Source organism: Danio aesculapii, chromosome 1 (genome assembly GCF_903798145.1).
Source record: "Danio aesculapii chromosome 1, fDanAes4.1, whole genome shotgun sequence".
NCBI classification, from domain to species: Eukaryota; Metazoa; Chordata; class Actinopteri; order Cypriniformes; family Danionidae; genus Danio; species Danio aesculapii.
The window spans coordinates 16234354-16522711 of NC_079435.1; the positions used below are offsets into that span (position 1 = coordinate 16234354).

Here is a 288358-nt window from a genome sequence, read left to right on the forward strand (position 1 = left end):
AAAGCTGAAATGGATTGAGGTTAATTTGATTGTTTTGCCAACAACATACTGAAATATCCCGTACAGATTATGGAACATAATGTACAGTATTTAGCTGTCCACGTAGGTCACTCACCAACTAACAGATTCTGAACTTGTCTCAACACTTTTTTTCTCAACACTTTAACTGTCATTATGTGCAATGTGCGGCTGATAAGGTCAACTTCTGTATGGCATGGAGTTGTGGTTTGGTTGTCACTGTTACAAGTTTGAGTCGGTGGAGCTAGAGTGAATCACACTGTTCATATTGAACTGAACTGAATCATCATTGTACTAACTAGAACACAATCTTAAAATACTGCAGTCAGGTCATTGGCAAAGTAACTCCTCTTGATCTCAGTTTGTGTATATTACATATTTGTCCTCTGAACTTTAAAGTGACCAAAAATTAAAGATTGTTGTAAATTCTATGTTTGCTGGAAGATAAACATGTAATTGCATGTTCTTGGAAACAAGAAGACAGTCTTGGTCATCTCAGTGGAATGACTTCTTGCCTTGCTTCAGAAAGAATTAGCTATTTAAAAAAGCACACTCGAAATTTCTATATTTTGTCTAGTCTAGAGTCTAGTATACAGACAAGTATTTAATGGATTTTTTCCTTATCGTGTTGTGCTCTTTTTATACCATGAAATATTCTCTGACTTATGGTCCACATTTTTATTTTTTACACAGTCTCTGAATAACCAATCTCAGGGAAAGAACATTGCCTCAAAGATAAAGCAAATTATAGCATTTTTTGCGTGTAGTAATAAAAAAATAGAGACTAGAGTAAATTAGACGGGTTTGACCTCCATCTAGTGGCTAATATGAAAAATAGCGTCAACTTTAAAAGATTAAAATAAAACTTTTAAAGTTTTTATACGTTTTATGACAGTATTTGGAAAATCGTGGTCTATTTACATTAGAAATGACAAGTACGTGTGTTTTTATTGCCCTGAGCCACTCAATGACCTGCATCAAAATTTACAAGCATATTAGAATTTGGTAGTACAAACAAAAGTATTAAAGAAATCTAAAATCATGCAGGTTTTCATCCACACACAAAATCTATCATCATGTACTCACACTGTACTTCTTGTGTATCCTGACAGACACAAAAAAGCTCATTTGAATAATTTTGGAAACCTGCAGCCATTTATGTTTTTTTTGCCATTTTTCCAAGATTCTTTAAAATATCTTCTTTTGTGTTCAACAGAAACAACAAAATTCGTAAAGGTTTGGAACCACTTGAGGGGTAGTAATTTGTGAGTAAATAATTTTTTTCTGGGCAAACTTTATTTTACAGTGTTTGATTTTTTTAACACATGGTAATCTCAAACACATAACTGCAAGTGTATTTATTGAACGTATGTATGCATGTGTACGTATGTATATATATATATATATATATATATATATATATATATATATATATATATATATATATATATATATATATATATATATATATATATATATATATACACACCAAAACGCCAATTTATCCAAGCAGATAACATCAGAAACAGAAGGTTTTCCGTAGAGCAAAGGGTACTTTAGCCAAAAATACTGTACAAATAAACATAATAACTAGAGAACCTGGGTTGAGAACTAAAGCAAGGGCAAGAGCACATCAAACTCAAAAACCAAGTGAAGACAAGAGGGTTGAATAAATAGGCTAGTCTAACAAGACACAGCTGAACAAGATTAACACAAATGAACCGCAAACAGAAACACGGCGACATTATGTGGAGAAAAAGAAAGACAAACAATAGCTCAGAATATGACAGAACTACCCCTTTTAATGCATTATAATGCATGCATAACGGCTCCTGAACAAATTTACAATCTCCATATTTATCATGTTATCAATATATCATTTGATAAATAATCATAACAGTTCAACAAGTATTCTTGATTCATTAAAATTCATTGGTGCATGCGTAACTGTATATGTTGTATATATTTATTTTATTCTCAGCATAATAAAGTAAACAATAAGTTACACAAAATAAAAATAATTAAATATCGCACTGTTTTCCTACCATTTCTTCAATATAGGTGTTTTGGCGATTGAAGGTCGGCTTAAAAAATGGTACAACTCAACACTGTAAAATTGTCAATTAACATTATATTTAATTACATTATAATCAATTAACGTAATAAATTGCATCATGGGACAATGTTCTGTGCTGTTGACTTTAGATGTTGAAAATTCAACTCTATAGTTTAACAAAGTGACTTTCATTGACATTTGTCTGAAATAATAAAATATATAGAGAGAAATAAATCTGCAAAATAACAGAAAATGTAATGGCAGTTTATTACAACACCAACCCAAACAAAATGTCACTTAAAACTATTAAAAATGTTTTTCGAACTTTTAAAGGTTAAAAGTTGTTGGAAGAAAGATCAAGGTCCAGTAATGTAATTCGAAAACATAAATAAACCAGGGGGGATCACAAAATATGGAAAACTTTACAGATATTTCTTTAAAATGAGTAAAATGAGCCTCTTTTAAAGTGGAGTGTTCCTTTAAAACAATTACTGTGGATAATTCTTCAATTCTTAAACTAACACTTCTTATTTTTTATAACTGAAGTTGAAAATAAGATTCATCAAGTTAATGTACATTTAAAGACAAAATGTAACTTTTATAATTAATTTATTTAGTTAAAATACTCCTGTTCATTTATAACTGCAGGTTATGCAGATCATTGTCTTTTTCCACATTACAATGGCATTTATTATCATACAATGTTATATTGTGTGTTTTATGTGTGTCTTTGATCATAAAGCCACGTTATTGTGTTTTTCCTTATGAGAATGAAACTCTACAGTATTGAAAACATGATGCTAAAGTTTATATATCTTTGAAATGTTCAAATATTTACTGATGAGTATCTCTAAAATGTTTAATTTGTTTATTTATAGATCTTTGTGTAGCATAAGCCAGTTTTATTTTATAATTCATGTTAAAGTTTGTACATAAAAACCTTGTTTTATAACAAGTATATTTGAAGCCCTTTAAGTAAAACAAATAATATGAACATTCAATTATCAGACAGACAATAAGTAAAATTGCATCATTTTGATTGCAAAAAATCTGTTTATTAACTTTTTTTTTTTACTTTTTTGTTGATGCGTCAACAGATTTATTCAAAAAGATACATGTGATGATAAAAGCGTGGATCACTCAGAGTGTATTTCCATGAATTCCTTACGCTTGAAGGCACAGATGAAGCTTTTCTTGACATTGCAAGTGGCGTCATTCCACTTGCCAATTTCTGAAAGGACAGTAAAATGTTTTACCTTCTGAATTGTGCTTTAACTGCACTCTCACTGTCTTAATGTCACAATAATAAAACCTTTAGTTAAACATGTATATAATATTGAAATTATTATAATCCAATAACATGCTAGTTTTTCTCCTCCATGCTAATTTCTCCTCCTTCATCCTCACCTCTCCAGTTCATCTCCACACATTCCTCCGTGTAAGTGTACATATGATTGGGCTCACCAGGAACCCATTGATTAAAATTCCAGAAGGATCCATCGAGCCAGAAAAACTGACCAGACTGAGAGAAGCCAAACAGAAAATGTGTTTTCTAAGTTACTAAGATGAAAAACATGCTATTTACACTTTTTATTTACACTTCTGTCTTGTTTTATACCTGAAATAATTCATAGGCTCCGAGCCAGATGCGCAGGCTTTTTGGGTTAAATTTTTTCACAATACACAGCAAGTAATTGTTATCCTGTAAATTATGCACTGACACCAGATGTGCCCTAGGAGCTTTGGTCCTGCAATTGAACTGGAAGTAAAACAGAAAGAGCATTTAATGACTACACTGAAATAAAAAATGATTCATTGGATTTACACTTTTTTTAAGGTACTGTAAGTGGTTGCTCACAATGTATATGGACTGAATTTAAACAAATTAAGATGAACATTCATTCATTCATTTATTTTCTTCTTTGCTAAGTTCCTTTATTAATTTGGGGTTGCCACAGCGGAATGAACTGCCAACTTATCCATCATATGCTTTGCACAGCTGAGTCCCTTCCAGCTGCAACCCATCACCGGGAAACACCCATACACTCTCATTCACACACATACAATACAGACAATTTAGATTACCCAATTCACCTACAGTATACTGCATGTCTTTAAACTGTGAGGGAAACCGGAACACCCGGAGGAAACCCACGTGAACACGGGGAGAACATGCAAACTCCAAACAGAAATGCCAACTGACCCAGCTGGGGCTCAAACCAGTGACCTTCTTGCTGACCTTCGTGCTACCCACTGCGCCACCGTGACACCCTAAGTTGAACATTACTAAATTTAATTTGTTTACATTCAGCCCATATACATTGTTTGCAACCACTTACCTAAAAAAAAAAGTAAATCCAATTAATTATTCTGTATTTCAGAGTACATTCAATCATTCTTTTTCTTTTCGGTTTAGTTCCTTTATTAATCCGGGGTCGCCACAGCGGAATGAACCGGCAACTTATTCAGCACGTTTTTACGTAGCGGATGCCCCTCCAGCCGCAACCCATCTCTGGGAAACGATTTCAGTGTACAGAATATTTAAATTTGTTTTATTATTGATCAGGAGACTAATGGAACAGCGTAGTGCTACTATAAAGCATATACCTCGGCTTCAGTGAAGTTTAGTTGACTGGAGAAGTATTTGACACAGTGTTTACCCACTCTGAACCAATCAGAGAATCCAGGCACATCACATGCTTTCGGCATTGAGCACGTCTCAGTGGCATTCACACCTCTAGCATGAAAACCTAAAGACAGAATCAAAACCATGACTTATACTTTGAACCTTTAGAATATATGAAATCTGGGTTGATTTCTGCTAAAAACATTTGCTGTTTCGAATACTTCTTGAATGCTGTTAAGAAAAATATATTTTAGCACATTTTAAAATGTAATTATTATAATTGGTTTCTTTTAACTAATTACTTTTGTCTTTGCTATGATGACAGTGCATATTATTTTATCAGTTATTTTGCAAGATTCTAGTGTTCAGATTAAAGTGCAACTTTAGGGCTTAACTAGGTTAATTAGGTTAATTAGTCATGTTATTGAAACAGTGTAATCGAGACTAAAAATGTTTTTTTTTATTTTGCTGCTTGTTTAACCTACTTATTTAAAATAAGCTTAAACAACACAACTCTTGAGATTTTATTTGGGACAACTTAATAGTTTTATGTTCAAACTTACATTTTAGTTAACATAATCAATTTGTGTTAGAACAACATGAATGAACAGCATGGAACCCTGTATTTTTAGGAAATACTGTGAATTTTTTTAAAAATCAGATAAAAAACTCACAGATGGGCAAAAAATTTTGTCTTTCGGGGAGACCAGATGTCCCTTTTAGTGTTATAGTTAGTTAGTTTGTTTTCAAACAGGACGGCAAACTGGAGCACCCAGAGGAAACCCATGCCTACATGGGAAGAACATGCAAACTCCACACAGAAATGCCAACTCGCAAAATCGGGACTCAAACCAGCAACCTTCTTGTTGTGAGGCGACAGTGCTAATGACTGAGCCATTGTGCCATCCCAAGGTGTGTTTTCTATAGCTGAAATTATTGTGTACTAACTTTGAACTGCATAACTTCCAATCTCATCTATGCTTTTATAATAAATCTCTTGCAGAACTTTTTCCCAATTTAGTAAATCTCTTCCATATTTTCATATTTAACAGTATGAATTAGCAAATTTCAACATAAATGTAATGAATTATCAATGCAACGTTACCTCTCTCCATTTTGAAGAAGTTGCCACTTCCAAAAAGAAGAACCAACAAAATGCCAATAGATCCTGCTTTCCACTGGAGACAAACACACACACATATTATGAAACAGTTTTAACATGCTCATTATTATTATAATTGTTCAAGAGCTCAATATGTTGCGGTATTAATATTGGGTATAAAAAGAATGTTCCCTCACCATTGTTCTTGCTCTTTATTCTTCCTTCTGTGCTCACAAAAACTCTCGCATCTATATCACCTTGTTTTATACCATAAGATTAATTTTCACACCTCCTCCTCTGGTCTCACTCAGTCTTCATCAAACAGGAAACCATCACACATCTAGTTTCTGTACTGTACAGATGTACAGGGTACTGCCAAAAGTGACTGAGCTATAAAACCAATCTTATGTTGCAGAGATATATTTTTGGGAATAGTCAAAAATACATTGAATGTGTCAAAAATATCTTTCTATTTTTGCCAAAAATCATTAGAATAATAAGTAAAGATCATGTTTCATTCACATTAAATTTCCACATCGATTTATAACTAGAGTTAGGGACTGCATTGTCCTTTAGGGATAAATAAAATATCTGTTAATGCAGCAGATGATGTCCTGATAAAAATATCCTTGCCACTCTTCTCATCACACTGTAAAAAGCAATAGGGTATATGCAGAAGTATGCAGAAGGACTTTTAATTTTGCTATAACCTGGGTAAAGTGTTTCTGGTCAACTGTATGCTTATGCAGTTACAAAATTGGTGCGTTTAAGGTCTGTTTTCTTTAAAAATCAACAATCTCAACCGCCTGATTGATATACAATATGAAGTGGGTCTTAGATTGTACAAAAAGCACAGCAATAAATTACATTTTTCCCCACCATGTCTTTAAAACATGTACATTTGACCCCAGTATTTTCAATGGCCTTTCTGTGCTCACCTGCTGATCCTGATGGGCGCGAGCGTGTAAATGGCTTTTCATCTCGTTTTACGCTTGAACAACTAAATGAATGCTGAAGTCTATTTAACTGATTATATTTTAATTACATTACAACATCGATGTTGTAAAAGGAACCTTATAAAATTGAAAAAAGTCACAAATAAACATTCACTGGAAGTTTATCTGCATGGGAAAAAACACTAGTTGTGCATATACCCTATTTCTGTATTACACAGCTGTCTTGAATACTAGATTCTGATTGGTCAGTCATGACATTCCAAGGTATGTTATTCTGAAATAACAACTGCTGAATAACTCTGGCTCACTTGAGTACTTCGAATCACCTTTACCGCAAGTTAGCGTACAGTATATACTCCATCAGCTGTTTTTGTTTCTGTCAGCTTTGCATTTATTTAAAAAATTAACCCTTGTGTAATGTTCAAATTTACTAGCCTTTCCTTATGATCGTGGCTATTTTTGCCCCATTGACTTCCATTATAATGACATTTTTTGATTGCAAAGAAATAAAAAAAGACACCATAATCATGTATTCTTGATTGTTGGTGGTTTTCCAGTTAGTGATAGTAAAGAGTTTGGTAAAGATGGTTGAGATTTTGAACATTTTCAAAGCATTTTCCCAAAAATATGTGTCAAAATAAGATTTGTCACCAAAAATCATTCCATTTGCCGAAACAGAGAATGTTGTGGCAAAATTAAGACTTAAAACCACATCAGAGTGGATGAAAACATCCCCAAAAGCACACAAGGTTTAGTAAACTATTACGGCTCAGAACAATGGTATGTTTTGTGGCAAGTATGTAATAAGCAGGATAAAGTCCATCCAGGATGGCTGTTGTCACAGAATAATGCCCTTTAGTTTTATACAACTGCCGATAAGCCTGTTGAATGTAATCTCTTAAATGTAGGCCTACTTAATTCCAAACTTGTTACAGATGTAATGATAAGAGTAATGTGTTTTAACCTAATACACATTAACTTCCACCTTGGAAAGATGCAGGCTGTCAAACATACATGCAGAAATTGCTGTTTGCAAATCTGCCTTGCCAATTAAAAGTGTGTTTGATGATGGATGTCAAAAAAGGACAGAAAATAGCTTAAAACTTCTAAATTCAGCTGCTTTTGATGTAAAAAGCACATCTTTAAGTTTATAAGTGGATCTCAAAGAACAGTACAAGATAAACCGATATGACTCCTTTAAACAACTCAATGAACATACAGAACACAGTATCTAATTTTTTATAGCTTACTATTCCATCTACACATCAGAAACGGTGAGCTTAATTCCACACGCATAGCTATCACTCCTACATGTTAAAGTAATTTTTTAATTCTGCATTTTATAATGTTTTAAGCACTTAATAGTGAACAGGAAGTGACAGCTTTTGTTTGGAGAAAATCAGTCAATCAATCAAGTTCAACACATTGATATAAAATTATGATACTGTCACAAAATGAAGCTGAAAAGCTGTTAGAACTGTCTCCTAACTCCAGACAGACATTTTAAAGAAAACACATTGTAATTGTCTTAGTAATCTGGTAAATAACAAGCTTATTGAAAAGCATATTATTTAACAACACCAAATAAAGACTAAAAAAGTCCTTTTTACTAATCTGAAGAAATAAAGGGGTTTGAATGCTTTCTGAATGCATTATACACGAGGCTCTTTCACTACCCCTTCTTTTTCTCTCACATTTCTTTTCTCTCACATGTCTTTTACACCTCAGTTTCCAGTTATTAATCACACATTAATCCAACACTCTTTTTCAAACACTTTGCCCTCACTGCAATCAACACGATTTTTTTCTACTATAGTAACATTCCTTTTAAGATACTTAAATGTTTATGGGTGCAATGAAGCTTAGGTTAAACCAGCGAGCAACATATTAAGACCATGTTTATGTCAGATTGAGAATAATGCAATGTAACAAATGTGACTGAAACATTCAGAAATTTCTCCAAAATGAAAAAAGTATAATAAAAATCATCATAGAGGCCAGTCTAAACATACAACTTGTTTAGTGTTTGGCTGATTAATTTGATGCTTCCAATTATAGACTTAATTTTAATAACATATTTACATACAATAAAAAAATAAATCTTAACGGCATAGAGGCTCATTTGATTGTTTTGCCAACAACATACTAAAATATCCCGTACAGATGATTTAACACATTGTACAGTATTTAGCCACGTAGGTCCCTGATCAACTAGCAGATTTTTGTTGATGTTTCCTTCACATTGTGATTAGTATCTCTTTACTGAACTTATATCAACACTTTTTTCATAACTGTCATTATGTGCAATGTGCTGCAGATAAGGTCAACTTCTGTATTGCATGAAGTTTTGGTTTGGTTGTCACTGTTACAAGTTTGAGCCGGTGTCACACTGTTCATATTGAACTGAACTGAATCGTTATTGCACTAACTAGAACACAACCTTAAAATACTGAAGTCCGGTCATTGGCAAAGTAACTCCTCTTGATCCCAGTTTGTGTATATTACATATTTGTCCTCTCAACTTTAAAGTGACCAAAAATTAAAGATTGCTTGCTGAAATCTAAACATGTAATTGGATATTCTTGGAAAAAGATGACAGTCTTTGTGTATCTCAGTGTATAAAAGTGATGACTTCTTGCCTTGCTTTAGAAATAATTAGCTATTTAAAAAAACTAAATTCATATATTTTGGTCCTCCAGTTAGTTGGTTTATATTTTTTCTGGAGAGTCTAAAACAGAGGTGCCCAAACTCGGTCCTGGAGGGTCAATGTCCTGCAGATTTTAGCTCCAACTTGCCTCAACACACCAGCACGGATGTTTCTAGAAAGCCTGGTAAAAGCTTGATTACCCGGTATGTCCAATTGGGATTGCAGCTTAACTTTGCAGGATGCCGGCCTTCCAGGACTGAGTTTGGGCACCCCTGGTCAAGAATATAGACACATATATTTTAATAGTTATTTATTTTTCTTTACTTTTTTCTTTATTATATATATTTTTATTTTATATATATATATATATATATATATATATATATATATATATATATATATATATATATATATATATATATATATATATATATATATATATATATATATATTCTGTCTGGTTCTCGAATCTGATTGGCTGATAGTCTTGCGATATTCTGCAATAACAGCACTCGAACAGCCAGTCTTCACTTTTGTGTATTACTCCGCCCACATAGAGTGACGGCAGATCAATAAACTCCCTACAGTTTGACAAATATTGCAGCTGTTGGACAACATAATTTACTTTTGAGGATTTTTTGGTTGAAAATGTAGTTGTTTAGATTGCAACTATGCAGTTTATTGATAAGGACAGTGCCTATTTTAAATATTTATAATTTCGGAAATCAGCCTGTCATACTAAGCAGAGCAAAGACAGTTATGCTACAAGATGGCGACAGAGACCGCATAATAAGCCCTTAGGGGAGAAAAACTCTGCACTTTTTTTGTATTTCAAACTACAGCTGATTAAATCATTATGAAACAAGTAAGTGACTTTCTAAGTCGATCTTTCTCTTTTATATGTTGTAGTGCTGTATTTATACCATAGTAATCTGGTAGTGTTTGCTTTGACTTTTTCGGGGTTAATTATTGTGGTCTCCCAATCGCAACAGAGAAATACTGGGAAATCTGCCAATCAGCAGCATTATAATCTTAAAATGTGAGCAAAATAACCTGTTTTGTCACCACTTTAGACATTACTCAAGAGAATCATTCAAATACTAGCTCTAAAGTGTTTTTAAGCGATGGTTTCTGCTGTTTTGACGTCAGCTGGAGATGTGAATGAATGGCGGAAGAAAGTAGTTCCTCAAGGGTTTTTAAGACTCTCTGTGTTTGATTTTCGTTTTTATAAACATGATTATGCCATCAAACTAAAAAAAAAAAAAAAAAAAAAAAAAAAAAAAAAAAATATATATATATATATATATATATATATATATATATATATATATATATATATATATATATATATATATGTGTGTGTGTGTGTGTGTGTGTGTGTGTGTAGACCTATTTATAGTCCATTTATGTACTATTTTGTTAAACAATCCTGTTTTAGACATGAAACCATGTTCGAAAATTCGAAATTAAAAAAATGTTGTTAAAAAAACTACAACATAAACAGTATTCTTTGGAACTGAATGTATCTAATGAGCTCAACCTGCTCACACAGATTAAACTTGGTACCTGATATTTGATTATTCAGGTTTCTTGTTTACTTGTAATACTTGTTTTTAAACATTAAATTAAATATTCTCTGACCTACTATCCACATTTTTATTTTGTACATAGTCTCTGATTATAAACTGATCTCAGGGAAAGGACATTGCCTCAAAGATACAGTACATTATAGCATATTTGGGTCTGATGAAATAAAATTAAAAATAGAGACTAGTCTGCACCAGTTCAATTTAAAGTAAATTTGTCGGGTTTACAAAATAGTACAATAGTAAACTGTCTTGCGCTCTCTAGTGGCTAATATGAGAAACGTAATGATGTCAAAATTTCTAAGAGATTAAAATAAAATAAATATTTCAAATATTTTTACATGTTTTAAGACAGTATTTGAAAAACTGTCATCTTTACCATGAACCACTAAGAGAAATTAATTTATTTACATTAGAAATGACAAGTGCATGTGTTTTTATTGCCCTGAACCTCTCAATGACCTGCATCAATATTTACAAGCATGTTGGAATTTGGTAATACAAACAAAAGTATAAAAGAAATCTAAAATCATGCAATTAAGTTTTCTTCCAAAAAAAAATCTATCATCACTTACTCACACTTTACTTTTGTCCTGTTGAACACAAAAAAAGCTCATTTGAATAATGTTGGAAAGCTGTAGCCACTAACTTCCATAGTAGGCCTATTTGTTTACTGTTGATATCAATGGTTACCAGCTTGATTAGGAACCACTTGAGGGATAGTAATTTGTGAGTAAATCTTTATTTGTGAGTAAACTATTTTTATTTTACAGTGTTTGATTTTTTAAAAAAACATAATAAACATACAACACATAAAACATACACAACTGCATGTGTATCTATTGAACAATCACATTATTAAACTGCTGTTGTGTAAAGGCCATGCAAACACTATAAGCATACATCGTAGAATTTAAGCACGTACTTAATGCTATTATTCACAAAATATAGTACTATTTTAGATATTTGATCAGTCATATAGTATATTTTGACCGAGTTTAATTTTAAGAAGTTTAGCATTTGGGCCATGGTTATAATTCAAATATTTTTCATGGTTAAGGAAAATGTAGGCCTATAATGTAATTGTTTAACGCTAGTTGGTGCGAATTATACATATATATAATCGAAAGGGTCATCCTTTTCGGTAATGTTTGGGAATTTGGTGAATCAAATATATGTATTTATTTACATTATATCTAAGTTATTAATAAAAACGTGTTTAAGTTTGCAGTGTTTAAGTGAATATGTCGTGTATTCTGCCCCACAAGTAGCCTATCCTCTGATTAACTATTTTAGAAGTTACTGAAGGTCAAATTATACGAACTATGCATCTAATTTGACATTATGTTTAGGCTGTATGTAAAAACAAACTCCTATTTTAGGAGAAAACAGTCTTTTGAACACTTACGATGTCTATCAGTGGTCCACATCTGCAGTTTCAGACGGTTGAATAAATATTTTTGGCGCGATTATGCATTCACAATGTTATGAACCGTTATAGGGGTGGTCAAGTGTTTATTTATATTATCTAATATTTTAATTAGTAATATTATTATTTAAAATACAGATCAGAGGGAACTATTTCTCAATATTAAAGGGCTGAGCCCCGTTCATCTTCTTTAGACGTTTTTCAGGGGGATCGAGTGTTAATTAGGAGGAGAGCTTAAACCACGCCCTCCCCCCCTGTAATTCGCACCCTGTCTTTAGTCTGTATTGTGTGTAAAGTGCAAGGATTAGTTCCGAATAATGCTAAATGAATAATGGCAATGATAAAGATTAATTAAGTGCGATGACTTGATGAAGAAATGAAAATGTGACAAATCAACTCATTTCAATCCTGCGATTAGCATTATTAGCTGTAACGTTCGATGGAAAAGGCGCCGGAGTCGTTGGAAAACTTCTCGTCGGTTTTGATGGACTGCTGGCTGTGGTCTCTGGTCCTGTACAGTGAACCAGAGCTCTGAATATGTGAATCTGACACCTAAAACAGAGCAAGAGAGACACGGTGAGGCAAAGTTTGTTTTCATAATAACGGGATTCATATAGGCTAATGTCATTAAAACGTTTTAAAGCAAACCTCTTCAAATTTCTTGGCCTTATACTGGTCTGCTCCTTTCAAGAAGTTCAGCAAAATGATGTCGCAAAGCACTGTACCCTAAAATAAAAATAAACAAACATGTAGAAAAATGTGTTCAGTCTAAAGGGTTTTTATGCTTGATATTTAATTTAGCCATATTTCTAAGATTTTACATGAATAATGTTCTGTGGCGAATTCTTTTCAGTATTAAACTACTATATTTTGGTCACCGTTTACAATAAGGTTTAATTAGTTGATGTAACCTTATTGTAACCTTAATGTAACTAATAATGACCTGTACAGCATTTAATAATCATAGTCCAACATTTACTAATGCATTATTAAAAAACAAATTCCTGTTGGTAACATTAGTTAATGCTCTGTGAGTAGGGCTGCAAAATATATCGTTTTAGTATCGATATCGCATTGTGCACATCGCCATAGTCATTGAGTATGAATTATAGTTGAGCAGGAACTACAGAATTGTATTTAATAGCTGTATTTATACAGAATTTCTAAATATTTAAGCAAAAAAAAAAAACTTACTTAGATTTTTTTTGTCCTGTTTATAAGCCATATATCTACATTTCAAAGCCAAATCAAGATTATTTCAATTACCCTACTGCCAAATAATTTAGCTTGCTTTAAGGAAAAACTTAATTTTGACTTATTTCTTCTGACAGTGAAAACAAAACAATGTTTTACTTGCTCTAAGAATTTTTTGATATTTGGACTTGAAATGAGACAAAACTAAATAAATAAGCATTTTATTTGCATTGTGATTATTCAGTTTCTCTACCTGAATACTGTTAGACTCCCCAGAAAACCATCAAATAGAGCTATTCAAACCATCTTGTGAAACTGTATTCATGTTGTAATATTTATCCGAAAAATAAAATATTGCATTATCAGATTTTTCCAATATCGTGCAGCCCTAACTGTGAATTAACATGACCTAATAATGTTTAACTAATGTAGGTTATGTATGTAGGGATGGGTTAAAATATATTTTTTAAAAACCTGTACAAGTCTGAATTTTTTATGGTTTTAAAAAATCTTACAATTGATTTTTTGAAAGTGTTTTACTAATGCATTGCATTTTTTAAATAAAAGTTTGCACACAATATGATAATTTCACTTTTATGTAGTTATAGAAAGAGTAAATTATTTGATCACTGATTTTTGAGACCAATTCTTTTATTTCTAATCAAAATATAATCAAAATGTCCTGTGCTCAATAAGTTGAAATGGAGACAGAACTGATGTCCTGAAAACTATATTCCAATAAAAAGCTTAATATGTTCTAGAAAATATGTGTTTCTCTGAAATTCCATAAAGTGTCTCTATTATTTAAGTTTATTATGTCTACACTGATCGATTGTTCCTGATAATCTGGGGCCAGACAGGCGGTTTGCTCAATTCCCACTTACTGTAGGTCATATTTCACAGGCTTTAGCTTTATCTGACATAAAATGAAGCAACTAAAGGAGTGGAAATGTTCAATTAAAAGTTAAAAAGCCTTTAATAAACTAATATGACCACATAAGTGCCTTCAAGGATTATTTTGATGCATTTAACTAACATATCATGCTTATTTGATTTAATTTGAGTGAAAGTGTCTGTCACACACACACACACACACGCGCACACACACACACACACACACACACACACACACCACACACACACACACACACACACACACACACACACACACACACACACACAACGCAGAATACAGTATAAGCTATTAAACAATTTTGTACTCAATTGAAACAAGTATGTGATTTGTTACTTTGTACAGCACATTGTACAGTATGTAAAATGATTCATTTATTAAACCCAAATGCTTTATATTTCAGAAATAAATATGATTTATGGGCGATGCAGTGGCGCAGTAGGTAGTGCTGTCGCCTCACAGCAAGAAGGTCACGAGTTCGAGCCTCGGCTGGGTCAGTTGGCGTTTCTGTGTGGAGTTTGCATGTTCTCCCTGCTTTCGTGTGGGTTTCCTCCAAAGTCCAAAGACATGCAGTACAGGTGAATTGGGTAGGCTAAATTGTCCGTAGTGTATGTGTGTATGTCTGAGTGTATGGATGTTCCCAAAGATGAGTTGTGGCTGGAAGGGCATCCGCTGCGTAAAACCGTGCTGGATAAGTTGGCGGTTCATTCCGCTGTGGCGACCCCGGATTAATAAAGGGACTAAGCCGAAAAGAAAATGAATAATTGAATATGATTTATACCAAAAAATATCTGCCTGTTTTATTAACTCCATTAGACCAAAGACATCTAATAAAGTGGGCATACCAAAACGTAAAAAAATGAGTTATTTGAAGCAGCCTATAGGAAACCTAAAATGATGACGCTTCTGGTGTAGTTGAAAATGCAGGACCTTAAGTAGTATTTTTAGTTCTGTCAATTTTTTTTAATAAGATGGCAATGTTACTAAGCATGGGTGCACAAACACATTAATAATTTAAGGGATTTACACCCATATCTAAATGTTATAGTGTGTAAGTGGCCATCGAAAATACCTGATATTTGCAATATTCATTTGATTTATAAGATTTAAATTAAATTTACTAGTATAACTATTGAGTATAATCTATTTAGCTTTATTTTTTATTATTTCAGAACGCAAGATGGTGAAAGTGCCACTGATGGATGACATCAAACTCAAGGTGAGTTTTCATGAATGTCAGTGTTTAGCGCATCTTTATTGTTGTTAAGTATGACATTATGACAACTGAGATCTTACAGTGTGACATGGGAGTCATTTTCACGCAGTTTGACATGCTAAAATTGTTTAGTAATATTAAAAATTGCACAGTGTGAGTCGGGTTTTAGGCAAAATACACTCCTCCAACCGTTAGTTTGCTGGCAGTGAAAAATGAGATGAGCCCCCCACTTAAAATTCATTTGTGAAATCAGTATCATCAGGCTGAAATGAAAGTCTGGGTTTGTGGGCTTCACAATGTTCATGCACAGAATATAAAAACACTTACCACACCAACAGAGGTGAAAGCAGCCACCATGTTGATTAGAGTTGGGATCATGTCAAATTTTCCTGCCTTTAAAGAGAAAATGTTTAAGCAACTACAAAAAAAAAAGTGGTACAAGTACAAGCTTCTTCAAAATTAATATAAAAACACTCACGTCTCCATTGACCAGCACATCAAATCTGATGGCGTAGGCTTTCAGCAGGGTGCGATACTCAGTTCCGTTCTCCATTTTAAAATACTTTGCGTACCTAAGAACAAAGATTTAGAGATGTTAGCAGATGGTTTTGATTCAGATTATCCAACCTAGACCTTTAATTGAATTTGTGCCTTTTTATATGCCTTTTAATTTTTTATACTGCAGTGTGTGGCCAATATAAAACTTTAGACAATTTTACACACTAGAAATTAGCTTGGTATGTGTATGTGGAGCAGGATTGTAAATTAAAGAGGTCTTGCGGGAAAAATAGCACCCAAATGAACAAAAATGCCCCTCAAATTCAAGAAAAGGAAAAAAAATGCTTTTGAACAATTAAAGTGGGGTTTATTCATAAACTAATTTCGAGAGGATCACGTGCTTATGATTTATCACAGCCGGTCACGTATTAAGCTAATCAGTATCATCCAATCATATGAGCCATAAGCTACTATAAATAACCACAGTTTTTAGTCCACTTCATCTTTGTTTGGAAGAAACCCCCCTTCCTCCCCATTTCTCCGGTTTCCTCCCACCATCCAAATATATACATCATGCATAACAATCAAGCATTTGTCTAGCCCCCTTTTTTTTCCTCACGTGTTCCCTTAGCTACTGCAGACGGGGAGTTCTGAAATCCACCGAGCTCAGGCTCCCCTCTCGCTCTGCAAACGGGAGGGGGCCCCGGGCTCGAGGATCCCTTGAGCTCGGGGCTCTCTCCCGGGACAGCATGCCAAACAAGCTTTTGATGAATCATCAGCTAAGTGTGAACTCTTGAAATAACAGTTATGGCTGTTCAAGCAAATGAACAGCTGAACGAACAAACAAATGAACTAATGAACACATAAATAAATGAATAAATAAATGAAGGAAACAAATGAATGAGCAAATGAAGCAATTAACAAATTAACTACTGAACAAATGAATGAACAAACAAATGAATGAGTAAATGAACAAACAAACTAATGAACAAATGAATGAATAAACAAATGAATGAATGAATGAATGAACGGACAAATCAACTAATGAATGAATGAATGGATGAACTAATGAATTAACAAATGGAGAATGAACAGACAAATGAACGAACAAACAAATGAACTCACAAACAAATAAATGAGTGAATATATGGGTGAAAGAATGGATAAGTGAACAAAGACTAATTAATGAACAAATGAATGAATGAAAGAACAAATTAACTAATGAATGAAGGAATGAAGAAATGAACTTATGAATTAATCGACTAACGAATTAATGAATGGAAAAATGAAAAAACTAATGAATGAATGAACAAATTACTGAATGAATGGGGAAACAATTGAATAAATGAATGAATGAATGGATGAATGAATTAACTAATGAATTAATGAATTGACAAAACGAATTAACTAATGTATGAATGAATCAATGAATGGGTAAACAAACAAACAAACAAATGGATAAACAAATGAACTAATGAATGAATGGATGAACAAATTAACTAATGAATTCATGAATGGACAAAACGAATTAACTAATGAATGAATGAATGGGTAAACAAACAAACAAACAAATGGATAAACAAATGAACTAATGAATGAATGAACAAACAAATGAATGAATGCAAATTTTAGAGCCTGATGTAGACAGCATCATTAGTAACCTGCTAAAAGCTAAACTTTAGGGTAAAATTAAAATATAAAGATAATATTCCAGAACCTGAAGTTGTATCCTGGAGAAACGGTGGTCTTCTCTGACATGGCGTCCAGACGGGTGAAGGAATAGGCAGGCTTACACTCATCATCTGCCTTGTCTAAATCACACACCCAGGCTATTTTTATTCCTATCACTCCCCCCTGAGAGAAAGACAGAGATAACACACAAATCCAATTTGACTTTGCACTTAAGGAGAAATATAGATGATGCCCTTTTCATAGATAGTTTTTTTACTCAATATAAGTGTTTGATATACACCTTCTATGAAGCCTATATGTATAATGCTTTATAAGGGTATAGTTAAAGTGATAGTTCACCCATTCACCCATTTTCCATTTGATCCAAATTTGTTTGAGTTTCTTTCTTCTGCTCAATGATATTAGAAGATATTCTGAAAAATGTTGGAAAGCAGCAGCCGTTGATTTCCATAATATTTTTTGTTCTTATTGTTTGTTGTCTTTCCACATTCTTCAGAATATCTTGCTTTGTGTTCAACAAAAGAAAGAAATTCCTAAACGTTTAGAAGCACTTGAGTGTGAGTAAATGATAAGGAACTTTTCATTTTTGAGTGAACTTCCCCTTTAATGCATTGCAATGCATGCATAAGCGTTTATGAACAAGTTTATAGTATGTTTACTTATCATATTAAAAATATATTATTTGATAATCATAACAACCGTCAAACAAGTATACTTGATGCATTATAATTCATTAGTGCATGCTTAACTGCATTTATGTCATTTTCAGCATAATAAAGTAAGCAATAAGTTGCACAAAAATAAAAAGAATTAAATATTACACAGTTTTTTAACCATTCAATATAGGTATTATATTTGGCAATCAATTCGAAAGTAGATGGATAAAATGATGCTTAGTTTAATTACTGCTAAGCTTATGCATGAAATGATACACTTTAAAGTTGGTTATAAAACCATATGCCTATATTATAAAATATGACTATATACATTCCTGTACATTCCTACATATTCTGTCCGTATACCCCCTCTTGCTCATTGAGATCTTATCACCTCAATTTACTCACCGTACCCAGAACATGCCTTAAAAAAGTGATCAAGCATTTGCAGTTGCTGGTCCTTAACTCTGGAACGCTCTACCAATTCACATTAGGCTTTCCCCCTCCAAGTCTGTTTTTAAGACCTATCTATTTTCTCTCGCTTTTAATACTCCTTGATCACTGTTTTACTGCTTTTATTTGTTAAATGTTTCTTTTATATTCTGCTTTCTTTGTCTTTGCTTCTATGTACAGCGCTTTGGTCAACTTTGGTTGTTTTTAAATGTGCTTTATAAATAAATATTGTATTGTTTATTGTATATACATTAAGAAAATATGCCTATATACACTTGAAGAGTTCAGAGGCAAAAACCAAGTGCCGTCTGAAATTTCCATTTGAAATGAGCGTCAGCATTCTTCAGACTCCTATGTTTATGTTGAGTTATTTCATTTTAAAGACCTTTAAAAGAGTGTATTCTTTGCCATAAACTTGAAGCTTACTGAACCCACACACAGGAGCCTGATATAAATGCTCATTTTTGAAGGAAATTTCAAATGGCTTTTAGAGATTTTTGCATCTGAACTCTTCACTTAGAAAATCCTAATAAAGCAATATAAATATTTCATCGAATGTTCTACCAACAGGTTTTATTTTGTAGAGCAGCCATTTCTTTGGCTTTTTAAAAGTCATTCCCAGTGGTAGAAAAAATACACTAAACTGTAAAAAATATCTGTTACGTAATAGTTTCTGTATTTTCTGATCACAAGTGTTTTCTGCACTGATAAAAATTTTCTGCTTCATTTACTTAAAAAATATAATGAATTTTTTTGCATAGCTTTATTATGTAGATAAAACAATACTAGGCCTTGTAGAACTTACTCAATTTTTATATTTGTCGAAATAAAATTTTCACATAAACTTAACTTAATTTTTCTATTTCTCTAACCATTATTTTGTGTGTGGGATCTACATAACCTAATGAGTTATAAACTTGCATTTTGTATTGAAACCAACATCTTTTTTAAAATTGTCTATATTACAAATTTTAAGTAGGAGTAGACTACTCATACAAAATATTACATAAAGCTGGCAAATTTTGTAAAGAAATGACAGGATATGTGAAAAATTACAGGTTTTATTTTTTCATTTTTTTTCTTCAATATACATTTCAACATACCAATTTTTTACTCTGTCAAAACATATACAATGATAGGATACAAAGGATGTAATATGGATGGTTCAGACTATTTTCTCTACAATAGTGCTTGTGTTTATTAATCATTAACTGCAACTAAAACAGTAACATAAGCATTGTAAACAAGCAAGTAAAAAATCTTCACAGAAAACTAAACTTTTTTTGGATTTTTTTTTTTAATGCATCCTACTAAACGTATGCACTATATTAACTGGTAATGTTGTAGATCAAATAACATTTAGACTGTGTAAAAAACAAAAAAAAAAAAACTCACTTCACAAGCACAGGGATAGTTCACCCAAAAATAGAAATTCTGTCATCATTTTCTCACCCTTTACTTGTTTCAAACTTTTTTGTGTTCTGTTGAACACAAAGATTAGTTTTTTTTCCTACTGTGGAAGTCAATGGTTACAGAATAAGCTTTCTTTCAATAATTTTCTTTAGTGTTCAACAGAAGAAAGAATTTTTATTAATATTTTTTTGGTGAACTAACCCACAAGTATGGTCCAAATGTGAAAATGTAATTTCAAAAAAGTGCTTTTGGTAAACCTGAAGAATCTGAACAGTACAATTTAACTGAAGTGACCCAACAAAATCCCGCTACTATCAACAATGTCTGTATGGCTTTTAGGCCAATAAGCTGACCTTGAGATTGTGGACGTTGGGGAACATGTTACTGTTTGTCATCAAGCTTGAAGAAGCTCTTATGAAAGACCTCAAAGTTGTATTTGAGTTTCTTTGGACAGTTTAGTTCCAGTGCATAAATGCGGCTCAAGAGGTACAGTAGGTGCAAGAATCTGCTCCAAAAAGTACATCTCTCTACGGCTATTTCAGCTTTCTTGTGACCTTCATCCCTGGATTGGTTGTCCACAAACATGTTGGAAACAAGGGAACTGAAATGCTCTTGAATGGTTATGGAATCGCAGTCATCTCAAACCTGTAAAAAAAAAAAACAGAAATAATTAAAATTCTAATATATATGCTAATGTAATGAGTGCACATAGTTGTTCATAGTATTGTACATAGTTTGCTGTCCCTCTGAACAAAGATATGGAACCTATATAAATATATATATATATATATATATATATATATATATATATATATATATATATATATATATATATACTATGCTAAGATATTTTATTTAAACTGTAAAATTTACTTAATCCACACAGCAAAAACATAGCTTAAATTATTAAAACAGCCCCCTGCAAAAGTTTACACACCCTTGGCTTTTCTACGTTATGGTGGTTGTTCATGAGTCTCTTGTTTGTTCTGAACAGTTAAACTGACCGCTGTTCTTTAGAAAAATCCTTCATGTCCTGCAGATTGTTCAGTTTTTCATCAGCAGATTTGAACCCTTTCCAGCAGTGACTGTATGAATTTGAGATTCATCTTTTCACTCTGAGGATGATTGAGGGACATAAACACAACTGTTAAAAAAGGTTTAAATGCTCACTGATGCTTCAGAAGGATTTACAGGACATTAAAAGCCAGGAGTGAAACTTCTTATTTTATTTAAATATCATTTTTAAATATCATATTTTACTTTAAAAAAACAGAAAATACTTGCATATTTCCCAAAAGGCTAATTGTAATTTACCTTATTATTTAGATTCTAAAAGTTTTCACCAGCCGGCTCTTACTGCCTTGCATTTACTTCTGGAGCATCAGTGAGTGTTGAACCTTTTTAATAGCTTTGTTTGAGTCGCTCGATCATCCTCAGAGTGAAAAAACTGAAAGACAAATCCCACAGTCATAGGATCACTGCTGAAAATGGTTCAAATCTGCAGAAGGTGCTGAAAAACCGAAGAATGTGCAGGACATTTAGGACAGGATTTAACTTTTCAGAGGAGTTTAACTTTTCAGTACAAACATAAGACTGATGACCATCTATCACAAAGCAGAAAAGACACTCGTAGATCATCAGGAAACCACAAACCATATTAAAAACCAATGTGTGTAAACTTTTGTGGGGGCTATTTTAATATTTTGAGCTAGGTTTTTGTTTTTTGAACTATATGTAAACATCTTGTATGAAAAATGTTACTCAAAACAGTGCTAAATAAAAAATAACATGCATTTTGTATATGATCCCACTTATTTTGTTAAAAGTTTTCACATGAATAGAAAAAAATATGTTCTTTTACCTGGTAGTCCTTGATAAACTCTGTCTTTTTACCAAGGAAGAGTATTAAGCCTCTGATAACAGTTTATCTTCGGGAGTCAATGCTGTTATCCTACAAATATATAACAGGACATATTAAAAATTGCCACCATTGACTTATCTTCCACCTGTCCAAATGTGAATTTAATGCACTGCAATCAGCTTATAAACAGTTAACACAATAAACCAATTTCTTAAACATTACATACCGTTATCGAGTGCAGTTGTCAAGTGAATCACCTGTAGGGACAGTGTGTAATGATAATTAACTGACCAATGCAATAATCCAAATCCATAGCAAATAGTTTAACTAATAAAATTTAATTTAAATGGTTATCTAAAAATGTAGTGAAATAAAAACAAACATTTTTCTCAGCATTTTAAAAGGAGAGAACAAAGATGCTGAAACTAGCACTGGGTATCTGAGGCACTTTTATTATTATACTTCAATTTGCTAGCCTGGCTTGCATAATAACTAACATGATTTTTATCATTATCTGACTTTAAATAATGTTTGAAAAGAGGGCTTAAGACCAGGGAGAGCTTCTCTGAAAGGCCCTTTACATGTAATTTAAGTTAAAGAACATAAAACCATCATCTTGACAGAATATTTTTCAAATGTGAGAATGAATCAGTGTTTCTCCAAACATGTACATTTTTGTTCTAACAGATACCATCAATGCAGCTCAAATAGTGAGCACAAATAAATCAAAGCATAGTTGCATACAAATATTATGTAGGCCTACTCATTTTTATTACATTGAAGATAAAATAATGATGAATTATTTTGGACTCCTGACATAAATTAAGAAGTTAATGTCACTGCAACATATGACATAAACAGTCTGGTCAAATATTCAAGCTAGATTCTTGTGTAAAGAGGTTAAAATGAAAGAATCTAATTACTAATCCTGCTCAAAAAATGCAATCTAACATTATTTTACACTACATGCATTATTTTATAGTCAGATTTGCAAAAGTGTCAACTTAGAGTAAAAATAAATCCGCCATTTGCATTAGCACATGCAGCAAGCAACTAACTGCCACGTACCAGCTTACCGTTTATGTTAATAAATCCATATAAAAAACAGTTCTTTACAGTTTACAGCTGTCTTTGTTTCTGTACAATGTCAAAACTGTTGTAAAACAAATGTTAATGAACCTATAACTAATAACTTGATTCTTACCTTATTTCGTCCGCATGTTCTTCTTCTTTCAAATGGGGTTTCCCAGCCAAAGACGAAGGGGAATAGTTATTTTGTAAATTAAACAAGGTTATGTTATGTTGTCTATGAGTACAACAAATGTTTGTCTGAGATTACTTATTAAAAGTGAGTAAATAAAAAAAATGCACAATGTCTTGTGTTTTGAACAAACCCTGGTGAATTCAAAACTGCATAATTTCATGTAAAGCTACGAACTTAACATTTTTTGTTGATTTCACTAATTAAACCACATAGTATTTACAAACTCTCAGAATCATTTTTATCAGTGTGTTTATTTATGGTTGTGAATTGCATTATGGGATGTTGATCTCTGCTCTGTTGACTTTTAATGTTGAAAATTACACTCTACAGTTGAACAAAGTGACCTTTATTGACATTTACTAGATGGAACAATATAATGTATGAGAAATAATATTTTGAGAAATAAGTCTGTAATATAACAGAAAATGTACTGGCAGTTTATTACAAGGCTTTTGTACTGTGATATACAACATCAACCAAGACAATATAACACTTTAAACTATTACAAATGTTAATAAAAGTCACTTATTCAAACTTTTTAAGGTTAAAATTTGTTTAAAGATCTCATAATGCAACTCAAAAACATATATAAATGAGGGAAAAATAAAAAACAAAAACATGAAGAAAAAAAAACTGCCAATTTACAGACATTTTTTACAGTTCAACTGGGTAAATTACATTTCAAATTTATTTTTATAAATATGATTGATAGAAATTGTTACTTAAAGGAATTTCACACCCAAAAGGGTGAATACTGTTCACTGTGCATCCAGCACGCACTTTTACATATGTGAAGATATAGACAATACAAGGAAGAAAGAAATGGAGAAAATTGTAAAAACAACTCACTTTTGTAGCAAGAGTTGTAAAGTTTTGCTGGGCGAATCGGATCACATCCCCCACTTTGAATATCGGACAATACATGTTCCTCTCAAAGTCAAAATTACATCCCTTTATGTATGAACTGTTGATGTTGGCCAAAAAGTTTCCCCTGAAAGGAATAAAAGTAAACCCATCAATGACAAACAGATATTCATCTGAAATATTAATGAAACAAACACTTTTAAAGGATCTATGTATGATAATTTGGCATTACTTGGTGAAGTTAAAACGTGGGAAGCGAATGCTGTTCTTGATAAATATGGTGAAGTTCTCCACCTCCATCATGGGCTTTCTGAGCAAGGTAGAAGAAATGATCCTTTCAGACAAGCATTTACAAATCTTTTCAGTTGTTCATTAGCATACAGACTTACGGCTGGACTTCGTCAATCTCTGCAGGGCACCATCCTTTGATCTCACAAGTTTTTTGGGTAGTATTAAAGTGCACACACCGTCCTGTCAGCAACCCTTAAAACAGAAACAACATATATAGACCTTACTTAAAAAATATATATATATGTATATATATCTTAATTTGATCCAGAATTCTACACTCAAACTTACCATTACTAGATGGTTTTGTCATCAGCTGCTTACATTTATTGTCATTCTCACATTTGAATTTCACCTCACTCTATAAAGAAACACACACATGAAAACACACATCAATTTCACACTGCAGTGGCAGATTGGTGTCTTAACACAGAGGCTGCTCAGAGGTGGCATGCATGCATTTACAAAGCTTAATATTGTGATAGGCTGAGGTGGTATTTAGGTGTATTTATTCTTTCGAGTTTTCTCTAGCTAAATTAAATAAATCTTTGAAATAACAGGACAAAATACCACTAAAATGTCAATAAAATGCCCCTCACTTCTTTGCCCCCCTAATACACCCCCCACACTCCTCTAACTAATACTCCTCACAATCACTGCACTGTTTAACATTTGCACATTTAAAATTTGCACATATTCACTGCACTACATTGCACTGATTCACTTATTTGAACTGTACATACCCACTGCACATGGACATTTGTAATCATGTACACCCACTGTGCATGTACATTTGTAATTATGTTTATCTATCTGCACACTTCTGATTATTAATAGCAACCTGTACAAATATTCATTTATTGTTAATCTCTGTTCATAGCTAATACAACCTGTATATAATGTTCATAGTACATCCATCTGTAAATATCACCATAGTTTTTCTATAACTTTGATCAACATCAAAAAGTGTCACTGCTGAAATTAAGATCTCAATACAATTCAAAAGCACAATTTAAAAGGAAAATATCTGTGGTAAGCTGTTAATTAATATATAAATGACAGACAATATAGTTGATTAGAAAGCAAACTCTAAAAGAAAAAAGAAAAGAATAATTTGGTATTATCTGACATTGCTGTGAATAATTTATAAGCAGGGAAGGATTTAACTAATAAGCAATAAGTGGGCATTTTGGAAAATCTGGGGGTCCCCAATAAATACCTAGAATTTTCTATGAATTATAGACTATATTGCATAATTTTCTATCATATTTTGTAAGGCGAGGGTCTAAAAAGTCACATTTTTACACAATTTTAACATAATTTATGACATCCGTGCAAATGTCCAGCTGTCAAATCAGATGAGGATTTAGTTTTGAAACAAAAAATGTATTTATTTATTATTTTTAGTTGTGAAATCATTTTAGGAAAACAATTCATTTAATATGTACAGACTGCATTAAGAAACAAATGTAGACGATTGAGTGGTATAAAAAGACAAATAAAATTACAAAGGGTAAAAATAATTACCTAAACTTGCAGTTATAAAAATAACTAAAATAACTAAACAAATAGCTAAAATAACCCAAATAACTAAATTCGGCTCTGCTTTTAAGTAGGCTAACCATTCAATTCATAAAAAATAGTCCTATACCTCTAACAGGATCATGTGCTTTTCAAATATCAGGCTATTAATCACAGGTACCTTTTAAGGAATTTGACAACGTAATCTAGATTACATGTAATCAATTACTCTCACTCACCTCTGGACAGTTTCCCTGAACTTGGTTTTCTGTGGTGATAAGTTTAGTGATGACGCAGAACACTGACGCCCCCTGGCGGATACATACATTTAACACATACACTGTTAATTGCGTATAAAATGACAAAATCACCCTTATTACGAAGGATTTAGCACATTAATTAAGGGATTAGCAAATAAATGATCCTAAAAGGAAAAGTTTAATTAGATTTAAATAACTTTTGGCGACAATTTTACCTAAAAAAATAGCACATTCTAACAGCATGTTGTGTATATAACATATAGGCCTAGTACACACATTCAGAAATTGTTTGGAAACTTCATTAGGTGTGACATAATCACATGTAAAAAGTAATCCCCAAATGAAGATTTAATTTGATTTAACTAACTTTTGGTGCCAATTTTGCCTCAAAAAATAGAACGCTTAACCATAGCATGTTGCAAATATAGGCCTAGTACACACATTCATAAACTGTTTGAAAACATGTATTCTGCTAAATACTGTTGATATTTACTTGAGTACGTGTGACAGAATAATAACCATATGTAAATAGTTTCCCCAAAGAAAGATTTTATTAGATTTATTTAACTTTTTGCGACAATTTTGCCTCAAAATATAGCACACTCTTCCTACAGCAATGTTGCGTACACATATATAAGCCTACGCATTTTAAGAAATGGTTTGGAAACATGTATTCTGCTAAATACTGTAGATATTTACTTGAGTAGGTGTGACATAATCCGCCACATCCATGATGCGGTTGTTGTACTCTCCAAAGCCTTTTACTTTAGTCATGACTGAAGACTCGATGGCCGTGTCTCTTACTTGATATGCTTTCTCATACAAAAACACCCAGCTGAGGGAGGAGGGGTAAAGGGTGGAAATAGAGAAAGAAAGAGACAGAAGGACAAAAAAAAAAAATACAATAAACTCTATTTAAAAAAATACAAAGCAATTAAACACATTCATTTTCACTTTCTTTAATCTTTATTGCTCATAAATATAACAAATATATGCTGATAGGTTGTACATAATGGTTTTCATCTATTTTTTTTACCTAAACAAAAGGTGATTTTTACTCTCTTCAAACTATTTTAAAATAAATTTTTAATCCATGAATTATGCCATCACAGAAAGACATACAGTACTGTCCAACATTGAATTTCAATGCAATGCAATTTAATGCAATATATATATTTATATATATATATATATATATATATATATATATATATATATATATATATATATATATATATATATATATATATATATATATATATATATATATATATATATATAACTGGGTTTGTTTTGAATTTGTCAGGACTCAGCACTCAAAAAGAACAATTTTTTATTTTTTACCTATTTTAATAATCTTAAAAACTATTCTCTTTTGAAATATAAAGGTCCTACACTGAAAAAAAAATATTCAAACATGATTCCTTGGATTTACTAAATTTTTTTAAGTAAGTGGTTGTAAACAGTTTATTTGGGCTGAATTTAAACAAATAAATGTAGTTGAACATAACTAAATTTAATTTGTATGTTTAAATTCAACAAATATAAATAGTTTGCAACAATTTTGTAGACATAATTTTTTTTTTCAGTGTATGGTTATTAAAAGTTTCTTAATGGAACCACGGATGCCAATAAAAACCCCTTAAAAACAAACATTTTATTTTAAAAGTGCATTTTAAATCTGTAAAATTCCACTGTAAAAAACAAATCAAAAAAGCTCTCACCCAATGAAGTATGTGATGATGAGGAGTTGCACGACTCGGTTGATGATGCCGATAGTCCAGCTCTTTACCACCACAGACTTGGTAGTCTCATATGTAAAAAAATCTGTTATACAGGTCCACATTTTTCCAGAGCACTGCTGCATTCACAAAAATTACACTCCGGGTGTATCAATATATTTGTGTGATTTTGCAATTAAGAATATATAATCAATGCTGGTGGTGAGTCCGTCCAGTTGCTTTATCCTGCTTTTTGTAGATAAAAGTCCAAAACCTCTTCAATAATCCTCTGTGTTTGTTTGCCTATTAATATTACCCCACATCTTAAGACCTGATGTTTCACAAAAGACCTCTCTCTCTCTTTCTCTCTTAGTCCCTCCCTCATATCCTCCCTCTTCTCAGTTATTCTATCCTTTCCTCACATATAAAATTTACATTTTACACTCTTAGAAGATGCTTTTTTACTAAGCGACTTATAAAAGTGGCCAAAATCAAATTAGTGACAAGAAGTAAACTTTTAGTCCCTTAAGTTACATCTCGTAATGTACATAAGCATATCACTAACTACACAACAGAATCAGATGGAGGTTGTGTGTTAGCGGTGCAAGAAAATGCTAAATGCTAAGTGTGTAAGAAATCTGGAGAAGGTGAAGCTTGCTGACTGACACAATCTTTATGATCTCAATAACAGCACGATGTAAAAAATTCTGTTTAATGGAAGCTCCATTAGTGTTGCATTAAACAACTAGATTACACTCATGTAGTCTTTTCCCATGAGGTCATGGACCGTATATAGCCATTTGCAATATCAGTTAGTTATCTAAACATTTCTCTTCTGGTGATGGATTTCGTATGCTTTAAGGGCACAGGATATAAAATTAGGATCCCCAATGCTGTATGTACAAAAACATTAATGATAAGCTCTAAAAGTTCTTAGTTGTTTCAACACAATTGTGAGTCTAATGTTGATAAACCCAACTGTTGGGGAAAATTTGTATTAATTTAAAGACATTTTTAAACAATCGTGGCTGGATTTGTCCATTTTTGGCCTAAATTTGGGTAGTGAAAATCAAAAATTTTAAGAGCATATTATCTTTAACAATACCCTGTTATTGGTTGTAATTATTTCAAATAAAAATAAGCTGTATTAATAAAAAAGTGCATATTGTTAGTAATATTAACATTTATCTGTTTTAGTAAAAGGCCAGGTTTTCAAAATATTTATTTCAAAGAATTTATGCTAACCAAGGCTGGATTTACCTGCAAAAAAATTGCAATTATTTACCATTATTAATATTTAAAAGAACTGTTATAAACAAACAATCACCGGCCACTTTATTAGGTACACCTTGCTAGTACTGGATTGGACCCTTTTTGCCTTCAGAACTGCCTTAATCCTTCGTGGCATAGATTCAACAAGATACTGGAAATATTCCTCAGAGATTTTGGTCCATATTGACATGATAGCATCATGCAGATTTGTCTGCTGCACATCCATGATGCGAATCTTTTGTTCCATCACATCCCAAATGTGCTCTATTGGATTGAGATCTGGTGACTGTGGAGGCCATTTGAGTAAAGTGAACTCATTGTCATGTTCAAAAAACCAGTCTGAGAGTATTCGCGCTTTATGACATGGTGACTCATCAGACCAGGCAACATTTTTCCAATCTTCTATTGTCCAATTTTGGTGAGCCTGTGTGAATTGTAGCCTCAGTTTCCTGTTCTTAGCTGACAGGAGTGGCACCTGGTGTGGTCTTCTGCTGCTGTAGCCCATCTGCCTCAAGGCTCAACGTGTTGTGCGTTCAGAGATGCTCTTCTGCATACCTTGGTTGTAACGAGTGGTTATATGAGTTACTGTTGCCTTTCAGCTCGAACCAGTCTGGCCATTCTCCTCTGACCTCTGCCATTCACTCTGCAGATCTCTCGCACGCCCCCATACTGAATGTAACCCCAAACCATGATTTTTCCTTGATTTTTCCTTACCAAACTTTACTGATTTCTGTTAGAATCTTAAGTCTATGCCTGTTCCAATAGGTCTTCTGCTGTATTTGTAATGATTGGGATGCAGTTCAACAGATGATTCATCTGAAAAATCGACCTTCTGCCACTTTTCCAAATGATCAACTAGAAGTCATGTTAGCTTGCTGGGATTGACGGGAGCGACAACACGACTTTTGTCAGGGCGTGTATACATTTCAACTTGCTAACATTTTGAACAACCTCCAGCAAAGTCGACATATGTACGGTGTGTCCGTGTCGTGGTGCTGGGTTAATATTAGGCTATGATTACATATCACTTCTCATAACACTGAAACATCAAGCTTTTCTTTTACAAAGAGCTGGATGAAAGTGCCAGACTATCATTAACTTCAGTGCCAATTATGCAAATGGTGAAGCAATACGGTCATTTAGGATGCATTGCAAAACCAGTACTAATACACACAGACCTAAACCACAATTGAGAGGCAGCATTTCTTGACATGGCTCAGAGTGGAACCATTAACTTGTGGTTATTTTCTCTCTCTCAATACAAGTACAATCCATCTGGGACTCGCTTCCCTGCAAAAAAACACACACACACAACGCATGACAGAGACGGCAGCTCAAGCACTGCTGGAGTATATGAAGATGTCTATCAGTCAAGGATAATGTTGAGTGTTAGATGTCTCACCATGATTCGATTGTCTTGAAACAGGATCTTGAGATAAAGGGAGGGCACAGAGTGAAAAGAGACGAGAAGGAAAGAGAGAGTGAGGAAATGGACGGGACTCAGATTGGTGAACAAAGTCATCAATGCGCCAAATGCAATAATGAGCAAAGTGGTTTTTAGCCCCATGATTGGGAGGGAGACAAAATCCACAGAAACAGAACAGATACAAATAGGGGGAGTGACACAAAAAAAGCATGTGGCAGTGGAAAAAAGGCGGGATACACACACACAAACTCACTCACTCACTTTCCTTCAGCTAAGTCCAGGGGTGTAGCAACCGGGGAGGGGGGGGGGGGGGATACGTCCACCTCACTTTTAGAGACAGACCATTTAGAAACAGGTGATTAATAATTATATGAACGAAGGATCTCATACAGCCGTCCCCCCCACTTTTAAAATGTCCGCTACGCCCCTGGCTTAGTCCCTGATTTATCAGGAGTCACCACAGCTGAATGAACTGTCAACCACTCTGGCATAGGTACAAGTGTTGGACAACAAAACTAAAACACTGGCCAATTTAGAGTTGTAGGTTTCATGGCTAAATGTGATCAGCCCGGTGGCCAATCTTCATCAAATGCAAATTCCACCAGTAAACAGAATGTGCAGGGTTAATTAGCAGAGTAATAGCAGAGTTTTGCGTAAATATTGCAATGCACACAACAATATGGGTGATATATTAGAGAACAAAAGAGAACAAATTGTTTGTGCGCGTCTCACTGGAGCATCTCTGACTAAGACAGCAAGCCTTTGTTATGTATCAAGAGCCACAATATCCAGAGTAATGTCAGCATACCACCAAGAATGATGAACCACATCCAACAGAAGTAACTGTGGACACAAGAGGAAGCTGTCTGAAAGAGATGTCTGGGTGCTAACCCGGATTGTATCCAAATAAAACACAGCTGCCTAACACACTGCAGAATTAAATGTGCAACTCAACTATTCATCGGATGGTCCAGAGGGTCAATATACCCAGCAGATACAGGACGTCAACAAGAGGTCAGATTGACGTTGTACCCAAACGTCAGGGGACGTAGCATTTTGTTTGAAAATGAAAATCAGGTTGACGTCAGAACCCAATGTCAGGCCGACGTCAATGTCCAACATCCAACCTAAAATTAACCAAATATCAACATCTAATGATGTTACAGCTAGATGTTGTGTGGACGTTACCACTATGGCATCTATTAGACGTGGATTTTGGTTGCCATACCCCGATGAATAAATGTCAGTATTTGATGTTAATATGACGCTTATAACGCAATATGACGCTTTAAGATGTTGGCTTAGTGTTGGATTTTGGTCATTTTCCAACACAACCTAAAGTCAACCAAATGTCAACGTCAAAATAACGTTGTCCTTAGACGCTGGCTAGACATTGAATTTTGGTCACCTGACGTCACAACCTAAATCTAACCTAATATAAAGGTCTTAAAACGTTGTGTGCCTGCTGGGTACATGGCCGGGCTGCTATAGCCAAACCTTTGATCACTCGTGCCAATGCCAAACCTCTGTTTCAATGTTGACAGCAGCAAAAATCTTGGGTATTTGTGAAACGTGTATTGTTCTCTGGTGAGTCCACCTTCACTGTCTTTCCTATTTCCGGGAGAGTTATGGTGTGGAGAAGCCCCAAAGAAGCACACCACCCAGAATGTTTCAAGCACAGAGGAAAGCATGGGGATGGATAAGTGATGGTTTGGGCTGCAATATCATGGCATTTCCTATGCCCAGTACTTGTGCTAGATGGCATCACTTCCAAGGAAAACAGAAACATTCTGGAGGATGATGTGCACCTAATGGTTCAAATACTGTATCCTGAAGGCAATGCCGTGTATCAGGTATAAAACACCCAGCAAGACTGGTGACAGAGTGAAGTGAGTTGATGAACATGAAAATGAGGTTGACCATCTACTATGGCCTGCACAGTCACCTGAACTAAATATTATTGTGCCACTTTGAGGTATTTAGGAGGAGCGAGTCAGTAAACGTTTTCCTCCACCAGCATCACATATTGACCTGGCCACTATTCTGCAATAAGAATGGCTCAGAATCACTCTGGCCACTGTGCAGGACTTCTATCTGTCACTCCCAAGACAAACTGATGCTGTATTGGATGCAAACGGAGGTCCTTCACAATACTAATTAATCATTGTGGTTTAAAATCAGGCGTTTCAGTTTCATTATACAACCCCTGTATATCTTGCTAGTGCTTTTTGCATTCAGAACCGGCTAATTCTTTGTGGCAAAGATTCAGCAAGGTGCAAGAAACTGTGTATCATCTCTCAGCTGCTGTAGATTTGTCGGCTGTACATTCTGTTCCAGAACATCCCAAATGTGCTCAGATGGATTGAGAAGATCTGGTGATTGTGGAGGACATTTGATAGTGAACTCATTCACATGTTCACAAAAGCAACAGTCTGAGATGATTTAAGCTTTGGCATGAAAACCTGGCACACAAAATGGGCATACATACAGTGGTCAAGCGCTGTAGGTCAGCATGATGGTTTCATGAATAACTGAATCAATTCAACTGAACTGAATCAGTTCATGAATTGATTTCCTCACATTTAGAAACACAACTCTTTAATGTAAGAGTTTTATTAATCTTTATTCTTAAATTATACAGTAAATGACTTTCGTGTGATGTAATCATTGTGTAATCACAACAGTTTATACAGACTCCAGGCCTATATATGAATTACTAACCTATGTCACACATGACGTCACACGGGTTCACGGTTTCAAAAAGAGATTGGTCACAATAGCAAACATGTCGTGTTGTGATTCCAAATTTGAAAGCCAAAGAATAGAAAACTTAAACTTTTACCGTGCACCACACTGCTTTTAATGCCAACCGCAGCCGTCTTTGGCTAAAAGGAAGCTGAATGGAATGAGTATCAGGTAAGTTCACACTATGCTGAATCATACACATTACTCATTTTTGATTGCAGCAATGATTTCAGCAAAAACAGTTAAACATGGTGAATTAAACTGGGGACACTGAATGCTCAGAATGAAACGTGAAAGTGTAAGTTCACATACCCTGCTGTACAGGTGCAGTTTGCTGTCAGAATGCAGTAGTTTTGCTTGTTGATGATTAATTACTCAGGCCTTGTACAGCTCCGTCTTCTTTCCTTGTCTTTTGCTAGGCAGAACCTTGATTTTTAGCACTACAAAGTTTTGAATCTGGTAATCATGGAACAGTTTCATGATAGTTGTATATTTCGAGCTGGATGCTTGGCTATTTCATCTGATCCAATATCCATTGGGAGAGAGCTATCGCAAATGGACCGGTCAGACGAATATGCATTTTTTCGCATTACTATCTGAAAACGGCGCTCACTTTTAATGTTCACTTTGCTGAATCACTGTGCTTATCACTGGGTGACAAGCTGTTATAATACGCTCAAAGCATTATATATATATATATATATATATATATATATATATATATATATATATATATATATATATATATATATATATATATATATATATATATATATATATATAAAATATAATATCAATATAACTTATTTCTAAGAAAACAACAAACTCTGTACTGCATTGTATGTCATTCCCTTGCTGTAAATGCTAGCGCTCCTGTTTTTTTTCTGCAACCTCGCCTCGAGCATTCTGAATGTTTACAAATATGGTTATTCGTCTATCGCTATGATGATTCTTGACAAGATGATAGAAACTATCGCACACAAGGAATAAAAGTAGAAATGATGTGAGAATAAATGATTTAACTGTGTCCTCTTTAAGTGAAGCTGACTTAAAAAATCACCCTTTATAGTTGCCTAATGAATTGACATGTTTAGGGCCAGACAGAATCTGCGGACATTTATTTGCTATTTCTGCGTAGAATTTTTAAAAAATCTGCAGATTTATGTGAATGATTTTGGGAGCATCGTAACTAAAAGCGTAATATATAAAATTAAAAACTAGAAAAGTAAAGTTCGTAGACAAACTTTATGGTGGCTTGAGAAAGCCTCGTCTGAAAGTTTGAAGTAGCTTTAAAGTTTAAATAACTGAAGTAGTTTTAAGAAGTTTGAAACAGTTGGCATATAAGCACATATATGTTGGTATGTTTCTAGTGTGGATTGGCATGTTTCTCGCTATAGGCGGTTGATAGGTGGGTTCTGAGTGGTTGCTAAGGCATTGCTAGGGTTTTCTGAGTGGTTGCTAGGCGATTGCTAAGGTGTTGCTAGGATGTTTTGACGGGTTGTTAATGCCTTGCTAGTTGGATGCTAAACTGTACTAAGTGGTTGCTAGGCGGTTGCTAAGGTGTTGCTAGGCTGTTCCAGGTAGTTGTTAAAGTGTTGGTAGGTGGTTGCTAGGTATTCTGAGTGATTGCTAGGTGGTTGCTAGGCGGATGCTAAGATGTTGCTAGGCCAGTGCTAGGGTGTTCTTAGTGGTTGCCAAGGCGTTGCTAGGTGGTTGCTTAGGTGCTACTAGGTGGTTGCTAAGGTGTTGCTAGGCTGTTCCTTGGGTGTTCTGAGTGGTTGCTAATGTGTTACTAGGGTATTCTGAGTGTTTTCTAGGTGGTTGCTAAGGTGTTGCTAGGCGGTTGCTAAGGTGTTCTGAGTAGCTGCTTGGCAGTTGCTAACATATAGTCTAGTATGTTATAGCATGTTGGCATGAATTTAGTATGAATAAGCATCCTGCTAGTATGATTAGCATGTTTGTTAGTATGTTTTTTAGTGTGAATTGGTATGTTGTTAGTATGTCCAATGTAAAGTCAATGGCAGTTTTTTATAATGGAAGTCTATGGGACAGTTGCTAGGGTGCCATAAATGATTTCTAGAATGTGGCTGTTAAGTTGAAAGGACATCAGTGGTTTGCAGATTGGTAGTCAGAGTTAAATGAGCTCAACCTTAAGTCTGTATGACAGTCTGGCGGAAAGCATAAAATTTGATCCAATGTTAAGTCAATGGGACTGGAAAACCGTAAGTCGGATGAAGAAGAAACAGTTTGAAAAAGTTCTGTGAATTCTGCAAGTAAAAGAAAGTTACCAAAACATTATACCTCCATTATCAAACACAGACTATCAGTTGTGTTTTACCACTCTTAACCCCTGCTACAACCACATTATCTTAAAAACCACACTACATTTCCTCTTGCATTCCTGACGAGTATTGATGAGCATGTATAGGAGAATGTGTTGCAAATTGTAGCATGGGTTGCTGTTTCATGGGTCTATTCAATTATGCCTAATAAACATAAAAGTGAAAAGTGAATACTTATTTTTAATTTCTAGAAAAAAGTAATAGACAATAAGATTTTTTTAAATGCATCTTTTAATGCGACAACAAATGTGTAATTATTAATATGTGCACATTTCAAAATAGTGTATAAAATACATATTGAGCGCTGATCATAACCGAAAATGGGTAAAGATGAAAACAAATGTACAATAAATGATTTGACAATTTGTTTCATAATCAATAAATCAAGCTCAAGAAATGTCAATGGTAGTTTCTAATCTCTCTAAAAAGCAGCACTGTAAAATATCTCTGTACAAACAGGTAAACAGTAGTGGTGTAACAAATCACAAATCTCACGGTTCGGATCACACAACGGTTTTTGAGTTACGGAATGGGACCATTTTTCGGATCAGCAAAAAAGGAGGAGACAAATGTCATTTGTACTTTTCATTTATACAAAAATATTACTGCAAAAAACATTGGTTTTAACAAACAGAACTTAGAACCTGTAGTTTTAATAAAAATAAAAATCAAGAAAGAACCTGCTGAAAAAAAAGGAAAATATTCAATAGGAAAAATGATCTTTGCTACTGTTGCTGATAATGCTAAATACAGAAATCTAACATCTTGTACAACAGATCATGCGCATGTAGTGAAGGGCGGGGTGCATGTGAACTGAAGAGCGGGGGTGAAGGTGTGCGCGAACTGGGAAGCAGGTATGAAGATTGTTGTGCGGTGGGTTTGGTGAGCATGGGGTGGAGTTTCGGGAGTTTTCCGGGAGACAGAACAATACGGGAGGTGGGTGGGAGATGGGTCTGAAATACGGGAGACTCCCGGGAAAACGGGAGTGTTGGCAGGTATGATTCAGTGACATCATTTTGATGGTTGTTTGTTGCCACCCATTGGTTTAACAATGTAATTACTACAACATTCACCAGTCAAATTCCACTAATTGGTGATTTTTTTAATCTTTACTATAAACGTGTTTATATCTGAACTATAAACTGTCCCAGCAGACACACAACATCATAACATGTTAATATTAGGTTAGATTTAGGTGACATCAGGTGACAAAAATTCAATGTCTAGCCAGCGTCTAAGCTCAACGTTATTTTGACGTCCATTAACAACGTCAAAGTAGGTTGATATTTGGTTGATTTTAGGTTCTGTTGGAAGTGAGCAAAATCCAACCTCTGATTGATGCCAATTTTCATTTCTTAACAAATTTCAACGTCGCCATGACATTGGGGTACAACGCCAATAGGATATCATGTTGACGTCCTGTGCCTGCAGGGGTTATCCCAGTACTTCTGTGTAATGTAACTGTAACTAACTGAGAAAAGTGTAGAAACTGAATCTCTCTCGATCAAACACAGATTTGAATGCAGCGCTTCGAAGGATTAATAAACATATGTAAATCTTTATGTTGCACGGGTTTAGATTCAGATCACGATCTTTTAATGTTTAATTGTGCATCTATATACTGAATGCATTAATGCAGGCTAAACACACAGTGACAGAAAACACCTTTAATTAATAACCTAAGAAAGCATTTAGGTCCCACCACAACTTTTTCTGTCATCATTATATTTTACAGGGAAGCCAAAATGCTTTCATACACGTGATTTGAATATCGCGGGAGGCGATCTCTCTGCAATTGTTATAAATGTTGGATTAACCTACAAATTCAAAAAAAGTTATAAATAATTACCGTAAGGATCATGGATCATCCGTGATTCATTACACCCCTAGTAAACAGTCATCAGAACAAGGACAAAACTAAAAGCAAAAGTAAAATGAATACACATAATTTTTAAAGGAACAGTTTACCCTTGTGTTTGAAGGAACTCTTGGGCATATTGCAGTGATCAACACGAGTTAAGTTTGAAATCTTGGGCAAGCGCCAAATTGTCTCTGTCATTGAACTGGTTTAAGGGCTTAAACCATCACGATAACAGAGAACCAATTGATTTTGACTATTCTTGACCAACGCTTTGGCTGCATATGTTCTGGTACCCTTCAGCCAACTTAGCAAATGATTCAATTATTTAACAATGGGGCTCTACAGGATTTTCGGCAGGAAAACTCAACTAATTGCCCCACAAGACTTTTTTCAATGACTCCTTTAAATGGGTCATGTGCTCGCCTTGGGCACATCCTGCCAGATGTACAATTTCGTAGAGACAAATAAAAATGAATGCATACGAATGAAAGACAATCTCTTAAAATGTTAGAACTAAGGCAGATGTATCTTTGAATAATATGCCATAGTTTTTCTCATACGCTGTGTTTATTCCAACCAACCAGGTTAATCAATGAGTTTTCTAACCCTTATAGCAGATTAAAATGATTTGTATGTGTCTGAAATATATGATGTCTGGTATAGAAAGAAAGCTAGTGACATTGGCAATACATTGGTGTAAATGAAAAAACTAGATGTACAAACAGTACTGGTCTTGTAACATTTGATGTAAGATAGTTTCAAACTTGCAAGAGATTTTACCACATGAAAGCAACATGCAGTCTGTTAATGATTGACCCTTACTACGACTTCATGGCAACTGCTCATTGGAAGACAGTGCCATGGGGATAAACCAAACCAGGTCACTTAAATACAGTCTGCAACAAAGAAATGTTGCTTTTTGCAGTAGCTGGCTGTTTTACAGTGTGCGTCATGATCTCTTATAACAAAATCACATGACCTTTTTTAATGCGCATACTGAAATTTGTGCGGTAAAAGTGTTTCCATCGTAGTTTATGCGCATCTTTTTTTATTGAATAAAAAGTTTATCCTACTCAGTTATGCGCATTTTCAAAATTTATGCGCATCATGCCGTTTCCATCAACCGCTTTTTTATGTGCATACCCAAAATGTGTGTGTGTGTGTGTGTGTCTGTTGTTTGCTAATCACGCAGTTAGTTTCATGTATCATAGTGTAGCTCAATAAATCTTTGTTCTCAAGTCATTGCCTCGAGCTGTAGATCTAGTTACCTTGCTAAAAGTTAACCCAATACTGTCTTATGTTATTATCGTTGGCCACGGAATTAATATAAACAAGATTGGTAAAATACGATGTCTTCTATTTGCGGGACAAATAGTAGGTAAAGTGTGAATCTTTTAATCTGATTCAATCTGACTCAATTGAACCGAATCAATGATTCGAATCTTCAAGATCCGGTTCATTGAAATGAGCTAATAAACCCTGATCGATCTTATAACGTAGGTTGATCCCCTACATGTTCTTCTAAGCCTTGATGTTCTATATAATAATTCATCTCGAATCTTGACAGCTCCAGTCCCCTTTAACTTATCTGACACATTAGATTAGCAAATAATGACAGAATTAAAATGTTTGGGTGAACTGTCCCTTTAAAGTGAACACTATCACTACCAAAAGTAAAAACACATCAGAATCTTAGTATGTTATGATGCATTATAGCCTAATATAAGAATTTCATCAGGTCATGTGCAATACAATGTAGTGAAAAAGTAGGTTAAAGTTGTGTTCCACTGTTCCGTTTCAGTGTTTTTCAGTCTGAGCCGGACTCAGAGCTGGGTGGAGTGCTGACCGCTTCCTCTTCTTTTTCATTATCAGACCCCTGTATAAAGAGCAGCAGGAATGACAGCGAGACTGTTAATACTGTACATTTACACCTGTTGGTATAAATAGATGTATATCAGCATGCATAATATACTGTATTTTAAAATGGAAACCCAAAGGCCCAATCTGCACCTGGTATTAAGGTGCTTTTTGTCTTTTGTCGGATCACACATGGACACAGCACTACATACACATGTAAAGGGGAACTGAAAGATTCCAAGCTTGGCCACTTTCTACGAAAATCAAATCTATAGTTTTATATTATCATAGGCCCTTTTTGCACCTTGAATACTGTATTAAGGTGCTTTTTGGCTTTTTTAAGGTGCTGCTAAACAGACATTTAACTGACTATAAGTAACTTTGCAAGTACTGTACATGTCAACCTTCACTAACCCCAACCACAACCCTAACCCCAACCTAACAGTCTACTTATAATCTAATGAGAATTAGTTGGCATGTGGATGCAATGTAACTTAAATTCAACAAATGGACCATCAAAATAAAGTGTGACTTTTATTAGTTAAAAAAATTGGAATTCAGATTTTTCATGAAGCAAACACATCGCATCTCTGAGCAGGTGATGATTTCTCCCCTTCAGAGTAACTTTTTACTCATTTGCTTCATTCAGGAAATGTAGCGGTTTTGGACTTGTATGGAAGATGGGGAAATGTATTTGACATTCAATTCAATTATTTGTACAGCACTTTTCACAATGATTATTGTTTCAAAGCAAAAACCAACCCAGGTTCATTCTGAAAACGTAGCCCTATATACATTTCTGGAGAGCACCAAATACATCCCAGGAGGTACGTTTTTTTGCAGTTCTTGTTTTTGCGAATCCACCAGAGGCCATTGTGTACACTTTTTGAGATCTCAAATTTCTCTCTTGAGTGCCATTCGCACCTGCTGTTCTCACGTAAATCCACCAGAGTCTGCTGTCGACTGACCCTACCCCCCCTTCCCTAAACCCAAACGAAGTGTTTTCAAAAGCAATCCAGAAAAAGAAAAGGCCCCTGATTTTTATTACATTTTGAGATTTTACCACATTCTCACCCTGTTATTTACTTGTTTATTTTATTATTTGGGTTTTGTTTTTGTCTTACCTGCTTTCTGGAACCGATCTTCGCCAGGCTTAAACCCCGTCATTGCAGTAAACTTCTATCTGCGTCTCAAGTCTGCCGACGTACACTGCGAATGACTGAACAAACTAGTAACAGCGGGAAAGCCGTCCACACGGAGGTAATACGTCAGCTGCTAGCACGAAAAGGAACGGCGTCATAGCGTCCCGCAGCTTTCGTTTTAAAGATGGAATGCAGCCATACGTAGCTCTGGCTACGTATCGCGATCTCCAGAAATGTATATAGGGCTACATTTTCAGAATGAGCCTACGTTGGCAAAAACATACAGTAGGTAACATTCCACCCACATACAGGGAACGTTTTCATTATACTTGCTTTTTTATTGTTGGTCAGCAGGTTACCAATACTACAGTCAGGTGCTTTAACAAGTTTATAAAAATGCACCTAAGTCACATTAGTTTTCCCCCCCTTTTTTTTTTGTAAACTTTGAAAAGATTTGCTTTACATAGGAATGGAAACCCAGCTATAACACAGCAACAACAAAAAATGCTTGATTTAGTTCTGTCATTTGGAGAGTATGTAACTATAACAGCTTAATTCTCAGGTTTTGATGTAATACACAATAAAAAAATACTATATTAGTACTATATTAACTATTAGTAGTAAACGAACGTACTAATGAATGTTCATTTTGCAAGAAAATTGAATTATCAAAACTTGTTTACTCTGATAACCACAATGATAATTTATGATAAATTAAGCAAAACCATATTCACACGCTGAGCCCCACTCAGATCAGCTTGTAAAATCAGTGAATCATTTCCTGGAGACTCACTCTAAATAGATCATTTGAATCAGTAAATCGTTTACTGGTAACTCAGGGTGGGTTTCATTCAGAAGGGATCATCCCTATGCCCTAATGCCTTCAGAGGATCCCTGTGTTGATATGCACTATCACTTTGAGTGCAGTGTATGACCCCAAACAACTTCCCTGCTCAAAAAATCATGGCCTGAAGTGTCCATCAGTTGTATTTTTTGCTTTAAAATGTAATTTATGAGCACCCGCCTAAATTCACCAGCATGTGAAGCTTCTATGGAAAACAGTGTTGTTGAGGCTATGTTGCTGAAGCAAATTTCCGTTCAAGAGCTCACACTTAGCTGATGATTAATTATAAAGCTTGTTTGGCATGCTGACCCAGTTTGGCATGTTTACATTTGTAATATTTGTTCTACACGAGGATTTTTATAACTCTGAATCTGCGTCTCATTTTATAGGCTGCTACTGTCCACTACAGCTCACATTTTCAGCCATGCCTGCATATATTAAGGCAGTCTTTATGGATGAAATGAAATACGCAGTTTTCCACCATGCAACCCGGGGTGCTGAAATATAATTGGGTAAACTGGCAGTGGGTGAAGATACACAGCAAGGGCGTAGATTTGCTCTTGACATTGGTGGGGACATACATTCTGTTTCACGCTTTTAAAAAACACAAATAAAGTAGTTATTAATATAAAATAAACACTAAATAATACAAAAACAGTCACTTCCCTTGCTGCAAAAGTCAATTTGACTTTACTGCAGTCAGGCTTTGAGGATGTATGAATGTAAAGGAAAATAAAGAGAGATGCCACAATTTAACTGTTATATCCCGATTATTGTTTCTCATAATGATGGAGGCCAAAATCGAAACCAAATTTTGATTAATTCCACAGCCATGGTTAATAGTGTGACGGTGAACTCGTAGCAAACTTGATGTTGTGCACGTGTAGGTTACAACAGGTTGATAGCGCATTATTTTATTTTGAAGTCGATTAAATTATTGGTAGGGACATTTCAGTAATTGGTGGATATTGGTGGGCACACATCCCCTCCGTCCATGCCAATTCTACGCCCATGATACACAGACATACGCACATAAATAAAGGGGTGTTCCACTACGATATCATATTCTAAACTTTAGTTGATGTGTAATGTAGCTGTGTGAACAACATCTCTGAATGTAATAGGCTCAAAGTTCGATATGCACATATGTTCATGTATTTGTAAGCGTGTTACCTTGCGCTTGCGTTTCTTTCCTTTGTCAGACTCTGATGAGCTCTCTTCGCTGGATATGAACTCTCGACTCTTAAAGCTGTCGTTGCCTGTGGATCGCTCCTTCTCTTTCTCTCTCCCAGCACCTGATTTCCTTTTCCTCTTTTCTTCATTCCTCCCTCTTTTCTTCTTCCTCTCCCTTTAGGAATGAATGTGGTGAAAGAATGAGATATAGGTTACTCACTGCTGAGATTGTACTTTGGAACAACATACGGATGCATATTTAGATGAACTCTCTAGTAAAATCTAATCGCTGTGAGTACTTTTTGGAGCTGCTCGATGAGCCTCCGCCGCTCTCCCTATACTCTCTCATCGCTCGATCGTACTCTTTCTTTGCTTCCTCTGCTTTTCCATCCCACTCCTGATGAAAGGGTCGAGACACAGTTATAAATTTGAGTTTAACGTTAACCAGTGAATGTGGCGAAGTGTGTGTGTCACCTCTTTCTTGTCTTTGCCAAGTTGTTTCCACATTTCACCAGCCTTTTTGGATATTTCTGTGATAGAGATGCCTGGATTCTCTGATTTAATACGGTCTCTGCTTGAGTTGAGCCAGAGCATGTAGGCACTCATTGGCCTCTTGGGGGCGCCGCTGTCTCTGACCTTTTTCTACACACAAAAAGACAAAAGCTGCTTTTTTACTGTACAAGATGGTGTGGTTAACACCTAGTGGTTGAACTAGGTATTGCAGTTCAAATTTAAAACGTTAAAGGGGGTTTATATACTCAGCCCCTCCTCCTTTGACATGAGGCACAGCCAGGTTGCCAGTTGAAGACACCAACAGATATTGTGCATGCCTTAAGGTTGAGCCTTACACTGTATGTTGATCAGCTAATGTTTATGTTTGTAATATTTGTTCCACATGAGAATTTTCTGAAAACTCTGAATCTGCATCTCATTTAATGGCTGCTATTGTCCTCTTAAGCTCACAGCCATGCTGTCATATGTTGAGGCAGTTTTTATGGATGAAATGAAATACACTGTGTTTTCCGCCATGGCAACCTGGGGTGCTGAAATATAATTGGGTAAACTGGCGGTGGGTGGAGATATACAGACTAAAACAGACATTCCAACAAGGAACGCACATATTTAAAGGAGAATATCTGACTTTAGCATTGTTTTTCAGATAAACAGGTATATGTTCACTTAGCATGTTTTTTAAATATCCGCAAATATCAACCCAGGGTCATTCTGAAAACGTACCGCTACATACATTTCTGGAGGGTGTCTAATACTAATATGTTTTGTTATCGCAAATCCACCAGAGGCCGCTGTGTATGCTTTTTTGAGGTCTTAAATTTCTTCCGCGAGTGCCATTCACACCTGCTGTTCTCGCGTGAATCCACCAGAGGCTGCTGTTGACTGACTGACTGACTGACTGACTGATTGACCGATCTTCTAATCCACCCTCCTCCTTCCCTAAACCCAATGAATAATGTTTTCAAAAGCACCGATTGACCAGTGCCCACCCACTTCCCTAAACCCAACCGACAGTTTTAAAAAGCAATCCAAAAAAAGAATAGCCCATGTCTAATTTTTACCATGTTTTCAGACTTTACCACATTCTCACCCTGTTATTTACTTGTTTATTTTATTTTTTGGCTTCTGTTTTCTTCACCAGATTCAAACCCCGTCATCGTAGTCAACTCTTCTCTGCATCTCAAGTCCGCTGACGTACATGGCGAGCTACTGGACAAACTAGAAAGCTGTCCACGAAGAGGTAAGTGGTCAGTTGGTAGCGCGAAAAGGAAGGACGTCAAATTGCCCTGCAGCATTTATTTTAAAGATTAAATGCAGCCTTACGTACCTCTGGCCACTGCTGAGCAATATGGGCAAAAAATTATATCTCTGTATTTTTAGGAGGAATGACGGTATACGATATATATCCGGTATTTTCCCATAAATAATTACTTGAGAGTTAAAGTCTTTCTTAAAACTTTATTAAACAGTTTTTGAGCAAAATATAATTCAAACACAGGGGTTTCCCTCCCTTTTATTATCATCATTAAAATTATCATTCTTATATTGTTATTTGTTGAAAGAGTAGCTAACAGCGAGATATTAAAATAGAAAAAAGAAATGTTTGGTAGACAAATACATAATAATTTGGTAGACAAAGTTTTAATAATCGTTTAAACTATCAACCATTTGTACACTAGGCACACACACAAATCAAATCACGTCCTCCAGTTAAGGGGCTAAAATAAATAAATCAATTAAACAGAATAAATAAATAAATAAATACAATGATTAGAATATAATCGAAATCGAAGTCAATATGTAATAACAGACCAGAACGCAGAGCTAAATGTGTTAATACGTAAATGTAAAGAAGAGACTGTCGTGTAATCAATACTGAACTTATAATCAGTGAATATGAGGTGGCTTCACTTTCAAAATGCGGTATAAATTCGTCCCATTTTGGCGTTTTTCATTCTTTTGAACACAATTAGGCACTGCTTGTCAATTTGACAAGGCTTCTACGTTCGTTCTTGCTGTTAATTGCAGAAGAAATTATCGATAAAAGGTTTATGATAAACCGCTGTAACAGCTGCAGGCGCTGTGTGACGTGCGTGCATGTGAGGGGGACTCAGATTTGTCAGGGGAGTCCGATTTCGATACAACACTGGCACTGCATGTTCCTCCATGTTGCATGTAGTGATGGGTCATTCTTGAACGATTCGTTCATTTTGAACAAATCTTTTGTATGACTCAGGGAGTGAATCATTCATTTGCGTATGCGCTCATTTGTGCAAGTGGAGCTTGCGTGCTACCTTGGAGTGGTCTGTTTCGAGCAGAATGCGCTCGTGTGGCCTCAAACCATATCGATATGAAAGAATTTAAATAATACCGCATCATGTTGGGGAATCATATCGATATATCCCCAGAACTCGATATACCAGCCCTACCTCTGGCTACATAATTCGCGATCTCCAGAAATGTATATAATGCTATGTTTTCAGAATGAGCCTATGTTGTCAAATCCATTATGGCGGTTTTGTATGATTTAGAAGAGTCAAAAACGTACACATACAGCCCTTCTAAAGTAGGTATGATTATTGCTATGTTTGCACCACATCTACAACCATGACATCAACGTAAATGCAACATTAACAAACATGCGACACAAATCAACCCACGATGGAAAGGCAATGGATGCTACATATGGAATAGTGTTCTGCTACCAGAAATCATCAGCCAGAAATCATCATATACGTCAAGTTTTGTCCAAAAAAAGTACTAGGCATAAAAACGCAATGAAAAAAAGCCCCAAAAAGTGAGCCCTACCAAACTGTACCCAGTAAAAAATGGTTCTCTACATTTCATCCTGTCCTACTCCTTACCTCTTTCTTGCGTGGCTTTCTTTCCTTGACAAATTTGACCTTCTTGGCTGATTTCTTCTTGCGGTCTTCATCACTGTCTCCTTCTTCAGCACTGCTTTCACTGGCAGAGGCCTTACTGTCATACCTGACACACACAAATTAGATTGTTAAACAAAGTAGATTGTTATTCATGCTTTGCAGATAGGGCAGTAGAGCTATGACAGGAAAGCTGTGAGTGCAGAACTACATCTCTGAGTTTAAACAAAAGGCTAGACGCTTGACTTTAAGATCATATGTTGTTGATTAATTGAGGTTTTATGGGTGATTTTAAGTAACAATTATGTACTAACTATGATACTAATTGTCATTGTTGTCTTCACAAGTATCAACTGTAATTATTCATTCATTCATTCATTTTCCTTCGGCATAGTCTCTTATTTATCAGGGGTCGCCACAGTGGAATGAACTGCCAACTATTCCAGCATATTTTTTACGCAGCGGATGCCCTCCAGCCACAATGCAGTACTGGGAAACACCCATACACTATCACATTCACACACATACTTATACACTAAGGCCAAATTTGTTTACCCAATTTACTAATACTACATGTCTTTGGACTGTGGGGGAAACCGGAGCACCCGGAGGAAACCCACGAGAACACTGGGAGAACATGCAAACTCCCAGGAATGCCAACTGGCCCAGCCAGGACTCGAATCAGTGACCTTCTTGTTGTGAGGCGACAGTGCTAACCACTGAACCACAGTGCCGCCACAACAGTAAATAAAATAGTGTTAAATGTGAAAAGTAAAGCTTCCTACTCTTCTGCTATGTCATCATCTTCTTCTCCAGGATTAAACGATTCATCTGAAAACAGAAAAGTCCATTCAAATTTTAATGACACATTTTGAGTATCGTGTTATATCAGTTAATATTTTTGGCACATTAAAGGGTTAGTTCACCCCAAAATGAAACTTAAGACTTATGTCAGTCTTCAGAACAAAACTGAAGGTGTTTTAATCAAGACAATCTATTAAAAGTATGACAGTGAAAAAAACAGATGGACAACAATACAAATTGCCTAAATTGTGTTTCAACATCTTCTGAAGACAGATGAGTACTATAATTTATGCTTTTCTTTCATATTTCAGGGTGAACAAACCATTTGAACCAGATCATTTCACTTTAACATTGGTGTTTTAAACTATATTGCAAAAACAGTACAAAGTATGAATTCAGTCAGTCAGTTTTGGTACAAAAACCAATACTAACCTAGCTAACATAAGTAAGTGATCCTCATGCATATTAATGACTAGTAAGGTAACAATATTCAGACTAATAAATGCAACAGTACAAATTTACAAATTGAAGTCAAGAGTTTTAGATTTCGAAAGCAGAAACGTATTATTAAACTTAAACACTATGAATGTTTTTCAAAATGTACGACACATGCCCTGAAAAGTGAAGCCAAATTATTAGCATTTCTTTATTATCTAATTACTTCTCATTTCCCCCCCCAAAAAAATGCTTTCTGCCATTACTGTTTTTTTAACATAAGTTAAATTGATTCTCGAAAAAAATTTTTTTAACAGAAGTAAGTTGATGTTTACTAGGTTAACAGTTTTATTGTATCAATCTAGTAAATTGCCAACCACTAGTCTAGGGCGGCACAATATATCGTTTCAGCATCGATATCAATTTGATAACAATTTGAGCATGCGCACAATGTTGAGTCTGAATTATAGTTGAACAGGAGCCACAGAATTGTATTTAATTACTGTATTTATACAAAATATATAAGATTTATGCAAAAAAAAAATAATTTAATTCTTATAATTTCTAGTTTCTAGTCCAAATATCTACATTTAAAAGCGAAAACAAGGAAAACCCTGGCAGATAATTTTGCTTGTTTTAAGGAAAAACTCTTAATTTTGAGTTTTATAAAAAAAAAAAAAAATTATATATTTTTACTTGAGCTAAGACTTTTTAGATACTTAGACTAAAAACAAGACAAAGCAAAGTCAGGTAACCATTTATTGCATTGTGATCATTTCATTTCTGTACCAGAATACTGTTAGACTCCCCAGAAAACCACAGAAAAGTGCTGTTCAAACTATCTTGAAACTGTATTGATATCGCAATATTTATCACAGAAAAACAAAATGTTGCAATATCAGATTTCCAATATTGTGCAGCCCTACTTTAATCATATGCAGAAAAACTCTCAGCTTGCCATCTAATAAGCTCAGAGAGCTGTCACTCACCGCTCTCGCCCTCGGAATCGTCACTGTCATTGCCCTCTTCGCGAATCTTGCCCTCTTCTTTCATACGCTCCAGATACGCATCGTGCTGGTCTTCATCAGAGTCACTGTACATGTCATCATTACCTTTCATACCCTGACAAGAGCACAAATCAAAGTCATATTAATGTGACATCAACATCACAACAAAGCAAAGTTAGTATCTGTGACAGTGCAGACACAGGAAAGCCTTTTTCAAACAAATATTTCAAGATTTTCTTCTTCCTCGCTGGCCTTTTTTTACTCTCTCTCTCTCTCTCTCTCACACACACATACATACGCAAATGTTCATATAAGTAATCAGTGTTAACTCATTCAAGAGCACTCCCCTGAGCTACACTGTGTTCATCGCACACAGAACTGCCCAGCACACAAAAGCTTTTCTCCTTAAGTAACCACAGATTTCAGGGGAAACACTTTTGTAATCCTAATGAAAGTCTCTTATGTAGAAATCTGACACATGGAAAATTAAGAAAATTACATATATGACATACAGTGCTCAGCATATATGAGTACACACCCCTCATAAATCTCTATTAATATTTTATATAAGATACTATACAATATTATATTTGTGCATATATGCATTAGATTAGAGTCAGTACTGATTCCAAATCTATATATTAATTTACAATGACAAAGGGCAGAGGGTTGCTGAATAACTTCTGAGAGATTTCAGCTGCTGTCTGGGCTTTCACTGCATTTCTACAGTGAATTTCTGTGTTCAGCACTTTTTTCTGTGTCATTTCATTTTATTATACATAACTTAATTTGTAAACTAATTAGATTTGTTTTCTTTGCGTATATGGATTTCTTTGGTTGTTGCCAACATCTGGTGAAAATTTCAAGTCAACGCACCTTTAGAAATATATTTTTCTGAGAAAAATGGTGAAGTGTTGAATACTTATTTATACACTCACTTTATTAGGTACACCTGTCCAACTGCTCGTTAACGCAAATATCTAATCAGCCAATAACATGGCAGCAACTTAATGCGTTTAGGCATGTAGACATGGTCAATGTGATCTGCTGCAGTTCAAACCGAGAATCGGATTGGGGAAGAAAGGTGATTTAAGTGACTTTGAATGTGGCATAGTTGGTGGTGCCAGACGAGCTGGTCTGAGTATTTCAGAAACTGCTGATCTAATGGGATTTTCATGCACAACCATCTCTAGGGTTTACAGAGAATGGTCTGATAAAGAGTAAATATCTAGTGAGCAGCAGTTCTGTGGGCGCAAATGCCTTGTTGATGTCAGAGGAGAATGGCTAGACTGGTTTGAGCTGATAAAGGCAACAGCAACTCATATAATCACTCGCTACAACTGAGGTATGCAGAAGAGCATCTCTGAATGCATAACACATCGAACCTTGAGGTAGATGGGCTACAGCAGCAGAAGACCACACCAGGTGCCACTCCTGTCCGCTTAGAACAGGAAACTGAGGCTACAATTCACTCAGGCTCACCAAAATCGGACAATAGAAGATTGGAAGAATGTTGCCTGGTCTGATGAGTCTCGATTTCTGCTGCAACATTCGGACGTTTGGGTCAGAATTTGGCGTCAACATGAAAGCATGGATCCATCCTGCCTTGTATCAACGATTCAGGCTGGTGGTGATGGTGTAATGGTGTGGGGGATATTTTCTTGGCACACTTTGGGCACACTGAGAATCGTGTCAACACCACAGCCTACCTGAGTATTGTTGCTGACCATTTCCATCCCTATATGACTACAGTTTACCCATCTTCTGATAGCTACTTCCAGCAGGATAACGCACCATGTCATGGAGCATGAATCATCTCAGACTGGTTTCTTGAACATGACTAAGAGTTCACTGTATCGAAATGGCCTCCACGGTCACCAGTTCCCAATCCAATATAGCACCTTTGAGATGTGGTGGAATGGGAGATTCGCATCATAGATGTGCAGCCGGCAAATCTGCAGCCACTGCGTGATGCTGTCTTGTCAATATGGACCAAAATCTCTGAGGAATATTTCCAGTATCTTGTTGAATCTATACCACGAAGGATTAAGGCAGTTCTGAAGGCAAAAGGGGGCCCAACCTGGTACTAGTAAGGTGTAAAGTGGCCGGTGAGTGTATAAGTACTATGAATACATATATATATATAAAGCAGCCATTATTGCAATATTTCTAAATATGTCCTGCATATATGATATATATTTTATAAATGTGAAATCCAAACATGAACTTGTAAGTCATGTGTAATTTGCATGTGTTGCCATATATCAGATTTCTATGTGGGCTGAGTGATCTGAACACAGTGATCTGCTTCTAAAATCATAATCAGTGAGCATTTCCACCTTCTGATCTGCTTATAGCCATCAAAGAGAACACGTTTGACACTTGGGTTGTGATTGAGACACGCCAACAAACATCATGCAAGCAAGTTAAAGAAGGACCCACACCAGACCAAACCAAACCGCACGGCAATACCAACCTTTTTCTATATCAACACAATACAGACACATAGCACAAACACAGAGAGTCATGTAAGAGTATGTCCACTATAAGATGGCTACATAAGGACGAATGGCAGGATGAATATTATGTGCTGGTTGGTAAGATGAATGAAGGGCTGAAGGTGTACCTCTTTGAAGCCTCGGTTCTTGATGCTAAGCTTCTTAGCATTGACAAAGTCGAAGAGCTTGCCATATTCCTCCCTGTAAAAGACGGAAGAGTCTAACTGAACAAATAGAAGGTAAAAACAAAGTCAAAGAGGTTAAAAGGGATAGTTCACTCAAAAATGAAGACTTTTTTCAACAGTATAAGATTTTCTAGCTGAAAACTGGTCCTTTTGATACAGTTTTTATTTTATTTTCATTGTCAGAAGCTGTTGACTTAAATTTTATGAATATAAAAAACAAACTGCATATATAAAAATGTGATATTATTAACAGATAGCATCCATTATAAAACAGACTGTAAGTAAATAACTAATGTTCTCCACTGCTGGAGCCATCATAAGTGCTCAGAGGAGTCTGTGCTCACCTCTATGAGCATTCTGATCATTAAAGAAAAAAATATTCAACTAGTGGGAATGCATGGTTCTGTATTAAAAATAAACCAGGGCTAAGCATTAAATGTTTCCATATAATAAGAGTCTTAAGTTTACAACATTTTAAAACTTATTTGACAGCTGTGCGCTTGTTTTACTTTGTCACAATTCTATAAAACATGTGTTGTTAATAAAAGAAATGCATCTTAAAACTTTTTGGTGCATTTTCCCCTTCACTTACAAAAATTGTGGATGGTTTGCTTATGATATTTCAAAGAATCGCTGATACCATGACATATATCAATATCGTGAGCAAAATATTGTGATAATATCGAATCATCATGCAAACAATGAAAATGATATTATTCCTCCCTGATCTTATGAAAATAAATTTTAATAGTTATAGTTATTGTGTTTTTCATGGGCCCTTTACAGTATTTATGAGTGAGATGTGTTCACACAAAAATTACAATACAAAATAATTGATAAAAAATATAGTCTTCCTTCTATTGTACGCAAAAGACCATTTTTTGTGGGAGGGTTAATACAACAGAAGTCAATGTGGTTCGATGACTTAAATTATACAGGTTTGGAACAACATGAGATTGAGCAATTGTTTGCCATCTGAAATTTTCATCTAAAATTAGCATTTTTCTCAGGCTGTTGTGTGTAGTTTCAGTAATTTACATCTTATGGCAAATAATAAATTATTTTCATTGCCTTTAAAGTGAAATCACTGACCATAACTATAGGAGGCTGAGAACATTTTAGAGTATATTTCACTTAGAATATTTCACTTAGAAGTTTTTGCATCTAAACTTATGATGTTGCATCTTCTTATATTTTGGAGTGAACTATCTTCTTAAGGCCCATTCAGAAAACACTTCTTGGTGTCTAAAAATGTGATTGGGAATAGTGAAACTCTTTCATCATGTTGTCATCAAATAAAACACATCAATGGTGAGCTGAAAATAAAATCATCATGCAAATGATATGTGGTTTTCATAGTCCTTTACAGCAACTATAACGTGACGTGACGTGTTCATACAAAACTACTATATAAAATCATTTATAAGAAATATAGTCTTCTATTGTATGCAAAAGACAAAATTTCGGGGGGAATATCTGTGTTTTTTTTAAATATACAATGGACGTTAATGTGGTTCACTGACATGAACAAGATGAGATTAAAAAATATATATATTTTGGGGGATATATCTTCTTAAGTGTGCCCTATAATGAAAATTTGGGCATAGTAGAATAATAAAAGATCAATATATGGAAATGATCATACTGTGAGCCATAGACACCACTGTTTCCTCGCTCTCATGTAAATTGAGGGCTAATCAATGGGCCAATCAGAGGACAAAACAAACAGTGGACGATCAGAGGACAAAACAAACTGTGGAGAGATTCATGGGCCACACCCTCTGCATTTGCATGTATGCCTAATTTAGGTCATTCATCCGGCCCTGATGATCAGTCATGTAATCAAGAGAGCACGACTTATATGCAGCTTTGAGATCATAAAAAAGCTCTGAAATCATTAATATGCACGTCTCACGCTGCGTTTGATAATTTTCCTTTCTTAGTTATTTTAAGCTTATATTTCACTCACTATGTACAGTATGTGGGACTTTTATTTTGAAAACGCGAGCCCCAAATTGTTTACTCTGCATTATTGGGCAATGACAGCACGAGGCATGTTCAAAATCGCTTCAGAAAGCAAAATGCAGGATTTACAGATTATACATTTATTCATCTCCACTCTGAAGAGGAATAAGGCATGTTTAGTTACATCTTTTGTTAACTTGTCATGTTTATTGTGAAATCTGATGCGTATGTTTTAACAAACACATGTAGACTGCAGAATCGTGTCAAATCACTCAGCTCAACTGTCATCTGTTCATGCACAGGCTGTGTTTTCTTTGACTATAGCTTAGATACAATGCGATAAATATCTATCACTCTCTTTTGTCAAGTTTAATCATATTTAGTTTTATCCACAACAGAACTGGAGAACAAAATAGGTTAACTTTACTCAGATTGGGTTTATATTTGTCTGTATTCAGTGTACATCATGCTCTGTATGTGTGTGTCTATAAGGGCAGCACGAGCTTAATAATATTCAAGACATAAACCATATACGGTCAATTATGGACCTTTTGATTCTGTGGTTATTTTATGTATTTTATTTTAGTATTAAATGACCTTATAAAACCGTTTCTAGAGATTTTTTTTAATTACCGAAGGTGCAAACCTAATATGTAGATATCAGAGAATAACTTATTAAACCAATGCAGTATATGGCATATCCGGCAGCTAGCTCTCTGCAACTTTCATGTGGTCGCCCACTGAAGCTTAGCAGGATTGTGCCTGGTCAGTACCTGGATGGGAGACCACATGGGAAAGCTGGGTTGCTGCCGGAAGTGGTGTTAATGAGGCCAGCAGCGGGCACAACCTGTGCTCTGTGTGGATCCTAATGCCCCAGTATAGTGACGGGGACTCTATACTGCTAAGTGAGCGCTGTCTTTCGGATGAGATGTTAAACCTAGGTCCTGACTCTGTGTGGTCGTTAAAAATTCCCGGATGTCATCAGCGCAATAGCCGATGGTGGTTTGCGCGTCGACATATGGTGCAGTAGCATGTCAGGGCGTCCCGAGTTCGAATCTCGGCTCGAGGACATTTCCCAGTCCTACCCCCCTTCTCTCTCTCTCTCCAACTTTGCTTCCTGTCTCATTACTGTCCTATCTAATAAAGGCAACAAAAAAAATCCCAGGATTAGGGGTTTAACCCCGGCATCCTGGCCAAATTTGCCCACTGGCCTCTGTCCATCATGGCCTCCTAACCATCCCCATACCATAATTGGCTTTATCGTCTCCATCTCTTTTCCACCAATCAGCTGGTGTGTGGTGTGCGGTCTGGCATAATATGGCTGCCATCCAGGTGAATGCTGCACACTGGTGGTGGATGAGGAGATTCCCCCCAATGTGTAAAGCGATTTGAGTGTCCAGAAAAGCGCTATATAAACGTAAGGAATTATTATACTATTATTTTTAATGCCCATTCACACAAAACATTTCTTTGTGTCTAAAAATGTGCTCAGAAGTAGTTTTTAAAAAATTCCGCCATGTTGCTGTCAAATAAAACAGCCGTCTGCCAACTTGCTAATGTTAACAGGATTTCACAACACTTGCTCCGCCTCCAATGTCTTCTGATTGGTCCAAAATCAGAAGATTTTGATGTAAATTTGTGTAAAACTTTAAATTCTTTTAACTTGACATGGCGTCTTAAAGTCCATGTACACATCAAGCACATATTTTCATAGAAAGACAATGGAAAAGTTGTGCATTGGAATATAAAAACGCCTTCTGTGTAAATGGTCCCTTATAAGTTTTCCGGACGCATTGTTTCTGGCACATTAGTCTGATGTGATCCACTGATGCCTTGCTGTATTGATTCAGTCATAATGTGCGCCCAACAGAAAATACAGTAATGTCCATAAAGCAGCTTAGTTTTTGCCCCTCAGCGTGCAGATGGGGGTCAGGTCACTAAAAGAGAGGGGCTCTTTTACACCAGTATTAAGGCAAAAACAGAGAGAATGACCACAAAGAGCAGGCATTGATTTTCAATGGCAGATGGGGGTTAAGTGCTCAATGACATAATAGCTGGAAGTGCCTTGAAAAGGATATGGACAATGCTCTTTTCATTACTGCCATGACTGCCATGCTGCAACCAAATTGCTTTCGAGAAATGAATAAAGACTGACTGACTGACTGACTGATGATCTAGTTCCCAACAAAGCTATGTTCCTGACAGCCAGACAAGAGTATCGTTGGGGTTTCCGGGTACCTCTCGATGCTGCTGAAGGTGTATTGATTGCCCTGCTTGGTCTCGATCTCGAAATCAAAGGAGCGAGTGGTGGTGGTCCCACGGGCGAAGTTTACACAGGCGATCTCCTCAAAACGCAGGTGCACTGGGGGCTTGTGCACGTAGATGAAACCTCTTTCCAGGGGATACAGCAGCCCTGAACTGGCCTTATAGGAGCAGGTTATACACTGAGCACCTGAGTGACTAAAGAGAACAGAGAGAGAGAGAGGAAATTAGACACTTTTATTACAATAAATTACCATGTTATCACGTAAGTGTTTAGTATAAATGAAAACACTATTGAATACATAAATGTCAGTGTTGATTACGAATGTCAACGTGTGTTTTCAATGTTTACTGTATCATTTTCTACAGTGTAAATATGCGTTTTACCCTTGGAAATTTCCAGGCACTGTGATCTTCCTGTTGACCAGGGCCTTCATGACTCTGCTGACCATCTCATAGAGAGAGCCGGACATGTTTTTATTAAGTTTTCCTTCAAAACGCCTCTCCACCTCGTCCCTACACAACATAAGAGAATGATATTGCTGGATTTCAACCACTTAAGAAATAGTGGATCAGAAAACGACAGCAGAAATTTAATTTTTACAGCAACACCATGTCCTAAATACTCGTGGCATGACAAGATTCCAGTTACAAGCAATTTGGCTGTCCACAACACAACACGACACAACAGAAACATTTAAATACCAGCCACTCGTTTAAATACCAGCAACTGCACTCACAATGAAATGGTAAGGGTTATAATCTAATTAAAACACTTTAAACCTCTTTAACATTATTAACAGGCTACTGAGTGACTGATGCTCCATTTCTGCACAGTTCACACACATTTCAGAGTTACAGTCCTGACTTTCATTTTCAAACCAATTGCTAGTTATTTAATTTTTTTAAATCTGAGATTAACATATTTGCTACTGCTTTAAGTAGTACGGCATTAAATGTCACGTAAAATGGCGTTCCATCTCACATTGGTAGCATTTAAGACTTAATAAAGCACATAATCTGATTGTTGAGACGCAGTGTCGCAGAAATAGAAAGCATTGCTACAAACATTTATATAAAGCATTGTGGATGGTTAGGACAAAAGATCACACTTTATTTTAATGGTTCGTTTGTTGAATTTAAGTGACATTGCATCTACATGCCAACTAATTCTCTTGAGATTATAAGTAGACTGTTAGGTTGAGGTTAGGGTTAGTGTAAGTTGACATGTACTTGCAAAGTTTCTTATAGTCAGTTAAATGTCTGTTAAAGGAGCAGTATCAACAGATATTAAGCAGACAGTCTATTAATACTCAAATTGACCATCAAAATAAAGTGTTACCGGACAAAAATGTGTATTAAAGGGGACCTATTATGCAAAAAAAATTGAGTTGTGAATATAACCAGCTTCTAATGGTAAAAATTAATTAATTATATTTTTATAATCACACTTGATAAAAACAGTCTACAGAGACACTTTGATTGACATTCTCTCTTTGTAAATGTCATCAGAGAGAAAAAGCCACGCCAATTAGTGAAGATCTCTCCCTCATTAGCATAGGACCTTAGTCTTGATTTTGAATCTGCCACTATGCTGACACTCAATTGTAGCACTGGCCTCTTTTAAAAAGAGCACAATCCTATTTGAATTTAAAGTGTCACCAAAATGACACAATTTAGATCAAAGTCTAAAAGGGACAGCTTCAAAGAGTTATTTGTGAGGTCTTTTGAGCTGAAACGTCACATACACACTCTAGGGACATCAGAGGCTTATTTTACATCTTGTATATAAAGGCATAATAGGTGCCTTTTTATCACGTCACAGCATCACGTCGTGATGCGTGTAGTTAGGACACATTGCAAGTTAACTGTTCCTTTGAGCTCAGGTTGATTTAAGCTAATATTCTTCGTAAATGATAATACATTTTTGGTCGTCTGCTTTTAATCCTGGTAGTAAAATGTAAATAGTGGACTTCTGACTTGCACCGATGTCTCTCAATCTCTGTCTCTTTCGGGTTTTACTCACTCATTCATGTTGAGTGTGAGGTTGATGGTTTCTTCCTTGGAGAACAGAAGAATGAGAAAGTGATAGCGTGTTTGACCCTGTTTTATGGGGGGGTCCAGACTGATCTGAAACAGAAAATGGCATTATAATCATGACATGGCATGAATATGAAGGAGATTTGATCTATTCTTATGATCTCAGTCATTGAGTGCATTTGCTCAGCTATGTCGTTTTAAAAGCAAAGATGACATTGTTTGAGATGTCTTTGTTAAAGTACAAATGAAATCTAACTATATGATTTTGATTGCTCATTTTGCTATACCTTTTGTGGTGAACAACTCATCTGTGCATGTCATTAAGAAAAAAATACATTTTGCTCTTGTAAATCTTTATTTGAAATCTGAAAAATGCACTTCCTATTTGTTTTCAATTAAATTCTCAGATTAAGTCTGTCTGAGGTATTGGGCGTGTCTAACATAATTAACCACGCCCCTCCAACTGTCAGTTTTGACAACAAAGAGAAATGGTGAGGAGGAGGAGTCTGTTAGCTTGTAATAACTATTCTAAAACCCTTTTCATGATTTTTGTGAATGAAATGCCTACTTTACTACATCCAATCAGCTCGCAGTAGAAAAAACAAGCCACACCCACTGTTTTCTTATTTTATATTCTCGAGGAACTGCGTCACAATACAAAAAAAACTAAAACATGGTCGCAGCTTCCAGTTCATGCGGACTTTAAGGCCAGTTGACATAAACATCATTCATTCATTTTCTTTTTGGCTTAGTCCCTTTATTAATCTGGGGTTGCCACAGCGGAATGAACCGCCAACTTATCCAGCATATGTTTTACTCAGCGGATGCCCTTCCAGATACAACCCATCTCTGGGAAACAGCCATACACACTCATACACTATGGACAATTTAGCCTACCCAATTCACCTGTACCACACGTCTTTGGACTGTGGGGGAAACCGGAGCACCTGGAGGAAACCCACACGAATGCAGGGAGAACATGCAAACTCCACACAGAAACGCCAACTGACCCAGTTAAGGCTCAAACCAGGGACCTTCTTGCTGTGAGGCAACAGCACTACCTACTGCGCCACTGCGTCCCCTGACATAAACAAATACATTAAAAAAATTTTTGTCATCAAAGCTTGACTATTATTAAGACAACATAACCTGTCATAAATCCGTCATAAACATTGTCATGAGACCATTATAATTGCGTTATGAGTTGATTGTCATCTTTGAATTGAAAATGACATAACAGAGCGAATGACACTTCACAACTGTTATGACAGTCTTATGAACACCTCTTCAAGTAGTGTTACCACCCGGTCTTACTGTATATATTGACAACACACAACAAAAATAAATGAATGCTATGATAAAGCCCTTTAATACTAGCCTGAAAATGGATCCATATCCATCAAATTTGTATTGTTTTGAAATTATGTGAACACAAAAAATATGACATGACAATTAGCATAACAGTGAGCATTTAAATATACATGTAATAACCAAAATACAGGAATAGAAGGAGTTGTGCAATAATAACAACAACAATAAAAATGGCAAGTGTGCCTGTTAAACTAATGAATAAATTAAAGAAATATGAAATAATTAATATAAATTATCAAGAAAGACCATTGATCCTCCACTCACCACGAAGAACATCTGCCGCTGGTCTTTATGAGGCAACAGGAAGAGGCGGAGCACTGTGGTGTACGGGATCTTGTAGTCAAATGTCTTACCATGCAAATGAAGGAATGTGGGATAAATACGGATATCGTACCTAGAGACAGAGCCAGAAAAAAAATCACACAATGCTTAGTTCACACTTTTGACATTTTTATGTTAAATAGACAACCAAAAAGTATGAAGAAAGTGTCCAGATGTGAGTATGTATGTACCGGCCCCTAGGCGTGAGGCACTGCAGCTCTCTGAAGATACAAACAGCGTCTCCTGTGGCCTGGATGACATCTGCCTTCGACAGCACATTCTGAGCAAATGCCTGAAACATAATTGGCTTCATTTTCAGTTTAAGTGGGATTTACGGATATAAATTTTGTACATTAGGACCACAAGAAGAGGGACAGAGGTTTTACGGATATGATTACATGTGTCCCATTGGTCGAAGTCTTTTTCCCTATAACATTTCGTCGCCTTGGAATTATAAGGTTCTATCTGCTATCTAAATGATTTTGAGATATTGAGCTTCAAAGTTTTTGCATTCCATAAAGAAAACAATATATGTGTAACAGTTTTCTTTCATACATTAACATGACAGAGCCCCCAAATGTACTCTAAATGTAAATCATCAAAATTTACAGGGCAAATGCAGATTCTAAAAAGTCATTTTCTGCTTAAAATATAAAGGTTCTATCTAGCAGATCGTTCATTGAAGCATTGCTTTTCAAGAAATACAGTAAGTCAGGTTATTAATTTAATAAAATAAATAAATAAAAACTAGTGTTGTAACAATATGTTGATACGTTTTTGCTTTCTATGACATTTATTTATTGTTTTAAGATTAATATTTTTTCTTGTTCAAATTAAGCATACAAGGCTGTGCTAAATCATTTGTCAAGTGCAGATGTTAATTTATGTAAATAATATGGTAATATTTATTAAAATTATATGCTTTATATGAATTATTGAATTATATTTATTGGAAATATATGCCCCATTAATTAAATTAATGAATATTTGCCCTTTAGGATTTAATATCAAATTTAAAGGCTTTAAAGAAAACAGACAATGAGCAAATGAGTTTTAATAAACACTGAAAAATGACTGTTTCTTTTTCAACAATGTAAAATTTAACTTGCTTCTAAATCATCACATTTACACACATCTTTTCAGTTTCAGGTTTCTTCGCAATTTTGTGTGGTGCGGCATTATTTAGTCAACTTGGATTGTGTTTATTTCTGGTCTTTCCCACTGTCAACAGAGCAATCTGGCGAAATGACAAAGAAAGCTGATCCTAATTGGTCCTCGTGTGTGCATTTGAAATGCTGATTGGCTCACAGAAAAAACTTTATAGAGCCAAGCTAGAGTTGGACTTTGTAGTTTTTTAAATAAATAGTCTTAAAATGTAAACAACTTATGAAAACACATCACATGATGTAGTCATTTAATAAGAACATGTTAACTCAATTTTGACAAAAATAGCAGATAGAACCTTATAATTCTAAAGTGACGATATTTTATTGATCATTCAAAAGCTTTAAAACTAAAGATTCTTTTTGAAATCATTACTTTTATAAAACCAACTTTCAAAGCTTTTAGTTCCTCCCCCTCTGTAGGTGTCACAAAATGCACTCGACTGTTTTATAAGCGACCCTTTTATTAATCTTGAAAAAGGACTTAAACGCATTTGACAGTCAGGATTCTATATTTAATGTCTGTTTTGTAATAGACCGACTGAATACTTTGACAGAAACTAATTGATTTGTGACACAGAAATGCATACATTTTTTTATGGATTTCGGTATCACCTGCTGAGTACTTTTATGTAACTGCAACCTTAATTGTTGTGGTATTAACTACAAATTTTGGAACATACCCTAATTAGACATGGCCATTTAAGTTGGGATAGAGCCAATAAATAAATAAATAATTAACAACATAAAAAAGATATAATGAACTAATTAAAATGAATAAATAAAAATCAGTTCATATGTATTGTATTGTGTGATTTTATATTATTTAATTCTGTATATCAGTTAATTCTTTGTTATTATTTTAAGTTTTTTTAATATATTTATTTTTATTTATTTATTTAATGTTTAATTTTTTTATACATCTAACAGTATATTGAGTAAGGAACACAAAAAGACTAAATATTTTCCTAATAATATTTCACCAAATTTACGCAAATATTACTTGGATCTTTATAAAACAAATCTTCATACAAGGACCCAACGGTAATGGTTATATTTGGGATTCTCTCATTTTAAGACTAAAAAAGCTCCTGCTTTAGCGGAATTCTGTAAATATTTATTGGTAACCTGCGCCATCTGCTGGTAAATGTTAGACTGGGATGAACATACACAAACTCTTACCTCCACCGGGTCTGAACCCTCGTCCCCTGTGGTGGGTGGAACGTAGAAGCGCACCTCCATGAGGGACACCTCTGTGTCATCATTCTGATGAAACTCCACTGTGACCTCATTCTTGCCCGTCGTACACTGCGATACACTGGAGAGAGGAATCTCAAATGTAGGACTGTCATTCACGTCGAAGGAAAGCAACGGCCCTGAAAAAACACAGGAGAGCAGTTTAACATGGATGAGGCCAATTTTTTTAAGCTGAGTTTAATAAAATACAAAGCTTGAACATGGTTAGTTATTAACAGTGTTTCATTGTTCTACCCTGGGGTAACGCTCAATGCTTGGCTGTGTCAGAAGGGAGTAGACCTGTGCCAAATGTCTACAGTATATTAATTATTCTGCTTTAGCAACCCTTACAGAGTTACAGATGGAAAGAGAGCAGTCTTTACTGTTTCTATATAAAGTATATAGAACTATCCACTATCCAAAAATATACAATAATATGCTTTATATATGTGTTATTATTTACATTATATAGGGTAACACGGTGGCTCAGTGGTTAGCACAGTCCCGGCTGGGCCAGTTGCCAATTCTATGTGAAGTTTGCATGTTCTCCCCGTGTTCGTGTGGGTTTCCTGCAGATGCTCTGGTTTTCCCCACCATCCAAACACCCGCGCTAACAGTGAATTGGGTAAACAAAATTGGCTGTAGTGTATGAGTGTTTCCCAGTACTGGGTTGAGGATGGAAGGGCATCTGCTGCATAAACCATTTGCCAGAACAGTTGGCGGTTCATTCTGCTGTAGCGACCCCTGATTAATAAGGGACTAAGCAGAAGGAAAATTAATATATCCTATTTTAAAAGTAAAATAGATTTTTACTTATATACAGCTTGATACTGTAAGCCTCTTTTACTGTTTACTGTATATAATGAATGAAAAAAAATAAATAAATAAATAATGTAAGAAAGTTAATCAAATATACTATAACCAACTGTCGACTGGGTCAGTAATAATTACGAATCACATTTTTTCAAATAAAGACTGGGCAGAGGTACATCGAAAATGACATGACAAACTCTAAAATGAAGGATTTAATATTGGTATATCAGAAAATAGTAAAAAGCTTGCTTATTATTTCAAATAATCATTTAATAATAATATCATATGTGCATTCTCTGGTTACTAACGCTAGTCGTTAAACAAACAAAGTAAATGAATGGACTGATAATCATTCCAGAGTGTACTTAGTTCTACTTCCAATCATTATTAAGCAAAAGGAAAAACGTTCTCACACATGAGCGGATATATCCACTGTCCCTCAAAGCAGTCTAAAATGAACACATTTTGAAAGCAACAAAAAAAACAACAACTATAAATGTCTAAAATTACACTGTTATAAATAATAATAATACATTTATTTACACTATATATTTTTATACAAAACATTAGTATTAACATTTCAAAATATTATGACTGTTAAATACAGTGCAATAGTATCACAGTAATATATACGTTACAGATGTATTTCATTTTTATAATTTGTTTAAAATATGATGTTCCAAAATTTTTAATTACAATTATATTACAGTCCCCCGTTTTTTCTTTGTTTTTAATGCAATAATGCACACATGAAAAATCCTTCTTCTCCTATTCACCATACACTACACAGAAACTTATTTTTATGGTGGTATTTTTTTTTATTAATAAAATCCTTTATTAAAAACATCTTCATCAAAAGGTTCTCTTAGAAAACCAAAAGTGCTGAAAAAAAGTGTTGAACGTCACTACACAAGATGTTCATTTATTAATTTTCCTTTGGCTTAGTGTCTACTTCAGAGGTTGCCACAGTGGAATGAACCACCAACTAATCCATATGTTTTACTCAGCAGATACCCTTCCAGCTGCAACCCAATACTGTGAAACACCCATACACTCTCGCATTCACACACACACACACTCATACACTACGGCCGATTTCGTTTATTCAATTCATGTATAGCGCATGTCTTTGGACTGTGAGGGAAACCGGAGCTCCCTGAGGAAACCTACGCGAACACGGGGAGAACATGCAAACTCCACATAGAAATGGCCCAACTGGGACTCGAACGAGTAGCCTTCTTGCTGTGAGGCAACAGTGTTAACCACTGAGCCACCGTGCCACCCCTTACACAAAATGTTCAGCAGAATTTATTAAAGTGTTGCAACAGGAAAGCACTGACCATTAAATTTAGCAGTGCCCCAATTCCAGCCCTTAACACACATGTCTTTCTCTGTCAGTTCCACTTTGTAGTTGTCTTTGAAGTATTCTGAGATCTTCTCAAGGTCCTGCGCAAAAAGAAACGGATGAAAATGTAAGACCTGGAGTGAAACAGTGGAGCAAACTGATCTGTATTTCGCATCTCAGACTCACCGCGTCTTTAAAGCCATCGTATTTGTAGATGTGGCCAGTGCTGGTCCACAGTTTGATGCCATGACCCAGACAGACTCTCCTCCACTGTGCCTGAGTGAGTTCAGGGACAGGAATAGTGTCCACCTTCCCGGTCTTACTGTTTTTATAAACCACTGTCTGCTTACTGAAGCGCAGGCGGCCATCATTCTACAAGAGAAGACAGTCTGTCGTCTTTATTCAGTGTTTAATAGAAAAACGCCTCAGATTAGAGAGCAAAACTTTAGTAACTCACCCAGGAGCCCTTGACCTCCTGATAAATTTCATTGAACTCCAAAGTGTCACTCATGTCAGAGTAGACAGAGTGGACCTGTGACGTTCAAAAGCTGCGACAATTATAAATATACATTACACAGTATGGATACAGATTTTTCCCTGCAAATGGCAATATGAATGTGTTATGAATGATAGAAAACTGCCAATTTACTCTGGTGTCAACAGTACACTTTTTATTATAGGTTGTTTTGTATGTAAACCTTTAGCTTTGTGCTTTAATAAAAGCTTTTGCGAATGTTATTATTCTGTGGCTGCACAGCGAGATGATGTCTAATTATAAACAAATAGAGCTAGCAAAGCTGGTATTCAGGCATTCAACAGCGGTTTTTGTGACGAACGACACGTTTGCAAATTCACAGCAAATTTATAACAGGCTTAGTTCATTTCGAACGCTTTTATTGCATATGTAATCAAATATGCGAGAAATTTGAATGAGTTTTACTGTTATTCGGCGAGAGGATCAAGGCCGAGTCCCGTGTGCGTAGATGCGGTGCGCAGTAACGCCTTCGTCATGACGCAATCGCGCAGTGTGCGTGGCTCAGCCCTTCCTATCGAACGTCAGTCTGTTTTGTAAACGATCGAACCACAAAGGAAAGTTAAAAGGCTTTATTGATGAAGACTGCTGCTGTCAACATTTACAAATAATTTATCATATGACGATATCCTATCAGCGTTCAGGTATGCAATATATTTCAGGTATACTTTTTGGAAATGTTTTTAACAGTAGTGTTGGGAGCATTGTTCGATCGACCAATGAATAAAGATCACCTTAACTGCTGATTTTAATGCAATTTATTTAGAATTTAAGGTGAAATGCTTCACATAATGCATTGTTTATTCTTTTTTTATAATGCACAGGTCAGCTGTTTTTTACTGAGAGCATCTTGTAAGATTGTTTTTATGTCCTGCTCTTAGTTCTCTAGCAGCCCGAGTATTTTTACTAAACAACATTATGTATTTACCTCGAATTAACTTGTTGATATTTCTTATCATGCTACATCACCCAGGTATAATATACGTTAGTTAACGTGTACTAACAATGAAAATACGGAAACGAGTGTCTTTTACACGTATCATGCACTTACTATAGTAATAACAGTAAGTTATGCATAATTACATATGATAATCTGATACCAACACCTTTTATTATACCTATACTACTATAGTACATTAAATATTGTTTATGTGTAAGTGCACTGTACACTTTAAAAGGGATAGTTTACCCTAAAATGAAAATTCTGTTATCATTATCCTTCAATTGGTCCTATTTTGAGTTTATTTCGTCTGTTGAACACAAAACAAGATATTTTGAATAATGTAAAAAATGGCATTTACTTCTATATTGTCAGTCATGGATGTCAATGGCTTTTTTTAAACATTCTTCAGAATATCTTGTTTTGTGTTCAACAGAACCAAGAAATACATAAAAGTTTAGAAGCACTTGAGTGTGAGCAAATAATGAAATATATGAGTACATATGAATACACCCTGTTTTGAAAATGAATGTTTTTATACATTTCTTGGTGAATATGGATAATATATAGGTGCATTTGAACAAAGCAGATTTATTAAACAGATATATTTATTAAAATAATATTTTAGTCCCAGAACATCTTTAGAAATGGAAAGATAATACAATTAAATTCATGCAAAATATTGCAAAAAAATTAAAAACTACAACATTTCAACAAAATGTATATATTTTTGTTTCTCTTGATTTTTGCTATTTTTGAAAATTTTATTGAATATTTGTCTATAACATAAATAATAACATTGGGCTACTAATTTTTGAACCATTATTGTACATTATATTGTTAGATAAGCTCCATATTTGGCTTCAGTACTGACTAAACTATCATATATGCACTCATACAGTGCATCCGGAAAGTATTCATAACACTTCACTTTTTCCACATTTTTTATGTTACAGCCTTATTCCAAAATTCTACACACAATACCCCATAATGACAATGTGTTTTTTAAAATTGTTGCCAATTTATTAAAAATAAAAAGCCTGAAAAATCACATGTACATAAGTATTCATGGCCTTTGCTCAATACTTTGTTGATGCACCTTTGGCAGCATTTACAGCATCAAGTCTTTTTGAATATGATGCCACAAGCTTGGGGATTTTGGCCAATTCCTCTTTGCAGTACCTCTCAAGCTCTATCAGGTTAGATGGGAAACAATGGCGTACAGCCAATTTCAGATCTCTCCAGAGATGTTCAATAAGATTTAGGTCTGGGCTCTGGCTGGGCCACTCAAAGACATTCACAGAGTTGTTGTGAAGCCACTCCATTGAAATTTTGGCAGTGTGCTTTGGGTCATTGTCCTGCTGGAAGATGAACTGTCGCCCCAGTCTGAGGTCCAGGCGGGGAGTGACTTCCGTCTGGCCACTCTACCACACAGGCCCAGGAAGAGTCCTGGTGGTTCCAAACACCTTCTATTTATGGATGATGTAGGCCACTGTGCTCATTGGAACTTTCAAAGCAGCAAAAAATTTTCTGTAACCTTCCCCAGTCAACAATTCCTTTGTCTTCATACTTGGTTTGTGCTTCGACATGCACTGTCAACCCTGGGACCTTATATAGACAGATATATGCCTTTTCAAATCATGTCCAATCAACTGAATTTACCCCAGGTGAACTCCAATTAAGCTGCTGAACCATCTCAAGAATTATCAGTGGAAACAGAATGTACCTGAGCTCAATTTAGAGCTTCACGGCAAAGGCTTAGAATACTGATGTACATGAGTTTTTCAGGTTTTTTATTCTTAATAAATTTGAAACAGTTTCAGAAAATCTTTTTTTCACATTGTCATTATGGGGTATTGTGTGTAGAATTTTGAGGAAATAAATGAATTTACTCCATTTTGGAATAAGGCTGTAGCATAAAAAAGGTGGAAAAAGTAAAGCGCTATGAATACTTTCCAGATGCACTGTATAATATTGTAAAGCATCCTATAGAAAATATGAATTTAAATGAGAGATTTGTTGGGGGTGTACTCATACTGTATATGCTGAGCACTGTATGTCGCTTATGTTTGCTAGTTAATGCATTAATAAATGCTAACTAATAGAACATTATTGTGAAGTGTTACCAATTATCCTTTAATTTCAGATATGACACCAAAGCGTGGCCTCATCACCGACACCTTTAAGGTTGTAAAGAAGGCAAGGAGAGGAGGCAAGAGAAGCAAGTCTCCTTCACCACCAAAAGCAGGTCAGATTTTTTTCTGTGTGTTAATTTGCATATTTAAGTAGAAATCATTCTATATCATTGTAATTCCTTTTAGAGGCACATGCACCAGACATGTAAATGCATTTATAACATGTTATTACTGCTCAGAGCCTGAACCACCACAGCTGAGTGAAAGGGAAAAAGATCTAGAAGAGCTGAAGAAGTTTGATCTGGATTGGAAGTTCGGACCATGCACAGGTAAACGTCTGTTTTTGATTTTACATTGATTTTAACAATAGGTGATCAACAATTAAAGGGATGGTTCATGCAATAGTAAAAATTCTGTCATATTTTACTCATACATCTCTTGTTTCATAAGCAGATTCAGACTTGTTTGAACACAAAATAAGATTTTTTGAAGAATGTTAAAAACCGGTAACCATCGACTTCCATTGTATTTCTCCCATACTGTGGGGGTCAATGGTTAGGGTACCAAGTTCCAACATTGTTCAGGGTTTCTGCAGGTTTCACCAAGTTAAATTTAAGACTTTTAAAACCATCATGAGTAAAATTTTAGACTTATACATGGCTAAATGCAAAGGATTTTTTTCAAATATCCCTGCTGGAAAAGTTTTTCACTTGCCCTATAGAAAAAATGATTATAATTTAATAAATTTAATAATACAATTATATAATTTAATAATAACAAATACAGGTCAGGTCAGTATCCTCAGCAGTAAATAAATGGAGAACTTTTAAACAAATGTTACTGTAAGGAAAGTAATTAAAACATGATGGTAAATAGAGTTAAAAATGCTATTTTTAAATAAACAGTTATTGTTATTGAGAGTGGGTTTATTGGTGATTGTATGAGTGTTAATGGCCAGACTGGGAAGCTATACATGAACAAAGCAAAATTAAGATTTAAGACTTACAACACAATATTTCAGTAGATTGAAGACTTTTTAAGGCCTAATATGTTGCTTTTTTAAGATTTTAGGAGTTTTTAAGACCCTAGTTTTTGGACAAAATAAATAATTTTGTGTCCAACAGAAGAAAAACTTATGAAGGTTTGGAACCAAATGTAATGAAGGTGACTAAATGATTACAGAATTTTAATTTTTGGGTGAACTATCCCTTTACGGACAGACCTATCATGAGATATGAGGTTTATTTTGGTTGAAAATGCTTCTGTTGAAGCCACCTGTTGGCATTTTTTCAATATATTTTTAAAACAGTCATGTTCAATAGCTATATTTTTGCAGAAAACTCCATTACCCATGATGCTGTACTAAAAACAACAACTTCAAATGAATAGTTATATTTTTTTGCCAATTTTAAATGGACTTGGTGGTTTGCAAAACTTTGTAGGATTATTGATAGTTCTTTAATTAAAACAGTTAAAGGGACAGTTCTCCCAAAACGGAAAGTCCTCATCCTTATCATTATTTACCCTCTCTTGACTTGTCATAAACCTGTTTAAGTCAAACACAAAAGTTGATCACAAAAGAATATTGCAAACAGGTAATCATTAACTTCCATGGTAATTGTTTTTTTCTGGAACACTGTAAAAAAATCCAACTCACAAATTGTTAACTCAGGTTAAAATTGGAAGGTAGGTGGACATATTTTGAGCTCAGAGTTGAATTTACTAATAAAAACAATTTAGCTGCATGTTTGGAACTGTTTGTTGAATGAAAGTAAAAAAAATCAGATCAATTTTGATTTCTTCATTTGAGCCAAAAAGTTGAGTTAACTTAAAAGTTTAAAGCAACTGGCTGCAAATAAATTTTGAGTTTATTAAGCTTCAGTGGTTCAAGTTGTGCCAAATTATTCCATAAAGTATACTTGACTTAAAACAGCCTTTTCAGTCCACTTAAATAAAAAAAATTGGCACAATCTCAACCACTGAAGCTTACAAAAATCAAAATTTCTTTGCAGCTGATGGCTTAAAATCTTTAGGTTAACATAATTTTTTATTTTTTACACTGTATAAATGTCAATGGTTACCCGTTTCTAACATTCTACAAAATATCTTCCTTTGTGTTCAAAATAAAAAAGAAACTCATAAAGGTTTGTAACCACTTGAGAGTAAGTTAAAAAGTGAGCAAATTTTAATTTGGGAGTAAACTGTCCCTTTAAGTACATAATTTTCCCCTTTATCATTATGTCTAAATTTTATATATATCTTTGCTTTAAATCTAAGATTGTAAGGTTATCATTCTCCTTGTAGTTCATGGCTCATAAAGCTTCAACAAAGACTTTTTAAAAAAATCATTATGGGGAAAGTACTTCCTGAAAAAGTGTGTGCGCACTAATGGACTCAGTATTGTGTGTTTGTGCGTTAGGGATCAGTCGACTGCAGAGATGGGAGAGGGCAGCACTGCATGGGCTGAATCCCCCGCAGGAGATTAAAGACATTTTGCTGAAGGAGGACACTGACCCAGAGTACACAGAGAGGTATTACTAACACACGCTCACATATTCTCTCTTCCGTTTACACAGAAACCACAGAAACCGAAAACTTTGCCACTTTAACACTTTGTCTCACTCTGTTTCAGTCTCTGGCGTGACTATCCTTTCTGAAAAACAGATGGAGTGACAGAAACAGGAGGAAAAAAAATACTTTTAATATGTTCTACTATCTTTGCTTTGCTGTTTACTACACTACATTTTACTAAACATTTTTTATGTAAAAGCTTTAATTATTGAGTCATTTTATGGTTTACTTTACACGCACCTGTTACATGTGCATAAAGATATCAGCCACTCAAATCAGTTTATCCACTTTTTTTATTCCATTATGAAAAAATACTATAGTAATTTATAGTAAATACTATAGTGTTTTTGCACCATACTATGGTACTTGATTAATCTGTTGTGGTATTTATATAGTTGATCTGGTAATACAACTTTAGTAACATAAACAAAATGACCCAATCCCACATGTAAGAGCAACAAATAATAACTTGACTTCTAGTTAATAATTTGGAAAACTGGCAGAAGGTAGATTTTTTTAGATGAATCATCTGTTGAACTCCCAATCATCACAAATACTGGAGAAGACATATAGGAACCAGCATGGACCCAAGATTCTCACAGAAATCCGATAAGTTGGTGAAGGAAAAAATCATGGTTTGGGGTTACATTCAGTACGGAGGCGTGCGAGAGATCTGCAGAGTGGATGGTAACATCAACAACCTGAGGTATCAAGACATTTGTGCTGCGCATTACATTACAAACCACAGGAAAGGGCAAATTCTTCAGCAGGATAGCGCTCCTCAAACTTCAACCTCCACATTAAAATTCCTGAAGGCAAAAAAGGTTAAGGTGCTCCACGATTGGCCAGTCCAGTCACCAGACATGAACATTATTGAGCATGTCTGGGGTAAAATAAAGGAGGCAGCATTGAAGATGAATCCAAAGAATCTTGATGAACTCTGAGAGTCCTGCAAGAACGATTTGTTTTCTACAGGTCTGAGCTATATGTGGTGAATTTCCCATTTAATATTTGAATGATTATATTTGAGTTTGGACCATTATTTTCAGACTGATTGATTAATAAAGATCACACTGCATGGCATGAAAATGTGCATACTAGACATTTTTATTTTTTTTAGGGGGTTTTCACCTTTAATGTGATAGGACAGTGAAGGACAGACAGGAAAAGATTGGGAGCTGAATGAGGAGAAGGATCAGCATACTGCAGGAGCTTGAGCCAGGAATCGAACTCAGGTCACCATGAGCACCTTGGTGCTATATGTCAGCGCACTTAACCACTAGGCTATTTGCGCAGACTACTAGACGTTTTTAATATATTTTTTTTACATCCATTCACTTGTTTTAGTGCAGTTTGTTCAAAATAAATAGAAAATAGTTATTAAATGCTAAAAGATTTATATATTTAGTCAGTAAATGCTAAACACTGTGCAAGCGGTGGGAAAAAAGTAAATATTCTGATTAAATATTTTTCCAAACAGTATTTTAAAATAATTGCTAGTGTTTTTCCCCAGTACAGGAAAAAATCATGGTTTGGGGTAATATTTAGTATGGGGGTGTGCGAGAGATCTGCAGAGTGGATGGCAACATCAACAGGCCTATCAAGAGGTATCAAGATATTTGTGCTGCCCATTACATTACAAACCACAGGAGAGGGCAAATTCTTCAGCAGGACGGCGCTCCTTCCATACTTCAGCCTCCACATCAAAGTTCCTGAAAGCAAAGAAGGTCAAGGTGCTCCAGGGTTGGCCAGAATGTCTGGGGTAATTCAAAGAATCTTGATGAACTCTGGGAGTCCTGCAAAAACACTTTCTTTGCCATTCCAGATGACTTTATTAAGTTATTTGAGTTATTGCAGAGATGTACGGATACAGTCCTCCAACTTATGGGAGTCAGACACAATATTAATTCCCCTGTACAAAATTCTTTGTATGAAAATGTATAAATTAAAGTGTTTTAATTGTATATAATAGTATAATAGTTTTTAACTAATAATAATAACCTGTAACGGTAAGGCATGTCATGTATTTCTAAAAGATATCCATTCAAAAAATTGCAGCATTTTCCTCTAGAGAACGATATTAATTAGGGGCAGATAATTATGGCACAATTGAAATAGGTCAGATCCCTCTCCACCCATCCATCAGCCTCAAATGTTGTGTTTGATTTCCTCCAAATATCGCTTGTAAATGTACATAGTTAATGAATTTAAACGAAATCTACACGATAATCGCCTCGACCTCGTACACTTATGACCTCACTACACACTAGCGCGTCACCAGCGTAGCTACGATGTACCTTTTTTTGAGTGACAGATGGACGCGCGGGGGGAGGGGCTGGATTATTGACCCGAGCAAAGTTGTCCCGCCTCCCTGGATGAAAAACGGTTTCTCAATGGTTCTCAGCTGCGTCACTTACCAAATACGCGCCCAGAGTGGCTTATGTAAATATACATGCTACGGCGTACACTGTCGCACGCAACGGTCACTGGTTAAACGGAAAACCTCAGTGCGTGTTGAAGACCCGCCCTCCTGCAGCAAGACCGAGTAGGCGGGATTATCAGTAAAAGAACAATGATGATTCGTCCGTTCCGTTCATCGTGATGAGGTCCTGAATGCTGATTGGCTGCAGCGCCGTCCATCGATCCCTGAAGCACCTACGGTAATAATGTCGCTCAGTGACCTAGTATTAAATAAAGCGACGGTTATGTAGATAGGAGGTAGCGGCGGATTATAGCATCGACTTTACCGTTTTGAATACTCCCGGCACATTCAGCAAGACTTGACAACGTCGAACATTCCCTGAAGACGTAAATCATTCACCCTCCAGTGGATGTTTGTTTGAATAATTTCCCGGATCATGCTGAAATCAGAAGGAAAACGCATAGCAGAAAATCATCATCATTCGCCTTGAGCAGCGCTGCAGTGCGATCACTCTCTGCCTCTCTCTCTCTCTTTCTCTCCTATTGGATTTCAACAACAGATCGATCCACAATACCACACCGCATTGGGTTATAACCGGGTTATTCTCTCTTGTCGCGGTTTAGTGGAACAGTTTAGTATAACGGACGTTACTGGTTAACAGGGGGACTGACTTACAGTTAAACTGGTGAGTAAGGTTATGGTCGGCATCACGCTGTTTGATAATACGGTAAATGAGGAAATATCGATCCCTGTGCCTGCAGGATCAGTCATTTCGAAGAGAATCTGATCAGTGGTGTGAACGCGTATTTTGTCCTGTCAGCTGAAAGTCAAACTATAAACAAATGACAGCTTGCGATCTGTCACTATTATTATGTACATTAGCATCGCCATTTGCTAGAGCATCAAATTTGCTACGACGCTTAAATTTTTTTTTTTTTGGTATTTATTAAATGATGATAGCATGTAAAAATTTCAAATGTGTGTTTTTTAGTGATAAATATATGATTTAAAATGGTTTACATTAAAAAGTCAACATAATAACTGAACTTGCAGGTACAGTAACAGGTGCTCAGTTGTTTCGCGATTTATGAATGCTTGTTCTTTTATTTTGGATGGCGTCTAGCTTAGTTAACATTAAATTACGTTTATGTTAGTATTCTTACACTATAAATGTATTTATAAATCGTCTTCCAGTTTTTTATTATTACTATTCAAGAAAACAACATACAAAGATACAAGATGAACAAAGAGACAAAATTGGTTACATAAATAGAATAAAATAAATTACGTAATTTCCTTATGCACATCTGTCTAGTGTGTTTACACTGAATAACAATAGAAAAGTGCCTGTCAACATCAACATGAACAGTTTAAACACAGGAGTTGATGAGTAGTTCAGGATGAGTTAATGATGATGTGCCCCTTCAAGTAAAGTCATGACATAAAAATGCATTAACAGCTCATGAGTTTATATTGGTTAAATTTAGCTTAAACATAAATGTTAATTAATGCATTAATTAACAACATTTACTAACAAGTAATTAAGGTAGCTGTTATTTACACATGAATTCTTGACTCATGTTGTAGTTAAAGTTAGTTCATGCATTAACTCATATTTAGTTCATAATAAAGTAATGTTTAGTTAATAAATCATTATTCATGTACTGTTATTGTAAAGTGTTACCCATAAATAATATTTCAGCAAATCAAACAAATATAAATGATTTACACCAAGAAATATATATAATTTAATACAATATAATTATTAGAGTCTTTTAAGGGGTTCACAAAGTGAGGGTGTTTCATTGAAAATCTACATTTATGGATGTAAAATTTAGCCGAAAAATGCAATAAATTAATAATAAATTTACAATGAGAAGGATCTAAGTTCAGAGAGTAAACAAAGAATACAATTTTTGGGGATATACAAAAGTTGGGAAATAAGAATGGAAAAGTCAACCCACAACACTCCCAAAATAAAGCGTCCTCCAGTTTCAGAGGTCACCATTTGGAATTTAAAACGCTGCGGCTGTCATTATTTGTACTTTATTTCTGTCCAAACCTGTAAATGTTTGACACAAAGACTCGCTATTAACTTTAGTTCATTCTTTATTTCTAAGCATGAAACGCGAATGAGATTATATCCTTTGTATTTCACATATATGTCATGCTTCGTTATGTTTGAAACATCATACCAGGGTGTCCGCTGGCTCTTAAAAAGTATTAAATGCTGTTACAAGGTATTAAATTTTGCATCATTCTTTTATTTTACAGTTGTAAAATTATAGTTGTATGCTAAAGTTAGAAATTTTGGGATGCTGTGTAGTTCTTGAAATTGATAAAATCCTGCTATATTTGATGTCACACTGCTTTGTTTACTGCAGTAACGAAGGCAGCACCATTATTTCTGCTATTCAATAGGCGACACCTTCTGGATTAACCTTTTTAGAAAGCATATGAATAATGTTTTAGTTTAGGAAGAGTTTTTTACAATCAGTATTTAGTGAATATATTTCAAATGTCACCAATGTTACCGGTTCAGACTTAAAGTGGCGATGAGGTCTTAAAATGTATGGAAAGAGTCTTAAAATAGGTCTTAAAAAGGTATTGAATTTTACTCTCTGATTTCTGTATATACCCTGCATACATTACAATGAGTAGCTAATGACGGAGTTAGATTTAGGTGTGCTGTCCCTTTAAAAGCATCTTAAAGGGATAGTACACCCATAAATGAAAATTCGTGTTAAGTGATAGTTCAGCCAAAATAAAAATGTCCTCACCATTTAATAAAATGTGTGAATTTCTTTCTTCTGTTAAACACAAAACAAGCTATTTTGAAAGATATGTTGGTAAAAACCATCATTTGACATCCACAGTAGGAACTTACAAAATACTATGCAAGTCAATGATTGTTTTTGTTTTACCAACATTCTCCAGTATATCTTCCTTTGTGTTCAACAAAAGAAAGAAACTCAAACAGGTTTTGAACAAGTTGAGGATGAGCAAATGATGACAGAATCCTTATTTTTGGTGAACTATCTCTTTAATTTACTCACCCTCAGGCTGTCCGAGACGTAAGATTATTATAATGTTAAAATGATTCATAAAATGAGGTCAAGTGGATACAGGGGCACTTTGAGAGTCAAAAAACTTACAAAGTGTGCACACCAATTAAATGAGAAGACACATGAAGTGAAACATTCGGTCGGTGAAAAAAACTGAGTATTATTTACGACAGATATTAATCCAACGCCTCTGTAAACAATCCCAACTGAGTCAATACAGTCTGTAGCGTGGACTTCCTGTCATGTAATGACATATCAAACATTGGAAATCTGTGACAAGTCAATATTGTAAAAACAAAGAGTGCCAGTTTACATGTGACTAATCGTTTTACCAAATTTTTTGTCAGGATCTACAGGTATCCATTTTGTTTTGCTTATATATGTTTGTTTTTTCACTCTCAAGTGCTGTTAGCACTGTTAGCGCCATTTTGAATAATTGGATTCATTGACAATAACTCCAGCTCGATTAGGTGAAAAAAATGCAAATTTTTTCTATAAACTAACGAACTATCTCTTTAAATATATACTTTTGTCTAGCAGGGATGGACAATGCCCATACAAAGACGGTTGAGGAGGTGCTGGGATATTTCAGTGTCAATGAGACAACAGGGCTGAGCTCTGAGCAACTGAGGAAAAGCAGGGAAAGATGGGGCCCCAATGGTACTGCATAACATGCTAAAATACAACAGTTTGTTGAGCTATATGAACAATAAATAATATTTAATATAAACTTTATCATGTTTTTCTTCTCCCTTTTTTCTTTATCTTGCTACAACCTGTGCCACAGAGTTACCCGCAGAAGAAGGTAAGCTGTTCCCTTGGGTTTGAGTAATTATTTGCAGATATTTCATCATATCTCTTAAGTTGAACGTCTCTCCGAGCTTACCTTTGCTGCATGGGAGATGCTGGTTGTGTAGTTAATTAGAGTTATTATTAGATCCCCTTGAGGACGTTAGATGAGGTTTGCACTCTCTTTGTTGATGAATAGATCTTGATTGAATGCGGAGATGCAGTATTTTTGAAGGTTTACATATTAACGGTTATTTAGTTTCGGGAGTTATTTGACATTTAATGGAAAGTGATCTTAAAACTTGTGTCTGTAACCTTTTTTGGGCATGTGTTTACAGGGAAATCACTATGGGAACTCGTTCTGGAGCAGTTTGAGGATCTGCTAGTTCGGATTCTCCTCCTTGCAGCCTGTATTTCCTTTGTAAGTATAGATCAAATATTGTATTTATTGTAAGATGGATAGATAGATAGACATGAAAAACTGACATATTTATGTAAAATTTGTTAACATTTAACTTAGTTGAATAAAAAAATATGTATAAATTGTATTTATTACAAATCTATTACATATTTAAATAGCATATTACAATATTAAATGGTCTTGCTTACAAGTTTAGTCTTCATCCTTAATGTCATCATTTGATCATTGTTTTAAATATATTTGGTAAGATATTGACAGTTGGGTAAATGGAATTTTGTGGGTATTTTCTGTAATGCATGATAAGTATGATAATAAGTAAGTAAGCACCTTATAGATGCTTTATTACATACTTTATACATACTTTTTTTGCTAAGAAAATAAAAATAAACAGGAACCCTCTAATATATGAAACAATAAGTGAATACAAGCACATAATCCTTCAATGACCGTGATATTATTCATTTGAGGATAAAGATATATAATAAGTGTTTTTATTAATTAGCAACATGTGCTGTTTTTGCATATTTGTGCTTAAAACCTCTAGGTATGGTTACGTGGAAATCATAATTCATTAATATGCTAAATTTAATATAATTTAAAATGTAGAACTAACTCAAATCTTCACTTAGAGTTATTTGGATAATTTTAGATTTTTTATTTTGAGAATCTCTTTTTCCTTTATTGTAACCTTTTCTACACAGAACACTTGTGAATTAAAAACATTGTGCAGTATATTGTTACCAGAGGTTTGACAAAAGATGTCACTGATCATGTTTTAAAATCAAATGTTCTATTTCAGACTCTGGCCTGGTTTGAGGAAGGTGAAGGAACCATCACAGCCTTCGTAGAGCCATTTGTCATTCTCCTTATTCTTATTGCCAACGCCATTGTAGGAGTGTGGCAGGTACAGGCTAACTAATTATTTTAATATAATAACTTTATTAATAATATCAGCAAATGGACAAAAACACAATGAGATATTTTACTAAATAAATTAGCAAAGCGCAATTCTAGTCATTTATTTTGTGAAATATCTTATTGTGATGTGGCTTTTGCATCTCCTAGATAAACCTTTTATAATAAAAAAATTGAATGCAACAGTTTTGAATGATAGCACGTATTATATCAAGTTGTCTAAAAAACACATTTTTAAATTTGTATTTAAGGACATTTTGGCTTAAAAATATTACCTTAAAATATATACACTACAGTATACCAGGGGTTTTCAACCTTTTTCATTTCCAGGCCCACCTCCTTTTCTGAAATTTTGAAGGCCCACCTGTCTGACATGTTCTCTTAAATCGATTGTCTAAAAAATGCTTATTTGAAACCTTTATTTATTAGCATTTTATTTATTATTTAGCGTTTTATAAAAAAGAAACATTATATACAGTGTTGTATATATATATATATATATATATATATATATATATATATATATATATATATATATATATATATATATATATATATATATATATATATATATATATATATATATAGTTGGCGTAGTCATAGTTGGCGTGCAGTGGTTGAAAGTTTAAGCCATAGTTAAGTCCACATTTAACAGTGAGGTTGTTTTTGCACCAAGTCCGAAGTAATCAATCACAGAAAACAGGAAATGTCATTACTTCCATTATTTTAATGTAACATATTTAATAATGAAATCAAATAATTATAGTATAATTTTTAAGTTAACTTTAAGCTATCTTTCGGCCCGCCTGCAGGATCGCCGAGGGCCTCTACTGGGCTGCGGCCCACCGGTTGAGAATCCCTGCACTATACCTAATTTTGACTATCTCTGCCTCCTGAATCATACAGCTTCAGTTGTGAAATAATTAAGTCTTAATTTTCATTGTTTAGTGTTTTTTTACTCTACTAATTTAAACTTACATTTGGATGAAACATGTTCTGTATACTTTGTAATTTCAGTAATGAAAATGACATTTTGTGTCTGTCCCTTCGCTATTGATTATAAAAAGGCATAACAATCTTAAAACATACTAATAAAAAAAGCATGTGACTTGCTCTAAGTGATGTCATGGCGATATGTCATGTCTTTTGGCGAGAAACTCTGTAAAGCATTGAGGTGCTATCCTTCTCTCATTTATTTGTACAAAGTGTTTAGGATACACACCCATAGAACATTATTATTTGTCAACTCTGTGATTTGTGATATTTCAGTAAATCTCCTAATATCTTATTATTTTGAAAGCAATGCATAAAATTTAGTGTAAGACATGTCATGAGGTATCTTGTTTAATATTCGCACCTTGAGCTAATGCACAAAATGGTGGAAAATGTCAACTCTATTATTGTCAACAAGGGCTGCACAATATCATCATCATTCAGCACTGATATCGCAATGTGTGCATTCGCAATAGTCACATCGCATTACCTACAATGTGGAGTTAGGATTATAGTTGATCAGCAATGAGGAATGTACAGTGTTATTTCACATTTAACATTACGTTTGATTATTCAGTAATGTAAGGGTGGGACAAAATATCGAAATGCTGATTTATTGTGATAATTATGCCCCCGTGATACATTATTGATGTAGCCAAGTATCGCAATGGCTGATCGAAAACACATCAATGTTGCAATTTACCAAAATATATGTGCTGATAATTAAAGAAATACATCGTTTAACTTTTTTATGCTTTTTCCCGCCTTCATTTACAAAAATCATGATATATTGTGGATGGTTTTCTGATCTATCATTGTTGTCATCTTCATTATTGGGAGCAAAAACATCATGATATTTTCGTATCGTATTACTGTACCTAAAAATCTGACTACTTATTTCACTTTTATTTTTGCTCAACCTTTTTATTTATGCTTGCAATTGATTTATATTATTCCAATCAATCTAAATGAATGATTTCATACCAAATAGAGCTATTCAAGTCATCTGCCAAAATTGTGTTCATATCGCAATGTATATCGAAAAAAAATAAAATATCGCAATGTCATATTTTTCCAATATCGTGCAGCCCTATTCTCAACTCCATTAGTGGTTTAAAAATGTAAACAATAAGTTAACCAGCAATAAATAATAGAATCAGATGTTCCCCAAAACATTTAAGCATTTTACATCAATATTGGTTTCAGTTTACTGTCAATTTTATATGTTGCTGTATATCATTCCAGTTTAGAGAAAATGAACGCAACAAGTCATATGTTTCTGTTCTTTGTAGGAGCGTAATGCAGAAAATGCCATTGAAGCCCTAAAACAGTATGAGCCGGAGATGGGGAAGGTGTACAGACAGGACAGGAAGAGTGTACAGAGGGTCCGAGCTCGAGATATTGTGCCTGGAGACATTGTGGAGGTGGCTGGTAAGAATGAGAACTAAACCTGGTATTACATGTGTTTTCGTTGATCCAGTCACAAGAGGACAATGCTAATTACAGGTGAAAATGCAGCATGAACCCTTTTGAGCTTGTGCACTTTTGAGCTCATCCAGAGGTAGTTGAATATGCATTCGATCAGATAGCTGTTGTAAAATAGACACACAAGTGGTTGAATGCAGTTTCTCTCCACCTATTCACTTCTTAAACACAATAGTGAACAAGAAGTGTGCTGGCCAGATGGATTTAAACTTTAGCGTTGATAATTATGTTTTTGTATTAGAGGAGAAATATGTAAAAAGCAGAATGTACTCTTACTGGGTCTAATATACTTAAAGTTTTTTATCTGTAAAAAAACCAATACAAATTTGGGCTAAGATATTGTTTCAGCATCGATATGAAAAACTGTACAAAATCCCTCTTAACTGGGTGCTCAGCCAAAAAACGCAAAAGGTGCAAATTATATATTCAACAAAGGCGGCAACACCAAAGCTCCAAAAATGCTAAATTTAATACATTAAAAAGGCTGACACAAAGTGTGTTACATTAATAGTTAATTTATTAAATTTTGAATCAGCATGGATATCGCAATCAGCGATTTCCGAAAAGACAAAAAAGGAGGTCTGCTGTCAAAGGATATATCTGGATATATTTTAAGATAATGTTCTGATTGTTTGTGTAAGTCAATCAAATGTGCCCGACATAGTCTCCTGCATTAAAGATTCTCAAGAACACAGCCAGCTGTTCCCACAGTTAAGCTTTGTTAGTTACATTTTTGGCATACTTGGAGTTTTCCTAAAAACCATGCCGAGTGATTATCTGACATAACAGCTTTTTATCCAAACCTTATGAAAGATCCTCATCAGATTGTTTCATTTTCCTCATTAATCAATGGTTAAACTTGTTTTAGCAGACTAACCAGTTACTAAACAGTTTCTGATTAAAACCACTGTCTCAAATTCCAGGTTCACATAGTCTTTTGTTGATTGAGTACTGTTTGAAACTGCGCCTGGGCATTTGGCCAGTTATATACACCGAGCTGTTCTACCATTCTTGTGGGTGAGCTGTGACTTGCTGCCACTGTTCCTTTTGCGTCAGTGCTTTTTCCAGATTTATTGTTATTTATTACTGGTAGCAGACTATTTTCCAACACGCATTAAAGTGTGCTGATGCACCTGCGATTGGAGCACTTAGTGTCTTGCTAACTCTGTTAGTTGCCTCCTGTTGCTTTGAAAACTCACATCAAAGTCCTAATTGTCTGACCTCGTCCTTGCTGCTAATTGGCAATCAACCTAATTTGACTCTCTTTTGCGGCTGCATTTGTAAGTATGATTTGTTCACTTCAAAGTTCAATCTGTAATTGATTAACATAAACTCACCGGCCACTTTATTAGGTACATCTTACTAGTACCGGGTTGGAGGCTCTGGCGTTGACACTCTGTTCAATTAGTACTAATGGGCCCGAAGTGTGCAAGGAAAATATCCTCCACACCATGACACCAACACCAACAGCCTGAAGCGTTGATACAAGGCAGGATGGATCCCTGCTTTCATGGTGCTGACACCAAATTTCGACCCTTCCGAGAATGTCGCAGCAGAAATCGAGACTCATCAGACCAGGCAACGTTTTCCCAATCTTCTGTTGTCCAGTTTTGGTGAGCCTGTAAGTGTGAATTGTAGCCTCAGTTTCCTGTTCTTAGCTGGCATGAGTGACACTCTGTGTGGTCTTCTGCTGCTGTAGCCCATCTGCCTCAAGGATGGACGTGTTGTGAGATGCTCTTCTGCAGACCTCTGTTGTAAAGAGTGGTTATTTGAGTTACTGTTGCCTTTCAGCTCGAACCAGTCTGGCCATTCTCCACTGACCTCTGGCATTCGTGCCCACAGAACTGTTGCTCACTAGATATTTTCTCTTTTTTTGACCATTTCCTAGTAAACTCTAGAGAAGGTTGTGTGTGAAAATCCCAGATCAGCAGGTTCTGAAATACCCAGACCAGCCCGTCTGGCACCAACAACCATGCCACATTCAAAGTCGCTTAAATCATCTTTCTTCTTGACCTGGACAGGTGTACCTAATAAAGTGGCCAGTGAGTGTACATGTACATACAAAATATCTAATTTTAAAAGTCCAGGATCACATTGAAAATCTGGGATTCAAAGATACAGTTTTAAATTTTTCAACGGATTTTCAAACCTCTCAAAGTCCCTTCCAATCGTTTTAAATGGCAAAATTGTCCACACAAGTTTGTAACATTGATGCATCAAATATGATTTAAAGGGATAGTTCAACCAAAGATGATAATTCTGCCACCATTTATTCATCCTCCACCTGTTTCAAACCTGTTTTTAGTTTTTTTCTCTTCTGTTGAACATAAAGGTAGATATTCTGGAGGAAAAAAAGCCATTTATATGTTTTGTTCTGTATATTGTTTTATATAATTCTTCAGAATGTCTTGCTTTGTGTTAAACAGAACAAAGTAATTCGTAAAAGTATATAATCATTGAGTGTTAGTAAATGGAGGAAAGTTTCATTTTTGGGTGAATTATTCCTTTAAGTCATGTGTAGGTTACTAAAGGCGCTCATCAACGGCCATTGATTTCTTTTTCATTTAATTTATTATTATATTTTTTCTATCTGCCTTGTCTTCGTGTTTTTTACTTGTGTTGTATATTTAAATGCATACACGATAGTGTGTTTTATGTTATTATGCTTTGTTTCTTTTTTAGCTGTGACTTTTTAACATTCTGTTAAGGGTCTACAGATGAAAAATAGCTATTCTTGGCTAATTGCGGCACATTTTACAGTAATGTGCATTGCCCCTGTAAACAAATAAACTAAACTAAACCGAGGTGGCCAATCAAAGAATACAGGATTTATTGTAAACAAAAGCTAAATATGTGCAAAATATGGCAAAATAGTGTGAGGGAATATGTAAATAGCTAAATATTTAATATCTGCCCACCGTTTTATGACAGCAATGTCAAATGACAAACATATAGTAATGCAAACTACTGGAGTTTTGTCAAAATTGATCATTTTGCCCTTTTGAATTTTAAATACTGAATGAATTGATGTAATTTATTACCGAATGTCATGAGATAAGAAGTATTTTTTTGTTTAGTTTTGTGATTGTACATAATATGAGTTAGTAGCAGTTGAAAATTAGTTGAAAATGAACAATAATAATAATAAGATTCATGGTCTCTGCATTTTGTCATGTGACACTGACGATGAGAACATTTTTTTCATTCTGTTTCTCAAATTATTATGCTAATAATGTCAGGGCTCTGAAATAACATTGGATCCCATGTTATTTGAAGAAATTTCAGTTTGATTGCTTTTTTTGTGTGTGGTCCTTAATATTAGATTTGACAGAAAGGGTTAAGACCCAGTCTCTGAATTGTCTTGGCCTGCCACTCTGCCTGATCTATTCTAAGACTCCCAAAGCTAATGAATAAAAATAAGGTTGAGGTCCTTTTTTTGCGTCAGTCTGTATCTTGACTGACGTTGGTTTCCAAAGATAGATTGTAAAGAATGAGGTGCTAAATAGCAGAGTTTCTGTTGAAACCTCAGGGCCTCACTGTTAATATAAAAACTCATTAGTTATTTAAAGCAGTTAACTAGTTTACTCAATTTATAACATTTATTGATAGACAAATGGGAACATCTCAAGAATTGAAGTTTTTCTAAATATAAGGTCAGTCAAGTTATACAGTTTTTTTTCCATTGATTTCCGTTTACATGGAGTCACAGTGTTCAATTTTGGTGAGCTCTGAACTGTGAATTAACATCATGTAAAGATGTACAAATAATGACCTGAATTCAAATTAAAACACTTGATTAAAGTCTGCATTTTAAATTTTGGATAAGTAATATTTTGAATTGTGTTTTTTAAACAGAATTTTCATACCAGCAGACACACAATGTCATAAGACATTAATATTAGGTTAGATTTAGGTCGCCAGGGTCTAAAGCCAATGTTATTTTAAAATCCAATAACGATGAGAGGGAAAACAGGCTTTACTTTAAACAAAAGCTAAATATGTATTTAGTTTCAGTTTTTAATTGGCAAAATAGTGTGAGGGAAGGTGTAAATAACTAAATATTTCATATCTGGCCACCGTTTTATGACAGAAATATCAAATGACAAACATATAGTAGTGCAAACCACTGGAGTTTTGTCAAAATTGATCATTTTACCGTTTTGAATTATAAATACTGAATGAATCAAGGATAATTGATGTCATTTATTACAGAATGTGAAGAGACAGGGGTGTTCAAACTCTGTCCTGGAGGGCCAATGTCCTGCAGAGTTAAGCTCTAACTAAATTCAACATACCTGGCAGGAATTTCTAGTATATCTAGTAAGAGCTTGATTAGCTGGTTCAGGTGTGTTTGATTAGGGTTAGCGTCTAAGGGCAATGTTATTTTGATGTCCAATAACAATGTGAAATAATTAGGTTGACTTTAGTGTTGTGTTGACCAAAATCCAGTGTTGAGCCAACATCTTAGACCAGCATCATATTGATGTCAAATACTGACATTTATAAATTAGATATGGCAACCAAAACCCAACGTCATAGTGGTAACGTCCACACAACGTAAAGCTGTTACATCATTAGATGTTGATATTTTGTTGTTTTTAGGTTGTGTTGAAATGTAATCAAAATGAAACGTGTGTTGACGTTCGATATTGACGTCGGCCTGACGTTGTGTTTTGACGTCAACCCGATTTTCATTTCCAAACAAAATGTAACGTTCCAAGACGTCTGGTTACAACATCATGTTGACGTCTTGTGCCTGCTGGGCATATTTCCATTGTTATGTCATTCATAAAATAAATTGTGATCAAAGTCTGGTGTGACTACATATTGAGGAAGTATCTTTAAATGTTAGAAGAGATTAGATAATAGATAAATATTACAAATACTTTTAGATTAATTTAAAAATGTATTTTGTTAGCCTATGTAATTGTTTCCTTGTTATGTATTATTGCAATAATTTACCCCAAAATTGTTGAGTGCTCCAGGCTTTTTTATTTTTTTTAACAATTTACCCAAACAAAGGGCCTGTGCACACCGGGATGATTTTTGTTTGCGCTTATTACCATAATTTAACATCTTACGACCAAACAAAGGGCGCCAATAGTGACAAGACATTTCTCATATTCTAAAAGCATGGCACAGAACAGTGCAATATAGTGCAGTGCTTCTTGTCCGGTATAAGATGTTTTGTATTAATCAGGCAGAGTAGATCATTGATTTTTAAATGTGAAGAATTTATAATGACGTTTTATAACAGTTCACCTGAATTCATTTATTAATTTATTCAAAATTAAAAGTCTCCATGCATAAGGTCTATTGCAGATACTGTACACCATCCTTTTTCTTTTTCTGTGCTCAGCACCACTTTGTGCATCGAGGTATTTCTGTCATCCTTTAAGTGTCGATATGTGCCAGCGAAAATTATCATGGTGTGCATGAGCCTTTAAAGGGGACATAATATGCCCCTTTTTACAAGATGTCAATATCCCTATAGTGTGTAAGAAGTTTCAGCTCAAAATACCACACACACATTTTTATAATTCTTTATAACTGACCCTTTTAGACTTTGACACAAATTGTGCTATTTTTGTGACTGTCACAGAAAAACTGCTTGTTGAAAAACTGATAATCGCAGAAGAAATGGTGTTTGGGGGGGATTACGGGGGGTCGCGGGCAAAAGTGAAAAGGGGTGGGGCACTCGAATGACAGTAAAGACCATGGTGGTTGGGGGGGGGGGATGTGGGGGGGTTTGGGGGGGTTATATGGTCGAGGACAAAAGTGAAGTGGGAGGGGGGTGGACACTCGAATGTAAGTGAAGAGCGTGGGGGGATCTCGCGGCTGAAAGTGAAAACCATGGGGCGGGGTGGGATGAGGGGATGGGTTCTGGTGGGCTCCAAATAATACCTCTGGGGGCCCCAAAACGGCATGGGCCCTTATAATCATCCTAACCTAATCGTGCCCCTGCTCTTAGTCATTGACATTCAGCAGGTATGGTGCTAAAACTCTAATGGCAGAAGTCTGCTTCTCACACAGGGCTGTCTATGATAATGAGGGAGAGATTGTCACTAATTTAGATTTTCCTCCTCTGATGGCACGTACAAAGGAATGATGTTAATCAAAGTGTTTCTGCACACAATTTTTCATCAAGTGTGATTCTAAAAAATAGAATTAATTAATTTTTACCATTAAAGTCTGGGTATATTGGCACAGTGTTGCCACACAACTGTGTTTAAACCCCTTATAAAAGTGATTTTTGCATAATAGCTCCCCTTTAAGCATTTGTACTGAATACACATTGCTTACATTTCTGCTAAATATGCTCATCTTTGATGCTTTTAAATCTTAAAACAAAATGACAAGTGTACTTTTTTTGCACTTTTTTTTTCATTTTTACACCTCTTTTTTTTCCAGTTGGCGACAAAGTCCCAGCAGACATCCGACTGACCTCCATCCGCTCTACTACTCTGAGAGTGGACCAGTCCATCCTGACAGGGGAGTCTGTATCCGTCCTAAAACACACAGACCCAGTGCCTGACCCTCGTGCCGTCAACCAGGACAAGAAGAACATGCTCTTCTCTGTAAGATTATCTCCGGCTTTTGCTTCTGTCTCCTGACATGATTAGGTTTTGGATTTGACGTACGAGATGTGACTGTGCATTGTTGTTTGCGTAGTGGATTATGTCCGGTAGTGGCGAGCCTGTGTGTTGAATAAAACATCACTCATATTGTTTGCTCCCACATGGCTATGGACTGAGTCATCACATCACACAGGCTTTGAGCTCTCAGATGGATAATGACCAGAGAGTACCAGCCTCAAAGACTCCACACATATACACACGCATAGACAAACACACACACACACACACACACACACACACACACACACACACAGGCCTCCATTACTTCTTTCCTCCCGAGAAAATCTAATGGAGGCTTGACCATGTAAGGAGAGGAGCATAAACAGTGACCTGGAGGGCCATCCAAAATAAGAACTCTGGCAATGAATGAAGCGACTTGAAATATTGTATATACACAGGTTCTATAATATATATATTTTACCTCAACACAACAAACATTATTTAATGTGTTCCTCAAGATTTTTATCATTTTTTCCCAAAATAAATACGGATACCAATTTTGGTTGTTGCAGCACATTTCAAAAAAAGCTGGAACAGTAAAGCATTTACCACTTTGTAATGTTGCCATTCTTTGTCACAACACTTAAAAGACATCTAGGGACTGAAGACACCAAGTGATGAAGTGTTTCAGGTGTAATTTTGCCCCATTCTTTCTGCAAACAAGTCTTAAGTTGGGCAACAGTACGGGGTCTTTAATGTCGCATTTTGCACATCAAAATGCATCACAGATTCTCTATTGGAGACAGGTCGGGACTGCAGACAGTACCTGTGTATCTTCTTCCGAAGCCAGGACTTTGTAATGTGTGCAGAATGATGTTTTGCATTGTCTTGTTGAAATATGCGTGGGCGTCTCTGGAAAAGAAGGCAGCATGTTGTGCTCCAAAATCTCAATGTACTTTTCAGCCATAATGGTACCATCATAGAAGTGCAAGTCACTTTTGTCAAGGGCACTGATACAACCCCATACCAACGACTTGTTGCTGGTAACAGTCCGGATGGTCTTTTCTTCTTTGGTCTGGAGCACACAGCGTCCATTTCTCCAAAAACGTACCTGAAATACTGATTTATCTGACCACAGTGCATGTTTCCACTGTGTGATGGTCCATCTCAGATGCCTCCAAGCCCAGAGAAGTCGACAGCGCTTCTGGACACTGTTAACATAGGGCTTCCTTTTGTCACAGTACAGTTTTCACTAGGGATGGGTACCGAAACTTGGAACTTTATCGCTATAGGTGCTACATTATAAAAGACTGAAGTATCGATAAGCTCTGACGTTAATGGTTCTACTATCGGTACGGATAATTATTGCTGAATAAACATTACATACAGTAGCATAATTTAACTGGCCAATCTTTTCTAATTTGCGATATTTGATATTCGACAGTTGGCAGTCTCACATCAGAAATGCTCGTGTTTCTGGTGAGTGCATCAAGTATAAAAGCCTTCACAGTTCTCGACTGTGCGCGCGCACTGAGTGGAGGCTCGCGTTAAGCGCACACACATAGCTTACGACACAGACTCTCGCACACACAGCTCCTAAGCTTGCGGAGTAAACCAAACGGGTTGCAGTTCCCGAGTGGACACTGACAACAAACGCAACAAGTTTGGCTAAGCATCTTTCAAAAGTGCATTAACTGCAGAATGACAAATGAAAAGTTTTTGACTGCCTAGATAAAGGTACATCATCCACATCGTTATGCTAGCAGTCAATCACAGACAAGGTCTCTCTAAATTAGTATAATATTAGTTTAATAAACACACACATTCGGTTACATAGAAAACAGTATTTTTTCTGCAGTAGCCTAAATAAATCTTAAACATTAAAAATGCTTTTACATCTGCTGTATTTACAAATATAGCCCATGAATAGCCTAATAATAAACTATGCTTATTAAGAAATTATAAAAAAACAGCTTATTTTTACATTGTTAACTCCCAAAACACTGTTAACTAATTTATGTGAATGTGTTAATGAAAATTCTTAAACATTATCTGATTATTTAACTGCATTTTGCAACTCTAGGTGAGTATTTTCAACTGCAGGGAACACAATAAACCAAGAAAGATCCTTGTTGAATTTTCTCCAGAAGAATGGTAAAAACTTCATTTTCCTTCAAACCATTGAACATTCTTTTACAGGAATAAATTATTTAATTGTTTTACAATTATTGTAAACGCAAAAATAAAATAAAGTGTTATTTTTCATTTAAAAAAGCCACTACAAAAAGAACAGATTAAAGAACCGTTAAAGTACCAAGCCGATAAGTGGTATCGATAAAAGTAGTAATATCGCTAAAACCTTAGCGATACCCATCCCTAGTTTTCACTGCCATTTGTGGATGTAACTCTGTATTGTGATACTTGACAAAGCAGTCTTGAGCCCATGTGGTCATATCACTTATAGATGAATAACGATTCTCCATACTGGAAACTCATCTATCCTGAATAATTACTTCATAAGTTCTCAGTTCAAACCTTTCCACACGTCTTACACTGATATAAATATGTGTTTCCGTAGGGGACGAATATTGCAGCCGGGCGAGCGATAGGTGTTGTAGTGGCCACAGGCGTGCACACAGAAATTGGGAAGATCAGAGATGAGATGGCAGCCACAGATCCGGAGAGGACTCCTTTGCAGCAGAAACTAGACCAGTTTGGAGAACAGCTCTCTATGGTAGGACCCTCTTTTTATCTTTACTCTCTTTTTTCAATTTTCTCTCCATTTCTTTGTCAGGTAACTAAATTAAAGCTCTCTATATTCCATGTGCCATTGAGGACATTTTTCTGTATGTTTGCATGAAAAGTAATACACTTATTGTGATTGAAAATTTTGGATATTCTAAATATATATTTCCAATATATGCAGCTTAATTAGGCCAGCATTTGAAATATTTTATTTTAGTTTTTCACATACACTACCTGACAAAAATCTTGTCGTTGATCCCAGTTGTATGTAGGCATGGGCCGGTATAAGTTTCTGATGGTATGATAACATTGGATAAAAATACCACTGTTTCACGGTATCACAGTATTGTGATTACTGCTCTAAAATAAGTTTTTTTATGTTTTGGTAAAAAAACAACAAAGCTTTTTTCCCCATTTAAACACAATTTATTTAATTTTAAGAAACAAAAATAATAAGTTGGAACAGTAAACTTGTCAGGCCGGCGACGCAGTGGCGCAGTAGGTAGTGCTGTCACCTCACAGCAAGAAGGTCGCTGGTTCAAGTCTCGACTGGGTCAGTTGGCATTTCTGTGTGGAGTTTGCATGTTCTCCCTGTGTTCGCGTGGGTTTCATCCGGGTGCTCCGGTTTCCCCCACAGTATAATGACATGTGGTACAGGTGAATTGGGTAAGCTAAATTGTCCATAGTGTATGAGTGTGTATGGATGTTTCCCATATGGATGGTTATGGATGGTTACAGCTGGAAGGGCATCCGCTGCGTAAAAACATATGCTGGATAAGTTGGCGGTTCATTCCGCCGTGGCGACCCCAGATTAATAAAGGGACTACGCTGAAAAGAAAATGACTGAATGAATAAACACGTCAGGCTAAATAGTTAAAATAAATCATTGACTTCTGCTCTCTTCATTAGTTTCAAAAACACAGATTTCTCTACACATGAACACAAAAAATACATAAAAAAACCTTACATGCTTTGGGAATGGTATAGCAGAACATTTTAGCGATATTAAAACTTTGACTTTTCCAAACTGCGGTATACCTTGAAACTGGTTATCGTCCCATGCCTAGTTGTAAGAGCAACAAATAATAACTTGACTTCTAGTAGATAATTTGGAAAAGTGGCAGAAGGTAGATTTTTTTGGGTTGAACTGCATCCCAATCATCACAAATACTGCAGAAGACCTATGGTAACCCGCATGGACTAAAGCTTTTCACAGAAATCAATCAAGTTTGGTGAAGGAAAGTCATGGTTTGGGCTTACATTCAGTATAGGGGCGTGCGAGATCTTCAGAGTGGATGGCAACATCAACAGCCTGAGGTATCAAGACATTTGTGCAGCCCATTACATTACAAACCACAGCAAAGGGCAAACTCTTCAGCAGGATAGCGCTTCTCATACTTCAGCCTGAAAGCAAAGAAGGTCAAGGTGCTCCAGGATTGGCCAGCCCAGTCACCAGACATGAACATTATTGAGCATGTCTGGGGTAAGATGAAGGAAGAGACATTGAAGATGAATACAAAGAATCTTGATGAACTCTGGGAGTCCTGCAAGAATGCTTTCTTTGCCATTCCAGATGACTTTATTAATAAGTTATTTGAGTCATTGCAGAGATGTATGGATGCAGTTCTGTTAAGCAACAAGACTTTTGTCTAAGCAAAGTCAGACCTTACTATCCTAATTAAATAATTAAAAATCAAGGCATGATCATATTTTATTTTAGTAAAATAAGCGTAATCTTGAGGCATTTGCCCTTCATATAAGCCACTTCTGATACCAACTAGAAGTCAAATTATTATTTGTTGTTCCTAAAACTTGGATGGGCGACAAGACTTGTATACAGGTGGTGTACATGTGAGTATATTCACCTTCAGTTTTTATATTAATGATATTATGGATTAATATGCAAATGTTTAGATGATTTATGCACAGTACAGTGAGTAAAGTCTTTTAGTGAATGTATTTAATGAGAGATGCTTAATAAGTGATTTATTCATTTTATTTGTCAAGTTTTCAGCTCCTATACTCTTAAAATCATTCCAGATTTATTTTTTTATTTAGATTTTTTTTTTCACACAAAATTCACAGAAATAACAATTAAAAAAAGTCTAGAGTCTGGACTTACACATGACTCTAAAAAGAGTTTATAAATATTTATTAATATATGTATTATAAATAGGATGTAGAGAAAATTAATTCCTGTCGGTCTGCTTCCAACCAATTAAAAAACAGCACATTCAAGACAACATATTCCTGCTATAGTATTGCTGTTTCCTGGTATACTTGATATCAGTGTTTTTTTAGAGCACTGCCATTTTTGTTCCTCATTATTGCACCTCATTATTTTGGCTATTTCAGCTATTTTTTTTTACCCATTTTTTTACTATTCATGATCTCAACTGCTACATCTCTATTTATACACAATGCCATTTGCGAAATAATTGTCATCTGCCATTTAAACCTCATTATAATTACACCCCACCTTATTTTTAGTTCTTGCCATCCGGATTGAACTGGTCTATCTTTACCTCATTCCATTTGCACTTGTACTGGTATTTAAACAATATATAACTGTATTTTATTGGATGCGTACTTTGCCCGATAACAATAAAATTGAACATAATCTAATCTAATATCTGGTATTTCACCACAGAATTACAAAAATGAAAGTGTTTTTTTTACTGCAGGATTTTATTGATGTACTTGTTTATGCACTATATAACAGTCAGCATTCATTCTTTTGCAGAATTTATGAGCATTATTTAGCTTTTGTTCTGTCTGTCTCTCTGTGAAGGTGATCACGGTGATCTGTGTGGCGGTGTGGGGAATAAACATCGGCCACTTCAATGACCCGGTGCATGGAGGCAGCTGGCTGCGTGGAGCTGTGTATTACTTTAAGATCGCCGTGGCACTGGCTGTTGCTGCTATTCCTGAGGGTGTGCAAATATTATGCTTTTTCTTTCTTTCTAAAAGCATCTTTACACTGCAAAGGCGGCACAGAACGTAAAACTGAAACTAATATCAAATATGTAAATGTAAGATTTTAATGTAGATTATAAAATTATAAAATTTACATGTGGAAGATAAAGATGTATTATTATTTGTTAAATATACAAATGAATCTCTATCTATCTATCTATCTATCTATCTATCTATCTATCTATCTATCTATCTATCTATCTATCTATCTATCTCTCTCTCTCTATATATATATATATATATATATATATATATATATATATATATATATATATATATATATATATATATATATATATATATATATATATATATATATATAGACACTTTAACTTAACTTGGTACGGCAGCAAAGTTCCTTGAATATTATGCCAGAATGAGACTATAATTCCTAGCTATATCGACCTAAAAAATCTAACTTTTCATTATCTGTCTATTTTAGTACACAATGTAGCCACATTTGGTTCTTTAGTAATTTTTAAAGGAGATGCTAATGGTCTAATCCGATTCAATGATTTATGCTAGGCTAAGCTAAAAGTGCTCCTGCTAGATCGGCTGAGTGGCTTCAAAAATGTTAAAACTCAACCGTTTAACTATAAAGGAGCTGTAAAATAAGCCTATTTGCTTTATTTATAGATTATTTAGAGAAATGTAGTTTAATATCTTATTGTAAAAAAGCTCATTTACTCCCTCAACTGATTCACTCACTCATGTCTTTTTTTAATTCTTCTTTCTCATAGGTCTTCCTGCCGTCATCACCACATGCCTGGCACTTGGCACACGTCGCATGGCCCGCAAAAATGCTATAGTTCGCTCGCTCCCATCTGTAGAGACACTCGGCTGCACCTCCGTCATCTGCTCCGACAAAACAGGCACTCTAACCACCAACCAGATGTCCGTCTGCAGGGTAAGAAAGACACCACTGTCCACTAGACTTTAGTAGTTCCAGTAATTCTATCATATTTGTAAGTCTGTAACATGTAACAATAGTGTCTAATGCTGTTTAAGGATCCTAACCGTGTGCATTATTCTGTTGTGGTAGCTGGGAGATTAATAACATGGAATGATGCTTGAAGTTACTGATCGAACCTACTAATCATGTGTGTGTGCATGTGTGTGCTTGTGTGCGTGCAGATGTTTATTGTGGACATGGTCGCAGGTGAGAGGTGTTTACTGAACGAGTTTACAGTAACTGGATCTACTTACGCTCCTGAAGGAGACGTGTGAGTTTATTTTGCATTTAACTACGCAGACACACACACACACACGGGTGTTTACATGAACCTGCGGTTTGTTTAGGTTAAGTTTACACTAGTATGTCTTCGTTTTAACATGCCATTTTGTTTCTTTTTAACTTGGCATTTTGAAAACGATCCTCATTCATACTGGTAATTCTACTGTGTTTTATTTACACTGTACGACCAAAAATGAAGTAGAAGTTATGATAATATAGTATAAATGATAATGGTATTTGTAATAATCTAGTATTCAGTTGTGTCGAGAGAATAATTGTCGAATTTTAAATGTTATTTTTTATAACAGAACTAACTATAAATGTATTATAATGATAAAGTTAGTAAATAAAACTTATTCTATTTGCATTTCTTTTGAGCAAAATACGTCTAGTATAAGCGCTGAGACAGAGAAGTAAGTCACATTTAATCCTTTCATTTTTAAAATCAACCCAGGCTCATTCTGAAAATGTATCGTTGTATACATTTTTGGAGAGCGGCAAATAAGGCCCAGGAGGTGCCTTTTTTTTTGTTTTTGCGAATCCACCAGAGGCCGCTGTGTAGGCTTTTTCAGATCTCAAATTTCAGTTGTGAGTGCCGTTCGCACCTGCTGTTCTCGCATAAATCCACCAGAGGCCGCTGTCGACTGACTGACTGACTGACTGATCGATTGACCCACCCTCCTCTTTCCCTTAAACCAACCAATAGTGTTTTAAAAAGCACATATTGATATGTTGACACAGGTCAACATATACTAGACATATAAATATCTAACCAAATTCCACTGAAGCTAAACAAATTCAGAACGACTACCATTTTTACACTACTTCAGCAACCAAATGTAACAGCGCAAATATTTGGATAGAAATGAGGCTTTGTACTTCACTCATGTATCAGTATTTAGACCATTTAAATCAACACAGGCTCATTGTGGATATGTACCCCTGTCTACATTTCTGGAGAGTGCAAATTATGTAGCCAGAGGTACGTATAGCTGCATTTCATCTTTAAAATGAACGCTACAGGGCAGTATGACGGCTCCGACTGCTTCTGTTGCTTTTAGCATTACCAGCTGACCGCTTACCTCTGTATGGACGGTCTTTCCGGTGTTACCAGTTTGCCCTGTAGCTTGCCACATACACTGCTGGACTTGGGACATAGAGCTGAGTTGAAGAACAATTTCAGAAACCAGGTGAAACAAAAAAATAAAAAATAAATAAATAAACAAGCTGAAAATGTGGTGAAACCACGTGGCCACGACGGCTTTTATTTTTCTAGATTGCTTTTGAAAACACTGTCGGTTGGGTTTTTAGGCATGGGTGGTGGATGGGTCACTCGTTAATCCGAGTCAGTCAGTCGACAGCTAGCTAAAGCAGTGGTCCGTGGACCAGTACCGATCTGTAGATCAATTGGTACCGGGCCACACAAGAAATCATTAATTATTTCCATTTTATTTATTATCTGAGTCTGTTTATTTTGAAAAATCTTTTATTTTGAAAAATGACCGTATTCTCTCGCTTACATCTCGGTTACTTGAGCATCCAAGTGTAACCCACAAGCTAGCAAAATGAGTAAGAAAGAGATGTCTTTGGGAAGTTTTTAGCGAAGGGGAAAATGCCCAGTGAAGGACCCGCGAACTGCCAAGGAATAGATCCACAACCCATTTGCCAACAAATCAGGTGAATCCACCATGTCTGTGCAGGAAGATCAACTGCTGGAGATCGCAAATGATGGCAACCTTTTAGAAGCAGTTCGCATATCGCGTAGAGTTTGTTATTTGTTATTTCCAACGGTGGTGTGTGGCTTGCACGTGTATGACGCGCTCGCGCCTCCCAGACGCATCCATTTGAATGAATGCCGCGAGCACACCGCACATAAGAGAACTGACTGATCAGCTTCGTACTTGTATGGAATATACACAATTTGGTAGACTAATTCTCTCAGACAAACACAGAACACTCAAACACAGCAGGGCTTTGTAATTTTCTCCATTATTAAAACTTGTATCAGAGTGACAGCAATGTTTTGTCAGCTTGTCATCTTCTTAGAAAACGGTTGATGGTCAACCTAGCAACCTACGAATCCAGCCCAGCCCCCACCCCCTACGGTCCACGGTAAAATTGTCAAGCGCTGACCAGTCCGTGGTGATAAAAGGTTGGGGAACACTGGGCTAAAGTGTTTATTGCACCCTTTGGTGGATTTATGCGAGAAGTGAAGAGAAATTTGAGACCATCAAAAAGCGGACTCAGCGGCCTCTAGTGGATTTGCAAAAACAAAAACTGCGTGCAGACGTACCTCGAGTTACATATTTCACTAGAAATGTAGACCTGGGTACATATCTGTTATTGATTTAACTTGTATAATGTAACAGATTTATGTATATTGATGGCTGATGTCAAGTTAGCAATACAATGATATGTTGTGTGCATGCAAAATGCTCTGAATTGAGTAATTGAGTAATAAGAGTAAGACATAATTCAAAACTGTAATGCTATATTCACAAAATAATGTTTAATTACGGTAAAATTAAATGTTGTGTGTTTTATTTCTAAACAAAATGTGGAAATTTGAAGAAAAAAATTGAGATTTGTCGCATAAATGAAAGAAAACAAAAAAAGTGTAATGATCATATGATAGAGCCCAGATGAATAAATGATCCAGAACAGCCAATCAGAGTGCATATGTGGGCAGCCATGCCTTCATTTTCAAATGTTTGCGTTTGGGTTCATCTACATTGAAATGTAACCCCAGAGTTTTAAAAAATAAACAGTCTTGGCCATTTTTTGGCCCTGTCCACATAAGCATAGGTGTTTTAAAAAACAACAGGTTTTTTTCTGCACGTTTGGCTGTTTGTCTGCACAAAAACACAGAATCAGGTGACTGAAACCAGAACTTTATGAAAACTCCGGCCAGGGTGAACATTTTCAGAAACTCTGGTTACAGTGTGTTTGTGTAGTTAGTGTGCTGTTTTCTCCTTTCTGATAAGCCAACATGGCTTTAAAGGGCACATAGTTTACCTCTTTTTTATGATTTAATATTAATATTATGGTTCTTCTGAGTGTGCCAGTTTAGGTTCAGTTCAAAACACAGTTCAGATTTTTTTATTATAATGTGTTAAAAAGTGTCATGTTAGGGGCGTGTCCACAGTTCGCTGATTTAGGGGTGTGTTGCTTCACATGTAGATTAGTTTGGGCTTCCCGCCCAACGTAACAAGGGGGCGGAGCCATGAGCTCACCTGCTCTGCGTTTGCAACAGAGACAGACAGACTGAGAGAAGGAGCAGGAGTGAGAGGATCAGCAATCAGTCGTACATATACGAATCGGACACAGACCAAGCAGAGAGTACAAAATCATATGTGTCTTTGTATAGTTTTACAGCCAACTGTGTGCTAGTTTCAAGAGCTTGTACACCGAGACTAATAACCACGCTCACTGGAATTAACTTTGACTGAGGCACGGGATGCATTGCTCGAAGCCACGACACGGCACACCAGACACTCTCTGTGGCGCGGCAGAAACATGAAGTGTCCCGAATCATCGCGCTGTTGTGTGTACCCTGATAGAAATCTATGTTTAGAATTCTAAAATGCATGGCACAGCGTCAGGTGTAGCAGCACCTAGTTAAGATCACAGGGAGCTTCCGTGATCGCGATAAATGCAAACGGCTGAAGTATAAGGTAGACTCAATGAGAAGTACACATGTTTGCAAACCTAAAGATACAACCAATAATTCCGATTAGAGCGATAATGTGGAGAATATTGATCTTGTGTTGAGCCCAATGAGCCTTGCATCTAAAAATAGAGCTAGGGGGTTCCTTTAGTGAAATTGCTTCGACTCACGCTGAAAATGGCGGACGTGAATCAACAAACTGAGGATATGATGACGTGCCTGTCAATCAATATTGGTGGGCGGGGGGACCGCACTCCTACGTAAAGTTGCAGTCGGTTTGAAAACCGCTCCAATTGGTCCACCGTTTTTTATGTTGTTAAATTGAAAAAAAGCACTGGGTGTGCTTATATCACCCCAATATGACGGTCTATACACCATACATGCACATATGTCTGTCCAAACAGCTTGAAAAGTAGATTTTTTACCATAGGTGCCCTTTAAGGCTTGACATTGCATCACAGTGTGGTTTTGCGTTTTTATGTGGACGAAGATTCTTTTCCAAACGTAGATGGGAAAAATTCTGTTTATAAAAATACCCATGTACAGGTGTATATGGCCTTAAAGTTTCAGTTTTTGATGGTCAAAAATAGTGTTGTGTGTATGCCAGGCATAACCACTGCAAGCTTTGTGCATTTTAAAACGAAAACAGACTAGTATAAATGCAACCTTAAAGGCATAGTTGCCCAAAAGTGAAAATTTACTAACAATTTACTCACACTCAAGTGATTGTAAACATTTCTGAATTACTGTCTTCTGATGAACAAAAAATAAGATATTCTGAAGAATGCTGGAAAAAAAACACATTTTTTAACTTTTTGTTCCTACTATGGAAATCAATAATTGTTTTTTCCAACATTCTTCAGAATATCTTCTTTTATGTTCAACAAAACAAAGAAAGAAACTCAAACAAGTTTAAAAACAAATAAGTAAGTGAAACAAGCGATGACAAAATTTTCATTTTTGGTGTGACAAAAAAACATTAACTTGATCAATTTCCACAGAACCTGCTCTCTTTTCCTAATCAGTCTCTTTCTCTCACTTTACCCATTGTTTTCTCAATTTCCTCCTTAATTCATGCAGTCCTCCTCCAATCCCTTCCACCCTCTTTTTCTCTGTGTTTCAGGAGTAAGGACGGTGTTCAGGTGTGCTGCAGTCAGTATGAAGGGCTGGTGGAAATGGCCTCTATCTGTGCGCTGTGTAACGACTCTTCCCTGGACTACAATGAGGTGTGTGTGTGTGTACGCATACAGACATGGATATACTCTTTCTGTATCATCATCAGACCTCTAATTCCTCTCTCTGACAATCACAGAGTAAAGGAGTGTTCGAAAAAGTGGGTGAAGCGACTGAGACGGCTCTCTGCTGTCTGGTGGAGAAGATGAACGTGTTTGACACAGACCTGAGAGGCCTGACGTCTGCTGAGAGAGCAACTGCCTGCTGTTCAGTGAGTGCTCATATGACAGATTCTGCACTCGACAAAGCCAATATGATGTGTATTACAAATAAAAATAGTTTATTACTATATATTTCAGTAGAATCTATTGTCAAACATAATAATAAGTGTTGTATCCATCAACAGTTGAAGTCAAATGTATTAGTCTATTTTTGTTTTCTTTTTCAACTATTTCACAAATGATGTTTAATAGAGCTTGGAAATTTTCATAGTATTTCCTGTAATATTTGTTCTTCGGGGGAAATTCTTATTTGTTTTATTTCAGCTAGAATAAAAGCCATTTTACATTTTTTAAAAACTTTTTAAAGGTCATTATTAGCCCTCGTATGCATTTTTTTTTTTTGATTGGCTATAGAACAAACTATTGTTATACAATGATTCACCTAATTACCCTACCTAGACTTATTAACCTAGTTAAGGCTTTAAATTGAACTTTAAGCTGAATACTAGTATCTTGAAAAATGTCTAGTCATCCATCATGGCAAAGATAAAAGAAATCAGTTATTAGAAATTAGTTGTTAAAACTATTATGTTCAGAAATCTCTCCATCTTCTCTCCATTAAACAGAACTTGTAACAAAAAATGTAACAGGAGAGCTAATAATTCTGACTTCAACTGTGTAAATATATAGTTTAAAATGTGTTTTAAGTGCGTGTGTGAAGGCAAAAGTATTAAGGTGCTGTTTACACTAGTGCGTTTTCATTTTAAATTGGTGTTTTAGAATAAAAATACTCCTCGTCCAGACTGTATTCAGGGTTCGTACGGGTGCTGGAAATCCTTTAAAAAAAGTGCTTGAATTTTTTATTCTGGTGTTTTCAGTGTTGCCAACTATTTCCAATGAAAAGTAGCCAAAGCCTGCCCGAAAAGTTGCTAAATGTTGCCAGATGACGTCACGCACTGATTTGCATATAAGTGACGTCATCATGTAGTATCTGACAAGCGTAAACGTCATGTCTCTACTCTCTGAAGCGCCGTTTATTATATTATATTAAAACATTAAATCCAGATGTACAATAAATTGGTTTTTATTAACATATTACTGTGAGTAATGACGTCATTGTGTAATCGCAACTCAAAACTACATCTTTATGTAGTATACAAAATAATTAATATTTTCTTAAATTGACTGGCCATCTCAGCAAAACATTATTTGAATTATGTCCATTTAGATTTGTATGAAAAATATAGTTGACTATTTGTAAAATACAAACACTTTTTGATAAGAATGTTTTATTTTTAAATATAACACTGATAATGAACAGTTACATTCTTTTAAACAATTATAGCTTGTGTACTTTTTTTAACTTGTGAAATTCACACATTTGTAAAAGTGACAACAATTATACAACAATCACAACACCAGGATTTCCAAACTAAAACAGGGTCTTTGAGTTTTTTGCAGGTGGAAGATGCTGGAGTATTGTTGGCACCAAACGTATACACACTACTGTTAACAGCACCCAAGAATACTTTGTCTGTTCTTTTACCCTGATAGAACTCTTTTCAAAATCATTTCTAAAATAATACCTTAAAAAGGTCTCAATGTATTTCTTCCACTTCTCCTTCACACTCTCAGGTCATAAAGCAGTTAATGAGGAAAGAGCTGACGCTGGAATTTTCTCGGGACAGGAAATCCATGTCTGTTTTCTGCTCTCCAAACAAACTCACTCGCTCTGCTTCAGGTGCCAAGATGTTTGTCAAGGTCTGGGTTTCATCTTTTCTTCAAGATTTCTTTTTTCTTTTTTTGGTATGGTTGCTAAAATGTATTTTCAAAAATATGCAGAAAAATAAATGTATCAGAATGTAAAAGAGAAATCTTGAAATATTGTTCTAAAGTAAAATATTATTACATTCTATTCAGGGCTTGGCATTAACTTTTTTGATCACTAGCCACTGTGGCTAGTAGTCTTTCAACATTACTAGCCACTCGCCATTTTCACTAGCCACAATTTTGTTGTTGGGAAAATATATTTTATATATATAAATTTGAATTTGATATGGTAAAATTACTTGATTTAAATTTTGTTGTATGTCCACATGCCTCTTCGTTCATTTCACTTTTTGGGTTGTTGTGACCTTGCTCAATGAGCATGAGAAAATGGATTGTGGTTTCAGGTTAACAAATTATTCTCTGGCAACACCAAACTAATTATTTCTCTACAAGAAATTTTAAATCATGTGTCAAAACAAGCTAAATATAGCTGTATACATACACTTCTTATTCAACTAAAATGTTCTTAAAACTTACATAAAAAATGATTGTCATGTATTTAAAACTATGCACAGTATCGTCCAGGCTAAAGGTCCCAGATCATCAGTTAACTACACATAAATGGAGAGTTAATCTCCTAATAAACCAATGTTATAGTTAAGGATGATAATTAAACCATATTAAAAACAATTGTAAGAAAGAAACAGGTGAAAAATATACAATATGCGGTAATGAAAGGATGATCCCATGCATGATCACAGGTAATGTTAGGCCCTTTAATAATCTGTTCAAAGAATGGTTAAAGCGAAAGCGGCAACCGCTGCTGCTTACTAGAACTCTTGAGCTCTTGAAAGCAGCAGGACAGTGGGTGCGCGAGCATTGCTTTTTGTCCTGTCTATTTCAAAGAGAACCAATCGGGCATCTCTTATTCGGGATTCACCTGCTTTCTTTTGCTCATGGAAGCCGTTATTTTAACAGTTAGTTGTGCTGCTTCTCGATTGTAAGATCACATTTGCATGCATATTGACAAACGGTATTGAACTAAAATTCTAATCTTTAGTGACCAGCTCTGGCAATTAAAAAATATTTTCAACCAGCCAAAGTGGCTAGTGGATGTGACTGTCTAACCCACCATAGCTAAACTCTACCCTCATTTGGCAGTGTTGTAAAAAAAAAATAAATGAAGAGAGAACCCAGTCCAGGAGACTTCCTTAATTGAGACGTGTTGGTTAACCTGCAGTCATACAGCGTCTTCAAGAAGTCCTTGAGTCTGCAAGAGCCTACAGGAGTCTCTTACAAGTCTGCAAGTTTATCAGCAAGTCTTTAAATGAGTATAATTTGACACGGAGTCGTCCTGTTTATTATCTATTTTAGGAGGAGGCAGTCTTTATAGGTGGAGACATAGAGACCGGGCATGACTAGTTTTAGTTGAAGATTTTGTTTTAGGGTCCAGAATAGATCCTGAGGTTTTTCCTTCCCTGAACAACTTGAAAGTATCACCCAAAAACAAGGGCACAGTCGTTGAGACCCTGCCCGGCAGTAAAGAAGTGCATAAAGACAATAGAATAAAATGTCTCCAACACTTTGCCTGCTATAGTTTTAATGAAATTAGATAATTATAATTATCACCGTTAATCTGAAACTGGGCGACGCAGTGGTGCAGTAGGTAGTGCTGTCACCTCACAGTCTCGGCCTTGGCGTTTCTCTGTGGAGTTTGCATGTTCTCCCTGCGTTCGCATGGGTTTCCTCAGGGTGCTCCGGTTTCCCCCACAGTCCAAAGACATGCGGTACAGGTGAATTGGGTAGGCTAAATTTTCCATAGTGTATGAGTGTGTATGGATGTCTCCCAGAGATGGGTTGCAGCTGAAAGGGCATCCGTTGCGTAAAACATGTTCTGGATAAGTTGGCGGTTCTTTATTATATCTATCTATCTATCTATCGATCTATCTATCTATCTATCTGTCTGTCTGTCTGTCTGTCTGTCTGTCTGTCTGTCTGTCTACCTACCTACCTACCTACCTACCTACCTACCTACCTACCTATCTATAATTATATGATTATCTTAATATATCTTAAAATGTAATGTATCATATCATTAGTGATCAAAAAGTGCATTTTTTACTATGATCTTTTTATATTATGTTTGCATCTTAATAATAAAATATAAATATAAAAAAAAAACTCATACTGACTCCAAACATTTGAACAGAACTATATATTATTTTATATACGTAAGTGTATGTAAATGTATGTATGTATGTACAGTTATATATAAAAGAAAAACCTTCTGACTTTTGGAATACACATTGTAAAAAATTATATGGTTACTTTAATTTATTTTAATTAGTTAATCTGGTTTCAACTACGCATTTTTTGGTTATATAAAGCTTAAGTTAATATTTTATACTGTTTGATTGACGTATGCTGAGATGACTGAAAAATTTAAGTTTATTCAACTTTAAAAAATGTATTACAGCAAGAGTTTTCTCTGGTCATCAATCTGTATGTGTTTCCTATGTGTTTTTTGTATGCATCAGTCTATATCTTTATTTCGTGACCACAGGGAGCACCAGAGAGTGTGCTGGAGCGTTGCCGCTGGATACGGGTCAGTGGCGGTACACGGGTGCCACTGAGCTCCGACCTGAGGGAGCAGCTCTTGAACACTGTTAGAGAATGGGGCTCGGGGCGCGATACTCTTCGCTGCCTTGCTATGGCCACCAGGGACTCTCCTCCAGACCCTCGAACCCTGAACTTAGAGAACTCTGCAGCCTTCTCTGAATATGAGGTGAGCAAATTAGTGGAGATAAGTTCTAGAAATACGTTCAGAACAAAGTAATTCCAAGTTGACTGACAACTAACTATTGCTATTAATTGAACACGTTTTTTTTGTGTGTGTTTCTCTCAGTCGGACTTGACATTCGTGGGCTGTGTGGGAATGTTAGATCCACCCAGGAAAGAGGTGCTGAACGCGGTGCGAATGTGCAGACAGGCTGGCATACGGGTCATTATGATCACAGGTAGGCTGAGTGCATGTGAAGTGGGGATTTTAAAGGCAAAGGGTACTCAAAAATGAAAATAAATAAATAAATAGTACTTAAATTCATGTCGGTGCAATTGACTTTACCTTCAGAATATAACTTAAGATATTTTAAATGAATCTTAAGTTTCAAGATCAAAAAACGGTCGTAAAATATGAACATCTATATGAACTGATCATATTCATCTGAAAAGATATGAAAAGATATGATTTTGCCTCATTGGACAGATTTAATTTAGGATTTTATTAAGTTTTAAATAAATGAACGTTATAAATATACGTTATTAAAATAAACGTCTGAAAATAATCAATAATAAATGACGTCAAGAACTAAAATATTTCAAAGGTTTTGTGCTTAATTTTATGTGTGTGTGAATGAAATTATAAATTGTTTATCATATAAAGATTTTTATTTTTTTTTGTAAAATCTAGATCAGGGGTCACCAATCTCGGTCCTGGAGGGCCGGTGTCCCTGCAGGGTTTAGCTCCAACTTGCCTCAACACACCTGCCTGGGTGTTTCAAGTATACCTAGTAAGACCATGATTAGCTTGTTCAGGTGTGTTTGATTAGGGTTGGAGCTAAAATGTGCAGGACACCGGCCCTCCAGGAACAAGTTTGGTGACCCCTGATCTAGATTGAAAGCTCATGGATTTCTTCTATAATCCCATTTTGATCTTTTTGCTTATTCCAAGATTTGGTTTCCGGGACTCGCTGGACTTGAGAGGTACAGAAACCTCTCTGGTTCCATTAAAAATAACTTCATTTGTGATTAAAAATAACTTAATTTGTGATTTTAAGACTACATTTAATCATTTAGCAGACATTTCCATCCAAAGCCTTATATGGTCAGGCTAGGTGAAAATTCATTTTTGGATTAAGCAACCCTTTATTCTCTAGATTAAAGACAAAAGGAGTTGCTCCCAAGTTGAGTTGCTCTTCCGCTGAAATTGAGATCTGTGGACCTTTTTAAAAGCACCGTCTTGCTTATGTACAAATAGTTTTAATTCAGTATTTTGTATTGTAATTTCTCTCTAACCGTAACTGTAACTGTTCTCTAACTGTTATGCGTTTTTTTTTTTGTCCTCGTTATACAGTTTTGTTGTAAAGTACTTTGTGAATCTTGTTCATGAAAGCTGCTATAGAAATAAAAAGAACGAACTTACTTACTTAAAGGCATAGTTCCACAAAAAATTAAAATTCTGTCATAATTTTCTCACACTTCACTTGTTCCAAGCTAATTTGAATTTCTTTCATTTGTGGAACATAAAAGAAGATATTTTTAAGAATGTTGAAAAGCAGCAGCCAGACTATATTTTTTCCTGCTATGGATGTCAAGGGCTGCTTTTGACCCAACATTCTTCAGAATATCTTGTTTTTTGTTCAACAGCAGAAACAAATTCATAAAAGATTAGACCCACTCAGGAGTGGGTAAATGCTGAAGAAATTTTCATTTTCGGGTTAACTATCCCCTGATGCGCAAATCTCAATGACTCATATTCTGAAACTGTACCCAGACTTTTCCCCCCTCGAAAGTGTTTTTATTGAACATGTTAGATATGAAACATGCAGTAGAAATAGCTTTTAAAGTTCTCTTTTTTTAGACAACAAATAAACAAAACCTGTTGCACACAAATACATTTATAAATATATAAATAATAACATTACAGTTTTTCCCAGTTGCTTTGGTGCATTTCTCACAACACGATTTACATTTGCACAACAGTTTCTCAATACAATTAGTACAAACTGCAAAACCTAGTTGATAACCTGCAAAAGCGTGTCACTTGCTCAAAATGGATAGTTCATTACTCAAAAGCAAGTATTCATGACAATGGAAGTGTCTGTATCATCAAGATGAAAAGTCCTGACACTATTGTTTATGAACAAGATAGTCAAATGGCTTTGTCATGTTTTTATTATGACAGTTTACTCTGTACATTTTTTCCAATGCAAAAACAGTCAGATTTTGGTGACACTTCCTGAAAATGCTCAAGACAACACTACTGTATATACTATTTGCACAGCCATTTGAAAACTACAGTAAAGTTCGACATCACTGCATTTAGTGAGGAATCTGAGTACAAGACACTGAATCTGTATGTTTCACATTTTTACTGAAGATAATCTTTACAATTCTAATTTAGCATTGTGCAAAAGAATAAATACACTCTTATTTACAACAAACAAACTTCCTTTGGGTAGGGCTGAGCACAACTGTAATCAATATTGCTGTACATATTGAAAGTAAACCTACAACATACATAGGTCTGTAAATCATTCATGAATTTAATCAATTTAGAAGATATTTTCAGGAAAAAAATATTAAATTTTTAAAAAATAAAATTAGCTTGACATATTTTGACAACTCTGTATGTAATGACTCAAGTAATGAAATGAGGACTATTAGTTTTATATGGATGACTATTCATTATTCACAAGTTTAGTTAATTTTGACTGACATGACATGACTGAGAGCTGTATGAAAGCGATTGATGTCCAAATTCCAGATGCATGTCCAAAAAGCATTTGCAATTTGTTGTAAGGAATGAGAAACTGCTACTCTGATGTGCACAAATGATTTAATGTTTTGAGAAATACATTAACTTTTGTGCAAATGTAAATAGTGTTGTGAGAAATGCACCAAAGCGACTGACAAAAACTGTAAGTAAAATACCCTGTTTATTTTCCCCCAATTTCTGTTTGACGGAGAGAAGATTTTTTTTTCAACACATTTATAAACATAATAGTTTTAATAACTCATTTCTAATAACTGATTTATTTTATCTTTGCCATGATGACAGTAAATAATATTTGACTAGATATTTTTCAAGACACTTCTATACAGCTTAAAGTGACATTAGCTTAACTAGGTTAATTAGGTTAACTAGGCAGGTTAGGGTAATTAGGCAAGTTATTGTATAATGATGGTTTGTTCTGTAGGCTATCAAAAAAAATATAGCTTAACGAGGCGAATAGTTTTGTCCCTAAAATGTTTTTTAAAAATTTAAAACTGCTTTTATTCAAGCCAAAATAAAACAAATAAGACTTTCTCCAGAAGAAAAAATATTATCAGACATACTGTGAAAATTTCCTTGCTGTGTTAAACATAATTTGGGAAATATTTAAAAAAGAAAAAAAAAATTCAAAGGGGGCTAATAATTCTGACTTCAACTGTATGTCTAAAGGTTGGAGGAAATTTTTCCTTCCATTTGTACCCATTCACTTTTAAAACAAACTAGTATTTCATGTATGGTAAATGTGTTCTATCTATGTTGTTTTGTGTAGGCGACAATAAGGGGACTGCCCTGTCTATCTGTCGTCAAGTGGGCATCATCACCGAGCAGGAGGAAGAGGAGGCTGAAGGTGGGCTCTATGGCAGTGGCCTCACAGGACGAGAGTTTGATGAGCTTCCTCCTCACCTGCAGCGTCAGGCCTGCCGCACTGCCCGCTGCTTCGCCCGCGTCGAGCCAACACACAAGAGCCGCATTGTAGAATATCTCCAAAGCCTCAGTGACATCACAGCTATGGTATGGGGGTTTTTAGATACAGTTGAAGTCAGATTTATTTGCCCCCTGTATATTTTTCCCCAATTTCTGTCTAATGGATAGAATATTTTTTCAACACATTTCTAAACATAATAGTTTTAATAACTCATTTCTAATAAGTGATTTATTTTATATTTGCCCTGATGACAGGACATAATATTTGACTAGGTACTTTTTAAGACACTAGTATACAGCTTAAAGTGACATTTAAAGGCTTAATTAGGTTAAGTAGGCAGGTTAGGGTAATTAGGCAAGTTATTGTATAACGATGGTTTGTTCTGTAGACTATCAAAAATATATCTAGCTTAAATGGGCTAATAATATTGACCTTAAAATAGGTTTAAAAAATTTAAAACTACTTTTATTCTAGCCGAAATAAAACAAATAAGACTTTCTCCAGAAGAAAAAATATTATAGGAAATACTGTGATTAATTGCTTGGTCTGTTTGACATCATTTCAGACATAGTTGAAAAAGAAAAGAAAAAATCACAGGAGAGTGAATAATTTTGACTTCAACTGTATGTGCCCATTCAAATAGTGCCAAAAAATGAGATGAGATGAATGAACCCTCACTTGCTTTCTCTGTGCAGACTGGTGATGGTGTGAATGATGCCCCTGCTCTGAAGAAGGCTGAGATTGGCATCGCTATGGGCTCAGGCACGGCTGTGGCTAAATCTGCTTCAGAGATGATCTTGGCAGATGATAACTTCTCCACCATTGTGGCCGCAGTGGAGGAAGGCAGAGCCATTTACAACAACATGAAACAGTTCATTCGTTACCTCATTTCTTCTAACATCGGAGAGGTGGTCTGGTATGTGCAGACAGAAATGCTGGCATCATTTTAAAACCCAATTTAGGCCCTATCCCAATTCTACCCCTTAGCCCTTCCCCTACCTCTCGTTTTGCGCGTTCACGTGAAGAGGTAGAAGTGTCGCAATTCTCTTTAGCTTGAAGGTGTAGGGATAAGGAGAAGGGCTAGATGGTCCTTGAAAAGGAGCTTTTTCAGAACCACACTCGAAACCAAGGGGTAAGAAAATTTCTCAGAATACACCATCTATAACGACAGCATGGCTGCACACGGAAGTCAGGAGATGCACAAATCAGTATTTTTGGTCATTATTACGAATTTTTACAACACACAAGCACGTTTTAAGACATTCATAACGGCGTTCGTAGTTTTCCATCATGCACAGTACAGTTCCGATCTTATTGCCACATTAGATTGTTATGGTAATATGATAAAGTGCAAAGTGCAAACAGCATCGCAAACTCACAGTATAAAGCAAATCAAAATGAGCATTGCAATTGACTGGATGGGTTTTGTAAAGGCAATGCTATAAAAATGTTTTGCAAATATATATAGTTTTTTTATTGCTATTATTTTATATTATATTATATATATATTTTGCTCTGCTTGATTTTTATTTGCAGTTTTTTTGTTTGCAAATTTCATTCTTTCTTTCTCAAAACATATTTTTCTGTGATTGGTCGGCTTGGTAGCGCTGAAGAGTGTGGGCGGAAGTGAGAGCCCGATGCAGCAAGTGTTTACAAATGTGGAGTCCTATGAAGGAGCTGTTTTGTGTTTACCTTATGGTTAAAGTTGTTGCATGTCCGCCGGTTCCTGTCTCAAAATAAGCGAGTTTGAGCCAATTGTACATTAAGGTAACATTCAGAAAAATACAAAACACCAGCAAAGAAACTCGACACAGAGGATCATAAAAACCTACTGCCAGCCAGCATTTCGGACGTGTTATTGCAGAGCAACACAAACAGCGCGCAGAAGTATAAATGCACGGCAACTTGCAAGGCATGCGTGGGACACGGCGATTGATTGACGCAGAAGTATAAACAAGGCTTTACCGTTAGTTAGCTATGAGGTAATGATGTGGAAAAAGATAGCCCCGCCCCCTACTCAATATTCCATTTCAGTTGGAAGTACATTAACACACTCAGAAACTTCCGGTTCACACAGACTGAAATAAAACATTTTTTGCAAGCCTTTTTATCAGTGCTTTTGAAATAGCTATGAAAATTGTGTAAAATGTGATCACACCTTCTTCATTGTACCTTTGTCTCTGCTTCTCAGTATTTTTCTCACTGCTGCTTTGGGAATGCCTGAGGCTCTGATCCCAGTCCAGCTGCTGTGGGTCAATCTGGTGACTGACGGCTTCCCAGCTACTGCTCTCGGCTTCAACCCTCCTGACCTGGACATCATGTCTCGTCCTCCACGCTCCCCCAGAGAACCTCTCATCTCTAGCTGGCTGTTCTGCAGATACCTCATCATTGGCTGTGAGACATTTAAACACCGGCACACATTAGCCCCTTTCACACAGTGACAACGGTAAATATCCGGAAATTTTCCAAAACGACTTTACCTGTAAATTCATAAAAAAGCTGTTCACACAGGCACGGACGTTCTGGAATATTTCCGGAAAAGACCATTCACACATCCATCACAAAATACCGGTAAATTCTGACATCATTGTCGGTGCCAATAGCCTAGTGGTTAAGTGCGCTGACATATAGCACCATGGTGCTCATGGCAACCCAAGTTTGAGTCCCGGCTTGAGGTCCTTTGCTGACCCTTTTACTCTCTCTGCTCCCAATACTTTCCTGTCTGCAACCTCTACTGTCCTTTCCAAATAAAGATGAAAAACCAGTAAAAAAAATTCTGACATCATTAACCAGAAAAGACCTCTAAACCGCTGCGCTTGTATTCATAAACATAGAAGAGGTCTGCCTTTTCTTGATGGTTTCACTTTTATTTAAAGCTTTAGCATTTATGCAGCTGCTTTGTGAGACATCCAAAGCAGAAATGCGGACCGCAGCTAAATGTTGGTAGCGTTACAACTTCTCTTTCCGGAAAATTTAATTTACCGGTATTTTCAAAAAGGGCCTGTTCACACATACAGACATACAGATGTAGATTTATATCCTGTTTCTATGTGAAGTTTATTTATAAACTAATTTTGTGAGGATCACATGCTTATGATTGCTAGTGGCTGAATTCGCATTATCCAATTATCAATGCACCAATCAGACGACTCCTAAGCTACTACAAATACCCTGGGTTTTGTACAACTGCTATCTTCGTTTTGAAGAATCCCCCTATCCAACCTACTCCTCCTTCTTCCTAGATGGGTGATATGGTGGCCCAGTGCTTAGCACTGTTGCCTCACAGCAAGAACGTCTCTGGTTCCAGGCTTTACCAAACCAGCAGACGTTTCTCTGCGGAGTTTGCATTTCTCCCCGTGTTCACGTGGATTTCCCCCAGGTTCCCCGGTTTCCTCCCACCGTCTAAAAACATGCAACATAAGTTAATTGACTAATCCAAACCGGCACTAAAGACATGCTCCTAGTAAATGGTTATCTCTCAAGAGCAATCACTGGCTGTTCATTGGTTACTACAGCAGGGCAGTTCTCGAGATCTACCTGAGCTCAAACTCCCCTCCCGCCTTGCAACGGGAGGGAGCCCTGGGCTCGAGGATCTTATGAGCTCAGGGCTCTCTCCCGGGACAGCATGCCAAACAAGCTTATAATTAATCATCAGCTAAGTGTGAACTTGTGAATGCTGAGATAGACAGACAGACAGGCAGATACATAGACATATAGATAGACATATAAATAGACATATAGACAACCCAGGCTCATTCTGAAAACGTAGTCCCGTGGACGTTTCTGGAGACCGCGAAATACGTCCCAGGAGGTACGTATTTTTGCAGTTTATGTTTTCGCGAATCCGCAAAAGGCTGCTGTGTGCGCTTTTTTGCATCTCGAACGTTTCTCACAGAGTGTCGTTCGCGCCCACGCTGTTCTCGCGTAAACCCACCCGAGGCCGCTATCTGTCTGACTGACTGAATGATTGACTGGGCGACCAGCAAATCGGCTGACCCACCCTCCTCCTTCCCTAAACCCAACCAGTTTTACCGAATGACCCGCCTGCCTGCTTACTTCCCTAAACCCAAGCAACAATTTACGAAAGCCGTCCAGAAAAAGAAAAGCCCTCGTCTGATCTTTACCACGTTTCCGGATTTTACCACATTCTCACCCTGTTACGAACTTGTTCACTTTATTTTTTGGATTCTGTTTTTGTTTTACCTTATTTCTGGAACCGCTCTTCCTCGGACCCGGTCGTCGTGGTCAGCTTCTTTCTGCGTCTCAAGTCCGCCGATGTACACGACGAGCTAACCTGACAAACTAGTTGCGGCGGGAAAGCCTTCCACATGGAGGTAAGCGGTCAGCCGGTAAGCCCTAAAAGGAACAGCGTCATACCGCCCCGTAGCGTTCGCTTAAAAAACAAAATGCAGCCATACTTACCTCCGACTACATAATTCGCAGTCTCCAGAAACGTCCACGGGACTACGTTTTCAGAATGAGCCTGGGTTGCATATAGATAGATAAATACATAGATAGATGGATGGATGGACGGACAGACGGAAAGACGGACAGACAGATCCTGTTTTTAATGCTGAGGCGTGTGGTCCAACATGTGACAATAAACAATGTCAAAAGAGGGTTAATTGTTTGAAATTCATAATATCTAACAGTGAAGTTTTGTTCTAGATCTGACTGAAAATGACACACATGTAGACAGATCTTTCACACACTCTCATTTTAACCACAAATCAAAACTCGATCTAACCCTGGGAGTATTGAATTGTTAAGTTGCATTTCCCTCTGTTTCTCTTTCTGTGTGTAGGTTATGTCGGTGCAGCAACAGTTGGAGCTGCAGCCTGGTGGTTTATGGCAGCTCACGATGGACCAAAGCTCACTTTCTACCAACTGGTAATAGACCCCGAAATCCCTATTCAATTCAACGTTACTTTGTCTGTATTTAACAGTTGATTTTTATTTTAGTAATGTATTTAATCTGTATCATTGCAAGTTTATCTATGGATCTAGGTGAGTTTTATCAAAGTAAATCAGTTGTGTGTAAAAACATTGTGTGTGTGTTTTCTTCTGTAGTCTCACTATCTGCAGTGCAGTGAAGGTCATGCTGAGTTTGCAGGAGTGCAGTGCTCAGTGTTTGAGTCTCCGTATCCCATGACTATGGCGCTGTCTGTGCTGGTCACTATAGAGATGTGCAACGCCCTCAACAGGTAGGTGATTTTTAGAGAAATGCTGTCATAACAGAAAAAATATTGCTGTAGAGACCTGGGGCCTATACCATGAATTCAGATTAGCTGGCTAGTTTGCACCAATTTTGAGTTTTGGGTAACATGAAGGCAGCCTGGCTTTAAACTCTCTTTGTTGCCATGCTATTATTGAGCAGCTGAGCTACCTTCATGCTACCTAAATCCTAGAAATGGTGCAAACTAAACTAAAGCTAGCCAGCTAATCTGAATTTATGATACAGGCCTCAGGGGTATCAGTTATAAACATGGAAATGTGTGTGCTCAGCTGTAAGTAAACTCTATGTAAATGTATTTGTCTTAAATATTGACTTAATTTAACCACTTTAAATCGTCATACTGTATGAGCCATAATCAGTTATAAATATTTATTCTGGTGCACTTCACTGAAGGTTTCTACACTAATTTAATAAATCAGGCTACAAAAATAGGACAACATTTTTTATTGCAGTGCTGTTAAGATGGTGTTTAAAAACAGGAATGGCAGAGACAGAATAAAACTTTTACTTTGTATTAGGATAAATTCCCTTTTTTGTTTATGTTTTGTCCCTTTTTATGACATATTTACCATAGTGTTTCTTAGTAAGAATTATGCAGTGTTATTATTCATATTTAACACAGGGTGTTTGCGGGGTCTTAAAAAGTATTAAAAGCTGATAATTCAATTTAGATCAGGAGTGGCCAAACTTTTTGGTATGAAGGGCCAAAAACCAAATATCATTGAGAGCCGTGGGCTGAAGGTAAATATTCCAAACTATTTTAAATTAAAGATGGTCATCAGTCATTTCCTACTTCATTTCCTAATTTTCATAAATGAATAGAAAACATTTTTAAGTTTTTAATGATCAGCTAATACAATAAAAACATAAATAATCACATTTATAACACAGTGGAGTTCAGTGCTGAATACACTAGTCAAGCAGAATCTGCCTTGATTTGCTTACTAAAGTCTCTACATTGTCTTCTATCCATCGGGTGACAGTATGTACATTTTAAACTAAATCTGATTAATTCAAACCCTTTCAAGAAAATAAATGAATGTTTGCTACTGCAGTAACCAAAGCAACATTGTTATTACTGCTGTCTTATAGTCGCCACCTGCTGGATTCATTCATTCATTTTCTTTTCGGCTCAGTCCCTTTATTATTCTGGGGTCGCCACAGCGGAATGAATCGATAACTTATCCAGCACATGTTTTATGCAGCGGATGTCCTTCCGGCCACAACCCATCACCAGGAAACATCCACACACACTCACTCACACACACATATACAGTGGTGTAGTCCTAAAAAAAGTGGTGTACTATTACCCACCCCACCCGCTTATGCTGTTTTATCATTTTACCTGATTGTTTCAGTGAGACATCATTTAGATGACTTTGAAAAACTCACAAAATTTTCTCACAGCTGCTGAGGTCGTCAGGGGGCGGGGAATGGCGCAAAATATAAACAAAAATGCACCAATTGCAACAAAAAAGCATTTGGTATACAGTTAAGGGATGCGAATATACATAAAATTAGGCAGGTCTAATCAGCAAAACAAGTGAGTATACCAAGGGTATACGCAATTACTGATCCTCAGAAGTCGTAATACCCAAACAGCTAGTGGAAAAAAGTAGGCATACTGAGTATACGTGCGTATAGCCCCGACTACACCACTGCACATATAGTATGGTCAATTTTATCTTACCCAATTTACCTATAGCGCATGTCTTTTGGGGAAACCAGAGCACCTGGAGGAAAACCCATGCTAACACGGGGAGAACATGCAAACTCCACACAGAAATGCCAACTGACCTAGCTGAGGTTCGAACTTAAAATATATGTAAAGACTCTTGAAGAAGTTCTTAAAAGGTATTTTAAGACCTTTTTACTTTAATTTTGAATTTCACTCTCTAACACCTGTTTATACCCCATTACAATAAGGTTCCATTCATGTTAGTTAAAGGGCACCTAGGTTACTCATTTTTCCAGAATTAATATAAGTCTTTTGTGTCTCCAGAATGTGTCTGTAAAGTTTCAGCTCAAAACACCCATCAGATTATTTATTATACCTTTCACAAGTTTCTATTTTATAGCTCTAAGCATCAGGTAGCGGTTTAGTGCCTTTAGTGGAACAGAAAATGTACTTATTTTGCTCGTGGGTTTAAAGGGAATTATCAATTTCTTTTTTGACCCATTTGTGGTATTGCTCAGATGACACGTCAAACAGACACTGATGCACCTGCCAAATTTCCAATAGTTTTTCCTCCATTTTTTGGGTCCAAATAAACTGATAATGAGCGCTTTTAACGTCTCCCCCAACCTCCCAGTGGCCTGCAGGTACCCATGCTAGTGGATGCTGCTTTTTCATTTGCTGTAGGTGATCGCTGATGTTATTTTCAATCAGAACTCATTCACATGGCATGATTTGAATCGCCGACAGCTCCAGATATTTAGCACGGCAAATATCTCATCGGTGTCGGCGACTCATCTGCGATTCTCTCAGATCGCGTCTTAGACGGCGATTGTCGGCGATTTCTCAAAACCTGTCCTTGAGTCAAAATCAGGGCTAAAATCATGCAGTTTGAACTCGCCATTAATCTCCTCCCTCGGCTGCTTCAGACAACAGACAGACATGAAGGAAGCAGATCTCACGTAGCGTTTGTGAGAAATACTACAGTAAGAACTCAGTATCAGTATTTGCAGCTGTCAATATGCAGCTGTCAGTCAATTCGGTGGGCGGGGTAACCGCACTCCTACGTCAAATTGCGGTCAATCTGAAAACCGCTCCAATTGGTCCACCGGTTGTTGTTAAATTGAAAAAAAAAGCACTGGGTGTGTTTATTTCACCCCAATATGACGGTCTATACACTATACCTACACATATGTCTGTCCAAACAGTTTGAAAAGTAGATTTTTTTACCATAGGTGATTTTTAATGTATTTACTAACATAAACTAATAATAAATATAATACTTATACTGCAAGTTTTAATCATTGTTTAACATTTACTAATGCATTATTAAGATTCAATGTTGTTAACATTTGTTATTGCACCGTGAGTGCACTTTATGGCTATTTCCATTGACTGAGGTAAAAAAAAAAACTAAAAACTGTAAAAAATGTGTTGTTCATTTTTTTATTCATGTTTGTAAATGCGTTAAATAATGAAACTTGTTGTAAAATGTTACTGTATTATGTATATAACATCTTAAAATGTTTATCAGTTAAAATAATACAGTAAAATGATTTCAAATTTAATAGTAATGTTTTCATTCATTCATTTTCCTTCGGCTTAGTTCCTTATTTATCAGGGGTCGCCACAGCGGAATGAACCGTCAACTATTACAGCATATATTATATGCAGCGGATGCCCTTCTACCCACAACCCAGTACTAGGAAACACCCATACACACTCACATTCACACACACACTCATACACTACGGCCAATTTTAGTTCATCCAAGAAGCCAGAACCAGAACACGCGGAGGAAACCACGCCAACTCGGGGAGAGCATGCAAACTCCACACAGAAATGCCAACTGGCCCAGCCAGAACTCGAACCAATGACCTTCTTGCTGTGTGGTGACAGTGCTAACCACTGAGCCCCTGTGCCGTTTTATTATATTTTAAAATCACATTAATTGTACTGCTGCGTTCACTCTAGTCTTCGATAAATTAATTCAGAGAGGGCTGTAAAAAGGTCAGGCCAGTTCAGCAGGCGATCATAGATTTCTCTGATTTGTGTGTGTGTGTGTGTGTGTGTGTGTGTGTGTGTGTGTGTGTGTGTGTGTGTGTGTGTGTGTGTGTGTGTGTGTGTGTGTGTGTGTGTGTGTGTGTGTGTGTTTAGTTTGTCTGAAAATCAGTCTCTGCTGAAGATGCCGCCGTGGTCGAACCCGTGGCTGGTGGGTGCCATCTGTCTCTCCATGGCCCTACACTTCCTCATCCTATATGTGGACCCTCTTCCTGTGAGTATTCATCTGTGTGTGTCAAATCTATGAAAAGATGATGAATCTCAGGGGAATCTCCGAAAAATGCTTGTGTTTAATCAAAGAGGAATGTCAGAGTCTGACAGGTTAGACTTGTGCCTGCCCGTCTGTCGATACTCGTGATAGTGATGCAATAAAAACCTGAGTGATAAATGTACTCAAGGAAATGATACATTTTTTTGTTCTTTTCACTCACGTGAAAGGATATGGCTGAAGAAAGGAAAACCCAATGTCATCACACTTGAGGGAATATCTGTGATGTCTTCAGTAGAACTGAGCAATGCTTGGGAAAATAATGCCATACTTAAGAATGAAAAAATGTGTTATGTAATATTTAAAAAAAAGATGCCTTATTTTTTATTTTTATAAAATGGTTTTAATTTGCTGAAAATATATGAAGGAGAGTAAATTAAATTAAAATTAAAAACAATTAAAAACATCTTAGCTATTTTATATTGATGTTTTTTATATATACATATATACAGTTGAAGTCAGAAATATCCCCCCCCCCACCCTCATTTATTGTTTTCCCTAATTTCTGTTTAACAGAGAGATTTTTTTCAACACATTTCTTTTTTATATAATTATTTTTTGGGGGGGGTTTCATCTTTAATGGACAGGACAGTATAGAGTATTGAAAAAGCAGAAAGCAGGAAAGCAGAGAGAGGAGAAGGATCGGCATAGGACCATGAGGCAGGACTCGAACTCGGGTCGCCGTGAGCACCAGAGTGCATGTGTCAATGCACTAACCACAACACATTTCTGAACATAATAGTTTTAATAACTCATTTCTAATAACTGATTTATTTTATCTTTGCCATGATGACAGTAAATAACAGCTTAATAAGTACAGCTTAAAGTGACATTTAAAGGCTTAACAAGGTTAATTAGGTTAACTAGGCAGGTTAGGGTAATTAGGCAAGTTATTGTATAATGATGGTTTGTTCTGTCGACAATCAAAAAATATAGCTTTAAGGTGCTAATAATTTTGACCTTAAAATGTTTTTTTTTTAAATTAAAAACTGCTTTTATTCTAGCCGAAATAAAATAAATAAGACTTTCTCCAGAAGAAAAAATATTATCAAACATACTGTGAAAATTTCCTTACTCTGTTAAACATCATTTGGGAAATATTTAAAAAAGGAAACAAATTCCAAAGGGGGGGGTTATAATAATTCTGACTTCAACTGTATGTATATATATATACTGTATATAGTGATATATAAATAATTTATTTTAAGTCAGCTTTGTTCAGTTTAATGCATCTTTGGTGAATACATTAATTATGAATTAATTAAAAAAAGAAAACGTTTATAATGAAAGTGTACTGTATGTCTTTTATTAAGAGAATAAGGACAACTCTTTTAGATCACGTGCTGTGCACGCCGACTGTTTTTCCCATCCTTAAAATAGCAAAAGTAGATTCATAGACGCCCCATGGGCACTTACAGCATGTACTTTAAACCATGTGCCTTCATTAAACTTGAGCCTTCATTCGTTCATTCATTTTCTTTTAGTCCCTTTATTCATTAGGGGCACCACAGCGGAATAAACCGCCAACTTATCCAGCATATGTTTTACACAGCGGATGCCCTTCTAGCTGCAACTCATTAATGGAATACACCCTTACATTCTCATTCACACACATACACTACGGACAATTTTAGCACACCCAATTCACCTGTACCACATGTCTTTGGACTGTATGGAAACCGGAGCACCCAGAGGAAACCCAGGCGAACACGGAGAAAACATGCAAACTCCACACAGAAATGCCAACGGACCCAGCCGAGGCTCGAACCAGCGACCTTCTTGCTGTGAGGCGACAGCGCTACCCACTGCACCACCATGTGGCCCTAAACTGGAGCCTAATTAGACTAATTAATTACTCTAAAATGGTGTATTATTCATTCAGACACATCTGAAGCATCTGTGCACAGATAGTCCCTGTAGCACACCATTGTTATTTTGGTTAAGAACTCACACATGATTAAGGACTAAACTAATTATACACATTTGTATGATGTCACTATTTTGTAGTTTACTCTGAGCCAATGATGATCTCATTTATCAAAGTTTGCATTTTCAGGCCCTCAAAACTGCCATTGTAGAGCCAAAATGTAAAAAGTAATTTTTTTTCTGTTGAAAAGTGTCGTGTGAATGCCCTTATAGTCGAGTCATATTTATGAACAAGTTCTTCTGTATGAACCACCAACTATTCCAGCATATGTATTACACAGCAAATGCCCTTCCAGTCGCAATCCAGTACTAGGAAACACCCATACACACTCGCATTCACACACATACATTCATTCATTTTCCTTCGGCTTAGTCCCTTTATTCATCAGCGGTCGCCACAGCGGAATGCAGAATGAACCACCAACTATTCCAGCATATGTTTTACATAGCAGATGCCCTTCCAGCTCCAACCCAGTACTAGGAAACACCCATACACACTTGCATTCAAACACATACATTCACTGTGTCGCCCTGGTGTGATAATAAATTTTAAAAGACAAGGTAATCAATTTTGGGTGAACAGCCCCTTTTTTTTTGCCAAATTTGCAAATATTGTCCATTATCTCTGCTTTTAGTTACTAAACACACCCCACCTTGCTGGTTTTCACTCGAGTGTGTTTTGGGACTCGTTCCCACACACATGTGGTCAAAAGCATTTTTCTCATATTACGCAAGGCAGCTTTCAATCCTTTTCAGGCATTCCTGCTTACCCATTCTTCTCATAAATTTGATTAGATCACACAATAATCTGGCTCCTCTACCTACTGGCATATTTAAAGCATCTCCTGCAGTGTTCCCAGGAAGAATTAAAGTCAATTAGCATGAGTAAAAGATGACAGGACTTTCGTTTTTAGGTGAACCATTCCCGTAACCGTAACTGTTTGTCTCTGCAGGTCATATTTCAGATCCGACCGCTGTCTTGGCCTCAATGGGTGGTTGTCCTGAAGATGTCTCTGCCCGTGATTTTGATGGATGAAGCCCTGAAGTTCTTGGCAAGGAACTACATTGAGCCTGGCAATGACCTGCAGCTGGATGAGGACAGCGGTCCCGCTGGAGGGGTCCTCGGCAAACTGCAAAGTGCATTTAGAGGCATTTCGTGGTCGTTCGTCCTCATCTCCGCCCCGTTGCTGGTCTGGATCTTCAGCCTGGACTCAGACATTACTAACATCTTCTGGGATTAGAAGGAAAAAGTGTGTGTATGTGTGTGTGAGTATGTTTGTAAGTGTGAGTTTGTCTTAGTCAGAAGAAAAAAAGAGGCAGAAGCAGTGAACCGATTTGGTCGCAGAGTTTAGGACAAGGACAATCACAGATAAGGAATGCTGGGGAAAGTTAGGGACCGACGGTGGGCAAACTATAAATTAGTCATTAAAAAAACAGCATGAGCGATTACATCAGCCTTCCTCATGTGTGTCCCTGGTTTTGCATTTCTTTTTTATTATTTATTTATTTTTTTTTAAATACGTTGGAATTACACAATCATCCGCATTGGTTTTAGCCTGGATGTTTAATAACTGTAATTTTATGGTTTTGTTGTTGTTTTTTTAACATGGAGTTTCTGTATTACGATCAACACATTAGTTATCATCTATAGGGACTTTGTTTGATGATGGCGTTGACACAGAAATGACTCTTTCTGTAAGCAAATATAGCTGTGATACCCCAAAGGCATTACAGAGGCTAATTTTTCGTGATACACGACTTTTTTTTTTACCACACACGGCCACATATTTCATTCTTTTTATGTATTTTTTCTTTGTTAGAAGGCCCTAAAATATTTTAGATAAACGTTTAAGGGTTATTTTACCGCAGTTGATTTGTTTAATAGAACTTCACTGGTGTTTGGGGTAAAGTGCACACATAGCAGTAGTCAGTTGTCACATACATTATCAGGCTTTTTCTATTTATTATTTTGATACTCGAACTATTAAGTTGGTCATTTACAGTTATGGTGAGCGTCGTATCCGGAGCACTTTGCCATTAATGAAGACGGTCACTACTTAGCAATACGTCAAACAAGCAAAATACTATGACTTTATTTGGGTGTGCAAGCTTAATTCCGACTAGCATGTGCCGTCACCTAATTCTTTGCCATTTTTTACGAGGTTGAGGTTTTAAATCGGTAACGTTCGCGTTGAATCATTACTTTCGATATCACAAAAATGAGTTTTCTGAAATATTTTCAACGTGACTGCTATTGTGCCTGTGTAGCGGGTAATTCAGTTTTCTGCCTTTGTGCTTTTTTAGCTGTGAATTCAATAAGCTAATAGTCAACAGGGGCCATTTATTGCTTATTAAAGAGTGAAGTTCACCCAAAAATAAACATTCTGCTATTAATTACTCACCCTCACGTCATTCATTCAGGTCTTGCAGGTTTGGAACAGCATGAAGATGAGTAATTAAGAAAATAATTACTTTTTGTTTTATTTTTATTTTTTGGATGAATTAAGCCCAAAGACCAAACACCATATGAAGACCAAACACCATATTATAAGATGTGATGAAATGGATCCTGAAAAAATCAGCTTTTTTAATAGTTTAGGGGTTAAAATGAGGATCAATAAGAAATATGGGGTGATTAAGTAAAATTTCTAGCTGCGGTCAAGTTCTGAGAGAGAAGGGAAATGTTCATAACCTCTTAATTTTCTGTCTTTACCCTCTTGGTCATTGATTTCCTCGTCTTATTTTCATGTTTGCTTATATTCCCCCAAAAGGAGCTTTATAAACGAACGATAATCAATTTGTGTCATTTTTAGATGATATTTATGTCCCGTTTCTTGAACATAACACATTTTGTAGTTTTGTTTTGTTCTGTCGAAACCAGAATTGTCATTAAATTTCCTTAACAGGGAAACGGAAACTGCTTCATGAAATGGGAAAATAAACTTGATTTAAAATTCATTAGCCGTGTTTGTGTCTTGAAGCATTTTAAAACCATTTAATGAGGCAAATATACTTTTTTATTTTGAAAAAAACAATTCTTTATTGAAATGAGCATATCAAAATGTATAAAAATCCACCTTGTAATGACTTGCATTGGTAAATCTTACATTTTCTTTCAACATTTTTTTTAATTTGAGTGCATGCCAAAGGTAATGAGGAGCACAAATAACATCATATCATATAAAACACACAATAAATGACAAATATATCTCTAATTGATTCATTTTCCTTCAGCTTAGTTTCTTTGTTCATCAGCGATCGCCAAAGCGGAATGAACCACCAACTATTCCAGCATGTTTTGCACAGTGGATGCCTTTCCAACTTTAACCCAGATCTGGGAAACATCCATACACTCTCACATTCACACTCATACACTACGGCCAATTTAGCTTATTCAATTCACCTATACTGCATGTCTTTGGACTGTGGGGGAAACCGGAGCACCTGGAGGAAACCTATGCCAAAGTGTTGAGAACATACAACTCAGAACAGAAATGCCTAATGACCCAGCTGGGACTCGAACCAGCACCTTCTTGCTGTGAGGCGACAGCGCTAACCACTGAGCCGCTGATAAATATATAAAAAAGACTCAATTAAATTCATACCAGATGTAATGTGAAGTGCACAAACAACATCAAACCATATAAAACAAACACTAAATGATAAATATATATAAAAACTCAATTAAATTCACACCACAGGCAATGTCAGGTGCGCAAATAACATTGTATCATATACAATAAACGATAAATAGAAATATAAAATAAGCAAATACAAAAGTGACAACATATTCCCGGTATTTCTTCAGCTTCTTAAGACTCTTCAGGGCACACGTGTTGCATTATATGTAAACAAGCCTCAATGACCTGTCGCACAAAGGCTATAGTTTTATTCCAACTGGAGAGATCTTCAATTTCCGGAGGACACGTGGGTTCAGATAAATGACACGTGCTTTCGTCTTCTAAACATCTGAGGATCTATAAGAACAAAACATATATTATATGACTTACAATACACTCAAGAAATTTCTTTTTTTTATGCTCGTTCAAACTATTAAAATTATCTGAAACAACACAATTCTTGAGATTTTATTGGACAACTTAATATTTTTATGTTCAATCCACATAAATTTGTTAAAAGCGTTAAGTTAACTTAATAAATTTGTGTTGGGACAACATGAATGAATTGTGGGGAACCCTGCATTTTTACTGTGTATATTGTGTTGAATTTAACATCCATCAGGATTAAAGCTGCAATTACCAAGTTATCAATCAGGCCTTGAATTTCTTTCTTGATTTCTCCATCTTTTGGAAACATCACCTCGCATCTATTGTAATTGGCAAGTTTCTGTTTAGAAAAAAGAAATGCTTATCAGGTCAGATGCAGTACAATGACCCAAATCCTTAATGTTTGTGTTGGGAGAACATGAAAGAATTAAGTTAGTTTACAAATTTAATTTGATTGAACATAAAACAATTATGTTTCCCCCCAAAAAAACTCAAGAATTGTGTTGTTTTAGCTGATTTTGAATACGTTTGAACAAACAGTAAACATTATTGTTTTTAGTGTACACTTAAACAAATTACGTTTTCTGTTTGTCCAAACTGCTTATTTAAAATAAGCTGAAACACAATTCCTGAGGGTTTATTTTACAACAAATTAGTTGCTTTATGTTCAGTTCACTTACTTTTGTAAACTAACTTAATTCCTTCATGTTTTTCCCAACACAAATCAATTCTGTGGAACCCAATATTTATTTACAGTGTATACTAGAAAGCACAAGTAAAAGGTGAACTTACCTTTCTGCATTCATCTTCAGTCGAGATAATACCACTGCTTGCATCTGGAATTGGTCCAAACTAAACAAACAAATGCTAATTTAGTTTTTTAACCCATCATGAAATGACAGTGAAATTAATGACGAGAAACACTTACATGTTCAATAGTCAACATCTCTTTTATCCTGTCAGCCTGCAGCCTTATATTTCTGCAGCTTTCTGAGCTCTTCTTGTCTGAAATGCTGCTTCCATGGGGTGCGCAGCTCCCAAAACTCACACACAGCCCCAAGAGTATGGTGAAAATTGCAGAATTCACTGTAAAACAACAGCCATCATAGACCATTTCAATGTGGTTATGTCATTGTGGCATGAACATTTCCTGCTTATCAAACTATTTCAGAACTGTAACAAGTGGCAATTCAATCATAACTTAATGTTAAAACAGCCATCATAACATTATTTATCAATATGTGGCTCTTTTTGGATTCTCCTAAATGTAAAACAGGAAAGACGTTGGGACCATTGTTTTTTGTTTACGTCCCTCAAAATGGTCTATACAAAATTAAGATTTACTTGATTAAATCCTTTCACAAGCAGCAATTTGAGTACATCGTATATCAAGTATTAAGTACAATTAACTTGTCAATATAATTTAAAATGTATTTAATAACACTCCTAAATAAATTAGCTACACTGTAAAACCCAAACAGTTAAGGTAACTCAAACCATTTGCAACAAACCATTAAGCTATTTAAGCTCAAAAATGATTCTTGCACTGTAAAAAATGATTAGTTGACATTACTTAAAATAAGTGAGTAAACCTACTGCTTTTAAACCAATTAGTTGACTTTATTTAAAATATGTGAGTAAACCAGTTGCATTAAAGTCTTTAAGTAAATAAACTATGTGCATAATTATAAATATTGAGTTAAATCAACTTAACAGTTCCAAGTTACAATGGGTTTACTCACTTATTTAAGTAAAGTCAACTTGCCACTTTTAAGGCAACGGGTTTACTCTTTTTTTAAGTTAAATAAACAGTCCCTTTTTACAGTGTAATGAGTACTGTGAACTTACTCAATTTGAGTAAATGAAGCAATTTGAGCACAGTAAAACCCAATAAATGAAGAGAACTCAAACCAACTGAGTACTGTAAAACCCAATAAGTTAAGGCAACTCAAACCGTTTGAGGAAACCGATTGCTGCAAACCATTTAAAAAGCCAGTTAAAACCAGTTCAAGCCAGTTAAAAAACGAATCTACATGAGTACTGTGAACTTACTCTATTTAAGTTGAAGTAATGAGGTATTTAATTAACTCTTTAACATTGAGTTCAAACTCTTTTCAATTGAGTAGAATTAACTTTCAGTCAATTTTGAGTTAACTACACTCATTTCATTTGATAAAGTTCACTGTTAGGTTTTACAGTGTAAAAGTAAAATTATTTTCTATATTATTGGTTATTATATTTGTAGAGTATGTCGTGTGTTATTCTTTCATATTGATAAAATATTGTCGTATTAATATTATTAATTACACTGTAAGAAATGCTGGGGTCCACACAATCGATTTGTGTTAGGACAACATGAAGGAATTAAGTTAACCTATTAGTTTTTGCTAATTTAAGTGGATTGAACTTAAAACAATTAAGTTGTTCCCAAAAATCTCAAGAGTTGTGTTGTTTCAGCTTACTTTATACAGTATAAGTAGTTTGAACAAACAACAAACATAATTCTTTGAGTGTTCTTTCAAATGAATCAAGCTAAGATTCGAGGAAGATTGCTTAAGTAAAGATTTAAGTAAATTGTATTAGTAACAAGTTTTACATTTTCCACAATATTTTAACTCACTTTGTTTTATTGATGTATAATAAACGGAAATTGACGTTGATGCTTTTAAATTAAAAATGTACTTAATATTAGTGGGTTCATTTGCAATGATAAGAAAACATTTACATATTACTAGCAAACACTATTATTGAACTCTTTTCACTCATTAAAGATGTAAATATTCACAATTTTACTTAAACTGTAAACAAACCCTGGTTGCCTTAAGTTTTTAAGTGGAATCAAATTAACTTTATGAGTCCATTGAACTTATTATGCTAAAACTGACTTAAAACAGCTTGCGTAACTTATAAAATTAAGTTAGAACATGATGAACTTAGTTTATTAAGTTACAATGACCTAAAACATGGACTGTCAGGACAAATCGATCATATCATTTTTACAGTGTAGGAAATTGTAGTTATCCTTGACATTTAATATTACAATTTAACATTTATGATGGTATATTTATTTTACCACACTAAAAAATCATGTTAAACACTATCAAACATATTCACAAACTCAATCTTTAAAAGTCTTACTTGTATCTCCTTGACTGTGTTGGTTCACTTCTGCGCCACTGCAAATGTTCCTGACTCTCCATCTTATATATCTTGAGCTTCTGTCCCATTTCTTCCAGTTATCTGGATTTGAAATTTGAGAGAAAGCTCCTGCAGAGTCATCAGCCGGGTATGCGTTTGTGATTGGACGTGCCTAAATGCCATTGTTATTCATTAGAAATTCGTTCAAACGGATCCCTGTCAGCTCACCGCTTTTCACTTCCTCCAGGGAAACTGAGGTAGCTGTGATGTAATTCTGGTATAGATTTCCCAGAAGCCAGAGATCCACCACTGTCTTACTGCTGCGTGAACATGGTTGTGGATGATTGAAGGATACTCATTGCTGACTCTTACTTAGTGATTTTTTTTGTGATTTTTTTTTTGTTCAGTAATCAGGAAATTTGTCACAATTTATATTTATGGGCCTCTTGATAGTGAGTAACTTTGCAGCTTGCAGGCTAAACCTCATTGGGGTATTATACTATTCATTCATTCATTTTATTTTCGGCTTCAATCCGGGGTCGCCACAGCAGAATGAACCACCAACTTATCCAGCACATGTTTTACGCAGCGGATGCCCTTCCAGCTGCAACCCATCTCTGGGAAAACATCCATACACACTTATTCACATTCATACACTACGGCCAATTTAGCTTATTCAATTTACCTGTACCACATGTCTTTGGACTTGTGAGGGAAACCGGAGCACCCGGAGGAAATCCATGCGAACATAGGGAGAATGTGCAAACTCCACACAGAAACGCCAACTGACCCGGCCAAGGCTCGGACCAGCAACTTTCTTGCTGTGAGGCGACAGCACTACCTACTGCACCACTGCGTCGCATCTGTATTATACTATTGTATTGTTTTATTAGGGTAAAGTGAATAAATAGGCAAACTTAAGTTAAAGTTACTTAAATTTGGTAGACTAGCTGTTGGAGAACATCACAATAAGCGCAGATATTAGGCAGGATCAAAATAATTTTGTTTATTTATAGATTTTATGACAAATTACATTAAAAAAACTAAAATCATGGTAAAAAAATGTAGAAATAGAACAATGTGAAGCACAAGCAATGAAAATAAAAAAATATTTCAACAAATAAAAGGGTAAATAATAATGTGGATTAACAAAAACTAAAATTGTACTGTCTGTAACACACTAAGTGAACTAATTGAACTAATTTTGAGAGGATCACATGGTTATGATTGACCACAGCTGGTCCCGCATCAGCTGTCATATGATTTCCCAATCAGACGAATTCAAACATATATAAATAACTAGATTTTCTTACCTTAGTCATCTTCGTCTTGAAGAATCCCCCCATCCATCAAAAGACAGTCCAAAGACATGCAGTATAAGTGAATTGAATAAACCAAATTGGCACAGTATATGAGTGTTTTAGTACTGGGCATTCACCGCATAGCCATATGCTGGTATAGTTGGCGGTTCAGTCTGCCGTGGCGACCCCTAATAATCATGGAATGGGCAGAGCGAAGGAATTCGGGGGAGCTCTCGAAACATACCTGAGCTCAGACTCCCCTCTCTCCTGATGAAACAGGAGGGCTCTCTCCTGGGACAGCATGCCAATCATGCTTTATTATCAATCATCAGCTAAGTGTGAACTCTTGAATTTAAGTCTGTAGACCAGTGGTCACCAAACTTGTTCCTGGAGGGCCGGTGTCCAGCAGATTTTAGCTCCAACCGTAATCAAACACACCTGATCAAGCTAATCAAGGTGTACTTGAAACATCCAGGCAGGTGTGTTGAGGCAAGTTGGAGCTAAACCCTGCAGGGACACCGGCCCTCCAGGACCAAGATTGGTGACCCCTGCTGTAGACTATCAAAAATATATATGTAGCTTAAAGGGTCTAATAATTTATTCTAGCCGAAATAAAACAAATAAGACTTTCTCCAGAAGAAAAAATATTACTAGACATACTGTGAAAATGTCCTTGCTCTGTTCAACATCATTTGGAAAAGAAATTCAAAGGGGGTCTAATAATTCTGTCTTCAACTGTATATGCAATGTGTGTTTATACATATAGACATATGTATATATAGTGAGTTTTGTACAGAGTTTAAGTTATTTAATTTGACTTTAATTACTGTATTTCAACAAGCATTGACAGTGAATATGGATAAGGGATAGAATAGCTCTAAGTATAACCTTTTATTAGAGCCCAAACATATTACTGTACAATAAAGCAATCAAACATTACAGCCTTTTATGTGTCAATTGTCAAAAAGGGTGCTTTGGAGTCTCCAAGTGGCCTTTTTTGGGAGTACCTAGACATTCACTCCGATAAACATGTATAAAGCACTAATTGTCTAAGGTACTGTTATCAAAATATAACATTTGGCTTGGTAAGGCTTCAAGCTTTGATCCAATTGTCTTTTCAAACTCATACCTCTTAATTATAGTCTTCTGCAGGCATTAGTTAAGATAAACATTTTTGGCAGATTTTTATTTTTATTTTTTCAGTGTGTCAAGTTTAATTACTCAATACCAGTAATATTTACAGTGATTATTAAGGCTGAATATTAAGGAATAAACCTGTGTGTGTCACCTTTCAAAAGAGACCAGAACCATGCATATATTAAAAATGGTCAAAAATAGCATGCAATTTACTTTGGCTATGCATTTTTTAGGTATTTAAGCTAATTTTACAGGAATGCTAAAACATGCACGTTTACCTGACGACAGAAACACAAGGGTCTTTTAACAGTTTCTTTTACACGTTTTAAAAATATTTTATGCATAAAAGTATTGTTGCAGCTTCGCATTATTACGATTGAACCACTGAAGTCACACGAAATGTTTTGACAATGTTTTTGGTTCATTTTCTGGACTCTGAACGTCTCGGGATCATTTCTGTCTAGAAGAGCTCTCGGATTTCATCGAAAATATAATAATTTGTGTCCCGAAGATAAAGGAATGTCTCAGGGCATTGGATAGCATGAGGGTGAGTAATTAATAACAGAATCCACATTACTTGAACAACCCTTTTAATATCTGCTAGCACTTTATTTCACAGCAGTCTGCCAGCTATAATTGCAAGTAAGTCAAGTTCTGCTACCCCTACAGTCGTTTTTTAATAATTTTCCTTCAGCTTAGTCTCTTTCAGAGGTCACCACAGCGGAAACACCCATACACACCATTCACACATACACTACGGCGAGTTTAGTTAATCTAATCCACCTGTAGCGCATGTCTTTGGACTTGTGGGGGAAACCGGAGCACCCGGAGGAAACCCATACGAACTCGGGCAGCACATGCAAACTCCACACAGAAATGCCAACTGACCCAGCCGGGGCTCGACCCAGCGACTTTATTGCTGAGAGGCGACAGTCTTCTAATAATCTGTAAGATTGACTATGAACATCAAAAATCACAAAATATTGCATATAAAACTAGAAAATTGCTCATAAAATCTAGATGTTACGACACACCAATGGTGCGGCTATAAATCAATTTCGATATAAAATGGTCCTGGGAGTAAGTAATTAACTAATAGCTTTTAACAATTAGTTTTTATAAATAAACATAGTTAACCTGCAGTTATGACATAGATCTCCATGTGTACATAAACGGTATTTGTGTGTTATTCATATATCCTAATATTTTATAGATTAATAGAATTGATTGTCGGCTATATCACACAAATCCAGTGAAATACTTTATATTGTGAAATTGACATGATTAATAATAGATTTTAATAACAGGTCGCATTTTCCCGTAAATGATAATGATGCTGATGCAATGCAGAGTTGATGTCTCGAGTATTCCGCGTGAATATGAGTGATTCACTGTCATCATGTGTTGCTTCAGTCATATTGTAAAATGATATTCTCCAACGGATTGGTCTAATAGAAGGAGGATCATGCCCCGCCCTGCAGAGTTTATTCCAAAAAAAAAAAAAAAAAACATTACGGCATCCTTTTGTTTTCATTGAGACATTTTTAAATCCCTGCTATTAGATTTGGTAAAAGTTGATTTATTGTTCCAGATTAGGCCTAACATTTGTTTCTAAAAGTCATGTGATCAGTTTTTGTGCTACCATATTTGCAGTGTGGGTTTTTTTGTTTTGTGGTCGTGAAAAATCGTGCTCAATTATTTCTACCACGGGTAAGCCTGACTCACATGCGGCAGGCAGTAGAAATCTTTCTGCAGAATTTTGCTCCAGTGAGAGGGAAAGCCACGTATATCCCACAGGGTTGGTGGGGGCCCCCGTAGAAAAAACTTAAATTCAACAAAAGTACCATCAAAACAAAGTGTGATCATTTTAACAAATAGGCTACGCAGATAAATAAATAAAAAAGTCCATAAATCACTGCATAAAATAAAACAGTAAATGAATAAATACACAAATAAATAAATACGCAAATAAATAAATAGTCCATACATTCCTGCATAAATAAAACAATAAATAAATAAATGCACAAATAAGTAAATAAATATATAAATAAATAAAAAAGTCCATAAATCCCTGCATAAATAAAACAATAAATAAATAAATACGCAAATAAATAAATAAAATCGTTCATAAATCCCTGCATAAATAAAACAATAAATAAAAAATACACAAATAAATGGATAAATAAATATATAAATACACAAATTCCTGCATAAATCAATACATAATTACATAATAAAATTAACTAATAGTGCAGGCTAAGAAATAAAAAAAAAATTACATGAATGTTGGGGGAATAAGAAAATGCTAAGCTGAAAGCTGATATAAATTCATGAATTCCTGCATAAATAAAATAATAAATAAATAAATATGCAAATATATAAATAAATGAGTAAATAAATGCATAAATTCCTGCATACTTTCATACTGAAATTAATTTTATTATTTATGTCCGCACTATTAATTATTTATATATTTATCTAGGAATTTGTGGATTTTTATATACATAAATTTTTATATTTGCATATTTATTAATTTATTATTTTAATTATGCAGGAATTTATGGATTTATTTACTCATTTATTTATATATTTGCATATTTATTTATTTATGCAGGAATTTATGGATTTTTTTCTCATTTTTAATATATTTGCATATTTATTTATCATTTTATTTATGGATTTATTCACTCATTTATTAATATATTTGCATACACACACACACACACACACACACACACACACACACATATATATATATATATATATATATATATATATATATATATATATATATATATATATATATATATATATATATATATATATATATATAATTTTTTATGCAGGAGTTTCTGAGTTTATTTACTCATTTATTTATTTGCGTATTTATTTAGTTATAGTTTTTGCAGTTGCAGTTTTTCCTCGATAGTTCCACACAATGTGGCTTAAAAAAGCCCCATTAATAAACTAAATAAAACTCCTCAAAATTGTCAAGCCAAATCTGAAAGCATATACAATTAATTGGGTTATTATTTGCAGTGTCAAAAGAAAATGTTAAAATAAATGTACTAATCGACCCGACACCCTTTCCTCAGTCAGAGCTGTTTCGTTGCTGTTGGCCGCACGGGGGCGCAGCAAACTCTGTGAATAAACTTACCAACAATCCAGCAAGCGCGTACTCGCTGTTTGGGAAACAACCATAAATTGAGTTTTCGTTTGGAACGGTTGGGAGGAGGGGGTCAACTCCAGGAGCCATTTATAGACAAAAAGAGCAGCGAGAGAGAAAGCGCTTTGAGAACTTGACAAATCTTCTTCAGTTCAAGTACAACCTGGAGCTCAGGAACAGAAGAACTTTGAATTACAGCAGCGCTGAAGGGCTTGAAAGCAGACCAACACTGAGAAAAACCAGGCACATGCCATTGTTATAAATAACTGCACATAAGACAGTGGTAAGTTTACTTTGTCCCTGTTTCCAAGATTTATGGAAACTAGAGAGCTGAAAAGGCAATGCTCGGGTTTTTGCTAAATGTTTAGCAGTAAATACAACTGGCAACTCTTATAGGTTAATATTCCAGAGAGCATTTATTGTGTGGTGTAGGCAAATCTGTAAATGACAAAGTCAACCACTATAGACTTCGCATTTTAAGTGTTAGCAGTTTAATTTGCACGATTGAATGTGTTTTAATTAGATTTTGTTTGGGGTTGTGTTTGTTCAGAGTATTCTCCTTTCCTTGCGCTGCAAATATAAAATACGCAATTTAATGCATCATGGCACTTTTCCCTAGTATTTAATAAATTTTACCCTTGCAGCTGACACTTCTCAGTGGTCTCGTGCGCGCGCGATGTGTTTTTTCCTTTAGGAAACTGAAGCGCGCACGCGGCACTTCCAGGGAGCTGCTGAACACGCGGTAGCAGCTGTAGTCAGTGTGAAGGAAACAGCTGTGTGGGTGTGTGGGTTTAGCTATACATGTAAGGGCTCAAATGACCTCACTTATATCAAGACAACCAATAAGTAAGAACATCTTACTTTTCTCACAAGTTTAAAACGCGTGTACATTAGCCAAAAGATGTTTTATTTGTAAATAATGATTAGCCTATGTCTTTTTTGAGAGGGTTGAGGTTTGGGTTAGGGTTAGGCCATTGAAAATATTCTTATATAAAATAAGTGGAAGTCTAGGCAATGACCTCACTAAGACGACAGATTCAAGATATAAACAGGTAAGGAAGTCAGAAAGAGCCAAATTGCAAGAAATAAAGTCAAAATCACTAGATATGAACTTGGAATTGTGAATTATAAACTCAAAACTGTGCAAAATAGATATTAAATTGCAAAAAATAAATTAAAAGCGGACAAATATCAGATATATCAGATTTGTAACATATTAAAAATTGTAAGAAAAAGGCAGAATTCAATACATAAAAGTCAGAATTTGGGTGAGAACTCAGAGTTATTGTTCGTATTTTAAGGTGGTAGTGAGCATCCATCTTATGTTCAACTTTATTGCGTTCACTCATGCTCTCTTTTTTTGCAGAAATACAATGTTTCCTGAGGGAATGTAAATATATATTTCAAATAAGTTTGAAGTTAGTGGATATAATTTTATATACATATATCCTTATAATATTTTAGTTAGAATCACAGTAAGAACATTTCTACATTCTTCAAAACCTCAGAGGAAGCATGGGAAATCTGAGTGTAATGGAGGCCAGCTAGCGAAGGGCTGTGCAGGTAAACCTCACTCCTCTGACCTCTAAAGGTGCTCTGTAGTGACTGACGCTAGGGGCTATTGTCTTTAGCCTCCTTGTTAGAGCAACCGACTCCCATGCGGAGAGTCGCTGATTCGATCTCAGCTCAGACCGTGTTGGGTACAGTAGGACCAGTGGGTAAGATGTGGGGGCTAGTCCGGGATAGGAACCAGGCTTAGGGGTGTGAGTGTAATGGAGGCCAACTAGCGAAGGGCTGTGCAGGTAAACCTCACTCCTCTGACCTCTAAAGGTGCTCTAGTGACAGACACTAAAGGCCATGGTCTTTAGCCTCCTTGTTAGAGCAACCGACTCCCATACCAAGAATCGCCAGTTCGATCCCAGCTCAGACCGTGTTGGGTGCAGAAGGACTGGTGGGTTACATGGGAAACCAATTAACATGAAATAGAAAGGTCTCGACGATAAGTTTGCATAAGGAAAAAAGATTGTGTCCAATATCAAGATCACAAATAACAAATACAAATAAGTCCTGCGTCTCATCAACAGCGAAACTCTAACCGATACAGTTAGCCTCTCCAATAGACCCAGGGAGTTTATTGAGGGAACGACTCCTCATGCTGATTCAGACTGATTCTGAGTCTTTTTGAAAGATTCATCAAGGGCTGATGCACTGTTTGTTGTTAATTATATCTCAATACAAGACACATAAAAATATACAGTGGGGGAAATAAGTATTCAGCACAACACCATTTTTGTCAGAAAACATATTTCTAAAGGTGCCTTTGACTTGAAATTTTCACCAGATGCTGATAACGACCAAAGAAATACATATATGAAAACAAATTTCATTACTTTACAAATTAAGTTATGTGTAATAAAATGAAATGACGCTGGAAAAAAGTATTGAACACATGAAGAAAAGGAGATGTAGAAAGGCAGTGAAAGCTCAGACTGCAGCTAAAATCTCTCAGTAGTTCTTCAGCAACTCTCTACCCTTCATTACTGTAAATGAATATCAGCTGGTTCAGTCCAACATCCACATCACAAGGAGGATGAAGATGAAACCAGGGTGGACATTTCAGCAAGACAATGATCCAAAACACAGCCAGAGAAACTCTCAAATGGTTTCAGAGAAAGAAAATCAAGCTGTAGAATGGCCCAGCCAATCACCTGACTTGAACCCAATAGAAAATACAAAATAAAGATCAGATTTGATAGATGAGACCCACAGAACAGTCAATATTTTTACACACAGTTGAAGTCTGTGAAAAAAAATCACACCTGAGTGAGGCATGAGACTTTATTCTCCATATGAGAGTCTTATTTAAGCTGCCATCTATAACTATAAAGCAGCATTATTTCTTATGTCACCGTTAAAATAAAGCTCATGTTTATTAGGCTAATAATTAGTTTACAGTACATATTGGCAGAAACGTGGCTAAAAAGGCGGCGTGTCTCCTAACTCCACCTCTAAACCCAACCATTGTGGTGGCTTAGCATAATTGAGCAAATTCATACTATATGAATTAAATAGCCACTATAAATCAAAAAGTGGCAAATTGCCATGAGATCAAATTGGTTTTACTTCAGGATCTAAGGTCATATCAGTGTTAGAGCAGCACAGTGACAATCGGTCACAGCAGTGAGATGCCCATGGTGTGCATTGAAGGTTGTGACTATTTCTGGTGTCAGCAGGTCAGGGGGTGTGTAGACATGTGCTCTATGGATAATAAAAATACTTCAGCCACTTGCATGTGACGGACAAGTATGAAAAGCTGAGTTCAGGTCGTAAATAGACACAATAACTCACATGCAAACTCACAGATTATTAGAAGCAAGGTATTTGAGCAATGATTCGGCCGTCAGATGTTTGCACTCTGTCCTAAATTACAGGCTCTTGTTTCATTTTGCAACGCAGACGTATGCTGTTCAAGAATGTGCTGAAGAAGCAGAGGACAAGTCTTGACAAAAACTGTAGCAGTTCTGTTTCTAATGGGCTGATTTCTGCTCATTTCTGCTGTTCACACGCAAGCAGTAGTGAATGAAATGTTTGTGTCTTGAATGTGTGCAGGTTGAGTGGAATGAATGGTGTCTTTACATACCTGCTTATTTACATTTGTGGTCCTCGGCACACATTTAGGCATGAATGAATCTCAAGCCCCGTTTACACTAATATGTTGTAGTTTTAAAACGGCCCTTTAGAACGTAAATGATCTGCATCCAGGCTGGCGTTTCACCTAGCGTTTCTGAAAAGATCTCCGTCCACACTACACCACTGAAAACGAATATCACGTGACCACACACACACAGCATATGTGCACGTCTGAGCTTCAGGCAGTCAGCGGTTGCTTTGAGCACACCTCCCCAGGTGAGAACAGTGCACATCGGACAGTTCGTCAAGGATCTACCGCTGGATCTAATATCACTATGTTTGTCAAACGTGACATTTAATTCATCTTGTCTCTATCTAATGACTCTTTAGTCTTTTGAATCTATTACTTGTTTTCAGATAACGCGTTTTGGCTGAGCACAAAGATAAATTTATATATTAGTGTCACTGATTCTGCACATTTGTCTGATTGCTTGCATTTATTTCCTATAATTTATAAACTTGTTGTACGTTATACTTTTATAATTTTATAATGGCTGATTTTAACTCATAAGAGAGGGTATGTTTTGTATTTTCAATGAAAATGAAAGGAGACAGTTATGTTATAGGCTTTGTTTTGTTATAAAGTGAAGATGACGGTCATATAAATATGTGGCTACACAGCGCCTCAACATTTTTGTTGCTAATAGTTGCTAATATCAAAATGAAAATAGACAGTTCCTCAAATCATGTTTTCATTTTATTGTTAAGAGTAAAACAACGTAGCCAGGGTGATGTGAATGAAGTTACAAAGTACACTGCTCCCTTTGGGGCGATGCAGTGGCGCAGAAGGTAGTGCTGTCGCCTCACAGCAAGAAGGTCATGGGTTCGAGCCTCTGCAGGGTCAGTTGGCATTTCTGTGTAGAGTTTGCATGTTCTCCCTGCATTCGTGTATGTTTCCTCCGGGTTTCCCCCACAGTGCAAAGACATGCAGTACAGGTGAATTGGGTAGGCTAAATTGTCCGTTGTGTATGTATGAGTGTATAGATGTTCCCAGAGATGGGTTGTGGCTGGAAGGGCATCTGCTGCGTAAAATCGTGCTGGATAAGTTGGCAGTTCATTCTGCTGTGGCGACCCCAGATTAATAAAGGGACTAAGCCGAAAAGAAAATGAATGAACTGCTCCCTTTGAAGATTTACCTGACGTGTCCTCGGGAGTTCAAACTTGCTATATGAGTATAACGTACAATAAGTTTATACATAAAACCTGAACTTACAAGGAAAGAATGTAAGACTGAACTTTGTGCACTTAATATTGAGGAAAAAGCCCCAATCAGATTGCAGCCCTACCTCCGTTTTCAGATGTCTCAGTTTTCCCCCATCCTCACTAACCCGGAGCAGCAGCATTTTAAAACCAAAATGGCCTCCTCAGCGTTTCCAAAACGCTCTGTTTTCAGGGCACGAAAACTCCGGCATAGAGTGGACAGAAGGCGTAACCGTAGCAAAACCTATGCGTTTTAAAACTTAAACGTATTAGAGTGAATGGGGCCTCAGATGCTGTTTGTTTAGTTTAATGAATATTTTCTGTATTCAACTTTGTGCAGGTAGAGTCTGAAATAGTACACCACAAAATAATTTCACAAATGTAAAAACTTCACAATACGTGTCTACTGTAATACATTGCATTGGTTCATACTGGTGAAGCTCGATTCTGATTGGCTGATGAACATTTGAAGCAGTTACTTTTAGATAAAAGTATGGCTTTAGTAGTTCCACGCAGACCGACTTACTCTTCCATATCAGTACGCTGAATGATTTCAGTTCATCCACTGACTACAACACTAAAAAATAGATTCAAAATGCTCAGGATGATATGAATACGAATTTAGAGACTACTTCTACACACAGAAACTGTTTGAGGATAAAAACCTAACAAATGTCTTTACAAATCATAACAAATGGAGAAGCACGATCGGCTTTGACGAGGCTAATTCATTATTGACAATCATTCTATTATCCAATCAACTTAAGACCAAACGCCTATAAATAGTCAAGCACGTCCTTACTCTGTTTCTCTTGAATTCAGTATCCCTCCACCACCCCAACTCCACACTTTTAAACCCAAAACCTACATAAATGGGAGGGGGGGAGCGTTCTTGAACCAAGCTAAACACTGTGATCGGACCCCTATCTCTCTCTCTCTATCCTAATAAGGGGAATAACAAAATGTAGGGTGTCTTTCCGAGCTCAGAGCCTTCTCAGAGAGAGTATTTCTAAAGTACTATAAAATACTTGCTCACACAAAAAAACCCTAAACGGTCTGTATTTTGGTGAAAACGTATTTTTTTTCAAAGCAAGGTTGGCATTTGCACGGAATTGCTCATATTCTATTCATTCAAATATCTGTGAGTGTGAACTCATGAAATAAAGGTATCTGAACAGGTGTGGTGACCATAGTATAACCAGTATAAGTGACCCCTGTCTGTTGAATTAATAAACAATAATGCACATCTGAGGTATAACAGCCACATCACCACGTGTGCATTATTTTTGTAATAATTTAGCGGTCTGTTGTTAGTTTTTACTAATGTTGAGTACTACTGGCGTGTTATTGCATGACTGATGAAGGAATAAATTATTCCTTTATTATCAGCTACTTCATCAGCAACTAATAAAGAGTCGATTGTATTATTAGATAAAGTAATATTCAAATTATTTTCCCAGGTCACTTGTTTGAGTCCCGGCTGGGTCAGTTGGCATTTCTGTGTGGAGTTAGCATGTTCTCCCCTTGTTTGTTCGCTTGGGTTTCCTCCTAAGAGGGTCCCAGAGGGTCTTGTTTTATACTCATTTTGAATTGATTTGTAAATTCAGCGATTCAGAACTGGAGATTAAATGGATCATTTGAATCAGTGAGTCTTTATCAGTAGACTACCTCTGAATGAATCATTTGAATCAGCGAGTTGTTGATGACTTAATAATGAATGAAATAAAATCTTTCCAGTTCATAATGACAAGTGAAACCTTGATTTAACAGAAAAAAATCTGCATGTTCACAAGTCAGAAATCACGTTCATGCCTTGAAGCAAATGGTGATTCCTCCAGTTCAAAATAACTTTACTCAACTACAATTATGAAATATAGTTGACACCAAAGTACAATATTTGTTTTTTTAATGCGGTGAAGTAAAATCATTCTCAAATATAAAAACAGTAGCCAAGCAAAAACACAGTTACTGTTTTCTCCCTGCAGCGCAATGGCACCATCACTCTCGCAGGCCTACAGGAGGCGCTGGTGGATGGCAGTCACCTCCATCATAGAAAACCTGCTCTTCTCTGCTGTATTGTTGGGTTGGGGTTCACTACTAATCATGCTGAAGAACGAGGGCTTCTACTCACACCTCTGCACAGGTATGTGATGGGAACACATGCTTATTTTTCAACACTTTTTACTATGTTGATTGTGCCAAAGCAGATTAACAAAGAGAATAAAAACCATAACAATATTTCAGACTGTGGAACATCCCAGAATATTAGGTAGAATACTGGTGTAGTTCTAGTTCAATTAAAACTGATTCAGTTCAGTTTAAAGTCCTTGTGTAATCAAAATGAAGGCTTTTAATTGTTAGTATAAGTTTGTTAGGCTTAAGGATATCTATAAGCTAGTGTGTTTCAAAACAGTGACACAATTCGTTTTAAAAAGATATAATAATTCAAAGCTTGCAGTTTATCACAAAAAATGTTGACGTCAATTCATACTTCAGTTTCTCATCAAATCTTCTGACCAATCAAATGCTTTCTAGTACCTCACATGTCCCTCCCCTTTCAGGAGGCTATTGCTATACGCACTTAAGCTCAACCAGTCACTAGTAAAGCAGTGATAAAAACTAAACACTATTGGCTGGTTTTTTTTTTAAGTGGGTGGAGCTACACTATGTCCCGCCCTGTCTTAATGTTTTAGTTCAAATCGCAGCACACATATCATAGGACCCTTTATTATTGCCACTTTTAATGGATGATACCCTGAAGAACAGTTTTACGAGACTACACCATTCAAAATATTTACAATATTTCTCTGTTTCTCCTCTGACTCTGCTAGAAAATGTCACCGAGGGTCACAGTAACGTGAGTTTGACGGAGCACACGGTTTGGCTGAGCTGCATTGAGCAGGAGGAGATTCTCAATCTGGGCTTCACCATCGGTTCCTTCATCATCAGCGCAGCCACTCTGCCGCTGGGAGTCCTGATGGACAAGTTTGGCCCTCGTCCAATCAGACTGTTTGGCAGGTGAGAGACTTCGGTGTACTAATGCTGAGAGTTGAAAAATGGGCTGCAATGTGAAAAGTATAAAGGGTTGCTGTTAAAATTCCTTACTTTTCCTTCCGCTTAGTCTCTGATTATCAGAGGTCGCCACAGTGGAATGAACCGCCAACTATTCCAGCATATGTTTTATGCAGCAGATGCCCTTCCAGCTGCAACCCATACACTCTCACATGCTCACACACACTCATATACCACGGTCAATTTAGTTCATCCAATTCACCTGTACTGCATGTCTTTGGACTGTGGGGGAAACCGGAACACCTGGAGGAAACCCACGCCAACATGGGGAGAACATGCAAACTCCACACAGAATTGCCAACTGATCCAACCGAGGCTCGAACCAGTGATCTTCTTGCTGTGAGGCGACAGTGCCAAGCATTGAGCCACCGTGACGCCCCCTGCTGTTCCCCATAAAATCAAAGAAATTTTTTTAGATGTTAGTATCAGTATGTTAATCTTAAGTTGAGATACACCAAGTCGACGCCAAACACCTTGTGCAGACAAAAACCAACTTGTCCGAACCCGGCCCCCGAGGCAATTTGTTTCGGCCCCTTCAATTAGTGTGACCAAGACATCAAAAATAAATTTAGTTCAGTCGAAAAACGGCTGCTATAGTAATGAAGTGACGTGCGTCTGTTCAAAACAGCACGTCTCACATGTACACCGCCCCCTTCAGGATGCTATTGCTATTTGCGCTTGAGCTCAACCACTCTTTCTGGCAGAGCTGCGATTAAAAACAAAATGAAAATCTGCTGTTTATTTTTAAAGGGGAGGGGCTAATCAATTTCCCGCTCTGATCTTTATGTTTCAGTTCAAATTACGTCACTTGTCCAACCAAAACACACATTTCAAAGCACTTCACAAGACACTAATTGAGTAACTCATGTGTAACTTTCAGTAACTTGTTGTTTTTTTTATTCTAACAGCTCATGTTTTGCGCTCTCTATGGTTCTGATCGCTGTAGCGTCTTATAATCCAAAAGGTCAGTATTAATGTCTTATGTTTTTGTTCAAATTGTTTAAAACAAGGTACAATATAAAGTTCTTCTAGTATATTAGCACGTAACTATATATATATATATATATATATATATATATATATGTATGTATGTATATGTGTGTGTGTGTGGGTGTGGGTGTGTGTGTGTGTGTGTGTGTATTTGAGGACAAAATTATTAACCTTTATGTGAAATTTGAATTATTTTTCAATTATTTCCCAAGTACAGAGAGAAGACTTTTTTCAAGAACTCATTTTTTTTTTTTTGCTATGACAGTACTTAATATTTTACTAGTTATTTTTCAAGATACAGAGTGCAAATTGATGGCATAACTGGGTTAATTAGGTTAAAAAGCAAGTGATGTTAATTAGGCAAGTCATTGGACAACAGTGTTTTGTTCTGTAGTCAATCGAAAAAAAGAATTTAAGTTAATAATATTACCTTAACTTAGCTTTATAATAAACTAATAATATTGACCATAACAGTTTTTATATATTCCTGCCAAACTAAAAGAAATAAGACTTTCTTCACAAGAAAAATTCAATACGAAATACTGTGAAAAATGTTCTTGCGCTCTAAAAATAACAATAATGAATAATAATTATATAATTTAAATAATAATAACTAATAATTTAGTCTTCAAATCAGTCAGAATGGGTTTTGAGTAAAACAGTGATGACTGCCATACAGTTTTACAATGATTGACAAAAAATGCCTATAAAATGTGTAAAAACAGTGTAACCGTGTAACAATAAGTAATGAAAGCATTGTTTCCTTTTCTTCACAGTGTTATCAGCTCTCATATTCATCGCTGTCTCTATGAATGGGTTTGGAGGAATCTGTCTAACCTTCACTTCACTTACAGTAAGAGTACAGTAATTGTCTACATATCTGCACTACTGGTTTGTTTTGCACTAATGAAAGATTTAATAATGTAAAATATTACTATACTTTCTCGATCTTTCAGAAAAGATGCATTATGTGACACTAAAGAGTGGAGTAATGGCTGCCTAAGGTTCAGCGCAGCATCATAGAAATTAGAAAGATATTACGCTGTAAAAAATTGCTGTAAAATGTACGGCAATACTGACAATTTTGGATGCCAGTAATAGTTTACAAATGCAAAGTTTACAAGTGCAAAGTTTACAAGTGCAAAGTTTACAAGTGCACTGTAGTTTTAAAGCAAAATTGTAATTGTTAAGTTTACAGTGCACATGTAAATTTTACAGTATTACTGGCATCCAAATTTACAGCATTTTTCACAGTGCACTTTTTACATTATATTAATAAAAGAAATTAACTAATTGGTTATGTGTAAATCAGGTAGATATTATGTTTAAAAGTCTGCGTGCATGCTTGCTATGCATGTGATTGCATATAAAGCACACTTATTCTTCCTAATAAAGTTTAAAATAGCACCAAAATGTGTGTTATTCTGCACATAAAAGCTGCATTAGCGTAACTGCTCTTGCATGTCTTTAGCTGATCACTTCAGTGCTGCACATTCAGTGCTTTGGCTTCCTCTCGCTCTGCATTTTGGCATGCCGTTCTCAGCCAATCCCAGCACAGATCCGTCCTCACGCCCTCACGAGCCCACCTTCTCCAACATTAACACAACTGTCCTTGCTTTCACTCACATGTCTGTTTCCCTCACGTGTGCGTGTCCATCCATATTTTTACACTGCCAAAAAACAAGATCTAGAATTGACCATATATATCTCCTCCATAAATGTATTAATAGAAACAGACATTTTAATCTGAGTTGCAAAAGATTTGGAAACAGCAAGATTTGTTAATTTTTTATGCACACCAGGCTTCATTAAATATATGATAAACACAGTATTATTGTGAAAAATTTAAATTTTATATTTTAAAATAACTGTAAATATATTTGAACATATAATTTATTCCTGTGATTCGAAGCTGAATTATAAGCAACATTACCATTTTTAATAGCAAGATCTACAGTAGAATTGGCCATATATATCTACTCTATAAATCTACTATTAGAAATAAACATTTTAATCTGGGTTGCAAAAGATTTAAAAACATCAAGATTTGTTTTTTATGCACATCAGGATTAAAAATATGATAAACATAGTATTATTGTGATATATATACACTTACCGGCCACTTTATTAGGTACTCTTGTGCAGCTGTTCGTTAACGCAAATTTCTAATCAGCCAATCACATGGCAGCAACTCAACACATTTAGGCACGTAGACATGGTCAAGACAATATGCTGCAGTTCAAACCGAGCATCAGAATGGGGCAGAAAGGGGATTTAAGTGACTTTGAACTTGGTATGGTTGTTGGTGCCAGATGGGCTGATCTGAGTATTTCAGAAACTGCTGATCTACTGGGATTTTCACGCACAACCATCTCTAGGGTTTATAGAGAATGGTCATAAAAAGACCAAAGACCAAAATATCCACTGAATGGCAGTTTTGTGAGAACAAATGCCTTGTTGATGCCAGAGGTCAAAGGAGAATGGCCAGACTGGTTCGAGCTGATAGAAAGGCAACAGTAACTCAAATAACCACTCGCTACAACAGAGGTATGCAGAACAGCATCTCTGAACACACAACATGTCGAACTTTGAAGTGGATGGGCTACAGCAGCAAAAGACCACACCGGGTGCCACTCCTGTCAGCTAAGAACAAGAAACTGAGGCTACAATTTGCACAGGCTCACCAAAATTGGACAATAGAAGATTGAGAAAACTTTGCCTGGTCTGATAAGTCTTGATTTGTGCTGCGACATTTAGACAACAACATGCCTTACCTGCCTTATATCAATAGTTCATGCTGGTGGTGGTGGTGTTATGGTGTGGGGGATATTTTCTTGGTACACTTTAGGCACATTAGTAGCAATTTAGCATCGTGTCAACGCTACAGCCAACCTGAGTATTGCTGACCATGTCCATCCCTTTTATGACCACAGTGTACCCATCTTCTGATGGCTATTTCCAGCAGGATAACGCGCCATGTCAAAGCACGAATCATCTCAGACTGGATTCTTGAACATGACAATGAGTTCACTGTACTCAAATTGCCTTCACAGTCACCAGTTCTCAATCCAATAGAGCACCTTTGGGATGTGGTGGAACAGGAGATTCACATCATTGGATGTGCAGCCGACAAACCTGCAGAAACTGCGTGATGCTATCATGTCAATATTGGACAAAATCTCTGAGGAATATTTCTAGTATCTTGTTGAATCTATGCCACGAAGAATTAAGGCAGTTCTGAAGGCAAAAAGGGGACCAACCCGGTACTAGTAAGGAGTATCTAATAAAGTGGCCGGTGAGTGTATATGTATAATAACTGTAAATATATTTGAACATATAATTTATCCCTGTGATTCGAAGTTGAATTATAAGGAACATAATTAATTTACCAAAAACAAGTCTAGAATTGACCATACATGTCTGCTCTATAAATGTATTATTTTATTCTGTATTTTAATTTATTCGGAAAAACATCAAGATTTGTTCATTTTTGTATGCACATCAGGATTAAATATATGATAAAATAACTGTATATATATTTTAGCATGTAATCCAAAGCTGAATAATACACAATATTACTTTAATTTTCAGTGTCACGTCACCTTTCAGAAATCGTTCATTTAGGCTAATATTGCCATGGAAAACACATTGAAAACAAGTAACACCTCACAATATTTCTGTTTTATTGCACTCGTGATCAAATAAATGCAGCATTGGTGAGCAGAAAAGACTTTTTACAAATAGTTCCTTAAAATATAACATTAAAAACAACGTCATTTATGTACGCCAACCCACATTTTATATAAAAATGTGTTTTCCAGCAGCACATTCAACAGAAAATGTGACCAGCAATGAATTTAATGCATCTGAATGTCATTGCATGTTAAAAAGAAAGCTTTAACAGTTTGTAACTTGCAGGTTTTGCAAAACTACGCCAATATTATTTGCCATTATTTGCTGTTTTGTCTTAAAAACATGCAAACATTGCTCCAGCGTTTCTCTTTTAGCTTATCAGCCTCGCTGAACCTTCCCACCCTCCTCTTTTTGTTCCAGATTTTTTGGATGTCTGTGATCTTTGGATGTTCTTCTGACTGTCAAATTTCATAGTTCGATGCTGGCACGCATACACACACGCCCACACATAAACACACACACACACACACACACACACACAAATATACACACGCTTGTCCTGAATTGAACTTAAAGTTGTGTTCAGTTCATTTGAGCTGCGTGTGTAGACTAATTGTACTAAAACTACTACACAATAAACCCCTCTGTTGTTGCATTAGTGTTAGCTGGAGTGCAGTATGTCAGATTTAAGTTCATGTCAGCTTCCGGAAAGTCTTTCATTTCAATAACATATATTTATGTGCTGAAATAGAACGTTATTTTTAAGAGCTGGGAAAAGACTTTTTCTCATTGGGAGTCATTTGTCATGTAGGTTGTGTTTGTTTGTTTCAATTTGAAGAGGACGATGTCTGTGTTGTTGGAACAGGGGTGCAGGAGTGTCCATAGCTCATATATCCATAACTATCATACCTTTACTTCGCTGTACCCACACAATTACGATTACATGCTAAATAAATGAAATAAATAAATCAATCGACTGCTGATCGATTGATTATGCAGTAATTTGTAGAATAAATATAACTACACGTTAAATTATTTCATTTTTATAATATTCAAAAAATTCATATATACTATTATAATATAAATAAACTATAAATATAATTATATAAATCAAATAATATCAAACTATTTATTGTGCGGCTTATAATTAAATGTTAAGTATAATTGATTATAATAACAATTAAATAATAAGTCAAATCCTGTTTATTTATCAACTTTTTTTTACTAATAAATGATTTTGATCCTAAATTTCGGGCAGCACAGCGACTCAGTGGGTAGCACGATTGCTTCACAGCAAAAAGGTTGCTGGTTCGAGCCTCAGCTGGGTCAGTTGGCAATTGTGTGGAGTTTGCATGTTCTCCCCGTGTTCGCGTGGGTTTTCTCTGGGTGCTCTGGTTTCCCCCACAAGTCCAAAGACATGTGCTATAGGTGAATTGGGTAAGCTAAATTGTCCATAGTCTATGTGTGTGAATGAGAGTGTATAGGTGCTTCCTAGGGATGGGTTCCAGCTTGATGGACATCCACTGCGTAAAACATATGCTGGATAAGTTGGCGGTTCATTCCGCTGTGGTGATAAAGGGACTAAGCCGAAAAGAAAATGAATGAATGTAAACTAAATTTCCTAATGAAGGGATAAAGGCAGTTTCAAGCCTCAAGCTCCTAATGCTCTCTAGTGGCAATTGACAGGCACTACAGTGTGGGCTCATGTTTTATTATTAGCATGTTCATTTGCTCCTCTGTCTTCTTGCTTGTTTCTCTTAGTTGCCGAATATGTTTGGAAACGTGCGTTCCACCATCCTTTCACTCATGATCGGCTCGTATGCCTCCTCCGCGGTCACCTTTCCTGGAGTCAAGGTACAGTTACTGTATAGATGTGAAGAATTTACACATGAGCATACTCTGCTCCTGCGGTTCAGCATTTGACCCTGTTTTCTGTCTGTCTCTCTATCTGTCTGTCTCTCTATCTATCTCTCTATCTGTTTTGTCTGTCTCTCTACCTGTCTGCTTATCTGTCTATCTCTCTATCTGTCTGTCTGTCTGTCTGTCTGTCTGTCTCTCTGTCCTGCAGCTGATCTATGATGTCGGCGTGTCGTTCTCTGTGATCTTCTGGCTTTGGGCCGGGTTTGCCTGCCTCGTCTTCCTCAATTGCTTTCTAAACTGGCCTGGAGAATCTTTTCCTGCCCCCGAGGACATCAGATACATGTCAGTAAAATAAAATGCAAGAATCACAAATACATACACTACACATTTTATCAATTATTATATATGAGTATATGATGATTCAAAATGGGTATATCACACTCTACAAGTCAAACGTTTTGGATCAGTATTTTACTCAGAAGTTTTTTTCAAATGCCATAAAACAATAAAACTGTAAAATATAATTATTATTTTTTCTCTATTTTAATATATTTAAAAAAATTATTGGTGATTCTGCATGGTCATGATCAGTCACAGCTCATTAATTGATCATAGTATAATCAATGTAAATGAAAAAACTCTTCAGCAATAAAACTTTTAAAATAACAGCAACATCATGGCCATAATCTTACCTTCATCGCCTCCTAATCATCCCCATCCACTGAATTGGCTCTACCACTGTCTCCCCACTCCACCTATAGCTGGTGTGTGGTGGATGCCAAGTAGATGCTGCACACTGGTGGTGGTGTGGAGAGACAGTGGCACGTACTGTGCGTACCTACCTACCATGAGAGGGCGTGAATTATTGCAGCTTTTTTATTTATTTATTAACTTTGTACATAATTTAAATTGATTATTAAACAGTATACACTACAATATTGACAAAGCAAGATGAGAATAAATAAAGATGTGAGTTTGCGTGTTTTAAAGTGCGTATGTACTTGCATGCTGGAAGATGGCTGGGCAAAGGAATCTATTGGCTTTAGTTTTGCTGGTGTTTTTTCCACATACTAAAAATTACAAGTCAGATAGCTATTGTATAAAACAAGGTTCAAAATGAGTAAACGCTCTTTAAGAACAGCTAAACTTAATTGAGACATTTGCCAAAAGGCCGAAAACTAATGAGATAAATATTGCTTCCCCACACGGGGTGGAAACCGCAGTCTCATCAGCACCTGAGCCAGGGGAACTCCAGGCCCAGCCTGTGGCTGCGCAGCCTCCTCGCATGGAACCGCTACCATTCATGGTGTTTTAATCAATTTTATCTGACAGACTGGCACAAATAAGTAGACATCTTCATTCTCACAAGTTTCTACGTTCACTCACCCTTCCAAAAGAGTTTGAGACTGGTTTAAAGCACTTCACTGTTATTCGCTATTCTTGTTTATCTAGTAGATAACTGACCAACAAAATATATATATATATTCAAATTAAGAGACAATGGTGTGCTTTTCATTTTCTCAGTCTCACTCGCGGCAATGCCCTTACATAATGTAGCCTTTAACAGCAAGCATCAGTGTTTTTTGAGATTGAAATGAGAATAGAGGATGATGGGGCGGGGTGGTGCTTGATACAGTTGAAGTCAGAATTATTAGCCCCCCCTTGAATTTATTTATTTTTTTAAATATTTCCCAAATGATGTTTATCAGAGCAAGGAAATTTTCACAGCATGTCTGATAATAATTTTTTATTTTTTTTTATTTCGGCTAGAATAAAAGCTGCCTTTTAATTTTTATGAACCATTTTAAGGTCAATATTATTAGCCCCTTTAAGTTATATATTTTTTCGATAGCCTACAGGACAAACCATCATTATACAATAACCTGCCTGATTACCCTAACCTGCCTAGTTAACCTAATTAACCTAGTTAAGCTAATGTCACTTTAAGCTGTATAGAAGTGTCTTAAAAAATATCTAGTCAAATATTATTTACTGTCATCATGGCAAAGATCAAATAAATCAGCTATTAGAAATGAGTTATTAAAACTATTATGTTTAGAAATGTAAAAAATCTTCTCTCAGCTAAACAGAAATTGGGGGAAAAAATAAACAGGGGGCTAATGATTCTGACTTCTATTGTATGTGCGTACCTTCTTGCAGGCGCTTCTGTGGAGGGACCCGCCCTCATGATTGTGAAGCGCTGTTTGTAAATACACACATTACATTACAATCCATTATATTACATGTGTAACGTTAAAAATGTCCTTAGAATCAAAAATATGAAGCATTACTGATAATAATCAGAAATGTTTTGGGGCAGATATTCAAACCAGCATATTAGATTGATTTCAGAGGGATTTGTGACATCTGGAGCAAAACTTAACCTTGACAGACAGACAGACAGACAGACAGACAGACACACACACACATGCAAACACACAAATAAATAATAAATACAACTAAAAATAATGTACATAAATTAATTACATTCTGAAATATATATGTAAACCACTTTAATGTGGTCATGTCATTGACCCACATTGCTTGTTCTTTGCTTGTTATCAAAAAATATTTTTGCTTGTTATCAAACGATTTCATAATCGTAACAAGAGGCAATTCAATCATAACTTAGTGCTAAAACAGCTGTCGTAGCATTATTGGGTTCTCGGAAGCTATGGAAATTAAAAATGTAAATCAGGAACTACGTTGGGACCATTGTTTTTGTTTACACTGCTGAAAATGGTCTATAGGAAAAGAAATGAAATCCTCTCACAATACTGCTGTTAATTTAAAAAGCAAGTCAGTGTTGGTCAGGATAAAAGAAACATTTGACAGGCTGTGCATTATCACTCAATATATACACCAACATTCTAAAAAACCCTCTTGTGGTTTATTTCACAGTACTATGGGGAAGTTGAGAGGTAAAGAGCTGGACCAAAAGATGACCGACACTCGTGTGGTTCTGAGAGAGCAAGAGGAGCCCAAAAAACTGCCTTCCAGTGATGAAGCCGCCAGTGATGGAGCAGAAGCACAGAGCAAGTCTCCCAAACACACTGTTAACAAAGATTTTTTAATCTGTCAACAAAATAATCCTGACGTTATCTGTTTTTGGGACGCAGGCTCTCCTCCCTTTCGTCGCTCTGTGTGCTCTCCTATCTTCCTGTGGAGCATCATCACCATGGCGATGACACAGCTCCGGATCATTTTTTTCATGGGTGCCATGAATAAGATGTTGGAGTTCCTGGTGACCCACGGGGACGCGAACCGTGAGCATCAGCCAAACGTTTCATTAGTTGATTTTTAAAGGGGTCATATTGTGCATAGCGGTTTGAGCTTGAAAAAGAGTGCCGTTCATTGAGTATGCTTACATGGACACCAATAATCCGATTTTAATGCGATTAAGACAATACTATGATTAAGAGTCGACCATGTAAACAGCCTTTTTTGATTAATGGAATTAAGATATGTGGAGTATTTAGTTGCATTATTGAAGTGCAGTACAGACATGTAAACATTGCACTCAAACTATTACTGTAGTGTAAGATTTTTGTCGCATTTTGCTACAGGACAGTCTATACACACACAGCTGTTTGACACTATTCTCTGCAATTACAGAGTAAGTATAGGACCACAGACACCAACATCACAAAATGTGGAGGTTTTCTTTCCCATACAGCATGCGGTATCAAATTCCATTAAAATTAAAGCTGCAAGCAGCGATGAATGGGACCTCGCACCCGGGCTCATCGCTGCCTGGTGGCCCTAGGATGACAGAGAACAGTGGGCAATAATAATTGAAGCTGATAAATATAAAAACCTGACAATGTTATCTATTTGTGTCATTCATACTTCTGTCAGCAGGTGGCACTATGAATGTGAATGAATACTCACATGTAGATGTCTTCAGTATAGTACTGTAATCAAAGGTGTGGAACCTGGGGCAGACTGGACATAGTAAGGCTGAGTTATAACAGCTTGCTTTTCCATGACAAAACACTGAGGTTTGTCAGGCCGCCACAGATACGGCTTTCGACGAAAACTCTAGATCTTCATAATATATCATCGTTAGAGCTTTCAGATACAACCACCCAAATTTGGTGCTGATACGATAAAATTTGGAGGAGGAGTTTGTTACAGTATAAAACATGTCATTTCTTGTTGCCAATAAGTGGCGCAAGGACTAGCTAGATATTGGCCTTGTTGATGTCTGAGGTCAGAGGAGAATGGCCAGACTGGTTCGAGCTGATAGAAAGGCAACAGTAACTCAAAAAACCACTGGTTACAACCGAGGTATGCAGTAGAGCATCTCTGAATGCACAACACGTCACACCTTGAGGCGGATGGGCTACAGCAGCAGAAGACCACACTGGAAGCCACTCCTGTCAGCTAAGAACAGGAAACTGAGGCTACAATTCACACAGGCTCATCAAAATTGGAAAATAGAAGATTGGAAAATGTTGCCTGGTCTGATGAATCTCGATTTCTGCTGCGATATTCAGATGGTGGGATCAGAATTTGACATCAACAACATGAAAGCATGGATCCATCCTGTCTTTTATTAATGGTTCAGGGTGGTGGTGATGGTTTAATGGTGTGGGGGATAGTTTTTTTAGCATACTGTGGGCACACTAGTACCAATTGAGCATTGTGTCAATGCTACAGTGTACTCATCTTCAGATGGCCACTTCCAGGAGGATAATGCACCATGTCATGAAGCGCAAATCATCTCAGACTGGTTTCTTGAACATGACAATAAGTTTATTGTACTGAAATGGCCTCCACAGTCACCAGTTCTCAATCCAATAGAGCACCTCGAACGGGAGATTCGCATCATGGATGTGCAGCCAACAAATCTACAGCAACTGTGTGATGCTGTCATGTCAATATAGAGCAAAATCTCTGAGGAATATTTCCAGTACCTTGTTGAATCTATGCACGAAGGATTACGGCAGTTCTGAATGCAAAAAGGGGTCCAAACTGGTACTAGTAAGGTGTGCCTAATAAAGTGGCCGGTGAGTGTAGACATTTATTGAACATCAGTAAATATTTATTTTATTTTCTTTCATTGTATGATTAAGATTAAATAACAGCATCTGGGTTTACATCACCATCTCTTAATGCGCATCCTGAAGCATCGCTTGTGAAACAAAAAATTCTTAGCAATTTCGAATAAAGATCCATTAACTCTTATTACTACATTAGAGCTCACTTGTGGTGGTTTTGGTCTTGTATTTGCCAATACATAAATTTGTTTGCTGAATAAACGTAGCAAACATTTCAGATATGACCTGTCTCATTTCTGCTTGCCTTGTTTACTGTTGGTTACTAGATTACCAATTAATATAAAGCATAACAGACTGTATTATCACTTAAAATTCTATCATTTGTATATAAAGAGGCAGGCAGAAGACACTTATTTGCATTTAAAGAAACAAATACCAAAACAACTCGTATTTGCATATGGAAAAGCATAATATGACCCTTTAAATGAAATAAATAATTAAAAGTATAAATGCTGTTTTAAATGTGCTCAATAATAGATGAATGAATGTAATTAGAACAATCTCACTGCAGTATGCTACAGTATGTTTCTGCTGAAGTGTGTGTTCGTGGGTAGTACACATAATCAAGTATTTTAAGCTGACTTAATACGCCATTGATTTTATTATTGTATTAATTTGTTTTAGCCTCTGAGGAGTTGATGAAGGAGTCAGAAGAGCAAGGTAAGAAAAACCATGCCATTTTCACCAATTTCATCTATATTGGTTTTAATTTGAACAATATTACTGATGAAAGTTCAAGATTTGTCAGATTTACTAATGGCTCGAACCAGCACCAACTATTATTTACTGCTTAAACTACTGGATACTTCTTTTACTACACTCAGCAGGGGCGTACTTAACCAATAAGTGAGGTAAGCAGCCACGGGCCTGACCAATGCCAAGAAGCCTAATTGAATCATATAGCTCGTTTATTTGAAAAAAATGCTAGAGCCCCCCAAATCACAAAGTCCGCCCCTGATAATTATTTTTTCAAGTATTTGCAATTCACACCTAGTCCTAACAACATGTGACGTGGAACCACGACACACGATAAATGCTATCTTTTCCATGTTAAAAGGAGTTTTTGTCCTAACACTGCGATGCCGACGCATGAAATTCCTATTTTAGAAATGCTTTCTATTTCCGCCATGCAACTATGACAAGGATAACCTCAGGTACCGATTATGTGCTTTATTCAGTGTTAATAGTTTTACCTCAGATCTTATAAATAAAATAACTAGCAGACGGTTTAAAAATGAAAGTCAGAACTGTGAATCAGTGGAGACCAACAACATCATTCACTCACTAGCCTATTAATAATGTTAAAGAGATTTAATATGTATTAATCACATTAAAAGCTTTTCCCATTTCGTTGGGAGTGCAGTGGCTGGTGGTATTCAAATGTTTCTGTCATGTCGCATCGCTTTTGGAGACTGTTGCTGAGTGTAGAAATATTCTTTAACTATATGTTGTGAACTATATATAAGCAATATGTACATTTTTGACTTCTAAAACATGAAAATACCACAATATGTTTGCAAATATTTAAGAAACATGATACGTGAATGTACTTGTTTATCTCTAAAACAATGCTAAAGTCAGATATTCTCCTTTTAAAACGTGAATTCCGTGTTGTAATGTCTGTCTTTGTTTTGGTGTCTATAACCTGCCTACTGCCAGTTTACCTAATTACCTTTTAACATCCCAGGTTGCCTTGGTGGAAAACAAAGCATATTTTATTTCAGCTCTAAAGGCTGCCTCAATGTAGAGGGGAAAAAACCCTCTCCAATATTTTGAATTTAGACTGCAATACCTAGTTTAGCCACTAGGTTTAATCCATACACACTACACTTTTAATTTACACATTAAAGAGCTTGTTTGTGTTGCAGTGGGCCTGTACTCGTCCATCTTCGGCACTCTTCAGCTGCTCTGCCTGCTGTCATGTCCTCTGATCGGATACATCATGGACTGGAGGATGAAGGAGTGTGAAGATGACGTCAGTTCAGCAGACGGAGAAAAGAGGTGAAGGGGTTAAAGGAGAGGAGAAGGGAGTGAGATGTTGAATGACTTTGATATGTCATTAATCTCATTGTTTTCTTCAGTCCGTCTGGGCCTCCAAAGAGGGATAGAAAGATCCAGAAACTCACCAACGCCATAAGAGCTTTCATCTTTACTAACATGCTGCTAGTCACCTTCGGAATCCTTTCCCTCATAGACAATCTACCCATACAGGTTAGACGTACATTCATCCTTATGTGAACAAAATTGGGTAACACTTTATTTTAAGCATGTCTTCCATGTACTTACTGTAGTAATTACAATTATTTTATGGATAAATACATGATACTAAGCCTAGACCTAACCCTCATCCCGACCCTAACCTTATTAAGTATATGTACAGGTATTAATATCATTATTAAATTAATAGTTAGACTGTAACAAGGACACCTTAAAATAAAGTATGACCCAAAATTGTAACCAAATGTGTATATATTATGTAATGCCAGTTGCAGAGTGTAATTTAATTAATTAAATGTTAAATAATCACAAAACACGAAACACTCACTTAATGTATGTAAATAAGGACTCATGTTTTAATACTTTAAGTTAAATGTTTGGTGATTTGACTTTAGTTAGTATTTTTTCTTGTATCAAAACTTTCCCATCATTCATTTAATTAAATTTGTCAAAATTTTCCACTCATACATACAGTGCATCCGGAAAGTATTCATAGCGCTTCACTTTTTCCACTTTTTTTGTTACACCCTTTTTCCAAAATGGATTAACTTCATTTATTTCCTCAAAATTCTACACACAATACCCCATAATGACAATGTGAAAAAAGATTTTCTGAAATTGTTGAAAATGTATAAAAAATATAAAACCTGAAAAATCACATGTACATAAGTATTGACAGCCTTTACCGTGGGGCTCTAAATTGAGCTCAGGTACATTCTGTTTCCACTGATCATTCTTGAGATGTTTCAGCAGCTTCATTGGAGTTCACCTGGGGTAAATTCAGTTGATTGGACATGATTTGAAAAAGCATTCACATGTCTATATAAGGTCCCAGGGTTGACAGTGCATGTCAAAGCACAAACCAAGCATGAAGACAAAGGAATTGTTGGCTGGGGAAGGTTACAGAAAAATTTCTGCTGCTCTGAAAGCTCCAATGAGCACAGTGGCCTCCATCATCCGTAAGTGGAAGATGTTTAGAACCACCGGGACTCTTCCTAGAGCTGGCCGGGCATCTAAGGGGCTTAGTCAGGGAGGTGATCAATAACCCGATGGTCACTCTGTCTGAGCTCCAGCATTCTTCTGTGGAGAGAGAAGAACCTTACAGAAGGACAACCATCTGTGCAGCAATCCACCAATCAGGCCTGTATGGTAGAGTGGCCAGACAGAAGCCACTCACCGCCTGGAATTTGCTAAACGGCATCTGAAGGACTCGCAGACCATAAGAAACAAAATTATCTGGTCTGATGAGACTAAAATTTAACTCTTTGGAGTGAATGCCAGGCGTTTGGAGAAGCCCAGGCACCACTCATCACCAGGCTAATACCAACCCTTCTGTGAAGCATGGTGGTGGCAGCATCATTCTGTGGGGATGTTTTTCAGCAGCAGGAACTGGAAGACTAGTCAGGATAGAGGGGGTGCAAGATGAATGCAGCAATGTACAGAAACATCTTGAATGAAAACCTGCTTCAGAGTGCTCTTGACCTCAGACTGGGGCGACGGTTCAGCTTCCAGCAGGACAATGACCCAAAGCACACAGCCAAAATATCAATAGAGTGGCTTCACAACAACTCAGTGAATGTCCTTGAGTGGCCCAGCCAGAGCCCAGTCCTAAATCCTATTGAACATCTCTGGAGAGATCTGAAAATGGCTGCACACTGTCGCTTCCCTTCCATCCTGATGTAGCTTGAGAGATACTGCAAAGAGGAATGGGCAAAAATTCCCAAAGACAGGTGTGCTAAGCTTGTGGTATCATGTTCAAAAAGACTTGAGGCTGTAATTGCTGCCAAAGGTGCATCAACAAAGTATTGAGCAAAGGCTGTGAATACTTATGTACATGTGATTTTACAGGGTTTTTATTTTTCATAAATTTGCAACAATTTCAAAAAAATATTTTTTCACATTGTCATTATGGGGTATTGTGTGTAGAATTTTGAGGAAACAAGTGATTTTAATCCATTTTGGAAGGCTATAACATAAAAAAACGTGGAAAAAGTGAAGAGTTATGAATACTTTTCGAATGTATTGTTGGGGAAAAGGAATATTTATTGTTTTAAATAATTTTTTGTCTCTTTTTATCTTCATTAAACAATTGTATTTGTATTGCTTAAGGTGATATGAACTAAACTTCTCTTCAGTGTGATATGCCTTGCATACTAATGAAGCATTTTTGCAGATGTAGATGAAGCTTATAGAAGTGCAAATGCCCGATTATCTAAAATTAACTTGAGTTCTGCAGCTAAACTTCCTGTGAGCAGAGATGGGTTGAAAATGATCACAGAACATTTGCAGTTGAGAAGTTTTATGCTTTTAACCTTGTGCAGAGAATTCGTAGAAAAAGAGGACGTATGTATGGGTGCGGCCAATGGAGGACTGGAGAATGACTCACAAGTGACGAATTCCACTAAACTCCACCTCTTAATATCAGCTGTGTATAGAAGCTGGAGTCAGGAAATTAAAATTGTTGCACAACTGCTGAATGTAATTCTTTCATTACATTGGGGACATGAGAATTCTGTGAATCGAATTATTCAAGAAATTAGTAAGGTGTTTGACATTGAAGAAAATCCTCTCCTGACCTTTTGACCATGTGTTTATTGAACACGCATGGGATTGGCTAGGTATTCCAACACTATGACTTCTTGCCCCAGCTATGTTGTTGCAGTAAAATATTAATATAATAATAACAATAATAATAATAATAATAATAAACATGCTCATCAGCTTCTCAACCTTATTATGCTGCAACCGAGCTATAAGGACTGTTATTTATTTATTATATGCACTTCTCTTTTTCTCTCTCTCTCTCAGGTGGTGTCATTCATTCTTCACACTGCAGTTCGGGGTTTCATTCACTCCTGCTGCGGTGGCCTTTATGCTGCTGTGTGAGTTTTACTTAGCAAAATAAACCTGATTTCCATTTAATTCCCAGGCAAAAAGCATTGAGGGTTAAAGCATAAATGAATGAAGTTAATAAACTCAATCTCCATTAACTGTTAAAAAAGGTATTAGTAATTGAATATTTGTACTATCTGCTGATTTTTTTCTGCCGTCAAACTGGTTATTTTTGGATTTAGGTACCCAACCAATCACTTTGGCACTCTTACGGGTCTGCAGTCCATGATCAGTGCTGTGTTTGCCCTCCTACAACAACCACTCTTCATGTTGATGGTGGGACCATTAAAGGGAGATCCTTACTGGGTGAGAGTCTTATAGTCAAGTCATTTTTATTTCTATAGCGCTTTTTTTCTGTGGTCTGTTGAATGTTTTGAGTCTCATTGGCTGAAATTGTGCACTGTAAATTTGCTCATTCCATAGTATGTTGAATTCTTGAGTCTAATTGGCTGGAATGTGCGCAGTAGATTAGTTACTTCCATGGTTTGTTGAAATTCTTGATTCTGATTGGCTGGAATGTGCGCAAGAGATTAGTTCATTCCATGGTTTGATTCTGACTGGAAGATGCACAGTAAAATCATTTATTGCATGATTTATTGAAATTCTCGGTTCTGATTGCCTGGAAGGTGTGTAGTAAAATCATTTGTTTTGAGTCTGATTGGCTGAAATGTGCACTGTAGATTTGCTCATTCCATGGTCTGTTGAAATTCTGGATTCTGATTGGCTGGAATGTGCACAATAAATTAGTTTATTCCATGATTTGTTGAAATCCTTGATTCCGATTGTCTGGAATACGCGCTGTAGATTAGTTCCTTCAGTGGTTTTTTGAAATTCTTGATTCTGATTGGCTGAAATGTGTGCTGTTGATTAGTTCATTCCATGGTTTGTTGAAATTCTTGATTCTGATTGGCTGGAATGTGTGCTGTATATTTGCTCATTCCATAGTATTTTGAATTCTTGATTCTGATTGGTTGGAATGTGCGCAATAGGTAAATTCACTTCATGGTTTGTTAAAATTCTTGATTCTGATTGGCTGGAATCATCGCAATAGCTTAATTCATTACATGGTTTGATTCTGATTGGAAGATGCACAGTAAAATCATTTATTGCATGATTTATTGAAATCCTCGGTTCTGATTGGCTGGAAGGTGTGCAGTAAAATCATTTATTCCATGGTCTGTTGAAATCCTTGATTCTGATTGGCTGGAATGTGCACAGCAGATTAGTTCACTTCATGATTTGTTGAAATCCTTGATTCTGATTGGCTGGAATGTGCGCAGTAGATTAGTTAATTCCATGGTTTGTTAATTGTTAATTCTGATTGGCTGGAATGTGCGCAATAGATTACTTCACTTCATAGTTTGTTAAAATTCTTGTTTCTGATTGGCTGGAATGTGTGCAATATATTAGCTCATTACATGGTTTGATTCTGATTGGAAGATGCACAGTAAAATCATTTATTGCATGATTTATTGAAATTCTCGATTCTGATTGGCTGGAAGCTGTTCATTAAAATTGTTTATTCAAGGAAAACAGGCATAATCATAAATCAGGTATGATGATTCATCAGTATAAGCACGTTGAGCTCATTATAGACACATTCAGTTCCACAGAATGCTGGTTATGTTCTAGTTAGTTCAGTGATGATTCAGTTCAGTTTAATATGAATGCTGTGGTTGAAGGAAGTGATTTACTGTAATACACCATTCATGTCTGTGCACAATTAATATTTATATTTAAATAGAGTACATTTTGAAACTTCGTCTGCATCAACAGATCAACTTGGGCCTGCTTCTGTTCTCATTGGTTGGATTCCTGCTGCCAGGATACCTTTTCTATCATCGCAGACATCTAATACAAGAGAAAGCAGCACGCGACGGTCAGTCTCTGAGCCTCAACCAAACTAACGATTCCTCAAAACATCAGGGGACCAACGGGGATGTCTGAGGTGGAACATGTATGATTGTGTTGTATGTGAATTATGGATTAACAGATTAATGACAGTTCCATACGGAAATATCAGGCTTCCTGTTCAGTCACAGCAGAGACTTGATAAATATGAAACAGTGTTACAAACAAAACAAGCAAACGTGCAATTCAAAGCATCATTCAAGGCTGTGTGACTGGACAGGATGTATTCTCAAGGCTTTTATCAGTAATTTTGTAGACAGAGAAATAAAATGATGCCACGTTGTCTGTCCATTTTAAAAGTCTTGTTAACCATCGCAACCAAATAAATAATGTTTTTGTTGGTGCACCAAACACTGCTTTAGGCTTTACAATACCCTACCTGACAAAAGTCTTGTGATTGATCCCAGATGTAAGAGCAACAAATAATTGACTTCAAGTTAAAGTGGCAGACGGTAGATTTTTCTGATGAATCATCTGTTAAACTGCATCACAAATACTGCAGAAGACCTATTGGAACCCGCATGGACCCAAAGATTCTCACAGAAATCAGACAAGTTTGGTGAAGGAAATATCATGGTTTGGGGTTATATTCAGTATGGGGGTGTGCGAGAGATCTGCTGAGTGGATGGTAACATCAACATCCTGAGGTATCAAGACATTTGTGCTGCTCATTACATTACAAACCACAGGAGAGGGCAAATTCTTCAGCAGGATAGCGCTCCTTCAGCGCTCCAACTTCAGCCTCCACATCAAAGCTCCTGAAAGCAAAGAAGCTCAAGGTGCACCAGGATTGGCCAGCCCAGTCACCAGACATTAACATTATTGAGCATGTCTGGGTTAAGATGGAGGGAGCATTGAAGAGGAATCCAAAGAATCTTGATGAACTCTGGGAGTCCTGCAAGAACGCTTTCTTTGCCATTGCCAAGTTATTTGAGTCATTGTAGAGATGTATGGATGCAGTCCTCCAAGCTCATGGGAGTCATACACAATATTAATACTTTTTCCACTGCACCATGACTTTATATTCTATACTGTACATTATTTCTGTTAAGTGACAAGACTTTTGTCTAAGCAAAGTCAGACCTTACTGTCCTAATTAAATAATTCAAAATGAAGGCATGATCATATTTTATTTTGTTAAAATAAGCGGAATCTAGAGGCCTTTGCCTTTCATATAAGGCACTTTTGATACCAAATGATCAACTAGAGGTCAAATTAATATTTGTTGTTCCTACAACTGGGATAGACGACAAGACTTTTGTCAGGTAGTGAATGTCATTTGGATGTGGAAACAGCATTTTTTCATTATTGTTGCATTAACAATTTTAAAATGTAATGATAGTAAAACATGTAGTGGTAAAAAAAGAATCACAAAACTTTCTTCAACAAAATCCTACGAGGCAGGAGGCGTTTTGTGAAGGTCAGTATGAAATCAAAATCAGCTCTACTTTCTATTCATAGTATTATTGCTCACAATTCATCAGTACATTTTATACCAAAGACCACCATTTTGTGTTCATAATCTCTCATCAACTTTTTCAGTCCAAACTAAATTGGCTTAAAACATATTTAACCATGATATGTTCATCATTATGTATGTGCGGGTCACAGACATACTCAAATTCTCTAATATAAATAGTCCCAATTTGAACATTTTTAATTGTTTGTCATTTAGTGGCAAGCAGGGAATGTAATGTTTCCATCAAGGCTCAGGGCAGGTAAATGTATCACCACTTTACCTTGACATGCATCAACCTGTGGTCTTTCTGTTGTATGTTTTCAATAGCAGTTTTGCAATTCCTCTCTCGATAAACAAAACTGACAATCAGCTTTGTAGGACAAATGGTAAATACAGATTTTTGCACTGTATTCTTTGTTTTAGAAATACTGTTCTGTATGTTACAGGACTATAATCATGTTCTCAACCTTTTTAATGATTGTAGTGATTTTTTTCAACACAATGGTGCTGTGTGTGCTGTAAATATGCCTGAAGAGAGAACAAATGGAATAAATTGAACAATGTTGTCACAAACTAGCCTGTTTCTCAGCTGATTGTTTTATTTGTAAAAAAAAAAAAAAAGGTTTAAAAAAGTTGAATGAAAAATGTTACATTTTCACTGAACTCATAAATAGACACTGAGGCACTTACAAATATAACGCTTTACCAGATGATCTGGTAATCAATACATTACGTAATCAATACACACACAAACCTGGCATCCGATCCTCACTGTAACATCAAATATGGGACATCCGGTAAAAAGCCCAATTGTCCAGCTTGTGCTTCACTGTAACACTTTCCTCTTGGTTGTCAGTTTTATCTCAAACTGCTGGTGCTGGGCTGAGCTCCGGTCATGCCTGGGTGATCAGGGCTATGGCGATTCTGAAAATAGAGAAATAGTTTTTGTATATAATTTTATTGTTTTTATAATATATATATATATATATATATATATATATATATATATATATATATATATATATATATCAGGTGTACTATTTAGTTCATGCAAATAATGAAAATCTTCTGTTAACTTTAAAATGTAGGTGACTTTTTTTCTGTTAGTCAAAAATTAAAGATGAAGAAATTAAATTAAATGAATTAAAGATTTGTAGCTGAAACTGCAAATCAAGCACTACCGTCACTTTGAGAGTCAATTTAATTTCATTTTTATTGGTCTATGCTTTTTATAATAATAATAATTCCTTACATTTATACAGCGCTTTTCTGGACACTCAAAGCGCTTTACACATTGGGGGGAATCACCTCATCCACCACTAGTGTGCAGCATCCACCTGGATGACACCACACACCAACTGATTAGTGGAGAGGAGACAGAGTGATTAAATCAATTATGATATGGGGATGGTTAGGAGGCCAAGATGGACAAAAGCCAGTAGGCGTATTTGGCCAGGATGCCAGGGTTAAACCACTACTCTTTTTCGAAGAACATCCTGGCATGTTTAACGACCACAGAGAGTCAGGATCTTGGTTTAACGTCTCGTTCGAAAGACAGCGCTCACTGAGCAGTATAGAGTCCCCATCAATAAATGTTAGGACCAACACAGACCACAGGTTGAGCACCTCCTGCTGGCCTCACTAACACCACTTCCGGAAGCAACCTAGCTTTCCCATGTGGTCTCCCTTCCAGATACTGACCGGGCGCAGCTCTGCTTAGCTTCAGTGGATGACTGTGTGAGAGTTGCAGAGAGCTAGCTGCCAGCAAACACTCAAAAGTGCTGTTAGACATTAAAAATCATATTTAATGTTTTACTAAAGACAAAATGTCCATACATGCTACAAAAAGGGGATCTTGGATAGCACGAGAATGAGCAAGAACTACTCTTACTATATATGCACAAAAACTGAAATGTATTCTAGCACAGTGGTCTTCAACCACCGGGCTGCGGACCGGTACCAATCCGTGAATCAATTGGTACCGCTTGCATCTCGGTCACTTGAGCGCCCAAATTTAACCCATTAACTAAGTAAGAAAGAGTGAGTAAGCAAAATGAGTAAGAAACAGACGTCTTTGGAAAGTTTCTTTGCTAAAGGGTAAAAGCCCAGATGAAGGACCCGTGACCTGCCAAGGAATAGATCCGCAACCCATTTGTCAACAAATTAGGTGAAACTACTGAAAAGAAGATCAACTGCTGGGGATGGCAAATGACGGTGGCCTTTTAGGGGCCGTTCGTATATATCGCATCTTTTCTAGAGTTCGTGCAAGTTTGTTATTTCCAATGGAGGTGCACGGCTTGCATGTGCAAGTGACGTGATGCGCTCGCGCCTTCTAGACCAGGCACCCCCAGTTGAATGAATGCAGTGAGCGCACTGCGAATCACGTGACAAGAACTGACCGATCGATCAGCCTCAGCTTTTATGGAATGAACACATTTCAGTAGACTAATTCTCTCACACAAACATAGAACACCCAAACACTGCCGTGCTTTGTAATTTTCTCTATAAATAAAACTTGTATCAGAGTGACAGCAATGTTTTGCAGCTTGTCATCCTCTGGGAAAACGGTTGATGGAAATTGTATATTTTAAATCAGAATATTTGTAATCATTGCTGTCTTTGATAGACTTAGGACCCTATCATACATCCGGTGCAATGCGGCGCAAGGCGTGACGCAATTGTTGTTTGCTAGTTTCAGCTCAGCCCAAGAGTCGTTTTGACGTTTTGTGCCATGCTGTTTAAATAGCAAATGCATTTGCGCTCATATGTGTGCCCATAGGCGTTCTGATCTAAAAAAGGAGGTGTGTTCAGGCGCATTGCTGGCGCGTTGCTATTTTGATGAACTTAAATAGACGGTTCAATAGACCAGATTAAAGCTGGTCTATTGTCCAGCGCAGAGCGCGTTTGTTGTGCACCTTGCTTACACATTGCTTAATACACACAGGATGTACAACAATACGCAAATATCTTTACATATGAAAAAGAATTAAAGGATTAAAATATTACGATTTTTTTTTTTTTTGCCTACATAAATATAAAAACCATACTTTCATGCCTTCTTCATCTCGGGGGGCTTTTTCAGTTTAGTCAATTAAATTTGCTTTTGTATAATGTTATCATTATTAGCAGTATTTTTCATTATATGCATATTTATATTTGTTTTTTTAAAAACAAGCTTAGATTTGCCCACCTGTCAGATTTTAGACCATATGGGGCACAGCATGTGTATTAGGATATAACTCAGTTTGTTTAACACACTTCGTTATTACTGTTCATTTATTCGTTTGCTGGAAATTAGAACTGAATTTAGAAATAGTTTTGAAAACTAATCCTTGCGCTTAAATGAAATTAATTACATAGGCTAATGGATGTCTGTGCATACAACACGTTTCCCTTTCCACGAGAGTGAAAGGGAAGTAAACAATGAGGAGGCTCATCTTTCATTCTCACGCTGTAGTTGGTCTGTTTATCTGTTTTCTCTCTAGTGAAGTGTTCAGTTTTTCCACTTACAAAGTCCGCCATGTAAATGAGACTCCATGAGACTCTGATTGGTTTATTCTCAAAACACACCTCTAACTCATTAAGAGAATAAGCTCAACCCTGTTAGACCATGCACCACAGCGCAAAGTGGATTTTTCCGTCCTTAAAATAGTAAAAGTGGATTCTGACACAGCCTTAATGCTTTTGCGTCCTGCTATTTGGACTTCGTGCATGAATCGTCAAAATAGAGTCCTTAGTCTTGATCTAAACATCTGAACAGTAATGTTAAAATAACTCCATTGTTAACATGTTTTTTCGGCGTATAATATAGTAAGTGTATAATAACTGCAAATAACCTTCTTCTTTTTCTTATCTTTCTTCTTTTTCTTTCTGTCCGGGTCATCGTCCTTCTTTTTCTTCTTCTTCTTATGGTCTGAATCTGATGGAGTTTCTATGGTTAAAAACGAGAGACTGTGTCAGTCAGTATGTAAGAAAGCACATGTTCATCTGTTTGTGTGTCTGTGAGGGACCGTCACCTGGTGGTAAGGGGTCCTGAGGCCGATGGTGTTTGTGCTTGTGTTTGTTCTTCTTCTTGGGCGGCTGAATGTGCATCAGTCTGTATTGCTCTGGTAACTTCAGCAGGACAGACATAGAGTCAGATAAAGCATACACAAAAACATCTCAACAGATTTTGTAGGTCAGAATACACTCAATATCACTCAAAACACTAAAAACTTAAATATTTTTGTTAGCAAATTAGATGTAATTAATAAATAAATAAATTTGATTGACTGAAGCATGTATTACACAAACTAACATTACCAAAAAAGTTGACTCCCGGATCATCCATGTATAATTTGCACCCTGCTTAAAGCTGATCAGGTGAAAACTAGGGGTGTAACGCATCACAGTTGATCCGTGATTTGTTCGGATCACAACCCACGGTTCCGAACACACGTGACCCACAGATTAATACATTAATTGTAGATTAATCCTAAATTTGTAACGATTGCAGAGAGATCGCCTCTCGGTCGTTCAAATCTCATGTATGAAAGCATTTAGGCTTTGCTGTAAAATATAATGATAACGGAAGACGTTGTGGTAGGTTATTTGGGATGTGGTAGGTTTCTTAGGTTATTAAAGGTGTTTTCTGTCACTACTTGTTTAGCCTGCATTAATACATTCAATGTAAGCTCCACGATTAATCATTGAAAAGTTCGGGGTCTCAAAACCCACGCAACATAAATGATAAATGATGGTGGTTTGAGTATGTTTATTAATCCTTTGACTCGCTGAATTCAAATCTGTGTTTGAAAAATGCAAAAATCAAGAAAGACATTCAGTCTTTAGTATTTTGAGTTAGTCATGAAGTTACAAACAGTCAAATAACACAGTAGTACTGAGATAACAGTTTATAGTTTAGATATAACCACTGATGTTTATGGTAAAGATTAAAATCACCGTCATATGCTCAGAAAGGAAAGTTGTAGGCAACAATTACACTATTTAACCAATAGGTGGCGACAATCAGCCATCAAAAATATGCCTGAAGCATAAATAATACTTCATTTTTGTAAATGAGACTAAAAATAAATATGGGTTGTACAAATTATAATGTTAGATTTTTATATTTAGCATTATCAGAAACAGTAGTAGAAACAGTGAATTTTTCACTGTACTGATTATTTTACAATTTATTTTTATTCAGATGAATATTGCTTCATTTTATTGGTAATAAAGTTACAGGTTCTATAATTTGTTTGTTAAAACCAAAAGTGTCTTGCAGTACTGTGTTTGTAAAAATGGAAAGCAAATTAAATTTGTCTCCTCCCCTTTTTTACTGATCCGAAAATGGTCGGATTTGTGACAAAAAAAAAACAATGTGAGCTGAACCGTAAGATTTGTGAACCGTTACACCACTAATGAAAACTATAAAACCTGTTCAATGATTAGATTTTCTATATCTTTACATCATCTACCCTGTTTACTGAAATTACAGACGGTCAGAGAAATCCGATATAGACAATGAATATAAACTGGGCATGTGGTGTAAATGAGGCCTAAATGCCTTTCTCTAGCTCTCTGTCAAACAAATGCACTTACAGGGCCAGTATGTAGCCTGAAGCCGGTGAGCATGGCTCCGGTCAGAGGACTGAAAGAGTTGTTGCACACAGGGGGCTTCTCGATGAGAGAGCGCAGAGAACTGTTGTCCTGAATGCCTGGGCTGTCTATCATACCTGCAGCACAGGAGAGTCAAAAACAATGTTGTAACCCTCATCTAGTGTTATCATAGATTATGTACACTACAGTTACAAAACTGCTCAAGAACCTGCAAAGGAGGACAAGAGTACGCACCAGGAAGCTCAGGAAGAAAGTTGCTCAGTTTCTCCTTCACCTTCTTCCCACAGAACTTGTTGTACGCATGCTCCAGGTTGTAATGCGTGATGAGATTAGTGTGTCCTGTCAGCTCATTTTCCACTGTGAAGATGATAGGAGGGGGTTAATGAAGGTAATAAACAAAGTGTAAAACCATAAACAGCTCTAAATTCTTAATTACTACTTAATTCACTACTATTACAAAATCTGCAGTGGTAACGTTTTCTGCTTCAGGACAAATACTAAGATCCAGATCAGGAGTTCTTAGCCTTTTTAAACTGTTAAAATGTGAATTAGTGTCCACAATAATTTTACATATTCTTTTATTTTATTGTGAAATTTTACATAATTTCACAATAACACTAATATTTGTTTTCTCTGCATGTCATGTGTAGTCTGCAGTTTTAGCACATAATGTATGTAAAAGTCATCTTAAGGTGCTTGGACCCCCCCTCGGTTAAGCAAGGCTTGTCTTCAAAGACACAAAGAAGATGGGGGTCTTGGACTGCCCAACTTTTTAATTTATTACTGGGCAGCAAATATCAGCAAAACTAGTATAATATGGATTGGTTTAGGGCAATGCAGTGGTGCAGTAGGTAGTGCTGTCGCCTCACAGCAAGAAGGTCGCTGGTTCGAGCCTCGGCTGGATCAGTTGGCGTTTCTGTGTGGAGTTTGTTCTCCCTGCCTTCGCGTGGGTTTCCTCCGGGTGCTCCGGTTGCCCCCACTGTCCAAAGACTACCAAAGTAGGCTAAACTGTCCGTTGTGTATGAGTGTGTGTGTGTGAATGTTTCCCAGAGATGGGTTGCGGCTGGAAGGGCATCCGCTGCGTAAAAATGTGCTGATAAGTTGGTGGTTCATTCCGCTGTGGCGACCCCGGCCTTAGTGTGTACCCCTTTGTCCAGTCGCTCCTCTAAGTACATTACAAACCCAGTTGTTTGTTTTTCTCTCAGGAATTGAAGGCAGTTCAGACATTTTAAACTTGGTACTGCTTCTGTTTATGGCCCTATTTGTAATAATCATCTATTTCCGCCTTCAACGTTAGACTTTTCTTACGTTTTATGGAAAAATTGAGGCCTCTTACATTTTTCTGATTTATTAATGGAGTTTTTGCTAGTTTTTCTGTTCTTGTAGAGAAATTTAACATTCTACTATCTAATTTGTTTTGCTTTTTCAAGTACGTAATTTTGTTCATTGCCATTGTCATTCATTTCCTAACCCGCCAAAGCCTTCTTTATATGAGAGGTGCTTAATTCAGAATCATAGCTCTACATCTAGTTTATACCATCTGATTCTTCCTTATACTTTGCCCTCCCTTTCTTGGATGAATGGGAGAAAGAACTTGGACTTGGTTTGGATCAGGAATAGTGGGAAATAGCTACTGAGGGTTTTTGAATGTTCTTGTTTACCCTTAGTTATTGTTTAAAAAAAGAAATGTGTAAATTATTGATATTGTGGTATATTTTGTAGACTTCACATAAATAAAAGGTCATTGGACCCTGGGTTAAGATCTACTGATGTAGATATGATAATGTTTTTATTAGAACAAAACCCTAAATGATAAATTTGATATAAAATATGTAAATTCCCTTAGGTGCTATAACTTTTGTACAACTTCATTTTACAATATATGTACCTACAATGTACGTACCTAACAAAGTACTGCATTATATGAATAAAGGTTCAAGAGTAGTTTAGAAATAGTTATCACCTGGTTTCTGTAAATACTATAATAATAATAAACACATAGAATGTATATGCAAAATAAAGAGCTTGTATAATAACATTCCATATCGTGTCATCATATTTTGCAATTTGCATACAAGTTGACCACGATATTTTATACATTTGATCATACATGTATGTGCATGGGTGTATGGTAATAGTAAATCGACCAATACATGAACATACAGCATTATAGCTATTTGGGGTGTTCTTCTGTAGGCTAAATAGTATCCTGCAAGACTATTGTAATGGTATAATCGCAGAGTCTTGTAAAATGACACTGATACACTATTTTATTATATATGATTATGGCGAAATCAATAGAAAAGCTGGTCTCACTGGGCAGTTCTCTCAGCAGGTAGAAAGGCTCGTTCATCGCAGCCGGTTTTCTGACCGGACCCCCTTCTTCCATCATCTGATGCGGGAAACACATCGGGCCCATGTTTTGGGGGACCTGAGGTTTCCCAGAGCCAAAGCCCAGCGCAGACGGCCCTGCGGGGCCCTGGGAATCAGACTGACCGTACAACGATGAGAAGATTTCTGTCATGATGACAAAAACTACACTACGACGGTTTTATTGTGTTGACGTTTGTATTCGGTTGATTATTACTCAATGTCCGTAACGTTCTGTTGACAATTGCTTCCGGTTGTTCGTTCGCCTTCGGGAAAGTTAACGTAATTCATGAAGTACATGCTCATACTGTGTACATTTCCGATTTGTGTACCTAAAAAACTTGTATATGGTGTTTTAACAATGTCTGTTATTATTTAAAACTGCTGTTTCATTACATAAACAATTATACACAACAAAATAAACAATTGATGTCAGCGTATGTGACGCATGTTAAAATCATCGCGTCGCGTGTGTTCATTACGGTAAACAACACACTTCCTATTGTCCTTCCCTTTATTATACGTCACAAGACCAATAGGAGACGCTGTTTCAGTGACGTGACCAATCAACGGCCGCGCTTTAACGAGGCGGGGCGATTTTTCCTTCGTCCGCAGTGACCTCTGTCCCTTTAAATCGTTTAATTCATTCGCCGACGAATATTATCTCGCACTAAAAGCGGCGTTGATGCGGACTCTGCCGTTTTGGACCACAGCAACACTGTTTTTCTGATAAAAGTAAAACCAACATGGCATTATTAACACCTCTGTTCGCGTTTCTTTATCATTTGCCGCAGGTTTACAAATGGTTACTAAAACCATACTACATCGCGTCGTTATTTATGTCCATCGCGTTCGTGATGATCCGCAAAATGCCCGGAGTCTGTGAACATCTTTCGACGCAGCGCGAGGATGGCAACTCGTGCGATTTTGATTGGGTATGTATAAATCAGACACATCTGGGGTTTAAACAATGATAAAAGATACAGATAACCTGCCCCGTAACATGGGAAATGGGCAGTGTCCACATATGGGTGACAGAATTTGGGGGTCGCTATTTAGCTGGCTCGACCACCACAAGCCCAAACCACGGTAAAAGAGTGTGAAAACCCATGCATTTAAATGAGGCTTTAGCGAAAAAAAAACAGATATATTTATTCAAGGTGAGGTGTATCAGTGGGATCGTATTGTTGTTCTCTGTCTGTCTGTCTGTCTATCTATCTATATTTAAATTTAAATGTATGTCGTATTTATATAAATATATGGCACATAAAGGTGTCCAAAAGTCTAAACATGGCCTATCCAAACCTGTAAATAGACAAACTTTATTCACAAACTTTATATATAATTATATATACTATAATTATAAAAAAAATGAATATAACAGTATGATTCTGTAAGATCAAAATAAATATTAATGATTAAAACAAATCAATACGAATAATGACATAATGTATATACAAATAAACAGTATGACGAGTAGATAAAATTAAAATATTTTTGACCCTTTTATAATGTGTATATACTATGAATTAAGTCTTTATATAAGAAAGTCTATAAATGCATTACGTGTTACAGTTGGTTTCCCTTACATGTGATGATTATAATTGCGTGTTCATGGCATCTGACATTTAAATATGAATACCACTGTTATAGGACATATACATTTTGCTATAGGGCTTTCTGTATATTAACGTTACGGTAGCATGTATGTTCTAACATTTAATATGAATAATGCCTCTGTTGTGCTCTTGTTGGTTTCAGAGAGAGGTGGAGATACTGATGTTCCTGAGTGCAATAGTCATGATGAAGAACCGAAGAGCAAGTAAGAGTTTAAACCATCTTAAATCCATTATTTTCCCATCTGTGAGCAGTAGTTTATTTACTAACATTATTTACTGACATTCCAACAAAACAAAAAAACCCTCATCCATGCTGAAAATCTCATCAGTAGGCAGAGGTTGAATGTTAAAGTGATAATTCACCCTAAAATTAAAAGTGTCGTCATTTTTCTCGTCCTTCACTTGTTCCAAACACAAAGGAAGATTCATCTTTTTTTGTTCCTACTATGGGCTGCTTTTTTCCAACATCCTTCAGATTATCTTTGTGTTCAACAAAAAAAATTCATAAAACTTTGGAACCACTTGAGTGTGAGTAAATGCTGAGGAAATGTTCGTTTTTGGGTGAACTATCCCTTTAAGTGTTTTGTTTATACATGAAACATTTCTCATTGGCAGTTGTGGTTGTGTTTGTTGTTAAACCGATTTCCTTTGTCATTCGGTGTTTCTGTTATTGTCTATTTTTCCATTTTCATCTCACCCCCTTTCACTCTTTCACTCATGCATCAGTGCATTTTAATAATGTGTTGTTTTATTTGAATCTTTGCTCCACAGTTACCATTGAGCAGCATGTGGGCAACATCATCCTCTTCTGTAAAGTGGCCAACGTGATCCTGTTCTTCAGACTGGACATACGTTTGGGGCTTTTGTACTTGACCTTGTGTATTGGTCAGTATTTTTTTTCATTTTCTGCAAGATTGCAAATTGTCGAATGAGTAGAAAGTTTTTTTTTTAAACCGGAGATGCCCAAAGTAGGGCCCGCGGGCCAAAGTTGACCTTTGATTAAACCTGCCATCCCATCTGAAAAGAGAGTGAGAACATTGGGGAGAGGTGGTTGGGGCGATGCCTTAGACAGAAATCGTAATTTTGAATTGAACATAATCTTTTGTATTTAGTTTAATAGCTAAGCTTAAATGAAATGATTCAATTAAATGTTGTTCAATTTAATGAATCAGACTTCTAAAATGTAAATACTCTCACTTGACACACATCTAACATCTGCGAGCAAATAAAGGTAAAGGCAGGAGCAGCTTGATTAGGGTATTCAGCATTGAACTCTATTGTGTTATAAATGGGATTGTTTATGTTTTTATTGTAATAAGTTCATTATTAAACGTTAAAATGATACCGCATTAGTTAATATGATATAAAGCAATGTTTTCTAGTTTTTTTATATTACTGAATAAATTAGGAAATTCCCCTTGGCAAATTTACGGTTTGGTATATATTCGGCCCACAGCCCTCAATCAAGTCTGCCCCTTTACAGGGAAATTTTGGGCATCCCTGCTTTAAACTAACAGTAGACCAAACCAAATATTAGGTACAGTTAAATGCAGAATTATTAGAAATTAATTATTTTTCAGATTATTTTTCCTAAGTGATGTTTAACAGAGCAAGGACATTTCCAAAATATTTTCTATTATCTTTTGTCTTTTATTATTATTAATAACAATATAATTATTCTTTAGTTTAGTTTATTATTATTATTATCATTAAATAGCATTGTCAATAGTATTATCAAAATGTTTTTTTTGATGCAAAATTATTTAAACAGCCAGCTATGACTTGCGCCACAGGATTAAAAAACATGAATACTATTCTAAAGAAAATAGACTGCTCCAAAAGTAAAACTAAATAAATTGCTAAATACTCTTGACACATTGAAGTGTAAAGCCTGCAGCCCACAATGAATGTGGAAACTTATTGCATAAAATATTTAACAAACCGTTTACTACAAAGTGTAGTTTCTTAACATGGAAAATTGAATTATTAATCAATTGATGTTACTACAAACAATTGTTGCATTTCTACTGTCTTTTTTCTTCTGATTGGCTTTTTACATTTTTTTAAGGACAATATTATTAGCCCCTTAAGAAAATAATTTTTTCGATTGGCTACAGAACAAACCACTGTTGTTGGATCCCAGTGACTTGCTTAATTAACTTAACTTTACTAGTTAAATCTTTTTAAACCTTAAAATCGAATTTTTAGTGGAACAAAAATTAGCATTGTTGTTGCAAAATAACTACAAAAGTATTATTTACTGTCATCAAGGCAAAGACAAACTGAAAATAAATGATTAAACTTAAATGTGTTGAAAACAAAATCTTGTTTGTTAAACAGCACCTGGGAGTTATTTAAAAAAAAAAATCTAATCTCTTTGTATTCAACCTTACATTTAATTACGGATGACCATTTTTATGCATAGTTATATTTTCATGTCCCCATTGCAGTTTTTCTGATGACGTGCAAACCTCCTCTGTACATGGGTCCTGAATACATCAAGTACTTCAGTGATAAAACCATTGACGTGAGTATGATTTCTGATTTGTGAATCTACTTAAGAGACGACGTAGAACTTGCAGGACTCCCACAGTCATGGAATTTTAAAAGGTCTATTCCAGACATTAAAAGTCAGGGAATTTTACATTTGTTTTTGACAAGTCATGGAATATCAGGAAATTTTTATTTGCCATTTTAAATTTGGCTTATTTTCTATTTATTTAAATGTTTTTTTTTTTCTGTGCCACGTTTTATATCACGTTGTCATAGCAATCGACTTTCGACCAGTCCTTGCTATATTTTGCAACAAAAAAAAAATCACAATTTTTGCAGCCTAAAATTGTGACAATTTCTTATTTTTATTATTTTTTTATGTATTTTTACATTTTTTTGACAATATTTACTGCAATTCTTGAGGCGTTTTGTTGTGAAAATATGGGCAAAATTACACCTCATAGTTTTATTTAATTTTTTAACCTTAATAGCCATTGATTTCTGTATATATATATATATATATATATATATATATATATATATATATATATATATATATATATATATATATATATATATATATATATATATATATATATATATATATATAGCAACTTGAAGTATCACACACCAGATAAGCATTTTCTATATGCATGTTTTTCTATATAATGTTTAATATAAACATGTTCAAACTTGTGGTTCCTCTAAATGAGCGTGGATACTGCTATCTGAACCAGTCTCTGTGCATTTTTACTGAAATTTGAAAACAACACTTTCCAAAGACAACCGAATTAACACAATTCAGTTTTTTTCTCCTCATAGTCACAGTACTGCTCATTGAAGGTTAATACAAACATCATAAATGTGTTCTTCTCTTGCCTTAAATCTTCATTTGTGTGTGTGTGACAGGGAAATTCCTTATGCATTTTATAAACTGATAAAAATACAAGTACATGTAGGCACATAAAACAAGTTAATTTAGCTCAGTGCACAGCATTGTTTTAGATGTTTCATCACAGATTATACATCATAAAAGCTTTTTATTTTTGATAGGCGTTCTTTAAAATGAGAGTGTGAAACGTTAACTGAATCAAGACTAAATTCATATATATTTTTTTAAGATTATTATATTTTTAAGATTAAGCATTATTAGTTCTAAAATAATTTGTTTAGCATCTCATTTCAGATATGTTATTTTTCATGTAAAAATAATCATTTAATAATTGGATTACCTTTAATCTTCATCTTAAGAATCTTTTAATCTTAATACCAGGTAAAAGCAGGATCCTTGTTACCTTTAAAAAGCCAAAATGCAGCATATTCTTGCCTTACTACTTACAGGAATTCATTTGTTTTCTTTTTGGCTCAGTCCCTTCATTAGTTAGGGGTCACCAAAGTGGAATGAACCGCCAACTTATCCAGCATATGTTTTACGTAGTGGATGCCCTTCTAGCCGCAATGCAACACTGGGAAACATCCTCTGTTACATGCACCCTTACATTCACAGACATACACTACGGCCAATTTAGCTTATTCAGTTCACCTATACCGCATATCTTTGGACTGTGGGGGAAACCGGAGCACCTGGAAGAAACCCACACGAACACGAGGAGAACATGCAAACTCCACACAGAAATGCCAACTGACCAAGCCGGTGCTCGAACCAGTGACCTTCTTGCTGTCAGGTGACAGTGCTACCCACTGCGCCACCGTGACACAGCTTGCAAGAATTCGAAGGTCATAAAAGTTGGGTGCTTAGAAACAATAATTCAAAGTAAGTTTTTAACTCGGCGTTGGCGGCACGCTCAAATTTCAGCCATCTTCATAGTTAAACTTTAACTTCAGCAGCCTGAGGGGAATATTGATTGAAACATTTCGGTTGTGAAATATAGAAAGTCTTTTCTTTTGTTTGCAGGAGGAGTTGGAGAAGGACCACAGAGTAACCTGGATCGTGGAGTTTTTTGCTAACTGGTCACCAGAGTGTCAGTCTTTCGCCTCTGTCTATGCTGATCTGTCCTTGAAGTAAGACACTTGCCCTTGAAAAATGGACTGTCATTCATAAGTTCATAAACATACTTTGGAATTGTTTTTTAAATTCATTAAAAGAATATTGAAGGCACTGAAAAAAAATTTATCCGCCCATCACTTGTCACAAACCTGTTTGATTTTTTTTTTTTTTCCTTTCTCTTCTGTTTAGCACAAATTAAGTTATTTTGAAAAATGTTGGAAACCAGTAACTATCAACTTCCATTGTATTTATTTTTCCTACTATGGGTGTCAGTGGTTAGCAGTTTCAAACATTCTTCAAAATATCATCTTTTGTGTTCAACATAAGCTTTGAATCAGCTGAGTAAGAGTAAATAGAATTTTTCCTTTAATCTAGCTTTGATCAAATAAGTAGTCTCGGTGAACATTAGAACCTTTTAGTTTTCAAATGTATTTTTACTAACCACAAGCTTTATATTTTTATGAATGGAGATGACTAACCTCTTATATTCTGTGCAGGTACAACTGTGCAGGCCTGAAATTTGGCAAAGTGGACATCGGTCGTTACGGTGAAGTATCTAAGAAGTAAGTTGCTTTGTCTTCCAGTGAACACATGCAGGTTAATACCCAGCAGAAAAAGGATAGACAGCATTTGTTTGTGTGTGTGTTTGTTGTCCTTAGGTACAGGGTCAGCACCTCTCCTCTGTCAAAGCAGCTGCCCTCTCTGGTGCTCTTCCAGGGGGGAAAGGAGGTCATGAGGCGCCCTCAGGTGGACAAGAAGGGACGAGCAGTGTCTTGGACCTTCACAGAGGTATGGCTTAGGACTATGTTTATCTGGAAATGTGAAAATGTGTGTAGCCTCCCGTTTTCCGGGGATTCCCCCATATTTTTACCATTTATGCCTAAATCATTCAATTTAAATATTTTTCTGTATTTGTGTATTTTTAATCTCTATGATAGATGACCGTAGCATCTACACCAGTGTTTCTCAACCACGTTCCTGGAGGACCACCAGCTCTGCACATTTGCCATGTCACCTTAACCAAACACACAAGATTCAGATGGTTGTGACAGACAAACCAGATATCCAAAACATGCAGTGTTGGCAGTCCTCTAGGAATGTGGTTGAGAAACACTGATCTACACAGTACCACCGAACCACCAGGGGGCCCCCTTACTTACAAATGTGATATAAAATGTGAGATACGAGAGCTGTTGTTTGGCTTGAAAACACTTTGATCAGATGATAAAAATGGCCGGTTTCCTATCCTTTCCATTAAAGGGTTGTTGCTAGATCGAATTTGGTTGTGGCTGGAAGTTAACGAGAATTATTTATATTATTCATAAAATTTCCCATTTATTGTATTTTATTAATGTCTACCCCCACCCCAACCCTAAACCCAACCATCACAGTAATGTAAAAACAGTAGTTGTACTGAGTATTATTTATGCTATCTATTAAATTACCCAATAAATTGTATTTTTTTTAATGCCTACCCCCAACCCTAAACCCAACCTTTACAGTACTGTAAAAATATTAATAATTTTTTTACAGTGTTATAAATAATGCTGCTGTATTGATGTGCATATCGCACTTCTGGCCGGTTGCGTATCCAATCTAGACCCCCCTTAAAGCTATGCAATGTCGCTTTTCTTGCGCAACCTCGGAATAATGGAGAGTATCCCTTATTTTCTCATCCCAATATATTAGCATTTTTAAAGTATTAAGTGTCTTGTTCACTCTGAAACATCGGTCTGAAAATCATCTGACTGATAGAATGCACAAAAACACACGATAAGTAATGGATGTACATCTAGGAGGTTGAATAAAGCCCGACAGGCTTATCAGTATAAAACTGAAGGGATTTATTTAAAATAAACAACCACCTAGATGTACATTTATACAGCTTATTACCCAGATACTTCTTACAAAACTTAACAAGTAGACACAAAACATTGATCTGAGCTGTGACTCCAATTAAACAGGAAATCTGACAGAAACAAAAACGGCGAAATGCAGCATAAACGTATGTGTTATTCAGTCACAAGATGGCGCCAAACAGTCAACATTCAGTCACTAGATGGCGCCAAACAGCGTTGTGAAAGAGAAGCCTGTTAATATGGATGTGAATGTGTTCACTAATGGTCAAGATGACACAAAGTACATGTACTGCTGTGTTCAGGTGCAACAATAGTATAAATCTCAAAAACACTTGTCATGAACATTTTAAAATAAGAATCTTTTATTGGCTTATAGACCGCAGTGCAGCTCCAAAAGACTAATTAATAGCCATTTTGTCTTTATCATTTACCACTATTCTTCAAGCATGTAGGCTTTACTTGCTTCTCAGAAATGTATTTTTAATTATTTAAAATATAATAAAATATAGTATTATCGCTCATTCTTTTAACAAGTACACATCTACATAATTCTGAAAAAAATCTGTTAACTCTGACTGATGATTGAACATTTCAGCCATATTTAGTTATTTTATTTTCACACAAGTTACCTAAAACAATAAAGCGACGTCTCACTTGCCTGTAATTTGATTTTTATAGTTATAAACTCACTTTTGTAAATTAAATTTGACACAGGTACTAAAATTGGATCTCATCTTTGACCCACATACCAGTGTAAACTTAGAAATCTGTGGTTACAAAACTGCATCATGACTAAATGTGTCATACACCTTTATTATTAGAGTCCACACTACAACACACAAACCCACGTTTCCAAATTTATCCTTTCGGGTGCATCTTAAATTCAGTTTTCTAAGTATAAAAATGTCTTTGTGTAGATGGCCAAACTAAGACAAAAAGATCCAAATGTATCTGAATTAGTGTAGAAAGATCGAAGACACAAGATTTAAATATTATAGACATTCAGAAATGCAGAATATTGACCAACGAAGTGCACAAGTTTATAATCTAATTAGTAAATGTTACATTTCATTAACATTATCAAACGTACATGTTGATTATTAAAAGTATGTTCATGATTAAACTAAACTATATCTTTTCATTCATTCATTTTCTTTTCGGCTTAGTCCCTTTATTAATCTGGGGTCAAATGAACCGCCAACTTATCCAGCATTTGTTTTATGCAGCGGATGCCCTTCCAGCTGCAACCCATCACTGGAAAACGCATACACACTTATTCACACACACATATTCTACGGACAATTTAGCTTACCCAATTCACCTGTACCTCATGTCTTTGGACTGTGGGGGAAACCGGAGCACCCGGAGGAAACCCACGCGAACGCAGGGAGAACATGCAAACTCCACACAGAAACGCCAACTGACCCAGCTGAGGCTCGAACCAGCGACCTTCTTGCTGTGAGGCGACAGCACTACCTACTGCGCCAGTGCTATCTTTGCTAGTTATTTTATTTTTTAATATCTGAGGTGAACTATCTGCTGCTGCTTTCAGTAGTTTGATAACTGTCATGTAAAGTGGTATTCAAACTCACATTGGGAGCATTTAACACTGGAAAAAAGCATATGATCAGCACCTGAGGACCTGATCATTGTCATTGTAGTTTTTGCTGTTGTTCAGTTGTGACATCGAAGAAATAAAAACTTGTTATAAAATATAAACATTTTTGCATAGTCTTCATAGATGTTTATGATGAAAAACTACTTTTCACATAGAAAATATATAGCATGCTACAGCCAAGGATATTTTTGTAAAGAAAAACTAAGACTAAAACTATTGGTTAAAACATATTCGTTAACTGATATGTTGACACTGTTGTCACTGAAAAACGTAAATAAAACTATAATTAGCCAAAAAATTGTAAATTAGCCATAGCTAACTACATAAGAGCCCTAATTTGTCTGAATTCATGTAAGCCGCGTTTGTATGGTTTTGTGTTGTTTGTTCAAAAAATATTACTAAGAGGTTTGCACAAGTGTTTATAAAAGCTTGTCAAACATTAAACTTTGCTTTGGTCGACACTGAACGTGTACAGTTAACATTTGCTAAACTAAAATTACTAAAACAGAAACCAAATATATAAAAATAAAATCAATATGTGTTCACAAATCTAAAACGAACAAAACCGCTAATTAAACAAAACCAAAATAAACAGAAATATACAGCAAATGTTAAAATGGTATCGAAGTAATAACTAATTCTAAAATGGAATAACCTTGGTTGCAACACAAGCATCGCATGTTGTTAGACATTGTGGCTGCGTCTGAAATCGCTTATTTCCTTTCTATATAGTATGTGAATGTATGTGATAAAACAATAAGTATAACAGAATGTGAGCCGAGTAGTATGTCTTAACTCATCGTATTCGAAAAACGATATATACGTTAACGATCAATGCAAAAACGATTCAAAAGTGATAGTCGATATTCTGAAATGCGCATCCAGTGGACGATACGCTATCCCATAATGCAACACGAGAGAATTCACGAATGGAAGTGAAGCGACGTAAATGACGTGATGATGACAAATGGTGGATCTAGTACATCAGAGTTCCATTCATACTATATAGAACATACTTCTCTAACGGTCGTGTAGTAAATTCAAATTTAAGTGTAGTACCTATTCGAGTAGTCGGCGATTTCGGACACGGTCTTCACCTTATATTTTCTGCGTGTTGTTTACAGAAAAATGGTGTGACCCTTTTATTGTCGTTGTTGATTATTTTTTAGGAAAACATCATCCGAGAGTTTAACCTCAACGAGTTGTATCAGAAGTCGAAGAAGCTCGGAAAGACCAAAGAGAAGTTGGAGAGGCCCAGTGAGCTTGTCTTTTCCACTGTCCCGGAAGAAGAAGAACCAGAGGCTGAAACCATCAGTGCAATGGACACAGAGAGCAAGAAAGACAAATAATAAACTGCATGCGGCTGAAGAACACTGTCGATCACCGCTGGCCTGGAGCAGATCGTGCTGAAGCTCAGCATGCGGAGAGAACGTTTGTATGTAGTTATCAACAGAATGATTGTTCTTTTCTTTTGTATAACCTATTAATTTAATTGCAAAATCAGTCCAGTAATATAGCAAATCCTAATATTATTATTAATAATCATCAGTGTGCTGGATACAGTACGCACAGGCATTCAAATCCATAATTTCATACAGCGATACTTGATTTCTGTCAGCTATTATTGTTAATCGACAATTAAACATTAGACATCTACCTCTAAAATGGCTTGTAAATGTGATCCCAGCAAGCATTTTTTTGTACATCTAATCGATATCTTGGCTAAAACCAGGCTAAATTTGGTCTTTCAGTGAAAATCTAATAGATGTCTAACAACAGTCCAAAAATAGACTAGTCAGCAGATAGACGGGAATGAATGACTACACATGGGAAGTCTGTCTATTTGACGATGAGTCTGTTATTGGTCTATTGTTAAACGTCCATTCGATTTTTACAGACAGACCAAATTTAGCCTGGTTTTAGCCAAGACGTCAGTGTTTGGATGTCTATTAGACGTCTTTTAAACACAAAAAACAATGAATGTATGTCTATTAGACAGCTTTTAAACACAAAAAACTATGCGTGGATATCTATTAGACGTCTTTCACACACAAAAACCGATGCATAGATGTCTATTATATGTCTATTACACATCTTTTAAACACAAAAACCAATATGTGGATGTCTATTAGACATCTTTTAAACACAATGCATGCATGTCTATTAGATGTCTATTTGACATCTTTTAAACACAAAAAACAATGAATGGATGTCCATTAGATGGCTTTTAAATACGAAAACCAATGTGTGGATATCTATTAGACGTCTTTTACACAAAAACCGATGCATAGATGTCTATTATATGTCTATTAGACATCTTTTAAACATAAAATCTAATGCAGGTATGTCTATTAGAAGTCTATTTGACGTCTTTTACACACAAAAAAATGATGCATGGATGTCTATTTGACGTCTTTTTCACACAAAAACCAATGTATCGATATCTATTAGACGCTTTTACACAAAAACCGATGCATAGATGCTATTATATGTCTATTAATGCAGGTATGTCTATTAGAAGGTCTATTATATACCTAATGCAGGTATGTCTATTAGAAGTCTATTTGACGTCTTTTACACACAAAAAAATGATGCATGGATGTCTATTTGACGTCTTTTTCACACAAAAACCAATGTATCGATATCTATTAGACGCTTTTACACAAAAACCGATGCATAGATGCTATTATATGTCTATTAGACATCTTTTAAACATAAAATCTAATGCATGTATGTCTATTAGATGTCTATTTGACGTCTTTTACACACAAAAAAGATGCATGGATATCTACTAGATGTCTATTAGACGTCTTTTAAACACAAATCAATGCATGTGTCTATTAAACGTCTATTTGACGTCTTTTACACACAAAAACCAATGCAGGGATGTCTATTTGATGTCTTTTTCACACAAAAACCAATGTATGGATATTTATTAGACATCTTTTACACACAGAAACTGATGCATGGATGTCTATTATATGTCTGTTAGACATCATTTAAACAGAAAAACTAATGCGTGGACGTTTAATAAACAAAAACAGATGCATTGATTTCTATTAGATGTCTTTTAAACAAAAACAGATGCATGGATTTCTATTAGACGTCTTTTAAACAAAAACCAATGCATGGATGTCTATTAGAAGTCTTTTAAGCATACAAAAAAAAAATGCTTGCTGGGACGTGATCATTTGTAAGTGGTGTATTTAGTGTTGTGTAGCATCACTGTTGGGGAACAAATTTATCAGTTTCTACTGTATTGTTGATCTTTTCATTCCTTTTTCACTCCTTGTGTTGTTTTCTTTTTTTGTTTTTGCTCTCTGATGTGTTTGTATGATGGTACAGAGTGCTTGACTCAATTCAGTGATCTGAAAAGGGAAGCTCTTGTCAATATTCATGTCATGAGAATCTGTTCAAGAAAAATGTTATGAAGCATATGGTTACACTTTACAATAGGGTTGTATTAGTTAATGCATTTATTAACATGAACAAACAATCAACAATAGAGTATATTCATCTTTGGTATGGTTACTGAAAATAAAGTTCATTGGTAGTTCATGTTAACTCACAGTGCATTAACTGTTAGCAAGCATGAATTTGCATTTTAATGCATTAGTAAATGCAGAACTATGATTAATACATGCTGTACATGGTTTTTAATTAATAGTTAATGTTAGTAAAAGCTAACATTAATGAAGCCTTATTGTAAAGTGTGACAGCTCATATTTCATGATTTTATAGTAAACTTCAGTCACCTTTGACACCAAGACCAGACCCAGTACTGCTGTGAAAGTCTTAAATATGCGTTTTATGTATTACGTTTATTATTTGAATTTGTTTATTAGTGATAAATGATTAAAGCTTTTAATATGTTAATATTTGAAACTGACAGGCACAGAAGAAAGCTGCTGGCAGTCTTCATGTATTACAAACTACTTCACGTCTGCAAAAAAATTAGCAATATTATTTTAACGCCCTAGTTGATTGCCTAAATGATTATTGTTTTTGTTTTTTTTCACTAAATGTATGGAAGATGACCAAGTGCTATAAGTGGTTGTGGATGGAGGTTTTTAATTTGCCATTTCAATAAAACTGCTTGTCTTGTTGATCATGTACACTGGGCTTTTATAAAGTTGCTTCAGATTCATACAGAATATAAAGAACCAGAGTTTAACAGTGTTACAAGCAGAGATGTATAGTAACGAAGTAGAACTACTTCACTACTGTACTTAAGTACTAAAAGACAGTATCTGTACTTTACTGGAGTATTGTTTTTTTCTCCTACTTCCACTTTTACTTAAGTACATATTTTCAATGAGTTTAATACTTTTACTCCGATAGATTTTTTATGAGCTGCATCGTTACTCGTTACTAGAGGTGTCAAAATGGTCGATATCGGTTCAGTAATAGATCATAACGGGTTATTACGTACTGACGTCATTTATCTCCTATGTGCGGTGTCGCAATACTATGGCGAAGGACGGAGGCACGAGGGCGAGTGAAGGCGGCACAGCACACGAGCCGCTATTTCACTACTACAGAGAAATGTTGTGAGACTCAACTGTTCATCTCCTCTTGGCTGTTAAAGCGATACTTGTGGATCCAGACCTGGGCGTGTATGAGGTGCAAGTTTTCTCCACTGTGTCTATTCTAGATTACCTGTGATAACAGCGTATTATACATAGACTGTAACCGCGGCTGTTCTTCCCGCCATCAGTGAACAACGCTTTCATTTCTAAAGCCGATAGCAGCCCTTTCTGTTGAGAAGGTGAAGACAATAACCTGTCAAAGGGGTGTAAGACCTCGCCTGTCAGCGTTTAAAAAGCAGGCGGGAGAATATTTACATTAGTTTATTTGCTATAAATGCTCCTGCTGTCTTCTGTGCATGAGTTTTGTTTGATACATTCAGAAAGAGTGTTTTCTTTGAGCGGGTCAAATTAAGGGTACAGTTCATATATATTACTGCTGTATTAAAGGACACAATTTATTACAAGTAACCATTTAACTGTCACACCAAGAAAAAAACCAATAGAATTTTTTTATTTATTGCATTTCTTAACTCCTAATGTCGCTAGTTAACACAATCAATACATTTTCCCCCAACACATCCCATAATTTCTAAAATATCAGCCTCTACCAAATGGTTGAGATGTTGGTTTATGGTAAAAGTACCAGAATGAATAAATATACTATAAAAATATGAAAAATATGAAGTTTAAGACCAATTTAATTAAAACATAATCAAAATGAAACATTGTTGAATACTAAATCATAGCCATAAGCCATAAAATATTTCAGATTTTCATTTAACACAGTAATATACACGTTTTTTTTTTTACAATAAAATCAAAATCAAGTGAATTAGAACGATCGTTTACAGCGTTTACAACCAGTAAATTGTGCTCCGAAAATGGGTTTCAATAGCGTTTTGAGTGGATTATGGACTGTTTTTGTGACACACAACTTTGAAAGGTGTGTGTTAAAGCTGTTATAATCTGTCAGATCTGTGGTTCAAGCGTGAGAGAAAAACAGTATTGTAAGTCATGTTTCTTTTCGTTCTGCTTAATGACGTGCCCCCAAAAAAGAGATTTAAATTAAACAAAACAATATGATGTCTTTTGACTGCATTCTTTAATAACTACAATACACAATACTTGTACTTTTACTTTCAGTACTTGAGTAGTAAATTTTGAAATAAACTACTTGCAATACTTAAGTACAAAAAATTTTGAATACTTTAGTACTTCCACTTAAGTATGGTGCTTAAAGAGCACTTTTACTTCTACTCAAGTCACTTTTTGATAGAGTACTTGTACTTTTACTTAAGTCTGGGTCTCTAGTACTTTATACATCTCTGGTTACAAGTATAGAAATATTATTACACAACATTAAAATGTTTCCTGGTAAATTGAATCTGGAAATAGGTAATAGGTAAATAGGTAAAAAGAAATGTTTTTTGTTATCTACATAAAGCCTAGTATAAAATTAAATTCATGTATTTTTGCTTTAAGTATAGAAAAGGCTGCTGTTGGTTTCGGGTCACATAAAACAAACATTATGTTGAAAACTCATCAAGTGGCTTTCCCTGTACACTATTCACAACAATATAGACTTTTTTTTAAACACCTCTTATGTTGTAACCATTTGAAACAAAGTTTTAGGCACTTAACAAATGAGGTTAACGAAATCTCTGAGCGAGTCATTCTTAGTGAGTCACTTCATTCATTTATAAATGAGCCGATTCGAATGAATCTGAATAAAGAGTTCAGTGACAAAGATGGAGATATGGCGCCACCCATTGGACATTTTGGTTTCAATGTATTTGGGCCAAAAATAATGTAATATTTTTTAAATATATGGAAAAATCTGATCATTCAAATAAATATAAATGTAAGGTTAAATATGACATCTCAGATGTAAATAAATGATATTTAAAAGAGGCAGCATTTCAGTGTTGATAACGGGCTTTGGGCAAATATAATTAAAAACTTCCTTAAAATACTATACTACATGCTATGTTTTACTACATAATATTGTAACAACTAGCATCTTATATAATGTGATGAAAAAGTGTGTGCATGCAAATGTGTCGTTTACCACCGTTGTAAAATGCTGCACAGTTTGAAAATGCACCTGGAAAGAGCTTAAGTCCTTAAATGTGACTTTGGTAAAGGTGTAAGAGCCCTGTGTCTACGGAAATAACCCATCAGAGGGTAAAGTACAGGTCTTTATCCCTCAAAAAAAAGTAAATAAAATTGATTAACCAATGAGATGTTATTGAATTAAATATATGAATTTGGTTCACTGAAGCATGCATGTATTCATTACACAAACTACTGAAAATGGCTGACCACCGATAGTCAGTTTGCAGAAGAATTGTGTCCTCCTGAGCCTCACATACACCAGTAAACTCACATAGCTGTGATTGGCCAATTTGCTTAGACTGACTTTTCTGTGATCGTCTACTGTACCCTGTTGCGGAGTACTGACTTTCTGCTGAATTTGATGTTCTGAATATCTTCATCTTAAAAAATTTGAAAGTTTTTTTTTAACAAACCCAATATCTGCAGTCTGTGAATTCAGAACACAAAAAATCTGAAGTTTGAATTACATCTATAAAAAATTCAGCCTTGAAAAATTGAGTTGTCTTATATTTCAGATGTTCAATATTCAAGTTATGAAATTCAAATTCAAATTAAGAAACTCCAAACAATTTTTTAACGACAAATAAAAATTCAGATATATTAAATTACAATTGTCAATTCAAACAAACACAATTCAAATTCAGATTGTTTTGACATATCATTAGCTCCATACCTACAGTGCTAATGAGGTCCCAAAATATTTTGTTGACAATCGTTCATGGCGTCTTCGCTGATTGATGATTCCCGCTTTGTAGAAAACAGACGGAATCCAGTCAAAACACTGGAATGAAGTATAAAATACCAAATGAAATGAAACTTGTCAAACATTGGATCGATAAATAAATTCTGTCTGTGTATGAATTCGTTTGGTTACTTTACCTGTACACTTTTCTGAGTCATCATCGTATATGAAAAATTTGTTCGCCATTGCTGCTGCTTCTAGGGTCATTCGACCAGCATTTAAGAAAAACTATTTTCATTACCATAGAAACTCAAAGGTCTCGAAAACAACTAAATAAACGTTTGGTTTAACTTGAAGAAATTGTTAACTTACTATATGCTATTTCTAAAGCCTTCAATGCTTCATAAGGCTGTTCTTAACGCATTAGAAGTATTTTACTTATATTGTTGTTTTACTTGTATTGTTAGTTATTCATGATACAACACATTTTAACATAATTTATAAGGCATTAATGAATGTTATAACACACAGAATACCACTGTATTGTATTACAAATACAGGCTTATAACGTAAATTGTTACTAAATATACCTCTCAAATAATACACACTCATTTCAAAGTAACAAATAAATGTTTCTCCAATGATTCAACGTTTTTCTCTGTGCAAACTTTATAAACAGTCGTGTTAAAAATGAACCTTTATTTACCTACAGTACTTTCTATATAAACTGTGAAATTTCATTTAACCATTGAAGTAAATTAGTCACAAAATGTACAATCTCAAATCAGAAAGTAGGGACCGTATGGAATATGCAACTAAAATAAAAAAAAAGGCCTGAAGGCATCTGGGATGGATCATCACAATGAGAATGTGTACTGTGGTCAGATGAATCAGTATTTCAGGCATTTGTTATGAGAAATGGGCACCATGTGCTCCAGATAAAGCAGAACAAGATCATACAGACCGACCAGCAACAAGTCCAAAAGCCAGGGCGTCATGTTATATGGTTGTGTCAGTGCCCTTGCCAAAGGTAACTTGCACTTCTATGATGGCACCATTAACGCTGAAAAGGATGTAGAGATTATGGAGCACAATATGCTGCCTTCTTTTCCAGAGACGCCCATGTAGATTTCAGAAGACAATGCAAAACCACATTCTGGATACATTACAAAGTCCTGGCTGCGGAGAAAGAGGATACAGGTACTTGACTGGCCTGCCTGCAGTCCCGACCTGTCTTCAATAGAGAATGTGAGGTCCATTTTAAACGCCAAATGCAACAATAATAAAAATCATGAGAAATACATTAAATAATGTTTGTTTTATTGTCTGCAAAGAAATTCAAGTCAAAGTAAATTTAGAAATCACTTCTTTTATTTGCGTTTTCCATACTGCCCCATCTTCTGATTCGGGGTTGTAAATTAAATAAATTGAGAAAAGAAAGTAGTAGAATAAAAAAATAATAGTGATGACAAAGGCCAAACAAGAATCAGAAAGACAAGTGATTTATAAAGAGTTTATTACCAATGCTCAAACACACACACGCGCGCGCATACACATATTCACAACCATATTCACTCACACTGAACTATACAGTACACTTTCTTCTCTCTTTCTTTCCCCTCAGTTAATCTTTTTGATTAAAAAAATCCTATGAATGAACTCATCACCAGAAAAAAAAACAACAAAACAAAATCTGTCCCCTGATTGGCCAGCCCTGATCTAAAAAGACGAGACAGACAATGATTGAAATGACTGCAAAATGGGACAATCTTTTTCTGAAAGTGATAGGTAAGCATTAAATAATAATAAAAAAAGGCTTTCTGATTTGACAGCTAACGTCCACTGATTGGCTGAACTGTCGTCCAATCAGAGGGCACTGATATGGTCTTCCAGCATCCTGTGGTGGTGTAAATCCTACATGGCTGGCTAGTCAAGGCCACCGATGAGATTTGCCCCTCATGTATTAATAAAAGAAAAAAACCTAAGAGGCAGACAATCAATGTTTACAAGATACCATTTGAAATACGAGCCAAAGATTGGGCTCCTCCATGTGTAAGTGTGTGTGTGTGTTATGAGCAACTTTCTGCAATTATGATTTACGTCTGATTCCTCTGTTTTTGGAGCGACCATTAGTTCTTTATCCATCTATATGATTAGATAAAAGCTCATCGAGAACAAATATCAGCCTTTGTAGAAAAACAAAATCATTGTTTGATTTTATCAATAACCATTTATAAAGTCATATAAAATAACACTTTAAGAATTAAATAAAAACATGTTTCCTCCTTGAATTTCCAAGGCCATTGCTCTGAAAACACTAGATTTGAAAAGGCTGCGGTCATTTAAATAATGCATTTGCTTTCTTATTTTCCTAGCGTTTTGCTTCCCTAGCGCAGATTGGATACGGACGCAACATTGTCGCATGCCAATCACAGTGGTCTGAAACGGCTACTGAATGCCACAGGTCCCCTTTTGGTAAAAATCAAAATCCACTCTTTGAAAACAAAACAAAAACAGTGACCATTTTTTCTCTATACAGAACAATTTACACATTTACGGCAGATAAAAATCTCTTTTTTTTTCTCTCTTATGTACTTGAAATGTTTTGAAGGCAATCCGGTCCTTTGCCGTCACATTGACTTGGTCTTCCAGCTCCATATGTGTAAGTCTTGAAGTCTGATCACGTGACGGTGAATGAATGAATGAACTCCCTGCTCTTCCTCCTCCTCCTCTTCCTCCATGTCAAATCCAACCAAAACCTGCTGGTCAGCTATGATTTCCTAACACTTGCACAGCCACCGATAAAAGTCTGGCATGCGTGATTATTATTATTTTTTTCTCCGCTATGGTGAAGAAATGAGTCTATGGCTCGTCTGTCACACGGAGATCTCGTAAGTGGTCCCTCCGACGCCTGTCACCTTCTTCACGCCGCCTCCAGGCTTGTGCGCGGGACTCTGGGAAGAGCCGGCACTGGAATGTGCCTGGCCTGGGCGAGTGGACACGCTGATGGGATGAGTGGGGGACGAGGGGGTGGAAGAAGGCTTTGGCTGCCCGTTTGTCCGGCTATACGACTTCATCTGAATCTCGTCCCTAAGCCAAGAGAAATGGAGAGAAACTGAGAAATTAGAGAAAGACTTCTATATGTGCATATCGGTTTTGAGGTCAGAAATGAACACTTTCATTCAGCAAGGTTCTACTAGATTGATCAAATGAACAGAAAGACTTCTTTATGTTTCAAATTAAAATGTTATGATCATCATATGAATTAAAATATAATCAAATATATTTTCCCAACTAAAACTCAAATAACTTTACTTGTATAGCACTTTTCACAATAATTATCGCTCCAAAGCAGCTTCACAAAAGGTGCAAATCGCACCTTTAATTGCATTAAAGTCAAAATCAGAAAAGTTAAGGAGTTGTGTAAAGAGTTGGCCGTTTATAAATGTAGTAAACCTGCAGTAATACAGTATATACAGAGCATCTGGAAAGTATTCACAGCACTTCACTTTATGTTACAGCCTTATTCCAAATTGGATTAAATTCATTTATTTCCTCAAAAGTCTACACACAATACACAATAAGTGGAAGATGTTTGGAACCACCAGGACTCTTACTAGAGCTGGCTGGCCATCTAAGATGAGTGATCGGGGGAGAAGGGCCTTAATCAGGGAGGTGATCAATAATCTGATGGTCATTCTGAGCTCCAGTGTTCTTCTTTGGAGAAAGAAGAACCTTACTGAAGGACAACCATCTGTGCAGCAATACACCAATCAGGCCTCTATGATAGAGTGGCCAGACAGAAGCCACTCCCCGCCTGGAAATTCACAGGAACTCTTGGACTCTCAGACCATAAGAAACTAAATTCTCTGGTCTGATGAGACTAAAATTGAACTCTTTGGAGTGAATGCAAGGCGTCATGTTTGGAGAAAACTAGGTACCGCTTCTCATCAGGCTAATACCATCCCCTACAGTGAAGCATTATGGTGGCAGCATCATGCTGTGGGGATGTGTTTCAGCAGCATGAACTGGAAGACTAGTCAGGATAGAGGGAAAGATGAATGCAGCAATATACAGAGACATCCTGAATGAAAACCTGCTTCAGAGTGCTCTTGACCTCAGACTGGGGCGACGGTTCAGCTTCCAGCAGGACAATGACCCAAAGCACACCGCCAAAATATCAATGGAGTGGCTTCACAACAACTCAGTGAATGTCCTTGAGTGGCCGAGCCAGAGCCCAGACCTAAATCCTATTGAACATCTCTAGAGAGATCTGAAAATGGCTGTACACAGTCACTTCCCATCCAACCTGATAGAGCTTGAGAGGTACTGCAAAGAGGAATGGGCAAAAATTCCCAAAGACAGGTGTGCCAAGCTTGTGGCATCATATTCAAAAAGACTTGAGGCTGTAATTGCTGCATCAACAAAGAAAAGGTGCATCAACAAAGAATTGAGTAAAGGCTGTGAATACTGATGTATGTGATTTTTCAGGTTTTATATTTTTAATAAATTTGCAACAAAAAAATCCTTTTCCACATTGTCATTATGGGGTATTGTGTGTAGAATTTTGAGGACATTTATTAATTTAATCCATTTTGAAAAAAGGGTGTAACATAAAAAAGTGGAAAAAGTGAAGCGCTATGAATACTCTCCGGATGCACTGTACTGTCCTTACAAAAGAAATAATTTTTACATTTAAATGAAATTGCGCTGCTAATATATATTTCTTCGATGCGCCTGTGGTTGTGAATGTGCGCAATATACTGACACTGAGGAAAAGAAACTGCTAAATAAAGTCATTGTTTTTTTATGTGTGTGCATCTCGTATCTTGATAAAACTGAAGGTATTTGGTCAGTTTTGAAGATGTTTTTATGGATTTTTTCTGGACTTTGCATGAGTCAGAACCGTTGCGTTATACATGGAGAATGAGAGAGCTCTCCAAACTAAACTAAAATACCTTCATTTGTGTCCTGAAGATGAATGAAACAACACGAGGGTGAGTAAATAATAACAATTTTCATTTTAGAGTTAACTAACCGTTTAACACAGGCTAGTGACAAAGATGTATTTTATAGATGGCATGGCAGTTTTAAAAAAAGGGACTGCCCAAAGCAGAAATCAGTAAAAAAAAAAAATGTTTTAGCTGAAGTGGCAAATCCAGCCGTGACAGCCAGTAAATTTAAATTTCTCAGCCATGCAATTTGGAAAGGAAACATTTTCTTAAGCACTCAAGTGCGGCAGGTTTATTATAACCATCAGCACGCCACTGAAACATCTTGAAATTGAGGGCCAATGTCTGGGCCCTTGGTTAGATTTCAAATAACAATGCATACATGCCAACTTAAAATATAAAACATCTATAATGGAATACAGTTCATTTTGTTCTCTACAAGAAAGACGCAAAGAAGTCACAGTCTCTGCTCTGGTCAATGTTGATGCTTTTTTAAAATGCTGACTAATAACTCCAAGCCAATCAGGCTTTTAGACCTCTATAATAAGCACCATGATGATGCTTTTTGTCTGTCTGTGATCTATCCATCAAGTCATTTTGCCAATGAGGAAATTGGTTTATTCTATATCTAGTTTATCTACATCGGTCACCATTGTAATTACTTAAGAAAGAGCATGACATCAAAAGACTTTAAAAATCTAGTCATCAGTTCACTTGTTACACATTTACATGTTTTTCAGATGTTTATCATAAGATCTGACCATACACACAGAAATATGCATGTGCGTGTGGCCAAAAATGAAAATTGTTATTAATATATATATATATATAAAACAAATGGAGAAAATGAACAAACCACTTGAAAATTCTGAAGTTTTTTTGGCTTTACCAAGTATGGGTTTGAGTAAAATATTGATGTTTGTTTTATCTAATAAAGGTCTGATCACATTTAAAATATTAATCTAACTTTTAAATAAAAAAAATCGTAATTTATAGCATTTCTCTACCAAGAAAATGTCAATTGCTTACAAAACAAAATGTTTTCAATTGTTAGGTTGAAATTCAGAGTTATTTTAACAAATATTGAAGGGATAGTTTACCCCTAAAATTAAAAATATACAGTTTTCTCATGCTCTACTTGTTCCAAAATGGTTTGAGGTTTTTTTCTGTTGCATTCAGGGTTTCTGCAGATATCATAATGTGAAATTTAATACTTTGAAAGACCATTAAGTATTAGATTTAAGACGTATATTACGCATACACAAAGAGAGAATGAAAAAAAAAAATTCACAAAATTTGTGGTAAAAAAAATGTATTCTAATTGAACGGTACCGAAGACAGGTTAGTGTAAAACCTATGAATGGTGGAAAAACATATTCTGTAATATTAAAACCAAACTTCTACAAAAACTTTCCTCCTTTCCTGCGGCTGTTGCAATTTCTAGCCAAGAATTATTGGTCATCTGGTCTCTATCTCTCTATGGTCACGCATAGACGGATCATAAAGATGTCTGTACAGTCATACCAGTTCATATTCAACTCAAATCAAACACAGCGCTGTACGAACTGTTCACCCGAGTATCAAAAAATTTAGTAAGCTCCGCCAGCCGAAATCATGTCGCACGCACCTAAAGTGACCCTCCACAAACATCGATGACATCACATTCGCCGTGCGCACTGAGTTCAGTAACAGAAAGCTGATTGGCTATTGCACGTTGGTCTCATTTGTAGTTGTAATACTGCAAATTACATTAGGACTAGAGAAATAAAGAACTACAACACCACAAAAACCAAGCGACAACAACAAAAAAATCATTTGAATGAGCATTAGATGTAGTGTTACATGGACATTGGAAAAATAAGACCTGTGTAAAAATATTTAAGACCTAGAACAGCGAGTTTAAGACTTTTGATTTTTAAATTTTAGACTTTAAGACCCCACGGAAACCCTGTATTAAAAGAATATAAGAAACCTGTGGGCATTGACATCCATAGTATCTGTTTTTTCTGCTGTGGATGTCAATGGCTACAGGTCTTCACCATTTTTCAGTACATTTTTTGTGTTCAGCAGAAGAAAGAAAATTATAAAAGTTTAGATTCACCTCAGAGGCTGAGTAAATAAATTTTTTTAGGCAAACTATCCCTTTAAATTAAAAAATTCAAACATTGGTACTCCAAAAAGCTGTTATGAAAATATATCAAATAATTTAAGTATTTTGGTAACAATCAACACAGTTAAACAAAGTAGCAGAAAGCAGCAGACGATTGCTGATGAGAGCATAAGAATCACTGGAGATCTGCCTAGACACAATGAGTTCAAAGCGGTGCGAGAAAGAAAGCATCAGGAAGAAAGAAGTGAAAGAGAGGCACTCACAGGAGTCTGGGAGGAGGAGGAGGAAGAGTAGGAGGAAGGAGGCAGCAGCAGGCTGTGCAGAGCGTCGTAAGCTGGAGGGGAAGTTACTCACTTTGGCGCCTGAATGCCCCCTCCCGCAACCGAGGCCGAGGCTTTACGGACCAGGCGGTACTGCATCTCTGCAGCGGCAGCGCTAGAGTACGACAGAGACTTGCCCAGCGGCGGGGGGTGCGGCGAGCGCGGCGGGTGGGTGGTGTCGGTGGAGCGGGTGCGGTAGGGGCACGAAGGCTGAGGGGGGCCCGAGTCAGAGAGCAAAGGGGGTCGAGAGAAGCGGGGCGGCCGATGGTGGTGGTGATGATGGTGGTGGTGGTGATGGTGCTGAGCTTGTGAATCATGCAGCAGGCGCTCCCGCTCGCGCTCAGGAGGAACGGGTGGAGAGCCGGAGCCGCGGAGAAACACTGCATGCTGAGGAGAGACCAGGAGGGCGGAGCTAGAGGCCACCGGCTGGTGGAGCTCCGCCTCCCTCTGATGGGCAATCTGTGCTGACAGGAAGGGGGAGCTATATCCAACTACGGGCGTTCGTGGGCGACCCGGAGACATCTCTGGTGCTGCCGATTCAAAATCGGGGCTTTCGGAAGGTGTAAGGAGACTATCGTAGGACAGGCTGCCGTTCCTCGCAGCCTGCGGCGGAGTCTGATTGGCTAAGCTCTTGTAGCTGGTGGAGGTGGTGGCTTCGGATGGCGGGGCGTTGTGTGTGGAGCGAACACTGGAGGATCGCGAGGCTCTTTCGGCGAGCACTGTAGGATCAGAAAAGGAGGGATATGAGCGACCTCCTAGGGAGTAGCCTGGGATTCCTGAGCCTGGAGGTCCTCCAGGGCCCCCACCTGTTCGCTCGGCCCCGCTTCGCTCCGCTCCTCCCCCCTCACGCCCATCCAGACTGGGCTCAGAGCGATAGCCGGGCTGCTGACTGGACTGCAGGAGAGAGGAAGAGGACTCTTTAAGACTGTCCCCACGACTCATCTACAGAGAGAGCGAGAGACAGAAAGAAAAAGAGAGGAGGAGATGGGGGGAGAGAGAGAGAGAGAGAGAGAGAGAGAGAGCAAGCAGAGGAGTTTATAAAGATACAAGGGAATCTGAGAGCTAAATTCTAATGGTATGTTCACACTAGATGCAGATGAAGAGTCAACCGTGAGTGATTTAAATGTACAGTCAATGCAAAGACACAATCAGACAACTTGCGGCACATCGCAAACTGAGCCTTTCAGGCATTTGACGCACTTAACGTGTGATTTGTGCAAATCGGTTAAGCTGAAAATCTGAACTGAGGCACATTAACTAAACAGGAGCTTGCTCTATTAGGGGCTTGACTATGACATAGCACCTGTTGTTGGTGTTCTGAGGTGAAAATTCCCAGGCTAACCTTTTGGAGAAGTTAATGAACTCAGAGAGCGGGGTGGAGATCTCTGAAAGATATAACGGACCCAAAGACGGCCCGAATGAATCTATGCTTTTTTTCAGCCTTACTAATGCCGAGTTCAGACTGCATGATTTTCAAAGTAGTGGTGTTTTCACACTGCATTACTAACCGTGTTAGCGTTCTGTCGGTGCTGTGTTTACACTGCAAGATGGATCGGCAACAGGTGGCATCTCACTGCATGACTTTAAAATAGGAAGAATCGCTGACATGTTTGACCAAACTACGTCTCACAACCAAACACGTGAGAAGTGACATGGAAACAACGCGAGGTCACGTAGTATATATTTTGTGATCAACTACATAATGAGAACGAAGCCTTTAGTGGAACAGAAAATGCACTTTTATTTTGCTCGTGGGTTTAAAGGGAATTATCAATTTCTTTTTTTGACCCAGTTGTGGTATTGCTCAGATGACACGTCAAGCAGACACGGGTGCTCCTGCCAAATTTCCAATAGTTTTTCCTCCATTAAACTGATAATGAGTGCTTTTAACGTCTCCCCCAACCTCCCGCTGGTCTGCAGGTACCTATGCTAGTGGATGCTGCTCTCTCACTGGCTGTAGGTGATCACTGATGATATTTTTAATCAGAACTCATTCACATGAAATGATTTGAATCGCCTACTCAATTCTGCGATTCTCTCAGATCGCGTCTTTGATAATTCATACTGTGTGATTGTTACGCGTGTGCACGAGCACCGATTTACCTGTGATTTTAGGCATTTGTCGGCAATTTCCCAAAACCTGTCTGTGAGTCAAAATCGGGGCTAAAATCATGCAGTCTGAACTCTGCATAAAGCACCTGAAGCACAGCTATTCTCTCAATCGTGTCGCGAATCTATGTCTACTGTGAAATAAATTTAATGTGCAAATGAAGCGAATTTGACACAAATGAAGCGTGTAAACTCAAAATGTTCATGCGTCTAATTATACGTGGATACCGCGATATATTCACACAAGCTGCATCTGGTGTGAACACCCCATAAGGGACATCAAGGGCAAGCCCTATGGTAAGGACCAATTGGGGCCACTGGGGACAGATGATTTGGGAAAGTTTTCTATTGCTCTAAGAGCCAGCATTACAGCATTTGACAGACAGAGAGGATAAGCTTGGAAAGGCAGGGAACAGTGATATTGGCAACAAACTTGGAAGCACTTGGAAGGGCAAAACATGGTGGTTTCTCACATGGGTTTAAATGAATTGAAGTTTTGCTTTTGTTTAAACAAGGTACATCATGTGGGTAAAAGTCCCATCATTTATCTGTTCTTGCGTTGTGGTTTTTGCTGGCAGTTGGAACAGCCCTGGGGGGTGGTTGGGTTGGTGGGGGTGGGTGCGATCGGAAAGTGAAGAAGTGGTGGGGTGGTGTTGGAGTGCGATCGGTAAATGAAGGGGGGTGTTGGCGGTGAAAGGAGCCAGGCTAGATTGACCGTTAGGCCACTGGGAAAACCCGATGCTCCCTATGCCCAGTCCGCCCCTGGATGGGGGCCAAATCAAAGGTTACCATGGGCCAACTTTATCCTAAAGGCCCTAGTTTGGGCATTTCTGGTTTAGATTAGGCAAATGATTATAATTTTCTTTGTGAGTGAACTACATCCTTAGTCTTTAAAAGGGTTTATAAGGCTTAACTACATGACTACAATCACAACCGAAAGATTTTACAGTAGTTCACGGTTGATTTTGCATCAATGTGGTGGTGGAAGCCAAATCAACATGGGTAAAGAGATAAGTATTAATCTTTAAACTGACATTTTGTGGGTCAGCAAATCAAACTCAAAATGTGACTTTTAGAACTTTATGCACAAGGCCTCAGGTCTTTTAGAATCAATCAAAATTGGATGATGTTTCTTATCCAATATCAGTCCAATGGTGTAGAGCCAAAACTGACAAACCCTCAGAGCTAAAGCCAGCAAAATGTGTTGAACGTGTTGAGTACAATTAAACAAGTTATATTCATTATATTCTTCTTCTTTTTTTTTCCAGAATGACCATATTTGCCAGTTCCAAATGATTCTTTGTATAAGCTGTAGCCTTTTGGGAAAGCAGTGTGTTTTCTTTTGTAAAGACAACATTTTTAAATATTTTAAATCAACAATTAACTTTTAAATATCAACATGAGCATAGAAATACTACCTAAGATAATTAAATAAATACTAGGAGCATCATAAAACATTTACATTGAAATTAATGTATATGTAGATTTAAAAAAAGACAAAATTAGAGTAAAGACAAGACCAATGACACATAAAAACAGACACACAGGGGGGAAAAAGTACAGTGTAAACTTACTGATACTGTTCAACTGAAAGCCACTGAATAAACCAAATTGGAAGGGGAAAAACAATTTAATGGATTGAACAAAATGTTATTGGAAAAAGTAAAAAACATGTGGTATAAAGGAAACAATAATACAGTCATGCAAAAGAATGTGAATGATGACACATCAACTCATTAAATGCAGTGAATCACCAGCATAGAGAATGAATGAACATGTAGATCTCTTTTCTCGGTATAAACAACACATACATGAGCAGGCAGAAGATTTACCTGGTTAGCATAGGCATGAGTGAGGGCAGTGTGATTCTTGCCCGGACTGCTGTATGTAGGCCTGTATTTGAACATAGTGGGGGTGGGTGGAGCTTTATTCAACAGACTACTCTCTGCAAAAAACAAACAAAGGAAGATCAGATTCAGAGTTTTAAACACACACATAATGTAAACATGGACCACAAAGCCAGTCTTAAATTGCGCATAAATACATCGTATGGGTCAAATATTTACATTCTATTGTGCAAAATAAAAAAATTTAAAATTACAATATTAAGTAAAGATGTTCCATAAAGATATTTTGTAAATTTCCTACCATACATATATAAATTTTTGATTAGTAAAATGCATATCACTTAATTTGAACAGCTTTAAAAGGTAATTTTTTTCAATACTTGTATTTTGTTTTTTAACCGCTAGATTCCAGATTTTAAAAAAGGTGTTTTTTTTTTGCTACATATTATTTTAGCAAACATTCACCAATAGAAAGCTTTTTTTTTTTTAACTTTCAGTTGATGTACAAATCTCAATTCCACAAAACTGACACTTCTGACTGCTTATGTGGTCACATATATCGAATTTAAGCAAGTGCAACTGCAATATCATACTCCTTTAAAAAAAAAAAACAACAATTCTGAAATCTTAATCCGCCGAATATTTAAAAGACAAGACTAAATTACAATTTAACATTCTATAACAACAACATCACTGCTGTTACATTTTAAAACTCTGGATAAACACTATGCAAAAAGTGAAAGCATAAAAAATAGTTTACTAAAATTAAGCATACAAATAAAGAAGCAACAGATTAATCAATGTTTGATAATACATATACAGTACTGTGCAAAAGTCCTAAGCACTATACCATACCTTTGTTGGCCTAAGACTTTGGCACAATATATAATCAACCAGTCACTTTATTAAAAATAAACAGAAAATATAGGTAATATGTTAAAACAACAACAACAACAACAACAGTACATCTCCTTTTCAAGAAAAAGTCTGTTCAATGTGCCTTCCCTTGGCAAGCACAGCTTGAACTGTTTTGTTCTAAAATGTCCTGACATTTTCTGAAATAATTTGCAGTGTAATATCATGATTCTTTTCGCACATTCCAGAGTTCTGCTTAAGGTTAAGATAGGATTTTACTGCAATTGGCGGATTGTTCTCATGCTAAAAATTTTAACTTTTACCACTGAAGTCCTTTCCAGAAGGAATGGCATAATGGATTAAGGGACCCTTTCTGTACTTTTCAACATTTACAATTCCATCAATTCAGACAATATTGCTAACAACACTGGTAGAAATTAAGAGTTGCACGGTTTACTGGTACTATGGTAGTATCGTGATACTAAAAATCAGAAATGGCTTTTTGCTGAAAAAAGGTTCCCGACCCCTGCATTATATCATCAGTAAAACAACAGATTCAATGTTGGCCTAAAACTTTTGCACAGTACTGTATGTAAATAAATCAGACTGGTATTATAGTTTGTCATGCTGGTTTTCTCTAACCCTCAGAGTGTCCGGCAGGTCCTCGTGACAGTCCCGGGTATCTGAGCTCTGGTTTAGGTGGAGGCGGAGGCTCAGCATCAGCAGACTGACTTTCCATCATCTCCAAGCTGCTCTTAGACTAAAACATTGCAAGACAGAGAGAAAAAAAACAAGTTGTAATTTATGCAAATAAACAGACAAAAAAATAAGTAAACATTGAAGCATGACTAAGACTAACTTAAACAAACACACCAATGAAATCTGTTTGTTCAAACGACTTAATAAAAGGTTAAGTTTAGAGGCATGAAGGTGAACTTAGCATGAACTGCTATTGATTTGGCACTAGTGTGGAATTTGTTAGCAAAATGAGTTAACCACTATCTATCTATATTCTATCTATAAGTCTACAACACAATAGCTGCTTCCACTCCCAGACTTCTTATTCACAATTCAAGACCAGGGTTTCTGCAGATATCATAATGTCAAATTTAAGACTTTTTAAGACCATTAAGTATTAAATTTAAGACCTATATCACAATATCAAAAACACACATACACAGAAAGAAATGCAAAATCACAAAATTAGTGGTAAAATAAATGTATTCGAATTGAACAGTACCAAAGACAGGTTAGATGCACCATTGAACAAAAAAAAAAAAAAAAAAAAACATCTTAAGGCTGATTTATACTTTTGCCTGTCGCCACATCGCGCACCTCATGAAACAGACGAGGCTTTTATACTTGACGCGTTCGCCATTGAGATATTCTATTAAATGACAGGGGGCAGTCAAAAGAAACAGACAGTAAAATCAGACGGATAAATAGAGAAGTAGAAAGTTTCCGAAACTAGGTCATAGCATTAATATCATTGAAGATTTTTAAACTAATTGTTTTTTATTATTTTTATAATTTATTGTAATGATTATACAGATTTTTATAACCATGAAAGATTTTTTTTTAAATCAAACTTTGATGCATCACTTGCTTTTGTTCATATCTCAGAGAGTTCTACCTATTAAAGTTAAATATTAATGTCAACAGAACATGGGTTGCTCTACAATTATTTTTTATTATGGCAAGAATAAAAGAAAAAAAAATACACTTTTCTAAAAAAAAAAAAAAAAAAAAAAAAAAAAAAAAAAATCAATTCACACATTACAGTCTGGCTAATTTCTGTCCTTTACTTATAAGCTAAAAAGGCAATAATGGTCCAACATTCCTGACCATTATCAACTATAAAGCCTAGAAATAGGGCACCAATATATTGTAAAAATATTCCTTTCCAGTTATCAAGTACATAATTTGTTCATTTTAGTTTGTAACTATTAAATTGTTTTAAATTCAAGATTGTAATATATCCATCAGTGGTAAACCTATGAACGGTGGAAAAACATATTCTGTAATATTAAAACCACCTGGGTCCACATTTTGTATGGCCTCTTTTTTTGTTTTAACAAACTTAATCCTCAGGTTTTTCCAAACTTTTACAAAAACTTTCCTCCTTTACCACGGCTGTTGCATTTTAGAATTATTGTTCATCTGGTTCTCCTTATGATCACGCATGGACTGATCATAAAGATGTCTGTATAGTCATACCAGTTTCAGTCAAAATCTCTTCAAAGTGTTTCATATTCAACTCAAATCAAACGCGATCTCAAAAAATTTCTTGAGCTCTGCCAGCCAAAATCATGTTGCACGCACCCAAAGCGAACCTCCGCAAACACAGCGCTGAGGTCACATTCGCCGTGTGCACAGAGTTCAATAACAGAAAGCTGATTGGCTACTGCATGTTGGTCTCATTTGTAGCAAATTACATTAGGACTAGTGAAATAAAGAACTACAACACCACGAAAACCAAGCAACAACGACAAAAAATAATTTAAATGAGCATTAGATGTAGCGTTACATGGACATCGGAAAAATAAGACCTGTGCAAAAATATTTAAGACCTAGAACAGCAAATTTAAGGCTTTTTAAGGCCTAAAATTTTGATTTTTACATTTAAGACTTTTTAAGACCCCACGGAAACCCTGAAGATGTATAAAAATGATGTTTCACTGTGTAAAGTTTGGCAAGATACTCAAATATTGTAAAAATGTGCTTAAAAAAATACTTTTTATCTGCAAAGTCCACATTTAAAAAAACTGATGGAGTTCATTCACTGAATAAATCACTCTATGCACAGGAAAACACACTCAAGACTCAAGACTAATCAAGTTAATTGCACAGGATCTCACATGCAGTGCAAGTCATAAGGCATTTATGATGCATTAAATATGGCAATTCTTTTCCAAATGCAAAAATGTCCATTCATATTACAGATTTTATACCAATTTCTAAAAAAAAAATATTTACTTACACACATAGGAAACTGGAAACTGCTTTATCTGCTAATGTTTTATGCAATATTTCAAATCTGTGCACAAGTTAAATGGTAACTTTTTATGGAAACAGCTCAGGATACAAAAATATTTCACCCAAAAAAACATTTCAATCATTTATACTCCCTGATGTGCTTTCAAACCTTCATGAGTTTTTCTTTCTTTCTTTCTTTCTCTTGAACATAAATAAGATATTTCGAAGATATCTTCATTTTTCAAAATATCTTTTGTGTTCAACAGAAAAAAAGAAACTCAACTAGGCTTTGAAGAGTTGACTGAAGTAAATGATGACAGATTAAATACTTTTGGGTGAACCATTCCTTCAAGTGATAATTGTAAATATTTTGGTACTAGAGCACATGTTTACTCTATTGGTACACCACACAACTCTTGGCACAGGCCGATGTGTTGACGGGTGGGGTGACATAAATACACACAGGTTATTTCTCAGGCTCAGGACTGTCTGACAAGCCAACTTTCCATGAGTAACCGTTTAAAGCTGGCACACCTCTGCGCTGCTGTTTACTAGGGTCTTGGTATCAAGGCAGAAGATTGAGCAACCTTATTATAGGGATTAGACCAGGACTTCTGAAGCTAATGGTAAAGAAGTGAATGAACATTTTGCAAAATCTGTTCCTTCTATTAGTGCACATTTATCAAACAGCTCTTCCTGGCACACTGAACATCTCTCTCAGTCTTTAAATATCACTGCTTACAACTCAGCAAGCTCTGAGCCTTTCATTTAACAAACCATTAATGCAGAAATCCATGAATTGCCAAAAAGCTGATGAATTTTCTCATAACTCCTAATTGCAATCTTGAAAAAAAAGTCAAAAGCATGTAATGAAGTGCTCCAAACAGATAGAAAGTTCCTTTAGTTTAAGAAAATAAATCACGTGACTTTTCAGAACACAACCTTTCATTATGGAACAACAAAGTATTTTTGACAGTTTAAAAGCCATGGCTTCAGTTCAGACATATTAATGGAAGTCTGTCTGTGTCAGCCGTCCTCAATCACACTGTAAATGGCACCAACAGATATAAATGTATTTATTTTTTCTGCAAGAGAGTGGGAATTTGAGCCAGTTGCTTGCAAAACAGTCATGTGACCTGGGGATTCTGACTCAATATGAAGAGTTAATGCTAATTAATGAATTCACTTCACGAATGTAAAGGGCAGGTAAAAACATTTAGAGCTCATTCCAACTCGTCTGATAAAGGAACATTTAAGACATTTATAAGAAAGAAAACTGTCAGCGAGTATCTAAATACAAGTTTATAGGCTACACAATGAATAACTACTATAAAAACACAAGAATAATGAAACAACTTTAACTCTACCTTATGATCAGACTGTAAAACAAGTGATTTTTTTGTCTGTGTTTTTTCTTGATTCATTGGCTGAGAGTTATTTAGTTTTAGCAATTTTTCAAACTGACTTGTTTCAAGTACCGTAATTTCCGCACTATAATGCCCACCTAAAAGCCTTAAATTGTCAGAAATCAGCCATGCGACTGATAATCCGGTGCGCCTTATGTGTGAGTTCCAAAATCTGTAAAAATGTTGTTGTGCAACTTTGGTAAGCGCTCCTCTTGACAGTCGGAGCATATCCCGCCGACACAGGGATGTAATATGTACACTATGTACACATGCAGCGATTAACAAAAGAACTCCAACTATTGGAAATTGGTGTAAACGTGGCGTTCAAAGTGAAGTTGCGAGCGGCATAAAAGCGATGGAAGACAGATGGCGAACAAACACTAAGACTGGTAGGCAGCGCCGGGCAAGTTACGCCATCATATGTGAATGAATTGTGGATGCCTGCGCTAAGGTCTCTGCTTTAACTTTTGTCCGAGCCTTCGCGAAAGCCAGCATCATTGCTGAATAGTCACCTGGCAACGAGACCAATTTCGACAATAATGAGAGGGAACCCGGCATGTTTAATGGCGAAATTGCCAAGCTGTTCCATTCAGACACAGAAGATGACGACTTTGAGGGTTTTGTGGGAGAAGATGGATTGAAAAAAGTTATGTGATTGTATTGATAATAGTAGAATAAAGTTCAACTAAACTCACTGTTTTGCTTCTGTTACCTTTTCTTGTGGACCGTATGTGACTGTAGCATGCGCCTTATAATATGGTGCACCTTATGTATGGGTTAAGTACAGAAACAGACCCCGTAATTGAGACTGCGTCTTATAATCCAGTGCGTCTTATGGTGTGGAAAGTACAGTAAATGAATCTTGAATTAAGAATTTGTAGATAATTGCATTGGGAATACAAAAACATGCTCATGGTCTAATTGATAACATTTACGGCTTTAGGTTGTTGAAAGGCAAATTAAGTCTTTTCTCCCTAGAAACTAGTGATGGGTCATTCTTAAACGATCCGTTCATTTGGACAAATCTTTTGTATGAGTCCTCCCTGGGAGTGATTCATTCATTTGCACATGTGCACATTTGTGCAGGTGGAGGAGAAGATTAGTTCCTTTTTTGAGTTCTCTATTGGGTTTGAATTGTTCATTCATCACGTGAAAGACAAGTCAATCATATACAGTCAGAGTCGGAAAAATATTTGATCCATTCATTTCTCGAGTCCTCGGTTTGAGTCGTTTGTTCATCACTTGAAAGACAGAAGCCAATCATATGCATTTAGAGCTGGAAAAAGATTTAATCCGTTCATTTCTTGAGTCCTCGGGTTTGAGTCATCTCTCTTCTTTACATGCTGTCACATGATGAAAAACCAGAAGCATCGAAAGGTGAAATAATTATGGCTCCTTTCGGCTCAGACTGTGTGCATTGGCTAAGCTTATAAGGGACTGTCAGTGTGACCTGTCAGAAGAGGTGAGCTGACATAATCATAGACAAAAGACCAGGTAAACAATGAATGATAATTTTCTCTCTCTTATCGCATTCTAGTTCTGACTTGTTTATAGTGTGATCAACGTTTGGTGTAGTTGTAGATGCGTTTGGGAGCAACTCGTAACATTAATAATAATTTGGCAAATTGAACCAAATGAAGGAAATTACTTTCCAAAAGATGTGTTCATCTTAATGAACGAGACTAAAAGGTCTGAGTCAGTAAAATGATCCAAACTTCCCATCACTACCAGAAACCTCAGACTGTTTAATGAATCAACTAAACAATTAGTAATTCTGTTTGATTGTTTTTTTTTTTTAAATGAACAAAATTATGACCATACACATGAGAAACATATCTCATTCCATTATCTTTCATGGCTTTTTTATGGTCTGGAAAATACAATTGAAAACTTCCTGTCCTTTATTAAACTGTCCCAAAGGAGAACGTTGGGCAGAAGCAGAAAGAGAACTAAAGAAATAAAGTAAAATGGGATTATTTCCTTACCCGGTGCAGGTCTCCCTGGATTCCGTTGTCAAGTACCTTAGCTGCCAGTTGAGCCTCGGTAAGCTGCGGTCTGAGGAAAGGAGGCTGAACAGACACAGTCTGGGCCTTCCTCTTTCTACCCAGATACCTATCAGATCAGAACACAACACCGTCTTAAAACCTGAATCAGAAAATGCAACATGTAGGTCAAAGTTTTGAATGTAGATAAAGACCTGGGTGCCTGGGAGCTGCAGAGAACATGCGAAACGTTCCTCAAGCAGCCATTTGTGAAGGGGTTTACACCTCCCCTAAACTTCCCCGTCACCTACAAAATACACATTTAACAATTTCATTGTTAATAAATAAATAAATATTTATAAAAAAAAAAAACAACTAAAGAAAAAAGGGACAATAATTTGCATGAAAAAAGGACAAGACCGTGCACATGTGGTCGACACATAGAGAGGAAGAAAGCAGGAAACCGATTTAGAAGAGGATTACGATGAGATTACAATCTAAAGGAGGAGGGCTGAGAGAAGGGCATATTTTTTGTGGGATTATAAAGCTGCTTAATAGGGATTTAAATCCCAATTCACCACCAGAGACATGATTATTGACTGAAAAACAAAAACAAACACAGCAACGGAAGATTATGATTGCGCAGGTCACAAGCCTTCCTAACCTGCTCATTGGTGGTTCTGCCTCTTGCCACCAGAACCACATGGAAACCAGTGAGGCCTGCTACTGGGATGAAGAAAAGCCCAGCGACACACATCACGGCCATACTGACGCACAGTCAAGGAAGAACAATTAAGGTCTTGATCACACCAAATGCGTTTTTTGTGATGAGGCCCTTTTTTTAATGGTTTACTAATGGCTGAAGGGTTTTGCGTACTGCTTACGAGCGCCTCGTGATTTTGATATTGTGTGTTTATAACACAAGTCTCTCCTTCGTCTTTAAAGCTCCCATAAATTTTAAATAAAATATTTTAGATGTTGGTATGAATATTGTTTTTAGGATATCTGTAAGTTAGTGTGCTCCAAAACAGTGAAAAAATTTGCATTTAGACGATATAAACATGTAAAGCTTGCATTTTGTCACTTCCGCCTAATTGGATCAACAGTTTTATTCTCGTCACCTCATACTTCAGTTTCTCATCAAATCGTAACCAATCAAAAGCTCTCTAGTATCTGACATTCTCCAATCAAATGAAAGCAGAGGCGGGTTTTTGTTGAGGTGACAGGAGTGATTGTGTTGTCAAGACGACTATGGAGACTTTTAAAGATGTGTGGTCGCTCTTTAAAGTTAACCAGAGCTGTATAACTTCACAAATCTTGAATATCACAACATTATTATTACATTTTGAATAACAAAAATATCAACAGCAACACTCGCGCACAATACATAGCTGATTCAGTCGTTGCCTAGCAACATAAAAAGCGCAGCACATTAGTTTTTTTTTCTTGTCAACAAAAAACAGGCAGTATGGTGCACCTCACGTTCTCAGAATGGAAAAGCGCATTCGATGTGATTGGCCTTTAAGGCAACATACAAAATCAGGTAACAAAAAGGCATGGGATGGTAACCAGTTTCAAGGTTTACCACGGTTTGGAAAAGTCACAATTTTAAAACACTAAAATGTGTTATACCGCTCCTACGAAACATGTACTTTTCTTTTACATGTTTTTACTTTTTATTTAGTTTTTTAGGGCAACAGTATCTCCAGCAGCAAAATGACCCTCCACATCAAAAGCTACTGGTGTCAGCCCTCGATTCAGGAAACATATTTGCTTCAGGAAACAAAATCTGAAAAACATGTCGCTTATATTTTAACATCCAAGCATGCTATGAACCTGAGCAGTGCAGTGGCTTTATTCTATATCCAAAAAATAGAGAGAGATCCAGAGATTCCTTTTTAAGTTGTAAAGAAATGTTTGATTCTAACGAAGACAGCAGAGGTCAATGATTTATTAGAATTATTTAGCCTGACACGTTTATGGTTCCAAAATATTAAAAGTGTTTCCTAAAATAAAATATATTGTGTTCAATGAGAAAAAACTAGCTTTTTTAACCGAGACGTAAAAAAAAAAAAACATATTTCAGTAATCGCAATACCATGATATTTTTATCCAAGTTTATTAAACCGTTAGAATCTTATACCGGCCCATGCCTAGTAACAACTCCAGACTAGTGCAGTTGGCATGAACATTTCCACAAAATACTTAAGGATACGTGACGGCCGAATGCACTCTGTCCAGCTGCTGGGTGTGGTAGAGAATGAAGAGAAGGCCGAAGCCAAACACCCCCATTATGTGAGCCGTCAAGGAAAGCAGGAAGAGGAAGAAGTAACGGTAGTTCCTCCGGCCGATACAGTTGTTCACCCACGGACAGTGATGATCGAAATCCTGCAGGGAGAAAGAGGGGAAATGTTGTGTGTGAATCATAATGGCAAAAAAAAGAGAGAGAGAGAAGCTTAAGGCTGCCTAGAGTAAGCACACTTCTCTACTTAATTAACACAAATCGATCAGTTTAGTCTGCAGAGCATTAGTCAGAGCAACAGTGGACAGAGTGATTAATTAGAAAGATTTACCCTGAGAGTAACAGAAACAAGACAGTAAAAATAAACATCAAGGAGCGACATTTATACTTGAAAGAGTTGCTGTGTGTTGCAATGTCATGCGTTTTGGCAGTGCACGTGCGCATACCTCAACACAGTTGTCACACACAGAGCAGTGTGAGCACCGCGGGGGTCTGTAGAAACGGCAGGTGGAGCACCACTTCATCCGCACTTGAATGCCCCGAATCTCCACGGTCTTATAGAGGGGAGCCCGAAAATCATCCTCTTTATCCTCGTCCTCCTCAGCTACAACGCACACAAACAAGGGTTAGCTCACACAAAAATTTTAATTGTCATCATTCACTCCCCCTACACTTGTTTCAAACCTGTCTAGAAGAAGAAACCAGAAGAAGTTTCTTTCTTCTGTCGAATACAAAAGAAGATATTAAAAAAAAGTGTAACCACTGACTTCCATAGTATTTATATTTTGCCTACTATGGAAGTCAATGGTTGTAGGTTTTCTTTTATTTTTTGGTGAATGATCACTTTGAAATAATTTCTCCGAGGATAACAGTATGCTTCTGTTTAATTCATTTTAGGCTTCAAAGTTAATGTGGAATCAAAATCAACCATTTTTACTCAATTGTGTTCGTTAGCCTCTGATTTGTGTGCACCACTCATCAGTACATGCTACTAGCTTTGAATATTCACTAATGAATATTGGGGAAAGAAAATGGGCTAGGAAAATGTTTTCATATTTACACAAAACAAAGTGCTTTACATAAACAAGTATAAAAGAAACAAAAAAATAAAACGGATAAAAACATTAAAATGTGTTTAAACAGGTTTTAAACAAATGAAAAAGAAAAGACAGACATAATAGTGTGATCTGTCTGTAGCACAGTGCTCATTCAGAAAAGGCACAGCTAAACAGATGTGTTTGAGTCTTGATTTGAATGTACCTAATGTTGCAGCACATCTAATAATTTCTGAAAGCTGATTCCAGCAGCGAGGTGCATAGTAGCTGAAGGTGGAAGGTCACCTGCTTTGACTGAACTCTTCTAATTTACTTGATCCTAATGATCTGAGTGACCAGTTGGTTTTGTATTCAGTGAGCATATCTGTAATGTATAAAGGTCCTAGGTCATTTAGTGATTTATAGACTAGTAATAATACTATGCCTAGGAGGCAGTGTAAAGACCTGAGGACAGGTGTGATGTGCTCTGATTTTCTGGTTTTGGTCAGAATCCTGGAATCAGTGTTCTAGATAAGCTGCAACTGCCTGACTGTTTTTTTGGAAAGGCCAGTGAAGAGTCCATTTAATATACGTTCTCGTGTTCATTTAGGTCAATTAATAAATGAATATTAATAAATATAAACAACATAATATTTTGTAAGTTTGTTTAAATTTCTATCAAGGTTTATTTATTTTAATGCATGAACGTTTATTTTTGTTAGCTTTTCACCTATATTTGTGAAGAGGTGCTTGAACAATGTGTTGTAGGCATGGGCAAGTTTTTTAGTTTTTTTACTTTTATAAAGAGTATCTCTTTGGGTTTGAGACCTTAGCATTTGACTCTTCAAAGATCACATAAATGCACAAACAGCTTGTAAGACTCCAAAGACAGAAAAAAATCAGAAATCACCCTTTAATATACCCCTTTAATTAAGTTCTCGGAGTAAATTCCTGACAAAAATAAGGTTTATTATTTCCAAAATAATCAGACAAATTAAATAAGATGTTTAAGATTTACAAAATAATAATAATTAATAATCTAACCAATCTTAACTACATTGAGATTTACTTTACCAAAGGTAAACAAAATAAGCAAATTACAGGGGTCCGTTCTTCGTACGTGGATTACTCAGTTAGCTGGATTTGGATATTGACATGATCCAGACATCTTTACCGATATCAAAATGCTTTTTTGATGCAAAATGAATTTATCCAGTTATTCCTTACATCGATTAAAAAAAACTTGAGTAGGCCTAGGCTACTGTTATAAAGAAAGTCTTCTCTAAATGTAGAACGAAATACATTGATTTGCATTAAAATACATGATGAATATTTTGACACATCAAAGTGTAAAGCCTGCAGCTCACAACAAATGTGGAAAGTTATTGCGTGTCCTATTTAACAAACCGTTTACTGCTAATTTTATGTAATTTTGATCACATGGATAATTGAATATTAATCAGATGATGTCATTACGCTGCTGTGCCGTCAGCCAATTGCTGCATTGCTGATCATTATTTCGAGGATCGATAGATCTGTCCTTCACAACACACGCAGCAATCTCAGATCAGTTCATCCAGACATTTTAATCTGATTCTTGTTTGAAGAACCAAATTAGCCAGAGCTCAGTTATCAAGATCAAAAGATCCAGGATCTGCCAAATCATCTTAGATCATTTAAGCGAGGTATGAAGAACGAACCCCAGGTGTATTAGTATTATAATGAAATAAAACATGTTTAACAGACAGTGAAGATTTGACATGTTCTCCTGGCAGAACAATTCTTGAATGTCCTATCTGGCCAACATTGTTTAATTTAACAAAATTATATGTTCATTCATTCATTTTCCTTAGGCTTACTCCCTTATTTATCAGGGTTCACCACAGCAGAATGAACCACCAAATATTCCGTCAAACGTTTTACGCAGCAGATGCCCTACTAGCCATGACCCAGTACTGGGAAAATAATTACATGTTTACTTACACAATTCTCTTTAACAATAACAGCACTGCTTTAAGGATGTTTTAGGTTAAGTATATATGTTATTTACTAAGTGAAATGGTCCTGATTTAAAAGGAAGGGGAATAAACACTTCCTCTAATCGGTTCAATTGCTGAATTGGCTGATCGCACACAACCCCGACTGAACTCTGTGAATGAACCGTTAAGTTTGAAGACACCTTATTTCCCCACCAAACCCACTTTCAGCTACAGCTGTATAATAACACATTACATATTAGTATCATATCAAAAATTGTTTCCTTACCTCTGGGAAAGATGCCAGGATCCATAAAAGTGGCCATACAGAAGTTGGCCAGAACAAACATAAACATAACGCCATTGTATATTGGCACAGCAACAGAAAATTGCTCTGAAAGCCAAGGGCACCTGAAAGAAGGAGAGAGAATCATGAATGGGACATAACAAGAGACACATATTACATCATGTTTTCCTCTATACACTGTATGCAATCTTTCTAAGATAAATACTGTTTGAAAAAAAGAGACAAATAAAAGTAGAAGATAAAAGAGGGAGAGGTGGTACTTCATGACAGACGTTTGCCTAATTTCATTGCCTTACAGTGTTTAATCTGTGGGTTTGGTGAAAAGAGAGAGATCAGAGGGGCAAATGACAAAAAAATAAACAGACATGACATAGCATCTGACTTAAGCCCTTCAGATTTACTCTTGTGTACCAACTGGGAGGGCTGTGTTTTTGTTTTTTGGGGGCTATGTCTTGTTCCTGTATTTTCACGTCATGACTTACAATATCCAGGACATGAGAAGTGAATGTGATTTCTTCATTTTATCAAAAGAAAACAGCTCGGACTGCACTTTTAATGCTGATGCTGCATGAACATCGTGACCTTATTGGTTTGTGTGCACATAAACCATTCAGTGCATCATTAAGGAGCTTATCATTAAGACCTGTGTTCATGTCATACAAAATGTGCATAAACATCAACATCATGACCATGTTAGAGTCAATAGGTAAGTCTATTAACTTCTGAGAGGGTTTTGAGACCTTTCAGAAAATAACAGTAGCTACGAAGACAATCCCTAATGCTTTTTTATAACCTGAATTATGTTGTAATCACATAACTAGGAGAGGGACTTGGAAGACCAGAAATGCTGTATAGATTTACATGTGACTTTATATATGTTACATGTAAGATTGCTCATAATAACAGATTCACAGTTAACCAAAAGGGTGAATTCTTAATGGATTAATGGTCTCAGTTAAATGATGATTGTATGTATATATATATATATATATATCATGGCAGAATGAATGTAGCAGAAACTACATATATATATATATATGGTTTCCGCTACATTTATTCTGCCATGGTGGGGAATATTGCTGGTCACAGTTTGACACAGACAACTTCATACAAACCAGCGTTGATGCTGATTGCCTGTCCTGGATCCATGCCAAAAACACATTTATTTATTAATAAGCAAAAAAGCCTTTGAACATTACAGCCAAGGTAAATTCTGATATTCTAAGCCATGTGGAAAACAACAATCTGGCATTAAAGACAGCCTGTTGTATTAAATATTAACATATCATAAATGGAGGATATTATTAGAAGCATATTCCTTAGAGGGATGCTGTCAAGACTTCAAAACACTACCCAAAACAAAAGGCCTTCTCCAGTTATTTTAATACTGGCACTGTAACATTCTCTGATGTGCCTCATTTATTGTTAAAAAGGTTGAGAAGTGCAGCAGTGTAATTATTACATTAAATATACCGCTACTACAGTCTTATCTACATTTTATAGATCCCTTGTGCCTCTACATTTACATTTTACATCTACATTTTAAAAAATCCCATAAATTAGGGCTGCATGATATTGGAAAAAAAAAAAGAAATGGTGATATTTAGTTTTCACCAATATATATTGCGATATGCATATAATTTCATAAGATGACTATTTTGGATAGAATTCATCATTTTACACTGATTGGGGATAATCTTGTATGAGAGTGCATCTGCATAAAATATACAAAATAAAATTAAGGTAGAGATGAAAAGAATAAAACAAGGGTGAAAATGAACAACAGTTCTTTGTGGCTTTTGGTGGAGTCGAAGAGTATTAAGGTACAGAAACTCAATTATCAAATCTAAAATAAAACTTTAGTCTTCATTGTATAAATAAACTAATTTAATCTTTGTTAAAGAGGCAAACTTTATAATTTCTTGTGCCCAAATTTAAGTTATTTTGAAATTTTTACAGTCGCAAGCCTTAAAAATGCATCCAAATAAAGTTTGTTGACACTATTTGATTAAAGTTTAACTTATAGCAGTGACTCCACAAATCACATGTGTGAAATGTGGTTATAATCCCAACTCAATATTGCAATGTTGATGTGACTATTGCAGATTCGCACATTGTGATATCAATGTCTACCATAAATGTCTTCAGTTACCATAAATACAGAGGAAAAAAAACATTGCTATTTACTTTTCTTTTACTTGAATTATATATATAAAACATGAGAAATACATATGGTTTCCCTCTAAACTCCTTAATGAACATGCATAACAACTTTTAAAAAAATACTACAGTTTTACTTTATTTAAATATTGATATTAAAAATGAGAATCATTTAAAATAAAGATCACGATTTTCTAATAATATAAAGGTTAATATGAGTTGGCTATTATTATTGTCATTTCTCAAACGTGGTAAAACAACCATAATATTAATAATATTGGGCCTGTGTGCAAGTCTACTGTTGATTAAAATAATAGGAAAGTTGGAATGATTGACTTGAAATGACATTAAATTTGTCCTGGTCATTAATGCACAGTAAAGTTATGATATCAGAATACAACTATTCATAATTCTGAAGTTCAACTATGATGTTTGAGACATATGCGTGCAAACTGTCATTGTTAACATTATTAGACCATTTTTTCCAATGTAAAAACAGACATTATCAGATTCCCTCATGCATTATATTCAACATTATACAGGCTAGAGAATATATACTGACACTGTTAAACATTTATTCTCATGCACAACACTCTGTGTCCGGTATGAAAGAAAAAACACATCAAATTCTTGTCGTAATCATAACTCTAAAATGCGATAGGATTACTTTCACTGCCGAGTGTGCTCATGTTATGGCTGCCGTCATTCTGAGAAAAACAACAACAAAAAAAAACATACATGCAAATCATACTTCCCGCACAGCTCCCAAACGATCGCTCCGTGCAACAAACTGAATGTCATTTACAACTTTGTTATCCACAGCCTATGCAGGTTCTGTTCACTAAAGTAGACAGCATTCACACACGTCTTCTGTGTGGTAAATGTCCAGCTTGCAGTCAGCTCACATGTGATTTCGTGGCCACAAATACATCATCACATGAAGGCAGAAATAACATTGTTGGGTGAATTATACCTTATAAATATAGAATGTTACTCTTTCAACACCATTTGGAGGGGTCTACGTTGCCGAGCAATGTATATAGAATAATGTGAAGAGTGAAGACTTGTGCGACTGCCTTTATGCTTCGCTGCTGAATTTGAAAATATAATTGGCTGAATTGTAAAGATGCTGGATTAGGATCGTGATCACGATCTTTTTTTTCAATCATGCAGTCCTATGCCAAACATAAACATACTTGTGTATCAACACCTGGAAACTCACAAACTAAAGATATGCCAAATTACTGTCTGTCAAACAGAGTAATAAACAGTTTATAATCAGGGTTTGGCATTAACTTTTTTGATCACCAGCCACTGTGGCTAGTAGTTTTCCACCGTTACTAGCCACTCTCCATTTTCACTAGCCAAAATTTTGTTGTAGGGAAAATATATTTTATATGCATAAATTTGACTTTGGCATGGGTTGTGGCATGCTAAAATTACTTCATTTAGATTTTGTTTTTTCCACTTGCCTCCTCATTCATTTAACTGTTTTTTGTTTATGAGCTTACTCAATGAGCATGAGCAAGTGGGTTATGCTTTCATAAAAAAAAAAAATTCTTTCACAGGACGTTTCAGAGCTCAACACAATAAGGATTTACCTTTTTTTTTCTCTGGCCACACCAAACTAATTATTTCCTTGCCACAAATTTGCCAATGTTCACGGCGACCCGAGTTCGATTCTCGCCTCGAGGTCTTATGCTGATCCTTCCCCTCTCTCTGCTCCTCACACTTTCCTGTCAATTATCTCTACTGTCCTGTCCAATAAAGGTGAAAACCCCTCAAAAAATTATAAAAAACAAAACAAAAAAAAAACAAGCAAAATACTGCTGTATGCATACGCTTTTTATTCAACAATACAGCTGACAATTAAAGCAATTTTATTGTAAAGGATGATTATTAATCTATATTAACAAAAATAACAGCAAGCAAAAGATAGCAGGTAAAAAACATTGTGCGCGATAATGAAAGGATGGGACTGTGGGTGCACGAGCATCGCACTAGTTTCGTTTCCAGGCACGGTTGCTTTGAGTGAGGAAACGGCACAGGAGCTTTTAAACACTCATGCGCATCAAATCATCTGTGCGCGCGACACTAAAGCCCTCGTCACTGAGTGAAGAAAGCCTGTCTCACCGTGCGCGTGATCCCCTCATTCGTTATTCACCTGCTTTGCTCGCCCGAAAAGCTGTTTTTGTCAGTCGTTGTGCTTTTCGATTCCAAGAACACATTTGTGCGCATATAGACAAACGGTCTTAAACTAACAGTCTAATCTGTAGTGACGACGAGCCAGCACTGGCAGTTTAAAAATGAGTTTCAGCCAGCCAAAGTGGCTAGTGGGAGCGGCTGTCTAACCCCCCCACAAGCGAAATCTACCTGCATTTGGTGGGTGTTAATGTAAAGCCCTGGTTAGATTTAATCCAAAATCAAGAGCAATAGTAGTAATTTCAGTTATTATACCACAGCTTGTCTTTCCTGTTTCTAATTTTATAATTAACACTTTTATATACAGTATAGCTTATGTAGTAGCCCATTAACATCATGAAATCATTTAAGCACAAGTAAGCCACCTTTGAACAATGATGTGATTAATTCAATGATTATAAAAACTGCTCTTACGAAATCACCCTGGAAATCAAATCCACAGGGCAAATATTGCCCCTTAATGGAAAAAACACTTCTCAAGCCACTACACACAAACAGTACAATCTTCAGAGTTGCCTTGTTTATACTCCCATAATAATATGCAATAAAAAAGCCATTTATACCAGATAACATTTTTTTCTAGCGGTTTTCATCTTGTGTGCTGTCAGACTAGCAAGCGAACACTGTATCTTACTTAACCGTGCCATCTATTGAAGGTAAAATAATGTCTGATGGAGTTCAAAGCAAAGACAAGCCATTATTCAGTCGGCAATAGTTGTTTTGATCGTTGTTATGAACCAGTACGTGCTGACTCATCCATCATAAATGATTGCTGCAATCAGTGTTAGCACATGTGTCTGCGTACTCACGTGAAGCAGAAGAAGAGGGTGGTTGAGCCAACCAGGAAGGCCGTTGCCGCAGAGACTGGCACGTAGCGACTAGGCCGGAGAGGTCTGGATGGAACAGTGGGATGGGGTGGGGAAGTGGGTCCAGAGACGCCCCCACTCATACTGCCGCTCGGCATCACCCAGGAGGCAGGATGGAAATATATCCGTGAGGGAGTGCGTTTGTGTTGTCGGGACAGCACAAACCAAAGAAAGACTAAGGGAGGAGTTGCTGTCCTTTCAGCATTTTAAAAAAGGCCACAAGATGAGCATCACTGGGCATCACAAAGAGTCCTCAAAATAGTGATATAAAATGACGAAAGAAAAACAAAGTGGTAAATGAGGCTGATATTTAGATGCTCTGGCTTATAGAATATTAAAAGTCAATCACTGAATATGAATGTAGCTTGTAAAGTATAAAAATCACTTTTTGGTCATTTAAAAAGCTCATTTAAAAGTCTTATGAACTGATGACAATGTGCCACTATGGGCGATGCTTTGGAAACATTACAAAAACCAAAAACAAAATGTCTAATCACTCAACAAAGAAATGTTCTCCATGCGATTTGGTGTTACTGAATGAGTTAAGAGGTAGAGGAGAACAACGTGTATGACTTGGCTTTCTTTCTTTTGATGCTGATAAATATTTAAAATATATATGATTTGACTTTTACATGCAGCACTGGAGTTAATTTAAATAGTTTACAAGTTGCCAATTAATATATTTTGATTGCAGTGAACAGGAGTTTAATAAACTATCAAAATAAAAGCAACAACAATAAAAAAAACAGTGCGAGACGAAAAAAAAAAAGTGTCAGGAGAATTTCTCTCGCTCTCTGTGCAGTTCAGTTTTGAATGGAGCAATGATAATAATGAAGGAACCAGATGGCAGTCACAACCGTTAGACCGTTTCCCCCCACCATCCACACTATCAGAAAATATAAAAATGTCTCTCCTTCATTTCAGCCAGCGTGTGCTACGTTGCACCTTCAGAAACAAACCCTTGAGTGTTTCTTTCCTTAGTCGAAGCATTACTGATCCACAGGTTTGTTTCCAGTATCTTCACCAGTAAACAGATTTACACCTGCATGGCTGATTAGATCAAATTCTAGCTCTTCGGGACAAAATACATCAAACGAGAGGAACAAAAACACCTCAATTGATGGAGCTTCAACAAACACAAAAAAAGAGCAGCTCTAGCCCTCACTCTTAACACTCCTGGGAACTGATCCAGGTCAGTGGAGCAATTTCGAAACGAAACCTTGGGCTCTGAGGAGTCCCGGGATACCTCGGTAAGTATATGGTGATTGAGGAAGGAGGAGGGGGAAAAGAAAGAACAATGGACGAGAGTTCAACTTCTCCCTCGGGACACTTCAGGGAATTCCTTACGAGAGTACATGCGAATGTATTAGATCAGGTCCAGCTGATGTCTATTAGCAGATGAGGAAACATTACATAAAGATCTCAGGGGGACGAGGCCTCAAGGGAATGTCTTGAGCCATGCCTGCACTTCCTCTTCTGACTCTGTGGCGTTATCTCCTCTTTCAGCAGACCATATGCACACTCGCGCACGGAGTTAGCACAGGCCCCTCCTGTGACAGGCCTTCCAGTGGGTGTGCTGGAGAGAATGGAAATAAACTCCACCTGAAAGGAACAAAAGGGAGAGAGAAAAAATGAATTCTAAGCCAAAAAAAAAAAAGACTTGGCAAATGTTAAATGGGGAAGAGCTAAAACAAACACCACATTTGATTATTGACATGCCTATTATTTACTTTACAAATTTGAGCAGTTATCTTTCTCAGCAATCTCTGTGCAAAACTGCAAATGAAAAAAGTGTGGTTAAAGCAAAGGTGACAATATAAAGTGAAAATGAAATTAACTAAACGGTAAGGCTGTGCGATTTGGGTAAAATCTCTAATTGCGATTATTTTTGACAGACATTGCGATTTAATTTTGTAGTTAAGCTTCAGCTCAATAATCTGTATCTGCCTCTTACTGCTAAAATGAAGTGAGTGTTGGTTAAAAAAAAAGGAACTGAAAAGATTTCAGAAATTTCTTTTTAAATATTCAGAAATGAAACATATTTTTTCTCTAGAACAAACAGTAAGAACAAATAAAGTGACCTTAAGTTCAACTCAAATTAGGCAGATAGTAACAAATTATAAGAATAATAAAAATACAGAACACTCAGCAAACAAACATGGCTGATAAGAGCCTTTCTGTAGCTTATATTCTCCAAAAACAAAATAATTATCACAGATGCTACAGAAAACATCACGACATTCAACGTACATCTGTGGTACTGAAAAAATGTGCGAGATGGAAGTGTATATCTCCTGTCCAGCATTTAGATGGGGTTTTTAAAACCCTCATTGTCCACTGTATTAAAAGGCACTGTGTCTTTAGCAAGGTCGTGAGTTATGGCGTTAGTTATCTTCTGGTGCTTTTATGATGTTTTTTCATATGGTATAACAGCCGCACACTACTGAAATTGTACTTTGCTGTTGCTTGCTACTAGATTGAGTGTCACTGGCAATACTTTAGTTGATTTTTTAGCAAGACGCTCCTCATATAGCCGCCTGTGGTGCTGGTTGTTGTATTTCCCTGGTGCTGGAAGCAATTCTGCGACAGCTCTTACAAATGACCTGTTTTTGTTCGGTGTCCGTAAAACCAAACTATTCCCAAATTACCGACGTGCTGTTTTTTTATATTGATTAATCTGCTAATGCTTCTGAAGCAGCAGGTGCCATCATCCTACTCGTCTGGGTTTTTCTGTTTGTTTGTTTTTTTATTGTGGGCGTTACGCATAGTTTGCTTGCACAATTCTGATTGGCCAGAACAAAAGTGTGCTCACTCAATCAGCTAGTAAGTCTGTCACACACAGAAGGCAGTGACGCATTTGCTCTGGGTGGGGGAAATTAAATATTACATATACATTTCATATCACAGCCTCTTGTGATTAGCTAATCTCAACATTTCAAATTGCGATTTGATTTCGGAGCACTCACTCTGGTCCTCCGGGTTCTGTGCTGGTTGAGAAAATTCCAAATTGAACCAAAACAAACCATTACAATTGGCTTAAGATTGGCCATCAAAATTCGGGACATTGCAACCTGCACAGCCTGAAAAGTTTATATATATATATATATATATATATATATATATATATATATATATATATATATATATATATATATATATATATATATATATATATATATATATATATATAAAAAAGCAACAGCTTGGTCTAAATAACTATACTTGGAGTAGAACTAGTAACATTTCAGGTGTCTGTTTGCCAAAATACACAAACTGAGAGAAAAGTGTAGTCTAGCTTACAAATGACAGGCTTTTTTAGAGAATCAGTGAAATGATTCATGAACTCAGGTGTTGTTAGCAGTCTGGTTTAAGACATGACTCACTTTCTGAACTGAATGTTATAATTTTCTTCAAAAATGTTTTGTGCAAAATCACGCACATTCTTTGGACGGAATTCAGTATCATTACTGATTGATTGTTTGTATAATCAATGAGAAGTTAAAGATGCAATTAAAGCAACATTTCAAAAGTGTTTTGCACATAAAATGTAAATTAATAATCCACTTGACATGAATGTTGTTTTGATTAAAACATATTTCATTTTATTGGCATGCAGTTATTTTTCTTTGAAGAATTGCTCTAAGGTAGCCAGCCATCATTTTTGATAATTTTATAAATAAAACAATTGGCCGCAGAATTTAAAAAAAGTCATTGAACATACAATGTGTCAAAAGAAGGAACAACGCCTGTACCTTTAAACAACAAAACATTTGATTCTACAGTATTGAGGAATTAAAATATATAGGTCTTTGGCTCGATACTGAACTGTCCTTTAAACCCTATATTGACTTTACAATTAAAAAGTCATATTGGTGTTTAGGCTCTCTTTATTGTTCTTTTAACTGTTTTTCTTCATTTCAAGTAAGAAAAAAATATATATTTTTCAATTTATTTTCCCTATTATTGATTATGCTGATTTTTATAACAATACATCTGATATTATTTTAAAACCTTTAAATACTGTCTTCAACTCTCTATGTAGGTTTTTTTTAAGATGTCTGTATAGAACTCATCATTGCATATTATACAAATCTCTTGACAAAAAAAACAAAAAATGTATATAGGTTTTATAAGCATTTTTATGTTACTAAATATATTAAAACATGTTTTTGGATGCAGAAAATATGTACTCATATGGACAATATGTAATTGTGTCATATTACAGAAATTCTCCTCAAGGAATGAGTTAATGTAAAGCGCTCGCCTCACATACTTGACAACTTAATATAGATTAAACTTGGTCATGATGCAAATCATTTACAATTTTCACCATAGTAATTTAACTCTTGTGTGCTCTTGGAGACGTTTTCGTCCACTCTGGGGTAATTTTGAGTCTTAATTTTGCCACAACTTTCTTTGCGTTTTAGTAAATAGAATGATTTTTAGTGACACATCTTATTTTGACACATTTTTTTGGGAAAATGCTTTGAAATGTAAAAAAAAATGAATACACTGAAAAAAATATACCACCCTTTAATTACAAAATTAAAATAAATGTAAAAATGACACCTTTTACCTCTTCCGAACAGGGAAAACCACCAACTATCAAGATTGCATGATTATTTGCCGTCATGGCTTTGCAATCAAAAAAAAATCTCATTATAATAGAAGTCAATAGGACAAAAACAGCCACGAACATAATGAAAGGGTAGTCAATTTGAACAGTACACAAGGATTGATCAATAAGTTGTGGCAGCCCCGATATAAAGCTGAAGGCGATGAAAGGAATAAAAGTTTAATCTTCTGTTTAAAATACAATGCTGTGGGAATTTCCTGGGTCTATCATGTTTGGAGTTTCAGGACGAGAGCGCCCTATAGCCTTCATAAACTTTTAGTAATGAACAAACAACTGTGCTTCTGTGAAAAGATGTGCATGACAATAGCAGGTATGATCAATCGCATTTGTGAATTCATTTAATTTTGATTAATTACCCAGCTCTAGTAGACATCAAGCCACACTCAATTTAATTTTAAAACATCGAAATCACAACCAACCCAGATAAAAGAGCCCTTTCACTGACACAAAAATAGCCCTGACCTTAATTACAGAGACGTGTGTGGAGCAATCCCTAACCTGATTCTAGTCAAGCGCATTTGTTGTTGGGATGACATCACATAAGCTTTCACTATCAAATGTTGTGCAAACAAAGGTGATGTGGTGTTTGCAAAACCTCAATGCTTTTTGGTGTTGTGCGCACACCCATAATAGCTGGGTATTGCTAACTACATCATGAAACCAGCACGTACAGTGATACTATCATACCTGAAGAGTGCACCTGTTAGTGATCTGATAAAAAGTTGACTGACAAGTTCCAGGACTACACTAAGAAAAACAGCAGATGCCCCCAAAAAACTGACATTTGATCATTTGTAGCACTGAACTTAATCGGCCTAACTGACAACGACAGTAACCACTTTCCCTACAGTAATACTGGCAAATTACCATAATGACTTTACTGGTCAATTCAAAAATAAATTGTTCTTCTCATTCGCAACGATGTTCTGTAACTTTTCCAGAAAACCACCACTCACACATCCATTCCAAAATACCAACATTGCTGCAGATGTATTTGTGAACAAGGGGGTCAGTCTTCTTCTTGATGGTTTCATTTCAATTTTAACCTTTCACATTTATTTACCTGCTTTTGTCCCAGAAACGTGTGTGAAACAGTCACTGTTAGACAGAAAACTCCACAGCAGTGCAACAACTGAGGAACCATTCACAAAGAACAAGTCTTTGCGTCTGAAAACATACAGCAAGACACAGAGATCAGCAGTGGATCCGCCATGTTGTCACTGACAACACTACCATACAACACTAGGACCGCCTATGAGTTAATCTTATTGGTCCACTGCTCTGAGTTTATAACAGTCACACACATCCGTCAAACAATGGAAATATAAGATATTGTCTCATCTTGTGGGCACGTATGTCAGTCTGTGATATTCTACACATAATATTAAACAGTTGTTGTCCACTACATCTGCTGTTATGGATGGACACAGTGCTAGCACATTTTAGTACACTGAGATTTCAGTGACAAAAACTTCTAGATTTCTGTTGTTTTAGGAGAGGGTTGAGCTTGATCTTTGAAAGTTTCCTGATTATAAGTTTTATTTTTCATTATTGTGTTTATACTGTACTTTTGCATCATAAGAAGCTGATTGTGACAAAACACTTCTGCCTGTTCAAAATAAAGAGAACAATCAAGTACTGTCTTGCTTATTCTTGTTGTCTCTTACCCATACCAAACCATGACCCCAAAATTGGCACATACCAAACCATGACTTCAGTGTACAGTTACACCCTTAGTTTACACATATAGCTAGGCCTGTCACAATAATCAATATATCGACTTATCGCACAACACATGAACATGACCTCAATAATTTTTGCTGATGCAATATATAATCGCCCATACATAAAAAGACGATTCTAGCAACATTTTAGCTGATTGCGCAATATCTCGATCTATATTGGAGGTGTCAGTGTAAGTGTGGTAAAAAAAACACTATAGCATTTACTATGGGCTGGGCCGATAAACAATATTATATTGAATCGCGATAAAATTTATGTCAACAACAATATTAAGCTCTGGACTCTATATTGACCTAGGAGTCAATCACACAGCAGAATGGTGCAACAATGGGATTCAAAATACGTGCTGATATTAGAGATGCAATTTATCGGCTGAAAATGTTGTGCCATTTAATGGACCCTCTAATTTTTGTGGCTTCAGTTATTGTTGGGGTACTCTTTTAAATCTGGAAGCATTAACAACTGATATCGAAATATATATCATTATCATTCAACGTGGAAAATAATTAGAGATTGCATTTTTGCCATATCGCCAAGCCCTAGTATTTACTACTAGACAACAGAAAATAGATCAAGTAGCAGATATCGCAGCCTCTGTTACCTTTCGCCTTAGACTTTTTTGTTAACATTTATTATTTATTTGTTTAAGATAAACGTTTTCACGTTCTGATTACAATGCCTAAATATTAAACTGTTTAAATGACTAGAATCAAATTAAATATTCTTAAGAATAAAATATTATGCACTCTTTGGAAGAGTGTACTTGCATTGTGATTATATTATATTGTCGTTCTGGTTTTATATAATGAAATGGCATGAAATGGTCTTGAAAAGGGTTCTCACAATACTGGAATTTGATACCAATTGGTACTGAAATTCTAAAAACGTCCATTCCCAGGGAGCATTTAAGCTCTGTGAAGCACGTTCTTAAACACTGCTGATTTGCCATTGTGTTCACGTGCTCAACAGAAATGACTGTGATTGGCTGTGAAGGCCATCGGTTCACCGAATGTACCGCTGTTTACTGAGGGAAACCACAGATACAGAAACACTGGAGTGTTTCAAAGTCACATCGATGAGCTGGTTTGTCTATAAGCTGACGTACGAGCAATCCGCTTCTGAATCGCAGCTTTAAAATGCTCCAGTGGTTACACTCCATGAACAGTGGTGAGTTTGGCGAACCGATGACCTTGACATCCAATCGCAGTCATTTCTGTTGAGCACATGAACACAATGACAAACCAGTGCTGTTTAAGAACGTGCTCCACAGCGCCTAAATGTAAAATGGACGTCTTTAAAATTTTAATTATTATCTTATTACAGTATTGTGTCAACCCTAGTCTTGAAATGACAATAATATAGTTTATTACAATATATTCTAATGCAATATATCATACAACAAAAAAATATATATCATGACAGGCCTACATATAGGAACACGGAGGTCTGTGGAAAAGTGCTTAAAACAAATCTGTTAGAGATGTGGACAGACCACTTTTGAAAACACTTGTGGAGATATAAATTTGCTGCAGAGTGTGAGACTCTCTTTGGAACAAAAGACTACTTGTGTTGTACCGAAATCGGACTCCCCGGTTTGTTAAAAAAAAAAAAAGATTTCACTTTTAATTGCACTTTAATTCGTCACGGTTAATTCGTCATTGTAAAGACTTCTCAACACCATGTTTTTGAACAGAATAAACTGCTGCAACTACTGTGCATTAGTTTAAAGTTCCAAGCTTGTACACCAAGGCTAATAAGCATGGAGACTGGACTAAAGGCTTACTAAAGTTTCTTACTATGGTTGAGGTTATTAACTAAGGGCCGTTCACATATCTAGTCTTTTGTATGCGCAAGTTCGTTATTTCCAATGGAAGCGCACGCACACGAGCAGCATGACACGCTCACAGTTTCCATATGCTTCTAGTAGAAAGAATGCCGCGAGCCCACCGCGCGTCACGTGACAGTAACATGACTGATCGGCTTCATACCATACCTGCCAACATTCGGATCATAAAATCTGGGAGATTTTATCCGGGGGTGCTGACACGGACTGTGCTGGTGGGGGCCCCTGTCAGATATCACGCTCAGTGGGGGGGGTTTGGCGGTCACCGAAAACACGGTCAGTGTGGGGGGGGGGTGTCTCCAAGTCACATTTCTACTCCAATGACGAAAAAAAAATTACAAAATGTAGTTGATCAAATAATATAGTAGATAATTTAGTTGATCAAAAGTCCCTTTTAGACAGAGGTTCAGCAGCCTTTGACTACGTTTGTTCTCTTTAAAAGGGATACTTGACTAATATGATGCTTAGATTTATATTAGACAAATAATAAAAAAATATATTCTTATTTTATTTATTTACTTGTTTATTAATTGCTCTTTCATTTATTTTTTAGTGTAAAACTTTTACTTATGTTTAAATGCCAAAAAAATGTTTCACTTTTTTTTTTTCAAGCCCAAAGATAAATAGACTATTATTTGTGTTTTATTATTATTTTGTGCTGTATTATTTAGTTCCTGCGAGGCAATAAATAACACTTTAAAATATAAGGAGTTTTCATGTGATTTTCTAAACTAGAAGTGCTTTGAAATTAATGAATGCATAATAATCATGACAATCGTAAAGCGTACAAGCAAAATCTATAATCGTCAGGGTGCATCTCACACAGTTGAACATTATGTTTGCAGTTAAACTCCCAGTGGTTTATCACTTGCATTTTGTCAATAATTCTTTCAGCACAGTTAGCACTAAAAAAAGAACACGGGAATGCTGTCTGATTAACAAGCTTCAACTAAATGTGTCTCGACCAAGAACTCAAAGGCTTATGTCTGTTAAACAGCACAGAGTGAATGCATTATTTGGATCAGTATATTCTAATTGGCCTGGATTAAACGTCTCATGTCAGCGTGTTCTGAACTTGTACGTGCACATAGCAGGAATTTCCCTACTGCATTCACACACAGCAGAATTCCAGCAACTTACTGGAAATGCTACAACTTCTCATTCCATAAAAATTGACAAAAACATTTCCGGTATTTTTAAAAAAGGACTCGTTCACACATGATCTCTTTGGGACAATGTACCTGTAATTTTGCAAAAAAAAGTCTATATGCGAAAGGGGCTATTGAGCAGTTAAAATACACAATCACAACAGAGAGGTGACACTGGTAAAAGAGATGGCTGAAAATAAAAGAGAAGGATGCTGAAGTAACAGCAGTTAGGTAGTAGCTGACAGATGTGCTCATTAATTAATGAATAAATGGGTGAAGGTGCAATTCAGAACAGCAATTCAATACAGTAACTAACTCCTGCAGGATGAGACTACTGTTACTCTTCCCAATTTTAAAGGGACAACTAAACACAAAAATGATCAAAAACATTTGTATGATTGTTTTTATTTTTAGGTTAAATTGTTCTTCTCAAATACCAAATTATTAGTAGATGACTGTAATAAGTGAAAGGAGACAGACTAACAATAAATGCTAAAGCCTTCAAGAAAGCAACTAAAAACATGAATGGATGATAATGTTGGGATAATGTTCAGTTTCTGGTACAAAGCATTTAGCTTCATAATAATGCATTACCAAGAGCAACAAGGATCAATTTTGTTTCACTTAAATACATTTTGATAGCCATTGACTCAAGGACCATGGTTTCAATTAAAAATCTTCTTTATGGTTTCACAGAATAAAAAGGTCAATAAAAGCCCAGGTATGAAGGCGAAATTAAGTTTGAAAAGGATGAGGGACAATATACTTCTTTTTTTAAATCTTCCAACGCCCCTGTGTTGCAGTAGGCAAGGGTTGTCATGCTGTTCGCGCGAACCCCTAAACACAACGTTTCATAAACAGCCTTCAGTACATCAGAAAAGAAGCACTTACCCCAGCACGCAATCTTTACATTGGTTTTACTTTAAGCAGACAGACACTGAAATGAAGAGTGTTTAGAACTTTAAAAGATCATCATGACCACTATATAACTCCTTTTAAAATCTCTTTGATTGTCAAGCGATTATACAGTTATAGATGAATCTGTACCAATCTGCTACTCAGCCCTTCAGTTTTTTTGTATTGCTAAAATGGTGTTGTTCGTTGTTCTCCTGTCCAAACTCTGTTGATATGAAATACGAATCAATCACAAAGAAGGTTCTAAAACACGCCCACTGACTGCACAATCATCATGGACCAATGGTAGCTCAAAGATGTTTAAGAGCTAGTGTTGTCACAATAATGAATTTCGGTTCCAATCAGTACTGAAATTTTAAAAACAATTTCCTGCTAACATTTAAGTGTTGTTGAGCACGTTCTTAAACACCGCTAATTTGCCATTGTGTTCTCATGCTCAACAGAAGTGACTGTGATTGGTCGTAAAGGTCATCAGTTCACCAAACCCACCGCTGTTTACCAAGTGCAAACACAGATACAGCTCAACAGCACTTAAATGCTAGTTTGAAATGGACTTTTTTTATTTCAGTATTGATTGGTATCGAAATTCCAGTATCGTGACAACACTATTAGGGGCTAAAACTAACTTCCTCAAAAAAGACAGCTTTAGTGAGCTGTTTCAAACTGCCAAAACAAACTTTGAACAAACTTAATTTTTGCCAGTTTCACGGTGCACTCACACTAGGCTATCTGAACCATACCCAGGCGCGTGTCCCAGTTCGTTTGACAAGTGTGAGTGCTCCGAATGGGACCCAGGCGCGGTCCAGATAGCCAGCCCTGGCCTGATTGTAAGGGGTGTGCCAGAGCACGGTTCGGTTGAGCTTTGGCATGGTACGATTTTAGTGTGAGTGCAAAGCATGCCTGAGTCCAAAACTGAAGACGTGAAGTTACTTTTAAGGGACTGTTTCATATGGATTTATTAATCATTCTTACTTTTCGATGAATGCAAACTGTCAAAGTTCTAGGGTTGGGTACCGAAACCCCTTGTAACCGGTATGCACCGGACTGAATCAGCATATGAATTTTGGTGCCCAATTCCGGTGCTGCGACAGGAACATAAAGCAGGTTGCACACCAGAAGCGCAGCTCGGTAACGCTCAGCGTCGCGCCACGCAGCGCCATGCATTTTAGAATTCTCAAAATAGGTTTCTATCAGGGTACACACACTGGCGCAGCAAGTTGGCGGCTGTCCGCTGCACCCAGCCACAACTCAGGACACTGTTCATATTTCTGCCACGCCACAGAGTGCCATCTGAATAGTTTCATTTTAAATAACATGAGAATGTGCGCATCTGTTGTGTGATACTTTCAACAGTCATGTGCGTGCCGTGTCATGGCTCTGAGCAGCGCATCCGGTGTGTGACGCCCTTAAGAAGCATCAAGGGGTGCAAAGGCATACACGCATTGTGTCAAACCATCTCTAAATATTTAATTCCAAACAGCATTGAGGGATACAGAAATCGTCAGCGATGTCAGGCATTTGTTCTTGTTGCTTATAGAAGGCAAAGCGCGCAGTACGGCGCATGCGGTGAGCGACTCCCTTCATCAACACGCATGATCGCATTCATCTAATTTGCTTAAATTAAGCATTCTAAAGTATGGCTATGTTTTACAAGCAAGGATTCTGACACACCAACATACAGCAGATGCTTTACAAAAGTTGCGTGTAAGGGGGGAAACACGACAAACTTATGAAATTTGAGGGCTCATGGAATCAATGTAAAGGTCAGGAATGGACTGTGTTTGACAGCTTGTGACATCATCTGGCACTTTCAGTGAGTATGTTTACATGGACACCAATACTCTGATTTTATTATGATTAAGATAATACTGTGATTTTTGATTATCTTAAAGGACCACAGACACAAACTGCGGAGGAAACATGGTGACGCAATGACGTTAATGGATATGTGCTATAACATGTAACTGGGAATCATGAATGTAACATTCAGAAAACAACTCATGTAAACACCTGAATCATATTATTGTCTTAATTAGATTAAGGCAAATCATTAGATCACTGATGTCCATGTAAAAGTAGTCACAAGCCCTAAAACCAGAAAAAAGGTGTTCCCTGATTTTGATAACAGCCTTTTCACAGGTTAGTAGTATGCTAATGTAATGTTAATAGCATAATGCAAATCTTGCATTCATGCTAACAAATAAATGATCAAAAGAAATATATTAATGAAATTCAAATATATTAAATACGAGCTGATGTTTACTTTAAACTTATTGTAAATATACATTTTTATTGTTCAATTATAATGATTAAAAATATATATTTATTGTCAAATAATTTTGTGGCTAAAAAGTATTGGTACAGGCACAGGTACCATTTTAAAAGTATCAATTTAGTACCGGTATAGAAATAACCACAAACGATACCTAACCCTACATTGTTTATGAACATTTATGAGCATCCAAACTTGTGGATCTGTTCAGCAAAATATTTGACTGCGTGTCACTGCATCCCAAACGACTAAAAGATATAACTAAAGCAATGTCCACTGTGCTGAGTGAGAGCGAGCCCTACTTTTCCTGTTACACTAAACAGTTGCATCATTAATAACGTAAGCATGCTCAGGTTCAGAGGGTAAAATACAGTTTGAATGCAGGCCAAGGGGAGGGGGGGGGGGGGCAATTGGCACGGTTCAAGGCAACTATACCTAGAGTAAATACCCCTTAGTTCAAAATGAATATTTCAGTTTGTTGTTCAATTTTAAGTACACTGCGGCCTTAAATCTTGGATAGCCTGGAATCATTTGAATAATTCATTCATTCATTTTCTTTTCGGCTTAGTCCCTTTATTAATCTGGGGTCGCCACAGCGAAATGAACCGCCAACTGATCCAGCTTGTGTTTTATGCAGCGGATGCCCTTCCATCTGCAACCCATCTCTGGGAAACTCCCATACACACTCATTTACTATAAACAATTTAGCCTACCCAATTCACCTGTACCGCACGTCTTTGGACTGTGGGGATAACCGGAGCACCCGGAGGAAACCCACGCGAACCTGGGGTGAACATGCAAACTCCACACAGAAACGCCAACTGACCCAACCGAGGCTCGAACCAGCGACCTTCTTGCTGTGAGGCGACAGCACTACCTACCGTGTCGCCCATTTCAATAAATCATATAAATAAAATCTTAAGAAAATATATTCCATTCTCCTAAAGTCCCAGCCATTGCAAGGTAAACATGCAAAAGGTTAAATGATTCTGTTACAAAGTTATTCCACTGCAATTAGACTGAAACACACTTTTGCTTTCTTTCCCACAATCATGCATCACAACTAAACAGATTTAGCTTGGTCTAGCATCTGTTTAGAGACACATTCCCTTGAAGATCTGTAGAATAAAACCCTTTCTGTTAAACAGTTCAAACATCAGCCAGGCACGTTATCAGTGACTATGCCTGACATTTAGTAATATGACCCGAAGTCTGGCCTAAAATTGCCATAGCTGCGTAACCCTGCAAAAGGTCCAAGGGACAACACTCCAAAGCATTTCAGAGTGGAGCTGCATAACTGTAAAGCTTTGGTTTGTAAACAGTCCTGGGAAAGTCTGATCCTAGATCAGCATCCAGCTATGCGGTGCATCCTAGAGCAAGAAACATTGTGAAAGCCTGTATCAACCACTGGACCAGGGTTCACACTCAATGTGGTTGAGTCAGCAAACAGGCGGGAAACATATGGTCTCGATACATATATACATGTGTGTGTGTGTGTGTGTGTGTGTGTGTGTATGTATGTGTATGTATGTATGTATGTATGTGTATATATGTATATATGTTGCCCCCGTTGCCCCAGCAACCTTGGACACAAAACAGCCAATCTCAATAACCTGTTCACGTATCACCACACCCGCCCACCTCCAAACACTACTCCAGTCAGGCACGCGGTACACCAGCTCGCAAAATGGCTAGTAACGTTAATGTAATCCCAGACATCCCAAGTTTCCCGGAAGTTTTGGGAGACTCCCGGATGCCCGCAAACGAATGATAATCTTCCAGAAATCGCGCGTCTACGCACGCACGCACGCACGCACGCACGCACACGCACACGCACACACACATATATTATGATATTTTGACCAGTATTTAGAAAAGGTTTGATATGGCAGAGTGTATGCTAAGTGAAAGAGAAAGAAAAAAAAATTGAATGCTAGATATTAATCTCTAATAGGAATTTGCCTTTTTCTAGTATCTTGCTTTTACTTTCATTATGGACATTCTGTCATTGCTTTAGAATTGTAGTTTAATTTCAACAAATGGACAGAAAAAGCTTTTGCAAAGCACTACTGTCTATGAATGAATCAATAAATCATTACAACTGACAGAGTGAGTGAACATCCATGATATTACACTAACTGACCCATCGCAAGACAAACAGCAGAAAGATTATAATAGACTTAGCAAACTTTGGTTGTAAAGACAACACTAATTGAAACTGTAAGAAATGTTTTTTTACACCTCCAATTTGAAATGGGTTCTGAAAAAAGGTGTTGCCTGCTTTGATGAGGTGGGAGTGTTTGAAGAGGGAATAAATTACATAAAAGGGGAGTTTTATTATGCTTATAAATACACCGCCAATGCAGAGACACTGGAGCGTGTTGGTGAGCGCAACAGTTAGAAGCCAGATTGCCATCCTAACATGAAGCAAATATTATCAAAGTTCACAAAATTTTTTTTAAATCCAAATGGTTAAGTAACTCCATTTGTCATCGAGTTGTTAATGGTGGTACTGTAACATCGGTAACCTAGTAACAGCAACAATTAAATAAGGCAAGCATAATAGAGTCAACTGATACCATTCATACCATCAAAACCACCTCAAGCAAGCAAACATTTCCTTCACTTTTTTCTTATGCAATACTTTAACAGGGAGATCATCAACAGTGGTTCGTTAGTACACATACCAAATCTGTGGAGACAACACAAAACTGGTGTAAAAATCAACAAATTGTACAAAGAAAAAAAAGAAAACTATTATAGACCTACAATAGTCTCCAATTATAAAAGCCACACCCAATTAGTTGATCAAATCAAAACACCCATCTGCACCTAGACTTAATCATCAGGGGAAATGAAAACACTTTTGTGATGGATTGTCTCTAACCGGATGTTCACACCGAAAGCAGCAAGAGCGTCAAAGTAGCCGGAAGTGATTAATTTTCAATGAAAGCCGGCGGCCATAAGGGGCGAGGAGCAGAGCTGCGCGTCTTCGCCGGTGTGAGTTGAAATCAAGTCAACTTTATGGTAATGAGCTATGATGCAGTTCGGCGGCAAGTAATCAGAATGTAGAAGTCCACAGATTGAGAAAGTGCGCAACATTTTCACGCTAGAAAGCATGTTTTATGCAGGAATGTAACTGATATACTGCAACGGCCCCTTTAAATACGAGATCAATGTAGCGAATTTTGACGCTCTTGCCGCCGGAGCTGAAGGCAGACAGCGTTGTCGCCAGGGCAGCCAGAGCAACCTCAAATGCTCTCACCGGTTTCGGTGTGAACGCACATCTCTGACGAAAACGAGCATTTTTTTTGTATTTAAAAAAATATATATTTATTATCTGTAGAAGCTCTGTCACGAAAGCAAATTCCTCGTATGTGTGAACATACCTGGCAATAAAGCTCTTTCTGGTTCTGATTCTGATTCAAAGACAGAGAAGTTAAGAGATATCTTCTCTCGAAATTTAATTTCATTCATTATAACGCACAGTGACTGGATCGAACAACCCCTTTCTAATTTAAAAATGCAGAGAAAAGCTCAAAATCTAATGATGTATGCGTGTACTCTCCAGTTGTAGAGGGCAATCACCACCACTGAATTTACTTTTCAAAACGGAAGAATGAATTTGTGCAGAAAAACAACAACAACAAAAAAAACTACAACATTGTTTAGACTTGCTAATAAAATGTACTATAGTAGTCCTATTACAGTTTTCAGCAGTGTGCCACCTATATCTGTTAACACATCAAAAAAAAAAAAAAAAAAAAGTAAGAAGTGTTTTTGTGTTTGAAGTATTTTAGAAATAAGTTTTGCTTCATCTTTTTCAAGTTTAAGCCCACATAACGTCAACACTCTGATGACAGTTATATGCAAATTTACCTGGATTGTCGGAAAATTGTCCTTTAATTCTAAATAAGCCATTCAAAACAAAAAGAAAAAATTATATATATATATATATATATATATATATATATATATATATATATATATATATATATATATATATATATATATATATTTATATATTCTTAAGTACACACATTTTCTTTCAATGCACAAGATCACCAATTATCTGATGACAGCTCATTATTGCTAAAGATTGTTTAGGAATGTAAAAGTAGTAATGGCTCAAACTTATGATCATTAGGGGCATAAAGTTCTTTGTACAGAACCTCAAGCAGGTCGCACACTGGAAGCGCCGCTCGGCACCGCGACACGACTCACACATGACAGTTAAAAGTATCACACCAGACGCGGACATTCGCATGATATTTAACAAGAAACTAATCAGATGGCGCTCTGTGACGCAGCAAAGAAATGAACAGTGTCCTGAGTCGTGGCTGGGCACCGCGGCGGCGGTGTGTGTAGCCTGATAGAAACCTATGTTTAGAATTCTTAAGTGCATGACGCTGTGTGGCACTGCGTTGCGCTGCGTAGCGCTACGCGTCGCCGAGCGGTGCTTCTAGTGTGAGACCTGCCTAAAAATTAGAATGCGACAGTGTTTTGAATCATCACAAAATTTCAACACATTTAAAAATTGTGACAGCACAAAATCCGCTTTCATAGCTACAGAATTGGGCTGCACAATATTGGAAAAATCTAACATTGCGATATGTATTGCGATATGAATGAGCAATTCCAGCGTAATGGATGTGACATTTGCAGTAAAAACTCAAAACATAAACGTATTTGTTAACATTATATTGAAACATCTGTTTATATTTTCCAGAACAACAAACCACAGAATTAAGGGACCAGAAAAATTTCAATCTGTAAACATATTTTGTACTTTAAATGAGGAAAATAAACATGCGTTATGGATGTGACTAAAAAAGTCTATGAGTTTACAGTACACACCATACTTTGTAGAAATTATGTGAATTAAACTGCACATAAGAAATAATGATAATCGAAAGAATAAGAGTTGGCTCACTATAGAACAACCATGACTGATTTTATTTTTATTTTTTTTATATATTTGCATTTATGAGGAAAAAGTGTCGCTATGGATGTGACATCTCTCTGTTATGGATGTGAGAGATGTGAAATGGCCACTTGTGTGATTTTGGTAAATCAAATATAATTGTTTGAAAACATTGAGAGATACATTTGAGTATTTCTAAAGTACTGTAAAATACTTGCTTACACAAAAAAAATTAGAAACAGATTCTGTATTTTGATGAAAACTTATTTATTTTCATGGCAAGGTTGACATTTGCATGCAATTACTCAAATACAGTTTCACCAGATGACTTAATATCTCTTTTTGGAAAGAATTTATAATGTTAGATCGATTGGGATGATCTTGCAGTGGGAGTGCATCTCTATAAAATCTAATAAACAATCTATAAATTATTTGGGGTCCTCCGACACAATCTTCGTTGTGGTCTGTGCCTTTTGCAGTGCATTTCTATATTTGCATGCGTTGTGAGTATTTCCATAAACTTGTTTAGCCAGAGATTGATAAATTAATGTTTACTATTTGTATCTTCATAAAATCTAATAACTTTCTGGGGTACATTTTGGTGTGGTCTGTGCTGTTTGCACTGCATTTCAGTATCTGCATGACAATTGTCTTGCATAACAATCCATAAATACAATCAAGAAAAAGATAAAACTGAAATAAAGTGTTTTATTGTTTCCCAAGTCTAACAGTGTTCAGGTACAGTAACTGAACGATAATAACAATAAATTAACCATTGTTAAGGTCACAAATGGTACAATTTCTAATACCTGCATGCTTTTAAAATCATTAAACAATCACAGCCATCAAAAACATGTGAAAATTATAAATTGTGATACAAACTCAACATTGCACATCCTGTGATGTGACTATTGTGAATGATCACATTGCGATATCGATGCTGAAATGATATATTGTGCAGCCCTACTACAGAAGTATGCAATTTATTTATGAAAAGGCCTGCGTGTACAAGGTTTCTCTACTTAAACTCTTTTCATGCGAATTCTCACTCTATACTCCTCCTCACTGTCCTCCAACACAACAGAATGAGCGAAACCTAAAGCCATGTGGCATTGCACTCACTGCCAACTGAGGCAACCTGCATTTCCCACTAAACGCCTGCCAATTTCACATGGCGACAGAAGTAAAGCCTCTCTCTAATTCTATAAGAGAAAAAGAGAGAGCGAGATCTGTCACCTAGCCTTTTGAACTTCCATCTTCCCTGAAACACCTCTATGATAAATAAATAAAACACCATAAAAAACACCCAAAACAAGCAGGTACTGTAAATTATGTTACCTATAATGCTAGGAAACACCCTGGAATACAGCCAGAAACGGGTTGAATTTCACACAGCACGTTTTCATTCACACATAAGTCACTATTGAGTGAATATAACCGGTTTAGTGCCCTGTTATGATTTTACCTGACAGCTATTTTTACTCATTGTTAACTGTAATTACAATGGAGCAGGTGAACTGATAAAAATTAATGACTCACATATGACTACAGCACAAAACGTGCAGAATTGATGTCATTACTATCAGGTGAGGTGATAAAATGCCTAAAAGGAATTAAAAAGCAGCGCGGCGTTGTCTTACTTTGAGGCGGTGTGTGTCTTTTGGGTGTGTTTCGCTGCAGCTGCACTGTTGTCATCGGTTTTAGGCCCTGACATGAATCCGCGCGACGCCGATACCGAGCGCGCGGTCGAGGCAGCGGCGTCGCGCGGAACGTAAAAGGGGACTCGACCGAATGCCTTAGTGAAACTGCATGATAAAGCGACACTTAATCTCTACACATTAAGGTTTAACGCTGAAAACTACAACGAGAGCATGTCAGTGCAAAGTCTGAGTGGTCGGGTTCTTGAAAACACGACTTATTCTGCTACGTTAGAAATGACAGCAAACACAAGCCCTGAATAAATGACTCACATGGCAAGATAAATCAGTATATTATTTAATATTGAAGCGATAGATTCCCATATGACCACAAGTAGTTGTGGCACACAGCTGGGCAGGTCTATTAGCATGACAGCTAGCATTATATCGCCTCTTCTTCAAAACAGTGCTTACGTTAAAATACATGAACACCCCTGTCGACCTACCTGTCAGTTCATTGGCGTCGCTGCTTTAGAGGATTGGTGTGTGTGACATTGGTTATCCTCTTTAATAGATTAGATGATGGCTTTAATCTCCGTTTCAATCTTTGGTTGGTGGGGTCTTGCCGACGGCTCACTTAGCCTGTTAGCCTGCGTCCAAACTGTGAATCTTTCGCCTTCTTTTTTGAACACGCCCGAGCTAATACAATGTCGTTCAAGTATTGGGTCCTCTGTGTAATCGTTTATATGTATATTCCGTCGCATATGACTTGATAAAGCTCGCGTAGTTTGAAGCTAACGACTAGGTTTAACGTATTTTCACCCAGCTCAGCGCAGCGGCACGAGCTCCAGTCCACATCCACGAGCCTCCCAGAACAGTCTTAGGTCTCCGCCCCTTCTGTAAGCTCATTGGTCGAGATTTGCTGTCAGTCCACCCTGCGCGGCCAATCAAAAGCCGCAGGTGATTGTTTGACGGGACTTGTCAACCTCATTTGAATCTCAGGTGTTGATGAAATATGGAAGGCCATTGGGGCCAAAACGTCTGCAACAAACGCGTTTACACGTTATTACGTGTTAACACGTAATTTTCGCGTTAACACGCAATTACGCGTTAACACGTAGGTACGTGTTAACACGTGATTTACGTGTTAACACGCAATTTACGTGTTAACGCGTTTTTTTTTTTAACTAGTGTCATTTTTAAAGCACTATCCTTTAATAATTTCTCCAACCTGCTCATTTTAAAATGTATAATGTCATTTCACTTAAATCACAATAAATGATTTGGAGTCAATGAACTGTAGTAGATATTTTGTATAATGAAAGGCCAAACATCTTCTGCAATGTTATGTTTGATGGCCGGGGACATTATAATTCTTGTCATTCAGCTGCTGAGATTTCTTTGTAAATGTGTCCAGAGAAATCAGTATGAGCTTTATTTGACAAGTGTGGGCAATCACACTAGAAATGTTTTGTGTGTTTTTTCAGGAGCACAGGATACATACAAATCAACACAAGGACACAGAATGACATAAGTGGATATAAAATAAACAATAAAACATTTTGGTTACAAAAATCATAAACAGTAAGGGTTGTGTATATGTATGACCATAAAAATAAACAGGTAACAACTGATCTAATAATAAAGATCTATAGATATAAAGATGTGTAGAGATCTGAAGGTTGGCCAGGTGCACAGCATTAATCCTCTCCGCTGTCCTGACAGTCCGCTGCAGTCTTCTTATGTCTGATTTGGTGGCTGATCCGAACCAGACAGTAATTGAAGTTTTGTCAGATGAAGTGGCGGCAGATTGTGCATTCTCATACTACATGTAACAGGTCATTAATTACTAAACACATGAATGATTTAATGCAGAGTAGCCTATCTTGGTGAGGTTTATGTCTGCAAATAATGCACATATTGTAGAACAAACATTTTATAATTTATAATTTTGTGTTATACATTTATGCTTGTAATATATATTTATTGTTAGCAGAACTTTGGACTATGTACTTTTGTCTCTGTACTGGAAGCTCCAATCACCAAGACAAAATATTCTTGTGTGCAAACAACTGACAATAAATAATTGACAAGTTTCCATAAAACTATGTAATAACTAAGCTCCTTTCTGCCTTTTAAGAAAAAAAACTAAATTATGATATACTAAATCAAAATTACAAGATAAAAAGTCGAAATAATGATTTAATAACTCAAAATTATGACTGAATAAATCTGTAGAAATTACATTATGACAATAGGTGGCGAAAAACAACCATCTAAATGTAGAACTTAATTCTCTAAAGATGATTAATCTAATAAAACAAAGTTTTTTAGAGAGTTATTAAATCTTTAACTGAAAATGTCATTTTTTCAAGCATGCAGTTTTCTTAAACAAGCTAATGAAATAACCTAAACTTAAACTAATGTTCCATGGTAATTTACTTGACAAGTACCTTTGCATTGTAGTGGGTAACACATGCAGTTGAAGTCAATTCAAAATGTTAATTTAAAATAATATTTCCCACATTATCTTATATATATAGTCATAATAAGTCTTATAGTATATATATATATATATATATATATATATATATATATATATATATATATATATATATATATATATATATATATATTCTCGATTGAGCAAGAGGGGCACCTCAGCCAATGAAGGCAAACGGGCAGTGGCTCTAGGCACCGGGCCACGCCCCTGTGCACATATATATATAAAATGTGTGTGTGTGTGTGTGTGTGTGTGTGTATATATGTCGATCAATTATTATGCAAACTTTAATACTTTTTTTTAAATATTAAGATGTTGTTAGCAATTTTATCTTGACAGACTGGCACAATTCAGCATGTAGACTCTCAAATTAAAAAAATAAATCACGCATTGCAGCCAGGCATGCACAGAGCATCTCCGTTCTCACAATGAGTTTCTGAGTTTTATCATCCAACCAAGTTCGTTCTTCCGAAGTAATCTGGGAACCAGGTCAGTGCTGCAAATAGCTTGTAAAGCCTGGCTCATTCAAAGAGACCTGCGCAATGAATGATAATGTCATTAATAATCAAAACAATATAAATCAGGCTTCTCTAAAACAGTAAATATTGCACATAAAATTTAACAAATGGTGTTTTGGCGCTGAAGCATATAGCGGACTTGTGCACTTCAGATGGTATTGCCTCTTGTTTATTGTGTAGATAACGGAGAAAGAAAAAAACACACATTACAATTAAGATACAAATTATATCAAATCAAATGTTTCAAAAAGATAATTTTCCAAGAAAAATACAAGTGTATGTTTTTGCTCCTGCCTATGAATGGATGATTTCTTTTGTTGTGTGGAAAATAAGGGTTTGATTAATGCTCCACTGTAATTGTTGTGTCTCAAACCCCTGTCATATGTCTGCTACATTTTTAATTTCTCATTATTTTAAAGATTATGTCATGCACATCTGATTTTTCCTCACTCTGATGTGGTTTCATTTTCTCCTCACTTGCTGCAGGAGTTTTAAAATCCTAACCGATAATAAAATCTGGTTGCAGCGCACACGAGGCGAATCTTCTGCAATTTCATTATCTCAAATCTTAAACGTGCGCACACTAGAAGATATGAAAACTGCGGCACAGCACACTACAAGATACTCTTAAGAGTGTGCCTGATAAAGCACCTAATTGCAGAATAACTCTGCTTTTTATTTATTATAGGCTAGGTTACAAATATTTGACCATATGCCAGAGCGAACAGCCTGCAGAATGAAAAATGCTGCTTGGGGAAAAAAATGCTTTTTTCCTACAACCCTACTGTATAAAATTTCTTTTTTACGTATAATGTTCTATTACTTAAAATTTTGTTAAAATGTATAGGTATAGTTTATATATAAAATGAGCCCTAGCTTATTTCGCTTTGATAATTATGCAAGGATAATATTGCATATTCAGTTTAGGCCTGGATAAATTATGTATTTTATAAAATGATTGTTTATGGACTAAGCTAACTGTAATTCAAGCGAAAGGAGAGAGACCGAGTGAGCGCGCGAGAGGACTCATATCTCCTAGGTGACCAATCTTCATTGATTGCGGATTCCAGCAGTAAGCGCAGACTGTGAAGGTTTAGTAACAGAGTTTTTCTTAAAATGTCGCAATGCACACAACATAATGAGTGACATATCAGAATTAAAAAAAGAGGATAAACTGTTGGTGTGCTACTCGCTGGCGTATCTGTGACCAAGACAGAACGTGTTTGTTTGAGATGATCAAGAGCCACGATATCCAGGGTAAATCACCAAATGAAGAAGAGCCACATTCCATCAGGAGGAACTTTGGATGCCAGAGGAATCTGTCTGAAATAAATGTCTTTGTGTAGTGAACAAGCATGAATAACATTCAGGTTTTAGAGTATTGAAATTCTCAGCTTCAACCTGCATGTTTTTCATGTTTGTTAACCATTTATTAATATGATTTACTATTACCATTAACAAAGCATTTGTGAGTGTAATTTATTGTAGTGTACACTCCAGCATTATCTAATGTTACATTTGCTCATTGTTTGTTCTTGTTACCACTAATGTGTTAATTAACACTGTAATCGACGTTAATAAGAGTTATCTTACATTTCTTTATGTTTAAGGATCACTTTACTTCTGTTGTTTATGGGGACTTTTATTTTGACAAGAAATCCGATTTTCAGAGCTAAAAAGAAATGATAAGAGAACAGTATGTGCATTTCATGACGGTTTATCAGAGCTCGTACTAAAAAGGACGGTCACTAAGTTTATTCAGCAACCCCCCGAAAAGGCATACGGTTTGTTAATGTAGACTATTTCATTTAAATTATTTTCGCTAGTCTCTCTCTCTCTCTCTCTCGTATTTTTTTATCCTCGTATGAATACAGCCCAACGCTATTTTACAGTTAGATGACTGGTAAAGAAGCAGGCCATCGGAAATTGAAATAAGAAACTGTCTCAGCGCAATATCTGCCTTATTCATCGCTGCCAAATATTGAGCTCCTTTAAAAGGAAGTGGACCAGATGTCGTAGGCTCGACGTAGCCATTGTGTAACAAAACGATTGCGCGCATCACCACATTAATATTTACGAGAAGGATTACGAGCTGTTACGACAGACACAGTCATCGGGACACCACAGCTACGTTTTACTTGAATTATTCATGATGAAGTGACCGAAGCACTACGATGCGCTTACGGTGACCTTACCTCATCAACCAAGATCATGACGGGAGAGTAACGCACGCGGAAGTGCGTTAAGAAATACAAACCGAAAGCAGCAAGTATTGCTGCTGTTTAATGTCTGGTTCAGTTATTTGTCGAAGCCAGTTTCTGCCAGATACGGCAAAATCATGCTTTAGAAATAGAGATTATGATTTAGAAAAGTCTAAATTATTGGATAAAAATCAAAATTGGAGGTCCAAGGTGGATGTGAATAATAATCTAATGAAATCTTTATAGTAAATTGAATCTTTAACTGACATTTAGATTTAAAATGTAAATTTCTATTATATAGTATAAAACATATACTTTCAAATAAATATCAGGACATACAAATATACCAATTAATCACACACACACACATACACACACACACACACACACACACACACACACACACATATATATATATATAGATAGATAGATAGATAGATATATTACAATTCTGTCTAAAGATGTCAAAGTGGCATAAAACAGTAAAAACAGTATATATAATGCACAAATATTTAATACTACTCCAGTCTATACAACAGGATGAGTCCATTTTTATGGTTGTCATGTTTTATGTTTTGTATTTGTTACAGCGAAAACATAATTTTATGTGTAAGCCTTGAATATTGTGTTGTGCTACACCCTGATTTTCCACCTTTGACCTTTTCCAAAAATTTCACCCTTGTGCTCTCCCCAGCTCTCAGGTTAATTAGCTTCCAGCTGCTAATCATTATGAACCTGCCTGAGTCAGAGTGGTTTGGCTATAAATACTGCCTTCTAAAGTTATAGTGAGTTGAGGAACACTTCCTAGTTGGTATTTGTGATAGTGGTCACTAGTGGTTGTGGTAGTTGGATTAAGCCTTAAAGCCAAATTAATATTATTGTTCCTGCATGTCCATTACTATTTACTATTTTGTGTACTCAATTTGAGATTTACTTCCAAGTGTGACTAAAGGGTGAGTGCCTTTTATTTTGTATATCCTTTCACCTGTTCGTTTGAGAGGGGAAGCTCAGGGAAGTTTGTGTGTGTTTTTTTTTTTTTTTTTTTTTTTGCATTAGGTAAGCTAGTCCTCTAAATTTAGCTGCTTTCTCTTTGTGGTTAGGCTATACTCCCTCAGCTTGACAACTACTTTCTATTAAATTTCCTATATTTCTAATAAAGATCTTATAAATAAAAATAATAAAATAATTTATTTTATTGAAATATTTATATTTTTCTCTCTTCTTAACCCTGTGCTGACTCTTCACTCTGGGGCTGAGGATTGAAGTGTGTTCTTCACATTTCTTTAATTCTAATTCAATATTTCTACCAAATTTTAGTCTGTTACATATTTTTGTCAAACGAGCTCCTTGATTTAAAAAAATATATATAAACCTTTGAAGAGTACACTTGAAAACATGATTTATGGAAATTATCAAAACTGAATATTTTAGTAGTTTTCAGAAAATGTTTTTACATTTGAGTATAGAGATAAAAGATTTATTAATAAAAACATGTAAACAAAAAAATTTAAGTAACCTCTTCATATAACTTAATTTAAGACTGTTAAGAGATTGTCCATTTTACTGGCCACTCGATGGATGAAAACACAATGAAGCAATATAGTCTAACTCTTTATCTATCTATTTTTTTTTTTTGTGATTTACAGCGAACCTCTTCAAGACAGTACTTTCTGTATGAAATTTAGACTTGAAAGAAACTAGTTTATGAATACCTCCTCATGTAGAGGTGAATAAATTGACAAGTTGAATTAAACTTGCTCAAACGCTGTTGATGTCAAACATTGTTTACTTAACTTAGTCAGTTTAATGATGAAGGGATTGACCGACTATTTTACAATGCTCTCTTGTAAAAGTGTTTTATTTAGATATATTTGTGGCTGCTGTATTTTGAAGTTTATTTCGATACATGGAAAATGGATGTAGTTAGTATTATAAAATGCATTTCAATGTGATGCGGTGGCGCAGTATGCTGTTGCCTCACACTAAGTAGGTTGCTGGTTCGAGCCTTGGCTGGGTCAGTTGGTATTTCTGTGTGGAGTTTGCATGTTCTCTCCTCGTTCGTGTGGGTTTTCTCTGGCTGCTCCGGTTTCTCCCACAAGTCCAAAGACATGCAGAACAGGTGAATTAGGTAGGCTAAATTGTCCATAGTATGGGTGTTTCCTAGTGATGGGTTGCAGCTGGAAGGGCATCCGCTGCGTAAAACATATGCTGGATAAGTTGGCAGTTCATCCTTCTGTGGTGACCCCTGGTTAATAAAGGGACTAAGCCGAAAAGAAAATGAATGAATTTCAATGTATTTTTTCCCATCCCTGCTCCTCCTGCTTGCGTGGGTTTCCTCCGGGTGCAAAGCCATGCTGTATAGGTAAATTGGGTTAGCTAAATTGTCTGTGTGAAGTGCTGGGCTTCAGCTGAAAGGGCATCCGTTGTGTAAAACGTTCTGAATGAGTTGGCGATTCATTCACCTGTGGTAAACCCAAATTACTAAAGGGACTAAGCTGAAAAGAAAATGAATATCGAAAAAATTGCCCCTTAGCCTATTTATATAACTATTACAAATATGTACATGTTATTAAACAATGTATTATATTTGATGTAAAATAAATGTATATTTTCACACAATTCTCAGTTAAAGATTCAATAACTATAATAATTAAAAAAAAAAAAACTTTTTATAAAATCATCCTTGGAGAATTAAGTTCTACATTTAGATGGTGCTTTGTGGCCACCTATTGTTGTAATGTAATTTCTACAGATTTATTCAGTCATAATTTTGAGTTATTAAATCATAATTTCTGCTTTTTATCTTGTCATTTTGATCCAGTTAATCATAATTTGGGTTTTTTTTTACCTCATTTGTTTACACACAAGAATATTTTGTCTTGGTGATTGGAGCTTCCAGTAGAGTAACAATAAGTACATAGTGCAAAGTTCTGCAAACAATAAATATATATTACAAGCATGAATGTATAACACAAAATTATTAAGAAATACAGTAATTTTATAAAATGTTTGTTCTACAATATGTGCATTATTTGCAGACATAAACCTCACCAAGATAGGCTACTCTGCATTAAATCATTCATGTGTTTAGTAATTAATGACCTGTTACATGTAGTATGAGAATGCACAATCTGCCGCCACTTCATCTGACAAAACTTCAATTACTGTCTGGTTCGGATCAGCCACCAAATCAGACATAAGAAGACTGCAGCGGACTGTCAGGACAGCGGAGAGGATTAATGCTGTGCACCTGGCCAACCTTCAGATCTCTACACATCTTTATATCTATAGATCTTTATTATTAGATCAGTTGTTACCTGTTTATTTTTATGGTCATACATATACACAACCCTTACTGTTTATGATTTTTGTAACCAAAATGTTTTATTGTTTATTTTATATCCACTTATGTCATTCTGTGTCCTTGTGTTGATTTGTATGTATCCTGTGCTCCTGAAAAAACACACAAAACATTTCTAGTGTGATTGCCCACACTTGTCAAATAAAGCTCATACTGATTTCTCTGGACACATTTTCAAAGAAATCTCAGCAGCTGAATGACAAGAATTATAATGTCCCCGGCCATCAAACATAACATTGCAGAAGATGTTTGGCCTTTCATTATACAAAATATCTACTACAGTTCATTGACTCCAAATCATTTATTGTGATTTAAGTGAAATGACATTATACATTTTAAAATGAGCAGGTTGGAGAAATTATTAAAGGATAGTGCTTTAAAAATGACACTAGTTTAAAAAAAACGTGTTAACACGTAAATTGCGTGTTAACACGTAAATCACGTGTTAACACGTACCTACCTGTTAACGCGTAATTGCGTGTTAACGCGTAAATTACGTGTTAACACGTAATAACGTGTAAACGCGTTTGTTGCAGACGTTTTGGCCCTAATGGCCTTCCATAATGAAAGAGCGTATACGGACACCTCAGGACTTTGACGACACAAATGCAATGGCAGGACAGGACTTCAAAATAGTTAATATGCTAATACTTTTTTCAGGCTGTAATGAACTGACAGACATAAACAGATTAATGAAGGATAAAAAGTGACACAGTGACATATTAAATACGTGTGTGTCTGAAAGGGAGGCAGACAGGCAAGACGCTTGTGTTGCTCTGAGGATTAAAGGGACAGCAGGAGTTTTACAGATAAGCGTCTCCCCCCACCCAGTCTAATATCCCCACAAATCTGACCAACATCTGTCACACCACCTCTTTGAGACCAAATAACACAAATCTACTGCTCTGTGTACAACACACACATAAAACCACAAGCACCCTAACAGATGCCATGGGTTAAAAACAGACTGTAATTTCCTGTCAGATGTACAGGAAAACATCAACACCCCGAAATGGCCAGATATGGTTTAAAATGACAATGGATGTAAATATAGTGTAGCCAACTGGATTACTGTAGTTGTGTCTGGCAGTGGAATATGCAATTCATATCCTACATGATGTGTGACCTTCTTCCAGACAAGTTCATCATAACAAATGCTAATCCAAGATCAGTGGATGCTCATGTATTCATGAAAACAAACTCTGAATCTGGGCATTCTCTCCATTTTATTACATGATTGTTCAACTGGAACAATAGAGACAACTTGACATTTACATCATAACCTGATTTGTCTTTACATTATCAAGCCAACATAACTTGTCATAAACCTGTCATAAACATGCATTGCAATGAGGCCATTAATATTGTGTCATGAAGTTCATAACAGCATAATTTCTGTTTTTTTTTTTTACCTCAACTACATTGGTATAAATTGAACCTGTTGTTAAAATGTCGCTAAATATTAATGACTCTGTTATTAAAGTATTTAACAGAGTATTGACTCTTTAAACGGTCACAAAACACCAAAATACACTTTTTGAGATGTTGACAGTCATGAGTATGTCCTACGTTGCTAAAAACATGATTAGGCCACTTATATTTAGCTAACAAGTGAAAATTGATTGTTTTTGCGTTGTTTAGAGCAAATTCGTTCTTTTAGTTCAAACTGAATTTTTTACGCAATGTCACGGCAATGAGATCATTGGGTAAATTCCAGCGTATACAAAGTTAGGGAGTTCATTCCACCAACTGGGCAGATTGAATGTGAGAGTTCGGTAAAGTGATTTCTTCCCTCTTTGGGATGGAACAACGAGGCGACGTTCATTCACAGAACGCAAGTTTCTGGAGGGCACATATATCTGCAGAAGTGAGATCAGATACGAAGGAGCACAGCTAGAGGTCACTTTGTAAGCAAACATCAGAGCTTTGAATTTGATGCGGGCAGAAACTGGTAGCCAGTGCAAACGGGTGAGTAGCGGAGTGACATGTGCTCTTTTGGGTTCATCAAAGACCACTCGTGCTGCTGCGTTCTGAAGCAGCTGAAGAGGTTTGATAGAACTAGCTGGTAGCCCGGCTAGCAGAGAGTTGCAATAGTCCAGTTTGGAGAGGACAAGAGCTTGAACAATGAGTTGAGCTGTATGTTCAGATAGGAAGGGTCGGATCTTTCTGATGTTGTAGAGTGCGAATCTGCAAGATCGAGCAGTTCTAGAAATGTGGTCAGAGAAGTTCAGTTGGTCATCAATCGTAACTCCAAGGCTTTTTACCATTTTGGATGCAGTGATGGTTGCTCCATCCATCTGGATTGAAAAGTTATGGTGAAGAGTCGGGTTGGCAGAAACTTCAAGCATTTCCGTTTTCATGAGGTTAAGCTGGAGATGATGATCTTTCATCCAGAGTGAAATGTCTGACAGGCAGGCTGAAATGCGAGCTGGATCCGAGGGATCATCAGGGTGAAAAGAGAGGTATAGCTGGGTGTCATCAGCATAGCAGTGGTAGGAAAAACCATGTTTCTGGATGACTGTTCCTAAAGATGCCGTGTAGATAGAGAAGAGAAGTGGTCCAAGCACAGAGCCCTGAGGTACCCCAGTGTTTAGATGCTGTAGGTTGGACACCTCTCCCCTCCACGACACCCTGAATGACCTGTCCGAGAGGTAGGAACCTGTTACAGTGCTCAGAGAGACGCCACTTGTTGCCAACTGTAATTCAAACAAGTAGTAGAAGAATTATTTGGAGACATGAGCCATCAGCGGCTATGTTTCCATCCAAAAATGCTAATTTAATTTATGCGCAACACTGCAATATCGCATAAACGTTGTGCGAATAAAGCAGCGTTTCCACCCAACAAGTCAAAGAGAATAAAATCGTCACTTCCTGATTAACTGCCGCCAAATATCAACAGTGAAAACACAATTTACAGCAGTAGGAGAAGCTGCATGAATCTTTTCCTTATTTAATAAATGAATTTCACTTCAGAAGAAGATGCCAACATGAACGCATGGTGGTGTTTAAAAGGCGTGAGACGCAAAGCACTCTTGACAATTCTTTAGGTAAATAATGAGTGGCTATTTGCACTTTGTGTAAGCTTCTGCCAACAAGACGGGCTATTTACACTAACTCTGCCCAAGTTAGCTCTACTTAAGCTCAAAACTGTCAGGAAGTGCCTCAATCGGGGTCAAATGCTGGTCAAATTAAGTTGCGAATACTTGAATTTTGAGCAAGCGAAATCATGGGATTGATCAGACATTGGATGCAGCAAAGTGAATCGGAAGAACGCGTTAACCTGCTAATTTATTGGTAAGTAATGTTTTTAACTATTTAATAAATTAATGTGAAATTCATTCATTATTTCATTCATTTATTTTCTTTTGTCACCACAGTGGACTGAACCGCCATCTTATCTAGCATGTGTTTTACGCAGCAGATGCCCTTCCAGCTGCAACCCATCATGGGAAACATCCATGCACACTCATTTACACTCATACACTATGGGCAATTTAGCTCACAAATTCACCTATAGCGCATGTCTTTGGACTTGTGGGGGAAACCGGAGCACGCGGAGGAAAGGCATGCGAACATGGGGAGAACATGCAAACTCCACATAGAAATGCCAAATGACCCAGCCGAGGCTTGAACCAGCGACCTTCTTGCTGTGAGGCGATCGTGCTACTCACTGTGCCACAGTGGTGAAATTTTAATGACAAATTAATTTTGTGCCTCTGAAGAAAGTGAACAGAAAAATATTCATTCACAAGTTATGTTGTCTTGGTATGTCGTCATCATACATCATCCCTACAATGTCATATTTGCATTTAAATTGACATAATGACAGTTAATGACAGTTGTCATAAGGATGGATAAAACACCTTTCATATTGACATGACGTGAGATTATAAAGGTTTCATGTTAGTCTTATGAACACTCCTTGGAGTTAAACATTACCTAGGATTCTTTAGATACACTCAAAACATGACATTTGCTTTTTGTTCATACAGCTTATTTAAAATGAACTGAAACAACACAAGTCTTGAGTTTTTTGGCACAACTTATTTGTTTTATGCTCAACTCACTTACGTTTGTAAAAAATAATGAATTAACTTAATTTATTTATTTTGTTCTAACACAAATTGATTGTGTGGAACCCAACACTTTTTAAAGTGTAAGGAAAAGCTTTGAAATATTTATATTTTTGATACTAAACTAATTAGAAATCAGAATAAAGGTCTCAGCCGATGAATCACGGAACAATTATTTCTCCCCCCTGAAATTCACCATCAGACACACTTAAAGGCATTTTAATCAGTCAAGCATAAGTGTAAAGGCTTCAATTATCTAATAATTGTGCTCAGTGAAGGAGCTAAGTGATAAAATACTTTAAATCATTTTTCTGTGATCACACCATTATTAACAACCCTCTTTTATCTGTTAAAATACATAGCCAGTGTTTAAGTAAAACATGCTGTTCATCCAGTGCTTTAATATAAACACAATAAGCTCGACAAAGAATGAACTAGCATTATAAACAAAACTAAAGAAGTCTATGCAATGTCAGGCCACATATACATTTAAATGTAATTAAAATGATAAAGCAAGATTAGAATTATTCCAAATATTTATCTTTTAAAAAGGCTATATTATAATGTCGTTATAAAATATGTTTTAGTGAGTGCTTGACTGCTAATCTATCAGCTTACAAGTCAGTGCTGTGACAACAGTGATTTAGACCTTTGTTTAAGCTCTCCAAAACACATGCAGTCATGAGCAGGGGATGGAAAAGACAGATAGATTTTCATGACATTGTCTGATTCATTTCAGATTCTATAAAAATAAATCAAAACACAACTTTGATAGGTCATATTGTTTGATACGTCACGGATCATCATTTCATTTTAAGATTACATTTATGAATTTATTCCATTATAAACACCTGTGAAATTGTGACCTTTGGCTATAAGTAAAAGCTACATTTAATTCACTTTACATAACATTTAAAATGTAAATCTATAACTGTATGAGCCATTGTAAAGCTAGGAGGGGTTCAAGGAGCTAGAGATGAATGTTAAATAAAACAAACTGAGATTTATTTCAGTATTTGCAAGTGCACTACTGGGTGTAATTCTGCAAATGTGAGTCACAGAATATAAAATACAGAAAATAAAAATGAAAATATTTCACACTAAACAAAGTACCACACGATTTTGAATAAGAAATCAGACACAATGAAACTTTGATGATTCCAACCCAGACTCACTATTGATATGTACCCCTGTATACATTTCTGGACAGCACAAAATACATCCCAGGAGCTACTTTTTTTTGCAGTTTTTGTGTTTGTGAATCCACCAGAGACCGCTGTGTACACTTTTTCAGATCTCAAATTTCTCTCACGAGTGCCATTCGCACCTGCTGTTTTCGCATAAATCCACCAGAGGCTGCTGTCGACTGACTGACTGACCAACTGACATACTGACCTCCCCACCTACCCCCTTGAGTGTTTTCAAAATTGATCCAGAAAAAGTCCTCACGGCTCCCTGATTTTTATCATGTTTTCAGATCTTACCATGTTCTCACCCTGTCATTTACTTGATTATTTTATTTTTTGCCTTTTTCTTTAGCTTTTTGGAACTTTTCTTTGCTGAATTCAAACCCTGTCATTACAGTCAACTCCTTTCTGCGTCTCAAGTCCACTGACGTATGCAGCAAGCTACTGGGCAAACTGGTAACTGGGGATAAGCCATCCACACAGAGGTAAGCGGTCAACTGGTAGTGTAAAAACAGAACAGAAGCCATTGGCCCCACCCCATAGTGTTAATTTGAAAGACAATATGCAGCCATCCGTAGTTCTGGCTACATAATTTGTGCTCTTTAGAAATGTATACCGGGGTACATTTTCACAATGAGATGGGTGGAGGGGATCAGTTGGTTAGTCAGTCAGTAGACAGCGGCATCTGGTGGATTTACGCAAGAACAGTAGGCGCGAATGGCAGTCGCAAGAGAAATTTGAGATCTGAAAAAGCATAAACAGCGCCCTCTGGTGGATTCGCGAAAACAAAAACTGCAAAAAAAACGTACCTCCTGGTATGTATTTCGCACTTTCCAGAAATGTATAGAGGAGTACGTATCCATAATGAGCCTGGGTGATTGTATACTGGGGTAAGTTTTCTCAATGAGCATGTATTGCATAAATCACATTAAAATTATGAAACAGAATAAGAATTAATCCCCATTAGAATTATTCCAGTTTGTGTATGCGCACACTATTTTTTAAATAGTTTAAAATTAGCAGATTAAGATTGATTTAGTATTATATATTTTCCAAAGAAACTCCAAAACAGATAAAAACACTCAAAAATTACTTTTGCTGTTGTTCAAACAACTTATTTAAAAGCAGCTAAAACAACACAACTCTTAATTTTTTTTGCAACAACTTAATTGCTTTTTGTACAATCCACTTAAATTAGTAAAAACTAATATGCTAACTTAATTCCTTCATGTTGTCTCAACACAAATCAATTGTGTGGACCCCAGCATTTTCACAGTAAATTTTACAGTGCACTCATAATTGAAGTCTAATTTTCTAAGATAAAATACATATTCGCTCAGCATTTGGTGCCAGTGTAGAAAGAAGAATATAATTAGAGAGCTGCAGAAGATGTGGACAATTTTCAGTGAACTTTTGTTCCCCAAAGCAAAGCCTTTGTTTGCCAACAGACGACTTTAAATATAGTGCGCAAATCATATGCACCACTTTTATGGTGTTTTTGGTCTGCTTTCATGACAGATTTGCTCACAGATGTCTTCCTTTGTGTGCCACAGACAGACCAGCATCGTATTGGGTTTGAACAACATGAGAGTGAGTGAATGATGATAGCATTTTAAACTGTATCTTTATCATAAAAAAAGCATGCCAAAAAAAATCATGTTAGGTTCCCTGCCCCTCAACAGACAAACTAACAATTCATTCATCACTATAATAATGCATCATAAAGGTTCATGTTTTTGTATTCATCCACAATTTCTTAAAATGCATTTACGGTATGTTCATCACCTCATGCATTTTCTGCAAGTTGCACTTTGGCATGTTTAACTATATTTTGTGGGACATTGGGGTAACATTGCTGCTGTTTTTATATTATAATATTCATTAATTCATTCATTCGGTTTCCTTTGGATTAGTTTCTTTATTTATCAGGGGTCGCCACAGCGGAATGAACCGCCAACTTATCCAGCATATGTTTTACACAGCGGATGACCTTTCAGCAGCAATTCAGTACTGGGAAGCACCCATACGCTCTCATTCACAGTTAATTCAATTCACCTGTACCACATGTCTTTGGACTGTGTGGGAAACCGGAGTACCTAAAGTAGCCTAAACCCACTCGAACACATGCAGAACATGAAAACTCCACACAAAAATGCCAACTGGCCCAGCCGGGAACTAAACCAACAAGCTTCTTGCTGTGAGTCGGCAGTTCCAACACAATCACTGTTTTGCCTCATATGAATTAATTAAATAATTAAAATTGTACACAGCAAATATGTCTGTTTATTAACAGGTTCCATATTTCATGATTCATAGGTTTGCTCAAACTTCGATAGTCGATAGAGATATTTTAACGCATTTCAAAACTAATTTCAGGATCAAACGTTGTTGGAGGAAATATTAATGTCCCATAATGCAGTTTAAAAGCATAAAAAAACTTGTAATTTACGGATATTTTTACAATGTAGGCTTTCATAGCAAAACTGGAGTTTGAGCAGTTATTGTAAGTCTGAATGCCTTTGTTCGTGTGTGTGTGTGTGTGTGTTCATTGTTTTCTTTTTGCATAGCAAACCATATATTTCAGTGTTCATCCAATGATGTTTAACCGACATAGTCATTTTTATATATTGTATATATTAAAATATATATAAATTATAAATACACTGTAAAAAATTATATAATCAATTAATCGTGACAGCATAGTCATGACAGTCATGATATTTAATTGTAAGTTGTTAAACTAAGTTAATTATATTCTAACTTAATTTGATAAGTTATGCAAGCTGTTTTAAGTTAGTTTTACAAAATAAGTTCAATGGACTCATAAGGTTATTTGATTCAGCTTAAAAATTTAAAGCAACTATGATTTTTTACAGCACAGTTTAAATGTGCTTTATTGTTTTTAAACATGTCAAAATAAATGTATGTAAGAATGTACATATAAGTGAATATGTAAAATATTACATTATTTAGTTTTTTGTGCTTCTCACTTTTCAAATGCAGCACAAAACTCTTGCTGTATAATTATGATGATGTTTGTACAATGCTGCCCTCTCGTGGTCAGAGTTTTCATCTTTTGGAAGGGTGTATCAGAACAAAAAGCAGAAGATCTTGCAGTTTCTAATAAAAGTAAAATTAATCCAACTATTAATCTGAAACATACGAAAATACATGCTTTTACTTATAAAGCTATCACTCACAATTCTGATCCTTACGACTTTACTGGAAGATTTAAACATCAGTCAAAAAAACTTTTATGCCAGAATTTGAGCAGTTTTGTGTTTAGTTGTTGATTAAAATTCTCTGCAACTGCGCATATGAAACACAATTTATGTTAGAAAATTATAAGAGAGATTGCAATCAGAAAATGCTAATTCATAAGTTTAATGAATAGCTTTCCTTGAGCTTTAATTAAAACCCTTAATAAAACCCAGCAGAGGCAAATCTGGGTCATAGGATAAAATCTGTTGCAAACTTTCACCTCTTGAGGGCATCGGAGGCTCATGAAAATAGTCAATTGATAAAAAGGATCATGCAGAAACATTTATCGTCTTAAAAGTAAAACACCGCATTCCAGGTGCCATAATCTCCTTTCTCAAACAATACCTCATCAGATTGTTGTTAATGTTGAATGTCTGGCTAAATGTTGCCAAAAGCTTCACATAGTGCCCCACTGACATTTTTATCTGTCTGTCTGTCTGTTAGTCAGTCTGTCTCTTTGTCTGTCAGTCTGACTGTCTGTCTGGTGGTCAATCTATCTGTCTTTTGGTCTGATAACCACTCTGTCTATCTGTTAGTCAGTCTGTCTCTTTGTCTGTCAGTCTGACTGTCTGGTGGTCAATCTATCTGTCTTTTGGTCTGACAACCAGTCTGTCTGTCTGTTAGTCAGTCTGTCTATCTGTTAGTTAGTCTGTTAGCCAGACTGTCTCTCTGTCTGTGTGCTGGACTATCTGTCTGTAGATCTGTCAGCCAGTCTGTCTGGCTCGCTATTTCTGTGTTAGTCAGTCTGTCTGTCTGTTAATTTGCCAGTCTGTCTCTCTGTCTGTCTGCTGGTCTATCTATCTGTCTGTTAATATTCAATGTCTGGTTGAATGTATGTTACCAAATACAAAAACCATCACATGACTTACACACCCCACTGACATGTTTATCTGTCTGTCTATTAGCCAGCCTGTCTGACAGTCTGTCTGGTGGTCAATCTATCTGTCTGTTGGACTGTCAGCCAGTCTGTCTGTCTGTCTGTCTGTTGGTTTGTTTGTCTGTTGGTCTGTATTTTAGCCTGTCTGTCTGACTGCACGTCTCTCTGTCTGTCTCTCTATCCGTCTGTCTGTCTTTCTGTCTATTTGTCTGTCTGCTGGTTGTTCCACTTGTCTGTCTGTTGGTCGGTCTGTTTGTCTGTCTGTCTGTTGGTCGGTCTGTTTGTTTGTTGGTTGGTCTGTCTGTCTCTCTGTCTGTTGGTCAGTTGGTCTGTCTGTTGTTCAGTCAGCATGTCTGTCTGTCTGCTGGTCATTTTGTCTGTTTGTCTGTTGGTCGGTCAGTTTCTCTGTCTATCTGTCTGTTTTTTGGTCTGTCTGTCTGTTGGTTTGTTTGTCTGTCTGTCTGTTGGTCTGTATTTTAGCCAGACTGTCTGCATGTCTCTCTGTCTGTCTCTCTATCTGTATGTCTGTCTTTCTGTCTGTCTGTCTGTTGGTCAGTCTGTCTGCTGGTCAGTCTGTCTGTCTGTTGGTAAGTCTGTCTGTCTGTTGGTCAGTCTGTCTGTCTGTTTATCTGTCTGTTGGTCAGTCTGTCTGTCTGTTTATCTGTCTGTTGGTCAGTCTGTCTGTCTGTCTGCTGGTAAGTCAGTCTGTCTGTTTATCTGTCTGTTGGTAAGTCTGTCTGTCTGTTGGTCAGTCTGTCTGTCTGTTTATCTGTCTGCTGGTCAGTCAGTCTGTCTGTTTATCTGTCTGTTGGTCGGTCTGTCTGTTTATCTGTCTGTTGGTCAGTCTGTCTGTCGGTCTGTCTGTCGGTTTATCTGTCTGTTGGTCAGTCTGTCTGTCTGTTGGTCTGTCTGTCTGTTGGTCAGTCTGTCTGTCTGTTGATCAGTCTGTCTGTTTATCTGTCTGTTGGTCAGTCTGTCTGTCTGTTGGTCGGTCTGTCTGTCTCTCTGTCTGTTGTTCAGTCTGTCTGTCTGTTGGTTGGTCTGTCTGTCTCTCTGTCTGTTGTTCAGTCTGTCTGTCTGTTGGTCAATCAGTCTGTCTGTCTGTTGGTCTGTCATTCTGTTTGACTGCTGGTTGGACTGTCTGTCTATCTATCTATCTGTCTGTTGGTCTGTTTCTTGGTCTGACTGTTAGCCAGTCTGACTATCTGTCTGTCTTAGTCTGTCTGTCTGTCTGCCTGTCTGACAGTTAGTCTGCCTGTTTGTCAGTCTGTTTGTCAGCCTGTCTGTCTGTCAATCTGTCTGTCTGTCTGTCTGTCTCTTGGTCAGACTGTTAGCCAGTCTGCCTATCTGTTTGTCTGTCTGTCTGTCTGCCTGTCTGTCTGTCTGTCTATTTGTCTGTCTGTTAGTCTGTCCGTCCATCTGGCAGCAGTAATAGAGTTCATTATTTAGAGCACAGGCTGCGAGGCAGATGAATAGAGAGAGGCAGTGGATGACTCATTATCGTCGGCCATCTTGAGAGGGATGATAGGGGATCCATGAGTGTCCCAGGGCACAACTCTGCATCTGTCCTGGTTTATTTTTGACTCACTGCGATCTTTCTACGCACTGCCGAGACAAGCAGGCGCAAAAAATAGGCTGAGGCGGGAAGTGGAACAAAGAGCCAAAGAGTAGAGATGAGAAAGGGTGGAGAAGGAGAAGAGGCAGGAGTTTAGACAAAAGAGAACAGAATGACGAAAACGGCAGCAGGGAGGACGTAGACAAGATGATGCAGAGAAAGACAGTGCTCGTGAGGTGGAAGACGAGGGACAGAAAAATTCAAAAGACTTGAGAAGGAGTGAAGGAAGGAAACCATAAATATGGGCATAGACATATGATTAAGTAAAAAGCTCTTTAATTAAAAACAGTATTAACAATGTAAAGCCTGATATATCAAACCTATTGCAAAATCCACGAATAATATAATTGATGATCATCATTGATGAATCTGACTTTTATGGCTAATGTTGCATAATATTGGAGAATTAGGAGTTAAGTAATTAAATAACACACCTACATTTGATTAAGAGGCCCATACTGTGGTAAAATGTGCTTTTGGTGCAGCTGTGTTTAAATCTATATGGACGAAATGAATTCTAGTAGCTTAAAAACGTACCATGAGGAAGTTTGTCATTAACTTTACTCAAAACTACTTCAAACTACTTATTTAACACAAGTTTAAGCAACACAAGTCTTGAGATTTCATTGGGACAAGTTAATTGTTTTATGTTTAGTCGACTTTGTAAAAACTAATAAGTTAATTTAATTCCTTCATGTTGTCCAAACACAAATGGATTGTGTAGGACGCAGCATTTTTTACATTGTTTGTAATCATTTGATTTCATTTAATTTATCTTTTTTTTTTTTAAATGTCGCCTCACAGCAAGAAGGTTGCTAGTTCAAGTTCCGGCTGGGTCATTTGGCATTTCTGTGTGGAGTTTGCATGTTCTCCCCGTGTTAGCATCCCACTCACGATCCCACTTGTAAAAGCAGCAAATAATAACTTGACTTCTAGTTGGAAAAGTGGCAGAAGGTAGATTTTTCAGATAAATCATCTGTTGAACTGCATCCCAATCATCACAAATACTGCAGAAGACCTATTGGAACCCTCATGGACTTGAGATTCTCACAGAAATCAGTCAAGTTTGGTGAAAGAAAAATCATGATTTGGGTTTACATTCAGTATGTGGGCGTGCGAGAGATCTGAAGAGTGAATGGCAACAGCAACAGCAACAGCCTGAGGTATCAAGAAATTGGTGCTGCCCATTACATTATAAACCATTGGAGAGTGCAAATTCTTGAGCAGGATAGGGCTCTGTCTCATACGTCAGTCTCCACATCAAAGTTCCTGAAAGCAAAGAAGGTCAAGGTGTTCCAGGATTGGCCAGCCCAGTCACCAGGTATGAACATTGTTGAGCACATCTGGGGTAAATTGAAGGATGAGGCATTGAGGATGAATCTAAAGAATCTTGATGAACTCTGGGAGTCCTGCAAGAACGCTTTTTTGCATTCCAGATGACTTTATTTCATTTGTTTGAGTCATTGCAGAGATGTATAGATGCAGTCCTCCAAGCTCATGGAAGTCATACACAATATTAATTCTTTTTCCCCTGCACCATGACTTTGTATTCTATATACTGTACATTATTTCTGTTAAGTGACAAGACTTTTGTCTAAGCAAAGTCAGACCTTACTGTCCTTATTGAACCATTAAAAATCAAGGCATGATCATATTTTATTTTGGTAAAATAAGCGTAATACCAAATGATCAACTTGAAGTCAAATTATTATTTGTTGTTCCTAAAACTCAACTTTTGTCAGGTAGTGTATGTGTGTGAATGAGTGTGTCTGGATGTTTCCCAGTACTGGGTTGCAGCTGGAAGGGCATCTGCTGTGTAAAACATATGCTGGATAAGTTCCTTCCACTGTGGCGACCCCTGATGAATAAAGGGACTAAGCTGAGGGAAAATGAATGAATGAACATCTCATGTTTATTTCCCTCTGATGATGAATCAGTAATATTTGCTCATTTGTAAGTCACTTTTGCAAAAGCATCTGCAAAATGTGAATAAATGTTTTCTGATGTGAGTCAGTGATAGGCTTTTACTGCAGATGATAATAAAGGTTGTGGAATTTCTCCAGCTTTGGACATTGCACAAAAGTCTGTGACTGTCGCTTAATCACAGAACAAAGCTCTGCGCATTCAATGAATAATAAGGGAAAAAAATTCTGGGCGGATGTTTATGTTATTCCTATGAATATGCTAGTGGGTGCTGGGGTCTGAGCGAATGTGACTCTGGATGCGAAATCAAAGGATTGCCAGGAGATGGAAAAAGAAGGATGACGCTTAATTTGTTCATCAGTTTCGTCACCGTCTGACTGTCGAAAATATTAATAGTACAGTGTGGGTCGATGGGGAAATGAATACTTTTCTTCTCACCTGACATAGTGACAGAAATATCACGCCATGAAGAACAACATCAACACTGAACAGGTAAAATCAATGTCAATCCAGAAGCAGCTATTTACATGTGCCGAAAAGTCAAGATTATATGCTCTTAAATGCTTGTTATCCAGCCTCAGGGATAAAAGTTTTCAGGCCCTCTTAAATTTTTCACTCTTTCTGATATTGCAGCCCTTTGCTAAAATTATTTAGCTTGTTCGTCTTTCCCCAAAAGACTGGTGGCTGTATTAGATCAAAAGGGTGCTTCTACTAAATACTGAGCAAAGGGTCTGAATACTTAGAACCATCTGATATTTCAGTTTTTCTTTATTTAATAAATCTGTAAAAATGTCACCTCAGATCTTGAAAATAAAATTAACCATTTTGAAATTGAACTTCAAAACTGTGACTCAATAAATCAACACATATCAGTGGACAATTAGGAAAATCATATGTGTAAATCACACTATTATACTGATATATGTAAATCAACACATATCAGTGATTCAGCGTGTACATTTTATAATGTTAAAGAGGTTTAAATGTGTACTAATTAGATTATAAACCTTACCATTTCACTGAAGTGCAGTGAGTGCAATTCTGTGCTTTTGTATGGCTGTATTTACATTTCTGTTGTGTTGTCTTAAGTGAAAACAGCCAAATTGTTTATCACTACAAATCTCGTCATGTAGCGTATTGTTAGGACAGGGGGTTACAATGTACCTTGCTTACCTAATGTTTACATTAGTAATATATATGCTATTTGCTAATTAATAACCACCTCTTTCCCAGAGATGGGTTGCAGCTGGAAGGGCATCCGCTGTGTAAAACATGTGCTGGAAAAGTTGGCGGTTCATTCCGTTGTGGCGACCCTGGATTAATAAACGGACTAATCCAAAAAAAAAAAAAAATGAGTGAATGAATAATAACCACCTCATGTGGAACTCTGAATCTGCGTCACATTTTGGGGCTGTTACTGTCCACTGGAGATCGCATTTCGGTCACGGCCGCATACTTTGAGAGCCTTCATGACTGAATGAATGAATGAATTATACAGTTTTCCACCAAGGCAACCCGAGGTGCTGAATTATAATTGGCTAAACTGGCATTTGGCAGGCTAAAGGGTCTAAAACAAAGACAGACATTACGGCACGTAACGCACATTTTTAAAGCAGAACATCTGGCTTTAGCCTTGTTTTACAGATAAACAAGAATGTTCACTTAGCATGTTTCTTAAATACCAACATATTATGGCATGTTTATGCTTTAGAAGAGTTAGAGACTTACATACAGCACCTTTAAGTCAATAATAAGCCTTTAAAGTTTGCTAATACCATATACCACAATAAAAGCTTCAGCAATTGTTCGCATCAAGCAAAATCTGATACCGTCATAAGCCTAGCGTTGTGACTATAGTCATGATCCCAGGGGATTTAACTGTTTTTTAAACATCTTCTGCCAAAAGTGAACCCCCTCCAAAGATGTCATTGTGTCAAGGTAAAAATTCTTGAGTTATAAAAAAAGTCTGTCTCCTCTGTGTTCAGCATTGTAGTTGTTTTAAATGCAAGAGCTCTACCTGTGTGGACAGCTCCTTAGAGATGAAAGTACGCATCTCATTTCCACTGTAAGATCAAACTTGGCTCCTGATTTGGTTTTAATGCAAACAAGAGTCTGTTTGATCTAGCTTTGCAGAAAGACGCACAGGCAGATGGTACTAGCAAGTTCGGGATGATTATTCTTGCGTATATTCACCTTTCGTGAATGCTTCAACTTACCATGCATTTTAGCCTGCATTTTACATAATATTTCATGCTGTTGCTATATACTTGACATTTGCTTGAACATTTCAGATGCGCAAAACTAAATCAAAAACTGATAATGGAGTTTCAACCATGTAATCAAAATCAGATAATGGAGATTTCCTAATTGTTCAACAGTCCTAATGCACTTACAAAAAAGACACACTCTCACATGTGTCAGAATAATTATCAGTCCTCAAGTGATATTGTGAAATAGCAGTACTTTATGCGAAAAAGGTCAAACAAAAGGTTGAAAACATTTCAAGTGTGTCTTTCTTCAACTTGGTTACTTTCATTAGAGTTTTTGCTATTAATAAAATGTATTTGGTTGCTAGGGATACATCCATATCAATAGCAAGCGTTCTTGCAGAAAACAGAAACATTAAGTGTTGAGTCAGGGTTATTTTATTGTATGGGTTGTTTACAATTAAGCTGTAATTTTGTTTAATCATGTAAGAAGTGGGATGCATAAAATGGTAGATATAAAACTGGCATTTACAAAACAACGAAGCCTGTCATTTAACTGCAAAATGCCAAAAATGTCTTTGCATAATACCACAGCGATCAATAATATTCCCCACAATTTTCACAAATACTTATACTTACTTATTCCTGGCCTCTGCTACCTTGCAGTGTCTAGGCTAAACAAAGTTTCCGCCACCTTTTCCTGTCTGCAGCCAATGTTCTGACGCAGTTTGGGCCTACTTCTCAATTTTGGAATGCTGGGTTAAGTCAGTCCATCTATTTCATTCGAGGCCTGCCTCTTGGATGTCTTCCTTGCCTCCAGCATCTTTGGAACCCTGTGGTTTTTCATCCTGACGACATGACCGAATCATGTCATCTTATTCCTGTCATTTATTTCAGTTAGTGATTTGACTTGTATGTTTGTCCTGATGGTTGGGTTTCTTACCCGGTCTCTATGAGTTTTGGCAGCAACTCGTATAAGGTACAGCATCTCCATCGCCTGCAATCTGTTGTTCCTGCTGCTAGTAAGTTCCCAAGACTCACATCCCTAGGTAAGAATAAGCGGAATTGGTGGAATTATAAACAGCTAGCTTTGTTATGGTGGAGATTTCTGTCTTTCCCAGAAAGGCTCTGCTTAAAGTGTTATATAATCTGCCAGATGTGGTAACCCTCACATTGAGATCCTTCACAAATACATACAATTAAAATAAAATAGCTGAGTTCTCCTTTGTTGCGTTCATTTTCATTGTCAGAATGATAGATGTAATGTGTAGCATCAAACATGTGGAGAGTTCATAGTATAGACTCTAATCATCAACAATTACGTTTTGCCAATGATATTGGCTTCCTGACACAAGTACATAGACATGCGCTGATCCTATTGGAAAGAGTCGACTAGGTCAAAGTATGGGCAAGGGATAAATGTCTCCAAAACACAGTGGAAGCACAAAATCTGAGCAACACTAGGCTCATTAAAAATATGTACCCTGGGATATATTTTTGAGAACAAAGAAATATGTACTCTGCACTATGTGTGCTTGCAGTTTTTAGTTTCACAAATCTACTAGAGGCCACTGTGTACATTTTTTGACAATCTCAAATACGTAACTGAGGGATGTTTTTTCTTATTCGCCATTTCTTGTAAATCCACCAGAGGCTGCTGTGTACATTTCTGCTAATCTCAACATTCATGAAAGAGAAGTCGCTTTGTCCTAATGCATAATATACCTGTAGATATTAACTGACCCATCAACCCCCTTCCCTAAACCTAACTCTTGCTTTTTAAAACCAAACTAAAAGAGAAAAGCCATCATGGCCACATGCTTCTACCATGATCTCACACTGCTTTTTTTAAGGGTGAAGATGGGTCAGTCAATCAGTCAGTCAGTCAGTCAGTCATTCAGTCAGTCAAACAGTCAGTCGACAGCGGCCTCTGGTGGATTTACGAGAGAACAGCAGGCGCGATGACACTCGCGTGAGAAATTTGAGATCTCATAAATCGCCTCTGGTGGATTTGTGGAAACAAAAACTGCACAAAAAAAAAAAAAAAAAACGGACCCCCTGGGACGTATTTGATGGTCTCCAGAAATGTATATAGAGGTACGTTTTCAGAATGAGCCTGGGTTGGTCCTTTGCCAGTCTAGAACTCCAGTCCTCTCTGCATTCTAAGTCTATGGCAGAGTTAAAAAGCCATTCATATGCATGCAAGCAGTCAGCGGGGTCATAGCGTTCATTTTACACCCAAAATGCAACCATATTTATGCGTGAGCACATATTTCTTGGTTATCAAAAATGTATTCCAGGGCACTTTTTTCCAAATGAGCCGGAAGGACTATTGCACAGAGGGAAGAAACTGCAAGAAGTGGATAGACTTATAGATTCTAACTGCAAACTGTGACTCTACTACAGTCAACAGAATAAGGACAGCCATGACCTTAAAAGCAATGAGTGATCTGAGCAACATCTGAAAAAACAAAAAGATAAAAAATTAGACCAAAATTTGACTTTACAGATCCCTCATACTTTCAAATTGCTTGTTGACAATTAGGAGAGCTGTAAAGAAACAACTACTTGTAGTTTAACTGGAAGTGCTTACTTGTATTATATATACTTGAAAAATATTTGTAGTTTGCATCATAGAAAAGATGTGAAATGATGATATGAGAAAGTTTTTAATCAGACAGTAATGGTCATGCAAAAAGTACAAGAAAGAAAACACTGTTGCTTTGGTCGTATACTTTGTATGGACAAAAATAGGACTGCCTGCATTGCATTGCATAGAAAGGTAGAAGGTACCACAAAAAGACGACATCCAAGAACAATGTGGATGTCATCAGTGCTGGCAAGATCTGTTGTTGGACCACTAGTTCTAATGAGAATTGTCTAAGATAGAGAGAGGTGTAGGTGATAGATAGAGAAGGTGGCATTTAGCACTGACTCATGCGAGAGCCTACGTTGAAGTGCAATAAATTACATGGAGATATGGCCAAGAAGAAGAATTATAGCCCCTTAGCAATTTCGGGGTGTTTGTAAGCTTGGCAGTTGACAAGGACTTCATATTTGGCATCAGGGAGACTTTTAGCAGTGTCAACATTTCAGATCCATTTAGAAGTACGTATAGGATAAGCATCCAAAAGATCAAATGGTCACACTTTATTTTGATGGTCCGTTTGTTGAATTTAAGTTACATTGCATCTACAAGCCAACTTATTCTCATTAGATTAAAAGTAGACTGTTAGGTTGGGGTCAGGGTTAGTGTAAGTTGACATGTACATGTAAAGTTTCCTATAGTCTGTTTAGCAGCAGTAATAACAGATTTTAAGCAGACAGTCTACTAATACTGTCTTCTAATACAGGTCAGTTTTGAATTGAACTCCCAATTGTGTCTTTCCATATTCCTGATCAGACTGGAAATTCCTCCAAGAGAAAAATGCTTATTTTTTCATTAAGCATTTCAATATACATTCCTCAACCATGTTTACATCTGAGGATGTAGTTGTACAATGTATTAGCCAACCCAACCTCATTCTGAAAACGTACTTCTATATACATTTCTAGAGACCACCAAAAACGTCCCAGGAGCGACGTTTCTTTGCAGTTTTTGTTTTCACAAATCCACCAGAGGTCGCTGTGTATGCTTTTTCAGATCTCAAATTTCACGCGCGAGTGCTATTGCCTGCTCTTCTTGTGTAAATCCACCAGAGGCCGCTGTTGACTGACTGTTTGACTGACTAAATTACTGACCTATCGACTGACCCACCCTCCTTCTTCCCTAAACCCAACCAATTGTATTGATTGACCCGCCAACCCACTTCCCTAAACCCAACCAACAATTTTCAAAAGTAATCCAGAAAAAGAAAAGCCCTTGTCTGATTTTTCCCACGTTTTGGATTCTGTTTTTGTCTTACCCGCTTTCTGGACTCAAACCCTGTCGTTGTGGTCAACTGCTCTCTGCGTCTCAAATCCGCCAACGTACATGGCAAGCTAACCGGACAAACTGGTAACAGCAGGAAAAACGTCCATATGGAGGTAAGTGGTCAGCTGGTAAGTGTGAAAATGAACGGCATCATACCGCCCCATAGCGTTCATTTAAAACAATTTATTATAAAACTTATAATAAATAATAAAATAATAAACATTCAAAATGTACGTTTTAAATGCATTTAACAACTTTAAACTGGCGGCACGGTGGGTCAGTGGTTAGCACTGTCGCCTCAAAGCAAGAAGGTCGCTGGTTCGAGTCCCGGCTGGGCCAGTTGGCATTTTTGTGTGGAGTTTGCATGTTCTTCCCGTGTTCGTGTGGGTTTGCTCCGGGTGCTTCTGTTTCCCTCATAGTCCAAAGACATGCACCATAGGTGAATTGGGTAAGCAAAATTGCCCGTAGTGTCTGAGTGTGTGTGAATGAGAGAGTGTATGGGTGTTTCCCAGTACTGGGTTGCGACTGGAAGGGTATCCACTGCATAAAACAGTTGGCAATTCATTCCGCTGTGGCGACCCCTGATAAAAAAGGGACTAAACCGAAGGAAAATGAATGAATGAATTTTAAATAGCAATTTTGCATTGTGGTACTCAAAGGCTACCAATTCTGTTTTTGTACCCCTACACCTTCTCCTGCACACGTCATCAAATGTCATCACAATCTCTTGCTTTATATGAGAATGACAACAGCAAATGCTGTGGTTATTCCAGTTGTGTTATTTTTTGGTTTTTATCTTCAGGAAATCGCTGAAGGCAATGATATCATGTTATCATAACGATATAATGTGGCAATAAGATCGTAACTGTATTGTGCAATCCACCGTAGCCATATTCATCTATGTAAACACACGAAAACAACATTAAATTAAACCAGACATTGCACAATTCCAGCCACTAGACTTTTCTGGCAGTGTATTCGAGTGTCATAGTGACAGAATGTTGTGGGATTACTATACAGGAGTTATTATTAGGGATTAAACATAGCCAAAATAGCGTTTTTATTAAACACGAATGTCATTGTGAATGTATTAAAGCATGTGCTTGTCTGTTGTAGAAATTCATAAATATGACAAAAAAATACTGATTTGTGCATCTCCTGACTTCCGTTTGCAGCCATGCTGCCGTTGTGGCTGGTGTATTCTGGGAAATGTTCTTACCCCTTGGTTTCGAGTGTGGTCCTAAAAAATCTTTGTTCCAAGGGCTACCTAGCCCTTTCCCTTAGCCCTACGCCTTCAAGTTACAGAGAATTGGGACACCCATACCCCTTCACTTGAAAGCACAAAATGAGGGGTAGGGGTAAAAGGAAGGGCTAAGGGGTAAAATTGGGATTGGGCCAAAGTCAAGCTCACACTACACATTTTGGCAGACTTTAGTTGTTGCAGACAGAATTACAATTCTGACATTTATGAAATATTAGCAGATCAGCAACATAACTTGAACCTCTCTTGTGCATTGAGAAATGCTGCAGTATTTTTACAATTTTCTGAACATTTCCACATGACCTTGTAGCGTGTGCAGTGAAGCAAGGTGTAATTAATCCAACCTTGTTGTGTAACAGCTTTTCAGATAGTTTTACAATCCTGCAGTGTATAAGCTCGCTTACACACAGATACACTCAACTACCTACAGTAAGTACACCTTTAAAGGCCTTTCATTGACAGACAGCTTGAATCAATCTTCTGTAGATGCAGTGAATGGGGGTGTTTATGAATAAGGTCTTTTCTTTAAGTCTCAGATTGTTTCTGCAGACAGTAAAGTTGCAGGTATGTGTGCGTTTGAATCGCAGGCACGTGAAATCTCCACGGTCCGCTGATGAGAGCGATGACGCACTCCATTTGAAAACCGTCTGCCTCACTGCGGGATGAGTGCAGCGCTCTCTGAATGTGTGATTAGCTCTAAATGAATGTGTATGTGCACCCGCGCAAGTGTGCGACTTTGCATACGCAATTCATAAACTCTCCAAATGTCTGTGGCGCCGGAATCTGCCAAGAATGTGACTCAAATATCTCACATCTCCTCTCACTCTTCTTCCCTGCATTTTATTCACCGCTTCACACACTATTTCGGCTGTGCTGCTGATGTCTCTTGCAGTCTGTCTTTCTCTCTTTCTCCCTCTCTGGTTCCCTTTCAAGTTTGAACGTCAGCCACTGTCTCTCCTGCGTTTTACGCAGAGGAATACAAGCTTTATAGCTCTTCCACTTTAAAAGCACATCAAAACATAAAAGATGAAAATGTCCCGACAAACAATTGTGTGTTTAATAGATATCAAATAGACATAGACAGCTTGGCTAAAACAAGGCTAAACTTGGGCTGTCAGTGAAAATCGAATAGACATCTAAGAAAAGCCCAAAACTAGACTGGTCGTCAGATTAGACAGACTTTATATGTGCAGTCGTTTCTGTTTATTTGATGACTAGTCTAGTTTTGGCCTATTCTCAGACATCTATTAGATTTTCACTCCAAATTTAGTCTTGTTTTAGCCAAGATGACTATGCTTAGATGTCTATTAGACATCTATTAGACATCTTTTAAAAACAGAAAATGCTTGCTGGGTTGTCAGTGTGTTTAAATCAGATAAATGTGAGCTGATGCATCAAGCCAGCACCCCCTCAACGCTTCTCTTTCATCCTGTAACAGAAATTCTCACTGATAATCAGAACGTCATTAAATCCTGCCTAAATCTCAAATGAATCCTTGGGGTGACTATATCTCGCAGAGCATCAGGCTCTGAATTATTAAACTCAAGACACTGAGAGAGTAGCATCAGGGGAGGAGTAAAAAACTAAAGGTGGCTTGCTCATATCAAGAAGAGCTGTAGAAAGTGAAGAAGATGAGGGAGTGAGTTGAGAATGAGAGGTGAGGGAGGGCTGAGAGAGGAGCCGATGACGACAAACGGAGCGGAAAGACCGAAAGAAGAGAGAGTGTGAAAAAAACTGAATATACAACAAAGAACGGGAGCTCTGAGCTGGGCTGAACTGCATGCTAGACAGAGATGTGGGAATATATTGAAACCACTGCTAATTTATACCAAATGAAACCCCAGCGGCGGCTAGAAATGAGAAATTTGTGATTATAAGTCACTAATCATGTTTGGTAGAGAGAGAAAATGCAATTCCATCGCTGTAATGTCAGTTTTTCTGCACAAGTAAACCAAGCAACATACTAAATGGGTGTCTGTGTGTGCCAGGATCCTAGCAGGCACACAACATCATAAGACGTTAATATTAGGTTAGACTTAGGTCATGACATCAGGTGACCAAAATTCAATGTCTAGCCAGCGTTTAAGGACAATGTTATTTTGACGTCCAATAATGACGTCAAATTATGTTGGTATTTGGTGTATTTTAGGCTGTGTTGGAAAGTGACCAAAATCCAACATCTGATAGATGTCATGGTGGTAACATCCACACAACGTCAAGATGTAACATAATTAGATGTTGATATTTGGTTGATTTTAGGTTGGACATTGATGTCAGCCTGATGTTGGTTTCTGACGTCAACCCGATTTTACAAACAAAATCCAACGTCCCCTTGACGTTGGGGTACGTTGGGGTACGTTGGGGTACAACGTCAATATGACGTCTTGTTGATGTCTTGTGCCTGCATGGATGTACCACACTTTCAGAAATAAAGGTACAAAAGCTGTCACTGGGGCAGTACCTTTTCAAAAGGAACACTTCTTTACCAATCAGGTCCACATTTGTACCTTAACGCTTTGACTGCCGCTCTACCAAATGGTTGGCCATGTTTTTACTGTTTTAAATAATGACTGTTAAAGTCATTTAAAGAATGACTGTATTAAATAATGGTTTACACAATACAGCATTGTTGGAAAAAATCAAATATACACATGATTTTGGTTTTATTGTAAAAAAAAAAAAAAAAACAAGAAAACTTGTTAAATTAGAATCTGAAATATTTTATGGCATACTTCAAAAATTAAAGACGATTTAGTTTTCAAAATTGAATATTTTTTAAATTGGTTTTACACTTCATATTTTCATAGTATGTGTATTAATTTCGGTACTTTTACCATGAACTGAGTTAACAACCAATTTGTTAGCATTTGATATTTTAGGGTGCTTTCACACTAGCACTTTTGGTCAGCACCTGGGTTCATTTGACGTCAGAGTACGTCAAATGAACGTATTTCTGTATGATCAAAACCAAAAGATTCAGTAAAAGCAGAACGGTCGCGATGTGTGTACGTCTTTTCGATTTGGGGCTTTGCTTGCGTGGCCATCACCTAGCAACAACCATACACAAAAAAAAGACAGTAGCTGTGTCTCATTTTAGAGGGTGGATCCTCCGAAAGATGCAGACTTCAAAGGTGAGTCCTTCAAAGTCCACACAGGCTGAACAGAGGATTTTGAAATGAGACGATCTAGCCTACAGAGGACGGATTTCGTCACCAGGCAACCGTAATCGCTGCTGTTAATAAGCGCTGATAAAATTTGTAATTACTTTTTTTTTCAAAGTGATTAAAACTTATTTTAAGCGATCTGAAGGCAAAACAAGGTATACAGAAGCTGGAAATATATTTCCTTTGATCCATACATGTACACATGTAAAAATGTAAACTTTTTTAACATGTGTTTAGATATCCAAGTAAAATAAATCTAATTTAACCAGAGTTTTCTTTTAAAAACCTCCTGCTGGTATCAGTGCACAATGAATCTTGGGACGTTTGAGCCTTAAACGTACAAAAGTATACCCTTCAGGTACAAAAATGTTCATTTAAGGTACCAACGTGCACCTCTAAGGTGTACTTTTTGCCCCTGTGACGGCTCCGATACCTTTATTTCTGAGAGTGTACCTTTATTTCTTAGTGTGCAGCAAACTAATTTCTTTCTCATGGGGGTGACATTCAACACTATGAAACACTCACTGTGATGAGCAACTTCCGGTGAATTAACACACATATACACATACACACACAAATTGTAGTTGCCCTTCCCATTTCAGTCTTTCTCACACGTATCCCCCATTCATGTGATTTAATGACTCATTTTTGATCTAATATTCAGCGATATTGACGTGCTCGCTACCCCTCCATTGCCGGCCAACTCATTGTGTCTCATTGTTAAATAGCGTGGCTGACAGCCAATGGGCACGCAGATGGTGGGTGGGATGATGAAGGGACTATTTGCGCAACTGTACTCCATCCAATGAGAAATCAAGGTGCAGATGTCTTTAATTCAAAGAATAATCTCATGCATCAAAACCAGTGCATCAGTTTGCTCAGTTAGTTGACTGACTAGTTGAATTATAGAGTACTTGTAGACTAAAATATCTTGACTCGTTGATATGTGCACAACCGGTGCAAGATATAACTCAAACAGGCTGAAGATTAGGTTTTGGATGGAAAATAAAAATGAAACAGCCTGTTGGCAGGAGTTTTTATGGAACATTTATAAGGGAGTTGAGAGAAAAAGCACTTGAGCCTCTCACCGGGGCTCACATGTTTGTGAGAGCGTATATGCACGCACATTTGTGTTAAGCACAGCCTGGCTTTGCACATGGTGGGAGACTGAAGCAAGCTCTCTGCATCTTGCTGCTCATTCAGTGAGAGCCATCTGCTGAAGGCTGAACAGCTTCGGAAAGAGAAAGACAAGGCTTTCTGAATCTGAGCTGACAAAACCCAATTTAACAGCACAGCTGGAGTGCTTTGTGAAAATCTTTTCCGATATCATCATTTTTGCATCCTTTTGTCAGCCTCAGGGATGCATTTGTTTGTGTTGGCCAGTGTGTGCATGTCTTGCGTACTCTGCAACTCTGAATCGAAGCTCTGAATGGTGGCCAGTTCGGTTGCATAGTAACTGCATGTTATAGTGAATGATGTTGCCTTCAAAGAACTTTACAAGCGGTGAGGAGTAGATGTGTGTGTGTGTGTGTGTGTGCGTGTGTCTGTCTATTTGTCTGTCTGTCTGTATGTCAAGGGAGGTCAGACTGAATGATGAGAGGCAGAGAAGGCACATGCGGGATTGTACAGTGGAGTCTTGGCCGTTGGATGAAGATATAAAGAAAGTACGCCCACACCAAAGATGTTTCATAATCCACAGATAAGCATTTATTCTTTTGTCATGCTATCTGTCCGTCACTTTGTGGAGTAAGTGAAAAGATTCAACAGCTCATCCCTTCAAAATCGTACATTCAAATGCATACATTCTGGGTAGAAAGGTATAACTAATGCTTTGGTCATCTATGAGCAACCTCACAAACATGGTCGCTCGAGAGCACCTCAAGGCAGTTTGACCCGTTACCCGTTTGGCTGAGATATACATTCACACGTCATCACACGAACAATTATAAGACAGAAATGTGTCGTCCGTGGGACAAAAGGAACAGTATTTGCTTTTCAGGGTAAACATAAAACAGGATATTGCTAGAATTAACAGTGGATCATGATATCTTTCAGATCATTAAATATTGTCTTTAAGGAACTTGCATTTCTCATTCTATCAGCATGTCCATCCTTTATCATCCACATCTTTGGCTAAACCGCCCACAACCGCCCCTGCATTCTGTACTTTTTCTCTTTCTCTCCTTTTCACTCTTCTCTTGTCCTTGCTGTTTGTGTTAGTTTTCCCTAAAGCATTTTGATTTGTTATTGCAGTTTGGAAAGAGGAGGAAAGGGAATAGGCAAAGCCATTTCCTTCAGAATGCCCACAAAGAGCAACCCAGGCAGTCTATGTTTGCACCTGTTCTTCACACATTTGTGACCAATGGTAGAAATTATTATGAATGTCAACCAATCTGTCAGTAAGCACAATTTACTGATTTTCTAATCAGCTTTGCACTGGTAGTCCAGCTTGCTCCATATATTGCCTTGCCTTGGGAAATAAGTCCTTATTTTACACTTTGCCAATTCTGTTGTTACAAGGAGCAAAGTGTTGACCATCTAGTTCGGGGGTGCCCAAACTCAGTCCTGAAAGGCCGGTGTCCTACATATTTTAGTTCCAAGCCCAATTAAACACCGAATCAGCCAATCAAGCTCATTCTAGGTATACTAGAGCAGGCAGGTGTGTTGAAGTAAGTTGGAGCTAAACTATGCAGGATACCAGCCCTCGAGGACTGAGTTTGGACAACCGTTAGATTTTGAAATCAATACCTTAAATGAGAAAGGATGGATTGTGCTATTGTTCTGATACAATTGGTTACACTTTGATTTTGAAAAGAAGAAGAACAAAAGAAGAAAACTCTTAGTACAATGTTGGTACTGTATTTTACAGTATTGACAGAACATGTTAACAGTACTTTGACAAGGATACAAAAAAGTACATTCTCACACTCTCACACCATTGAATGATCTTTCCATGCACTGACCGTAGAATTACCACAGACGTTACTCACAGTGACATTCTTGGCCATTCAGAACAGTGACAAACATAAGGCCCTTTCATAGCGCTATTTACAGCTCCCTCTGCCAAGATGTCATATTTACACGAGTGATAATTGCTGTCATAGCTGGTTGGTGATGTAATCTTTCGCCTTCTCTTGTGCGTACTCTCTGTCCTGCTCGTGCGTTATCTTTCCCTGTTCATCTTATTTTGAAATTGCAACACTTTCCAACCCATCACTTCATTGTTCTGTCTCTTTTTCTTGCCTTGCTGTTGCACACCGTTTCTTTTGTGTTTCTCGTGCTTTGACTGATTTGGAGACACTTATGTCCTAATAGATGGAATATTACATTCGATCGCTCTGAAGGGAACTAAAGATTTGCTCATTATGCTATTGTTCCCAGTAACTACTGTAAAATGGAGCTGTTGAGTGTTGGAAAGAGGGTGTCATGGTGACATCACAAGCTATAATTACAACTATCATAGAAGCACTTAGAGTGGCTGAAAAAGTCTAAAAGCATACAAATATTGTACGTAAACCTAAGATGGAAATGTCTATCCTCTGTCTGCACTGACCGACAGAGATGGCTCAGAATACACTTGTCCTCAAATAAGAAGGACCGAGTATCTGCCTAACCTAACCAAGCCCTGTAAACAGCTTTCATAACTTTCCATTAGGGCCTGTACTGCCCGACGTTCCCTGCTTACCCACTGTATCCTAAATCAGTGTAGTGCCCTCTAGATACCAGAAACTAGAGGCTCAAACTGAACAGAACAAAGATACAGGTGAGGCATGTGGTAAACAGGAATCAAGGCATTCAAGAGTTAAACCGAGCAAACGGGGTTTTCCCTCCTCCAGAGAGGAGAAAAAATGCTAGGGAGAAGGGTTCATCTGAGAAGGACAGATTCAGCCAAAGAGAAGATGGATGCAGACAGTCAAAACAGACATGGAGAGTAGCAAGAGTGCTGAAGACGAAGAGCGAGAAGAAGAGGAAGATGGTGGCAGAGAGTCGAATTCTGGAGGGCACTCAAGCTCAAAGCAGCGCAGGGACGTGATGCCTGCATCTTCATTGCCATAGTTGGCCCAATACTCTTCTGGGTCGAGTTTGGGAAGCAAAGCTTCTTCCTCCCCGAGCTCATATTTTGTGGATGTAGATGTGACTGAAGATTTTCCTCCAGTGTAAGGATGTGCCTTGGTCTCAGAGCTCTTCTCAAAGATGCCTTTGGAGGTGCTGACAGGCTTGTTTTTGGAGAACCACCAGCGGGTCTTGGTGCTGAAGGTGGTGGTGGTGGTGCCAGCCAGGGAGCCAGGGTCGGGAAGGGGGCACAGGGCGAAGTCCATCTCCCTCAGGAAGCGCAGGTCCTGTCCACGGCGAGAAGCTGGGGAAGCGCACAGAACCTCGGAGCTGGACAGACGGGCACCTCTGAAGAACTCCCACAGGGGGCGAGCCTCACAGCCACACGCCCAGGGGTTGTTGTTCAGCCGGAGGAACTCAATGGAGGAGACGTCACGCATGGCCTGACCGGGCAGCTCCGCCAGAGAGTTGTTGAAGAGGAAAAGCATGGTCAGCCGGCCCAGGTCCCGAAAGGCGCGGCGGTTGACCTGACGGACCCTGTTGTCATGCAGGAGCAGACGATCGAGGTTGACCAGGCCACGAAACACATTTTCGGACAGGGTGCGGATGCGGTTGCCATGCAGGAAGAGCTGGCTGAGGTTGATCAGGTCGGCGAAGAGATCATCCTGGATGAAGTGGAGCTGGTTCTCCTGCAGGTAGAGGAACTGCAGGCTGTAGAGCTTGTGAAAGATGTCGTGGGGAAGGGCAGCCAGTTTGCAGCGGTGCATGTGCAGGCTCTGGAGCTTCTCTAGACCCCGGAAAGCTCCACCCTCAAGGCGGTGCAGGTTTGGGTTGTCACCTAGATCGAGCTCCTCCAGATCGCGCAGCTCACTGAATGCACCGGCCTCAATCCAAGTGATGTTGTTGGAGAAGAGCCACAAAACCTGGTATGTGATGAATTAATGGATAGAAAAGTTGAAAAGACAGAGAAAGAGAAAAATGAGGTGAAGATATTGAGAGGAAAAGCAAAATTAGTAAACTCAACAACCAAAATGGCATAAATTTTTATATATTTCTGTATTTCTAAACGTAATTATATTAAATGTTTTATTCTATCCACACATTTTTCCTTACCTGTGTGCCAAAAGCAAAAGAGCCCACTCTCAGTTCAGTAATGCGGTTGTTCTGCAGAAAAACGCGCTGGGATTCGTAGGGCATGCCGTGGGGCACAATGGTAAAGTTCTGCGCCTGGCAGCTCACCGTCATTGGGGTCGGATAACACACACACCGGTGCGGGCAGTTCTGCGCAGGCACCGGCTTTACCACGACCAGCCAGACAACCAGCCAGAGCGAGAGCGCGCCTGATGGAGGAGAGAGAGAAAGAGCGCGTCACATCACACTGTCTTACTAGCGCACGGTTACTGCTCATATGCACAGAAGAGCTCCCTAAAACAGCCCGTAAGTATCATTTTGAATCCATAAATTTGTATAAAAAACATATTAATGGTTTGATGTTTTTACATTTAATTTCCAAAACTGATTAGCATCAAAATCCATTTCTATAAACGCACAAACATGTTATCATTCTTACAACGCATTTGTTTTCTATCAATGTGGCGATGTGATTTCATTACGTGTTTTCAGTTTCAGCCCGTTAGTAATTTAAAGTCGTCGAAAAAGTGCCATTATATAATCTAAATCAAGATTAAACATTCAGTGACTGGAAATGCAGGCTAATGCTGCAAATATTCTTCATACTCTGAATATTAATCTCTCCTTTCTCTCACACAATTGCAATTCAAAGTTCTAAAAACTATAAACTTTGAAATATAGGCTATGCGTACACTTGTTTGAATGACCACTTAATTTAAATCACTAATACATTAACACAAAACACATATGCATCAAAGACGAAATGTTTTCTAACCAACTGTAGCTGCGTAAAACCATGCAAAAATGGCACATTTGTAAATCATTTAAATATATCAATCTTCAAATTTCAGTGCTTTCATTTCCAAAACTTAAGCATTTCAAAAGCAGAAAAGCTCAAAGATGATAAGAAGCAGAAACTTACTCTTAAAGTTGTGCGCAAAGGAGCTGCGTTGGCTCCGCGTAAAAGTTGATGTTTCCATTCCGAACCAAAGCCGAGAGCGAGTTAGCCTGAGGAGTTTAGAGACTGATTCTCTGCTATCTCCGCTGATGCTCTGGTTCCCGAGTCGGAGCGACTGAGAGAGTGCCGTCTGATGGGTCCCGGGCCCATTATATACCCGAGCGCAGCGCGCGCCTACGGCTGTGGGCACCACGGAATCTCTCTACGTCACCAGTCGGGTCAAGCCCAAGCGAGGGTGGCAAACGGAAAAGGCGGTGCGGAGAGAGGAGGGGAGGGCTCTCGCGCACCAGTTTGGACCGAGGAAGTCAGACGTCTTAGCTCAGAGTTACGATGGTGGAGACGTAGTTTGGAGAGGGCGGGGGAGCGCGCAGGCACGGCGCCCGGTAATGACTGAACGGAGAGCATGCGAGGAGGAGCGCACGAGGCACATGAAAGAGGCGCACAGCTCGTTTCTGGCTTATAGCATCTCCGTCCCCTTGGATTATGTTGTCCTCCGCATTATTAAAAAGACGCCAGAAACGAATGAAACAAACGCATTGTTTGCAGGGGAGACTTTACGCTCTAGAGACATAAGGGTTAAGACTTCAAATATAGCAATATGAAGCATCAGCGTTGGGATCATCCTTAAGGGATTTGATAATGGGTGACTAAAGAATGTAATTACTGTCACTTACAGCTGAAAGGAAAAACAAAACCAACTCCAAATTTGGTCTCAGTTCCTATATGGACAGTTTCCTGGACCAAACCAAGGCATTTTGCCTATGTTTTTACTCTAGATGTTTGGGCATTATATTTTTATGCTATGTTTACAACACTGGCCCATACAAGATTCAAATAAAACATTTATAAAAAATACATATATATTAAATCCAAACAGGTTGATCAGGTCACTAACTCAAAACTAATACATTAAATATTTATTAATTAAAATTAAAATTATAATTATTTCAGTATGTGAAAAGAAGCACTGAAAAAATCATCAATAATAAAAATGTGTAATGTCCTGACAGAGAAATTTCTGTACTGTATATATACACATATACCCTTACCGGCCACTTTATTAGGTACACCTGTGCAACTGCTCATTAACACAAATTTCTAATCAGCCAATAACAGAGGAGCAACTCAATGCATTTAGGCATGTAGACATGGTCAAGACGATCTTCTGCAGTTCAAATCGAGCATCAGAATGGGAAAGAAAGGTGATTTAAGTAACTTTAAACGTGGCATGGGTGTTGGTGCCAGATGGGCCGGTCTGAGTATTTCAGAAATGGCTGATCTACTGGGATTTTCATGCACAACCATCTCTAGGGTTTACAGAGAATAGTCCGAAAAAGAGAAAATCGCCAGTGAGCGGCAGTTCTGTGGGCGCAAATGCCTTGTTGATGCCAGAGGTCAGAGGAGAATGGCGAGACTGGTTCGAGCTGATAGAAAGGCAACAGTAACTCAAATAACCACTCGTTATAACCGTGGTATGCAGAAGAGCATCCCTGAAGGTGAAACACGTCACACTTTGAGGCAGATGGGTTACAGCAGCAGAAGACCACACCGGGTGCCACTCTAGTCAGCTAAGAACAGGAAACTGAGGCTACAATTTGCACAGGCTCACCAAAATTGGACAATAGAAGATTGGAAAAATGTTGCCTGGTCTGATATGTTTTGATTTCTGATGCAACATCTGGATGGTTGGGTCAGAATTTTGCATCAACAACATGAAAGCATGGATCCATCCTGCCTTGTATCAACGGTTTAGGCCTGAGGTGGTGGTGTAATGGTGTGGAGGATATTTTCTTGGCACACTTTGGGCCCATTAGTACAAATTGTTCATCGTGTCAACACCACAGCCTATGTGAGTGTTGCTGACCATGTCCATCCCTTTATGACCAGAGTGTACTCATCTTCTGATGGCTACTTCTAGCAGGATAACGAACCATGTCATAAAGCGCAAATCATCTCAGACTGGTTTCTTAAACATGACAATGAGTTCACTGTACTCAAATGGCCTCCACCGTCACCAGATCTCAATCCAATAGAGCACCTTTGGGATGTGGTGGAACAGGAGATTCGCATCATGGATGTGCAGCTGACAAATCTGCAGCAATTGTGTGATGCTATCATGTCAATATGGAGCAAAACTCTGAGGAATATTTCCAGTATCTTGTTGAATCTATGCCACGAAGGGTTAAGGGAGTTCTGAAGGCAAAAGTGAGTCCAACCCGGTACTAGTAAAGGTTACCTAATAAAGTGGCCGGTGAGTGTACATGAAATACAGTTTTCAGTTATGTCTTTTTAATTTATTTATAGTCAATCAATTGGTTATTAAAGGTGAATTTTAATAGCTCATTACTGGTGATATTCTCCCAGGACATTATTTTGTGTGTGGGTGTGTGTCCAGGAAAACTGAGCTCAATCAATAATAATCAACCTGTCTGCATTTGCTTTGTTTTGCTTAATAGTTTTCTTGTAAAGACCACGAAGAACACCTAATTTGAGCTAAATACGTAGGAAGCATACTGTAGATTTTCAGGGTCAGTTTTCCAGCCCTGCCTATGACTTTAATCATTATTGAGAAGTGTTTGCCTGGTCAGTGCCACAACTAACCAATCAGAATCCAGAAATTCCAGAGATCCTTTCAATAAACAGACAGACAAACTGAAAGAAAGCGGCAGACCCGAGGATGTCCATGTTGTTGTTTAGCACCTCCTCCATTCGCTCATGATCTGGACACCTCTCTCTTTTCCTCCCTCCTCCTCCACCTCCACAAAAAAACACAAGATGACTGGACAAACAGGCTTTCCCCGCTCCACCTACACCTACCAGCTGGGACATGTGAGTGAGTGCGTGTGAGGGTTTTCATGTCTCATGTATATCACCCTATCGCCGAATGACTGACAGCATCTGAGTCGTGGAACAGTTGTCAATGAAAAAAAAGCAACAACAAAAAGGCAGCGAAAGAGGAAGAAAAGGATTAGAAGAAGGCGTAGTTAGAAAGGAGAAGTTCGTAGAATTAAAAAAACAGCACATGACTCATATGTAGTGGAATAAGAGAGATTTGGGATTGCACTTAGAAGGATGTTACGCGTAAGGCTTGATTAGTGTGCGGGCAGCAGCCTAATGCATTAGAGCTGCATCCCCTGTAGGGTTTCCAAGAGTGGCTTTGTAGTGCCCTAAGGGAGTGCTCTACTGTGGCAGCCCACATACAATGACAGATTTGCTTTGCTTGTTGCATAGAGATGGCAGAATCAAAATCGATGGACTAACTTTAGAGACCTGCGTCATGACCCTTGCTGGTTTTCAGTGCTGCGCAATAAATCGAAACATTGCAAATGTACATATCGCGATATACACTCAAAAAAAGGACTTTCGCTGCTTGTTCAAACTACTTACAGCTGAAATCAGAATTTTTAGCCCACTGAATTATTAGCCCCCTGTTTATTTTGTCCCCTATTTCTGTTTAGCGGAGAGAAGATTTTTTACATTTCTAAACAGAATAGTTTTAATAACTCATTTCTAATAACTGATTTATTTTATCTTTGCCATGATGACAGTAAGTAATATTTGACTAGATATTGTTCAAGACATTTCTGTACAGCTTAAAGTGACATTAAATTAACTAGGTTAATTAAGTTAACTAGGCAGGTTAGGGTAATTAGGCAAGTTTTTGTATAACGATGGTTTGTTCTGTAGACTATCAGAAAAAATATAGCTTAAAGGGGCTAATAATTTTGGGTTTTAAAAAATTAAAAAACTGCTTTTATTCTAGCCGAAATAAAACAAATCAGACTTTCTCGTTGTCAGAAACACTGTGAAAATTTCCTTGCTCTGTTAAACATCAATTGGGAAATATTTTAAAAAGATTAAAAAAAAATCAAAGGGGGGCTAATAATTCTGACTTTAACTGTATTTAAAATAAGTTAAACAACACAATTCTTAAGTTTTTTGGCACAACTTATTTGTTGTATGTTCAATCAAGTCAAATTTGTAAAAACAATGAAGTTAATTTAATAGAGTTCTGTTGGTATAACATGAAGGACTTGTGCGGAACCCAGCATGTCTTAAAGTGTACATATCACAATGGTTTGTGAATATGAGCAAGTTAAAACGTTGGTTCACCATAAAATGATAATATACTCACTATTATTCACACACAAATGGTTCTAAACCTTTATTAATCCTTCTTATGGATACTTGATAACAATAATTGAACAAACAACACTAATTTTACACACATATACTTATTTATTTAACAATAAACATAGCTAGAAATACAATATTGTATACATTAATAAGCATATCTGTACAAACATGTCATTTTGTATATTTTTATTCTCTATTTACTCTTTACAACATAGGCTCATTGTGAAAACGTAGCCCTGAATACATTTCTGGAGAAAGCAAATTATGTAGCCAGAGATACGTATGGTTGCATTTAGTTTTTAAAATGAACGCTGCTGGGCGGTATGATGCTGTCGACAGCTTTTGTTCCTTTTCGTGCTAACAGCCAGTGGCGTAGCGGACATTTTAAAAGTGTGTGTGGAGGGGGGGAGGGGGGGGAGGGGGTGGTTGTGCAGCTGTATGAGATCATACATTCATATAATTATTAATCACCCGTTTCTAAATGGTCTGTCTCTAAAAGTTTTAAAAGGTTTAGGAAAGGGGATGGGTGGGGGGTACTGGACGGTCGGTCAGTCAGTCAGTCAGTCAGTCAGTTGACAACAGCCTCTGGAGGATTTACATGAGCATAGCAGGCTCAAATGGCACTCATGAGTGTAACTTGAGATCTGAAAATGCCTATACAGCAGCCTCTGGTGGATTCACAAAAACAAAAACAACATACCTTCTGGGATATATTTCGGGATCACCAGAAATGTATATAGGAGTAGGTATCAATAATGAGCCTGGGCTGACTTGTTAAATTCCTTCATCATCTGTGTTTTTGTCATTCTGTCGCACTGTGGAAACTTCTGTTACGAAAACCAAATTCCTTGTATGTGTAAACATACCTGGCAAATAAAACTCATTCTGATACGGATTCTGAATTTTCTGAACAAGGTTTTCTGATGAATACTGCAATAAAGCAGCCATTGACATCCAGAACATAAATGCTATAGAAGTCAATGGCTGTTTTTATTTTCAGCATCCTTCAGAATATCTTCCTTTGTGTTCAACAGAAGAATATACTGTAGGTCTCCAACAGGGTTATAACAAGTGAAGGATGAGTAAATGATGACAGATTTTTCATGTTTGGGTGAACTGTCTCTAAAACATGGCTGTTTACTTTCTGAAGCTGTAGTGAGGTTTCTTTTGCCTGAAATGAAACATGTTGATTTAGTCATTTTTTAAACTATTGTATTGCATATAGAATATCACATTATTTAGCATGTTATCGCATATTGGACTCTTCTTCAATATCACACAGCAGTAAGTGATTTGGAGGATTCTGATCATCCCAAAGATGGGAAGGTCATCCCGAAATGAAAATTCTGACCTCATTTAGACAGCCTCATGTCATTTCAGAGATGTATGACTAACACAAAAGCAGCTATTCTGAAAAAAACAGTTAAATTAAAATTTTAATTAGTTAAATTTTTCAATTTATTGAAATAACAGAAGCAATTTTGTGCTAATAATATGAGTCAGAAGTTTGAACACATTAAGATTTGTTACTGTATTTGAAAGACAGTGCTGATCACCAAGGCTGCTTTTTTATTGTAATCTTTTTTAAAATAAAATCAGTATAATTGTGAAATATTATTTACATTTACAAGACCTTTTTTTCTGAAAATACATTCTTAAAATGTTAACTTATTGCTGAGATTCAAAGCTGAATGTTCAGCAACTTTACTCCAGTCTTCAGTATCATCCTTCAGAAAGCAAAATATGCTTATTTGGTGCTCAGTTATTAGTTATTACTGATGCCAATTCATGAAAATGTTGCACTTTTGCTTCATATTTCTGTTGAAACCATAATAGTTTTTACTTTCTTTGATAGAAAATTCAAAAGTTTGTTTTAAAAAATATATTGTCAACTGATTAATGAAAGTTTAAAATATTTGTTTTCTTTAAAGGTGCTTTTGAATGATAATGATATATCCCAATTTCCACAAAAATATAACATTTTCAAAACTGATAGTTATAAAAAATGTTATTTGAGCAACAAATCAGCGTATTACAGGTATTTCAGAACGATTGCGTGGCAATGAAAACTACCGTAATGAAGAAACGCCAGCTTTAAATAACATGAATTACACTTTAAAACCTTCACATAGTAAACTGTTCTTTTTAATTGTTTGAATATTTCACAAAACTACTGTTTTCATATTATTTTTATCAAATAAATGCATCCTTAATGAGCAAAATAGATGCCTTTCAAAAACGAGAACAAAGCTTGATGTGTCCAAGCTTTTGACTTGTAGTGTACTTTTAAGAATTTAGCTTCTCTATAACAACATTTGCATTGCATTAACCTAAAGAGATAAGAGATGCACCAATTAATTTGTTTGTTTGTTCGTTCGTTCGTTCATTCAGTTAGTTATTTATTTTGAGGACTTAGCTTAAACTTCTCAGTTCAAATGAATTTATTTTTTATTCAGATCTCAAGTTTTGGGTGAGCAGACTTTGAAGGAATTGAAAACTTCATATATCATGTCTGATTACAAATATCTTCATTTATGTTCTGAAATTGAACACATTTCTCATGAGTTTCGATCAACATCAGATTAAATTATGTTAAAATTTGAATTGGAAGAGTGGCACGGTGACTCAGTGGTTAATACTGTCGACTCACAGCAAGAAGGTTGTTGGTTCGAGTCCCGGCTGGGTTAGTTGGCATTTCTGTGTGGAGTTTGCATGTTCTCCCCATGTTCGCGTGGGTTTACTCCGGGTGCTCTATTTTCCCCCCACAGCTCAAAGACATGCACTATAGGTGAATTGGGGAAACAAAATTTGCTGTTGTGTATGAGTGTGTGTCAATGTGAATGTGTATGGGTGTTTCCCAGTTCTGGGTTGCGCCTGGAAGGGCATCCGCTGCGTAAAACATATGCCAGAATAGTTGACAGTTCATTCCGCTGTGGCGACCCCTGATAAATAAGGGACGAAGCCAAAGGAAAATGAATGAATGACTTTGAATTGGATCTAACTGGATCAAGATCTAACTTCATACAAATTCTCCATCCAACATTTTTTCTGCAATCTGTTTCATTTGTTTTTTTCACAACAGAACACTCCTGAAAAGATCTGTCTGTTTCCATTTCATTGTGACTTTAATTTACTTGAATTGTCTATGTTGATTAAACAAAAAGGACACACGCAGGAATAAAATCTATCCTGGGGATCGTTTAATCCCTTCCAAACACTGACTCTGTTTAGGTTATCTCTCACAACCAAGCTGCATTTTGGCAGTTCATTGTTTCTTTATTCCTCTAGATGCTTTGCTCTGCCAAAATACAATTCGAATGTGAGAGACCAGCGAACAGATCATGTCACAAAATCATCTCAAAAATATTGGTGTAAACCTATTTTTTTGCTCAAAGGAAATTTAATATTCACTAAGGAACTACTGTTAATTTAGTATCATTGATAGTTTTCATTGCAACAATTCAATACATTCTTTATCATAAAAGAGTCCTTTAAAGTCCTTTACGTATGGGTAGTAAAACACAGCAAAAGAAAGAGAGTAAAAGAAGAGAGTAGAAAATAAGAAGATAAAAAGTAAAAAGCAAACAAAAAATCAGTAAAGGCAATATTAGACTGGTAATCAAGGAGTATTAAAATATTTAATACTCCCAGCAGGCACAGGACGTTAACGTTGTACCTCAACATCGTGGGGACGTTGCATTTCGTTTGGAAATTAAAACTGGGTTGACGTCAGAACTCAACGTTAGGTCGATGTCAATGTCTATCCAACGTCCAACTTCAAATCAACCAAATATCAACTACACAGGCTCATTGTGAAAAAGTACTCATATACATTTCTGGAGATCATAAATTATGTAGTCAGAGCTACATATGGCTGCATTTTGTCTTTAAAACGTATGCTTCAGGGCGGTATGATGCCAGTGCTACCAGCTGACTGCTTACCTCCTTGTGGACGGCTTTTCTGCTGTTACCAGTTTGTGCAGTAGCTCGTCATTGAGACGCAGAGAGGAGTTGACAGTGGGGCGCGACAATGGGGTTAAAGATCAACGAATAACGGTTTCTAGAAAGGGGATTGGGATTGGGATTGGGCGATTGGGTTTAGGAAAGGAGGAGGGTGGGGAGATTGATTAGTCGACAGCGGTCTCTGGTGGATTTACAACAGCAGGTGCGAATGGCATTCGCAGGAGATATTTGAAATCTGAAAAAGCCTACACAGCGACCTCTGGTGGATAGCTCCTGGGATGTATTTCACGATCTCCAGAAATGTATTCAGGGTTGCGTATCAATAACGAGACTAATATCAACGTCATTTACTGTCGTCATCGGACGTCAAAATAACGTTGTCCTTAGATGCTAGATAGAGATAAAATTTTGGTCACCTGACGTCATGACCTAAATCTAACCTAATATTAATATCTTATGACGTTGTGTGCCTGCTGGGTAGTAATAGTCCTGTGTATTATTTTGTTTATAGAAAAGGGAAGGTATTTTAGTTTTAGTTATTGATAACTACGACGACAAAGTTTAAAATAGAAGTCAAGAAACTATCAATTTCATAAGATTAAATTATTAACCCTGGTGGGAAATTCTATATATTTTAAAAAATTAAAAATTATAATAGAATAGAAGAATTTTTTTAAACACATTTTTAAATATAATAATTTTGAAAAACTAACTTCTTTTTTGTCTGTTTTATTTTGTTAGTCAAGATATTTATACCTATATATTCAGTAGGGCTGCGAGATATTGGAAAAATCTGACATTGTGATATTTTGTATGTCTGTGAAATATATTGTGATGTGAATACGATTTCATCAGATGACATAAAAAGATTCATATGGAAAGAATTCTTCATTCTACCTTGATTGGGAGTGAATTTGTAGGGGAGTGAGTCTCGAATTACATAGAACAAATACATTACAAGCATAGATAAATACCATATTGCAAAGATAAAAGGGAATTATTCAGGTAGAGATATTGAATAATCAACACTGCAAAGTCTTTATTGTAAACAATGTAATCTTTAGTAAAACATTATAAATTCTTGTGGCTGGATGCTTTAAATTATGAAATATTCAAATGTTTACACAGTCGCAGACCTTAAATGGGATAGTTCACCCAAAAATGAACATGTACTCACAATTTAGTCACCCTTCACTTGTTTCAAACATTTAAGAGTTATTAAAATATCTTCTTTTTCTGTTCAACGTGAAAAAGAAACTCAGAAACGTTTGAAACAAGTGAAGGGTGAAACTAAAATAGTGAGTAAAGTACAATTTTTGGGTGAACTATCACTTTAAAGATGCATGCAGATGATAAATTTGTACTCCATTATGATTAAACTCAGCATTGATTATAATCAACTATATAACCAACTCAACATTACATATTCTGTGAAGTGACTATTGCGGATGTGCACATTGCGATATAGATGTGGAAATGATATACAGTATTGTGCAGCCCTACTATTCAGCTTAAAGTGCTATTTAAAGGATTAACTTTATGCAGGTCATTGGACAACATTGGTTTGTTCTGTAGCCAATCAAGTAATAATAAAAATCCTTCAACTAAATTTCTTCTTTTTTAATTCCATCCAGACAAATAGAAATAAGACATTTTCCTAAAGAAAAATATAAATACAGTGTAAAATGTGTTTCAGTGTAAAATGTGTTCGAAACAGAATACAAATTTCACAGGTGGGCTAATAATTCAGTCCTCAAGCTGTATACTGAGACGTCATCGCTCTGTTCAGAAACTCCCTCAGCTCGGCTTGTCTGGATACAAGAATAGTTACAGCGGAGCTCGGAGCACCATAATCAGGTTTCAGGAGAATCTAATGATGCACGACCACAATCAAACGTTAAAATCCCCCGTGGTACCTTCACAGTCCCCCTTTTACTCGCCCTCTCTTTCCCTTGCTTGCTCATTATTTCTTCCTTCTCAAGCTCTTTATATCTTGCTGCTTGTGTCACCAGAGCTGTTAGCATACTTCAATTTGTGTCTCTCATCAACACTTTTCATCCTCCTGTGTGCGTCATTTGTAGCATATGTCTTTATTATTAATGTTAAAGTAGGTTTTTTCTTTTCTTTTTTTTTTTTACCCTAAACGACTCCTTATTTACCCCTTTAACAAGATGTTAGATATGTTTTTGGTGTCTCCAGAATGTGTCTGTAAAGTTTCAGCTCAAAATGCCCATCAGATCATTTATTTTACCCTCCTGAATATGTGAATTTGGGGGTCAGAGGAAATTTTTGCTGTTTTTGTTGTTTGACTGTGTCTTTAAATGTAAACGAGCTGGTTCCGGGATTCCTGTTCAGGGCCGGATTTATTGATTTGGGGGCCCTAAGCAATTCCAGTCATGGGGCCCAAATGTTCAAAAATACACATTTTTAATGATGAGAAAACAGCTTCTTATACCACTCAATCTATTTTCTATGTTTTATCTTCATACAATATCTACATTTTGAATGATCTGTTTTCCAAAAAAAAAATTATAATCATTAATAAATTGAAAATAAATGTTTTTTTTTAAAGCTAAATTTTACTTGATTTGACTGCTGAACTGCTCCATGACTGAGGGTGTAAGACAAATTTGCATAGACGTAATAATTATTTAAACATTTTATTTGTTTGGCCCTTGCCCTACAAAGTATGTGGGAAATGGTAGAAAAAGACAATGTTATAGATATCATTTATATTTCTAGCTATTTATTAGGGGCCCCCAAATTTTTTGGGGAGCCCTAAGCGACTGCTTACTTCGCTTATTGGTTAAATCCGCTCCTGCTCTTGTTGTGTGATTAAAGCATCCTTCTAAATACACCATGTCTCAAAAAATCCAAGCAAAATGAATTCTGTCAGAATTTCATCAAAATACCTCCAATTTTAATTATATTTTGTAATTAGATGGCAAATAGATGACATTTTATGATATGTATACGTTTTCACCACATGGTGTCAGTAAACATGCATATATATGTATGTGTGTGTACTGCAAGCGGTATCTGTGTATGACTTATCATTTCAGAAAGGCTTGAATAAACTCCACAATAAATACTTGAAATAAGCTTACTTGGTATTTTTGACTAATGACCTTAGTTCAGCTTCATCCATGTCTGTCTCTATCACTGACTGCTGTTTTTCTGATGTAGAAAAGGAGAAGCAGACATGCATATGGGAGCGGTGGGTGGGGAAAAGCAGCTTATTTGCATTTAAAGCCCCAGGCCACAAAAACAGCTACACTGTACTCAGACACCAAAATGGGCAGATTCTGGCTTCTATAATAAATAATCTAATGGGTATTCTGAACTGAAACATTACAGACACATTCTTCTTCTACGTCTTCGACAGTGGTGATATTTTCAACTGTCCTTGCAGTGTGAGGACGACCACTCCCCACCACACAACATACTGAACCAGAGCGATCAATTTTTGCCAACAAATAATCTAATCCACCTTTTGTCCAGTTTTAGTCAAAAATTCATGAAGAAAACATGAAGCACTGTAGCCTTTCAGTTCTCGTAAACCTTTGATCAAACTCTTATCTTTATTCGAATACACCATTCATCTTCATTCGAATATACCATTTTTATTTAAGCCTTACACAGCTAAAAATAATTACATCTTTTTTACACCAAGGAAAGTAAATAAAAGGACTATTCTAATGCACATATTGCACTGTTATTCCTCTAGGAAATTAAGTCATTGTTATAACTGTAGTACGATAAGCAGTCTTATTTTTGTATGAAATTATTGCAAGAAGGTTGCTGATTTGAGCCTCGGCTGGGTTAGCTGGCATTTCTGTGTGGAGTTTGCATATTCTCCCTGCATTTGTGTGGGTTTCCTCCGGGTGCTCCGGTTTCCCCCACAGGTACTATAGGTGAATTGGGTAAGCTAAATTGTCTGTAGTTTATGTGTGTGAGTAAGAGTGTATGGGTGTTTTCCAGTGTTGGGTTGCAGCTGGAAGGGCATCCGCTGCGTAAAACAAATGCTGGATAAGTTGGCGTTTCGTTCTGCTGTGGCGACCCCTGATTAATTAAGGGACTAAGCTGAAAAGAAAATGAATGAATGAATAAATATTATTGCTTGGTTTTTTTGAGCCAGGCTGTAGTTGTACTGACACTATGCAGCTGTGCTGATTCCAGCGGTGATGAATTAGATAGCGATTTTGTTTTAGCAACATAGTGACATATCAGTCTTTATTACAAACATGCACTGTTTTAAAAATGTTTTAAACTTCTAAAACTCATTCTTGTGGTGCAGCTGATCACAGAGAGTTCTTTTAATCCCAGATCTTAACAGATCTTTTAATCCCAGTTTCTTTGCAAATCCTGTTCTGTGAACATGTTTATATGCTTTACTACACTACTGTAATTGAGTAGTTTTTCTTAAGAATTGCACTTTACTAAGTAGTTTTAAAAATGTGTGCTTTTACTTTTCTTTGAGTACATTTTTAGTGCTGTATTGATACTCGACTATTTTGCTTAAACCTGCAGTCACTACTTTATTTCTTTTTTAAAGTAGAACAATCAGTCCTTGGATTCCTGTCCAATCAAATCAAACATAGAAACTAAATCTCATCATGCAGAACAACCTCAAGACATTGACGCTTCATAAATGCAGCAAACCCTTTAGAAGCATTAAAAGTGTCCAAGAAGATGTCCAAAATCGTCACACGCAATTAAGCAGAGGCTGTTTAGACTGGATGACGGTTATATAATGCCTGAAATAGCCTTAAACAATCACTAAATGCAATACAGAATATTACGTTTTCACACAGGCGCACAAATTGCATGTAAACGCATCAGACTTTCACAGTGTAATACTAAATACTCTTTTACAAGGGCTACTTTTTACTCATACTTCCAGTAATATTTATGACAGATATGTTTACTGTACTTGCACTACATTTTTTGGCAAGTACTGGTACTTTTACTTGGGTAAGATTTTTTTAGTACTCTTTCCACCACTCATATGGAGACATGTAAATACAATCTATTCGGTTGCAGAAAAAACTGCACTCCTATGTCATGTTGCGGTGGGCCTCAAAATCACTGAGATTTGGATCCTATTTTAAGCAAATTTAAAGGGCAGCTATGATGAAAATCATCTTTTGTAAGCTGTTTTGACAGAACTGTGTGTAGGTATAGTGTGTCCACAGTCATATTGGAGTGATATAAACTCAACAAGTCTCTTTTAAAAAAAAAATTGACATTAAAATAGGACCCAAATCCCAGTGATTTTGAGGCTCACCCTAACTCTGTGATTTTTATAAGTTTTATAAAATGTTTTAAGACAGTAAAATCGTTATATAATATATTATATTATATTATGTTATATAATATTATAACGTGTGTACTGCAATCAGCATTTGTGAGAGACTCATCTTTTCAGAAACGCTTAAACTCCACCACAAATACATCAAATAAACTTATTATTTTTGACTAATGAGCTGTATTTCAGCTTCATCCGTGTCTGTTTCTATCACTGACTGCTGTTTATCTGATGTAAAGCAGGAGAAGCAGACATCTACGTGGGAGCGGTGAGCATTTGCATTTAAAGCCACAGGCTACAAAAACAGCTGCACTGTACTCAGACACCAAAATGGGCTATAATAAATAATCTGATGAGTATTTTGAGCTGAAACTTTACAGACATATTCTGGAGACACCAAAGGCTTATCTTACATCTTGTAAAATGGGTAAAATAGATGCCTTTTTAAAAAAAGAGACTTCTTGTGTTTATTTAACTCCAATATGACTCTGTGAACACACTATACCCTATGCACTACACCCTATATATTATACCCACACTGTACACACAGTTCTGTTTAAACAGCTGCCAAAACTTGCTTTTGCATCATAGGTGCCCTTTAATTTATGTATACTTTCACACATTTGAATTTGTGAACAATTATGATGTGTTAGCATCAGGAGCCTTACGCGCTAACGTAAACTGTTATCATCACACCTACACCTGCAATTAAACCATGAATATTCATGAATGTTTACAGTCCATAAATAAACTCCAATTGTGTGCTCTTAAACATTGACGACAGCAAATATAAGGATGATGTGTCTTTTAGACTGGTTTATATAAGAATTTGGACCATCATCTTCTGCGGTCCCTCTGAAACTGTGCTTTGATTGCTCTGATTAGATGCAATACATCTTGGACACATTCGCTAGGGGTGCTCAAAAACAAAGTGTCCACTAGAGATTCAACAGATAATTGATGCTGCTGTTGACTAGATGCTTTCAGGTTAACTCAAGTGGCTCATCTTATAAACTGTCAAATATAATGATGATGCTATTATTGGGGAAGGCATAAGACGTTATTCTGGGATTTATAACAGCCCAGTTGGACCATAGTAGCACAATAACATGAGACACTCTCAGTAAAATAAAAAAGAACTCAACTTTTAACTTCAAGAGTTTCTTTATGGATAGAGACTTAGCCTTTTGGGACTTCTGGGCGCTATGTAAAGACAGTATATGGGGCACGTCATGATTTTGCCAAGTAAGATGCAATCCTGGATTAACATCTAAGCAGATCCTGGAACATCATTTTTGTTTGAAAATGTAATTCATACCAATTCCCTACCCCTAAACCCAACCATAACTGTAAATTATTTCCCAAATCAGTGAGGAATAATAGTTGGATAACAATCATGTAGAAGTGTATAAACCTAACCGTACGCCTAAACTTAACATTAACTGTGACATATCCCTTAATTCTGATTGGCTGATTGGAACATTGATCCAGGATCAACATAGATGTTAATTCAGGAACAGGTCCTACATGGTGAAATCATTGAATTGGGCCCCAATGATTTATGATTTATGTTATTTATTACTTCTTCTTCAAAGAAACAATCCACTTTTTTGGGGGGAATAGGCTCGTTTTACAACTCTGCGTTTTACCATTTTTTAATCCATTCACCAAATCTCCGGGTCTGGCAGGAGCACTTTTAGCTTAGCTTTGCGTAGATCATTTAACCGGATTAGACCAAAAGCAATGATATTATGCAGCACTGTTACCTAGCTGTGAACTATTTTCAGACACTGTGTAATATCATTGCACCTGCTGCAGCCATGGTACAACAGCAAAGTTCATTGATTATTACACCAGAACGAGAGCATTGCTATATTGGACTAGAAAATAATAACTTTTGATTTTCCATTGATCTTAGTTACACGATGTCAAGTTTAAATAGGAAAATTATCGAAACTCTTTTTATTTTTTTCACAAGATGCTAATGGTCTAATCTGATTAAGTCATGGTAAACTAAGCTAAAATAAAAGTGGTCCTGATAGACCTGGGCCCGGTTTTTCAAAAGTAATCCACAGGGATTTTGAATAACGGATTGGATCAAATCTTGAAAATGGGTTTTTTAAAATAAAAAAACAGATTACATAATTGGATTAGATCACATAATCCAATCTTGGTTTTGATCTGGATCAAACCTTTATTTTGGGTTTTTCAGACCTTTTTTTGGAGGATTTGAATCATTTTGATCCAAAAATTCTGGATTAAACTGATCCCATCAGAAGGGTGGATTCAGCGTGGATTTCATGCCCAAAATGTAATGAAAACTTTAAAAAATGTATCAAATAATAGTATATTTGGATCATGCAGTATCTTACAAGATATCCTATTTATTCATAAGGTTTTAAATGTATTTGTTCATCCATTAGGCTACAGTGATTAGGTAGGCTTTAACGTATTCAGCCTTTCACTATAGGCCTAAAGCAAAGTAGAAAGAGTTTGGCCTCACAAAATAATCCCCCATACAGCTGTCAAAATTGACCAAAAGCAATACATTTTATTCTGTTACTAATTGATATATATATATTCATCACAATGGAAAATATTTAGAGTATTTTTATTTAGTTTTTAGAATATTTATTAGTGATGCATGCAATGAATACATAATAACCAAAAAAATGCAAAGAATGGCTATCACTGATTTTTGAAATCACTTTCAACAATTGTAAAAAGAGACTGAAAGGGCAGAAACACAGCTTCGTCTGGCAGAGGAACAACTGACTCTGACCAAACTGCAGCAAACCAAGGCCAGACCTGAGATCCACCTCCTAAAGGCTACACTTAGACAAGCTGGTCTCTCCAGATCCGATGAAGAAGTCAAAAATGATTGTGGAGTTTTTGACATTAAGTCTTTTTAAAAAATTTAATACACCTATATTGAAACTTGTTATAAATATCCTGAATGTACAGTGTTTGTGTTGTAGGTCTCAGATGAGCGGACAGTTGGAAGAGGATGGGGTGGGCTTTTTCTTGTTTTTAGTTTTTTTAAATGTGTGTGATTTCATTTCAAATAAAAATAAAGTTTTATTGACCACCACACAGGCTATTTTATATGTTGCTCTTTAAATATTTATAGTTCTACATTGGGATTTCCTATCCTGTTTGAGCACTGGTTATCTAGATTTAGTGTTTCCGAAAAGTTCCAATTCGGATCAGATTGATCCAATCCAATGTTGCCTTGAAAATCTGGCTCAAAAAGTAAGCTGGATTACATGATCACAGATCGCAAAAAAAGGATTACTTTTTTGAAAAAACGGGCCCTGGAGATTAGCTGAATGGACTCAAAAATGGTCAAACTAAACTGTTTAACATTAGAGGAGTTGTAAAATGAGCTTTTAGCCTCCATAGAGTGTTTAGGCTTTGGAACACATTGTTTTCCTTCTCAGTTTTGGGCAGGCAAATGGGGTATGCACAGACTTTTAATTTCGCCAGCCTCAGCACTTCCAGTCTTTCCATTATAAAATTGCCACGTTTAAGGTCTAATTTCTTCACAAATCAGCAATCTTCACTGCCTGATAAATATAAGATATAAAGTGGGTCTCAGACTGGACAAGAAGCATTGCATTAAATTACATTTCCTCCTGCCAAGTCTTTAAAATATGATTTTCTCCTGATCCAATGTTTCATTACATCCATTATTAGATGTGTATATGTAGGAACAGGTTCTTCGTTCTAGTAGACTGACAAATATATTTTGTTCTTTACTGTATTTAGCTATCTTGATATCAGTAATCTGTGTTGGACATTTTTGATATAAATAGTCGACCGCTGTATCTAATTAGGATAATTTTGCTATGAGCATTTTAAATCTTAAATACACAGTAAATGTTTGAACCTTTTAATTTAACATAATTAAAGCTTTATTCGACATGACTCACAATGAAACTATTCTGCAAGAGATATTTCCCTTGAGTTTTCCTTTTCTTCACAGTTCACATATTTCTCATATTTTCTTCAAGTCTCATATTTCATCATATTCTTTCTCTCACCAGCACTGCTGGGTCCTCGGTAAACAAGTGCAGTTGTAACCGTTATCAGTAGGAGAATTCTTCCTTATTGTACTATAGAATAGAGTACAGCTCTATCTTTTGCAAACAGGATATTTTCATTGTGAGTGTAGTAAATAAAGTTTATAAATGATGTTTAACCTGTTTTTATTCTAATTAATTGTTGGTTTTATTTCTGATACTTATTTTGTTAGAATTTTATGTTTAGTTTCAATCCTTTTTTACGTAAAGCACTATTAATTACCATTGTGGATGAAATTTGCCTCGTTCCTCAGTATATTTCAGTAAATCTTGTTTTAAATGTTCACATTAAAATGAATTTTTATTAGCTTAACCTTTTTGTTATCAATGCTTATGTCACGGATTGGCCAGGCTCTTCCACCAATTCCACACAGCGCCCATCATCACCGGAGTTCTAATCATGCACAGCTGCACCCAATCACTCAAACACACTATATAAGCACACACCTCACTTCAGTCATTGTCCGGTCTCGTTTCTACGAAGCGGACTCATAGAGAGTACCCTCCTGGTATTCACTATCCTCTTACTCAGCATTTGATACTTACCTGTTCTCTGTTTA

General features: G+C 36.5%; 10 protein-coding genes and 1 long non-coding RNA gene across 15 annotated transcripts; 4 read left to right on the forward strand and 7 right to left on the reverse strand.

Annotated features, from left to right (window-relative positions):
• Window positions 1-3161: 3161 nt before the first annotated feature.
• On the reverse strand, window positions 3162-6029 carry LOC130238322 (galactose-specific lectin nattectin-like). Its single transcript, XM_056469343.1, has 6 exons — window positions 6000-6029; window positions 5806-5878; window positions 4682-4824; window positions 3693-3833; window positions 3482-3596; window positions 3162-3305 (listed from the first exon to the last, which is right to left on the reverse strand). The coding sequence occupies exons 1-6, from the start codon at window positions 6000-6002 to the stop codon at window positions 3211-3213; spliced, it is 570 nt and encodes a 189-aa protein (XP_056325318.1). The 5' UTR covers window positions 6003-6029; the 3' UTR covers window positions 3162-3210.
• Window positions 6030-11608: 5579 nt separating this feature from the next.
• Window positions 11609-28550, reverse strand: p2rx3b (purinergic receptor P2X, ligand-gated ion channel, 3b). The gene is made up of 12 exons (XM_056469460.1): window positions 28238-28550; window positions 27213-27348; window positions 26493-26564; window positions 25024-25093; window positions 24834-24927; window positions 24677-24754; window positions 24430-24571; window positions 17959-18095; window positions 16222-16315; window positions 16071-16136; window positions 13069-13146; window positions 11609-12972 (listed from the first exon to the last, which is right to left on the reverse strand). The coding sequence occupies exons 1-12, from the start codon at window positions 28378-28380 to the stop codon at window positions 12844-12846; spliced, it is 1239 nt and encodes a 412-aa protein (XP_056325435.1). The 5' UTR covers window positions 28381-28550; the 3' UTR covers window positions 11609-12843.
• Window positions 20452-22574, reverse strand: LOC130238496 (uncharacterized). The gene is made up of 3 exons (XR_008838638.1): window positions 22543-22574; window positions 22317-22406; window positions 20452-21100 (listed from the first exon to the last, which is right to left on the reverse strand). It is a non-coding gene; the product is annotated as an uncharacterized LOC130238496 (long non-coding RNA).
• Window positions 28551-39450: 10900 nt separating the features above from the next.
• On the reverse strand, window positions 39451-64745 carry ssrp1b (structure specific recognition protein 1b). The gene is made up of 18 exons (XM_056456727.1): window positions 64674-64745; window positions 64191-64281; window positions 63920-64105; window positions 63729-63834; window positions 61522-61715; window positions 59368-59468; window positions 59120-59249; window positions 57471-57574; window positions 55832-55960; window positions 55421-55642; window positions 51161-51233; window positions 48517-48649; window positions 47074-47119; window positions 46274-46397; window positions 43371-43538; window positions 43196-43293; window positions 42897-43071; window positions 39451-39756 (listed from the first exon to the last, which is right to left on the reverse strand). Exons 2-18 carry the CDS (start codon window positions 64242-64244, stop codon window positions 39688-39690), a joined length of 2112 nt encoding a protein of 703 aa, XP_056312702.1. The 5' UTR covers window positions 64245-64281; window positions 64674-64745; the 3' UTR covers window positions 39451-39687.
• A 10-nt stretch (window positions 64746-64755) lies between these two features.
• Window positions 64756-70116, forward strand: pold4 (DNA polymerase delta 4, accessory subunit). The gene is made up of 5 exons (XM_056456728.1): window positions 64756-64909; window positions 67352-67453; window positions 67580-67669; window positions 69760-69871; window positions 69973-70116. Exons 1-5 carry the CDS (start codon window positions 64885-64887, stop codon window positions 69995-69997), a joined length of 354 nt encoding a protein of 117 aa, XP_056312703.1. The 5' UTR covers window positions 64756-64884; the 3' UTR covers window positions 69998-70116.
• A 2439-nt stretch (window positions 70117-72555) lies between these two features.
• On the forward strand, window positions 72556-120968 carry si:dkey-28b4.8 (sarcoplasmic/endoplasmic reticulum calcium ATPase 2). Its single transcript, XM_056456729.1, has 23 exons — window positions 72556-73018; window positions 75939-76058; window positions 76186-76203; window positions 76526-76608; window positions 77408-77512; window positions 79809-79947; window positions 86413-86579; window positions 89158-89313; window positions 92116-92257; window positions 93041-93207; window positions 93435-93523; window positions 98325-98427; window positions 98514-98645; window positions 100231-100356; window positions 102929-103150; window positions 103271-103382; window positions 106689-106930; window positions 107540-107760; window positions 109036-109238; window positions 111649-111734; window positions 111915-112048; window positions 115913-116030; window positions 118964-120968. The coding sequence occupies exons 2-23, from the start codon at window positions 75941-75943 to the stop codon at window positions 119249-119251; spliced, it is 3171 nt and encodes a 1056-aa protein (XP_056312704.1). The 5' UTR covers window positions 72556-73018; window positions 75939-75940; the 3' UTR covers window positions 119252-120968.
• A 9819-nt stretch (window positions 120969-130787) lies between these two features.
• On the forward strand, window positions 130788-158007 carry slc43a1b (solute carrier family 43 member 1b). The gene is made up of 15 exons (XM_056456730.1): window positions 130788-131042; window positions 137635-137792; window positions 138481-138667; window positions 139630-139685; window positions 140488-140564; window positions 145106-145198; window positions 145413-145546; window positions 148106-148239; window positions 148324-148470; window positions 150892-150927; window positions 152136-152268; window positions 152349-152478; window positions 155293-155366; window positions 155559-155682; window positions 157153-158007. Exons 2-15 carry the CDS (start codon window positions 137639-137641, stop codon window positions 157321-157323), a joined length of 1650 nt encoding a protein of 549 aa, XP_056312705.1. The 5' UTR covers window positions 130788-131042; window positions 137635-137638; the 3' UTR covers window positions 157324-158007.
• Window positions 158008-159327: 1320 nt separating this feature from the next.
• On the reverse strand, window positions 159328-167057 carry med19b (mediator complex subunit 19b). The gene is made up of 6 exons (XM_056456731.1): window positions 166664-167057; window positions 164582-164704; window positions 164330-164463; window positions 162763-162859; window positions 162583-162677; window positions 159328-159670 (listed from the first exon to the last, which is right to left on the reverse strand). Exons 1-6 carry the CDS (start codon window positions 166869-166871, stop codon window positions 159605-159607), a joined length of 723 nt encoding a protein of 240 aa, XP_056312706.1. The 5' UTR covers window positions 166872-167057; the 3' UTR covers window positions 159328-159604.
• Window positions 167058-167339: 282 nt separating this feature from the next.
• Window positions 167340-180429, forward strand: tmx2b (thioredoxin-related transmembrane protein 2b). Its single transcript, XM_056456732.1, has 8 exons — window positions 167340-167652; window positions 168479-168539; window positions 169108-169221; window positions 170787-170863; window positions 172745-172851; window positions 173335-173400; window positions 173497-173626; window positions 177484-180429. The coding sequence occupies exons 1-8, from the start codon at window positions 167464-167466 to the stop codon at window positions 177661-177663; spliced, it is 924 nt and encodes a 307-aa protein (XP_056312707.1). The 5' UTR covers window positions 167340-167463; the 3' UTR covers window positions 177664-180429.
• Window positions 180430-185139: 4710 nt separating this feature from the next.
• On the reverse strand, window positions 185140-232967 carry zdhhc5a (zinc finger DHHC-type palmitoyltransferase 5a). 5 transcript variants are annotated; one of them, XM_056456737.1, is made up of 13 exons: window positions 232609-232967; window positions 212928-214586; window positions 207739-207860; window positions 204886-205043; window positions 204413-204585; window positions 202862-202964; window positions 202413-202504; window positions 202201-202327; window positions 196476-196593; window positions 194943-195076; window positions 191829-191964; window positions 191057-191741; window positions 185140-186730 (listed from the first exon to the last, which is right to left on the reverse strand). In XM_056456737.1, exons 2-13 carry the CDS (start codon window positions 213080-213082, stop codon window positions 186517-186519), a joined length of 2217 nt encoding a protein of 738 aa, XP_056312712.1. In that variant the 5' UTR covers window positions 213083-214586; window positions 232609-232967; the 3' UTR covers window positions 185140-186516. The 5 variants fall into 5 exon arrangements, with proteins under 5 accessions (XP_056312712.1, XP_056312711.1, XP_056312709.1 ...); XM_056456736.1 differs by having other exon boundaries at window positions 191057-191916; window positions 194964-195076; XM_056456734.1 differs by having other exon boundaries at window positions 191057-191964; window positions 194964-195076.
• Window positions 232968-265850: 32883 nt separating this feature from the next.
• Window positions 265851-270493, reverse strand: rtn4rl2a (reticulon 4 receptor-like 2 a). Its single transcript, XM_056456739.1, has 3 exons — window positions 270273-270493; window positions 269333-269559; window positions 265851-269142 (listed from the first exon to the last, which is right to left on the reverse strand). Exons 1-3 carry the CDS (start codon window positions 270328-270330, stop codon window positions 268051-268053), a joined length of 1377 nt encoding a protein of 458 aa, XP_056312714.1. The 5' UTR covers window positions 270331-270493; the 3' UTR covers window positions 265851-268050.
• Window positions 270494-288358: the final 17865 nt, after the last annotated feature.

Excerpts from the sequence above, each read along its gene's own strand:
- LOC130238322 (XM_056469343.1), bottom strand. Across the intron at positions 4,825-5,805 it reads CTTCTTCAAAATGGAGAGAG|GTTTTCATGCTAGAGGTGTG; the intron begins GTAACGTTGCAT and ends TTCTGTCTTTAG. Across the intron at positions 3,597-3,692 it reads GAGCCTATGAATTATTTCAG|TCTGGTCAGTTTTTCTGGCT; the intron begins GTATAAAACAAG and ends GGCTTCTCTCAG.
- p2rx3b (XM_056469460.1), bottom strand. The coding sequence starts at position 28,380 with ATGCAGCAGTGCTCTGGAAAAATGTGGACCTGTATAACAGATTTTTTT. Across the intron at positions 18,096-24,429 it reads TTACAACTCTTGCTACAAAA|GGGGGAGTGATAGGAATAAA; the intron begins GTGAGTTGTTTT and ends TCTTTCTCTCAG. Across the intron at positions 16,137-16,221 it reads ATGTGCTGGTCAATGGAGAC|GCAGGAAAATTTGACATGAT; the intron begins GTGAGTGTTTTT and ends TTCTCTTTAAAG.
- ssrp1b (XM_056456727.1), bottom strand. The coding sequence starts at position 64,244 with ATGAGTGACACTTTGGAGTTCAATGAAATTTATCAGGAGGTCAAGGGC. Across the intron at positions 63,835-63,919 it reads ACGATGGCTTTAAAGACGCG|GACCTTGAGAAGATCTCAGA; the intron begins GTGAGTCTGAGA and ends CTTTTTGCGCAG. Across the intron at positions 55,643-55,831 it reads GTGCCTGGAAATTTCCAAGG|TCACTCAGGTGCTCAGTGTA; the intron begins GTAAAACGCATA and ends TGTTCTCTTTAG.
- pold4 (XM_056456728.1), top strand. The coding sequence starts at position 64,885 with ATGACGATATCCTATCAGCGTTCAG. Across the intron at positions 67,454-67,579 it reads TCCTTCACCACCAAAAGCAG|AGCCTGAACCACCACAGCTG; the intron begins GTCAGATTTTTT and ends ATTACTGCTCAG. Across the intron at positions 69,872-69,972 it reads GACCCAGAGTACACAGAGAG|TCTCTGGCGTGACTATCCTT; the intron begins GTATTACTAACA and ends ACTCTGTTTCAG.
- si:dkey-28b4.8 (XM_056456729.1), top strand. The coding sequence starts at position 75,941 with ATGGACAATGCCCATACAAAGACGGTTGAGGAGGTGCTGGGATATTTC. Across the intron at positions 98,428-98,513 it reads CTTCCCTGGACTACAATGAG|AGTAAAGGAGTGTTCGAAAA; the intron begins GTGTGTGTGTGT and ends TGACAATCACAG. Across the intron at positions 98,646-100,230 it reads GAGCAACTGCCTGCTGTTCA|GTCATAAAGCAGTTAATGAG; the intron begins GTGAGTGCTCAT and ends TCACACTCTCAG.
- slc43a1b (XM_056456730.1), top strand. The coding sequence starts at position 137,639 with ATGGCACCATCACTCTCGCAGGCCTACAGGAGGCGCTGGTGGATGGCA. Across the intron at positions 140,565-145,105 it reads TAACCTTCACTTCACTTACA|TTGCCGAATATGTTTGGAAA; the intron begins GTAAGAGTACAG and ends TGTTTCTCTTAG. Across the intron at positions 145,199-145,412 it reads TCACCTTTCCTGGAGTCAAG|CTGATCTATGATGTCGGCGT; the intron begins GTACAGTTACTG and ends TCTGTCCTGCAG.
- med19b (XM_056456731.1), bottom strand. The coding sequence starts at position 166,871 with ATGACAGAAATCTTCTCATCGTTGTACGGTCAGTCTGATTCCCAGGGC. Across the intron at positions 164,705-166,663 it reads CCTGCTGAGAGAACTGCCCA|TGGAAAATGAGCTGACAGGA; the intron begins GTGAGACCAGCT and ends TCATCTTCACAG. Across the intron at positions 164,464-164,581 it reads CTTTCTTCCTGAGCTTCCTG|GTATGATAGACAGCCCAGGC; the intron begins GTGCGTACTCTT and ends CCTGTGCTGCAG.
- tmx2b (XM_056456732.1), top strand. The coding sequence starts at position 167,464 with ATGGCATTATTAACACCTCTGTTCGCGTTTCTTTATCATTTGCCGCAG. Across the intron at positions 168,540-169,107 it reads GATGAAGAACCGAAGAGCAA|TTACCATTGAGCAGCATGTG; the intron begins GTAAGAGTTTAA and ends TTTGCTCCACAG. Across the intron at positions 170,864-172,744 it reads TCAGTGATAAAACCATTGAC|GAGGAGTTGGAGAAGGACCA; the intron begins GTGAGTATGATT and ends TTTTGTTTGCAG.
- zdhhc5a (XM_056456733.1), bottom strand. The coding sequence starts at position 213,082 with ATGCCGAGCGGCAGTATGAGTGGGGGCGTCTCTGGACCCACTTCCCCA. Across the intron at positions 191,965-194,942 it reads TAAATCTTCTGCCTGCTCAT|ATGAGTCGTGGGGACAGTCT; the intron begins GTATGTGTTGTT and ends CTCTCTCTGTAG. Across the intron at positions 186,731-191,056 it reads GGGGGCATTCAGGCGCCAAA|GGACGAGATTCAGATGAAGT; the intron begins GTGAGTAACTTC and ends CTCTTGGCTTAG.
- rtn4rl2a (XM_056456739.1), bottom strand. The coding sequence starts at position 270,330 with ATGGAAACATCAACTTTTACGCGGAGCCAACGCAGCTCCTTTGCGCAC. Across the intron at positions 269,560-270,272 it reads CTTTGCGCACAACTTTAAGA|GCGCGCTCTCGCTCTGGCTG; the intron begins GTAAGTTTCTGC and ends CTCCTCCATCAG. Across the intron at positions 269,143-269,332 it reads CTTTTGCTTTTGGCACACAG|GTTTTGTGGCTCTTCTCCAA; the intron begins GTAAGGAAAAAT and ends ATCACATACCAG.